A 280,392-nucleotide genomic window follows, 5' to 3' on the forward strand; every position below is an offset into this window, starting at 1 on the left:
AAAATATCTTTTATGTGAGTTCAACATTAATGAAAGAGAATATCTTACATGTGAGCTCATCTAATTGGTTATAAAGCATTATATTTTTCTTTAGATTGTCTATCATTTCGTGCATGTTTCAATGTTGACATGTGATCAAGTGTTTAAAGAAGACTACAAACATATAATCATAAATAGAACAAGAGGAGAACAAATTTAACCCATAAGAGCAAAGAGCGATGCGTAGAGCATCAATAACTTCGAAATGTGAAAAAATCGATGATGATATTTCATCTGTGATATTGTTCAGATAAGAAAAATTATGACAATTTTTCCCTTTTCATTGTAGAGTTCGTCAACTCCCTTTTCATTATGACAATCTTCGTATTAGCCCCGATTTTGGATTAGCCGAGACACACCTTACGTGTCCCAAGTAAAATGACCAAAAAACCCCATAACAAAATCAGCTTCCCTCTCATTTCATGTTTCTTCTTGCTCCTTCTACTCCTTGACGCCCGAGCCCCCCCCCCCCCCCCCCAAATCCCTGCCCCTCGCCCATCCTCTCCCCCTACCCCCACCACCCGCCCGCGTCGGCACCCTCTCTCCCACTCAGCATCGGTATCCTTTCCCCCACTTCCACCCCACCCGGCATCGCCATCCTCTCTCCCACCCGCAACCCGCATCGCATCCTCTCCCTTACTCGTACCCTCGTAGGCCAAATGAGAGGCATGGCTGAGCATGGAGGGCTGAGGGAAGTGCGGTGGAGCTGCTGGTGGCTGAGGGAGGCTCGAGGTGGCGGTTGGAGCCGTGGGTGGCGGTGTACGGCTCGGTGAACCAATTCCTAGCCTCAAAACTTCCTCAAGTATGCCTTGCCCGTTCCCTCCCAAAGCCCTCTTAGACCCCCCTAGCGAAATCTCCTTCCCTCCCGAAGCCCCCTTGTTCAAGTGCGATGTAGAAATCTCCTTCATCTTCCCCCTCCCTTCATCCTCATCGGTTCTTCATCTCCTCCATCCTTCCATCCTCATGAAGTTTGCACCTCAAAGTGACCTGCAAGCCCTCAAACCCGCGCTTCATCTCCAAAAGTCCAACACACCATGATTTGAAAAAAAAAAAAAACCCAATAATCTGCGGCTAAACAGGCAATGTGTCTACAAACCCATTAATATTCTTCAAATCTTTTTTTGGATACCTCATTTTTTTCTTTGTGATTCTAGGGTTACACCGTACATTTTTGCTTCTCTGCGATTTCGACGCCGGTAAGCCCTCATTCTTTTTCTCTGTTATGGTTTCACTCACACACTCAAATTCTCACCGGCGACGCACACACTTTGATTTCACACTGAAGCTTTTCCACAGAAAGTAATTCTTCCCGTCGACTTCCTCTGTCATTTCTTCTCTGTGATGATCTACGATTTCGACTATCTAGGGTTAGTATATAGAATGGTATTTATTATTTGATGTACTAAAAGTGCAATCTAATGATTATAAAATTTCATATATAAGCAAGTGAATCAAATTCAAGCATGTTAGAGTCTAAATTATAACCCAAAAAATAGTTGCTTTTCACAGAAATCCTACAGTTTGTTTTGAACCTCCTGCTAGCTGTCAGGCTCATAAACCTTACAAATTCTCTTCCACATTTAAAGACTAAATTCACAAACTTTGGTGTGAGTCATTTTTTTTTATTAATGAATAACATTGGTTTGAGTGTAGACCACTTAGTTGATTGTAGACGGCTCTTCTTGCTGATTTAGTCCTACATCTGCACTGAAGCTCTTCTGCCATATTGATGCACTTACTATATGTTAGATAATTGGCCCATAGCACATTTTATCGATGTACTTCCAATGGCTTGGCTTGGATAGTATTTAATTCATGTACTTCCAGTGGCTTGGATACTACTTTCCAGGCTTTTTGATGTTTTAAACCATAACGTTGATGGTTTTTTGGTTGTACACGTTCACTGTATACATGGTTTGTGTTGTATGTAGAGGGTTCTACTATGAGATCATGATATTATCTTCATTCTTTCACCTAACGAGAAAAAGTGTCTGCATTCTTGTAGGTTTCTCTAGGTGTTGATTTTTCATTCATATATTCTCAAATTTGGAAGAGGGTAATTCCTAGAAGTCATTGTTTAATTTTTCTAATTGTTGGAAGAAATGCAAGAGAAAAATCATAACCGTCATCTTCTTGATTTTCATATTTTCTCTTGATCTTTACTTTCCAAAAAAAAATATATTTTCACATTATTTTTGACAATTTATCATTCACCTTGTGCCAAGGCCACACATTTTGATATGAAATCTTTGCAATTGCGTAGGTGTTTCTCTTGTATACAACCCATGTACATGGGCTATGCCTCCTGCTATTGATAAAATTTCTTGCCTACCTATCAAAAAAAGCTTTGCAATTGATCTTGAATTGCATCTTCTTGTTTTTTTTGTAATTTTGTGTGCAGTTTTTCCTAGTATAGACAAGGGACTATGAGTGTTGGCATTTGGGATGCAATTTAAAACTACATATTCTTTTTTTTTTAGATTCCACTCTAGCATCATCTTTTAAAATGGATATTTTTTTTCTTATGATCTTTAAAATTGCATGCTTAGGGCTTTGAGTTTACAAAAGTTGGCTGTATTATCGAGTCAAGATATCCTAAGGATATGTTATACTTCAGAATTTGTTGCCGGTGAATTTCAATTATTTACTTATTACTGATGCACTATGGTTATGATATTGTACCTAGATGATGGAGAACTTAATATTTATCTTTTTTATGGTAACTATATGTGTAAACACTTCAGATTGACAATTAACATTGAAACACTTAAGTGAACTATGCTTACACAAATGGGAAGAATTTATAGGAAAGACAAAGGAGAAAATGTCTCATCTGCACGAACTTGAGGCATTTACTTGTAATTACTTGTAATTAGTTAGACTTTTCCAGAATCTTGTGAAATCAAAGAACTCTGAAATCTGAAATGTTTTGTATTTGTAATTAGTTCGTGAATGCTTGCAAGTAATACTATATTTTGTTGTTCTATTGATTATATCTTGTCCTTTTAGCAATTTTCCCCTAGAGTGGACAACAATGAATGCAAATTGCTCTACTAGCTTATGCTAATAAATTTTGATGAACTATTTTCAGGGCCTCTTTAGATCAAATGCAGATCAAACAAATTGGAATAGGATAGTTGCACTGGTCAACTGCAAAGTATGATCATTTGCATGATTGGACGGTTGCACTAGAATCAAGCAATATGAAAGGCAAAGAAACTCAAGACGAAGCTGGATTGGATATTATTTTGTTGTGATTTGTGCTGTAATCATTTTATATTTGAAAAACAATAATGTATGTTGTTCAATACTAAGATATGGATATTAAGCCAGTTGTAATGTCCATAAATGTTGTAATATTTGTAAGACATTTTGGAATGTAACTTTGAATATTACTTACAAAAACATGTTTATAATGTAATTGTCTACATTGCACTTTGTTGATTGTGATTGTAATGATAACAATATCTGTCTAAAATTATATGGCAATCTGTCCAATATCATAGGATAATCTGTCCAAAATTAGAACTAAACTCTGCCAACAAATACACTAGCCACAAAAAATAAACTAAAATTTCGTAAACTAGACAAAATAATGCAAGACCAATAAATTTAAGAAGTGTGCAATTACAAGTGTGCAATAAATTTAAAAGAGTTCTACTTGAGTTACAATAAATTTAAGAGAGTTACACTTAAGTTACAATATATTTAATGACTGCTACACTTGAGTCCACACAGCTATTGTTGACTGCTACATTTGAGTTACAGCATCCAATGGCTATAGTCCACTCATTGTCGTGCCCTTCAGCATGGCCCCTGCCCTTCCACTCTCATCTGTTATTGTTGACTGCTACACTTGAGTTACAAAGTTACGAGGCTTTGTTAGCTGCAGATAAAAATAAAATCAAATCAAATGTTTGACAATTACAACATTTAGTTTTTTTTCCACCAAATTATTTCAACCATGTTAAAAGGAAGTCAGTTGATAAAAATGTGCTATCCATCTCTGACATGGATACCATGTCAACATAAAAATTCAATTACAGTGATGGTATCTTCAGAAATCATTAACAATTTGCTTCAAGTATTCGAACAATACAAACTGGGAATGTCATGAAGTTGGTACAGAGCTATACAGAGCCTCAACCTTCAATCTCTCACAATCAGGAGTGTGTCCACCACCCACTTGACTCGACTCAACTCAACTAAATATTAATAATGACTGCATGGGGTAGCCACAATACCTAGACCAAGCTGTCAGCAAACAAAACTATAGAAGGAAATTAACCAACTCAAAGTTCTAATCGTATCATATTTGAAGCTTCAGAGATAAATTTGTACGACTTATACCATAGGCTCTTAATAAGCTTCAAAGCAATATTATCTAGCCTAATCATTTTAGCACCGTGGAAGCAAAAATCAAAATTTCCCGAACTGTTAAACAAGTAAGCAATTACGGACAATGACAATCAAGAAAACTGCAAACTCTTACAACCATAATTTTCATATTACTCAGATATGTTCAATTAATACAAATTTCCTTAAAACTTTAAACTCTAAAATATAGGCATAGAGGTAACCTTCAATAGTAAAAATTCGAAAGTTCCTATTGATTTTCCTAGATTTCCCCAGACACCAAACAGAGCATTGGAACGTGCTCTCATCAGTTATACAATTAAAGATAATTCAGCTGAACATGCAAGAACAGAGAGAGGGGGGACCTGCTTGTGAAACATAGGAGAGTCATCGAGCTTTGGGAAATGCATTTTTAAGACCAAGATTCTTGCTCTACTCAGCGTAAAATATTAATCTACCATTACATCCAAAGCTTGGTCTTCGCTAATCAAACATATAACCATCGCGGAGCAGCACGACTCCGAGCGAGATCTCACATTGTACTCCCATCTTATTCGCCATTCAACCGAAACAAACAAAACGAATGGTAAATAAAAGAAAACACCTCCAGCACTTGAAATCATGGCCCTGAGGCATATATGAGATGGATTTGCATAAATTTCACAACCACTAACGCTAACGAGAAAATAAACTTTCTGAGTCCTAGATCCATTTTTTCCTCTTTTGCGTTTTGTTTTGTTTTTTTTTTCCTATTTAAATCTTTCTAGTTTTGGTATCGGAACCCTAGAAGAGCAGGCAAAATGACCGGATTAATAAACCCTGGGAAGAACAGGAAACATGGAGGTTAGATTAGCGGCTGCGGCACATCAGAGGTAGTGTTTATTGGGGAACCAAAAAGGGATTCAATTAGAAAATTTCTCTTTTAACATGAAATGTCGAAACCATGCGTGTGAGAGAAAGACAGGCACAAACATAGATAAAAGCGAAACACACAAGGGGCGGCGCAGGACAGAGAGATGGGCAGAGCGGGGTGGCACTGGACCGAGTGATGGCCATCGCGGGGTGGCACTGGGCAGGAGGGGCAGGTGTTGGGCGACGCGGGATGTGTTTTGGATTTCGAATTTGGGTGTTTGTTTGGATAAAACGAGCATTTAAAATAAAATAAAAAAACCAGTCAACTAAGGTGTGCTACGGATCAGCCGTGAACTCTTTATATATATATATATATATTGATTTATAATTTATTTAAGCAAGCTTCATTGATAATAATTAAAAAAAAAAACATAAAGTTCTAGAGAAGAATATTACAAACTTTGGGCTTATCTTACTGTAGAAATGATGCTTTATGCAGAAAAGGGAAATGCTTCAGTATAAGTGATTAGAAGCTATCACTTGCTGCTGAAAAAAAAAAAAAAAAAAAAAAAAAAGAAGGTAGTGATTAGAAGCTGCCCATTTCGCTAGTTGGTGCGAGCATTGATGGATTTTTCCAGCCATTTCGCTAGGCAGATCTGAGCAGGAAGTTAGTGTGACTCTGGCAGTGGGATTCAATTGTCCGATCCACTGAAATTGCTTTTACAACTGCCCGAGTGTCCTTCTATGTTGAGTTTTTGAGTTATTGTTTTGTTGGGCTTCTTCGACTGTCGTGTGTATTCTGTCATTGTTTTACCATGATTTGGATTAGAGCTGCCTATGAAACGAGTCTTCACAAAAACTGGAGACCGAACCATCATTCTGATCCACATATTGCGATTAATCTCCAATTGTTTTTATCATTATCTGTTTTTTTTTGTATTTGAGGGAGTGACATTCCGATTGAGTATTAAATTAGAAAAATTTACCATATATTTCCAACAGATCCCGTTTTACTACTTCTTTTTTCCCTTTTAATTTCTTACCATGTAGAGGTTCCTCGTATCCCTATCTAGGAGTGTAACCCGTCTGGTCCGGTCCAGTTTTGAACAAAATCTAGGAGCAAACCGGTATGTACCGGTTTTGTATTTTTCAAAACCGATTATGCACCGGTTATCCTCTTAAACTGATGCTTTCTGTTTTACTGGTTTTCGGTCCGGTCCGGTCTAAGTTTTCAATTTTTTTAAAATGTAAGTTTCACAGTTTATCATTAAAAATTTGTTTAAAAAAAAAAAAACTTGATTTAAAAAAATCTGTGTGTCTACAATAACAAGAGAGCTAACCAATGATCTTATGAACTGAAACCAGAATACAGGAGAACAAATGAGGTGCCAACTCCCAAATAGGTCACAGATTATAGATTTATTCCATATGGATAATTTTGGTACTGAATTATATAAGTTGATAACCAGCACTACCTTTTCTTTTCTTTTTTCATTTCCTTTCAGAAGACAATGCCTTTAATTTTATAGAGAATTATAATGTTTTCGTCAATGCAAGCATGAAAAGATGATGGGCTACTCCATTCTCTCGAGTTTTATGTGCAAAGCAAACGACATGTTTATCATGGGCATAATAATACTAAATTCTAATCAATTTCACAAACTCAATCACAAAACTCTAATATCACAAACACAATAATAAACATAATCACAAAAAATCTTAAATTTCGGATTCAAAAGCCCTATTATCACAAAACTGAAAGCCCAAGCACAAATTCACAAAAATTTCAATATCACAAAACCTAATCACAAAAATCCTAATATCACAAAATCCAATCACAAAAATCCTAGTATGTAATTTCAAAAAAAAAAAAAACTTACCGTTAAAGAGGCAGATAGGCAGAGAGACAGGGGCCGAGAGAGTTGAGAGAAGAGAGATTGAGAGACAACAGACAAGAGAATTGAGAGACGAGAGAGTGAGACATGAGAGAGTTGAGAGTGAGAGACGAGAGAGTGAGAGACGGGAGAGTTGAGACTGAGAGCGAGAGACGAGAGTGTGAGAGACGAGGGACTGAGTCACTGAGCTGAGGCGGAGGTAGAGAGTCAGAGACGAGAGAGTGAGCGCACGAGAGAGTGAGAGGCGAGAGTAGTAGCACTAGCAGTAGTTTGAGAAGTGAAAGACGAGAGGCGGAAGCTTAGAGACAGACGATTTTAGGGTTTAGTTGTAGGGAAAACGACGCCATTTGGCATTTTCTATTTAATTAATATTTGATTATTTTCAAATTTCAATGTGTGTTTTTTAAAATGATAATTAAAATTTATATATGTTTGTAATACATTTAATAGACTATAGTGATTTAATATAACTATATATATATATATATTTGTAATACATTTAATATACTATAGTCAAATATATTATATATTAGACTATATAATATATATATATATTTGTAATACATTTCATATACTATAGTCTAATAGTATTAATATTAGTGTAGCTATTAGTATAGTTATATATTAGTATTAGTTATAGTGATTTAGTATAACTATATTAGGATAAGTATGACTATAGTTTATATTAAACTATTAGTATTAGTTAAATAGTTATAGACTTATATATTAGTATAGCTATATAATATATTAAACTAGTCTAATAGTATTAATATTAGCCTACTAGTATAGCTATATATTAGTATTAGTTATAGTTATAGTGATTTAGTATAACTATATTAGTGTAACTATAACTATAGTCTATATTAAATTATTAATATTAGTTAAATAGTTATAGACTTATATATTAGTATAGCTATATAATATATTATACTATATAAGATTATTAATATTAGTCTATTAGTATAGTTATATATTAGTATTAACATTTTATGTAATAATTTATAAATTATAATATGAAATTATTTCATATATGAATATATATAATTATGTATATTATATATAAAAATTTCACATAAAAATTTATAATTATACATAATATATAAAACTTATATATATTAATATATATAATAAATATTTTGTATAAAACTTATATATACAAATATTATTTTTTATATTTTTTTTTATCAACAAGTCCGGTCCGGTCCGAAAAATTCTAAAATCGGAACCGGCCGATTTTTACATTTTAAGAACTGATCCCGAACCTATTTTTCGGTTTAAATTTACACCCCATCCCTGTCCGTTCAAGCAAAACAATTTTCTTCTTTACAAGGATATAAATGAACTTTAATATAAGTAGAAATCATTTATGTTGCACTCTCTGCCTCGCTGCCTGTCTCTGCTCTCTCTCTCTCTCTCTCTCTCTCTCTCTCTCTCTCTCTCTCTCTCCGTCTTTGACCTTCCTACATCCCGAGAAGGAAATCAGAGCTCAGCAATGGAAGAAACAGTAGAGCTCCCTAATTCAGATCACGTAGAAATGGTCCACCAACACATTCCACCAAAGAGAAAAAAGGGAGGCCTTGTAACCATGCCATTCGTTATAGGTAAGTGTAAAGCAGAATCAATATACATGCAAAAACTCTTCTCCTTTTCGATTATGAGATTTTTACTGATATTTTAGAATTATACATCATAATTTTCATTATTGTTTTGTGCATGTATGTTTTCAATATCTTTTTGTGTCGTGGGTGTCCAAAAAACACAGTAAATGAGGCATTTGAGAGAGTGGCAAGCTTTGGGCTGGTGCCAAACATGATATTTTACTTGATGAGAGACTACAACTTAGGATTTGCCAAAGGGAACAACTTGATCTTCTACTGGTCAGCTGCCACCCAGTTCATGCCTATCTTGGGGGCTTTTCTTTCTGATTCTTATCTGGGTCGCTTCCTTACCATCGTCTCGGGTTCCATAGCCAGTTTCCTGGTAATTTTATTTTCCATTTTGTTATTCTCTCTCTTTTTGGGGACCTATGAACAAATAGCAACCTTTAACGAATATGAGCAAAATATTGATGCAACAAACTTCTTAAATTCATTTGACAAAGATTTAAACAGGGGATCGTGCTCCTGTGGTTAACGGCCATGATTCCATGGTTGAGGCCTCCCCCATGTGATCAATCAAAACACAGTTGCAAATCCGCAACAACGATTCAAATGGCCGTCCTAATGTCTTCTTTTGCTCTCATATCCACTGGAGCTGGTGGCATTAGGCCATGTTCCTTGGCGTTTGGAGCAGATCAGTTGGACAGAGGAGATAACCCAAAAAATAACAGGGTCTTGAAAAGTTTCTTTGGCTTGTACTATGCTTCCCAATCTATTTCTGTCTTCGTTGCCTTGACGGCCGTCGTCTATGTTCAAGATCATCTCGGATGGAAAGTGGGTTTTGGGGTTCCGGCAATTCTTATGTTCTTCTCCGCCTTCTTCTTCTTCCTGGCTTCCCCCTTGTATGTCAAACGGAAAGCTAAGAAGAGCTTGTTCACTGGCTTTGCGCAAGTGCTTATAGTTTCTTATAAAAATAGAAAACTTCCCTTCCCTGATCGGAGCTCCGGTGGTCTTTACCATCACGGAAAGAACTTGCTTCTTGTCTCACCAACTGAGAAACTAAGGTAATGCCACCAGCATAATCATCGTCCTTTTCTGCCCTATTATATGCAGAAAAATTCAGTAATCTTTTCCGGGCTTTCTTTCTTTTCAGGCTTTTGAATAAAGCTTGCATCATTAGGGATCCTGAAGTAGACATAAACCAGGATGGATCAGCTTCAAATCCTTGGAGTCTTTGCACTACAGAGCAAGTAGAAGAGCTAAAAGCACTTATTAAGGTTATCCCATTGTGGTCTACAGGGATCATTGTCTCTATAAGCGTAAGCCAAAGCACATTCCCAATACTCCAGGCAAACTCCATGGACAGACACATAACTTCAAGCTTCCAAATTCCAGCAGCATCGTTCGGGTTGTTTGCTGTCATTGTTATAACCATCTGGGTTGCTCTCTATGAACGAGTAACCCTTCCCCTGGCGTCAAAAATCATAGGTAAACCAGTGCGGCCTGGGCCGGTGAAAAGAATGGGAATTGGGACATTTCTCTCTTGCATGGCCATGGTAATTTCCGCCGTAGTTGAGCACATTCGACTTAGGAAAGCAATCCGTGAAGGGCATGCAAACGATGCACATGCAGTTTTGGACATGTCTGCTTTGTGGCTTGTGCCACAATATTGCTTGATTGGATTAGCGGAAGCGTTCAATGCGCTAGGCCAAATAGAGTTTTATTATTCAGAATTTCCTAAGAGCATGTCAAGCATTGCCACGTCTCTGTTTGGACTTGGGATGGCGGTGGCGAGCTTGTTGGCCAGTCTTATTCTGAGCACTGTTGATGACCTTAGTTCAAGAGGGGGGAAAGAGAGCTGGGTTTCCAATAACATCAACAAGGGTCACTATGATTATTACTATTGGCTTCTTGCTGTAGTGATGTTTCTCAATTTACCCTATTTTATTGTTTGTAGCTGGGCATACGGACCTCTGGTCGAGAATGGGAGTAAACGGGCGGGAGAAGGCTCATCCCCAAAACTGCCAGCCTGAAAATTAATTTGTGTAACATTTGGTTCGAATGCTGTAATTTTGGTTCCTCTCCTCCATGACATGACATTCGACCTAGAATATATCATCGTGGCTTGAGTTATAATTATTCTCTAATTAACCTCTGAACTATCAATTTAGGAATCTGATACCCAACTCAAGACAAGTTGAAATTTGTAAGCGTGGATTCTTAAGATTTGAAAGGTCAATTTTGTCCTCATCTATGGACCCTTCAACCAAAGGAAGGCAATTGGAAAGTAAGGATAAAAAAATACATGAATAGGGGCAAGGAACCCGGACAATACTATTTCTTAACTAGTGCAACACAATAAAAAAATGGACACTAGAAACAAATAAATGTTTCCTACTCTTCTCCACTAAGGGAGAGCCGTACAAAGTGGCCATTTTTATGCAATCTAAATGGAATTGTAGTCTCATGACCGAAGGCCATAGTGATTGTAAGTGGATGTTGCGGAAGGCCACTACCTCGTCTTCATGACCTTATGACCAAATAGAACAACTCTTATAATAAAGAGCCAGATAAGAAATCATAACTCCACTGCGTTATACGTCATCGATGTCGCAAGACTACACACTCTTCCTAAAGAATATATGTGATTCTCGCGCAGGAAATAAAAAGAATAAAAGAAAATGGGGCTCATGGATTGTGGCGGAAAGAGACTGCCAAGGGACTAAACAGGGGTGGTGATCCATTGTAAACTGGTCAGAGCTTGCTGACTTCAGTTAGATTGACCGCAGTCATACCTGTGGCCATCCATTGTTTACCCAAAGCAACTAGTTCTCCGTTACTTCTCTTTCTTATCTCCACCACCACTGCCACTAATGTTTCTTTTTCTGCCACAACTTTCGCCTCTATCTCAACTTCTTCCTGTCATAGTTCAGTCATCAACGTCAGGTTAAAAAAAAAAAGAAGTTGGAAACGCAATTCTGGATAAAAACATGATTTCACAGCTACTAAAAAGGGGAAAAGAAGAATTTAATTAGCAAGCATTTCTGACCCTTTATTCAAGGTATACTTTCCAGGGTTATTATTATTAAGTTTCCCTATACCGAAATTTTGCCCAAAAATAAGTTAATTTCAAATAGAAAATTTCCCTTAAAGCATCTTAATGTAGAGGTAACTTACGAACATTTTAGAGCAGACATTGTATTATTGAAGGGAGTAATGCATAGAAATAAAATAAAAAAATACAGACGGGAGAGTAAAAAATGGGCCCCCACGACCTCATGATGTTTTTATGAGGCCGCAAATGTCAGTCACTTGTGGAAATGGGATGACGAAGGTCGGTTTTGGAAGATCCAAAAGTGACGATTCTGAGGACATGACAGGTGTTCGCTGGTTAAGGGTAGGACGCGATCGACATAGCCTCCAAAGACCGAGAACAAAAATGGGGAAAAAAAAAAGCGAGAAGTTGAGGAAAAAAATACAGAAAAGGGGGAGGAGAAGGGAGGGGAAGAGAAGAGGGAGGGTGGGGGCTAGGGTTTTAAGAGAGAGAACGAGAGAAGAAAGCCTTTGGGGTTTGAACTAAACGAACCTCGTACCTGCTCCGGTTGTTACCAATTCAGCGGAGGCAGAATCATTGCAAAGAGCGGATAACGAATCTTGGTTATAAATACGAATAAAAATTCTGCACATCATTCCTATACATTATACATTACATTACATTACATTTATTTTTATTTTTTATTTTTACTAAATATATGATGTATGCCGTATGGATAATGAATGAAGAATAAAATAAAACAAAATTTTAAATTTTAAAAAAATAAAAATAAGTGTAATATATCGGTGCCATTTTTTACAAAAATCGTTGTCGATTGATGGAGGGAATTTTCATAGAAGAACCGACCATGCCGGCCGATGGGAGGAGAAATACCTCCCGTAACGATTCCGGTTGTTTTTTGGTGTTTCTCAATTTCCCTAACAGTGAGGTTCGTCTGAGAGAGTAGAGAGAAGAAGTGTTGCAGTCAGATAGATGAGAGAGAGAATGAGAGAAATCAGAAAACGACTTATATTTTTTTTTTTTTATATAAGTTAGGTCTAAAACAACACAGTTTCACTTAAATTTAAGTGGAACGACGTCGTTTTAACTATGATATATATATATATTTAATCGGCCGGTTCGGTAAACTAATTCAAACCGGAATCGAACCGACCGAAGCTGTTTTAAGGAATTTCTATCACCGACTGACCGATTCTTTGCTGGTTTTGGCCAATTTCAGTCTGCATTCGTGCCAGCCAGTTTTGTCAGTAGTTATACAATCCTAATATGTGATGTATGAAGATGATAAATAACAATACTGAAAGAGTTAAACTATAGAGGAATCAATGTAACGGTGCACACAACGAACACCTGGCTTCTTTTTTTTTTTTTTTAACAAAACATGCGTTTTGGTCCTCCACAGTCATCGTGAATCAACAACTCCAGATGGACCCAAATGAGAAACAGAGCACCAAACAGAGATCACAGAGCAAAGTGTCAACTTTGAATGTTGGGACTCAAGTTTCCGTGCCTTTTTCACCAAACCCAGAAGATATAGACATGAGCAAGAGACTCGCAGAGAGAGGGGTCCAAAGGAGCAACTGAGATTACGAGAAAGTGGGGAGAGAGAGAGAGATATGGGAATGGAGAGGAAGTTAAGGCTGTACGAGATGCATAACGATGGTGATGGCCAGAACGAGACAACTGAATCAAAACGGAGGTTTTGTTAAAAAAAAAAATGAGAAGCCGGTGTACGTTGTGTGCACAGTAGCTACTATACAGAATTTTTTTTTTATACAGCAAAAAGTCAACTCTTGTTCTGCTTCGGAAGCATATCAAATGATAAAAACAAAACACGTATAAGGAAAACGAAACAGCGGATGAGAGAAGAACTTGAATCTTAGCCGTGGAGTAGTAGGAAATATTGAGGTTGACGGTCGATTTGACATTCCCGACAGAGGACCAAATGGCGGCGGCCCAACGTTGTCGATTAACGTTGCCATAGCTCCGACGTGCCAATTTCCATCTCGATCCTATATATTATATAATAGGATATAAATAGAAAAGAAAAAAAAAAGATTTGAGGACAATATCAAGGAAGACAAAAAAAAGAAAGATCAGAATATAGATAAAGATTAGAGAGACGATGAAGGGATGGGTGGATGGTGGATGGATACAGTAAATAAGCACTTACTGAGAGGCGACTGGGAACCAAAAAATGACACAGAATAAAACCCTTGCGAGCCTGGACGACCTGGAGGCCCTCCATGGCTATGGCCTCCACTTCATGACATATCATGCCCTTTGACAGAGCGCCCAGCCACTTCCGCGCCATCTCCACCAAACGACGCCCTTCCATCTCTCTCTCTCTCTCTCTCTAGAGTCTTAAAAGTCGCTATGTTGGGTAGACGATCTCCAGTTTCCACACCTCTAAATTGGGGAACTTTTAAAGCATGCTTTTAATATCGTATTAATGTCGAAAGGTGGTTTGAATGTGGATGGCTTCATCTCACACTTGTTGACTTCAGTCGTGTTGTTCAAGATAATTCCAAGTTTAACATTCAACCATTCCCTCGACCAGATTTGGACACTTAATGCTGAGATAAGATAGTTTTAGATGTAATATAAAAATTAAAAAAAATATTATTAAAATATTATTTTTTAATATTATTATTATTTTAAGATTTAAAAAAAATTAAATTGAGATTTGAAAAAATTGAATTATTTATTATATTTTATGCCAGAATTTAGAAAAATTGTAATAATAAAATAAAATAAAACTTCCTGAATCTAATCGGGACCTTAAAAAGGAGAAAAATTTAACCAAGAAAATAAATGTTTATTTATGAAAAACGTACTTGTGATGAAATTTGGGTCATGATCGAGCACAAAACTCCTTTAGACTGAGCAATTACTAGTAATTGATTCATTGCTCAATCTTTGTACAGCGGTTCGGCTGTCCGATCTTCTTCTAGTAAGCAAATGAACTACTGCATTTTATTAGGAAGAATTGAGGAAATATCTGATGAAATGTGATCATGCTTGGCATGCATCAATTGCGTGTAGTAGTAGAATCCTGGCACCTACCATTTACGAGTACAGAAAATGCAAGTATCTGTTGAGCAAGAAACTGGAAGAACAGATCACAGTGGCATCAAACATATGATATAAAATAAATATTCCATTTTTTTTTTTTTTTTATAAGTAGGCAAATGTTCCTTTTTATCTGCAGCTTCATTGAAAATTTCATTCTGTTCGAAGTTTCAACAAATTAATTGGGATCACCTTATAAGCGTGAGATTTCACTTTTGATCTACAATCAATAGAAATTTACTGTTCAGCAGCCAGCACTTTCTTCAATTCTTTCTTATTCACCTGGATCAGACATAAAGAAGGTGTAACAAAAGAGCTCTTTAGGTACCACTTCATGTTAGATATGGAAATGTAACATTTTTCTTTGCAACACAGTAAAGTGAAAGCAACTCACCTTTCCCATAGCATTACGAGGCAGCGAGTCCCAAAGAAGCAATCGGGTTGGTAGCTGGAGAGAGAGTGTAAAGCATTAGTTAACAGAAATGTATGTTATTTATATTTAGCATTCGTCTTGGAAGTTAGCACACTACATGGACAGCAGATTTATCATCAAGATTCAAATCAAGTTATCTCTACTTCTGGAGGAAGACATTCAGTATGCTGGCATACCATGAGGCATTTGGGATGTGGCATGCCTGGCCAATCAAATCACGTTTGAAGCCAGTCCCAGACACATCATCCTCAACTGAGGATCAAATACACCACAAAAAATCCATCTCCAGAATTTTACTTCTAACTGGAGAGTATGGCATTCCTATGAAAAAGTTGGACCAGTGCTCTGCTTTTCCATATGAAGGGAAGGAGTAAAAGATGGCCATGCTACAATACCTTGTATGGTGCAAGTTTTTCTTTAGCCCAAGAGCAGAGTTCCTCCAACGTTATGGCAGGCTTCAAATCTTCCTCCCTTATTCTCTTAACTTCTGCATTAGGCACAATAATTGCACAAACAGCTTCTCCATAATCTTTGTCCGGTAACCCCAACACACAACATTCTGCAACAGCTGGATGCTGCGCAAGAAATGTTTTCATTGTGATTGTCAATCTATCTAGTTAAACAATTTTTACTTTCTTTCATCTTTTGCATGGTTTTTATCAAGAGTTATTCTAGAAGAATGATAATGAAATGCACTACTATAAAGTGAACATTTAAGGCTATTTTTTGGATTAACAAGGATGAAAAGTACTTGCCTCCAAGATAGCTGATTCAATCTCTAATGCAGATAATTTGTATCCACCAACCTTCATTATATCAGCACTTGTACCTGATACCCACACACAACAATATTGCAGCATGTACACTTGTAATCCTTGATTTATGGAAAATCAATATGCGGTTCAACTTCATACCACATTGTATTTCAGATAATTATGAATTTTAGGCCCCTTATTAGCAGTATATAAGAGGCAATTATAATATGAAACTGCAACTGGATCCCATAACATATAAAAATAACACGTTTTTTCAACTGACACAAATGAAACTATAATTCCGGAGTGATGGGGGCTTAATTAAGTGCCTTAGCCACGGGAGTTGAAGTTTCCCCTTGCAATGGAATGAGAGAGAAAAAAAGGGGGGCATGGGTGCTGTCCCACATTGCAATAGAGGGAGTTCGATGATGGCTTAATTAAGTGCCTTAGCCACCTTGGAAGTTGAAGTACTCCCTTTACAATGGGTTTAGGTCTCACCCTTAATAGGTCTCATCTAATCCTCTCCAATCTCTAGTTGTTGAAAAACTAAATAAAAAATCATTACATCTCAAGTAAAAAAGTTTGTCTCATGCATATTCTGTGAGATGTATTATGCACATGAACTCTAAATTTCCTTACGTCCCAAAATGATGTAGTATCCATCCACATCCACTTTACCAGCATCCCCGGTCCTGAAGAAGTCACCATCAGTAAATGATTCCCTAGTTACCTGAACAAAATTATTACAAAACAAGAATTTGCATAAGTATTCCACATTCCATTTTTCATTGGTGTAAAACTACTAGTTGCTAAAGCATATTGTCAAAACTTAATCCATTCGATTACATCTGACAGACATACATAGACTAAAGCTTTGAGATGGCATGACATCTAGTCCACATGTTATGTAGTCAGAACCTGCATATTAGTGTCGAACTTACAATATGATGCATGCCTAACAGACTTAGGAGTATTGTAGCATACAGGGTATATGAATCACTGTGATTATATCAAGGCTTCCACAGAAAAAGAAAAAAAAAAAAAACCAGCAAAAATAGTGTGCAGATTATGAAGGTCAAATATAGCATGCATTTCTCTACTTAAGTGATAAGAATTCATTGGAGAAAAGTAAAAATATAAAATATAAATGTATTATTGCAAAGACCAGCAAAGAAAGACATGGCCAAGAAGCCATGTGATGAGATCAAGGCTTCAGAGTCCTTTAGAACATATATTGTTTCCCTACATAAATGTAAATTTGGAATTTTCACCTCAATCAAATTTGAAAAACCCAAGACAGATTCATCACGATAATGGAAGTTGTACTTGCCAATGACCTTGCACTTATGTGACACCTTCTCCTCCAATAGGAATAGGGAGGAGAGTGGGGTCATGGGTTCGCTCTATTGTGTGTAATTTACAATCAATTGAAAAAAAAATAACTTGATGGGAAGGAAATACTAAAAAAATCAGAAAGTACCTCTGGAAGTTTCCAATATCCCCTAAACAATGAAGGGCTTTTAACGCAAAGCTCACCCACCCTGTCTGCGTCATCTTCATTCTCATTTTCTGCTAGAATCTTCACCTATCATAAACACAAAAATGCTGCTGACGAGAGTCCAAGGAATTTAAAAAAAAAAAAAAAAAGAAGAAGAAGAAGAAAAAAAGATCAATTACCATCAATGTCTTTAGAAAAATGAAAACCAGAATGTTATATTATTCATAAATGTGTAAATTAAACCGTAAAATGATCGTTTATGCTCAGTGATTATGTTATAATATCCACTTTGCTCCATGGAGGTTAATTACAAATCGGACAAGGGGGAAGTTAACTAACCTGCACACCAGGAAATGGTTTCCCAACAGTCCCGGCCTTCCGTATACCTTCCAATGGATTTGATATTGCCATGACGAACTAAGATATTAAACCATCACTTGTAAGAAGTATACTCTGTCTACTGATATTTATAAAAAAAAAAAAAAAGAGTATACTCTGTGTAAACACAGTGTTTATGCTCCTTCATAAATTTGATAGATATACTGGGAAAAGGTATTTAAACTAGATTACTTACTTCAGTCATGCCATATCGTTCCAAAAGGCGATGCTCTGTGATAGTTTCCCATTGTTGCATGACAGGTTCAGGGAGTGCTGAGGAGCCACACATCTGTGAAGTAAAACAGAGAGAGAGAAAGGAGGGTCGGGGGGCGGGGATTCATCAGTTGGCTTTGACAATTGGAAACAACCATTAGAACATATATATATATATATATATATATATATAAACTTAAAAACTTCTAAATATTATTTAGGAGGTCATCACAAGAAAAAAAATGGTTAGAAGTTCAATTGATTCTTAAAAGTTGCACCCAGGAAACGTCCTTTTGTACCTACCATTAGTCTCAGCTGTCTTGCTGCAGAGGCAGAAGCAGCTTGTAACTCTGGATCCATTGCTTCATAACCTTGTATCAATCGAGTATACATAGTTGGAACCTACATATTACAGAATGATTTCTCCGTATCAACTCTCAACTGTGACAATATCACTAACACGACACTCTTAATATTTGTAATAAATAGCCTAGTAAGAAAAATAGCGTGCATTAGAATATGATTAGGATTCCATTCTTTCTACTATAAAGTCTATCCCATAATAAGAAAATTATATAATAGGCCTACTCTTGACTCTGTATGCAATACTTATGCCAAAGGAGCTCTGGGGCATACAGCCAATGTGCTATGAAAACATAAATTTGTAACTTCAAAAGGTATATAAAAAGGGTTCAACCACGTTACATACTAAGGTATTAAAAAAAATAACCATTGTGCAGTAGGTAACTAAGATTTAAGACCACATTCAGGAAAGGTACACAGGAGAAGTACGGGTAAGGGAGAATGTGATGACCACTATTTACAAAAAAGTGCTTAAGATAAAGACCAGGCTTACTCCTGTAAAAACAGTTATAGCGTCATCAGCCTTAGTCCCCTCAATTGGATATGACTCACGCCATCTCTGCCAAATTCCCCTTACACTAAATTTTGGCATAAACTCAACCTTCAAAACACATGATCAGATATATTAATAGAGCAAAAGCGAACTTTAATAGTTATGATGGATGGAAAGTAGAAAATATCCATTTGAAGGGAAGGAAAAAAGGAATAAGGAAAAGCTAAATTACCGTTGACCCGGCATAGAGAGGTGCTAGTAGAGCATTAAAAAGCCCATGAACATGTATAGTATAAGTTAAGGATCACTGCAACACCAAGTTTATGAAATCAAATTTGATACAGCAACATCTAAGAAGCCAACAAAGGCATATACTCAGGCTGTAATCATGTGAAGAAACTAAAACAGTTTCACAATCTGAAAATATAAATATGAGGGATATGATGTAGCGGTAGGCAATGCAAAAATTGGTCAGATGAAGTATACTCCCAAGCTTCTGCGAGTGTTTGTACCTGAAATCCAATGTTGCAACAAACATCAATGCACAAATAAATAAATAAATAGTATATGTAAAAAAGTTAATTTGTCATGGTCATGTAACCACTTCATTAAGAAGGTTTTAGCATTAATTCCTAGACTGGAGTTTGACAGCATTCATCATCCAAATGTAAAACGTTAGAGCAAATGCTCTTAAGAACAGTTAAGTACAACCAAAGGTTTCAACTAGAACAGTCATTTAAACCGGAATATTTTTTACGTGATATCGACTATGTTTATGGATAAATATGGACAACATAAACATAGAAATTATACATAAACAAGCATGGTCAAATAGATGCACATCTGACAACCATGAGGTTTTCACATAAAGGATAGTAGCTTATAGTGGACCATGGGATAAAAGCATACTAAAACTCATGAGGTGCATGATGTGCATACCTGTGCAGTGATGCTTCTGTGCGTGTGAACAACTCCTTTAGGTTTACCAGTTGTACCACTTGTGTATATAATTAATGCTGGATCCTCACCTGCACCATTGGAATTGACCAAGTAGTGGATGAGAAAAAAACTGTTCTCAATTTCATGCACGGCTATTACTAGGATGTATAATTGCTCAAAGGTCTGTCACCATCTTACTTGATGTCTCTATATTCCTTTGCAAAATTCCACGTTCATCTATTCCACCAGGTTGTGGATGATCATGGGCATGTTTCTGTGAAGAAATGCTCAGAACAGGTGGAATAAGAGAGTGTCGAGCAGCACATTTAGAAGCAACTTCTTGCAGAAACTCATGATGATCCTCAGTACTTAGTACAATGGAGACATCCTATAAAAAATAAGCATAAGAGTTCAATAGAAACAAGTCCACAATAAAACCAAAGAAAGAAAGAAGAAAATGACAAAACAAATATGCTGGAGGTTGGCCTGAATTAAAACTTCTTCCTGCAAATATAGTGCTATCATGTTTCATCAATCACACTAACTCTTAGGTAGGAAAACCCCACAAAAACAGATCAGGTTGACATTACATTAGTAAAAGAGCCAAGACTCAAGACGACCTGAGTTTTTCTCTGCTTGATGAAACATAATCAAGGCTTCATCTCAACTCAAGCATTCATATATAGGCTCAAGCTGGGATTGATGCCAAGCTTGTTGAACTCCAGAGTAGCTTGTAAAGCAAACCAACCCTATGCAGTGTGCTTCAGCTTGATTCATTTGTCTAAACAAATGAGCTGAGCAATTGACCAAGCTTTGATCAAACCACTCGTGGGCAGTTTATACCCTAAGTTGCTATTCAAGATAGAGATAAAGCCACTGCCAGTGATATGGTCTTCAGGTTAGACAGCCAGGGAAAAGAAAGAAAATAACTTTCTTCACAGCAATTTATCAAATCTGAATAATAATCAAATTAAAAACCTTAAGCAAACTCTTATACCAAAGAAACCCAAGAAAAAACTAAATCCCAGTACCTCTAAAGTAGCATGAATGGTACCACTACAGTGTGTGAAAAGTCACCACACAACTTCTGAAAAAAAAAAAAAAAAAAAAATCTGCTCTTGCTCAGTCACTATTCAACTAATGAAAGCTATCCTTCAAAGAGTAAAAGGCATTTTGAATTTGATACGAGTAATTCTGAAGTAAAAAAGCGGCATATTACTGTTTCAAATGTTAATAGGATGTGCGGCAACCTATTAGATGACCGAAACAATAATGCAGGTATTATGAGTTGGAAAGATAAGAGTTGGGGGAGGTGTATGGGCACAATAAAATATACACCATAGAAGTATGGTTATTTATGATTAAAAGAAAAACTAGGAGTTCTAGTACACACCGAATCATTCATCACATGTAGGAGCTCAGCCTCTGGGTAGCTGAGTGCAAGTGGAACAGCAACACCTCCACTCAACCAGGTCCCTAGCATTCCAGCAACGAACTCAGCTGAAGGTTTGGCCATAATTCCTATTCGAGCTCCACCAAGATGACCAAGTCCTCCCACACCATCAACAGAGAGAGAAGGCTTTTCCCATTTGCTCTCTTTGGAAGTCTGATATATGATATATGAGTACATCGCATTGAAGGGTTTTGTCAAACAATTTGATAGTAATTTCTTCAGGGGTAATTAAAAAGAATATTGCTAATAAATCAATGAACTAATCTTGGAATTCTGATACTTCGATTACTAATAAGTGATCAGCAAACTAGAATAGCTGCAATCTTATAGAACTTCCACAGTGCTTCCCAAGTCAATATAAACAGCTCATGCCCTAGAATAAGGTATGCAAGCCCAAAGGTCTAAGTGTATATGAACTTTTTACTCACACTTATTAAGTCACTACTGCTTAAAATATTAGATATCTCGAATGCCGATGAAATGAGCTGTATGTAGCTGTAACTTTGCTTATCGGCTCTAATAGCAACTCTGTCACGAGAGGCACACCCCTGCATAGAAACTTCTTTGACTACCTCCATAAATGTACCAGAATCTGATGCTGTAATAGAGAAGAAAGAGCATTGTTAAGATGTGACCAAACATATATAGCATTCATTATTACAAGTTACAACAATGGTTCTTCAAACCCATTAGCCCTCACAACCAAAAACACCCAAACTCAAAACAGGGATTTGTAATTTCTTAAAGAGAACCAACCATGCCCACGTAGTTTCCATCCTAAAATTCCATTCAAACTTTCATAGCATTTGCTTAACAAACCAATCTAGACTTATATCACTTTAGAAATTGAACGGCTCTTTTGTTTATGATAGAGTATTAGTCGTCCAGACTGGGAAATAACTAAAAATTCTTACTCATCACCATAATTTGATAGTGATGGAAAAGTATTCAGATTTTACGAAGTGGCACGCTAGATTGAAGACTATGCTTCACGTGCTTGTACTTCTAAATGATATGTAAAACACGAACCATTCAAATTATCCTGATGCATCGTGTTTCTTATACACTTATTCATACCTTTGTTTAACCTAGTTTGATGTTATGCAACAAAATAAGGGGAAGAAATTCAGAATTCCCCGTCTGTATCCAGGATTCAACGAAATTGAACGAATAAGGACATCGTTTCGCAGAAGATAAACTCAATCAGTCACATAGGGCATAGTTAAAAAACAAAAACCCAAAACCACAGAAAGTTGATTATATACAAGAACATCTAAGCAACAAAACCAATATAAACCAAGTCAATCATTACCATTCGTATTCTAAAATAATTTTAGTTGAACAAAACCATCACACATGAACCATATACATACACATATGGATACAAGCACGCATATATTTAACGTGGTGAATGATCTGTTTTCTTTCCAACGAGTGCGTAACAAAACGAAAAGAAAGCAGCCCCAGCACTCGAACAAAGGCCTCCGATCAGTCCAGGCCAATTAGTCAATCATTCGCCGAGCACAAAACGTAACATCAAATACGATCCTTCTATATTTCATTTTCCAAATTCTTTCTCTAAGCAACCAAACAGACGAATCCGTAGAATGCAAAAAAGAAAAAAAAAACAAACAAACAAACACAAGAGAGCGACAGCGACACACACACACACGAGTACGGACAAGGTGGACAGAAACAAGGCCGAGGTCCCGTGAGCCTGCTCAGAGAGAGAGCAAGGAAAGGCGAGGAAACTGAATACAAAGTAAAAGAGGACCTAGACAAGTGGCAGTTGGAAAGACTTGAATGATGAGCAGCAACTCGTTGAGGAAGGCAGTAGGTGGGAGCCGTGCCCGACTCATGACAAACAGTCGGTGACAGTTGGGTTTGAACTTCGAAAAAATCTGGGGAGCAGCCACTAGATCACACATGACGTGGCTAAGCAAATTGACCAATTTTTTCCAAAGCAAATTGACTAATTTCTACCTAAGCCCCCCTCACCCCGAAAGCCCCCTCCGAATTCGAAATCCCTAGCAACGGCAAGGGAAGCTACCGGGACTATGTGAGCTGCAATGCAGAGGGAGGAGGGGGTTGCCGTGACTTGGGTTTGACGGTGGGGGTTGCTGGGTGGTCGTGGGGCTCGGTGGTGGTGGTTGGGCTGGCGTACGGCGGCGGCATGGTGGCTAAATCCGTGTGCGAGATCCATTTCGGGACTGCGAGGGGAATGCCGTGGAGGCTCAAAGGTGGCTAGAGGGTCGCCGGTATGAGGGGGAGCTGTTGAGGTGGTCGGTGGCGCTGTTGGGTGGCCGACAAAGGTCAAACGCTATGTGGGTTGCTTGGCGAGAGAGGAGTACGTGATGTGGCTAATTCCACCGGTACCGACGGCGTCGCCGGTGGCACTGGGCTGAGGAAGCTGATGCAACAAGGGCGAGGGAGGAGGTTTTTCACGAGGGCAAACTCGAATGGGAGAAGAAAATTCAACCGGCCAAAACGCATGATTGAAAAAAAAAAAAAAAAAAAAAAAAAAAAAAAAAAAGTCACGTAATAGCATCCTTAGCTGAAAGTTAAATTCAAGAATAAATATAGTCAGCAACTACGATTGATAGTAACTATTTTATACATATGATATTGTATTATTTAGATCATATATTTTTTAAATTTAAATAAAAAAATAAAGAATTAAAAATAATCATATAGTGGATATAAAATATATACTGTTACAATGACTTCTTTCTAACATTACTCTAAATTCAAATATTTAGCTATCAGAACATGTAAGAATATCTTTAGCTGAAAGCTAAATTTATTGAGTATTTAGCAGTAGTAACTTTTAAATTTTTTTTTCTAAATTTGAAAATTATTATATATACATCAAATATATATTTTATTAATTATTTCTCTTTCTTTTTTTTTCTATCACATATTTTATCTTAATTGGTATATTAATTTGAGCTAGAGATATATTAATTTAATAATAATATAATTATTAATTAATATATAATAGATAAAATAGTAAAATATGATAAATTAAAGTAAATTAATAATTAAAAATTAAATATTTTTAAAATTATTAGTTATTCATTACTATATAATGAATAAATAGATAATCTAATATAGAGATTTGATGTGAATAATCAAAATCAAATTCATTTTATATTATTTTATTGTTATATAATGAAAAAATAGCTATTCTAATGTAGAAATTTATTTGAATAAAATAGCCAAAAATTAAATTTCTCTTAAATTTATAAAAAAATGTCATTTAATTTTGAGAGTGCTCTAAGGTGTGCATTGTGTGGATTTCTACAATAGTTCCTCTATAGTTTTACTAACTTTCAACCTTAACATTGAACGGTAACTTTGTTGCTATTAGGGGATGCTTGTGTGTATCGGTTTTAGGTGATTTTTAGTCATCATTTGTTTGGATGTTAAGCTGAGTTAAATTCTTTATAAATATAACGAGTTAAAATTATAGAGTGAGTTTTATGTAGCTCACCTAAAATGAATTTATATGTATTTTAATGTTAAAATGAATTTAAATGTATTTATGATAAGTTGAAAAAGATTGTAGATTCTGCAGGTAAAAAAATGTTGAGTTGAAAAAGGTTATGAGTTTCACGTATAAAAAAATTTTGAGTTGAGATGAATCTAATGATTTGAGAGTTGAGTATTTAGATGTTAGATTCAACTTAAAATTAGATTGAATTAGTTCCAAACGCCATGGATTGTGATTTTTGAAGTAATTGTTAGATGGTTTTGATGGTATTAAAAAAAAGGGGTGGAAAATTGAATATACACTGGGGCGATTGCTCACTCTTAAAACATTTTAATGCAATATGACTTGCATATTATATTTATTTTTCTAATTTATAAAAAAATGTTTAAATAAAAAAATTATAGAAAATCTTAATCTCGTGATTTCTATTCTATTTCATACTATTTTTCACAAGATTTTCGATAGACTTTAAGTAGTCTTGTTTGTTTTCGCAAATAAAAATGAGACGAGTTAAAATTAAAGTTAAAAATTAAATAAAATATTATCAGAATATATATTTTTTAAATTATTTTTATTTTGATATTTGAAAAATTAAATTATTTATTTTATTTAGTATGAAAATTTAAAAAAATTATAATAATTAAATGAGATGAGATGAAATAAGATGCATTGAGAAAAGTTATAAAAATAAACAAGTCACTAACAATATTATCTTGGAAGGAAGGACCTGCTCTGCTGGCTGCTATGCAAAAACCACGTGGCACGTACACGACAAAAATGTAGTTTCCATTTCCTGGAAAAAAAATATTTATGCATCCCGTCGCTGATGCAATAGAAAGGTTAGGACTAGCGGCACACAAAAATGTCGCTTTTTTTAGTAGTATTTTGGTTCAATTGAAATCTAAGAAGCTGGTCAAAAGGGGAATATGTGTAAGCAAACTCAGGCTCAGCATACATGTCTTCCAATGAATCTTCTAAACATGAAATACATGCAATAGAAACAGACAGATTTGAGTGTAGCTAGTGCGAGTTCGTAACTTAAAAGAGTTCCCAAATTCAAAGGATATGTATAAAAAACAGGATAACAGAACTCACAGTATGAATAGCTTATTAAATAGTTGTATGAATATCATTATTGATGGAACACCTCCGACGTCTCACCAAGCCTTGGGAGCCCACCATTTGGTGATGGATAAGTACAAAGTCCTGCTTACATATATATATATATATATATATATATATATATATATATATATACATATAGGTGTGTATATATATCGGCACAATAATTCGCCGATCACCATGAAATGATAGAACCATTTGTTTTTTCCCAGAAATGCCTGATCATATATTAGTACAAGATCAAATTTATGCAGTGCAGGCAATCAAAGTTCTTTATCATAACCAAGTCCAGATCCACATTTTGCAAATCAAGGTCGTACAGCAGTTTCCAAATTTCCAGCAAAAATTCTCATGCCAGGTAAGACTAGAAACACCAGTAGCTAGGCACATCATTGACCTGGCCATCCCCTCCACCAGGATGGGGTTGTTCCATTTGAAGGAGGAGGTGTAAGGAGATCTAGCATGGTTTCCTTCTCTTTTGGGGTCAGTGCAACACCTCTAACAAGGTTCAAAGCCATGATGTGAACATTTGTATTTTGCTTATGCTTTTTGTAAGCCCAAACCCCCGCAGCAGCACCTGCAACTAGAATCTGTTCCCAAAGCACCAGATGTTAACACCCGTATAAGTGAACAATTTAAGCCTAATGCTATCACAGCAATGTAAGCCACTTAAACTGACCGGTGATAGCCACAAGGCTGCAGTCTGCATATCAAACTTTGGGGCATACAGTACTGTCTCCCCATAATCATTCTCAAGCTTTTTAAAAATATCTTTGTCAGATTTCCCAGCTCGAATCTCATCACGAATCAACTGTATGCAAGCATTATCAGTATATAGTTTGTAGAATTTTGATTTGCAAAGCTATTCATAGAAAGACAATCAAATAAGCATAAAAAAAATTAGAGAATGCATTTAGCAAAAAAAATATTTTTTTAATATACTTTATCCTATGTATCGGTCCAGATCACTTAACACTGGTACACAACTTCCTTGTACCGATAATCAGCGAAAGTAAGCACCTTCCTGAGAAGAATTGCGATGTCCGCTTGTGAATCTTCAATGGATTGACTCCCACATTCAGTGCACCGTACGTTGTGGCTGATGTTTCTTGCTCGGGCTTCAACCAACCGTGTGTTCTTCACCGCATCCTCTTCATTCTCCATTGTCAAATATGTTTCACCCCAGCTTCTAAGTAATTGCCAAAATAAAAATAGCATAAGAATAAAAATAAAATAATAATAATAATTGAACAAAATTTTCTAGAAGAGTGCAAGATTTCTCTTCACTGACACATTTCATCAAACACTTGTACGCCAAAAAACCAATCATGTTACAACCGGCCCGCTTCTGAATAGCGCAACCAATCTTCAACACCCAACAGTTAAATATAGATTAAGTTAACAAAAACTAGACCTTTATTCCTGTATTACTGGTGACAAAACAAAATGACAACTTCGGCGTACCGTAAGCCCAGTTATGCTACATGAATGATATGGACAGCTCTGCGAGTAACTACAACAAATGTTGCAAAGTTTTTTATTTTATTTTATTCACAAAATCCAGCGCGGTTTCCAACAAATTCATCGAGATTAAGAGCTAAATTCTGTTTCTTTGGGCAACAAAAGTCGGGAAAAAAGAAGAAAAAAACTGAAAAACGATATGGATGATTACTTCCATGTTCTCTCCAGTCCCGAAAGACGAAAAATGGAAGAAGATAAGTACTTACAGTGAGACGCTCAGGCTCCCTTTGAAGTTTTGAATCAAGCAAATATATACGGGTTGAGTAGTCTGAAGTCTGAAGAGCTCTCGGTGCGCCGGGTTTAACTCCACTCTCACTTCGCTTTTATTTTCTTTATATTTTGTTCTTGTGAAAACATTTCGTCCCCGCGTATGTTTACGCTGTTTTGACTTAAAAAACAATTTAGTGCATCTCAATCTTTAAAATTTGACTAATATAAAACTTTTTTACTTTTAACTAATCATCAAAACTTGAAATCTATATTGAATTTCTCTATAATAATAAAATTTTATTATTTTTTATTATTTATATTTCTTTAATTAATTTTTATTTTTTAAATATTCTTTTTATTTTATTTTCATAATCTCTAATAACCTCCGACAATCATATTCATTTTCATTTTTATTTTCACAACTCTTAGCAATCTATAAAATAAAAATCTCATATCTACACTGCCTGCTATAATTTGATGCAGTTCCTAATTGTAAATGGGCGGCCAAGGTCCTTTTTCTTGTTCCTTTCGTTTTATTTTCCCTCAATTCATTAAATATTTAGCTTGAATTATCTGATGTGAAAATTTGTTATCCATCGCCATGTCGACCTTCAAACACAAGAATTTTGAGATCATCCGTTAAATCGGTATTTCATGGCCTGTGCAAAGTATGTGTTTTAACACACAGAAATAATGATGATGAACATAACATTTAGCTATGATTATTATTTGTTATCATGTTCAATGAACTTGTAGAACCCTCAATGATGTACCTTTTAAATTATTTAGAAACAGTACACTGCACATTCCCAACATATGCATCATATAACACTGCACACTCATTATAAACAGTACACTGCACACTCCAACATTTACAAACAGGAATTTCACTAACATGTAACAGCCCAAAATGAATTACAGACTCCAACATTTAAAAATTGTACACTGCACAATCCAGGGAGGTTGAAGCAGAAAATATGATCAAGTATATGCTTTGCAGAAGTAATAGGAAAAGAATTGTGAGACTTCAAACATCACAACAATCATTTCAACTGCAACCTGCCATAAATGCTTGGAGGTGTTCTGTAATTTCCTTACATTTACTTGGAAAACAATAGACCATAATGCAATTTCAGGCCAAATTCCTGCTGGAGTATAAAGATGAAAAACTCATGCATGTTATAATCAGATGCAGAACAAATTAATACCCATCACATATAGAAAGTGCAAACAATTTGGACTTTTTCACACTCCAAATGAATGTAAATACATTCGGGGAACTCAAAGAAAACCTTTCTCCAGTAATATCTTTTAATATATGTTGAGTTGAGAAACTTGGACTAGGGAAGCAAAATGTAGACTCATTTGAAACAGAACGGATGTTTCATATGTAGGTAGGGTAACTGGAAAACTGTGCACCCCAAACTGACAATGGAGGAAACCTCTAATCTATCCGGGAAATCTAAAACAAATTATGTCTGATAGTTATTACATCGTTGAATATTAAATAACTTAGTTCCCTGAATTATTATTATTATTATTATTTTGGTTACTTAATTTTTCTGCATCACTTTCAAGCCTAATTTCATGTAGAGTTGTACTTTCCATACATTGTGCGACTCTATAGAAGCCTTAAAACCCCTGATGCAAGGTTAATTAACATGAGGTCTTACATACACGAGATTCCTGCATATTGCTTAGAAACTCAGTACCTTAAACCCAATTTTGGGATTTCTAGAGAAACATTACAGCACTTTCCAGCATTATTTATCCTCACCTCAATCTCAATGGTTCGTCAATTGAATGCTTCAGCTCTGCACACCTTGGAAATAAGAACCCTCCACCAGTGAGGAGACCATGAGAGGTAGAAAACCAGCCGATTCCCAGACTATATATCATGGGATATATCTAAGACATCCTGAATAAATCCTTAGCATGACACCATAATAGTTGCTGTCATAGAGGAGCTTAGAAACATAATTGCCGCCCGGAGTGACATCATGATCAATCTCCGTCACCAGAAGCTCAAAGAAGACATATAAAACCACTAAAATAATGTAATTTATACACTTAGCAGCCCACAGAACTGAGGGACGCCATGACTGAACCGATCCCCCAAGGTTAACCTCGCAAAGGGTGGTGAAAGACATCCAGCTGGCAACAGAAGCTTAATTAACCCAAATTATTTGACCCAGAAATTTCGGATTCCAACTAACACAATAATAACAACAAAGAGTCTAAGCTAAACAAAAATCTAAAAAATACCACCAGACACCAGTGTCACAAAGACCCAGAAACGGAATCAAACGATAACTTCGACGTTAAATTCGACATTAACAATTACCAAAACCATCCCCAGCTGGAAATAGAGTAAGAACCTTCCTCCCTCCTGTCCCATTAGCCGATTCCAAACAAACCGAGCAAAATAAATGAGAAAAATCAAGGCTAGGGTTTCGTATCTTACCGTGTTGTTGGTATATGATTTGACCATAAGCATGACACTTGTACACTATAATTGAGTATAGGAATGAGAAGTTATTACAATTTGGTCCACGATGATTAAAAAACAAATGACAACTTGAACGGAGAGAAATATTTCAAATGGATCATACTAGTGGGTCGCCTATTGTTTACCGCTAGTTATAAATATTTTGTTTTTTTTGTTTTTTAAATAATTTTTTAACATCCTTAATCATTAAGAAAAAATTAAAATATATATAATTTCATTTATAGTCACTTGTTTAACTATTAAATAAAAAGGAAATTAAGGAAATTAAAATATATGAGTGGTAAAATTGAGGAGCTCCACCAACATTTTTCATTTAGGTTGTGTTTGAATATTGAAGTGAGTTGAATTGAGTTGAGTTAAAATAATAAAATATTGTTAGAATATTATTTTTTAATATTATTATTATTTTGAAATTTGAAAAAGTTGAATTGTTTATTATATTTTGTATTAGAATTTAAAAAAGTTGTAATGATAAGTTGAGATAAGTTGAGATAAGTTGAGAGGAGTTAAGGATCCAAACGAAGCCTTAATATCCCAGAACTGGGATTAAACTGCACATCCCAATTTCTAAAAAGTATTAAAAGAATTAAGATATTTTATAAGGTAAATTCTATACAAATTAACTCTAACTTTAACTTTAACTTCCTAATTTCTTTTTAAAAACATTATTCAAACGAGTACTGTCTACATAAGTGGCTGATGAATTTGTTATTTTCACTAATACATTGCTGTTTCGTTTGAGAGAACAAGTGCCTGAAAATTACAATGCTACTTGGAATATTTGTTAGGACTCGCATCTCATATATATGCTGATGTTTTGGATTTGGTACATCTCAGAAAGTGATGAGAGCTTATTATACACTCGGCTGAAAGAAAGAGTCGTGATTTTTTAACAAGATTGACAGGAAGCTGAATTATTCGATTTGAGGATGGACACTTCGGGTCTTTCAGGTGTACTTCATTTCATTTAATATATCATTAGGAAAACAACATCAATGTACTCCAAAAAAATTAATTAAAAAATATACATAAATAGCCTTCCAAGAAAGAGAAGCCGATAAATGTATCCTTTTCAAGTTCTCCAGAAGTACCTTTACTCGAGTGGAAGAAGCGCAATTTCAATTTCTTGGAGTGATTTTCCTTTCGTTTCCAAAACATTGCTCTTCACAAAAAACACAGCCAGCAGACAAAAGGCACCAAAGATCGTATACAATACTTGTGCCCCTATTTGCTCCAGTAAGCGCAAAAACAATAGACCAACAAAGAAATTTATCACCTGTTGGGAACGCCCAAGTCAATTAAAGATGGCACCAAAAGTTCATGAGCTCGAAGATGTCAAAATGATTGAGATGACGGCAAAACCCAAAACCCCTAGATGCAAACCTTTTACGTTTTTGGATCATCAAAGCACTGACCATTTTTACCTTTTTGCTTTCTTCCTTTCTCTCTTTAAATGTTCATCGATCATAGACTCATAGTAAATGTACATTCTCAGAGAACAAGTATAACCAAATTATTTCAAATTAGCAGTGAGTAATATATGCTTTGAGCGCGTTCCAATTAAGTGGATCTCTACAACCATGTTCTTGTGCTAATACTTTGAAGAAGATCAATAAAAAAAAATTCTAAAGTGGATCTCCAGTTCAGAATCATGCGAAATGGTGAGTCTTTACAGATTATTAGTTTCTTTTGTCTTTTTCTTAATGAGAAGAAAGATTTAAAACGGAAAAATTTATCTGCAAACAAATTCATAACAGGTAGAGCTGCAGAAAATAATTACCCAATGCACAGCCATGCAAAATGCCATTGCATTAGCCCTAATCCGGCTGGGAAATATTTCTGAAAGGAGGAGACCAGGGACTGGACCAGCACCAAGAGCAAACGTCAAGACAAATCTGCATTTATGAATTCGTTGTTTAGCAGAATTTTCAAGGCATATGTATTGACAAATCAATAGCTTCTAAATATGTCTAATCTGTGCAAACTTGAATCAATGGTAGGGAACTTTGTAGATGCATATGACCTTCTTAGAGTCACCAAGAAAGTAAGTTTTGAGATCTCATACTCTGTCAAGCATATCATACAGTACATGCACCATATCATGTTCCAATCTTCCCTAGATTCAATGAGATTTGGATCTAAAATAAAACATTGGCCTATTAATAAGTCCATTCAGCTTTCCCTGTTTTTATTTTCGTTTTCCATTTTAAACCTCCTTATTCTTTTATTATTCATCCAAGTTGCAGCTCATTGATCACTCACAGCAGCATGCCACCAACAGATAGATACAATACTCCAGAGCCTGATGCAAACGAACTTGCCGCAATTACTTCAAGTCCCATTGACACTGCCTAAAGCAATATAATGTGTAAAATAACGGTCAGATAATATGAAAATTTGTAGACTACTTAATGAAATGTCAAAAGACAACATTTCTATTGCAGAAGACACAAACTGAAAATCTAATGGTTCCAACTAGGAAGACCTTGTTCAAAATGGCCCTATTTCATCTTCAATCTGTAAATTTTGCAAATACACAGTGGGCAGCATCACATAACCCATATGATTTACGAAAAAATTCTAAATTATCAGTAGTTTCAAGATAGCATGTAATAACTAAGTACTCAGACATAATACCTAGTAAAAAAGAGCACTTTTGAGAGTGTCGCCCCAAATATCACAAGTCATGAAAATATTACATCTACCTTCTAACGAATAGTTTTTTGTTCATCACAAAAGCTGTGATACCCCATATAATAAGGATAAGGATAAGTGGTGTATGAGATCTCACATTGCTTGGGAATGAGAAGTTATTGCTCTTTATAAGGTTCCAATGGGCCTCCAATTGTATCATTGACTAGTCCTTTTGAAATACAGGTCATGGATTTTGGGCCTTCCATTGGGGCGTTACAAATAGTATCAAAGCCTATCCTAACCAGAAATGTAGGATTTGAGCCATGCCACCTACGACGGACTGACTCGACGAGGCTGTCGGGAATTTAAGGGGGGTAGATTGTGATACCCTATATGATAAGGATAAGGGTAGGTGATGTATGAGATCCCAAATTGCTTGTGAATGAGAAGTTCTTGCTCTTTATGAGATTTCAATGAGGCTCCAATTGTATCATTGACTAGTCCTTTTGGAGTATAAGCCATGTGTTTTGGGCCTTTCATTGGGGCGTTACAAAAGCATCTTCATCTATCCAGATATGATTCAATAGTTCAATCAGATAAATTTATTTTCTGGGAAATTTTGCTAGGATGTGAAAATTTCAACACATGCTTGTCAGAGGAAACCATATTGTACTTTTATCATTAACATTGCATCAAAATATGTTCCCTTAATTTTCATAAACAGGAAGAGTGATTCAGCAAAAGGAGTTTGTCTTTATACTTACCATGCCTGAAAAACTTCCAAGAAGGAGTACCTTCCTTCCAAGTTTATCCATCAAGATCGTTGCAATTAGTGACCCTAAAATAGACAAGAAAAAATATGGTAAAGAAGATGTTTGACCATTTGTGCATGTAAGATACTTGGAAGTAAAGCTGCCAGTACCAAGCAAGTTTGCAATCCCCACACATATGTTCGCAAGATCTGAAGGTACACCGAAGCTCTTGAAGACAGTTGAAGAGAAATAAAATACAGCATTTATGCCAGATAGCTGTTGTAAAGCAAAAAGGGTAGAGCCAATGAAAACCACTGCAAGATATATAAGTTATAGGGAAACCATTCAGAATGAAACATAGATGAAGCACAATATATGTATAGAAGCACTCCTATATGTACCTTTGAAATGGCGGCCATTAAACAACTCGGACAGCTTTACGGTATCCTTATCATCTCCCCTGTCTGACCTTGACAATTCTGCCATTGCAGACTTGACATGTAATCCTCCTAGAAGTTTCTCAAACACAACTTCAGCTTCAACACCTCTTCCTCTCTATATTAAGTTCAGAAACAGTAGTGAGTGTCCACATTGTCAAAGCACCTCCAATGGCTCATGGTTCAAGAAACAATTGTGTAGATTTCTATGACAATTTTTTTTTTTTGCTAGAAGACCTCCATGACAATTGTTCAGCTCTCCCTAAGCCAATACTGTTAAAATTGACTGAAAATGGGCAATATATTTATGCATTAATGATATATAAATGTGCATGCATATATGGATGTATATACTAAGGAACAAAAGCATTGGGCTAATTCGTGAGCACATTGGAGGCTGAAAAAAGCAAAACATGATAATATGTAGGTGCAGTGTTAGCCTGTAATTAGATCGATTGCCTCCTTTTACAAGTGCATTCTACATCTTCGACCTTAATAGAAGATTCTGCCCCCATTAAAATTTTACTTGTTCCAAATATGAGATAATGAGTTAGTTATAGATATTTTTAAAACTGTTGTATAAAGGTAGCTACAAAGCAGTCATGGAGAGGGAAAATGCTTGGAGCACAGACCTAAACAAGGAAAGGGGAACAAAGAAGCCCCCCCCCCCCCCCCCTCCCTTCCCCCCAAAAAAAGTTACTGTTCAGTCAATTCAGCACAAAGGGGAAAATAGAAATGATTTACATATAAAAATAGATTACCTTGAAAAGCCAGTGTGGAGACTCTGTACAGAACTCCATGGAAAGAGCAAGTACTGCAGCAGGAACGGTGGATACCCAGAAACACATTCGCCACCTAGCACATTATCAATCAAGAAATATCATTTTCAGATACCCCCTTGGATAACACAAAAACTGCTTAAAAACTGTTCAGATAGTTTAAAAAAGTTTTATTAAAGTTGTAAACCTTCTAAATTGCCAATGCTCCATTAAATATATCTTATGATTCTTACCAACCAACAATTTCCTTGGCTGGGATTCCGATAAAAAGAGCTGCCATAAGTCCTAGACATGTAGCAATTTGCGTGAAGCTCCCAAAAGTACCCCTTACAAAAGCCGGTGACACCTGCACATTTTAAGGAACAATTACCCAGTATCTGATAAAAGAATGATAATAATAGAAGTCACTTGAGCAAAGGATAAGCATATATAGTTGAAGCAAAACCAACAGCATTATCAATGCATATACCTCTGCCACATAGAGAGCTGCAACAGGTGGACCAAGACCCATCCCCGTCCCAACAAATAACCTCCCCAGAAGCATACCCCATAGACTTTTCGTTGTTGCGCTGTAAGATCATGTTTGATTAGTTTTCTAAGCTTCGTAACTGTTTGAATAGGCATACAGCAAATATGCAAGTATGAGTATTCTTCAATGGTGTGAAACCTTTAAGCAAGAAACGCATGGAGGGAAAAAGTAAAACACAGTCAGCTCAAACAAATCAAAGGTGGACTGTTTTACAGGGTAGTTATAGCTGTGAAAATGTCCATCCCTTGTAATTCATTCTGCTTCATCCATTATCCAATTTAAATCTACATGTTATTATGAGCAACAAATGCAAAAAAATTTCTAATATAGGAAAGAAATAATGAAACCTCAACTCACATACAACTACACAAAATCTATGATGGTGAAGCCAAAACCAAAACCAAGAGTAGCAAAGTGAAACGATTGAATGATACAAGAAGCTTCCACTAATAGCAGGTAAACACCCACAATATTGGAACAAAAAAAAAGCACCGTCATGTAAAAGGATCTATTCTACTAATCAATAAAGCTTATTGAGTTCTCTACATATATATATATATATCAAAGCAGGAAAGATTGGAAACTGCTACACTTCTAGTAAGATGGATTTTAACAAAAAAGTAACTATGATATGATTCTCAATGCAGTTACCTCATGGACGCACCAATTATCATTGGCAGAGCACAAAGTTGAAATGCCCGTCGATGCCCGACCCCATCTGCAATCCAACCAATGAATAGACATCCAATAAAGGCGCCTCCTAAACAGGTACTCACCACTAGACCTTCATTGATAAAAGACAACATATTATATTACATTTTCACAGATGCATATTGTAGAAAGACTCGTCACATTAAGTACCTTCAGCCAAAGTGTTCCCAATAAAGCCAAGGTCTAAAGAGATGCTTTCCAGAGTCTCATTGACCACTCTGCATTAAAAAGCAACAAAAGGGAATATTTATTTTTCTTCTGAAAACATTTCAATGAGGAGAACAAGAATGGATTATCAGTTTCAAAGATTAAAGACACACCCAAGATGGTAGCCAAATAGGAATGAAGAAAGAGTTGCCACAAGGACATGTGGCAAAGAGCGCCTCCATGGAGGGTTTCCAACATCTTTGCCATTCAGAAAATGTACTAAAGCTAATACAAGAAAGTAGCCCCACTGTTAGTATCATCTATCATAACATAAACCATTTTTATGAGAAATAGTAGGAGTGCCTACCGCTGAAATTTATAAAATTATACATAATAATTGATTAAGTAATGCCTAGATACAGTCCTAAGGTGTACAAGTCTCATGCACTCATTTTTAAAAAAAAGTGTGGCTCAACGTTAAAAAGTGGACTTTCTTTTTATGTGGATCCAAAATTAGTCCACTTTTTGAGAAGTGCGTGAGGTTTGCATATCCTAGGACTATACAAATCATTTTCCATTTAAAATTCACCTGAACTTTCCTCTTTGTCATTAGCATTTATATAGTCCCTCGATGCTCCACGTTTGTACATCGAGGCTGCATCAACATAACGTCCCCGCATAGCAAAATTATCAGAACCTTCCCCGAGACTTGGAAGAAAAGTTTCGTCAACCAACTGTAACACCAGATTAACCTCCAATCAAATCAATCACAAGTTAATTCCATCATATCTTCTACCGATACCTTAAGCAATCATAAATTTACAGCACCAAACAACTGGTTCGGAAATTAGCACCAAAATTGCACCATAAATTCAGTGATGAAAAGATACCTTAGACGTGATCATCAAACAGTCCCAATTGAATTGAAAGTCGAGTTATGTTTATCCTAGTATTGAATTTTCAATTCGGGAAGACATCTAGGTTCATAAATATATAGATACATCTATGCATGCACGCTCGCGCGCGCGCACATGTAACGTGGGTAATTGAAACGAAGAATATACAAAGATGAACTTTAATCTTATTTATCAAGTATCATATCTTAGATCTTAGAGAAGAGAATTCCCGTTGCGAGAAAGTGAAACTGTGCTTTAAATTCATCTCAGTACTGAAACTCGAAGTTGAATGGACGCATACATGTATTTACTGAGATTATTGGCAATGACGTAGATAACTGCGCTTAAAAACATTACCGTTTCTGAGATCACCATAAACATTGACACATTATAATTCTATAAAAAAACGCCGAACTAATTTGTGCAAGCCGGGCATACATCTAGCACTAGATTACTCTGTAAAGACAGAAAATATGCAAATCTAGAGAGAGCAAGCGACAATGCAGAGCCAGAGAGATGTAAGAATCACTTACATTATTATACCGGCGGATGATCCAATAACTTTCGGACGCAGACTTAGAAAACGATCCGATTGAATCCAACAGCCACAGGGAGAGTGAGAGAGAGAGAGAGTGCTGGAAAAGGAGAGGAGGGAGAAAGAAAAGGGGACGGGGGAGACTGCGCAAGTGTAGAAAGTCAGTGCGTGCTACAAGCGTAGTCCTTCTAGTTTTGAAAGATCAAGAAACGCGTGCGTGATTGATTGACGTGATTTGCTGCCGAGCATTCATGATCGTGAATATACACCGACTTTTTCGCAAGGAAAATGATTATATATAATATTTTTCATAATATTTTATATAATTATATTTTAAATTAAAGATATAAAATATCTTATAAAATTAATATTATTTTATAAAAATATTTTTATTTTTTAATATTATTATAAAATATAGTGTGAAAATATATTGTATATATCATTACTCTTTATACAGTATACATTCGTGACGGCAAAACCTAAACCCATACAGTTCCAGGTGTCCAGAGATGAACACCTGTATCTGTACGTATTTTGTTGTAAGCAGATGATATGATCCGACTCTCACGTTATGCTGTGCGCTTCTGGGTGCGTTTGGTTCATTAACTCATCATTACAATCTTTTCAAATTTTAACACAAAATATAATAAACAATTCAATTTTTTCAAATTCTAAAATAATAATAATATTAAAAAATAATATTCTAACAATATTTTATCATCTCAACTCAACTAGTTCAACATCTAAACACAGCCTGTCAAATAATAATAAAGAAATGGGTACCTATAACACATTTAATAAAATATATAATATTAGATAAAAAAAAATTTAAATATGCAAGTCTTACACACTATATTTAAAAATTAGTAAAATTTATTATTAAAAAATAATTTTTCATGTAAAACTCAGATTGATCCACTTTTTTCATAAAGAATGCTTAAAACTTCCAGACTATGAAAATCATTTTTTTAATAAAATATTTACATGAGATAATATAATTTAAAAGATAAATTTTAAAATTACAGTTTTATAAGTTAAAATTTATTACTTATGTAATATGGATAGTGCACTACGGACTTAATAATAGAATAATCATAATAATATTTTGTTATTTATTTTAAAATCAATTAATGTGATAATGTCATTTTATTAAAAAATCAAAATCTTTTATCTAAAATTTTAAATTTAATTAACTATCACCCATTTAAACCAGAATCGTAAAATGGGGTTTCCCGCGAGAGTTCGAATCTCAGGAGACGGTTGCATCTTTTGTTATATTATATTTTTTAGTTTACTTAAAAATATAAAAAGAATCGTAAAATGAATGAGAAAAAAAAAATAGTATTTGTATCCTTATTCAATTGGGTAAGAGGAGCAAGTCCAAAATTAAATATTAAAATAATAATTTTTTGAACTAGTGAAAACATAAAACTAAATAAAAAATTACGTATACTACAGTACAATTTATTTAATTGTATAATTAAATTATATTATATAAACACTTTACTAGATGGATTATCCTAGACTTATAAATAGAACTTTTCATTGAAGTTATGCATTCCGCAAGTGTTATCATTACTTTACTAACTCCTACATGAATCGTGAAGAGTACCCTGACCAATCGACGAAGTTGGAAGGCCCCATCACATTTAAGTGCAACCATTTACGCTCATGGAAGGCAACATCATTTTTCTCCCATCTTCTTCATGACGAAAAACATGGTTTAAATACCTTAAAAATAAAATAATCCTAGAAATGTAAAAATCTTCTTCAAAGCTCGACAATGTGCACTAAAATTCGGGCTATACATCTATTCGCCAAAATTACAATACATATTAATTTAACACGGGCATGACTTTTGTATATCTGCTGCCAAAACACTTGAACAAGGGTGCAAAGCTAAAATGAATGGAATATAAAGGAAAAATTATCTGAAGACCAATTCCCTTAACTTTACCATAAAACCATACCACAAACATCATGGCCGACTGGTGAAGTCCACTACTAATCAGGCAGAACCCGTTTATGAGCCCATTGTCTGGATCTGTAAATAAAGAGATGCAAACAATGAAGAACAAGTTCCTTTTTTTTTTTCTTTTTTTTTTAACCAATGATCAGTGAAAAATAAAAAGATAATGACTTGGATGTTTTGCTTCAAATCATAACCTTATTCACGAGTAAGTTTACTTGCTCCCTGTACATCTCCTTCAAATCTACAATATCTGCACGAAGTTCTTCCAGCTAGACATGCAATCACATATAAATGTCAGGATTTGAGAGAATATAGCACATTCTTTCTACGTTTTCATTTAACACTTAAAAATAAATATAAAGTGCAGATACTGAAAAAGCAACGGCCAAGAAATATGACAGAAATCTTGTGCTTCGGGGCAATCACGCGTCCTTTACATTGGCTTTTTTTTTTGGGGGGGGGGGGGGCAATCCACAGTAAGTATTTCTGATTTTCTCCAGGTGCATTCCCTATGTTCATCTATCAGAATCCAATCCAGATCTTTAATCCTTGGCTCCTTAATTCCATGTAATCGCTTGAATTTTGAACCCACGGCTGCACTCTCCACTCCATACTTCGGTACCATTTTAACCAGAGTTCATTGGCACGATATTCAGGCTATTGATTCATTACAGGTAATTACTGTAGTTCCCTAAATTGAAAGATGAGGGAGAACATGCAAAAGCTCGTAGCTGCCCCATAATCATACGTTTGCTGGGTGAAATTAAGCCTTTGCATACATGAACTTTCTTGAGCGAGGACCCTTTGGAACAGCCCATAAAACATGTAAAAACTATAAAAGCACAAAATAAAAGAAGATCCTTGCTTACAAAGATGAAGCTTTCATATTGCCGAATTAGGATTATGGGGCAGCTTGTAAAAACTAATACACATAAGAAAAATTTTATTTATCATCATCCTTATCACTATCCTTTCAACATCTCTTGACGTGGCATCAAATGATTAGCCCACAAGCAGAATATAACAAAGCCCACAAGCAGAATATAACAAATAGTTTCCAATAATTTAAAACACATATCAGGATGGTGGGAGGATAATGGTAAAGGGGTTGGTGAATATCAGTACTCTACACAAAATGAAACAAGTTCATTTTTTACAAAGCCAATGTGTAGGTAATCCTGAAAACTAGGCATTGAAACAAAAGTCTGATCGGTCACCCAAAGATAAATGGCTGCAAGGAAAAAAGATTTTAAGGCCCCGTTTGGATATCCATCTCAACCTATCTCATCTTATTTCCTTCCCAAACATCACTCGAATACAAATGGTTTTCAATTTCAAATATTCAACTTTTTCATCTAATCATTACTTAATCATTATAACTTTCCCAAACTTATAAACAAAACACAAAAAACAATTCAACATTTTCAAATTCTAAAACAAAAATTATATTACAACAATATTTTAACTTTATAATATTTTTATTCAATTTTTCATCTCTTCTTTCCCAAAATCCAATAAAACATCTTAACTCAAACCATTTCATTATTATTCACAAATCATCTCACTACTACTCGCAGATTTCTCATCTCATCTCATCTCAACATTCAAACGAGGCCTTAATCTCTCCCATTGGTTTCTCACAATCTTCAAAGCTCCAATAATTTCTCTCTCCAGATACACTGTATTAAGCACATAAAGTCATTTTCCACAAAATTTCACAAAAATGGCTACCAAACTGCCTTTTCCAACACACAGGGAACTTGACTAATCTTGATTGGGGAAACTAGACCCTAGAATCCAGGACATAATTCATGAACCGTAACTTCTATTGTGTTTGCACAATGAAGAGAACAAATTCAGCTGTTGAGAACCTATAAATGCCTCCAAAATATATGAAAGTGGCTCAACTAGTCTTATACTGCACTTACCTATCAAAAACTTTTATGCCTATTGAAAAACAAGTCTTATACTGCACTTTTCAAGAAATAGGCAGGTAAGCACCGTACCATGATTTAATATGGTGCGAATAGGTACTTGTAAAAAGTTTGGTAGAAATAGGCAGGTGAGCAAGGTTAATATAAAATGTTACAAAGAACTGGATAACAAAAGAAGCTAACATCACATTCCATACCATAAATGCCATCCAGAACATCCAAAGCTGAAATTTTATTACCATTTTATGCAAAAAGCCAAACTAAGAATATATGTACCTCCTCATCACGTTCACCCATTAGCTCCAGGGCAGCAGAGTGTCTCCTCCTTAATGCTTCCAGCTCTACCCGAATGCCAGGCAGCATGGAAGCCTCAGCCTGTAACTTTTCACACTGCACAAATGCAAGCAATTCACAAGTTCATCGACATAATGGATGCATAAAAGATGGAAAATGAGATTTTGAAATTGAACCTCACCTGTCCTGTCATTTTGACCAACTCCTCAGCAAGGGAATCACGAATAGATTCCAGCGATGCCTTAGCAATTAGAAACAAGGAAAAACAAATAGTCAATGAAAACTGTGTGCAGATGAAAAATATATTATAAAATTGTGTAGCACCTAAAAATCCCACAATGGTTGAACGTGAATAAACACAGGGCCCAAAAATGGCATATGCAATAAAGCACAAGGCACAAAACATGAAGAATGAAATAAAATCTCAGAGGTTTAGAACATAGGCCATACCAAACGAGACATGTATGAAGCAAGCTCACCCTCCTTCTGACGAAGAGCAGCTTCAAAGGCACTTGGCGTCATGCTCTTCATATAGAATGGACTCATGGTTGACTCTCCAGCATTTCTCCTCTCAGAGAGACTATCAGATGAGTCCAAAGACGCTTGAAGGAAATAGCTTTCCTCCATGCTACCTAGGCTGCTAGCACTTGAAATCTTTTGGGTCAAGTTCCCTGCACAAAGTTCCAAAATATATAGCATAGTTCGTGCACCAGTAACTCGTACAAAGTCAAAGCATCATACCATTCTCATAAGCAGAATAGGGCTTCGTTATGGGAGTTTGAGCAGATGCGGCAGCGGAATGGACATGAGCTGTCCTTTCCAAATCCAACCGAGCAGCTTTCTCCTTTTCTACCTCCTGTCAAAGATCAGGAGACCAATTCAGGAAATGTCAATGACACTAACATACAACTAGAACAAAGACAATCTAATTAAATCTTTTAATAAAAGCTATGAGAACTAATAAATCAATGAATAAAAATGTCCCACTGAAGTACCATAAACTCAAATGTGTTGAACAAACATCTCTTAACAATATACTTCACTGTGAGGTGGCAAGGGTTTTATGGGATGAAATTTTTAATAGGATTGGAATTGCATGGGTGATGCCTAGGAGCAGGGGTGAAGAAGTTTCGGTCCGAACTGGACCAGACCGAAACTGTGAGTGGTCGGTTTCGGTCCGGTCCCGGGGTCTGTGATTTTTGGACCGGACCGGACTGGATTAGTATATATATTTTTAAAATATTTTATATAGTAGTTATATAAGTTAATTATGTAATTTTCATCTAATCTATTATCATTGACCATATAAAATGTTAAATAATATATGCTACCAATTAATAATGTATCATAAATCATATGATAATATATGTAGATACATAATACATTCATACATATTTTACTAATTACACTTAATTAAAGTAATTAAGTAGTTTTTTTTAAATACCTAAGTTGCAAGCAAGCATGAATAATCTATGTATATATAAATTTTTTGATATTCATTAACCATATATAAAGTGTTAGAATTTTAATTTTTAATATAGGACATTATTAATAATTATGTATACTAAAGTCTAAGTTAGTAAGTAGTAACTATCAACATCATAAATATAATTATAGTTAAATATTTTTTTAATGAGTTAGTTACATAATCCACATTAATAATTCACTTATTTTTTTTTATAAGTAAAAATATTATATATATATCAATAGGAGTAACCAAGTACACTGAATATATACAAGAAAACATCTTGCCCATATTAGAAAGCCCCTAATGACCCAAAAAGCCCGTGAAAAACAACCTAAAATACACCAAGCCCGACCCCAACCCCTTGTTTCCCGTAGAACTAAAACTCTACCCGAAAACCCAACCCCAACCCCTTGTTTCCCGTCTTCACAATATCCTCCCTTTAGACTCCCTCTAGTTGAGCTACTACCCTTAGCGTCGTAGTTGATTGCCCAAGAAAGACGTTGTAACTCCCTGTTTTTCTTGAAACTTGATTTGATTTCAAGTGCGTGGCTTGCCTCAATCGCAGTGATTAGTTCTTTAAATTGGTCTTCACATCCTCCATGTGAAATTCCCACGAACTGCTGAATCTTGTTAACTTTAGGCAGAATCCAATCCACTATTGGAGGAAGAGAGACCAGGGGAGCAATATTATCCCTAGACGTAGTATCCAACTGCCCTCCCGATCCTAGACATTCATCTACACAAGGCAACAACGCCAAACCCATATTCAAATCACGTACCTCCTCAATAACTCCATTGGTTCTCTCCAATGGTATCAGGGTCCCCATTGCAACAACGCCAAACCCATATTCAAATCTCTTACCTCCTCAGTAACTCCATTGGCTCTCTCCAATGGTATCAGGGTCCCCATTAGAGATTCTGGGATGACAGCAAGTCCCTTCACCTCTGGTGACCCTTTATGTGCAATTTCAGCGGATCCTACATCTCCTTCATACCTCGACAGTACACCATTTTCCTTCAACTCCGATGAGGGAGCCATAGTTTCTTCGGGGACCAAGGGTGTAATACCGACTATCAGTCTATCCTATGTTACCTGAGGCGAATGGCATTCCATTATTGATATCTCTACGTCGATAACAGATGTAGAACCCGCTTCAAATAACCCAGGTTTCCTTTTGACTCGTCATACTTTCCTGAATCTAGTTATAGGGACAGAGCCGAATCCAATTTTCCATTTTCCTTTATCTGAGTTTAAAGGATTCAGACCTATTCTAAGTCTTGTTTCTTACAACCTTATTGCCTCCAGCTGAAAGGCATTCCTCTACACAAGGCACCAACGCCAAACCCATATTCAAATCCCGTACCTCCTCAGCAACTCCATTGATTCTCTCCAATGGTTTCAGGGTCCCCATTAGAGATTATGGGATGACAGCAAGTCCCTTCACCTCTGGTGACCCTTTATGTGCAACTTCAACGGATCCTACATCTCCTTCAGACCTCGGCAGTACACCATTTTCCTTCAACTCCGATGAGGGAGCCATAGTTTCTTCGGGGGCCAAGAGTGTAATACCGACTATCAGTCTATCCTGTGTTACCTGAGGTGAATGGCATTCCATTACTGATGTCTCTACACCGATAACAGACGTAGAACCCTCTTTAAATAACCCAGATTTCCTTTTGACCCGCTATACTCTCCTGAATCTAGTTATAGGGACAAGGCCGAATCCAATTTTCCATTTTCCTTTATTTGAGTTTAAAGGATTCAGACCTATCTTAGTCTTGTTTCTTACAACCTTATTGCCTCCAGCTGAAAGCAGGTCTATTTTCGTAGACAAGAAAGCTATCGCTGCCTTCAACTCGACAAGTTGGGTTTCCATCTCCTTTAAAGAATAGTGCATCGCGACAAGCTGGCTCTGAGACGTGATTTGCAGACCCCCTTCACTCTGAACCCTCGAAGCATGACCTGTCTTCAGAGCTGCCACATATGATCGCCTCGCCACAGTGGATGTACTTGGGTCTTTATGATTCACCTCCAAGTTGATGTTCTCATTCATCTTCTGGTTTTCCTTCCTTGACCCATCAGTAAAAAAATATCCGCAGCTCTGCATAATTCCACAGCAAACTTCTCCCAACCCAGACCTTCATACCCTTCAGGAATGATTACAACACTCCGCCGGCCTCCTCCACCATATTCGGTGACAATTAGATACCTACCATGCTCGTTGGAGCATCGTTGAGCCATGAATGCTCTGTTTCATTCGCGCAAGTGTTTTGTGAAATCCAAATGTCTCCCCCGCCTGTAGTACTGCTTCCACCATAGCCATCAGTCATTCTATACCAATACGACCCATCACTACAAATCTCCAAACCCTTATGCTCCTTTCCACAATTTTTAATGAGGACCTCCATGTTTCTGGCAAAAACTCAAAACCCTTCGATTCCACCCAAAAGTGCACCAGCTGACACATAATGATATCAAACCTTCGACTTCAGATGTAGGGGCTTCCCAAGCTGAAGGGCTTCATTTTGTCAAGTATTTATGCAAAAAGCTTCGGGAGGTAGATTTGAGACAAATAAAAATCAGCAAAATGAACTACTGATAGGGCTCACGGGACAGGCTAATATAGACGCCGAAGTGCTCAAAGTAGACTCGCCGGAATCTGGCAACTCTTTCTGTGTCAACAGAGACTGCGAAAAAACTCCCTTGCAAAAATACAATTCAAGTTCATCGGAGGGAGGACCAACTCAGAACGGCCCTCGGCAAAGTCGTCGGGGCCTGTCGGCCTTGTATGTGACCGAGGTGTCACTTGTCGGCTAAAGGGAATGGAGGGATGCAGCAGTTGGGTTCTGTCGCCGTAGCCATCTAGGATATACGAAAACACCAGCAGATCTACGCCAGAGTACACCTCTAGGATTCACTTAATTTTAATTTTAGTAATTTAATAATTTTTTTTAATTTATTTGCAAAAAAAGAAAGATGAAACAAAATAACTATGGACCAGACCGGACGATAGCTAATGGTCCGGTCCACTAGGGGTGATCGGTCCGGTCCAGTCCGAGAAAATGGACTAAAAGAAGAAACTTCATCCCCCCGGACCGGACCGGACCGATTTACACCCCTACCTAGGAGGGTGGTGGATCTTCTGGCTTGCTGGACAGGATTCCAAGATGAACCCCAAATTGCTTCCACATGGAAAATGAATACTCCGTCTCATGAATGTGTATTTGGCTTGAAAGGAATGGCCGGAGTTTTGAAGACCGGGAACGCTCGTCAGAAGAGCTTACATGATTCTTTTTCCATACTTTATTTCTTTGGGCCTCTGCTATTATTTCTAATGGGGCTAGTTTTCATGATTTTCTTGTATCCTTTTTTAGCTCCTAACTTGTAATTTAGTGTTCTGTCTTGCATACTCCTCGTGTACTTCGACTACACCTTATTACTTGATTAAATAATGATTATTTTATTTATAAAAAAACATATCTTTATAATATTAAAAGATGGAGCTAGATGCAGCTGTTCTCCTTACTATTAAATGCAACTTCAAATAATCTAAGAACCAGAAGCACCACCTGCTGTAGCAGTTCCCTGTGCATCAGTGCATCTTGCAACTCTTGCTTGTGTTTCTGCCTGAGTTCCTTAATTTCTTCTTCAAGCTGGCTTGCACGACCTTCCTGAGTTTGAGCTTCCTCCTTGGCTGCAAGGTACTCCTGCCTATTCTCAGCTGCTCTTTGTCTCTCCTTCTCAAGGGATCTACTTAACTGCATTTGTTCCGTTCTAAGACAAGAAATCTGAAACAAATCACAGCAGTAAGCTAATAGATATGAAAAAGCTACAGTTCTTAAAACAAGATAACCAACAAAAATTCGAACCTGAGCCTCAAGAACATTAATTCGAGATAAGGTTTGAGATAAGCGTTCATTCAGAGATCGCTCTCTTTCCTCAGCAGCTGCAGCTTTGGCCTCTGCTTCCTGAAATGCAATGAAAACAATAAAATAAAAGAACAGTACAAGTTTCAAATATAACAAGAAAAAATATCTAAACACACCTGGAGTCGAGAACTAAGGGACCTCTCAACAGCAGCCCAGGCTTCTGCCCTTCTGGCAGTTGTTTCCTGTTACCAATAAAATAAATAGTCAAACACAATAGCCAAGTAATCATACAAGTAAATCAAAGGACCACCATCAAAGATCCATAGAGAATCCTCATCAGAACTCTAAAATGCATTTTTAAGTACATCATTACCTGCATAGCTTCGATCTGCCTTAAAAGAGGCCTTGTAGACTCCGGAACTTGGGTAATCAACTCCTCACTTCGGCGCTCACTTGCCTAGAGAAAGAAAAGGCCATATTAAATAATCTGCAAGATGATCGCAACAATTGACAAATAAAGGATTACGGTTGAAGCACAAAGAGAAAGTTTGACACACTTGGTAACGTTTTTGAAGATCTTCAATGTCCCTGCGAAGCATGTCTTCTCTAAACACTGCCTGCAAAATTTATAATACAGCAAGTTAATCATGAGCAGTGGCATGTCAGCTGGATGAAACCAACAATCCTAATGATGAAACAAAAACCTGCTGCTCCTTCCTACTTAGTGTTTGCCTTAATTCTTCAAGTGCCTGAACTAGCATAGCTTCACGTTCCTGGGCCTCCCCAATCGACTCTCTAGTTCAGTTCTTGCTTCATTGTTGGCACGTACCTCTGCTAATGTTTGAGCCTCCTTTGCAGCGTTCAAAGCATCTGTATAATATTCTTTCTGTGCTGCAAGTTCTGTTTGGTGTTTTTCTATTGTTTCTTGCAGCAACTGCTCTGTAGCTGTCTTGTCCTTCTTGATGCTCTCTACTTTATTTTCTTCTACCTGGAAGTAGAAATTACATACCACTAATCAATCATATATAGATTATTCTTTACAAGAGTATTTCTACATTTTTAACAAGAACATGCTAGCTCAGTCAATATCACATGGACTTTCATTAGCTTTGGAGCATTAAATAACAGACTTCTTCAATTAACAGGCATCAGAAAAAGTACACAAACAGATTCAAATGGGGCAAGAGCTGCATATCTTGGAAAGTCAATGTCTTTGTTATCTTTATGATGATGCCAAAAAAGCATTTATTCAGTTTGATTATCCAGACAATAACATATTTCGAGAATGCTTAGTTTGATTACCTGAAGTTTAGTAATCAGCCCCTTCTTCTCTTCTTCGAGCTCTCTAATCTAGCTTTCAGGAAAAAGGAGGAGAAAAGAAAATGCAAAGGAATTGTTTCATTAGATCAGGAAACAGCGACAGGATTATAGTTTGACAAATTAGACAACCAGTAAACCTGCAAGCAATACCTGAGCCCTTAATTTCCTAATCTGAGATTCTTGAGCAGCCTGCTTTTTTGAAAGCTCTTCGCCTGAGATTATATACAAATATCTCTATATTTGAAAATTTTTATATGATAATTAATCAAGAACAAATTAAAAGAGTTTGTATTCTCTTCAATATATGGACGTCTAAAATGCTCACTGATTTGCATTCCAAATTTTTTCTTTTTTCTTTTATGGGTATCATCTTAGATTGCATAACAGATTTTTTCCTTGTTTCCCTAGCAAATTGTGATACCCCATATGATATGGATAAAGGTAGGTGGTGTATGGGATCTCACATTGCCTGGAAAGGAGAAATTCTTACTCTTTATAAAGTTCCAATGGGGCTCCAATTGTATCATTGACTAGTCCTTTTGGAGTATAGGTCATGTAGTTTGGGCCTTCCATTGGGACGTTACAAATGGTATCAGAGCTTATCCCAACCAGAAATGTGGGATGTCACCTACAATGGACAGGTCCAACGAGGACGTCAGGAATTTAAGGGGGGTAGATTGTGATACCCCATATGATATGGATAAGGGTAGTTGGTGTATAAGATCCCACATTACTTGGGAATGAGAAGTTCTTGCTCTTTATAAAGTTCCAATGGGGCTCCTATTGTATCATTGACTAGTCTATTTGGAGTATAGGTCATGTGATTTGGGCCTTCTATTGAAGCATTACACAAATTGATATTGTACTGGTATGGACACAAGTAAATTTAGGAAGTAGCCATCACAACTGCACAGAGTAACCCCATATGAAATTAGACCCATAAAGTACAATATAATGCCTCTCATCACATAAAAATGCATCTCAAATTTCGAAGTGTCAATATATGCCTATTGACGACATGACAACTGGACATTTCAAACCCCCCCCCCCCCCCCCAAAAAAAAAAAAAATCCCAAAAATGTCAGAGAAACCACCCACCTAATCCTTAGACACGTGGGATTTTGGAACATTAAAGGACATGAGATCCCAGCCAAGTGTTGATTCTAGCCCAAATGATTAGGATAAAATTCACCGTCACTTAAATCAAATAGAGCAAATATTATGAGGGTTGTAATTTTTTATTATTAAATTAGCATATAGTTTATTGTTTCATAATTTTTTTTTTATAAGTAGTTTATTGTTTCATAATTGCCCTACAATACAGAAACATAAACAGAAATAGACAAGGCTCAAATGTGTAGAATTCTTAGGGTCGTTGACTGCCGGTAAAACAATACTCTCAAGTCTGTTTCAACAATTCACAAGCCACCATCTCTTAGATGATATTAGGTTCTTAGCTTTGAAGCCCAGGTAAGGGCTATTGGAGGAGGCCACATGGTTTAAACTTATGTAAAGGCTGTAACAGTGGTGCCCCACCCCTAGCTAAGCAAAAAGAAATAGGAGAGTTCTTCAAAGTCCCATCACACAAAATAAAATTTTAGTTGCAGCCCCTAATCACTCAGTGCTCACATCTGCAGCAATGGCCAAACTTCAATGTGTTGCAAATCAACCATATAACTTCCTTGTAGGTGGCTTGTAATGATTTAAAGAAAACCCAAACCACACGTGAGCTTATACCACAAAAGGACTAGTCAATGATAATGTTGGAGTCCCATGAAATCATTATAACTTGTAAGAACTTCTCCCTCCAAGAAAATGTACGATCTCATCACCACTCTCACGCACGAAATCCGGGTTATTGCAATCTCCCTTCTTAGATCCCACACATTCGTGTCATGTCATTTCATTGTAGGTGGCACAGCTCAAGTATCACGCTTCTAGCTGGAATTGGTTTTTCTACTATTTGTAATAATTCAAGGAAAAATCAAGGCACATCTAGATTTAAATTTAAATTCAAAAAGGGCTAGTTGACGTTATAATGGAGTCTCGTGGAATCATTATAAATTACATGAACTTCTCATTCCCAATCAATATGGGTTTATTAACCACTTGTAGAAAATCCAAAGTAACACACAATTTACAAAAAAGCATTGGGTCCACGGTTTGATCCTCACAACTACAATCAATTGGCTCTCTCTACTCACTCTATCGCACCCCCCAACCTCAGCTTAGCAGCCTCTTTCACCACCCACTATCTTGTTGGGGTCAACTCCTTCACCAGTCAAACCTCAAGTCATTATAAAAGCAATCTTTAATCCTACTCTACTCGGCATGCTTGCCTTCGCCACCAAATATCTTCGACCTAGATCATTTATGAAAAAACCTCAAGCCTTGTTACGAGGATTTGGTCGACCCACAGAACAAGCCGGAAGATGTGCCACCCAACATAAGAAAGGAGCTTGTTAGAAGTTGTGACAAGCTGTGACCTCTCACCCACCACCCATTTTAGTGGGGGCGGAAATTCCATTTTGGCTGCAGCCCATTGGCCACAAATTTCCATTTGGAACAAAGTATAACAGTAACAAATATGTACCTGTGTAAAATGTTGATGTATCTAAGACAAGCCTCACACTATATAATGCACCAAGAATATGCAAGCACCGCAAAACAGAATATGTGGAAAAACAAACAAGTTGTTTCTTAGGAAAGAAAAAGAAAAGAAACAGCATATAAAGGGCACTAAGAGTTAGCAAATCTCTACCTTCAGCCATAACCTGACTAATAATTTCATCTTTTTCTTTCAGGAGAACTGCTGCATCACTTTTTTTATTCTGCTCTCTCCTCAGTGTATCCCTTTCCTTAGTCAGAGCATAAACCTGGAACCATACACCAGAGCATTTAGATGATGAAGATATTGGTAAACATAGGGTAAAGGGTTCTCTTAGCTGAGCACTAAATAGGATTACTATATAACTTTTGATAGCACTCAGCAGTGAGATTTGATATTCGAAGCTGACCTCGTGTTAAAATTAGGGCTTTGGTGAATTCAAACAAGTCAATTAAGAGAATGATTATAAACTCATCATCTATAAAATATTAAGATCACACGTGTGCAATTTAGGAATGCAATATAAAACTGCATCTTCAAGTTTCCAATTAAGGCATGGTACCACTTCATTATTCAGTTTTAAAAAAATGATGTGGTCCAAAGCTCAATACCTCTTCCTTATTTCATAAGATGAGCAAAGTGAGCTATGCCACCAAAGTAAAAGAGTACGATTCAATCATTGTGAAGAAAAAAAATGAACACACAGAAAAGTTTTTTAATGGCTTTTCAACCAAAAATCCTGAATTTCTTTTTCTTTTTTTTTTTCTTTTTTTGAATTGGCATTGGGTGTCTGAGAACAACGTCCCGACGAATCCCAGGGAGTGCACAGACCCTTAGCAAGAAGTTTCACATAAGTGCACCTCGGGTAATTCAAGGGAAAAATCCCCCAATCTAATGGCCCCTAGAGATGGTTTGCATCCAAGAGGATTTGAACCTTAGACTTGGGGGAGCATACCCCCAAGCCCAAGGCCTTTACCACTTGAGCCAACTCCCAAAAATCCTGAATTTCTCACATGGTTAAGACCTAGCTTAACTAAATCATTAATATAAACAGAACTTGATAATACCTTCCTTTCAAGATTTGCAACCCTCTGATGGTATTCCTCTCGTAGAGACTCAATTTCTGCATCATTGGATTTTCTCTGCTCCATAACTTTCAACAGTCAAAACATGATGTATGAAAAAGAGAAGGGGGGGAAGTATTTTTTAAAATCCCAACATGTTTAACGATGGTCATCTAACAATCAACCATGAGAAGGGTGATACATGGTTCCAAGCCGGTTTCAAGAAAACCTGGACAAGCTTGATCAAACAAGAAACATACAACAAAGGACAATCAACAAAATAAACAATCAACAAAGGACATATCTCGAACTATAAAGACAAAATTTCAATAATAAAAATTCCAAAACTAAGAGTTTTTTGCTTTTAGAAGCATAAACAATCAACAAAATAAACATTGGTGTTCCAACTTCCAGTTAAAAGTACAAAAACTAAAATCCAATATAAATAAATTAATTGTGTATAAACTAACCATATTAACAATATTTCAAAGACAAAAATTAATCTAAGTAAGCTTAACAAAAAAAACAGTCGAATGCATTATGAATCTATTAATTCTGGATGTAAAATAACTCTTCAGCATACATATCTACATACATGAATATACTGTGATAAAATCATATTTACTCATAACAAGTACATTTAAGGAAGATAAGGTATATTGTATAGACCTTCAAATCCTCAATTGCAGCTTTTAGTTGTTCATTATCATTCATCAGCTTTGCAATCTCATCAGCTTTTGCCTAAAACAAAAAAATTAAAATTAATCGGAATCTCAAAAGAAGTAGATATCCAATATAATGTCTTCACAGGATGCAGAGACAAACCAGTGAGGAATTCAAAGCATGCATTTGTTCAGAATGGGACTAGTCTTTAAGACAAGTGAGGGAGAGAGGTGATTATGAATGTCTTAGAGACCTACTATTAATCCAAAGACGATTTGATGAGACCTGCAATTTTGGTGATTGTAATTTAACCATCACATTCAAATTAGACGACATTCGTTCTTTCTTTGAGTGACTTTCAGAAAAGTATGATATTTTATAGACCAGCTATTGACTGTAAGAAAGTTAGATTCAACTTCACAATCAGAAACCTAAAGAGACATGGGATATATTGGCCATACCACCATATTGATGGTTGTAATGGTGTCCTTATTTACAGTGGGTGCTGCAGGTGAGCTTTAGAAATTAGAAGACTTGGCCTCCCTTGCAGGGATGGTAGTCAATTAGGCTATTAAAACCAAAAATTGGGACACTTTTTTTTTTTTTTTTTTTTTTATGTTGGGGAACCTCTCCAAAGCAGGGCCCTTTGGACTCACCCCTGCAAAGTAAACCCCGGTCCCGTGCACCGCACCCTCGGAAGTTTCCCTACATAGAACTGGTTAAATCACTGGTTTTTCACCAGTAGGTATAGCCCCAAAGGATTGTTTCCACTCATGAGGTATTGAACCTTGGACCTTGAAGGGAGTGATACCCCAAGACCAAGGCTTTCACCACTTGGGCCAACCCCTTGGGGTTCAAAGATTGGGACACATTAAAGGATGGTGACTTCATATATATTGTAGTGTCTCAATAGATTCAATACTCTCAAGTATAAAAATCAAATTAATACAAATATGGGAGTAGGGGTGATAAACGGTCGGTCTCGGTCGATGTTTTAGAGGACCAAAAAGTTTTGGTCCGGTCTCGGTCCAGGATTTTTCCACCCCGAACCGGACCGAATGAAAAATAAAAAATATATTTTATATATATTATTTATATAATAATTGTACAATTTATTATGTAATTTTCATCTAACCTATCACCATTAACAATATAAAATTTTAAATATGTTATTAACACTTGTTAATATTCTATCAATTAACTAATATATAATATCAATTAGCTAATTATATAAATTAATATTGTAATTTTCATCTAATTTATTATCATTGACCATATAAATTTTTTTTTTTTATTGAGTTAGTTACATAATCCACATTAATAAGTCATTTAATTTTAATTTAGTATTTTAAAACAAATAATTATTAATTGATTTAAAAATAATAATAATAATAAATAAATAAATAATTAGGCCGGACCGGACCGATAGCTACCGGTCCGGTCCCTATGGGTGTTCAGTCTGGTCCAGTCCGGTCCGGAAAAATGATGGACCGAAAATGGTACATTACCGGACTGGACCGGACCGACCGATTTGCACCCTTACATGGGAGAAAGAAAGTGCTCAAGGGCATTCAACCATCACTAAGGTCATCATTATTGAGATTTAGGCCTGGTTGGTTTTACAAACCTTTCAAACCATCTCATCTCATCTCATCTCAACATCCAAACACCATTCAAACACAAACATTTTTCAATTTCAAATTTTTAAATTTTCAACTTTTTCATCTAATCATTGCAATTTTCCCAAACATCTAAACAAACACAAAAACAATTCAAATTTTTCAACTTCCAAAACAAAAATTATATTAAAAAATTACATTCTAATCCTCTTTTAACTTTATAATTTTTTTATTCAACTTTTTATCTCTCCTTTCCCAAAACCCCATAAAAATCTTAACTCAAACCATTTCACTATTATTCACAAATTATCTCACTACTATTCACACATTTCTCATCTCATCTATGTAACCAAACGAGGCCTCAAGTTAGCCCAAAAGAAGGATGAGACAGAAACAAAGGAATATTCGGAAAGAATATGATTATATCTTTACCATTTGCATAGGGAAGGTTTAATACTATCAAGCAACCTTACCAACCCCCAAAAATTACGTATAAATAGCCACCGGATAGAAGTTCTGATCTCAAAGGTTATATGGTAGCACTTCTAACTATCTAACTGGTGAAAGAACAATGATGATGTAAAAACCAGTGGGATTTTCTTTAGTTCTCAAATAACATGATCCAAAATCATGTAATCATGAAACTTATATTATAAGAGCCTAAACAAGTGATCCACAATGACATGGAATCTGCCTAATCCAACACCAATAGATACCAACCATCAAGTCTGAGGCACAGAGACAAGCTTTACCCTACAAGAATAATAGGGCCAAATGAAATACCTGAGCCTGTCTCGCGGCACCTTGCAATGCGTTTTCCATCATTTTCATCTCCCTCTTCACCTTCTCCAATTCGAGCATAGTATCTGACGACTCGGATGGATTTGTTCTAGAACTCAACCGTTGCTCTCTAATGTCAGCCTCGTCATTTCTCATTTTCTGATCCCCTTCAAATCCTTTAACAATTACATGATTTTTGGGAGAAACTGGTTTAGCCATTGGTGTAGCCTCATCCAAAGCAAGTGCACTTGGCAAAGGATGGATAGAAGATTCTCCGGCTCGACTAGTTTCCTCAGTGCTAACAAAATGTGGAACAGAGGGCTCAGTTTCACCTCCAGCATGGATATCACTTGATGCCTCAACTTGAACTGAAGCAATTGTCTCTGTAATCTCTTCTGCTAGTGACTTCTGTTTGTCCATACTCTCTACTTTTGTATCCTGTTCATCCAGGCTTTCACTCATATCAACTACATTGTGTGACTCACCTGGCAAAATTGTAAGACCCCCCACTTGATCAACTTCAACGGCACCTGCCTTGGCTTGCACCAAGTCTGAACTGTTTGAGGGTCCCACTTCTGAACTCTCTTTCTGTTGTAGATTGGCAACATACTCCAATGTCTCAACATCTTGACTGTTGGGTTCCAGTTGTAGGCCAGGCATAGCTGTTGATGCAGATTCAGCTAGGTCAGGGTTTGCAGTCACATTATTTGTCTCCTCTGCCATCTCTGGGTGCTCAGCATCTTTCTCTACATTACGGATTTCATTTTCTTCTTCTGCTGTGGCTTGTTCAACTGCAGAATGCAGAGATTTGTCAGTTTCAAATTCTGTTCCATCTTTTTCCTCTATGTTAGTTATATGCTGCGGAGATCCAGGTTCTCCAGATGGTTTCTCCACTGCAGTGGGATGATGTGAAGATTCCAGCTCTAACGACGATTCATCAGTACTTTCCTCACTTTTATGCCCCATAAGGGCCATGACAGGATCAAATAGTGCTTTCCTGTCAGTGGTAGAAGCCCACAAACCTGATGCTGGCAAGCATAGACACAGGACATCATAACTCTAGTCAGCTTAAAACCTGCATTTTGAACTTTCTTACAAAAATAATAGGCACCCTTTTACATCTTGAGAACCTGAACAATTTTTCAATAGTGCATTCCATGATTAGAGTGGAATCCATATATTCCATCTTTAGCCTACTATATTGAAATATCACTGTGAGGGATGGGAAGGGATCCACTGTTTTGGAAGTTTTCGTTCTTCTTTTGTATTTTCTCTTCTTCTTTTTTCCTTTTTTTTTTTTTTTTTTTTTTTTTTTTGGTGGTAAGACATTGAGAGGGTCTAATCAGATTTCATTCTTTACGAGATGTGAACCTCACAGAAAAGTTTCTTTCTTTTTCTGGACTTCTTCTCTTGATAAATCTTGACAGTGTATTATCTAATTAAAAGGAATATGACCCTTGAAAACTGGGGTCATATGTTTGGAAAGTCAGTTGATTCCATAATTTTCTTTGTATATCCACATACATCCCTGCTTTAATCGGGTGCTTCAATTCCACAGACTTAAAACTGCGTATTCTAGCTTTATCATTCGACCGCTACTCACTAATTACTATATGTCGAAATAATTAACCACCTCACGGATACGCCTATATGTAATTTAACATAACCCAACTTTTGTACTGGTTTAATAAGTTAAAGTTATAACCCAAATAAAAAAACTATCGTATGATAAACAAAATTGAAAAAACGTAAATGTACCTTCATTACTGGATTCGGATTTCTCCGCCTTCTCTTCTAGCCCGAGAGCGTTGTCAAAGTTCTTCTCAATGTTCTTCACACTCTCCTGTAGCTTATTCACCGCCCCAGCGAGATCCGGGAAGTTCCCCAATGAGACTCTCCCACCAAACCACGCCATATTCAGATTACAAACCGAGATCAAAGAATTCGATCCCACTGTCTCTCACCGGAACATTGGAACACATCAAGAACCCTGCATTTAATCCCAATTCTATTTCAACAACAACAAAGAATGAACGGTAATTAAATTCAAAATGTTCTAGTCCAGATTCGCATCGTTTGCATACGTATATTGGCATAGATGCGATATCAGATTCGTAACGAACGGGTAAATCGAAGAGGGGAAAGACCAGAGGTGGAAAATTGAGTAGTGAAGGAAAGTTCGGGAAGCGACCTTTTGGGGGGGGGGGGCCGATTGGGAGCGGCGAGTGCCCTCGGGGATTCGCGAAACCAATCGTGGCTATTTTGCTTCGTCGAGCTGCGAAGAAAACAACTGTAGTGTGAGATTCGCGTTCCGGTTTCGGAATTATAGAGAGAAAAAGAAAGCTCACTGGTGTGGAGGATGGGGACGCGGTTTCGATCCGATCGCTCTGTGAATCACGACTTGTTGTACAGGCGGGCAATACTATACTGTATTGACGAGATCAGTAACATCGTACTTTTGGAGGAACTGGGATTTCTTTCTTTCTTCTTGCGGAAGACCGGGCGAGCATATATTATTCTTAAGAATTTTCTTGTTTAGGCCATGGATTGTACTGAAAATGATACATTTTTGTTCTTTTTTTTTTTTTTTTTTTTTTTTTTGTTAACGATTACACGACTTTTCTGGCTGATTATGTTTTTAAAATCATATTTTTTAAAAAATAAAAAAAATAATAATTACAGTCGTAAATATGTAAACGTTGCATAATTATTTTTAAAAAAATAAATAAATATGAAATTTATATGAAAAAATAATAATAATAATTTTTAATAGTAGATTCTACTTTTTTTAAATTAACTACACAATGTTTATGCATTCTACAACTGAATGTAGCATTACTCATTATAAATATCATATTATTGAAGAGTAGTACTATAATTTTACTTATATTTTTAATTACAACATTCATTTTATTAATTTTCTTTTGAAATTAAAATTTTAAATTTTAAATTTTATGATTTTTAACGTATCAATAACTGATATGTAGAGAATTAAATTTTTTATAAATTTTTATTAAGTGCATTTAGTATTTTTTTATTATTGAAATAATTTACATAATTACTAATTTTTTATGGTATGTTATTTTGTTGTGAATTATGGTATGTTATTTTGTGAAGTATTGTAGATTCGTATTCTTGATTATTTATGGCGTGAAGATGAGGTGATTCAAAAAGTGTATGGTACAGGACGGCTCAATAGCCAATGTTTTGAAATTTTGAAGTAGCTTTCCTTGATGGAATATCAACTTTTCCAAACAACATCCTTTAGATTTATTTATTTATTTGTTAATCTACCGTACTTTAAAAGGTGGGAAATTGGAATTGGAAAGATGACAAGTCCTTTTGTGCTTTTACTGAAAAATGAAAAGTTACCAAGCTCTCACCATCCAAGAAACTGATCCTTTTTCCATCTAAAAATATTTGGAAGATAAAAAGTGCCTCTAAAAACAATTTTCTTCGTTTGAACCGCTTTTAGGGAAAATCTTTACGATGCTGGTAATCCACAAATTGCATTATTTATAGCTTTCATATATATATATATATATATATATATATATATATATATATTCATAATTGTTATAGAATTTAATAGAATATGTGCTCATGATTTTCTTGTATAATTAATAATAGCATTTATGCCTGATGCTTTTATTAATGAGATTCTTGAATGCTTATAAAAATAAAATTTTGGTCTCATTTGATTACACGGTTCAATGAAATAAGATGTTTTTTAATAAAATAAGATGTTTTGTTGAAAGTAAAATAAAACATTGTTATAATATAATTTTTTAATATAATTTTTGTTTTAATATTTGAAAAAATTAAAATATTTATTATATTTTATGTAAAAATTTTAAAAAATTGTAATGATTATATGAGATAAGATAGTTTAATTTTAGTGTTTGACTAAAAAAGAATGAGGCTTGATTTAGATACATAAAACCTCTCATCTTATCTTATCATTATAACTTTTTTAAATTTTCACACAAAATATAATAAACAATTCAATTTTTTCAAATTTCAAACTAAAAATATTATTAAAAAATTATATTTTAATAATATTTTATTCAACTTTTAACAAAGCACCTATCATCTTAATTGCGTAATCAAACGTAATCTAAAAGATAAAAGTAGGAGGTGTTTTATTTATTTATTTATTGTTTACAGTGATGTCATGAAATGTTTAGTAATATGATTCTTTATCCTGGGTTGACTTAAAAAGTCGACTTTGAAGTTTTCTTTCCTTCCATGATCTTAGAACTGTAAAATTGCACAACATAAACTCGAGTATTTCAGTATGAAAAATACAAATTGGAACGGGCAAATGTTACAAGAAGTCTCATCATACCCACCCCCTCTCCCTCTTCTTTTTTGCCCATCTAAAGAGAGCCAAATTTTCATTAAATACACCAATTCAAATTGGTCATTATGCAGTGGCAGAATTCACTGACCCACGACATCGGATATTGACTTGTTGACAAGTTGAAAAAGCTCTTCTCTGTGCACAACAAAGGACAATATCCAAGTAAGATTGGTGTAAGCTACATAGAGAGACTTACATTATTAGATTTCAATTTAGGGCCTAAAGATAAATATGTATCATGAGGGAAAGTGATATTACAAGTTCCAAGCCAAACCAAACCAAAATCACAGAAATTTTCTTACCTATCGGGTTTGAATAAGAGGTAGCGATATATAAACCACTGAAATGGAAGGAAGTTCGAGTTAGTATTTGAATGGCAACAATTAAACATAAACAAAACAGTTAAAATTACATGTATAAACTGCATACCGAAGAAAACAGTATCCCAATTAGTTCTAGAAAACTTGGGATGAGTGGCAACTTGTCAATGGCCTGCTTACAATAAAGAAAAAAATCAGAGCTCCCCATTAAACAGAAAGAAAGACACCGTAATGATAGGTTCACATTTGCATGGGACGATGTGGCAAAACTAAGTCACATGATCTACTATAAATATAACAATTACAGTAAATAGAAAGTCACCAGGAAAAATGGCAACTTTTGACTTTGTATTTCTCAACCCAATTCCAAGGAATGTAAACTGATGGGCAATAAAGCACCAAATGCAAATAACAAAAGAAGAATATACAACTCATGTAATTATTTTCAAAGAGTTATGAAAATCACCGTGATCAAGTTTGCTGAAGCCCAAAAGGCAACTATAGCTGCAAACCCCAAACCGAAAAATGCAAACCGATCTTCAGATTTATCCCACTGGTCAAATAAAGAGAGCGGAATTTAAAAACAGCATCATATGTATTAAAATAAAAAATAGCCTCTCTGTCCAAAAGAATAAGGAAACTGCTGCTTAATGTAGAGGACAAACAAGTGGCTAGATCCGCAGAGGAAAGGGGTTCTAGATCCTGCTAGTTGAATCCATCACAAGTTTATAACCATGTCTATGAAAAACTTAATCCCCCCAACCCAAAAAAAAAAAAAAAAAAAAAAAGAACTAGTTTGTCTTGTACCAAAGTTATTATAAAAACTGCCCTAGTTTCTATTTTACAAACTAAAGACACAATCATGAACTTTGCACAACATTAATGGAGAACAATGCAAAAGGCAAAAGCAAACAAAGAAAAGGAAAGTTGAAAGAAGGCTCCAATCATATACAAATTCTTTAAATATACTACAACTTCCATTTTCCTATCGATTCTTCTCTATTCCTTTAATTAGTCAATTTTTTGCTACTTCTTTAGAAGAGACTGACCAAAAAAAATAACACTATTGAGTTAGAGAGGGAGGGAAGCTTACAAAATTCTGAACAGACTTAACGATAATAAGGGAGGTTGAAGATTCAGAACTTTCCCCAGTTGCCTTCACAATAACAGTCGCACGATTCTGTGTCTCTGCAATGTGAGAATCCATGGATCACAAAGTCAAAAAATTGAAGCAACCATAAACGAAATGTTACGATAGATTGATCTGAATGTAGGTTTTGTGCTTTCCTGCAACATTAAGTATGTGAATCCAAACATACGGTTCGTGTGTGTAGGTCAATGCTTTGTTATATTGACTCCGCCCATATAATTTTTAACATTCAAATTTATTATAGTTTAACACTTACAAGGGAATTGATGTATAAAACATTTTCGCAAACGGCATTCTTACATATAAAAAAAAAACTTGTTCGCAAACATCATGGAATTACTTCCACTAAAATCCACGTATGGATTTCATTAAGCAATTTAACCGATGCCATTCTTTTCTCAGCTATATTTTGTATTAAAATATCACATAATAATTATTTACATAATAACATATCCATCTAATGAAACGTATTACCAATATCGCTAAGTTTGCACATAATATCTGAACTTTAACTAACTCCAAAAGATTTTCAGTATTTCACCCAAAATAGCCAACTTAACATCCACCACTACACCATTAAAGTAACCTCATTTTTATAATAGAATCTAACTGATTCACTATGTCTCAAACATAACACACAATGTGCAAATGCTAGAACATTAAGCTATTTTATGATTAAATCTGAAACAATTATATAATTATACAAGTACAGTATAAACTGAACCGGACCATAACCGTACAAGCGTAACTGAAAAAAGATCAAAGGAGTCCCTTCAGAAACCAAACGCTCACCTATAATGGAAGAAACTGGGAGTTTCTGCAGATTTCTGAAAATAGTTTTTCTACCATGTAGCAACAATGGTGGAGGCAAGTTAGCAACAATGGAAGCCATGTCAATCTGCAAAAAGAAAAGAGAAAAAAAAAAAAAAGAGAGAGAGAGAATTTCACGCCTATAAGAAAAAAGGTCAAATTCTGAGAAATAGGTTTTCTTGTTCAACTTACAGAGAGTATCAGAAATCTGAAACTGGAGCAAAGGAAGGAAAATGGCGTTTACCTGTTGAAGACGGAGAAGAGAGAGAAGGGTGTCTGGCAGTCTGCCGTACTTGCTTTGCACCACAACCACAACTACGTTGTTTTTTATTTATTTATTTTTTAGGGATGGAGGTGCACAATAGGGAAATTTGATCAAGTGTGGCCGGGTCCAGTGTAAAGGGTACGACATTAAAAAAAAAAAACCTGTATTGTCAAGAGCGACATAACTTCGCAAGGTTGTTTTTATTTTTTTGCTGTTATAAATAAAAAGTGCTAGAACACAAATGAAAAGGACAAAAAAAATAAATAAGATAAATTTTAATGAGAAATGATATTTGTAATCATAAAGTGTGTAAGGACTGTGTAATTTTTTTAAAAAATAATAAATTCAAGATACACATGAAAAAAATTAATTTTATAATAATAATCTCTACTCTTTTTCAAAATTATTGTATAGCGTTTACGCAATATATATATAACATACTCAATTTTAATTGTTTATATTTTATTGGGCTACAACAATCGCCGTTTTGGGCTGAAAATGTACTTCCAAGTAAAGTATTCCGGGTATTATTGAACACTCTAAATGGAAGATAAAGAATGAGGATATGTCCTTTTGGCATGACAAATGGTTGGGTGATGCCGTGCTTGAAGAGATCCTTCCAATTGTTGCTTCCCTGAAGCTACAAGTAAAGGAATGCATTTTGGAGGCAGGATGTGATTTAAAACTTCTTATTGGCCTCGTGGGGACAGCTAAAGCTGAGGAAATAGCCACCTTGCTGAGCAAAAGAAAGGAATCTGAGGATATTTTGGTATTGACTGAAAAGGATGATGGAAAATTCTCCACGAGAAGTGCTTGGAAATGTGTACGGGTTAAAGCCCCGAAAAATAAATGGGTAGGCTGGGTTTGGCATTCAAGCTTGCCAAAGAACATTATGACAACCATGTGGAAGGTTATGAACAACACTCTGAGTGTGGATGACAGAGTTTGTAAAGTTGGAGTTCTGGTGGTTTCAAGGTGCAATTGTTGCGCGCTAGGAGCTTATGAGGACCAAAACCATGTTCTTGGGTTGGGGGAAGTAGCGCAGGTTATTTGGTTGAGATGTGCGGCCATTGTCGGCATGCAACATATAACAAATAGAAAATGGAGGGATACAATGGAAGCTTGGTTCAAGAAGGCAGCAAAGTCATCAACCATGGGCCAACTTATTGGGATTATCCCTTCCATCATCACATGGCAGCTCTGGACAAGGAGATGTAAAGTTCGAATAGAAAATAAGCAGTGTCGGCTGAGGATGTCTGGCGCAATGTGAAGTTCTGGATTACCAGAGTTGCAAGCAAGTTAAAGAGCAAAAAAATCATTTCTAGACGTGATGAATAGGTGCTTGAGAATATGAATATTCCCCTCAAATCACCAAGAACCAAAATTACCCAGATTGTGAAGTGGTTAAGACCGATGTCTGGTTGGTTTAAGCTAAATGTCGATGGGAGTTCTCGAGGCAACCCGGGACAAATAGGGGCAGGTGGTGTGATTCAGTCTGACTAAGGCTCTTTGGTGATGGCTTTTTCGGTGTTTCTAGGCCAAGGCACAAGTAATTTTGCAAAATATATGGCTCTCCTTCATGGGGTTCGTATACTCAAGAGCCTGGGCATCAAAAGGGCTGAAATTGAATTGGATTCGTTGGTTGTGGTAAACTGGATACAGTCTTCAAGTTGTGAAGTTTGGTACCTTGAAGAGTATTGGGATGAGATCCTGGAATTACTTAAGCACCTACAATTTACCATCCGCCATATATTCAGACAAGGAAATGCACCTGCAGATTTTATGGCTCGGATGGGATCTAGTGGCTGCTCGACTAGCTGGTACTCCTTTACTGAGCTACCACAAACTTTGAAGGGGCTGTTTTGCATGGACAAGTTAGATTTCCCATATTTTAGACTTTCTGGTTAGGCTGATCTAGTGGTTTTTGTATATCTTGACTTTTGTCTTATGCATATATCGAATATAGGAATGATGTACTCTTGGTTTTCTCCACCTATAAATGAGGTTTTTTAATAGAAAGGAACCCCGCTAGGGGAATTGAAGAAAAAAAAAGTAAAGTTTTCATTCTATAGTTAAAAATAAAGAATTTATTTATTATTTATTTTATTTTCATTCTCTCAACTTTTTTAATAATAATAAGATGGTGGGAAGATGAATATAAAAGAAATAGCGGGTAACATTACTCTAACATAGTCTATGGTATTTTTTTTCTCTCTCTCTTTTTTTGAAGAGTTTCTATAATTGAACTTAAAATAAATGGAAATGTCTATTCATATTTGATACTATTACATAGAGTGATATGGACAAGAGTAACTATTATATAATCCATTTCATTATCTATCGTCTTCATTCTAGGGGTGGGCAGCGGGGCCCCGCCCCGCCCTGCCCCCACATGGGCTGGCGGGCTAACCCGCCCCCGCCCCACATTAAAAAAAAAATTATTTATATATATTAAATAAATATATTGTATATAGATATACATAATTTATAAAAGACTTAAAATTATATTCAAGTCATTAGATTGCTTTGGCCTCCTAGGCCAATCATTATATAGGAGGCCAAGGCAATACAATAGTCATCCTTAAGCAATGTAGGACTTAGTAGATCAATCCATAATCTAACTCTAATGAGTTTAAATTTTTTTTATATTTATAAATTTTAATTTATTATTTAAATTATATTATAATTTTGGTCTAAAAAAATATTTTTAGACCAATTTTTTTTTTTTTAACATAATGGCGGGGGGCGGGGCGGATGGGGGTTTTTCCCGAAAAACCCCCAACACCCGCACCATGCGGGTAGCGCCCCTACTTCATTCTTCAAGTTAGTACTTTAATAAATAAAGGACTTTGTTTTATAACTTATTTTATTTATATGCTGTGATTTTTTAAATATATATATTTAATAGGAGGAAGGTTAAATTGGTAATAGAATTACTCATTTCATATTTGATTTTCTTACTATTTTTCATTCAGACAAAATATTTTTTTTATCATTACACGTACTAATACCAAACTTTTTAATTATGATGATTACACTTATGATAATATTATCAGTACAATTAAGAAGCTTGGTATTAGCATGTACAATAATAAAAAAATATTTCGTTAACAGATGAAAAATAGTAAGAAAGACAAATATGAAATGGGTAATTTCTGTGAACAAATTGGCATTCCTCCTATTGCTCCTTCTAGACAAAAGCACAAACGTTTTGATAAATCTATTAATTACGAAACTCATGCTAAGAAAAATTATACTAAGCCTGATGAATTTTATAAGAAACCTATTTCTTCTTATGAAAAAAAATATTTTTATAAGAAAAATACTTCCAAAAATAATTCAAAATGAAAATGTTATAACTGTGACAACTATGGTCATTTCTCCAAAGATTGCACCAGAAAATCCTGTAAATTTCAAAACAAACTTAATCAATTAAAACTTGATGAAAATGATTGCGAGGAATTTATTCGAACTTTAGAATCAAAATCCTTTAAATCATCTGATATCAACGAGTTCAGTTCAAGTGATTCTGATTATCACTCAGAAATCGAACTATATGATTCTCCAAGCTTGATTGTAATGATTATTGTTGCAAGCTTTTGGGTAAAACAATCAACTTCTTAACTAAAATTGAAGAACAATAAAGTCTTTTATTAACCTTGATTAGTCAAATTACTAATCATGAGCTCAAATAATAATACCTTCATAAACTCAAGAAGACGATGGTTCACCAAGAACCCGAAACTTCTAAATCAAAATATTAACATCATCAAGGATACCCCTTCCTATGGTAGTATAAAAAATAGATAAACCTTTATCATCATGTTTAATTGCATTCTGAATGATTTCTTTTGCTTCTCTTGGGAGATGCTTATCCTACCAATATCGAAGCATACTAGAAAATCATGTAGTTAATAAATCAACGGTCTCAATTTAGCTAATACTATTATTATTAACATAAGCATTTGCAACTATGCACATTTTATTCATGGTATTGAGAAGTTATTGCTCAGAGAGTCCATCAATATTCCATTCATACAATTTATCAGAAGAAACGGAAAATTGGGTTTAAAAAAAATCTTTCTACAAACTGTAAATCAAGAGGAGTAGCTCTGGGGTACCAATTATTCGTTAAACTTATTAGATTAGGCCTTTTTGAAGAAAATATTTTAATCATCGGTTTTTCCAAATCAATATCTTGAAAATTTTTTTTTAAGTAAGACAAGATCTTTGTTAGCAGGAGAATCAATATCAGATGATTCATCTGTAGAAAAATCAAAAACAACTTTCTTGTCATTGCTATTTAAAGCACAAGTAGAGGGCTATTATTTCTTTAAATGAACAAGCATTTAATTAATTTTATCGAGAGTGTTGGCATGTTTGGTCTTAGGACCTTGCCTATTATTTGGTAAAATAATCATAAGTTTTTTGATTTTGGAAGTCGAAGTAGAAACAAGACTTTTAATATTTTCTTTAATACGATCCAATTTCTTACCTATAACATGAAGAGTTTGATTGACAAAATTGTTTTGTTAATAATCTTCTTTGTTTCAGTAAAAAATGGTAGCTTTAGGACCAGTATTGGGTACTTTGAAGGGAAAAACATTTATTTATGCTCCTTTATGAGAAATAATAATTGTTTATAAAGGAGGGTGGTTAGATTTAACCAATGTCTTTCCTTTTTCCTTGACAATATTAATTTTAACAACATTTAAACTATACTTAGAAATATAATACTTTTCAAGGAAATCAAAGAAAAATATATGTTTATATAGGGCATTCATTTTTTCTTTCCATTTCCTTTTAATACATAATTTTTCCAAATCAAAACAAGTGGTATGATAAGATTATCTCTTATCACTATTTTTAGCTAAACTATATTCATTATATAAAAAAATCAAATCAATTTCAAAAGTTCTATTAATCATAATAAGCTGGCTATGATAAATGAGAGTAACCACATCTGAAGGTGTTGAAGATAAAGATGAAATATCTTTTTCTTCATTTCTTCTTATTCTCTATCAGTTTCTTCCTTTATGGTTTTACCTTCAGATACGTCAGTATCCTTGGTGGTGTAATAAGCATAAGTGGCCTGAGATGAGGTAGAAACACCTTTTAGTTTTAAATCAGGTTTAATAGTTTTTATAGGTTATATTTGGATGTTGAGCTCAGCTGATTATGAATAGTAGTGAGTTAAGTAGTGGAGAGAGTTATGTGGAGCTCATATAAACTGAATTTAAAGTGTGTTTAGATGTTAAGATAAGTTTAGTACTTTTTATGAAAAATTGAAAAAAGTTGTGAGTCTCATGTAAAAATATGTATTAAGTTGAAAAGGGTTGTGGATCCCACGGGTAAAAATATTTTCAGTTGAGACGAGTTTAGTAATTTGAGAGTTAAGTATTTGGATGTTAGACTCAACTTAAAATTAGATTGAACTCAGCTGAGTCTTGCAACCAAACGCAACCTGAATCTTCCAGAAAGTTTCTGAGAGTTTGGTTTCTTATTTCCTAGTTATCAACAACAGATCCAACAAAAGGACATCTAGTTACAATAAAATAATTTATTCTTTCGTTGTTTACTAGAGTTTAATCAAAATTATTTTTAACAGTACTGTTCAAATATTACTAAATATAATCAAGGTTAATTTCATTAGAAATAACCTTAGCATAAGAGGATAAACTTCATGTTCCGAAGTCCATTTAACAGGAAGATTCTAATGAATCATAATATTAGCATCATGAATTGAATTATGAATTAACAAAATTTTATTTCCTGAATTTTTTAAAATAGTTTTAGGATTTAAATTAGTTTTTAATATGTGATAATAAATACGGTAAACTATGGCAAGATGTTTGTTACTTTCTTCCATATCATACCCAAATATCAAAATATTTAAAATAAAAACTTTAAGATTGTTAGGATCATCCAAAACAATAGTTAAATCAGGGAAATAATCAAAGTGGACGGGACCACTAAATAGAGAAGATTTGATCATACCAAGTAAGCTGGTTTCAAATTTCTTAAATCTAGCATCATGCAAACAAAGAAGTATCGAAGCATTGATGCATTTCCTCATAAGAGGTTTAACAACAACTTGAACAGAACCAATATGTAGAAATTTATAACTTTTTATGAGTCGATTTTATGTAAACAAGCAACATTTCTCGTGATTTTTAGAAATAACATAGGTTTTGCTCAATAGTTTTAACATTGAACTCAATCTTAAAAGCAGATTGAACCCAACTGGTTTTGAAAATAGATTTAGCATTAATCTTTGGAATACTCCATTTATTAAAATTAACATTATCAAATTTTCTAATAGAAAAGTCTTCCTCATTAATGATATCAGGAGGTATACTAGATCTATAACTAATAGAAGAATTAGATCTAAACATTTTATTTATCATGAAATCAACCAAAACTAAACTTAATACTCACTATTCTTATCTTCACTCATGTACATGTTATATTTTGCAACACATATCCTGAGGTCAACCATCTATCCACCCGTGCCCTAAACACTATTTCTAGCAAAATGGATCTTGCAGACACGATCATTGGGATTCTTTACAATCGGGATGACACCAGCAGAAATAGGAATTGAATAAGATCAAGAAAGTATGAAGTAAAGAATGAGAGATAACACAATAGATAATATGAACATATATAAATCACCTACCAGAAGTCATATCTGGCTCTAATACCAAAAAGGGTGGAAGTTGTGATCTTGGAGTTGAAGTAGGGACTAGATAACTGGAGTGAACCAGGTAACTAAAATTAATAAAAGCAGGACTAGATAACTGGAATCAAATGAAAATAATGAAAAAAGAAGATGAATGTAAGTAGAAATATATATATATATATATATATATATATATATATATATATTTATATATGCTGTTTTGACCTCGCTTCATGGCAGATGGTTTGCTTATGTTCTACAAATAATTCTTAGATTTTAATGTTTAGAAATATACCATATTCTATTTTTATGATATAGGCCTAGTTTGTATAGTAGATGATATGTAAATTGTAGTAAAAAGATTTGTGAGTAGTAGTGAAATGCTTGAGTTGATATGTTTTATAGAATTTTGAAAAATGAGAGAAAAAAAGTTAAATAAATATATTATTTTTATTTTGAGATTTGAAAATGTTAAATTTTTTTATTTTATTTTATTTGAAAGTTTGAAAAAGTTTTAAAAATTAAATAATGATTAGATAACGAAAATAAATATTTAAAATTAAAAAGTGTTTACATTTGTGATGTTTAAATATTAATACGAAATGAGATAAAATGAGATGATTTTGGAAGACTTTGTTATCCAAATCAGGCCTTAATCAACTTATTCCCCTCCTTAAAAAAAAAACTCAAACTTATTCCCTTATACAAGTTATTTAAGAAAAAATCTATTTAGAATTTTTATTTTTAACACATCAACACATCAATTGTAATAAAAAATAATCGATATTTTTGGTTTGGGTTGAGAAACTATGTCAACTCTTCTCATTTTATCATTATAAATTTATTAAATTTTCATACAAAATACAATAAATAATTTAACACTATCAAATTTCAAAACAATAATAATATTAAAAAATAAGAATAATATTTTATTCAACTTTTTAACAATACTAGGAATCCCACTTGGAGATCCTGTTGATGTCCAACTCAGTTTTTTTTTTTAATTTTTTTACATAGTGATTAAGAAGATGTTGTTTAATAGTATAGTAAATTTTTTAATTTTTTTAAAAAATATTGAAAAGTGTTAAAAAATAATGTAAAAAAAAAAAAAAAAAGAGTGAGACATCAATGGAATCCCTAAATGAAATCACTATTATTTTTTTTAACTTTTAAATTTTATCTAAAATCATCACTAACTCCTCCCACTGTTAAAGTTATAAGTGGTGTACTAGGTGCTAACAGATCGATTTATGAATAACAAAAACTCTATGAGATATATTTGCACTTTTGAATATATACAATAAGGTGTAAACTAACGGCCGATCGAAATCTATTTCCGAAACATGGCTCTGTTTGGTTCCGGAGAAATCTGGGGGAAAGAAAAAAGAGGACTTTAAAGTTTAAACAAAGATAAGCTTAATTGCTGTTTCGTATGTTCAAGATTCTAATCTCTTATCCTTTCCCACATTTTTATCGGCAACCAATGACACCCAAATCACAATCCCGAGCCCTACACTTCCCATGTCCTTAATCAACTCTGTAAAGCGACCAATGCAATACTCTCAATGAGGATCACAAACCATTTCGCATTTTGGCAGGTGAGAATATTTTACTTCTATTTAAATTTTAGGAAAAGAGTTCATCTTGACTTAGAAAGGTAACTTATTTGCACAGGGAGAAGAAAAATGTTTCATTGGGATTTGGTACAGGATCTAAATTACTGTTTCAGTTCATTAATTTTTTCCCCTACTAGAATTGCATTGAATTATTCTGTGGTAGTTTTGATAATTTTGACCACCTGGTAAGTTCTAGTGTTATACGACACTTATTTGCTTTTCTAGCTTAGTATGCCATATCTTGTTAGATTTTCTTATTGCCTTTGAACATATATTCTGGAAATGGATCATTGTAGAGAACTGTACTTGTTTATTAGTTCGTTAAGTTCATCATAACATTTCTGTTTTGAGGGCAGTCAGCTTATTGAAATTTCATTGGCTTCTTTCTTTTTCACCCTATAACTGTTTAGCAATGCTATCAAGTTTTGAAAGCCCCAGGATTGATGCTTCAGTAAAATCTGCAGTCTGCTGTTGGTGTTGGTGTCTGCTTCTGGTATAGGAGAATGCTATATTGCTCCTTATTTGACTTGTGTAGCTACCGTATCTCATTTTCGTGTGTTAGTTTTTTAGCGATTTAATATCGTGTCGGTAAGCACTCTTCAGTGTGGTGTAGGAGTAGATACTCAAAGGCATTTGAAATAACTACCGTGCTTCAGGAAGTTGCAACTTTCTTATAGAGTTGCTTTTGTATTGATACTTGTAGTTTGCCAAAATGGCATTTGCAAAATTTGCTTGCGTTAATACTCCCCTGTGAAGTGTGAACATGGAAAGCTCTTAATGTTATCCTGGACTATTCCTAATAGGTAACTTTTTCAGAAGCGGTTACTTTTGGCAGCACAAAAGACACCAGCTGCAAATATAAGTATTTCTCTGGAAGAAAGTGTTAAACTAAAACTCAATTTTTGAAAGCAAGACTTCTCCCATTCTCATAAGCTTGCTTACTATGGTTCTAAAATATATATGATCCTCAAATCACTTGTGAACAATATCATAGAGAAACAAAAGATGACCTGTAAATTGGAGATGGTGCATGATTCCTTATTAGCAATTAGGAAATCATAGATCAAGTGTCTCACTCACTATGTAATTTTAATTTATTCATCATATATAGTATCCCGAAGACATAAGGAGATAGGTAATTCTCTTGTATGATCTTCAAGTTCCGAGGAAACTTTGGCACAGCCCCGTCTGTCAAACTCAAAGTGTGGAGCTGGAAATAATGCACCATCTGTTCAAACTCCTCTACACCAGAATCCACCATGCACACAGAAAAATGAACAGATCCCTATTTCATGTCTTTAAGTATTACATAAAGAGCTTTATAATCTAAGAATGTAATAATGCTTTGTAGAATCGTTGCATTTGAGTACTCGTAGATGTGTCATTGAAGGTGCATTGATCTTACTTTTTGTTGCCAATTTCATTGAAAAAGTGCAGTGTTTGTTGGGTGAAGGCAACTGCCCCTTCCTTACATATCACATAATAAAAGGCTAAAAAGACTATATGTCATATGTAAAACCCTAAATTGTTTAGTCAATAAAGAATAAAGGGAGCCTATGCCAAAGTACTCTCTCTCTCAGAAAGCTTGAAAAGAAAAGAAAACATGAACTATTCTCATGATGTGAAATAGGTAGCACTTATAATGTTGGGTAACTTTTTCAGATATGCTCCATTCATCTCAATACAAAATGAAATTTCTGAAAGGGAGTCTTGTCTTTGATCCATGCAATATTAGTATATTACTATTGTAGCCGTAATATTTGTTCCCTAAAGTCCCTGAATTAGGCTGTTTTCTAGAAAGCAATATCCCATGGCAACATATAATATTATTGATGTATTTATCCACATCAAAAATTGTTTTGACCAAACATTAAGCCTCTATGCTGCATACATGATGGGGGCTGGACCTTTTAGGGGCTCATCATATGATCCATTCCCACTGCATAATTCTACGGTTGTGATGAGGTACTGAGCCCATTTGTGCAGCAAGTGGCACTAATCTGAATTTACCTCTCTGAATTTGATGACCTCCAATTTAACTGGTGCAGACAATATGTCATGACCATGAATAAGTTTGAGATTAGATGATGAAGGTTAGCTTAAGTACGTTTGGTAGTGCTAACCAGCTAAGTCGTATTATCGGTCTTGTTTTAGGCCAAGAAGCTAACATTCCATGAAGATTAAATGTGTTATTTTCTGCTTTGTTGCTGATATGTTTATGGTTGTGTCTTGTCTTTCCATATTGAAGTGTATCTTCTGCTTGCACTATCCCCAGTCATTAGAACTCATATGATTTTTTGTCACAGAAAATTGAGATTTTTGAAGTCCATATGGTGGATCAAAGGTGCTCCTTCGAATTTGGGACGGTCTACTTTCTAGTAAGTTCTGTGTTGAGTTCAAGACTCTGGATGTTCTAGTTGCATGCTGTTTGTTTTTTATTCATTTAAATTTTGCGCTCCCTGAGCATTCTGATTTATCATAGGCTGCCTTCAAACACTTGAAGAATCACAAGAGTTTTTTATGCATCTGCAGTTTTCTCTACTCAGTACTTGCATTAATTTATTTGTATAACTGTCCAATTTGAGTTCTTCATTCTGCAGGCCTTATTTCTTTCTGTTTCTTTTCCACTTAAATTATTGTCCCACGGGGCAAGTGTCTGTAGGGATAAGAATTTTTGGATACTTGGTAGCTGTGAATGCTCGCAGACATGCATTCCATGGTCAAAAAAAGACAGTATACTTGTAGGTTTGCCATTGGCATTGCTACTACTTTGGAGATTGCCAAAAGCATGACATGTTCTGCATCAGTAGGGCATAGGAACCAGAGTTAGTTGAGAATGGTAGTTTTTACCCCTTTTTTGTCACATATTTGAACTGTGAAATTGTTAGGGTATGGCCAATATTTAGACCATATTCCAACCACCTTAAAAGATGATCGAGATTCATTTTTTATGACTTTTATTATTATTATTATTTGAGATGTCACAACATTTGCCTGAAAAAGTGATCAATTCCGACTGCGCTTGAGTTTGATAACTTTTTGGTTTTGGCCTAACATTTGGCCTGAACAAAGATCAATTATGACTGCGTTTGATTCTGAACTGAAAATCTCCATTATCAACATCTTCATTTTGACTGTAACAGTTTAGACATTAAATTTCATTGGTATCTTAAAATTTTCCAAATAGTCCAAACTCCAAATGAATATTTCTGGATGCATTAGAAAGGTATTCAAGCAGAAGAATCACATATTGAATAAAATTCCTCCACCTGGTGGCCCAGACTACATGTAGGATTTATAGAAGACTTTATATAACTGATTGAACTCCATTGTGATCTAATTATGAAGTTAGATGCTGTTGGTGTGAATTGCAGCAAGTATAATTGGCTACAATTCAATAGCTAATGTAATCAACGTCAAGTTTTTCATCTTTATTTTTTAGAGAACCTGATTTTTTTTTTTTTTGGTCTTCTAATGTTCCGCCGCAACTAACCTTCTGCATATGCACACAACATACACTGGAGAGAGACTAGAATAAAAACTTATTAATTAGTTCAATTACGAAGAAGGGACAAAGAGAGGTGGGAATCTTTCTTCTCTTTGAAATTTGCTTGACCTCAGTGTAAGCAATGGGCATTCATGAATGAGTGACATAAAAGTGTACAGACACATCAGTTATCCTAGAAAAACCTCCTCCATGAAATTTCTGTTTCATTATAATCTATTCAGTATTGCATGGCACTTTCTTGTAGTAGCTTTTCACCTGATTTCCAAAACAACCATCTCATCTACTCTTCAACAGCTAACTGTCTTTCCAGTTTATATTACAAGTCTGTATCCTTTTAATAAGAATGATCTTACAAGCTTCATGTTAATTGCGCTAAAACATACTGCCATGGCATCTCTTATTTGACTTGATCCTCAAGGTGACAGCATCCTAGGGTGGATGGTCTTTCGACGCATCATGGGCCAGATGGCTCTTTGGCATGGCAGTTCCATGTGGATTGCGTGTCGTGTTGGAATTTATTCGTTAGCTTGGTGATTAGGAATTTATAAATAATATCATGTTATTAGTCTTAGCCTATGCTTATTACTATATCAGAAGATGTTTGATTACGTCGTGTTTAAGCACATTAGTTTGGTGTATGATGGCTTGAAAACTAAGAACTGTTGGAGCAGGAATTGGAGCAGGAAGATGTTTTTGTGGGACAGAGGTAATTAAACTATTAAAGTCTAACTGATTTTAATCAGTTTTACCTGGCTTGTTTCAGGTTTTAAAACTAGTGACTGGGACTATCTTATCAAATTGAATCTTTGTGAATAAATGGTGAAACTTTGAAATGTAAACTTAGCCATGTCTGTCTTAGGCAATTTGAAAGGATATATTTTCCTGAATTCTGCATATAAGCAATGAAAGTAGTATGTATATCGTTTCTTGGAAAAAAGGTTTTGCTATAAAGATAGATAAAAGATCAAGTGAACTGTAGAAGAAAAAGGATTAAAATGTACTGTGATTTTTTATGAGATGAAATGTATATGAACTGGGGAAGAGAATAAAATAGAACTTTGGAGTAGTTATTTTAACTACATTAAGGGCGTCAGAGCCATTGAAGTATCCTGTGAGTATCAACCTTTTATCTCGTCTTTGTAATCCATTCTTTACCTTAGTAGGTGTGTTTCTTCTGAGGTGGATTTTAAAACCAATTTTACTAAGGATAATTTCCCCATAATTTTTATTTTTTTGTGAGCAATTTATTTTATTTTATTTACTGGGATGAGTGACTTTTGGTCTTAAGAGGGGGAGGGGGAGGCTCCACCATTATTAATCTGCACTTGTTTAACTTTCTCAATGAACGTTTCTGGGCAAGTAGCTGATAGTTGAATATTCTTCTTTGCCAACCCCTCTTCTCTCTCTTGTTTGCAAGCCTTTTGTTTTCTTTTTACAGCCTGTCTCAACCCTTATACTTCTTGTTCTTTTCAAATTTACCCCAATTTTGCCCTGCAATATTTGAAACTTGTTCGTTTCATGTTTTATCACCCCAAACTGATTTCACAAGAAACCCAAAAAGATTTGACAACAAAGAAAGCAAGATACCACTTTCTTGTGGATTTCTGGGTTCTCCTTTTGCTTTCCTCAATGGATTATAGGGATAAAGAGAGAAATCAAAAGATGTAGGGAATGTAAGAAGAAAGAAACATTATGTGGAGAGAGAGAGAGAGAGATCCTAAAGGAACCTCAAACTAATTAATTCTGCTATTTACAAGGGTTGTCGAATCATGTGATTGCTTCATATTATCTACCATTCCTAACTACCAAAACTAAAACAAAAATCCTGGAATTGAAGAGAACAGATAATATGACGCTTGGTTGATTTGAATTGTAGATAACCTTAATCATAACCCATATGGCACCAAAACTTTAATTATCATTAATAGTGACACTGATATTTTTTCCTCTTTAGCATTTGTTTGGAAAATAAAAATAAAATGGAAGTTTACTGTACACAAAAACCATTAGGTCAGTTGTTGGAAGACGAGGATAATGTTACAAATTTCGAGCTCCAAATCAAGCTGAATAATGTGATTGGCTACAGCCCAGTTCTTGGTTGCTAGTAGACTAACCAAGGGGCAAGGAGTACCGACCGACCACATTTTCAACCATATTTCTACATCCACCTTCCACATTTTTATTAAGAATTCCTAGCCCACCAATGAAAATGATGCAATTAAAGATTATTTTTTTCTCCCTTCACTGAGTTTAAATTAATGATATGTTATTTAATATCTTTCAAATGGCCCAGAAAAACAAAGAAAATGTACTTAAAAATACTGCACAGCTATAAAGAGATTTTACAAAATTAAATTTGCAAATTTGCGTGCTTTCATGATATATTGGATTTATTTTATAACAAAAATAATTTTTTAATATGTCATACAATATTAAGTTACATCAGTTTATGAATTTATTTTTATGAAATTCATTTGTAGTTAAACTATTTTTTTTATTAACCAATCACTTGATGTGGCAATAAAAGATAATGGTTAAAAGAAAATACTTTCACACAAAGAGATTATACAAAAGTAAACTCACAAATTGATATGGTTTGATGTGGTACGTCAGATTGTAAAGTTATTTTTATTATAAAATTACGTCAGTTAGTGAGTTTATTTTATATAATCTCTTTGAGTATGTAGCAGTTCTCATAGTTAAAATAATGATAAGTAATATATTTTTTATTTTACTGATTTTCCTTGGGTACTTTGCCTTTGCCTTGCATTCGGTATGCCCAACCAAATGCACCAACTCAGTTTGGTAGAAAGCCTTGGGCTAGCCACTGGCTGGCTACCCTTTGAACTATATTTCGATCGAGAGCAAAATTCGTCCTTGGAAACATCAGAAATATATGACACCATCAAAAAAGGTAAAAACAATATATATTGGGATTTTTGAGGTGGGAAAAAGTTTCTGATGCGGATAATGTGGAATATAATATTAAGTATTGACTATATATCCATGTTGGATTTTTTTTTTAAAAAAAAAAAAATCCAAAAGCTTGGAGGCAATTAATGAAAAAAAAATCCAAAAGCTTGGAGGCAAATCCATTAATTGCATTCACTTCTTTCAACTCTTTAAATGATATAAAGACACAGAAAAATAAAATAATCATGATGATGAAGAACTGCATGGTGACTGCTTGGCTTGGTCAGAAACAGTCGCAAATTACCAAGCTTGGCTTGGTCGTGGCTGCTTTAGGGTTTGACTCCCCAAACTATTGGTAAGCTCTACTTCTTGTCAAATGGCTCGGCTTTCACAAGCCAGCTCCTCTCTCTCTCTCTCTCTATATATATATATATATATATATTATATTATATAGTTCCCTCCCTAAAATCCCCAACTTCCCCTAAAGAAACTTAGCAAATAAGAAATAGAAAAAAAGTTTGGGAAGAGAAAAATTGAAAGTTATTGATACGTAAAACAAGATTAGAAATTATTATTTTATTAATATTTTTTTTAAAAATTATAATATATTGTTGGCGGTGAAGAATGACAGGCATCTTCGATATTTGATTTTTAATAATAATAATAATAAAAGATAGAGACTAGAGATAAAGAAGATGAACATAAAATTTGATATTCAATGGTAACAAAAAAATACATGACTTTTTATTCATGCTGTGGAGGTATGCAATAGAAGTTAAAGGACCATTAGGTGCAGGACAATTTCTTTTTTTTTTTTGAGTTAAAAAACAAGCCCTATCTTCTGTTTGATGAGTTCAAATGACTATAGTAAGGATGAGGAATATAAGTTAAATTAATGCATAAAAGTCTGCTTTACTGATGGGCTATTGCCTAACTTGTAAGGCTGGTTTAGATGGTAAAAGTATTTTATCTCATTTCATTTCATCATTATAATTTTTTTAAATTTTTATATAAAATATAATAAATAATTCAAAATTTTTAAATAATAATATTAAAAAATAATATTTTATTCAATTTTTAACTTTCATATAAAATTATTTCATCTCATCTTACTATCAAAATGAGCCAAAAGCACCCTTTTTGCAATATATGTTAACCTTATAAAAGGATGGTTTGGAATTATAGGCAACAAGTTACAATACTCGTAAGCTTTGTACGGAAATATTGTTAGGAAATAAACCTTAAATTCAGTTAAAAGCATAAGCAATTTCCACTTATATGAAATTACCCACTTCGAAATTGAAACCTACAAAAATCTCTTGAAACACCCAATAATTCTGAAGAATCATGCAACTTATTTGGTTTAAAGCAAACATTAAAACCTGTCCAACACTGTCGGAAATTTGGTTAAATATGTGTAAAAAGCTGAAAAAAGATTTAAAATCTTTCAGCTTTTTCTCTATAAACATTAAAAGGCGGTGAAATCATTATGCAATTTGTACTGCGTATTCTAAGTTATCAATTTTCTCGCATTACATTCTCAAAACTACGAAAAAATTATGAATAATATTTTTGTTAAAATTCAATTATTAAAAAAAAATGTAATGAAGCACAATTTTGACGATTAATTCTTAATAGAAAGTGAATTTGATGATGCAATATAGATATTGATAATTATAAAAATGTGGTGATTCTAGAGTTCAAATAGAATATTTCTAAATTATAAAAACATAAATTCCTTCAATTAAAATAGCTAGAGAATTCTAAATTTATTAAAGCAAATTAATTAAGTAATTTACAACATGTGGAGTAAATTAAAAATAAAAAAAAATAAATGTAGGTATACACATTGCATATTCCTAAAGAAAAATAATAAATGTATTTAAAAAAATTTATAAAAAATTTAATTATCTATATATCAATTATTGATACGTTAAAAATTATAAAATTTTAAATTTTAAAAAAAATTAATAAAATAAATCTGATAAGTAAAATTCTATGTAAAAATAAAATGCAATTACACGTAAAACCACTCATTTCTAAATCCTTGGAGTTGGGGACAATGACCTGGCGCCGCTGTTCACGTGGCTCGGCCGCGCAATAAACAAACAGATCACAAACGTTGGCGATGACATCATTCAATCCCAGTGCATTAAAAAGGTTGAAGTTCGTTGCCAAACACGGCGCTATCTCCACTGTCGAATAAAACTTTTATAAAAAATAAAAATAAAAACAAATCATGAGCTGGAAGCTTCAGCCACTGAGCCCAACTAGCTGCTAACTTGAAGGAAACTGAAACATACTGCTGAAACATAGATTCAACTGCTTAAAAGTTAGTTGAGACTTTCGCATTCAGCTCACAATATCTAACAGTCAACCCCTACCAGCCCTTTCCATTTCTTTCTGTCTCTCGCATGCACAAATGAAGGATAAGATGGAAAAAAAAAAAATGCACTCTTTTTATTAGTTTCTTCATTTTGTTTTATATCCTTAAATCAGGCAGACCCCACCCGTCTCTCTTTCTCTCTTTCTCTAGCACTCGTTCACCACCATTTTTGCTCCATAAAACAACCCCATTTGCCATCCAAACAAGTCCAGCCTTGTCATGGGCGTGGACATGTCGAACAATCCACCCACTTCTCGTACCAAAGACTTCTTTGTCTCTCCAGCCCTTTCTCTTAGCCTTGTAAGATTAATAACATTCTTCCTGAACTCTCTAGCTAACTTCCTTCTTTTCCATTGTGTTTTTGAAACATATTCTTGTTTATTAATATTATAGCACATGATCATTTCTCTTTATTTACTTCCCAACTTTTGTGTTTGTTTCTCAAAGGCTGGGATTTTTCGCGATGCCGGGGCAGCAGCAGCGAGCGTGGATGTGGAGGAGGGGGATGAGGGAAGCGGAGGCGGCGGCCAGAGAGAAGACACGGCAGAGATTAGCAGTGAGAACTCGGGGCCCTTGAGATCAAGATCCGAGGATGATTTAGATGGCGAAGGAGAGCAAGATGATGACGGTGATGGGGACAAAAACAAAAAGAAGAAGAGAAAGAAGTATCATAGGCACACAGCTGAGCAAATCAGAGAAATGGAAGCGTAAAGTCTTTTCTTCATTGATATCATTGCCAATTTTTGTTCTCAATTTGTATGTGTACGTAAGAAGAAGATAAAAAAGGATTCAAAAGCCGAGATGGCCGCCTAATGGATTTTAACTTGGAGTTACTCAATTTTGAGTCATGACTCATTGACAAAAACAGGCCAGTTCTGGCTTTGAATTAAGGTGGAAGTTCTGGTTTGCTGGGTATAACTTTTTTACGAACATGGTTTTGCTAATTCTCCATTAACCAGAGTCTTGGTAAGCAAGATTGGTTAAAGTGGGCTAATTTGCATGTCAATCTTAGTAGCTTTAATGTCTGCTTTATGGTGTACGATGTACAATTACTCGCAAAGATTTACTAAAAGCTACTGCAAATGCTTGCAAAAGAATCAAGATTCAAAAGTTAAAGCTGTCTTAAAACTTCCACTTTCTTTTCTTTGTTTTATACGTGTAAATGGTTATCGACAGGAAAGTATATATATTGAGGAAAAAAAAAAAAACATATATTTTCTTTCATTCCCCACAGATGACTCGATCGAGTTATCTAATCTTCATTTGTTTTAACGCTTTCATGTCATGTCTGTCAAGCCCATTTGATACTTTGGCCTCCAATACCATGCATACAACCTATATAAAGTTTATGAACACAATTGCAGGCTATTCAAAGAGTCACCCCACCCAGATGAGAAGCAGAGGCAACAGCTTAGCAAGCAATTAGGCCTTGCTCCTAGGCAAGTCAAGTTTTGGTTTCAAAATCGTCGAACTCAAATCAAGGTATTTGATGATCTAGTCGTTTATTATTTTTCATTAATCATTGTTCATAACTATTTGGTTTTAGGATCCAATTTATTCGTAAATATTTTTTCATATTTTGGACGCCATATATGTATGTATTCGAACTCATGTTACTTATCACGTTGCACTATTTTTTCACCCTCTCCATTTCTTGAAGTGGATTTAATTACGAGCTAAGAATTAATTAAATTCAAATGAACTGTGCAGGCTATTCAAGAGCGCCATGAAAATTCTTTATTGAAATCGGAAATGGATAAACTTCGAGATGAAAACAAAGCCATGAGGGAGCAAATAAACAAAGCTTGTTGCCCCAACTGCGGCACGGCAACCACAAGCCGAGATGCATCAGTGACTACGGAGGAACAGCAGCTAAGAATCGAAAATGCCAGACTCAAGGCCGAGGTTTGAAAAAATGAAACACTGACAAGAAAAAAAAAAAAAAAAGTCACTTTTCAATTTTCATTCGGCCAATGTGTTGCATAGAACTAACAATTTCGTGGAAAATTTGAAGGTAGAAAAACTCCGAGCAGCTCTAGGAAAATACCCTCCGGGAGCAACCTCGCCTTCATGCTCATCAACTGGCAAAGACCAAGATAGCAGAAGCTCCTTGGATTTTTTCACTGGAATTTTTGGGCTGGAGAAGTCGAGGATAACGGAGATAGTTAATCAAGCAATGGAGGAGCTCATAAAGATGGCTACAGCTGGAGAACCCCTATGGATTCGTAGCGTTGAGACTGGTCGTGAAATTCTCAATTATGATGAATACGTGAAAGAGTTCTCCGTTAAAAGTTCTAGCAATGGTGGGCGGCCAAAAAGATCCATCGAGGCCTCTAGAGAGACTGGTGTTGTTTTTGTGGATCTCCCAAGGCTGGTTCAAAGTTTCATGGATGTGGTAAGTGGAGATATAGATCAAGTAATTAAATCTATTTATTTTTATTAATTTAGACTTTTAGAATAAAATGTGATTTTATAAAATACCATAATAGAGATTTTGAGTTTAAATTCAAACTCTACATTTTATACCATTCGCCCAATAAAAATAACTTTTTTATTGTAAAATCGAACCGGATACTCTGATTTAAAAGAGAAATAAATTATATGAGTCTTAAAAGTATTTAATATTATCTTATAAAATTTTAGAACAATGTGGACCCCACATAACATCTAATATGGTAACATTTATCCTAATGCATTGATTCATCCAATCTAGTCTAGTTGGAGAGGACCTCACTTGATGACCGACGAAATCTTAGTAAAATCTATCTTTTGTTGTTGGTGCTGCAAATTATATACTAGTGCTCAATATGATGTTAATCTGTCTTATATGTATACATATGGCAGAGTCAATGGAAGGAAATGTTTCCATGTCTGATCTCAAAGGCGGCGACCGTTGATGTCATCTCCAATGGTGAAGGTCCTAATGGAATTAATGGTGCCGTACAACTGGTCAGTTTTTCGTTGAAACCTTTCAAATAGTCTCTACTTTAAGATCTTAGGACGGACTGAGTACTCATGCACCTCCACTATGGAAATGGCTGCCGACCATATTGAATGGTTTCAAATGCTACCCGACGGAAAGTAATAATTATTTCCTAATTGTAAGGGGAGATTAGGGATTTTACTGAGTAATGGTTTGTCCAGGTTTTAAATAAATAAATTTTGTAAATATAAAAAAGTGGATTCTATCTTAAAAAGTGTAAAAAAAAAAAAAAATTATTCTTTTTTAATAGGATATTTTTTTATAAAATAAATATTGAATTTGTCTATTTAAAGAGAATTGCTACAAATATAAAAATATTATATAAAATAAATTCACAAATTAATGTAATTTTATAAAATTTGTTAGATCTATTTTATAATAAAAATAACTTTACAATCTGACGTATTACATCAAATTACATTAATTTCTATATTTATATTTATATAATTATTTTATAATTAAAATAATTTTCCTATTTAAGACTTGTACTGACATTACTCGAAAATAATTCTCAAATTTGCATGGATGTCTTCCTTTTTTCACGGTGTCCAACGGTCGGTGAAAGTTGGATCAACTTTTCTGTCGTATTAACAAAGCTAAGCTTCTAAGGGCAAGAAGATTTAATAAAAAAAAAAAAAAACATTCAACCAAAGGTCGCTCGCGCAACAAAAGAAGAAAACCCGCAGTGGATATTTTTGGCTGCCATCGTTTGGATCTAGATTAATGAACAAAGGAAAATCTCTAATTTCAAGAGGGGAAAAACAGAAAAATGCTATATAGATGGGATTCTTTGGTTTTTTTGTGTGTGGAGATGATCTATAACAGAGAGAAGAAATTGGTTCACTTTCAGATGTTCGCAGAATTGCAAATGCTGACACCAATGGTGCCAACTAGAGAAGTGTACTTCGTCAGATATTGCAAGCAACTGAGTGCTGAACAATGGGCAATTGTCGATGTTTCCATCGACAAAGTGGAGGATAATATCGATGCATCCCTTGTGAAATGTAGAAAACGCCCTTCTGGTTGCATCATCGAGGATAAATCGAATGGCCATTGCAAGGTACACATTTCTTTAATACCGTGATACTGGCTCAAAATCTCTCCCCCCCCCCCAAAGCAATTTTTTTGAGGGGCTTGAATTGAATTGTTTGGCAGGTGATTTGGGTAGAACACGTGGAATGCCAGAAAAACACAGTTCATACAATGTACCGCACCATCGTTAACAGCGGTCTAGCTTTTGGTGCGCGGCATTGGATGGCAACACTGCAACTCCAATGCGAACGACTTGTTTTCTTCATGGCCACAAATGTTCCCATGAAGGATTCAACTGGTAATAAATTTTGGGTCAACCATTTTACTTGCAAATAACGCTGACATGACATAATTCAATTTGTAAGATGATCATGTTAATTTTAAAATTCACTTGCAAATTGAATTATATCATGTTAACCGTATTGATACGCCGTGTATTCTTTATACCAGAATGTAAATATAATTTTTATTTTAGACATATTGTTGAAAAATTCACCAGAAGGTATTGGTGTGTGTAAACCTGGTATCATGCATGTATGTACAGGCGTAGCCACTCTGGCTGGGAGGAAAAGCATTTTGAAGTTGGCGCAAAGGATGACATGGAGTTTTTGCCATGCAATTGGAGCATCGAGCTTTCATACATGGACCAAGGTCTCAAGCAAGACAGGGGAGGACATACGGGTGAGTTCCAGGAAGAACTTGAATGATCCTGGAGAACCTCATGGGGTCATCTTGTGTGCAGTTTCGTCTGTGTGGTTGCCTGTCTCTCCTCAGGTCCTGTTCGATTTCTTAAGAGATGAAGCTCGCCGAAATGAGGTTTGGCTACTTTGGATAATCTGTACTATATGCCATGGCTAATTAGCAAGGAAAACTAGTATATACTATACTCTCTTCATATTGTGATGAAGTGACATCATCAATAATTCATTTTATCATTTTAGAAATAGTTTATCTAGTAGTTTATGCCTTATGGATAATGCGATGAGAGTCATATAAGAGTATTATATAGTAAAACCCATCAGCAAATAATAATAAAAGATTGTTTGTTAGTGATAATTGTCTCACAATATTTGTTTTATATCTTAGTGGGACATAATCTCCAATGGAGGTCCAGCACAATCCATCGCAAACTTGGCTAAAGGGCAAGATCGTGGCAATGCAGTGACCATCCAAGTGAGTTTGAGTTCTCTCGAGTCAAAATTACAAAACTTCATTTAACTGACTTCACCACAATCTGAACGCCTAAACTCATTATAACATTGGCTTTCCAAACTTCTAGGCAATGAAATCGAAAGAGAACAACATGTGGATCATTCAAGATAGCTGCACCAATGCATATGAGTCCATGGTGGTCTTTGCTCCTGTTGACATTACCGGCATGCAGTCGGTGATGACAGGATGCGACTCTAGCAATATCGCCATATTGTCTTCGGGTTTTTCTATTCTTCCCGACGGCCTGGAATCGAGGCCTCTAGTGATTACTTCTAGGCAGGAGGAGAAGAGCACCGAAGCAGGATCTTTGCTTACAATAGCATTCCAGATCCTAACTAGTACTTCTACCACAGCTAAGCCTACGATGGAGTCCGTGGAGTCTGTCAACTCTCTAATATCGTGTACCTTGAGAAGCATTAAGACAAGCTTGCAGTGTGAGGATGGTTGATCACATAGCTTCCTTCATTAGATAGACACTAATTAATTGTAAAATTCATAGTTTTTTTGTTCCTTTCCCAATATTCAGTTTAGCAAATCAGTTTTTTTATGTGAGTTTGCTTTGATTTGTTTTTTGGTTAGAATGGAGAGAGCATATCTGTATTTGGCATTCTTGAGATTCCAAGGAATGAAATGTAAGGGAGAGAGGTGAACTAGAATCTTTCTGGATCTGTATAGAATTATAATTTGTCAATGCCATATATGTGGTTCTTAAAACTGCCGCCTTATTAGATTGCTGACCATGGTGGTTCCAACAAGGAATTGGTCCATTGGGAATTTAGTGGCAATTGAAAAAATATTGATTTATTTACTTTATATGTAGTGAGCCTAGGATAAGGACTTGCCCTTCTTTAGATGAATTATACTGTGAAGTAACCCTCATTCAATTACTTGCAAGATTGGCATATTCTTCCAACTATGAAGGCCTCATACATCTTATGATGCAATAGAATAAAGAAGTTGCAGGGCCACAATACAATCTTAATCATCGATTATCCTAAAATCTGGTCACCCCGAGTCATCAAAAGACAAATCATCCGCTTAAAAACCCACATCATGCTGTTTTGTGAGGATGCATGCCGCCAACACCAAGGGGAGATATAGAACAGCATTCAACTTATTAAGGGAGTTTTTGAATTTAGCACTGGGATATGTCTCACTGTGTTTTATCACGCTGACTGTCACCTGAACTACACCACACTCTCGAACACTCATAACACCATACACAGACTATGCGATGCCATCCAGTTCTATATTTTGCTTTCCAAAGGATCAGAACTATGCACACTCAAAATTCCTTCTTAAATATGGTAATTCGAACTTTCGTCACTCTCGGTGACATAGTTGATGAATTACATCTTGCTCACAGCTCGCTTGACAAAATTTGTACATATGCAGTTTGATGCAATGACAATGTTTTCCAAACATGTCCATTCTTCTTCTGCATTTTACGTACTCGTTGTTATGTGCAGCTCACTAACAAAAGTGTACTGGAGAAATAAGTATACAAGCCCTAGAATAACACCTGATGAAATGTATAGTTCTGAGGAACACACCCCAGTTAAATGTTTAAAGTCTACAACTTTCATCGCTTCCTATGTAGCAGTTTGGATTTACTGGTGCAATGCTCGAGAGTCACGGGGACTTGAGTACAAGTTAACAATCTCTTTAAAGTTTTCTGCATGTGAACATGCTACCTCAGTCAGTTGAAAGTTCTACTCCTATCAACCTAGAGTACAAAAGCTTGTAATCGAAAGTTCTACTGTCCCCAAAGCTGCTCCCTGATAGTTCTTCTCAAAAGCTCAAATCACTGCAGAAAGAAGAAAATTGAAAAAATATTCCCTAAATCTGCATATGATGTCTGACCATCATCCACTCCAGCAGAAAGAATCTATCTCGTGAAATGCAATGATTCCCGAATTTAGATAAAAGAAAAATCCCATTTTTCACCCTTAAATACCACACCATGTTCATTGCTCTCACATAATTCACTAATAAATCTATACCCGCTAATGATCTATATCCGTCATTGTTCGTTCACATCCACTCACAATTTCACTCTGGTATCTCTCTGAATTATTTTCTATACTCTCAACTGTCAAATTACTCAAATCCTAATCAATTAAAACCCAGTCTTCAAGCACTCTGCTATTTTCTGTCAAAGACTGAATACTTTGAATTAATAACTCACGTCAATTCATTTTATCTTATTATTATAATTTTAATCTTACTAAATACAACCCGTTAAGAAAACCGTGGTGCAACCGGCTATTTTTTTTTATTGTTTATTTTATTTTTAGGATTAAAATAAAATAAAAGACCCAACAAAAAGAGAGCCGGACCCTCCACTGCTTCCCCTCTCTTTTATCTTTCGGTATCCGTACAATTCTATGGGACCTACTCCAACTACTCCACCTTCATCTTCTTCACCCTCCAGACTTATCCGAAGCAACTCAGAGCTTTAATTGCATTTCTTGAAGCCCTTTTCGAAGAGCATGGAAACATCATGTTAGATGCAGTGGAAAACTTTTCACACCCACCTGTTAAAGAAAAAACAGTTGCCAGTTTCTCAGCCAATGTGACTTTTGACTCTAAAAAGTTAAAGGCCATCTCTAGTGAGATAGAATTGATTTTTTTTTCTCGAATATTTGTTGTGAACTGAAGAACTTGTAGAACTGGATATTTGTTTCCAGCTTTCACTGGAAAATTGAATTGACAATTCAAAATTGAATTGATAATTCAGACAATTAATTTCATTTTATAGCGTTTGGTTGCTCAATGGTGATAGTATGTTTATCCGTAAGTGGTTCCTATGATTTTGTCAATGTAACATATTTATTTTCTTTTGTATGGTTCGCATTTCTAGATTATTTTAGTCGAGATTTATGAACTTTTACTTCGAATCTGAACAGACATCGAGAGAAAGATTGACTGAGCAAGAGAGAGAACGAAATAAGACGGTGAAAATTTTTTTTTTCTTATGCAACCGGTTATGCGGGAGTTCCCCAATCAATTGTAAATAGAATTTTTCTTACAATTTTTTAAATTTTTATATAAAATATAATAAATATTTCAGTCTTTTTAAATTTTAAAATAATAATAATATTAAAAAATAATATTTTATTTAATTCATCTAAAACTATTTTTCAAAAAAAATCGTACGACTTTGTTAACGCCCATCATGCCAAACCCATCTAATGAACAAAAACATTCAGGCAGAATCAAGAAAATAAAGTATCAAAGCCATAACCAAATACAATTAAATTATATAGATTTGAGCAAAAACATCAATTCAAACCCTGAGATGCCCATCAAGTAACGCTAATTTCAAACGGTATCACAGGGAGTTAAGCACAAAGCACCGCAAAATCACAAAATGGACAACGATAGAGACCTCACTCTAAGCGTGCTGCTTCTGCTGAGATTCCAATGGGATCGATAGCTCCTTCGGCCTTCGTCTTCGGCCACTTTCGTCTTCAAATTCTTTATCCGCACCGGCACAGCTAAGAAAGTCTTGTTCTTGCTGATGAGCTTGCTTTTCTCCAATTGCACAACGTCGCCAACCTTGAACTGGTTATCTGGGTCATGAGCCTGGTACTTCTTCTTCTTCCTGATCCGCCTTTTGTACTTCGGGTGAGGCGCTACTCGCACCACTTGCACAGCCACAGTCTTGTCGTTGGTGGCACAAACGACTTTACCCTGAATCGATTTCATGGCTTTAACGGAAGGGAGGAAGGTGCGCGATTGTGAGGTTGGTGGGGTGTTGGAAGAAGTGAGTTTGGAGAGGAGGGAGAGAGGAGAGCAGCCATGGAGAAACGGAGAAGAGAGCTTGACAGTGTGTAAGGGAGGGAGTTGGATGAGTGTGGCCGTGAGAGGCATTGAATCGGGTCAGAGTTTGGCAGGGGATAAGGAGCCGGAGTTGTTTCCTCGAGATATCGAATTTCGTAAGCGGATTGGATCGTAACGTATGTACGCATACAGATTAATTACGGAAAATTAAGATTGTTAGTAAAAAAACAATATTTATAGATTAAAATAATACGAAATTCATATTCAAGAGTATAAATTAAATGTTATATAATTTATTTTTTATATTTTTAATTATTATTATTGGTGCGGCATAATCCTAGGCCATTGCTCGGAAAAACAAGCAAAGGTTGGGCAAGTAACCCGATGCTTCATAAATGTAATTAATTTCACCACTCAGATGAAGTCTAAGTAACACGACATTAATTACACTGTTGTGGGGGAAAAAAAAAAAACACGTACACTACACTGAAATTGAAGCCTTTCCTTCACAACTCCTTCCTTTTTTTTTTTTTTTTTTAAAAGGACAGTACTCTAATTTTATTAAAGAAGCACTCACTTATAGCGGAAAAAAATCGTGGTTACAAACCAAAAGCCTGGGGGTTACATATATTCAAAAAAGACCAAAATCCAGGCATTAAAAACCCTAGACATCAAATTGAAAAGAAAATACATAAAACTCAGGACAAATAACTTAAAAAACCACTTGCAAGAAAAGGTCAGCTCAAACGGATAATAAAATAGTAAAGAAAGACAGCTGCAATAAGAAAATACCTCACTATGATAGACGTAAGTTGGGAAGACCAATTATATCCATGTGCAGAAGACCTCTTAACTTACCAGGCAAAGTACCTCGATCCTCAAACCAATCCATATTCAAACCTTCAGCTCCAAGTTTAGCAAGGAAATCAGCAACGACATTACTTTCACGAAATACATGACTCACTCTATAATCTAGACAAACTTGAAGCTCGTCCCAATAATCCTCAAGATACCAAAGGTTACAATTTTCCTTTTTAATCCAGTTAACCAGAATTTGAGTGTCTATCTCTATATCCACCCAAAAGAATCCAAGTTGGCAACATCTCCAGACACCTTCCAGCAAACTTTTCAGTTCAACAAAATTATTAGAGCCCTGACCTAAGGAAACAGAAAAAGCCACATACATCTTACAATTTCCTTCACAACTCCTATAGCGCGCTGCTCTTGCTTTTGCAAACAAATGATCTAGCAGCTCCGTTAGGTTTCATTTGGAATATAAACTCATCTCAACTCATTTCAACTTATCATTATAATTTTTTTAAATTTTAATACAAAATATAATAAACAATTCAATTTTTTCAAATCTCAAAATAATAATAATATTAAAAAAATAATATTCTAACAATATTCTATCATCTCAATTTAACTCAACTCAATATCTAAACGCAGCCTTAATCTCTCTATAAATCATGTGTTCTATATATCCTCAAACATATGCTTTGATGTACTACATGAATTACCCCATCCCTAACCTCCAATACCTGTCAATTAACCACCACTTGTGAATCGAATTCAGGCTCAACTTCTAGTAAGTACAGCAACTATAAATTAATATACTTTCTCTAGTAGCTTTAACCTGATGATCTTCCATTGTGTCTTGTGGATTAAATTTTGTTTCTCGAACAATGAAAAGCTAAGCTGCAACTAACTTCAGATGGGACTGGAAATTCATGTTATGGTGTCAGATTCAGGTTATGTGAAGTCGCGTTGAGTTAGGCTTCGTTTGGTAAGTAAATTTATCTCAACGTATTATTATAATTTTTTTAAATTTTAATATAAAATATAATAAATAATTTAATTTTTTCAAATTTTAAAATAATAATAATATTAAAAAATAATATTTTAATAATATTTTATTATCTCAATTCAACTAAACTCAGTTCAACATTTAAACGCAACCTATTCCTATTAATTATTAAACAAGTCAATTTCTTTTACAACATTTTGAGGGTCGTGACAATCATGATCAATCTTGAATGCATGTGTTGATGTCATGTTTTGCAAGTTTTGGTAAATCCATGCAAAAGTGTAGCGATGTGAATTATTTAGAGCTCCCGGCGATATTTCGGTGCGGTTATACGGTGGTGTTTCGTACGTCCATGAAGGTGAATAGAAAATAAGTGTTATGAAAGTAAAAAGAGATGAACAGTAAGATTTACATGGTTCGACAATATATTTACATTCACAGAAGTTTGAGGAGAGAAGTCTCTAATATAATATATCTGTTTACAATCACTTATAGATCCTCATATCTAAATATATAGAGAAGGTTGAAACTCTTCCTCAATATATATTTCTATCGATTTCCTATTGATACGTGTTCTTGCATTCATCCTAAAATCTCTCTTTATGCTATTTGGGCATCTCCTTTTATAGGCTTGCCTGATCTCTTACTGTATATGCCAACATGCCTTGAGTTAACAAATCTCCCTTGCATGAATCCTTTATCTGCTCCCTCTTGTCCCCTACCTCCCTCTGACATTTACAGCCATATCTCTCTTTTATGTCTCTTCTTATTTCTTCCTAGTCTCCCTTTTTATGTTTAGTGCGAGCTTGGTGGGCTGGCCCAACTTATGGACTATGGTCATTTTTCCCACACACAGCATGGATTACGCATAAGTTCATCTCCTAACCAATTTAGTAAAGCATGCCATAACTTTATATTGGACTCGTGTAAACTCCCAATAACGTAATCGCAACTAGCATTAATTACTGACTACACGAATTTCTAGATTCCTTAGGATGAAACCGTCTATAAAAGGTTCTACCTTCCATATATATATATGGTCCCGGACAGAGACCAGCTCAAACTTTAATCTTGTTGTGGGGGTAGAATTCCGAAGAACAATGGGGTTTCCATTGGCTTTGTTTTTGTGCACTTTGGGTTGCTTCTCTGCAAGTACTGCAATTGACGGGATCAGTGGAATACTTGATCTGCACTTTTATAAAAATAGTTGTCCTGATGGTGAGATGATTGTCAGAGAGCACGTTACAAGTAGTATGCTCACAGATCCTTCCAGTGCTGCACCTCTTTTAAGACTGGCTTTCCATGACTGTCAAGTTGATGTGATCTCTCTCTCTCTCTCTCTCTCTCTCTCGGGGTGTGCGTGTGTTCGGTGGCTTTCGGATATTACTCATCATATGCTGTATTAATAGTCTTTTATATCATCAACGGTTTCCATGTTCATAGAAACTAACACTTTGCAGGGTTGTGATGGCTCAATTCTTCTCAAGGAATCATCAAACAGCTTGGAAATTGAAGCACAGTCTCAGAAGAATTTTGGAATAAGAAAGCTCGACATCATGAACAACATAAAAAGTTCTCTTGAGGAAGTCTGTCCTCAAACTGTATCTTGTGCTGATATTATACAGTTGGCTGCAAGGGACTCTATTAACCTGGTAACTTAGTTTGGTTCGTTTTCTAATATTGCTTAATTTTCCGGTTCTTGAAGTGAGTTTGATATGTAAAAGACACCAATAAGTGTCATGGTAATTTATTGGCAATTGGAAATCTGTTGCCTTGAAGGTTAGAGAGGTAATCCAACAAGGATTTAGATGATGGTTTAATTTGATATGCTTTCTTAAAGAAAATAACACAATTATGTACAAGTTTGATGTAGTCATTAGTCGATGCATGCTAATATATGCTACTGATTCACGTACGGAATCTAAGAAGTTATATTTGATTTCATTTGTTGTATTTGAACCTCGACTTTGATTGCAAATTTACTACTTTAGTCACCATTATAGATGCCAATTAATGGTTATTTAGCCAAAATTCGAGACTCATTTGCATGATAGCGTTTTACAGGCAGGAGGACCATTTATCGAGGTTTTAACTGGAAGAAGAGATTCTGTTTCTGCAAGCAAGAAGAGAGCTGAAAATCAGCTTCCGGCTTCTAACATATCGGTTAATGAGTTTGCTAAGATCTTCCATGAAAAGAACATTAATCTACAAGAAGGAGTTGCATTAATTGGTATGATAGCCTTTCATTTCTTCGACTTCTCTATAGACATGCTTATACATTCAGCTTATACACAGAGAGAGAGAGAGAGAGAGAGAGAGAGAGAGAGCCATTGCGTACGTGGGCTTAGCATGATTTAAGCATGGAAATTAACCTAATAAACCAAAAATAAAATTAATTATATGAAACTAATTATATTAGACATCAGAACTTCATAGTGCTGAGTGTCTTCATATCAAGTGATGCAAGCAATACTGTGATGATGAAGAAATGGGCTGTCATAAAAGAGTCCAAAATAAATGTAGCTTTTTGCAGTAACCCTTACATATTAACTCCCATAAACACGAAACCATCATATACCAGTACTATGTGTCATAAGTATGCATGTTAATGGTACTGCGCGCATCTGTTTGTTTGGTTGCAGGAGCTCATACTCTAGGCATAGGGCACTGCCGGAACTTTGAGGAGCGACTTAGGCCAGTAAGTGATCCCACGTTGTCACCGACCTTCTCGTTGCTACTGCAAACAGTTTGCAGCGATCCTTCTTTGTCCGATGTTGCATTTGCCCAAAATGATGCCACTGCATTCATCTTTGACAATCACTACTTCATTGATATCCAAAATGGGAGAGGACTACTCAAGATTGATTCTGAGATTGCTACAGATCCAAGGACAATGCCACACGTAATTGCGTTTGGAAAGGACATGCAGCAGTTCTTCCATATGTTTACATCTGGGTTTCTGAAGCTCTCAAGCCACAAGGTTTTAGTTGGAGAAGGGGGAGAGATTAGGAGGGATTGTAGCGTCAAAAATAGCTAGATCTAGCCCTGGTACCTGAGTACTTAGCCCGAGAATAGCCCATCTATTTGGTTTTCCTCGTCTTTTCCTTATTTGTTTCTCCACTTTGTGATATCTTATCAGATAGCAAAGAATGATGTTCAATGGTTCAATACAGCAAATTTTCTCCCCTTCATTTTAATTTTTACGGTACTGACTTAACTTACTTAACAAGGTAAATTAATCACGAAGATCATGCTGGTGTTAACGTTTTCAAACATCATTAACGCTGGACTCGACGTCATGAAGGCCCAATCCAAGAGAGTCAAACGGATATGATCCAAACTCAGTTCAATAACTCACGAACCATCTGATAGAATAACCGTCTGCGAACGTCCCAAAGAATGACATACAAATTGAAAGTCAAAAGTGAAAATGGCATAATGCCATTAACTCCAGATAAACGTTTGAGCAAGAAAGTTCATTAAAAAAAAAAAAAAATGATTACGATTCATTTTACTTATTTATATCTTGTCGTGTCTTTTTTTTTTTTTCCCTTGTGCAAACTAAACTGTGGCCTATAATTCAGAGGGATCATGAATGGATAGGCTTATCCAGCTCTCATCCAAATGGCAACACCTAAATGAGGATCCATATCCTCTCAAGAACACCCAGTTGGCCACGTGGCACGCCAACATCCGTAAAAAAGATCAAAAACCCCAAAAATCCCTTCCCTCTGTCCAAACTGTACAGAGAAAAAAGCTAGTCAGTTAATCTCTGAAGCAAAAGGCCATGGCTTCTCTAGCAACTTTAGCTGCTGTTCAACCAGCCACCATCAAAGGCCTTGGTGGCAGCTCCCTGACTGGAACAAAGCTCTATGTCAAGCCCACTCGCCAGAGCCTGAGAACCAAAAGCTTCAGGTACTGATATTCAGCTGCCAGAAAATGGTATTTTTCAGCCATATTTGGCTAAGACTAACCTTACATTGAGCTTGCTTCTTGTTGTTGTTGGTATTTGATTAGGGCGGGTGCGGTGGTGGCAAAGTATGGTGACAAGAGCGTCTACTTTGACTTGGAAGACTTGGGGAACACCACTGGACAATGGGATTTGTATGGCTCAGATGCCCCTTCACCTTACAACCCTCTTCAGGTTTGTGACGCTCGTATGCTTTCATTAAATAACGCTACGATAGTATTTCAGATATTCCAGAAAAAATTTCTAGGAAAAATAGGGCCAAGCATCGTGCCAAAGAAACTTTAAGAAACAACTTCGGGTGCTTTCATTGAGAGTCGAACTCAAGACCTCCCGCTTACTAAACGGGTGCTCTAACCAACTGAGCTATGAAAGCTCTGTGCGGACGGTTTCTAGTTACAGAGTTTTTGTCCTGTATTCATGGAATCATATGAGGATTGATGCTTGTTTTTACAAAATAAAAAATAAAAATTGAAATATAAAACAAAGCTGAGTACTATTAACAGCTAGGTCGCTTTTTTAGGCTATTTGTGATATCTCACATGATAAGGATAATGGTAAGTGCTGTATAGGATCTCACATTGTTTGAAAATGAGAAGTTATTGCTCTTTATAAGGTTCTAATAAAGTTTCAATTGTATCATTGATTAGTCCTTTTAGAATATAGACCATGCGATTTAGGTCTTCTATTGGGACGTTATATCATTGGATTGAGTTATCTGAAGCTAATATTGTGAATTCAGCTACGGCTATATATGGAATATTAGCATTTGGTTCAATGCATGAAGTTTCGTTTAACTTGTAACATGTCTTAACCTTTGTCCAAACATTGTTGAGTTACACGTCTTATTCTCTTGTACGGGGAATTGCAGAGCAAGTTCTTTGAGACATTTGCAGCTCCATTCACCAAGAGGGGTTTATTGCTCAAATTCTTGATATTGGGAGGTGGTTCCACCCTTGCTTACTTCAGTGCCACTGCTTCGGGTGACATCCTACCAATTGTGAAGGGCCCACAACTTCCACCGAAGCCTGGCCCGCGTGGCAAGCTCTAATTTGCTTTCAAGCTTTCCATAATTGTATTTTAACTTCTTTTGATTTTGGATATTGTAAGTATGACTAAAGCCTACCTAAGATCCTTCATCAACTATCTATTTGAAATGCTAATCGGCGCATTGGTTTTATGTCTCAGTCTACATTGTTTGACTTTGATACTTTAGTCAATTTGATTTGCTGTCATTACTATATAATTTGAATGAAGGGAATATCTAAAAGCTAATTAGGGATGAATGGCTTTGGGGTGATGGTATTTTTGGTACAGAGATGTGGTAAAAATATAGAGAAGTAGAGGAGAACTTCAACCAAAATACTTGTTGATTGATTCTAATGTTCTACGGATTACAAATGGAGAAGTACATTATATAAACAACATTGAAAATTACAGAGCATTAATAATCATGTTGTCCCAAGATGCACGATAACAGAGTTTCACTATAATATTAAAAGACTAATAATAGACTTCATTGAAAAATTGCATCATAAATAGGCGTTAGCTTCAATACTCCTCCTTGATGCATTTTTCTGATACTCCAAGTTTGAGCCTTAACATCCGGAATTTGTCTCTTGGAAGTGCCTTTGTGAAAATATCAGCAACTTGTTCTTCAGGCTTGCCAAACTTCAGCTTCACATCTCCTTTTGCTTCTACTTCCCTCAAGTAATGATACTTGATTGCAATATGTTTAGTTCTGCTATGAAAGACAGGATTCTTTGCCATAGATATTGCTGATTTGTTATCACAATAAATTACAATTGGTAGCTGCTGTTTTGCACCCATATCTTCAAGAATGTTACTCAACCAAATAGCTTGATTTGTAGCTCCAGCAGCAGCCACATACTCTGCTTCGGCTGTGGATTGTGCTACAGATTCTTGCTTCTTTAATCCCCATGAAAACACACCAGTTCCAAGATTAAAACAGTACCCGGATGTGCTTCTCATATCATCCATAGAACCAGCCCAATCACTATCAGTAAAACCAGTCAAAGTTGAATGAGAACTTGGTTTATACCAAATGCCGAAATCTTTTGTGCCTTGAATGTATCTCAGCACTCTTTTAGTAGCTCCAAAATGGATTTGACTTGGACATTGCATGAATCTTGAGAGAAGACTAGTTGCATACATGATGTCAGGCCGAGTGGAAGCCAAGTAAAGTAAACTTCCAATTAAACTCCTATATGCTGCTGCATCGGCTTCTTTTGCACCATCTTCCTTCTTCAATCTCTCATTTGCTATCAAAGGAGTAGCTACTGATTTGCATTCAGCCATATTGAACTTGTTGAGCAAATCAAGAGCATATTTCCTTTGTGAAATGAAAATGCCTCCTTCTTGATATACTTCCATTCCAAGGAAGTAGTGCATTAGTCCCATATCACTCATTTCAAATGTTTTCATCATCTCTTGTTTGAATGATTCAATCATGACCAAATTATTTCCTGTTATAATTAAATCATCAACATAAAGTGAGACAATGAGCAAACTTTTACCTTTGAGTTGGACATAAAGTGTAGGTTCACTAACACTTCTCTTGAAGCCATGATCATAAAAATAGCCATCTATTTTGCTATACCAAGCTTGGGGTGCTTGTTTAAGCCCATAGAGAGCATTTTTCAACTTAAATACTTTCCCTTCTTCCATCATAAAGCCTTCGGGTTGCTGAACATACACTTCCTCCTCATGTTCTCTATTAAGAAAAGCTGATTTTACATCAAGTTGTGAGATCTTCCAACTTCTTTGAGCTGCAAGTGCAACTACTATTCTGATGGTGTCCAACCTAGCTATGGGTGCATAGGTTTCATTGAAATCTATCCCAGCCTGTTGTGAATAGCCCTTTGCAACCAATCTTTCTTTACACTTGTTTAAAGAACCATCTGGGTTGAGCTTTGTTTTGTACACCCACTTAACTCCGATAACATCCTTGCTGTCAGGATATGCAACCAGCTCCCATGTATTGTTTTTCTCAATCATTCTAATCTCCTCCTTCATTGCATCCACCCAAACTTGTTCTTTAGAAGCTGCTGCATAATTTTCAGGCTCTATGGAAGTGAAGTTGCAAGATTCATAGATCTCGTTCAATGCCCTGAATCTTCTTGGAGAAGTCTCGGGTGATGAAAATGCTGAACTTCTAGAGTTGTTGTCACTTCCTGAAACTGAGAATGGTGATGAAGGTTGATCATTTGGAGCTGATGTTTCTAGCCTCTCCACAACTTGCTCGATAACTGGAACATGAAGAGTCATATCCGGTTCATGCTTTTCTTCCCATTTCTAGGTTGAATGCTCATCAAATTGAACATCTCTACCTGTGACCAGCTGCTGAGTTTTGAGATTGAAGATCCGGTATCCCTTGGATTGAGAGCTATACCCAAGAAAAATCCCTTTCTCTGACTTTTCTTCAAGTTTGTCTCTTTTGTTCAGGTACATGAATGTAACACAAACATCCAAATACTTTGAAGTGACTAATAGTTGGCTTGTCCACTCCATGCTTCGATTGGAGTCATATCCTTCACTGCCTTTGTGGGGCATCTATTTAGCACATCTACTGCTGTATTAACAGCCTCAGCCCAGAATTTTTTTGGAATGCCCTTTGCCATTAGCATGGACCTAGCGATCTCCATAATAGTCATATTCTTCCTTTCCGAGACTCCATTTTGTTGTGGAGTGTAGGCAACTGTCAGTTGGTGTTCCAACCCTTCTTGGCAAAATTTATCAAACTTACTTGAGTTTAATTCACCCCCTCTATCACTTCTCAAAATCTTCATCTTTCGACCACTTTGATTTTCAACCAGCAATTTGAAGTTTTTGAAAACACTAAAAGCCTCTGATTTTTCTTTGAGAAAGTAAACCCAAGTCATTCTTGAAAAATCATCAATGAAGAGCATAAAGTACCTGTTTTGGCTTTGAGAGAGTGTCCTCATGGGACCACACAGATCAGTATGCACTAGCTGAAGTACTGATTTTGCTCTCCAAGCTTCTCCTGATGGAATGGCTGCCTATGTTGCTTTTCCATCATTCACCCGTCACAAGTAGGCATGTTTTGGTCCAGCAAAGGCATATCTCTTATCATATTCTTCTGATTTAACATCCTTAAAGCATTTAGGTTGTAATGACCAAACCTTTGATGCCAAAGAGTTGTTTCATCAGATTTGACCATCATTGCTCTTGGGTACTGTCAAGTAATGGGAAAATTTCTCCCATTTCCCATTTTAACTTCTGCCACTACTTGGTTGTTTTTCTTCAAATCAAGAATGACACATAGCTCTCCCTCAAAGTGAAGTGAGTAGCCGTTTTGCATCATTTGCCCAACACTTAGCAAACTTTGATCAAGGCTAGGAACATGAAGAACATCTTTTATGAATCTAGTCCCTCTCTTGGTTTCCATGGCAATCGTACCTTTACTACTTGCCTCCACCAAATCTCCATTTCCAAGCTTCACTTCAACACATACAGATTTATCGATTTGAGAAAATAAGCTCCCATCTGGTTTCATATGGTTGCTGCACCCGCTGTCTAAAAACCACTCTCTTCTTTGCTTGGCTGCAACATGACAAGCATAGAACAACTGCTCTTCCTTGTCCTCGGTGAAATTTGCTTGCTAATTTTTGTTCTTGAATCGGCAATCTTTCTCCTCATGCCCAAACTTTCTACAATTTGAACATTATGGCTTGCCCCGGTGGTAACAATCTTTCTCCAAATGATTAGTCTTCTTGCAAACACCACAAGGTGAAAATTCTCCCTTCTTCTTTTGAGAATTTTCTCATTCTTTTGCTGTGCTCTTGAACTTTTTCTTGAATTCCTTTTGCTTTTGATTCTTTAGACTAACTTTGGATTGAAATGCATTTTCCAAAGACACCTCATTCCTTCTGCCATTCCGTTGTTCATGAGTATAAAGTGAGCCCATTAACTCGGTGACAGAAACCGAAGAGAGATCTTTAACTTCTTCAATGGCAGCCACCACATGTTCATATTTTTCAGTCAAGCTTATGAGGATTTTCTGAACAATCCTTTCATCTGAAATATTTTCATTATAAGCCCTCATTTGATTCACTACTTCAATGACTCTAGAGCAATACTCCTTGATATTTTCAGATTCTTTCATTTTGAGATTTTCAAGTTCCCTTCTTAGCCCTTGAAGTTTAATAATTTTAACTTTGGTATTACCTTGAAATTCTTGTTGCAGGATCTCCCAAGCTTGCTGGGAAGAAGAAGCCCTCATCAACCTCGGAAAGATGGACTCACTCACAGCCTGCTGTAGAATAAACAAGGCTTTTGCATCCCTTTGCTTATCAAACTTGACTCGGTTAAGATCAGAAGCTCCTTCAGACGTGCCTTCAACAACTGAAGACTAAAGAGACTCCATTTTCAACGACATCCCACAGATCAAGAGATAGAAAAAGAGTTTTTATTTTTATGCTCCAATAGTCATAGTTTTCACCAGAAAAAATGGGAAGAGTTGCAGATGAACCAGGCGCAGCCATCATATCCCAAAGAGACCGAAAGCTGCTCTGATACCAACTGATGGTATTTTTGGTACAGAGATGTGATAAAAATATAGAGAAGTAGAGGAGAACTTTAACCAAAATACTTGTTGATTGATTCTAATGTTCTACGGATTACAGATGGAGAAGTACATTATATAAACAACATTGAAAATTACAGAGCATTAATAATCATGCTGTCCCAAGATGCACGATAACAGAGTTTCACTATAATATTAAAAGACTAATAATAGACTTCATTGAAAAAATGCATCATAAATAGGCTTTAGCTTCAATATGGGGTCCCCAAGAGCTTGAGACAACTTGGTTAGTGTTTTGAACAGAATACTTATCCTTGACATCTTCCTTTTAACTTCTTTGATCGATAAAAGCAAATGCCGCAAGCTTCTTTTTTGAGCCTGCTCTGTTACACTTGACCAGCAAGCAGCCATATTTCTACAACCCTGACCTGCTGTGCCTAAATTGATGCACCATGCTGATCATTCTTCTTTTAAGATGTCACAAACAGTCAGGAAATTACGATTCCGAGTCAGTCCAATGGCCATTGTTAGTAGTTGAACAATCTTTGCGATGTTTCTTGAAGTGATTCATGATGTTATGATGCTAATCGGAACAACAATAGAAGCTGCTTTCTTCTGTTGTCAAATAGTATATTGTCGACGCTCTAGGGTCAGTTCCATGAAAAAGCATAAAATCAGAATTATTAGAAGTGCTCCAAACCCTGTCAGTTAGGAGAACGGAAGTACTGGTACAGTTACACACGGATGAGAATTATCGTACGCTAGCTGAGATAAAGTCACCTATTCATGTTAAGTAGATAGCTGTAGACTACAATGCCACTTTTCTTGTGCGGGAAAACAATGGTGTGAAAAAAAAAATTCTTCAAGCCCTGTTAGTTTTCCTTCTTCCCTATTTACAAAAGGAACAGAACCAAACATGTAATAAAAACTCAGAGATTGCTCCACAAGGTTCTGAAAATCTATATCTCGAGGCCAGGCTATCTCACTCAGTGTATTTCTTTTCCTTTCATGCTCTCTCTCTCTGATGTGTGGTAATCATATTTTTCTCACTTTCGTCTTCTCCCGCTAATGCTGTCAATGGCGTGCTGTTGGACTTCTCAAGATAAGAAACCCCCTTGTTCGTCGCTATGTTGGCTACTTTCTACGTATCTCTGGATACTTCATCTGAATATTCTATTGGAACCTTTGACTCTGCATCCCCTTTATCCAGACCCCAACCCATGACATCCGACAGTGTCATGGGCGCCTCCTCTTTGTTCACTTCTTGGACTGGAAACATATCTGTCCCTGTGGTATGTGGGGAATCTATTAAAGGGATCCTTCCACATGCGGCATGTGATGGATTTTGAGTGATGTAATCAGCATAGAGTACGTCCTCAATACGTGACAAAACTGTGAAGGCCAAGCTTTCCAGTATTCTTGAATAACTCTCGAGGACAGCCTGCCCAACATCCTGCGAAGCCAAGAAGAATTTCTTATACAAATTTTCATAGAATATGAAATTAAAAAGTTGTGGGAATGTGTCATGGGCACGATCCTTTTTACTTGGAAGCATTTGACAATGGGCAGAACACATGAAATGATTATTTTTTTTCATAGTTTTCATAATCATATCTACTGGTAAGGCGATCACTGAAAGTGCCTCTGCAAAAGGCCATAGAAATTACTGAAAAAAGGTCCGATACGTGACTTCACGATTAGCAAAAATTGCATCAATGACTCATTGGATTGTGTATAAATACTAATTGGCATGGCGACAAGCGGAATGTTTTTGTACCCGGTTGTATTGGATTTTGCTAATATCTAGTGCAGATTGAGGAGTCCCGGGAAACTGATGCTTGAGGAGAAGTAAAATGGTCTCAGCTCTCTCTTCAAAGAGCTCTCTCTTCTCCAAGCTCACAGCTGAACCCCAACCAGATTTCCCATCTTTTTGGTTCATCTTCCTCTTCCAAATCACTATGGAAGCCTCGATTCTGTTCTTCAGGTCTATGATTTTGTGCTCCGATGACAAGTCCATGGTGGAGAGAAACTGTCCAGGATCAAAGAATTCTATTGTAATGTTCTTATAGATCGAGTCCCCAAGGCTTGCTCGACCATTCTTCCGTAGTACCCCAGCCCCCAAAAAAGGAAGAAACCAAAAGTGATAAGGGAACGGAACAAGCTGGCACTACAATTGCATGGAATATTTGTATGAGACTTGTTCATTCATTCCTTACCTTTGGCAGGGATTCAATGTAGTTTTCTGGGATTTCGATTTCTGATAGAACTTGAGCATTTATGGCCATGGCTGCTTTAAGCACTTGGTTAACGCAATCTTTCTGATACTGTAAAAATTTCCTAGACATTTCAGATAGACCCTCTTTGGGAACTTGAGGAGTAGGTAGCCACCATTTATCGTCTTTCCTCTTTGCTTTCCCTTTATCTGACTCGTCATCATCTCTCGACACATAATAGAACTCATTTGGGCCTTTGAAATTATCTAGACAATCCTACAGACAGTATTCACGTGTTAGATAAAATCAGCCCCTATAATTTTGTGAAACATTAAGCATGAAAAGTTTGCGTCTTTACAATAAGCATTGCATCAAGCTTACGCAAGGCGGGGATGTTCATGAGTAGATCAGTTCTTTGCCTGGTCACCATTATCTGTTAAATCGTAAAACATAAACACTTATCAGGATATCGAGAGAGAGAGAGAGAGAGAGAGAGAGAGAGAGAGAGAGAGAGTTACCTCCATATCGACTCCATCTTTGGATTTTTGTTGAGATGCAACAAATTCGACAATGTACTCGGTGACACACAGGAGCCAATCGATTTCTTTTCTCCACCTTACTTTTCTTTCTGCAGACATAGGCTCTAGGCGCCATTGTTCACCAAAAACAGAAGCTGCATGCATTGCAATTGAAATTTGTTCAGCATTCTCTCTTTATTTCTTTTTATTTCTTTCGAAAAGAAAACCGAAAAAAATACTTATCGTCCTAATTTAAACTCTATTTTCACTATTAGTATGTACCAAAATTAAATAATACTTTCTCTTTCTTGAGCAAATTAAAAAGCTTCTTAAATAATCAGTCGACACCTGTGGGTGCAAAAGAGGGTACTAGATCTCATGAACAATACCAGCAAGGTTGGTGACGGCATTAGACAATGCCAAAGCTGATGAAACACCTTTTCCTCCACCAGACATATCCTCACCCAAAAGCAATTTAGCAAACCTTTCTTTCAGCAGTTCTATTTCTGAATCAAATCCGAACAAGAATAACAGATTCATTTTATTATTGGTAAGAAAAAACGAATTAGAATTAATTAGAATCAATTTCACATCTTCAGGGGAAAAAAACGAACGAAGATTTTACTCCAATTTTTTTGTTAATGATGAATGATTGAAATGAATTTTTTGCATTGGAAACTTTTAAATGTAGAATGTAATTCGATGGGAAAAAAACAAACAAACAAACGCGACTTGCCTGAGGCAGCTTGCTTGTCTTTGGCTTCTTTGGCTGCAGCAACTTCGTCTTTGCTCAACCGCAAACCAGAAACTTTATTTTTTCTATTGAATGCAAAACCAATTTGTTGTCTCTCCAATGGCTTATCATTTAGAGGTCTCAACCCTTGAGTTCTGATCATCTTTATCCAATTATCATCGGCACGTTCTAATGAGGAACCAGTACTATCAAAGCTCATGCTCTTTGCATGCCGCCCTGCGTTCTCATGCATCCCTCCAAACTGGTACACTGATCTAGACCTGTAATTCTCTTCTTCTTCTTCGATCCCCCGATCCATTTTCAGTTTTCTCATGAAAACTTTCGCAGAGTGAACGAGGTAGAACACATGGGAGTTGTCCGACCTCTTGGGAGGGGTGGGAGAGGGAGTTATTTTGTCTATGCTTTCTGTTACGAGAGAGAGAGAGAGAGAGAGAGAGAGATGGAAAAAGTAGTACGTAAAAAAACCCAACTCCCAAATGATCAAGGAAGATACTTTTTTTTTTTTGGTGGAATTTGTGTGTCCGATAATAACTTTGACGTGATTTCTTTGATGGTTGTGTATGTTAGTTTTTACTTTTTCTGATTTTAGGTTGCTGGAACGTGGGGTGCATGCTTTGAGAAAGCTGCATGGGAAATGGCCCGGTTAAGATAAATTCATGATGTTTTTCTTTTTTGGTACGAGTGAATTGGATGGTTGAGGTTTTTATTTGAAGGTGTCAAACGGAGCTAGAATCCAGGGAAAGACTCCCCCTGTACGGCCACAATTGAGAACAAAAACAGTATCTTCTGTGTAACCCACGTTTCTTTTCTCTCTTTCTAACTTCCAATTATGATATAATTAGAAGCTTTAAGGACTACTAAACAAGAACAACAAATTAAATAACCATATTAATTAAGTTCTTCTCTAATTTACTTTAATTTGCAGCAAGATATTTTGGTCTAACAGTACACAACTGCTTTAGGGTGCGTTTAGATATTTAGAATATCTCCATATATTTGTAGATAGTAGCAAAATTATTTAATTTAAGATGGTTTATTCGATTTTGAAAAATGAGTGAAAAAAAATTGAATAAAAATATTATAAAGTTAAAAAATTATTTGAATAAAATAATTTATTAATATTATTTTTGTTTCAAAATTTAAAAAAATATTATTATTTTTTGTGTTTTATTTGGGAGTTAGGAAAAATTGTAATAATTAGGTAATAATTAGATAAAAAAATTTAAAAATTTGACATTGAAAAATGTTATGTGTTTGAGTGATGTTTGTGAAAAAAATATCCATCTAAGAATATTTGAGAATATTTTAGAACAATAATGTTATAAGTGGACACTTAGAATTTTAACCTATCGCGAGCATAAAAAAAGAAATTCCATACCATTAGTCTGATTCCTTACATTTTCTTATTTCTATTTTTTTTAAAAGTAATGAAATAGTTTGAGTTATGATATTTTATGAGATTTTGAAAAATGATAGAGAAAAAAATAAAATATTATAAAAATAAAACATTGTTAGCGGGAGAGGTGTTTGCATCCCTTTCGGGATGGGCATTACCTGGAGGCCTACCAGTCAGCCCACGAAGCACATGAGGAAAAAGAAAGCCCAAGGCCTACGTGGGAAACTGGACGACGTGGAGAGGATGGACATCACTTGCCCTGACACCCCCTGCAGGCACACATCATGACAGGGTCATGCTGCATTTAAAGAGCAGATACGAGATATAGACGGAGATCACGACGATGCCTCTTGTCCCTAGGGGTTTAACGGGTCTGGTTTTGTCCAATTTTGGACAAAATCTAAGATCAAACCTGTAACACCGATTTTACATTTTGTAAAACCGATTATGCATCAGTTACCCCTTAAACTGGTACTTTTAGTTTTACCGTTTTGGTCCGGTTTGGTCTGATTTGTCGATTTTAATAGTAATTATATAGTCTATAATAATTTATATAGTTGTTTTATGTTTATATATAGACTTAAAGTGGATTAGTGGATTACTAATACTATTATGTATTTATCAAATATTCAAATGAATATGTTGAGAGTTTATTAGGCCATAAAATGTAATTAATATTTTTTTTGTTATTAACAAAATATGATCAAACAAATTACAAATGTTCATATTTAAGATTAAGATCTTATGTTGTAAATTATAATATAAAATTATTTCATATATGATATCAAAAATTCATATATAATTATATATATAAATTATATATACATAAAATATTTTATATAATATTCAAAACATAAAATATTATTTCATATAATATTCTAGGGCATTTAATATTCCGCAACATGTTGTGGTCCCTTGAGGAGCCGGACTTGATCTTCATTGGCACCAAGAAAGTATTTTGAATTTGAATTAAAATAGCCGACATAATAGTCTCCCAAGAGACTTTTTCGATTTTCCATAGAGATCTTACAACGAAACACCCATAAACCCTAAATAATCAGGCTTGGAATAATTCAATGCACTATCTCCATCTGAGTAGAACTTTTGGCTTTCGACCACCATAGAGAAGCACGATCAAAAATACTTTGCCCACTTCTATATCTAACCTCTAACCTCTTAGAGAAAAATTTCTAATTTTTTTCCACCAGAAAACCAGTTCCAAATAAATACTCTTCTGTTTCAATAGCACCTCTATCTACACATCAATAACAACGAGATGCTAGGAAAATACCGAGTTTATTAATATTCCCATCAACAAGTAGTGCATGATTCCAGAATTTCCAGACAATATAAGAAACTTTGCTAGAAAGACCTCTAAACCAGGTCCACTTTACCCAATGCGGCTGTGTCGAGATAAGATGTAAAATATGCATGCTCCATTCATCGTGAACTGAATATTAGACGAAGGAGCCCAAATGAAAATGTTTGGACCCTGTTTTAGCCACACATTTGCCTGGAGAATTTCATTACATATCTCTTCTCGAACCAAAACTGACAGGCGAGGGATATTCCAACCAACTGGAAAAAGTAAATCACAAATCTGAAGCAAAGGAGACTCATTTACTTGAATTCTATCAGCAAGCACACCAGATGGGAGCCAAGGTTCAAACCAAAAGTTTACTTTACCTTCCCTTATTTTCCATAGACCATGTTTAAAAAGCAACAGTACTCTATCAATCACACTCCTCCAAAAAGAAGAACCACGAGGATATTGAGAAGCTTCCAAAGGAGACATGCTCATCAAATAACGGCTTTTAAAAAAATTTGCCCAAAGAGAATCATTCCCAATCAACTTCCAAGCAAACTTTAACAAGAGTGAGTCCTGCACTTCTTTAAGATATCTCACCTTGAAGCCACCTTCAAGAATCGGCCTGCAAACTTTTCTCTAAGAAACCCAAGCTCATTTTTTCCTCCATCCTTGGACCCCTATAAAAATTCTAACAGAATCCGTTGAATATTACTAAACACCATCTGCGGAATTTTCAGCACCGAGAGAACATGAATCGGTATGCTATTAAGAACATGCTTCAGTAGAACTAATCTTCTACCAGAAGAAAGAAGATTTATTTTCCATCCTGCAACTTTTTTCTAGATTTTCTCAACAATCGGCTTCAACATAGATACAATAAGTCTACCAGTATGCAACAGAACACCAAGGTAGGTACAAGGAAACTTACTCTCAATAAAAACCAAAAATCTGTAACAACTTATGCTTCCTCGCATAGTTTATTTTGTTAGAACAAAACAAACTTGATTTTTCTACATTCATCATTTGACTTGACACAGCTTCATATAATTTCAAAATTTTTAATAACCCTTGCATGGAACGAGTGTCTCCTATAAGAAAAAGCAACAAATCATCCTCATAAAGAAGATGTGAAATCCTTAAACAAGAAGCTAACAAGTGATAGGGTTTAATAGTACCCAAAACAAATTGTGACTCCAATAATCTAGAAAGGATATATTATGATAAAATAAACAGATAAGGAGAAAGATGATCACCTTGTCTAATACCACGTGAAGTTTTGAAGAAACTCTTAGAAATTTCATTCAACATAATTGAAAAGAAAGGAGAGGAAATACACTGAAGAATGAGGTCACACCATCTTGGGGAAAAGCCGAACCCCTTCAACACTCGAAGGAGAAACCACTAATTCACCCGATCATACGCCTTTTCCATATCAATCTTACAAATCACATTTCCTCCACGAACTTTTTTATCCAACCCAACCACCAATTCTTGAGCAATGGAAATATTCTAAAAACTACTACAATTACTTAAGAAAGCTGATTGTGCAGGAGAGATAAACTTACTTCAGATAGGAGACATCTGATTCACCATAATTTTTGAGAAAATCTTATACACCACAATGCACAAGCTAATAGGCCGAAATTTAGTGAAACTTTCCGGTTTCTCCACTTTTGGAATAAGAACAAGATTAATAGCACCATCAAAAGTGGGCAAAGGAAAACCATCAAAGAACTCCATCTCTGTCTTCCACACATTAATCTGAACAATACTCCAAGCCACTTTAAAAATAACTGCCGAAAAACCATTAGGACTAGGACAACTATTATCCAGAATGGAATCAAGCGCCTCTTTAACTTCCCTCAAAGAAAACGGCTGAATAAGAGCCGCATTATCTTCCTCTGAAACCAATTTAGGAATGAGAGAAAATACAGCCTCATCACTCACAACTGGTTCAGAAGTCAAAAGCTTCTAATAGAAAGTAATAGCACCATCATGAATCTCCCTAAGAGATTGAAGAGAAGACCCATCCTGTAAAGTTAAAGAATTTAGAACACATCTTTTCTTCTTTTGCATAACACTCATATAGAAGAATCGAGTGTTTGCATCTCCCTCCTTCAACCATTTAATACGCGATTTCTGCGTCCACAAAATCTCCTCTCTGTCCAACCAACGCTGATGCTTCTCTTTCAATATCATCATCTGATTTTCTTCCACCTCATAATAATTATCAGCCACTTCAGATTCCAAACCAACCAATTGATCTTCAACCATTTGAATTTTCTTCTCCACCCGCCCAAATGTTTACAAGTTCCAGAGTTTGAGGGCTGATTTGAGCTTAAATAAATTTTTGGCCGCCCGATGCCAAGCATTGCAATTCATATTAGAGTCTCGTACTTGATTTACTAGAGGAAGGAAATCATCATGGGAAGTCCACATTCTTTGAAAACGAAACTGACTAGGACCCGGAAAACTCCTCTCCTGCAACAACTCAAAACACATAGGACTGTGGTTAGAAGATGTATGAGGAAAATACTTCATTGAAGCATCCTGAAATTTGCACAGAAACACTGGATTGACAAGAATTTGATCTAGTCTAGCCCAAATACGACGCCGTCCAGCTTGACTATTACACCAAGAAAATTTAGAACCCATGAAAGGAACCTCTAATAATCCACAATCATGAATAAAGAAATTAAAACTTTGCTTTTCCCTAGCAGCCCTATATGCACCTCCCACATTCTCACCATCCTCCCGAATAATATTAAAATCACCCGCCAAGAACCATGGCTGACCTGCACTATCTAAGGTGCTAATATCCTTTCACAAATCCAGTTGCACCCACATAAAACAACTTGCATAAACAAAAGTAACCAATATACGATCATTCCCACACAAGAACCAACCAGATAAAATTTGGTTTGTAACCAAACCTGAAGAGAACTGAATGTCCTCATCCCAAAAAAGTTAAAATTTTCCACCCATTACCGCATTCAAAGTATACTTATAAAGCTTTAACCATCATGCCCAAAAATGCATATTCTTAACATCCAAAAAAGGTTTCATAATTGCAACAATACATGGTTTAAAACACTTCATGATCCGGGATAAACGACTGCGAGAAGTATGCATGCCCCTAATATTCCATGTAATGATGTTAAACATAAATTAACATTGTTTTTTGGAACGAGTGGTGACGCTGCGAGTCACCCCAGATTTCATTTTTTCAGACTCCAAAATTTCTCGTATTGTTACACCCATCTCTGAATCCGAATATAATCATTTCGATTAATATTTTCAGCCTCAAACATGCCTTCAGAATATGAAACAATAGCACCAACTTGCCTCACAAATATATTTAACTCCTCACAATTTCCCCACTATCTCATCAAAAACATGTGCTACATGACCCAATTCATACTCTAAAATTTCATCCACCATTTTTAAAGAACTTTGAGGAGAATGCAGATTTTCAGCCAAGTTCAAATAGGTTGCATGAGGAGTTTCATTCCCCTTAGACTCTGCCACTGACTTCTCAACTAGAACTTCAGACTGCACAACAGGGCTCGGTTCATGAAATTCCCCTACCTCTCTCAAGATACCATCACTAGAAGCATAAAGGACTTTATCGTTGATTCCACGAGAACAATGCTTCAATTTATTTTTCAGCAAAATTTATTCTTTACGTTTTTTTCGATTTTCTAGCTTATCCATTGTTTGTCTCTCCACCTGAGACCAAACTTGTTTGAGCCTTGTTGGTTTCGATTTAAGAAACTCCTTACCTCCCTTAGTTTTTTTCCTACAATTTAAGTTAGAATGCCCTTGAACATGACAGTGATGACAAAATGCAGGTAGGGTCTCAAAAATAACCTTATGGTATCGACTACTAGGTTCACCAGGAGAGCCAATCCAGAAACCTTTTTGCAGAGGTTGCGATATGTCCATTTCAATGCAGCATCTAGCACATTCCGGACGAAAGACACACACAGTGACGTTATCCCTCCTAAAAAACCTTCCATAAACCCTAGTAAGAATCTTCAACATGGGGATATGATAAAAATTTGGGGGTAGCACCGGCAAAAACAGCCACACAGGTGCAATCACAGGTTCAATATTTTCATCAAAAGTAGTAGACCAATGAAAAATGCGATAGGGCACACCTTCAAGGTCAAAATATTCCCTCGCCATAGCTGTGCAAAAGTCCTCCTCATTTGTCAAATGAACCATCACATTAATCGATTTCCTCATCCCGCCCACCACAGACTGCACCGTCAATCCCCAATGCAACTTGATGAATTTTCAAATCCGATCCAGGGAGGGACGTTTTCGTAAGAATTTCAGAACCACTGTAAAATGGAATGGTGAAGTCTAGCACTCGAGTTCCTCTGGTGAGAAATGGAAGAACATTTTACCATCCTTAAATCCCAGGCGTCAATTAGGGATAACTACCTCAGGGAGTGCTTTCGGGAAGTCCACGACGATATCGACAAAGGAAAGGATGCCTGAGAGGCCATGCAACGGCAGGGGAGGCCACGTGAAGAGAAATCGCAAAATCCAGATAGAAAGGAAACCTAGGCCACGTCAGTGTTCAAACTTTTTTTGAAGAAAAATCATGTTTTTGTTCCTCAATACAAAGGAATAAAAGAAACAGACTACATCAGTAAGCATATGAGGTCACATTCTCTGACTAATAAAAAGCTCCCTCTAACTAACTTGAATACTAACTTTGGCATCAGAAGTTTCCCTTCAATCCTGAACTCCCAATTTTTCCTACATCGCAAGTTATCGACGCCTAATTCGGTGTGCGAAATACACCATTAAAAATTAGAATATTATTTTTGTTTTAAAATTTGAAAAAGTTGAATTATTTATTATGTTTTATTTGAAAGTTTAGAAAAATTGTACCGATTAAGTAATGTTTAAATGAAAAAATTAAAGATTTGAAATTGAAAAAATATTTGAATAATATTTGAATGTTAAGATGAGATGGGTTTAGACCATCTGTAAAACCAAATGGGACCTTATTTTCTAATATTGATATTTGAACTTAAAATATATTCGCAATAAGATATTTTCATTAATTTTTTATTAATAAGAAAATTATTATATGACATATATCAATGAATAATGATAGGTTTACTACCATTCAACTACCTTTATACTATTTTATAGTATGTTTGAAATTTTTATTATTTTCTTTTAACTAATTTTTAAACATCCATAATCATTAAAAAAATAGAAATGCTATTGTCACTTAGAGTTGGGTCCAACAAAAAAATTTTATTTTTTATTTTTTTAATTTAGTGATTAAGAAAGTATTTTTTAATGATGTAGTAAATTTTTTTTTAAAATATTTAAAAGTATAAAAAAATAAAAAAACCTTTGAGTCGAGTTACTATACCGCCCAAAGTAGAGTAGCTCGCTCTACTTGATCGCTAGTTGTTTTTCACCTTTATTTTATTTTATTTTTCTATTCATATTTTTTTAATAGATTTAAATATTTTTAAAAACTAAAAAATACACTAATATACTTAAAATTATTTTCTTAATTATTAAATAAAAAAAAATTATTTTTTACTATACTATACATTTGGAACGGCATAATAACTTTTTTCAAAACCTTTTTGTTATCGTCGGGAGCCGTCTCGTGCTAGCACGGCTCTAAAAAAAAGTTATTACTACCCGGCCGCTGCTAAGCTCCAACAGTTAAGAGCTAAATAATGATAATAAACAAACAAATAGATAAATAATATCACTTCCCCTCTATGGTTTGGCGGACAAGTTTACAACGCACAAACAGTGAACCACCACCCTCGACCTTCAGCTAACCTGAAGCCCTATCCCGAACCATAATGGAGTCCATTGGCGTACTCATGCTTTGCCCGATGTCCGCCTACCTCGAGCAGGAGCTGCAGAGCCGCTTCAATCTCTTTAAGCTCTGGACCGTCCCACAGAAGCCAGAGTTCCTCAAAGAACACGCATCCTCCATCCGCGCCGTCGTCGGCAACGCAGCTGCCGGAGCCGACGCCGAGCTCATCAGCGCTCTGCCGAAGCTTGAGATCGTCTCGAGCTTTAGTGTCGGAGTGGACAAGATCGATCTGGACAAGTGCAGACAGAAGGGGATTAGGGTTACGTACACGCCGGACGTGCTGACCGATGACGTGGCGGACCTTGCGATCGGGCTGATACTGGCGGTGCTGAGGACACTGTGTGCGAGCGATCGTTACGTGAGGAGTGGGGCGTGGAAGAAGGGTGACTTCAGGTTGAATACTAAGGTTATTCGCTTTCCTTTCGCTTTTTAATTGGTTTTATGTTACGATCAGAAAGGCACTAACGACATATGTGCGGTACTGCAGGTCTTTGTTGAACTTGTTGCTGAAATGATTGTTTTGGTGAATTTTCATTTCTTTTTCCTCCGTGGTAGCTGTTCTTTTTTTTTTTTTTTTTTTTTGTTGACTGCGCTTTTGATAATTTTGAATTCTTTGAAATGGCTGGGATAGTTGGTTTACGTTTTGGTATTGTGTGCTTGTATGATGTGATGTCATGAATTATTGGGAATGTTTTGCAATTTTAGGAGTTGTTATATACTAATATCAATATGTGAATAGGCTGCATATTATGGCATATATTGGTGCACAAAATCCTTTATTCTATATTTGTAGGGAAATGTAATTCGTATGTACGTGGGTTGAATTGCTGATGATGCTGAGGAAGTTTGTGATTATTATGTCTTTGACTGTAGATTTTTTATTTGATCGTCTTTAGTGTGATAGTCTGGTTTTATTTTTGTTTCATATTAGAGGCAACGAGGAATCTAGGGCCTGCGGGGATTGTGCTTATGCATATCAAAAGAAGAATTTGATCTTACCAATGTTTCATTGCTAGTAGTGAAATGTGATTCTCATCATGTTCAATTTGTCTGTACAGAACTGCCTGTATCTCGTTATTAGAAAATATTGAAGTTTATAAGGTATGAACTACATTTAATATTTTTGGCTGACTGATAACTACAGATCAGTTGCTCTGTGACTGTGAGTTGGTCTTGGTGACTTTTTTATTGTTGTGTGTCTTGCACTTTTTGTGCTTGCATGACTGGATTACGATGCCGATTACACCATGGTTACCAATTGGAGCATTGTAGAGTTCCAATTCTAGTTTAGCAGAGAAAATAGCCTATCTATGAACTTTATATTCATTTAAGGACTTATAAGCTTGAAACAATTTGACCAATCTCTTGGGCTGTGAACAATGTACATATTTATTTGTGATCTGTGGTCTGTTTCCCATTTATTCTGTGCAGAATTAGTGATTTTGGGTTGCATTAAGTATGTAAGCTTTCGGATTTTTGTGCTCTTCAACTTGGCCTTTTTGTATCTCATGACTCACATTATGCACTTGCCATTCTCAATTTCATTTTCTTATGATATTTGGTATTTTTTTATTCTTTGCATAAATGCTGAAAAATACTTATGACTTTATATGCTTTTAGTTTCACCACTAAAGTGAAAGTAAATTGTCGAGCCAACTAATTTATGAGGCAGGAAGGTTTTCAGATGAGAATGCAGGATGCTCTAAACACTTTATTAGGGCGGTTTCAAGTGCAAACTAAAAAGACCACTGTGATTTTGTGACAGTTGCAAGCAAGAATATTGATTTTTTGGGATTCCTTTCCATCATTCGGCCTTGCATTAAATTCATGATACGATAGATGCTGAAAATTGTAGATGAGCACAGTTTTAATGTGAAATGACAGGCTGACTAAGTGATATGATGTGGAAACCAGAAGGAAGATGATAAAGTACATGAAGCCTAATGATACTCAACCATCTACAAGTCATGTTAGTCTGATTTCAACCTTAGGACTGTTATGCATGTTGCTAAAAAGTGCAGAGATTTTATCGGTCAAAAAAAAAAAAGTGCACATAGTTGATACTTTTGTGTTAAGTGTATGTTGGAAAGTGCAAAATATTTTATTCTGTTCTCCCTGAGCTTCTCAACAGTTGCTATGTAGCTCTGTTAACTTCTCAGCTTGGTGTGTATTTGTTTGGCCAATCTTTGTTTTGTTTAATGAGCCTTTATTTGCTTGACAACTAGCTTTATCAAATTTCTTTCATCCATTTTAGAATTCAATCCACCAGCATATAATAGCAATTACTACTTATCAGGAAAAAAATATAATAGCAATTACTGCATACATTCGTCGTCCACTATTCATCCTTCTAGCTCACCAGTATGCTGGCATCAAATCAACTTGTATTCTCACGTATTTTCTTTGGATGAGTTTCCTTATGAGTTTGACCATCAATACTGCTTGAACTTCTCTTAACTTGTGAGCCGTGAGGAACATATTATTGAATATTGAGTGGACTTGGTAGCGTTTAAGCTTGGCTTGTTAGAAGAATTAGAGGAATAATGCTTGAAACTGGGTTGGTTGAACAATAGGTTTAGTCATGGATTTTGTAGCACCCTTTTTCCCCTTTCCATTTTTAGTTTTAGTTCTGTGCTCAGCTTTATGAGATATGGGTATACAAATTTTTTTGGCTGCTAGCAAGCTCTAGGAGCTTTAGTTTGTCCTGTCCTTGGTAAGAATGTAGTATATATATATATATATATATATATATATATATATATATATATATATATGAAGAGAAACTCAAGTTCAGCAATTTCTTTTTTATTGGCACTGGTTGTCAGAGAACTAAGTCCCGACTAATCTTGAGGGTGCACAGGCCCTCGGCAAGGAGTTTTCCACATGTGCACCTCGGGTAACTCAAAGGGAAGCTCTCCCAGTACGATGGCCCCTAGAAATTGTTTGCAGCCAAGAGAATTTGAACCTTAGAAACTCAAGTTCAACAATTAACATGGTCAAATTATGGATTGCACCATGACACAAAATAGAAATTATCGAGGCACTTAGAAGAAGAGGGTAATCGCTGCTAGTAATGAATAGCCTTTGGCATGATCAGTTCTGGGGCAGTTAGAGCATGAAAGCCGGTGTTGACATGCAAAAAAAGGTTCTGCCTCACAATTTAAATATCCTAGGGCGTACGGTTGAAAATTTACTTTCCATTGGTTATGGTCAGCTTGATACTACTTGCAAGTTATAGTGGGGTATTTGGGCATTGCATTGCCATATTTTCATCATATACAGCATATATGTGCATCATATTGCTCTTGATTAAGGAAGACTCCTATAATTTGTTTTTCTTTTTCTTTTTCTCATGCATTTCCTTTTCTTTGCCCTTTTTTTTAATAATAATCTCTCTTTTTCTTTCTTTAAGTTCACCGGCAAAACAGTTGGTATTGTCGGTTTGGGAAGAATTGGTATGGCAGTTGCTAAGAGAGCTGAAGCATTTAACTGCCCAATCTCTTACCACACGAGAAGAGCAAAGCCAGACATACAATACACATATTATCCAAGTGTTGTTGAGCTAGCCTCCAACTGTGATATTCTGGTTGTTGCATGCCCTCTAAATGAAGAAACCTGGCACATCATCAACCGTGAAGTCATTGATGCATTGGGCCCGAAGGGTGTTCTCATCAACATCGGGAGGGGCCCTCACGTGGACGAACCCGAGCTGGTATCTGCACTAGTTGAAGGCAGGCTAGGCGGGGCTGGTCTCGATGTGTATGAAAAGGAGCCTGAAGTACCTGAGGAACTGTTTGGGCTTGAAAACGTAGTCCTCCTGCCTCATATAGGAAGTGGCACAGTGGAAACCCGGACTGCCATGGCTGACCTTGTGATTGGAAACCTGGAGGCTCACTTTTTGAACAAACCCCTGTTAACCCCATTGGTTTAATATGTTACTCGGGGATCTGCATATTTCCTTGATTATGGCATCCATCGTTTCCAGAACTTGTGGACTGTATCTGGATCAAAAGGAAGACCTTCTGATTGGTTATGTATGATTTATGAGTAATGTTATATAAAGTTATGAAGTGCACAAGTGTCATGCAGTTGTTTTGAAAAAAAATATAATTTATTATTATAATTTTTTTTTATATATAGATGTTATATTTATTTATTTTTTTTTAAATCATTATGCCGTACTTATGCATCCGACTGTAATTATTATTTCTCAAGATTCGTTGAAGTAGATAAGAATCAATCTTCCAGTGCAGGATTTAGCTTTTAGACTCATTTATCTAACATCATATCGAACCGAATATGTAGATAACGAGATAAAATTACACTCAGAATATCTATATGAATATCCCGTAGGTTTGTAACATCCATTAGGTTCGTAATGTTGTATGTTCAATCATTGCCCTCGCATTTATACATAATTAAGTTATTTATTTTACTGGAAAAATATAATTAAAAAAGAAAAGAAAAGAAAGTGGAACTCAATCCAAAACGACGTACTTTTGCTACTTTTGCAATCGTTGCAACCATTTTAACTTTCTTGCCAATATCCCGACCACCGTTTCAAATCCTTGAACGCCCACCGCCACTTCCCTGAGTTCCCTCAAAACACCAACCATATTAATTGAAATTTGAAACGGAAAATCAAACCCTAGCCCGACTCCTCCTCGTCCTCCTTCATGGACTCCATAGGCGTCCTCATGACTTGCCCAATGTCCGATTACCTCGAACAAGAACTCCGAAAGCGCTTCAACCTCTTCAAACTCTGGGCTTATTCCTCAAAGTCTGATTTATTGGACAAACACTCTAACTCCATCCAAGCGCTTGTGGGAAACACCAAAATGGGTGCCGACGCTGAACTCATCGACTCATTGCCCGAGTTGGAGATCGTCTCGAGTTACAGTGTGGGGTTGGATAAGATTGATCTGAGGAAATGTGAGGAGAAAGGAATCAGGGTAACCAATACGCCCGACGTATTGACCGATGATGTTGCCGATTTGGCGATTGGGTTGGTCCTGGCTGTTACGAGGAGGGTTTGTGAGTGTGACCGGTTTGTGAGGAGAGGGTTTTGGAAGAAAGGCGATTTCGGATTAGCTACCAAGGTTAATTTCGTGTCATTTAACTGTCGAGTCCTGAAGAATTCTGCTGTATTTCATTAGGTTTTAGTCTTAACGAACAATTGGCAATGGATGGTACTGGATTTAATGATTCGGCAATGACATACAGTTTTTGTTTTGTAAGATCTGTAATATCTCCACCCTTTGCTATTAATGTCATTTATATCAGCGTCACAATTTTTGTTTATGCCTCTTCAATCAATCATTTCGTAAATAAGATTTTAGTACCAAATGGAATTGCATGGTAATTAGACTCCAGTATTTGCTTATGCAAAGTCGCTCTAGCCAAATTTAGGAAATATTTCATCGGCTGTATAGGCTGGCTTGGAATGAAATGCGATAAAGTTTCAATTTTTTACATTCCCATATATCCATAACCAAAAAAGCTGAAATTAGATGTGATACAGCGGGGTGATTCCAGTGTTCTACTTGTTTTTGTTGATAGACTTATCAAAAAAAAAAACTTGTTTTTGTTGATAGGTGTTTCAATTCTAGTGGGTGCGTGTTCTTTTCAAAACGAAATACAAGAAGAGTAAACCACATTCCAAGAGGAGAAACAACTGTGACAACATTAAAAAACTGACCAAAAAAAAAAGGATGTGGAGAGGGGCATGATAGGTTTGCTAGAATGGGAACTTGAATATGCTGGTCTTTTATCACGTTTTTTCAATTATCTTATGTGCATGTTTGTTTGTCTCTTTCAGTTCAGTGGTAAATCAGTAGGAATTGTTGGGTTGGGAAGGATTGGTACAGCAATTGCAAAGAGAGCCCAAGCATTTGGCTGCCCTATCAGTTACCACTCGAGATCTGAGAAACCAGAAACAAATTACAAGTACTACTCAAACATCATCGACTTGGCTGCCAATTGTCATATTCTCATTGTTGCTTGTGCTTTGACAGAAGAAACCCGACACATCGTCAACCGTGAAGTTATTGATGCATTGGGTCCAAATGGCATTCTCATTAACATTGGAAGAGGTCCAATCATCGATGAAACTGAACTTGTGTCTGCACTCCTTGAAGGCCGGTTGGGTGGGGCTGGGCTCGATGTGTTCGATAATGAGCCAGACGTTCCTGAACGGCTTTTTGGGCTTGAAAACGTAGTTCTTCTGCCTCATGTGGGGAGTGACACTGTGGAAACCAGCGAGGCAATGGCAGACCTTGTCATAAAAAACTTAGAGGCACACTTTTTGAAGAAGCCACTGCTAACTCCAGTGATTTGATTTTGTTGAGAAGGTATGTGGCATGAAATCTTGGATATCTTTCCACCATTTAATTATTTAGATTTACATAATTTCTAAACATTAATGTTTTGGTGAGCATCTTTCCAATAAAAGGAAATCTATTCATGTAAACTTGATATATTTATGGAATGGCATTGTCCCTAGTCTTCAATGGAAAACTTTGCGGCTCTAAATTACGGTTTCTTTGTCTTTCCTACTTCCTTTTGATATTCATAAAAGCTTTTGCAGAATGCAACAATTAATCAGTTTTGAAACTTATATGCTGCAATATTCCCACAAGACATTAGTTACTAAATTGCTCATATGGTCTGGAACCTGCATGTATTTAATATGGGGCCAACATGTTAATACAAAGAGAAGCAACTTCAGGTAGGTCGGGTGATTAGCTTCAATTTACACCAACAAATCACAAGCTGCCACGTAGGAGAAGCAGCAAATTACAACATAGACTCATACACAGGTGAATATTTTTTGTTACAGTTATGATCTTTCCCCTCTTTCTCTCCCTCCTTCCCTCCCCCCACCCCGTGACTTGCTGTAACTGGTAGTTGGGGCTTCTCTGGTTTTTCATTACTTCCTCAAAGAAGGGTAGCTGGATCGTCACATTGACCCTTCCATTCCTTGAATTAACCAGCAATGACATCCAATCTTCCATGTTTTTAAATTCACACTTCACTCTCTTCCTCTCCCTCTCTCTCTTCATAGCAAATCTAGTTTCCCACTGTCCCTAGTAGCAGAAGCTCTCTCTCTCTGATCTCTCTCTCTCTCTCTCTCTCTCACACACACACACACACACACAAATGGCACCAAAAAATGATGGATCAGCTTATTCGATTTGAAATCCATGGTGCAAAGAGGTGGACAACCGTTGCTTTCAAAGCAGGTTATAACATGTTTTGAAGATAAAACACAATTTTATCTCCACAAGAAGGAGATAAAAGGAAGTACAAATAATGAGAAAGAAAGAAAAGCTTTGAACCCAGTACGCCCTCTACATTTTTCTTTGCTTTATTTGATCATCCGCCTGACCCACAGAAGCAAATACTACTCTCCCATGTATTGAAACAAAATAAAAAAGCATGAAAAATATACATATCGATGAATATAAAAAATGAAGATAGGTTTAATAGGTCTTCGAATAAGAGAAGAAGCACTTCAAATCAGAGAGAAAATGGCTTTGGGGAAGACGAAAATGGCTTCAGGGGAGAAGAAGTCTTCTGGGGAGGAGGAAAGTGAGAAGGAGAAGGGAGAAGGGAGGGGTTTAACTGGATGTGGATGCACACCACCGTAACTATCATAAGTTCACTATGTGTCGGGTTTTTACTGTTGGGTGTAAAAGGAAAACACACACTCGACAGATTTTAAGGTTTTCCCTAATGTAAATTGTTCATGTTATGGAACCTACGTACACTTTATGTGGAAATCAACATCCTCATCTCTTTGTCTTAGAGGCCAATGTACTAGGGGTGAAAATTGACCCATTTGGCGCGGTTTTTGGGCAAAATCGACACCGACCTATGTGTGAAAAACAGGTGGAGCAACCATTCGTAACCGGTTGATGGAGAGTGGTAAAACCGGTCGGTGTAATTTTGGCTGGTTGTCATCGGTTCATCGGCGTGAATATCGGTTCCAACACTCAACAATACAGATTCAGTAACAAACATCAACTATTCAGATCCAAACAATAAGCATCAAGTTGATTTCATCAACTATCCCATGAGTGAGAGAGAGAGAGAGAGAGAGAGAGAGAGGGAGATGAGAGACGACTTGAAAGGCTGATAGAGGCTCTGAGAGCCCAAGAGGAAAAGGGAGATGGCATCATTGCATCTAAGAGGAGATGGCATTGCCGCATTGGAGAAGGAGTTGGCATCGCCGCATCGGATAGGGAGGTTGGGGGGTGGCTACCACTGGAGAGAATCTGAGTGAGGGAAAGAACTTTCGAAATGAAGAATGAGGAAGGAGGCTTGCAGGGGTCTTTTACCCTAATTCAAAACAGCATCGTTTGCCTTAAGCCAAACGACGTTGTTGCATTCTTTATTTTTTTACAACTTGCGACCCCAAAACGATGGCGTTTCACGTATTTGAGTGAAACAGCGTCGTTTTTTATATTCGAAAAAAAAATGAAGATAGTTGACGTCGGTCGGTTTAGCAGTTTTGCCTTGGGTCGAATCGGAACCGAACTGACCGACGTCGGTTTTGCTTAATTCTTATTGCCAACTGACCGGTTCTCTGCCGATTTCGTGCTCTGACGGCCGGTTTGAGTCAGTTCCAACCGATTTAACGATTTCTTGTACAACCTTAAAATGTACTGCTATCGAGGAAATGGCAATTTGGACTCTCCAATCCATAAGCAGTACATTGCCTTCGATTGACAGGACTTTTAAGCACCGTTGTTTGGAATGAGATGACACATCATCCGTCCCATCAATTTTCAATTTGGTGTTTGTGCAGTCTTTCAAAATTCTAAATTCATTTTATTTGGAGCAAGAGAAGGGAAGGGAAAAGGCACAGTTTCTTCTCTGGGGAAAGAAAGGGGAATTGGATTTGCACGTTTTCTACGATTCGTTAATTTGATTTGTCTTTGGATGGAATTTGAAAGAAAGCTTGAAGGCAATTAGAACACACAATTATTTGTGCTCGAAACTGGCATGGAAAAAACTCCCCGCATTGTTAATCGTGAATCCACTGTGCATTGGACGTGGTGCACTCTCTTAACACTTCTGCTTGTGTCTGCATTGCTTGAAGGCCGACTGGCTGGGTCAGGACTCGGATGCATCTGAAAATGAGCCAGATGTTCCTCAACAACTGATTGGTGCTGAAAAATTGAAAATTAGTCCTGGCAGCCGGCAGGACTTTGTGGTCAAGAACTTGGCAGCAGCTGTACGCTTCCAAGACAAGCCCTCGGGCAAAGTGTGCATGGTCGACTGGGATCTTGGGCTCGAGCCTCGAGTTGCTGTCAGTTAGATGGGGGTAAGTGTCAGATATTATTATTATTGGTATTATGTGGCCATCATGTTTAGTTAAAGCATTCTAATGGTAATCAGCATCTTTTCACTCCAGTCAGCAGTCATAGTTAGTTTTTAGCCATGTTCTACCATCCATTTATGCCTGCTACGGACTCCAAGATCAGAACAGAAGGAGAGGTACCGTGTCTACTGCCCGTAAGTTCGAGTGTTTATCTAATCCAACTTCAAATAATACCAACGTAAAGTCGCCCGCATCATATTCCTACCACGACGAGAAGGCAACATTCTTCGTCGACCCTAATAAATTTTGAATAATTCTGAATATACATCAATTCCATCCTTTCATTTTACTGCTTTCTCATCCACCAAACAGTGCATTGACGAGTTGGGAAATGGATAGATTTTCAAATAAAAAGGATAAACATCATTGACAACTACGCTATGTACAATAATGGGACATTACGAAATGCCCCAACAAGCACCACAAGGCCCTCAACGACGGGATAATCCAAAAATCATCCCCCATGTTCTATCTTTATCCGTATTATTTTACAACATTCTAGAAAAAGGAACATGGAAAAGTTTGGTGCACTTTTTTTTCATCTTCGGCCTTTCTGTCCAACGTTGTTTATACAACCAAGCATTTGCACTGCCTTAGCATATCATGGAGAGGAGGAAGCAGCCCCTTTGAAGATGAGGAAATTGAGAGTCTCCAGCTTAAAGTAGATGAAAGTTCCTTTAGAATGAGTGAAGAAACACCCAAAATTCGAACCCACCACGCACTGCCATCCACCCCCAAACTTCTTGTCAAAATCCTGCCATTCATAGAACTACAGATTTAGTCTCTAGAAGTAAACAAATAAAATAAAAGCACAGAAACATCTCCACGTCTCTCTCTTTTGTTTGATTTTCCTCTTTATATTTCCATTTCCCTTTTCTTCCTTGTTTTTCCTTCATTTGGTACCAAAAAATGTTTATTCCGAGTACCAAAAAAATCATAGTGAGGTTATTTCATGCAACTTTGCATTGTTTACGCAAAAAAGAAAAAAACGAAAGATAGAAATAAGTAAAGAATAAAAAGAAGACAGAAAATGAAGGTACTAATTCCGATCCTTAACATGTATTTGAGAGAGAGAGAGAGAGAGAGAGATCAGGAACCTTTTTTATGTGGGCAGCAATGGATCTGCAGTCAATGACATCGTAGAGATCCAAAGCTTGAGAAGCAGAAGCCATTGCTTGGATCTGCATCTTCACCGGCATGTCTGTGTCTTCCACCATAGCTTTTCCTTCCAACATCTTGTCTCCTCTCTCCCTCTCTCTCTCAAAGCTAAAAAAAAAAAAAAAAAACCCAGGTAGGATATGAATTATGTAGCTCTTATCTTCGAAACCCAGAAAGATTCTCTCGATCTCAAGATGTTTTGCGAGGTCTAAAGTGTACCAAACATATTGATAGAAGAAACGGAGCTGTGCTTTGCGAATAAATAAAAGGATAAAGAACCCAGGGAACGAGAGACCTATCTATCTTCCAAGTGTAAAGGAGTCTTTAGGATGCAATTTTAAGCTGGCACGGAGTACATCTTTTTTTGTCCTTTTCTATTTATTTAACCTTGTTCAATGCGGATCGTGATCTCTCTCTCTCAACTTCTCCCCTGCTACAAGGGCCATGATCAATTGGATAACGATGACAGACAAAGCTGATGACTGGTGAGGCTAAAGATAAAGCCCCATCATATTAAGCTGGAATTTTTTACATTATTAGTCAAAATTGATGGTGCAAGGTTGGAATATTAAGCTGGTTTTAGTCTGTTATTTTTATTTTAGGTATCTACAGTCAAATTTAGATTATATTTGTTATTTCATCTACTTGTCAAATGGACCTGCAGTCAATGGACACAGATCTTTTCTCTTTTATTTTTTTTTAATTTTTTTATTTCAACTACTTGTCGAAAGAGAATGTTTCATTTGTTTTATGAAATAAATTGAGATTAAAATTAAAAATTAAATAAAATATTATTAAAATTTATTTTTTAATAATATTTTTATTTTAAAATTTAAAAAATTTAAATTATTTATTTTATTTTAAGTAAAAAATTTAAAAAAATTATAATAATAAAATTAAAAGAAATAAAATAAATTAAGAGTAGTTGTAAAAAGAAATGATTACTTAGCCGAACATGGCCCCGACCAAAACCCAATACGCCGACTCAACTCGTGTCTCTATCTAGTATGAAGTATCTACTACGATATTTTCCTTGGATAATGGCATACTATAAATAAATAAATGAAGCTGAAGACGAAGATGAAAATGAAAAGAAATTATATGACTTACAAATTATGTTCAAAACAAATAGAAATATATTTGTACTTTCAGGCGTATAAATTTTGCATATTTTTTTTTTATAAATTTAAAATTTACATAATTTTTTTTAATAATAAATTTCATTTTTTTCAAAAGTACGCGAGATATTATATATATATAATTAAAAAAACTAAACATTTAGGTTGTGTTTAGGTAGTAAGGTAATTTTAGGTATTCTGTGAATAGTAGTAAAAAAATAATGATAAAATATTGAATAATAATAAAAAATAATAATATAATAAATAATAGTGAGATATTTTGAGAATACCGGAGGTAACCTTTAATTAAAAGATCAGTTGATATTTAGAGCGTTCACATAAAAGTGACGTGTATGAGTAATATAGCTACAAACTCGAAAAAGACAAACTTTATATAAACCTTTTGTTAAAATATAGATTTCACTAATAAAAAATAATTTTTTTTACACTTTTTTAAGGTGATGCTTCCTTTTTACAAGAGTTTGTCTACTTAGAACTTGTACAAATAATTTATTTTTGTTAAAATATAAGGATAACTTGTGCTGTATATATATATGTAAAAAAATTATTTGTACAAGTTTTAAATAGACAAGTCTCATTCAAACATTTGTAAAAAAATAGACCCTATATTAAAAAAGTGTGAAAAAAATTATTCTTTATTAATAGGATTTACTTTTTTACAAAAATTTTGTATAAAACTTACCTATTTGAGACTCGTATCTATTATTACTCTTTAATTATTATATATCAGGTAGCATTTTATATAATAATTAAAACTCATGGATTGAAAAATGCAATTAAGCTGAAGCCATTTAAAGTCACCATAATTGATATTTTTCTAAACTTGGAAGCTACAGAGACTGGACTGTAATTTTCTAGAGAAATGCTTTTTGTTCCGAAAATGTGTCTCGAATTTGTATCTTGAATGATTTTTTTTTTTTATTTAGTGATTAAAGAAATATTTTTTAATGATGTTGTGAATTTTCTATTTTTTTAAAAATATTTATGATGACTAAAAAAATACATAAAAATAAAAAATAAAAATAAAAAAATAAAATAGCCTATTCGAAATGTTTTTTGGGTCAACGCAGCAGTTCTCAATTTTCTAAGAAAACATTCCATTTCCAAGCGTCTAACCCGTCGAAGGGCATGTTTAACTGGTATTATAATCCTGACTTGGTTTCTATCTTTTTGGGTCCAAACTCAACATTCATCACTCATCCATAAATGATTAAATTCAGTTCAGTCCGACGGAATATCATATACTTTAGAGCACTCGTAGTGGATTTGATAAAATGAAGAAAAGTCTAAAATTTGAATGGGTTGAGAGTTAAAAATACGATTCGGTAAAACTCAAAACTTAAGCTTTGAGTTATAGGAAATTTAATTTCATTTTCATATTTAAGGACTTACTATTCATAAGTCTATTCTATTGTTTTATTACAAAATACAGAAGACTATTAGTTTATGTTTAAAAATTAATTTGTGAAATATGTTTATTGAGTAATTAGGTTGAGAAAAAAAAAATAGTTGGAAAATAATAATGTAAATATCAAATTAAATTATTAATATACATATTGTTAGTGTAATTGTAAAATATGAAAAAAAATTAAAAATATTATTATTAATAAAAAAATAATATTATATTATATTTTGTTAAATCTAATAATTAATCCAATACGAGATTATAGATAGAAAGATTTTAAATTTATAAAAAATATATAATTTTCATCAAATTTTAAACAAGGTTTCCACGAAGCCCATTCTAATGCTCTTAGGTTTTCATAATCCTCTCAGACCCAACACAATATTGTTCTTACAAATTCTCTTGGGACCGACAGGCTTGTCGGAAACTCACTGCAGCAAGACCATGTCTCGTACTTTACTCTAATTTGTACGCACCTTTAATTTTATAAATTCACTTAATTTAATATATTATTATATATTATAAAATTATTTTTATTATAAAATAAGCCTATCGCATAACATATAATTACATAAATTTGTAAATTAATTTTTATGAAATCTAAACGACTACTCTTAAATAATATCAGTTATATACCAAAGAAATAACAGAAAAAAGGCAAAGAATAAATGAAGGATGAAATTAACAAATAATAAAGTAGTAGAAATTTATTATAATATTGTTATTGACAAAGAACAATTAGGACATCAGGAGCAGCTAGCAATCGTAGTTGCTAAGTTGGCTGCAAATTAAGACGCGCGCCAACAATTAGAAAAGAAGATGGAGAATGGCCTTCAAAGCAGCGAGAAACTGTGTCATCATCGTATTCCTTTCAGCAAGCTCCGGCACGTTAAGCGTACCGCAATAATGTATTTCTCCCCAAGCATCTTCCAGAATTTGATACGCATTTTTATACCTCCTTGCGTCAAAATTGGAGAGACCCTTCTCCTTGACATTATGGATGCTCATATTATAGGAACTCATGCATCCCGCGCGGCGTGACCAAGTATCATAGTCAGTACTCTTGATCACCAGGTCGTAGGCCACCTTTACTGTTTCTTGACCTTTACTAAACACCAGCTCCAAACCTATCCTGGACAGTCCCCTCACATCAACTGCATTTGAGCTCCGAGGGTCCGACTCCAAGGTTGACCTGCAAACATCCGGAAACTCTGTCTGTTTGCATGTTTTGTTTATCAGCGACTCGCCATTCTTGTTTGCAGTTGCTGCTGCACAATGTTGGGTTGAAAGCAACACACAAACTATAACAATTGAGATCATAGGGAGGAGAGGATCAAGAGAAACAACATTTTTGATGCCCATTTTTTGTTTTAATTTGTCTTTGTCTTGTAGATCGCTTTGCTTTGCTTTGTTTATCCCACCCATATATATAGATATATATATATATATATTTGACATGTTGATGACTAATTCGGGTTGAATTTACACCGAACGAACCCATTTCTAGAGCTGTTATTGACCGACTTTGTGGTCATCAGCCTTGCCGGTAACGGCGGGCAAAAATTACCCGCATTTAACGGCTATATATTATATAGCAGCACGCTTGTAGAAGTCCAACCAAGTCTTTGAGATTTTTGTTATCGTAGTTATTTTTGGATAAATATAGATGATTGTGTCGAATCAAATACACGGTATTTTGACCCTTTTCATCTAAAATTTTATCATCTGGAATTTTAATTTCTCACAAATACTTTTCGTCCTGGGTTCGTGATGGGTGTTGGGTCATGGGAATTTGGGCCCTCAGAACTTTGAGACCCCAAGAGGAGTTGACAAGTGGGCCCATATGAAGCCCAACAATTCTGCCCTTAGTTCTTTAAACAGTGAAAGACAAAATAAGAAAAGACGAAATATATTAAAGGTTTATCATTGGTGGGGTCCCAAGAAAGATATTAGTTTAATAAAAAGAATAAACAATTAAAATATAAGAACTTAATTATATATAAGTTATACACAGTTATTTTTACATATTTTTTACATATTTTATTGATGTAATTGATTAAATTATCTATTTTATATTAAAATAAACGTAATCAATCACATTAATAAAATATATAAAAAAATATGTAAAAATCAATTTTTTATTATATATATATATATATATATCTTGAAAATGGAAGAAAAAAAAAAGGTGATGACGATTAACGAATCTAGATTAGGTAGTCTGTCAAACACCCATTGGAAAATAAATTAATTAATAAATGGCATTTGGACAATATGATATATTTTTTATCTACATTATTATTGCTGGCTGCCGACACATCCCGAACCTGCCAGCCTTTCCCTGGAGGTTTGGTTAACTAGGCTCGGAGCCGAGGCTAGTATACTCGTTTATTTATCCCGCTAATCCTTTGATCCACACTTTTCCTCATTGGTCGTCAAGGAAAAATCTCTCCCTGCTTTCATGCAGAGAGAGAGAGAGAGAGAGAGAGAGAGAGAGAGACAGAAACATTAAAATAGCAGAGAGGAAGAGTGAAGAGCGACAGTGACCGTGAGCTATATTGCATGTGGCCGTGATACTGATACAATCTTCATCACTATTGGCTACAGCCGGCAAGGAGCGTATGTACTGCCTTTACCATTATCATTCAACAAACTTTTCAGTTTTCCTTTGAAATTCAATCGTTTGCCACTGTATTCTCTGTTCGCAGCTATTTTCTTGGTTACCCATTTGGCATTTCTTTCTGATTAGGTAATTTTGAAGTAAAGATTTTCCTTTTCTTTTCCCTTTGTGCTATATCCTCCTTCGGAAAGCGAGCTCCTCAATTTCAGAAAAATATTGGGTATTGAAGATTAATTGTGTGCGTGTGTGTTTTTTTTGTCCTCCCGGAAGCTGAGCAAGCATATGAACTGAAGCTTTCAAATTCAATAGCTACTATCACTCTTAAGCAAGGATGCTTTCGGCAAAATCCGAGTCTGATATCACCAGCTTAGCTCCATCGTCACCTTCAAGGTCCCCCAAGCGCCCTGTATACTATGTACAGAGCCCTTCAAGGGACTCTCATGATGGCGACAAGTCCTCTTCTTTGCAGGCCACTCCAATCTACAACAACAGCCCAATGGAGTCCCCTTCTCACCCGTCTTTTGGGCGCCACTCGAGGAACTCCTCGGCCAGCCGGTTTTCCGGTATTTTCCGGTCGTCCTCGGGGAGAAAAGGACCCAGGAAGAGGAATGACAAGGGGTGGCCCGAGTGTAATGTGATCGTGGAAGAAGGAGCTTACGATGAACTCCAGGACAAGGCGTTTACAAGGCGGTTTCAGGCTTTGATTGCCTTGTTTGGTTTTGTGCTCTTGTTCACTACGTTTTGCTTGATTATATGGGGAGCTAGCCGGCCTTACAAGGCAGAGATTACCGTGAAGGTATGCCAAGTTCCCTTCTTTGCTGTCGGGTATTTGCCTCAAACTAGTCTTTATCATATTAATGAAGGATATAAACATTGTGGCAATTATGTTTTTTTGACGCTTGGTTCGTGGATTTGTCTTTGATGATGATGAATATGGTTTATGGGGTTGTAATCATGATAACTTTCAAAAGCGACCTATCTAATTGGGGAAACAGCCAAGGTTTCAAAATCGTCAAAGTAGCAATCAACAGCAAAAACGAAGTTAATTAAATGGGCATCGGAGAAAATTGTAATGTGAGATAAATCCAAAATTCTAGCCGTCAATTCATAAGATAAAGCATATATATATATATATATATATATTTTACAAATTGACTGTCAGCTTAGTGTTTGGAAGAGAATATGTTCTGATTATCCATTTGTTGTAATTACTAGGTTCAGTAGAAGACCTGAGTGTAAATAATTATTTAGCAACGGAAGATATAATATTCTAAGGATTTAGACAGTTTCAATATTTGGTTAGGTACGTGGTTAGGAAAAAACAAAATCCTGTTAGGCACGTATTATGGATCATTATGAACTTTATTTTTTAATCATTTTTCATCCTCACATCCTCAACTTGCTTGGGAACTTCAAAGTGATGGCAGAAAAGATGAAAGATAAATTCTTCCATCTCAACTTTGCTTGGGAACTTTAATAGCCAGTACATTACTGGTTTTCTTTGTACTCTTTTTTTTTTTTTTTTTTTTTGTTTCCTTTATAAGATTGGTCTAACTTGATCTCGAGTTTGCTCATCATACTTATAGTTGGACAGGCACTCGTCTCTCTTGGCTGAAGAGATTGTGCAACTAAGCATTTTGGGATGATAGTGTATATGGCATAACTCTAGAACTATTTGTCCTCCAAGTACAGTCATAGTCCTTTTTATTTTAAATTTTACTCTCTACGGCAAATGAGATATATATCCCAGTAGAAGGTTTATGCCCTGACTTAGGAATGAAGCTTTTTTCATGGATACCTTCAAATTGGAAGTAGCAAGTTTTGAATTGTTTCCAATTTCTTTAAGCATAAAGCATAAATACATGCAGATGTGACTGGCTTTACAATAAGACCTAGATCCAGCAGTTATTAATACCAACTTAGTATAAAAGATAAAGTAAAAATTAGCTTTGTTTTTATGGTTGTTAGTCAGCCATTGATAATATCAATACCTTACAATCTTGAAAATCCCTTCTGACAGTTGCAGGAAAAAGGGAAGTACGCACATCTTGTATGGTTTTAATACTTTGAAAAAGTGAACCATTGTCAGATAAGCTGCTCATGGAACTCTTAATCCTTATTTATGTGAATATGTAGACCATCTTTAGTTTCTCTGCCATTGTAATGCTTTATACTTGGACTCTATGCATATAGGGTTAAATGTTACAGCATTATATTTCAATAACACAAGGAGCCATGTGAATTAAACGCGCACAAGTGATTTTATCTTAAGGTGTTCCTTCTTTTTACCACTTAACTACATCCCCTAATGGAGGATCTGATCCTACAGAGCTTGGCAGTAAACAACTTATATGTTGGAGAGGGTTCAGACTCCACGGGGGTACCAACAAAGATGCTGACAGTGAATGGTTCATTGAAGATGAACATATACAATCCTGCTACGTTGTTTGGCATTCATGTTAGCTCCACCCCTGTCAATCTCGTATATTCGGAGATTACCGTTGCGACTGGTCAGGTGAAAACTCTGTCCATTACCACCTATTGCTAAAGTTAATCACAAGAACTAAGTTAGGATACTAGTCAAATTATACTTTTGAACCTATAAAGGAATGAGGAAAAGGCACAAGCTTCTTGGGCTAAATTTTAAAGCCCACTAAACCATAATGATTTTGGTTTGAAGTTTGAGAAGCACGTTACCCATTTGAGCTTTTTATGATATGCAGCTGAAGAAATATTATCAGCCAAGAAAAAGTCACAGAATTGTCTCGGTGAATTTGGAAGGTGAAAAGGTTCCTCTGTATGGGGCTGGATCAGGTATAACAATATCATCAAATGGTGGCGTAGTCCCATTGACATTGACATTTCAAATCCGGTCTCGCGGGATGTGGTGGGTAAGCTAGTGAGAATAAAGCACCGAAGGCAGATCTCTTGCCCTTTGGTCATCGACTCCACCAGCACCAAACCGATCAAGTTCAAAAAGAACACATGCACATATGAATGGAGATCATGATGCGCTTTCCATTTGTATTATCTGATACTCGGCGCAAGCAGTGACACATAGTCTGGTCTATCTGCTCTCAAATCTGTTGCCATTTCATGATCCAATCATATGTACTGCGCGCTGTTTGAGCTCTACTGAGCCTTTGTTATATATCGGTGGGGAAGAAGAAATATGTATCATGAGAAACTCTGATGATGGGTGTATTATTTGTGTTTACTCTTGTGAGGATTATGCAAATAAACGTATGTATGCATGTATGTTTGTATGAATGCATTCGCGTGTGGTATAATTTATGATTGTGATGAAGTTTATGATTTACAAGAACAGCAAAAAGATTGAAATGGGTTTCTATAAAAGCGTACTGAAATAATTAATTTTAGATTTTTTTTATCAAATTAATTTAAGAATTTTGGGTAGAAGAAAAATAGGTATATGAAATAGGTTTTATAATATTTACTAAAAAGTTATTTTATTCCAATTTCCCAACAAGAAGTTTTACATGAGGGAAAAATTTACAAACTTCCTCAAACCATCACATCATTTCCAATTAGCTCAAGTTATTAGTTTTAACAATCACTTTTTAATCATCAAAAGATTATAATTTACTCTTTCTTTAAAAAAAATTGACACTTGCTCTTGAAAAAAATTATAAAATATGGAGAATGTTAGAGAAAAGTTACTATAATAGTGTATATTTTATACTTATTATATGGCTATTTTTAATTTTTTATTTTTTATTTTAAATTTAAAAGATATGTAATTTAGATGATATTACATCATGTATACAAAATAATTATTCTCAACAATAACTTCAATCTATATCTATTTTTTAGAAAATTGTGTGCATCTCTCAATCTAGCCGACATGTCGGCCAGAAACGCCGGACATCCAAATACTTAAGTGTGCACGACTGCACATTAATCTCACTTCTCATTTCACACCGATCCGCAATCAACCCACTCTCTCCTAAAACTAAGATCTTCCGCAGACCCAGAACTTCTCGATTAACATCCAAGTCCTAACACAGATCTCATCCAAGATCACAAGCAATTTTCGCCGAGAATCTCAAAAACCCATTTTCTTATATTGCCCGTCAACATGCATACGAGGAAACCCACTTCGAAATTCCTCTTTTTTACCCTCAGTCTTTTTCTATTCCTGAGTTTTCTCATTACTATCAAGGCCTCTGAGCCCGCCCCAAATGAAAATGACAATGAAGATTTGGAAGGTCTTGAAGAACTTATAGCATGGGATGAAGAAGAAGAGAAGCGAGAACAAGAAGGGTCATCCAGTGTGAGGTCATCAGAGGCTGAGGTTTTAACCAGAGCCCAGAGGATTGTTCTTGAGCTTAACAACGATAACACCAAGAGGATCATTGATGGGAATGAGTTCGTGCTCGTTCTGGGGTATGCGCCTTGGTGTGCAAGGAGTGCCGAGCTTATGCCTCAGTTTGCTGAGGCTGCAACTTCACTCAAGGAATTGGGGAGTCCCCTTTTGATGGCCAAGCTCGACGCGGACCGGTATCCGAAGGCGGCGTCCCTTCTTGAGATCAAAGGGTTCCCTACTCTTCTTCTGTTTGTTAATGGGACTTCTCAAGTATACACTGGTGGATTTTCAGCGTAAGTTGCTGCTTTCAGCGGAAGATCTTACTGGACTTGATTTAATAAAAAAAGTTGTGTTTTAAGTGACTAGGGTCTGCTATATGAACCTTTTATTCATAATGGTCTTTCCCGCAGATTAGCGATTTGTTGTGAATTGATTTATTCATCTTATCAAAGCATATGTGTGTCTTAAATTTTCAATTAAAGTTGTAATTGTGCAAATTTGCAACTTAGAAGTTGAATTTGATGCGTTTTTGGGTTAATTTTTATTCAGGGAAGAAATAGTTATCTGGGCAAGAAAGAAAACTGGTGTACCTGTTATTAAAATAAGGTCAGTGGCGGAGGCAGAAGAATTTCTGAAAAAGTACCATACATTTGTTACTGGTCTGTTCGAGGAATGTGAGGTATGTGGATCTGAATCGTTACAAGAATTTTCCTGGAATTTTGGAGAAAAAAATGCTAAACCTGATTACAAAACTTACATAAGTTATTTCCAAATTATTTGCTTTAATGTTGTTCTGTTCTTGTGAACCAGCATTATATTGAAAGGGTCCTGAAAGAGACGCGTTACTGTGTGGTAAAAAAAAAATTTTGTTCCCAACCAATAGATGCAGTTACCCCTTTTTGATTTTTCTAATTGACACTTGGTGAAGCTGATTCTTGTGATTTCACCTCTTGAATGTTGGCTTTAAAATATATTCACTAGTCACTAGGTTTTCTGTTGACATTTCTCCTACAACCGCTGGTGTTCTTTGGACACTGTTAAGTTTCAAAATGCATTAAACTTTTAAATTGAACTAAATAATCATAACTGCGCACTTTTCTTTCAATTTGGCATTGGAGGAAAGTAGGAATAAGAAGTGAGTTGCGATCCTTTTTCCTTTGGTTTACTATAGCTTTTGTTTTCGTGCAGTAGGTATAGGAATGGTGCTATAATGTAATAAAAAATTTGACTAATAAAAAAAAAATGATGTAATCAAAATGTTTATGGTTAAACCATGTTAATTTTTAACAAGTTTGAAGTAAATTGATATTGGCATATGAAGTTTCATGTATGCCAGAAAAAAAGGTTTTCTTTGTATGTTATGCATTTGTCACTTTTTAAGTTTATTCAAACAAACCATGACTTGCCAAGGGATCTCAAAGTGTTTAGTAGACTACACTGTCAAATGTGGCTGAATCTTTTTTTGTTTTTTGTTTTGTTTTTGTTTTTATTTTTTTTTTTGGGGGGGGGGGGGGGGGGGGGGGATTCAATTCTCATTGTTTCAATCCATTGGATGCAATCAAAATTGGCTTAGAAACCATATGTTTTAGCTTCATTCTGGCTGGTGTGGTGATGAATATAATAACACCAGATGATATATCCACAGGGACCTGATAATGAAGAATTTGTAAAAGCGGCAATATCTGACAATGAAATCCAGTTTGTTGAAGTGAGTGGCATCGATGTTGCAAAAGTTCTTTTCCCAGATATCAAAGATACTAACCATTTCATTGGGATTGTTAAAAGTGAACCCGAAAGATACACTAAATACGGTGAGTGTGTGATATGGTGATTGTATATCTGTAACTGCTGCTGATTTTCCTGGTAGGGCTTGTTAGTGGTGACACTCATCTTTCAATTATTACTTGGGGATAAATGTTTCTTGCTAGTGGCAACACTCATCTTTCAATCATCTGTATCATGAAAATTACATGAGCAGGCCACAACTTGCTGATATCCTGAGTGATGAATTTGTTTGACATTGCAGAAGGGACCTTCAAAATGGAAAAAATATTACAGTTTCTGGACAGTAACAAGTTCCCATTAGTTACTAAATTGACTGAGCTAAATTCTGCACGAGTTTACTCTAGCCCTATCAAACTTCAGGTTGTTGATACTCCCTTTACTGTACTTTTTCTTCTGTTGTTTTTCATATCCCATACAATTTTTCTCCATTTTGCTTTATGTATTAGAATCTGTGTTGATAACTGAGGAAAAGATTATACCTTTTGGTGAGTGGGATTTACTTTTAAATATAATGCTGTTGAGACTGTTCATTTTTTTGGTATGAACCGATGATTGCACTTTTCAAAGGTCAATTATTGTATGTAAGAAGAAAGAAAAATATGAACTCTTTCTGTCCTTTTCCCTCTGAAGGGCAGGCCTCAAATCAGTTTTAATTCCCTGTCATCTTAATAAATTGTGATGTGACCATATAGGGGTGATCTAATTGATGTAGTGACCTAGAAAAATCCAATATATGCAGCCAGGTTCGTCAGAAAATTCTATCTCTCAGCTAATCTATGGGAAGGTTCATAGCACTGATGCTGAACGTAGAATTTTGTGGACGTTTGGCTATTAATTTTGAATTGCTGAACCTAGAATTATAAACTAACTTGCCTAGAGTGGAATACAAGTTCAAGCCATCTGGCATGGTTCTGTCAAATACCCATGATCAAAGCTTATATCCAGTACTTCTTAAAGAAGTTATGGTACCGTTCGATGGTGCACACCTGCAAATTTGTCTACAACTCTGATACAAGATGCAATTAGTTGCTGACAGGTTCATCTTTATTATCCTCTAGGTCATTGTCTTTGCAGAGGTTGATGACTTTAAGAATCTTCTTGAGCCCCTTCAAGAAGTTGCCAGAAAGTTCAAGTCAAAGGTAGTTTTTTTAACCTGCATTTTAAGCCATTATTGCAATTATCCAACTTTTATAATGTGATTTCCCATGTAATTTGTGGATGCAGATAATGTTTATATATATAGACATTGCATACGAGAACCTTGCAAAGCCATTCTTAACTTTATTTGGGCTTGAAGAAGCAGAGAACACTGTGGTTAGTTCTCCAGTTAGCAACTAAATGTTTAATGTGATATCATCATCATCATCACTGTCATTATTGTTATTGTTATATTTCTTTCTTCAACATATTTATGCGAGACTATTAAGGACGGTTATAGTTTTCTTTTTTGACATATAGGTGACTGCATTTGATAACAGAATCAGCTCGAAGTTTTTGTTACCATCAGATCCGACCCAGACCAACATAGAAGTAACATACTTTTCTTCCTTTCCAGTTTAAACTTTCCTTTGGAGAGATATCTGCTTGGACCACTATAATCGTATTCTGAATTGGCTTTTTATAGGAGTTTTGCCAAGGGCTCCTGGATGGTGCTCTTTCTCCTTACTTCAAGTCACAGACAATACCAGACAATGTGAGTCTTTTCTACTTTCATATTTCACTCATGTCTTTTTGTCCTTTTTGGGAGGTGTTTATTTCCTTTTCTCTTTTCCCGCCTCACCAATTGGTGCAATGTGGTGATGTCATAAAGGGCATAACATGATGGGCATGATTAATTTCCCAAGACATTTGTGAACCAATAAAAATTGGAATTGTTTGTTTTATATTATTTTATATCTGCAAATCACTGTGATCTTCTAATGTCTCTGTGAACGTGAAAATTGCAGAAAGATGCAAGCATACAGATCATTGTAGGAAAGACATTTGATGACCTGGTTTTGAGCAGTCCTAAGAATGTTCTTCTAGAGGTTTGATATTTTTGTGCCTTCCAGCTACTTCTCCTTTGCTCATGACAACTAGTCTCCTTTAGTCCAAAATACTGTTAGATATAAGCTTGCTTATCAAACAGATGGTAGTATTATCAACTTGAAGTTGTGTGGGTACTGTTAGTTGATAACAAAACTTCATGGAAACTACATTTTATGGTATAGGAAACCACTTTCCTTCATTTTGGAGAATAATAGGATTCATTATATACATGGTAGGTAGTATTCTGGTTCTCCTTATGTAATTGTAGTGAGCATTTTCTTGGTAGCACATTCCCAACACACTTGCTGAAATTTCTATAGCAGCCTAGGGTTTCAAAATTATTCTAGTGGAGATTAATTAAAGTCTTTCCCTAAAGAACCTATATTCTCCGTTGGCACAGGTATACACACCGTGGTGCATCAAGTGTGAAACCACCAGCAAGCATGTTGAAAAGTTGGCTAAGCACTTCAAAGGTTTGGATAATCTGGTATTTGCAAGGATAGACGCTTCTGCTAATGAACACCCAAAACTGCAGGTAGGTTTATTATTATTGCACTTATGTCGCGACATTGTGTACTATTTATGAAGTTACAACGTTGGTATGGCTTTACTCAAATTCTGTAAAAGACTGAATAAACTTGTTTCAAATGGCTGGAGAAAAAGGAACTGTTTCCTCCATTTTAATTTCTTGTGGTGTATGAATGCTCCCTTGAGCTTTTATGCCCATTGCTTTTCTTATCAACTTAGAATCAGTATTTTTTGTTATGGGTTCTACTTAGTATTTGTCCAGTTTGTTTTGAGGCACTTGCTTGAGCCCATCTTACACACAAGCTCTCCCAGATTACAATATCTTTTTTTCTTATTCTAAATCTCACTGATTTTGCTGCAATTGATATTAAGCCATGATTACGGTGAATACTTTACCCTTTTAAAAAATGCCATTTTCATTCTAGTGCCTGAATGAAAAGGGTGCAGGTGTCTCAGTAATTTCGAATCACTTGAATCTTATCAATGAAACACATTTTTGGCCATATAAATGATGATGCTGATGAGGGTTTTGCTTTCGTTATCTTGATATATTGCAGGTAGATGACTATCCAACACTCCTCTTTTACCCTGCAGAGGATAAATCAAATCCGGTAATTATTTCATGACATACTATGTATATTTATGGTTACGTGTGCTTTATCCAATTCATGGAAGTAATCTATTATGCTTGCAGATCAAGCTATCTACTAAATCCAGCTTGAAGGATCTGGCGGCATCTATCAACAAACATGTGAAAGCTAAAGATCACGTTACGAAAGATGAATTATAGAAAAGGACATTGACTAAATATACTGAGAATTTAAGTCATCAATAAAGAAATACAGAGTTAGTTTTACCAATAGAATTTTGAGCGGGAAAAAACCACTACCTAATCAAGGAAATCCAACCATTCATCTTGGATTGATATGTGTATCCTTGGTCAAGCTTCTTCTATAGTAGCAGTTTATCTCTGATCATTTCTTTCTTATCCTCCGAAGTAGAGACCAAGTTTAGGGGTTACATCATTCAGGATTGTAGTGTTGTCAAGTTCATCTGAGATAAATTTCACACGTAGCTAGTAATTTGATATGTATGTGATGTCGCATCGACAAGACAAGCCTCTGAGCCCCTATAAGCCTCCTTAAACGTGTGAGTAACATGTTGGACCATACGTGCGAGTGAATTACTTTAGTATTGAAAACTTGCATGTTCTTGTTTCCCATGCTTCTCTTTTCCGCCAGGGGAATGCCAAATTCAACGAAAGAATAGGAGATAAGGAAGGCGAAGATCCAAAAAGGTAATGCCTTAAAGTAAACTGTTAACCATTCTATAATTCTCTATAAATTAAAATCCTCCAGAATATTTTATGCACTCAGCCACTTTCAATTGCAGTCTGGTATTTAGTAGATGATTACTCTCTCTTTTTGTCTTTGATCGCTGAACATTATCCGTGTTTGAAATTTAATATAGAGATTACAACCGACTGGTTTCACTCACAAGATCTCTACCACTTGCTTCGGTTTGAATGGGGGTCAAAAATATTATTCTGAGCTTGGCATTGTAAAGTAGGCTGCTTTTTGTGTTGCATGATCTGCTAAAGAGACCCCCACTGAAGTCATACGGAATCGATTTTTCTAAACTCCAACCTTCACTAGCTATAGAATGAATCAAATTGCTCCGTATTTCTCCTTCGACATGACATGCATCCAGAGGCTAATCTTCAACGCTCATGAAAATTACAAAAGCTTGTTAGTGTCAAGAAGTTATGTTTGGCCTTGACAATTTGCCTATCCAATCAATAGAATTAAGATTTCAGAACCCTGGTGCAATATGGTTCGACTTTCAAAATACAAATTCTTAAAGAATGAGTGCTTCGAGCCCAGACCCAGGTGCAAGGGTGTTAATGCTTCACAACTATTTATGTTTTTGCAGTTGGACGAATTTCAGAACCAGATCAGCGAGTGTAGAAAAGCGAGCACCATCTTCCCAATGATCCTGAAAATTTGTAAAATACAAAGCAGAAAAATATGGAGCTGAAAAATATGAAAATGTTTGGCATCAAGATCCAATTGATTCCTGAGCATGGGAATAATTTTAAAGGTCATAGAGAATTAAATAGTCTAAAAATTTGAAATTAAGAAAGTCGAGCAAGAGCTTTCAAGTTGCTTCGTATGTGCAGATGTTTTCAAATCCCATGTACTCATGCTGCTTAATACTTCTAATCGTGTTTGCTATGCTTACACCACCTGTTCATAAAGAAACAAAAACTGTTCAGTATTTATGAAAACTTTAAAATCTGAATATAGGATGAACCCATAACTAGATCAATCTTTTTCAAATAACTTTAATCTTTTATGCGAACTGCAATAAGTACTTATTCCAAAATGACAAATACCTAGTGATATAGCACTGACAAAAATTGTGGAAGCCAAAATGAAGATGATCAAAGATGCTCTCCCTAGTATGGCGATCGCCTTTCTTACCACATACTGCCCTACAAGGGCAGCAACGGATGCAACTGCAATAAAGTACAGAGCTGCAAGAAATTATCAGAAAAAGTTAGCACTACCTGTGTTGAATTTTGGGGGGGAAATGGTAGTTTCCTTTGGTAATCTAAATTATTATTCGTGTGGTGGTACTCATCTTTACTTACCGTATGGAACAGGGAATCGTTTCAGAAGGTAATATTGTACGACAGACATGGTTGAAGAAAATGTCATGATAAAGGTTGCTGTGGCACTTGACACCTGAAAGATAAAATGTCCAGTAAACTCTCAAGTTTCGAAATTATAAAGGGGAGATTGAATTCAAGCAAAGAATATTTATCAAGGTGAAATCATAAATATGGCTGTAGGATTGAACAGCTATCATCTAACCACTGAATAGACTCCTTAAAGATGCTTTGCTTTCTTCATTACCAGTTTTCTGAGGCTATTAACATTTAAGTGTACAAAGAAATACAAACTTACTGCCTAACATAAATGTCATTGTTTTTCTCTGATCCTGCAAAAACAGAAATGTTATCCAGACTAAATTTGAAAGCATCGAAGCACCCAACGCACCTGAGGAGGGACTCCCAGCTCCAGAAAAAGTGGACCCAAAATGAATCCTCCACCAAGACCAAGCAACCCTCCGACTATGCCAGCTAATATTCCACATGCACAATAAAGAACCAACTGGTGCACTCGCAAATTTGTGTCTGCTTCTCCCTTTGATGCGATCACTCTCTGCCCTTTGTACAGGTTCACGGCTTCATATGAAGTCACTCCAACGGTTACTGGGATCTGAGGATGACAAAAGGAAAATAAACCATCACCAAGATGCTCGAGGAATAGTTTTCAAGTATCTTAGTATCCAAGCCCACAGCTCTTCTATTCTCGTTGAAGTTGTGAAAGGTACCTGCAATAGGTTTAGTACCCAATACAGCACCGAACAAGTAGTTGTATGATTCTGTATCCAACACATGAGAAACCCATCAATCTAGCTCATTGATGCGAGAAGCAAAGGAAAACTAATCATAGAGTACTTCTAGAAAGAAAATTAAGCACGAAGCTGAATAAAACCTTGGCGATCTGCAGTCCAAGGACAATGATCCACACTGCAGAAAGTACTCCAACTTCCTTCCAGTAAATATTCTCAAGAATAGAGACCTGGGAATTTTACAGATGTCAGTCATGAAAACCATGAGTCAAAGAAGGATTGACTGTGTATTCTAACCTTTGATTTTTCAGATTCCTTGCTCTCTGAACGAGTGCTAGTGCTTGGGTCTGCAGGTAGAGGCTTGTATTCGACCTCCTGATCAATACCTCTATCTGATTTAAGAACACATTAGCCAGGCTAAGAATTCTTTGAGAAACCCAAGGTAAAGAAACAGAGAGAGAGAGAGAGAGAGAGAGAGAGAGAGATTAACTCACTTCTTGATTGCAAAAATCTAGCAGCCTCCTGGAAATAAGAGGAACAAGTAAGAAATTAAGTGTTGAAGCATAAAGAACTTCAATTTAAACTAAGAGTATGAGCAAAAATTTTGAGCTACCCTTTTAATTATGGTTTCCTTTTTCCATGTTTCAACACCCTTAATGAATGCCTTGCTTGAAGTCACTGCAGGTAATCATGACCGGATCAGGGAGGCTGTCCAAGAAGAACACGCAGAAATAGCAGTTCTAAAGATAATTACCTATGAAGGTGACCATTAACAAGACTGTGATTATCCAGTCAGGAAAAATCACATTGAAAGTAACTCCAATACTGATCCCCAACACCAACATGGGCTGAAACAGAAGTGCAAGATCATAATCAATAACAGGCAGCTCAAGTGTAGGATGTCTTTGCCTTAAATTGTAGAAAACAGTTGCCGCAGCTCCACCCATGATCATACCTGAACCAAACAAACCAAATCAAGGAAAATTTCCCTCATATATCATGTTAATTAGAAAGGTGAAAAGTAAATTAGAAATCAAATTTCAGTATATCAACTTATGAGCCGTGACCAATTTAGAGTGCAGTATACGCAAAGGAAAGAAAGAACTGCATCCAAGCTGGAAGGCTCTCAAATCCACTTTACCATTTTGAAATTAAAAGAACCAGTATCATAAAATATATATATATATAAATTCACCTTGACCTGTCATCTTATATTTTTGTGATAATTCATAATTTAACATAAAGAGATCTCAAGTTCAAAGCATGAATCTTCACTTTTAACGCTTAATTTTAGTTTTAAAATTCCACTTGAGGGGACAAAGCTTGAAAGTTGATAAGACTCCAACATTCCCACGCAGAATTTTGGATAAACTCAGATCGATGGCTATAGGGACAGTATGAGCTCAATATCCACCTACATTGAAACTCTACACTCTACAGAGACGTGGGGCTTCTCAAAAGCTATTGGGTGACAGAAATAAATGAAAAGGAGAGAAAACACCTATGAGGATGAGGATGGTACTTACATTTGGATAGGGCTGTCGATGATTTCTGGTCAAACCCAATAATAAGGGTAAGCATGGGAACAAAGATGCCACCCCCACCAACTCCTCCCACAGTTCCAAAAGCTGCCCCAAAGAATCCTATGATGGTGCCAACAACAATCTTCCAGCCAAACTCCATATCCTGTAAACCCAATCTCTCAACATTAGTAGTTTTACTATTTGTACCATCAATTGGCACAATAACAACAAATTAAAAAGGAAAATCACAAAAGGTAGTACACCCAACAGTACATAAAAAAAAAATATTTGTTCTTCATTTGTCGCAAGAAAACAAATTAAATTTGAAGTTTCTGTACTCTTTTTTTTTTTTTTTTTTTGGGGGGGGGGGGGGGGGGGGGGGGTTTGTCACACTGTTGTTGAAAGGGTTGCATAGTGGGCCAAGGTAGTAGTGTGGGCTTTGAAGAATAGGGGAACTGGACACCTGAAGGAGTAAAACGGGCTGGCCTCTCTCATTGATGTTTTCGGCTTTAGTGTTTTGTTGTCAGCTTTATTTTAACTATCGTATCTGTATGGACTTAAGGCCCATGGCCCACGAGGTAGTTTATATTTCTGTTAATTGCTTATTTTCTGATTGGTTAGCACACCTGGAGGTCCGTAGCATGAGACCCTTGGTGGTTATTAGTGGGAACGCTGTGCTATTGTCTGTGCCGAATGATATTAAAATCCTTCTCTCTATTTTCTCTCTTTAATTCTATCTTGGAGGCTCTCACCCTCGAAGTGAGAACTTTATCTTCTTCCTATTTCCATCAACAATTGTGTGTTACAATTCTGGTATCAGAGATTTGGATCCAAAAACAACTGCTCTTTTGGAATGGCAGAAGGGACAAGGATGAACCCACTCTAGGAAGGCTTGGGGTCGTTAAAAAAATCAACTGAGGCGCAATTCAAGAGTGCAGAAGCTGAAACCTTTGGGTTGCAGAGTCAGCTCCAGGATGGCTTGGCTACCCTTACAAGGTCCACAGAATTGCAATTCAAGACTGTTGAAACCGAGATCCTTAGAATGAAGAGGCAGTTTGACTCGGTTGTTCATCAGCTTGCAGCATTGACAATGGAGATGCAGAGCATGAACTAGGATGCTTCCTCGGGGTAGACTTCTTTGATTCCTCATCACTTGCAGAAAGAACAGCACCAAGGGTCAGGAGGGGAGTCTTTTCCCAGGTCAGTACGTATAGACTTTCCTAGTTTTTGTAGGGAGGACCCAAGTGGATGGCTATATAAGGCTAACCACTTCTTTAATTACAACAACACACTGCCCCAACAAAAATTGAGGATAGCCTCATTTTATATGGAAGGCCAAGCCCTGATATGGTTTCAAGACTTGGAGGAAACAGGGAATTTGGGCAATTGGGAAGAGTTTTCCAAGGCAATTCTAACTAGGTTTGGCCCCAGCTCGTATGATGACCCTATGCAGACCATCACTAGGCTCAAACAAAATGGTACAGTGGAGGAACACAAATCTAAGTTTGAGGCAATGTCTAATAGGCTTCGGGGTTTGTCTGCGTACTATAAACTCAGTTGTTTCTTAAGTGGGTTGAAAGATGACATTCAACTCCCAGTAAGAATATTCAACCCAACTAATTTACTCTCTGCTTATAGCCTAGCTAAGATCCAGGAGGAACACTTAGGAGTTATAAGGAGGAACCCGAGGGGCTTGCAAAATCATCATGAACCAGGATTGCTAAAACCCCCAACTCAAACCCTACAACTACACAGAAAGGAGGATCTAAGGCCTAGGTACCTGTCAAGAAAATTAATTCCCAGCAAATGAAGGAGAGAAGGGAAAGGGGCTTGTGTTATCACTGTGACTCTTAAGTGGAACCAAGGCCACAACTGTTCCAACTCCAAGCTATTCCTAATTGAGGATGTAGAAGAAGAATATGAAGTTGGCAGTGATAGTGAAAAGATAGAGAAGATGCTGTTAGGGGAGGAGGGAGAAAACCAGAAAACAGAACCACAACCAGAAATTTCCCTACATGCCCTGATTGGCTCACAGAACCGGAAAACAATGAGAGTGAGAGGGAGAGTAGGTAGCCAAGAAGTTATTATGCTAATTGACTTGAGGAGTGCCTACAATTTTTTAGACCCATCAGTTGTAAGGATGGGTAATATACCATTTAATGGGGATGAACATGTGAGAGTGACGATTGACAATAGAGAACAGGTCACTAGTGAAGGGAGAGTAACTAAACTGGGATTTAAGGTGCAAGACACCCATTTTTTTGCTGATGTGCATGTTCTAGTACTTGCAGGTTGTGACAAGGTGCTAGGGGTGCAGTGGTTGAGAGGCTTGGGCCCTTTCCTCTGGGATTTCCAGAACTTACTGATGAAGTTCCAGCATGAAGGGAAAACTGTACAACTAAGGGGCTTGAGTCATTCTCAGGGAATTGAAGAAGGGGGCATTAACAAACACAACAGGTTGGAAAAGAGAGGGCTACTGCTTCAGTTGGTTGAAGAGGAATCGAGTGAACAGAATGGGGCAATACCCGAACCTGTCCAAGAGTTGTTCAGTCAAAATTCAGATGTGTTTGGAGAGCCAAAAGGACTGCCACTCCACTGAACACATGACCACCTTATTAACCTCTACCCAAACACTCCAGCCATATCAGTTCGACACTATAGATACCCTTATTTCCAAAAAGACAAAATAGAAAATATTGTGAAGGAGTTGCTGACCACAAGAGTCATTAGCCGAGCCAAAACCCCTATTCCTCACATGTCCTATTGGTGAGAAAAGCTGATGGCTCTTGGAGGATGTGTGTTGACTACCGGGCTTTGAACAAGGCAACCATTAAGGACAAATATCCTATCCCAGTAGTAGAAGAACTATTAGATGAGCTAAGTGGACCAGAATTATTCTCTAAGCTAGATCTATATTCGGGATATCACCAGATAAAGGTGAGGATAGAAGACATCCCTAAAACTGCCTTCAGGACACATGAGGGCCACTTTGAATTCCTGGTTATGCCCTTAGGGCTAACCAATGCTCCCTCAACATTTCAAAGTCTCATGAATGAGATTTTCAAGCCTTATCTAAGGAAGTTTGTCCTAGTTTTTTTTATGACATATTAATATACAGCAAGACAACAAAGGAACACTTAAAGCACCTGGAACTAACCCTGGAGATTTTGAGGAAAAACATCTTACTAGCTAAGCCCTCTAAGTGCTCTTTTGCTAAGTTTGAAGTAACCTATTTGGGCCACTTAATATCAGCATGTGGGGTAAAAGCAGACTCTGAAAAAATAGGGCCATTGAGGAATGACCCTTCCCTACAACACTAAAATCTCTAAGGGGATTTTTAGGGTTGATAGGGTATTATAGGCGGTTCATCAGAGGATATGGAGGAATAGCTAGGCCCTTAACCAATTTATTGAAGAAAAATCATTTTGTATGGTCTCATGAGGCTAAAGAGGCTTTTCTCAAACTTAAGGCAGCAAGGACTTGGCCACCTATGCTAGCCTTACCAGACTTTTCAGTGCCTTTTGTAATAGAATGTGATGCCTCAGGAAATGCAGTTGGGGCTGTGCTTATGCAGAGAAACAGACCTATCACTTACTACAACCAAGCTCTCAAAGGAAGGGTGCTAGCATGGTCTACCTATGAGAAAGAGTTGTATGCACTTGTGACTACCATCCAAAAATGGAGACCCTACCTGACCTGATTGGTCAGTGCTTCACTATCAAAACTGATCACTGAAGCCTGAAATACCTCCTAGAGTAGAAGGTGGGGAACCTTATGCAAAAAAAGTGGGTTTCCAAGCCTTTAGGGTATGATATTAAGGTGGAGTACAAAAAGGGGCAGGAAAACAAGGAGGCCGATGCTTTGTCCAAGAGGGATGAGGACAGTAAGGCTGAAGTGGAAGCCAGCATCTCTGCCCTATCTATTCCCACTACTGAATGGTGGGAGGAGTTGAAACTGGGATATACCAGGGATCCCTAGGCCCTCAGCTTATTTTTTAAATGGAAAGATGGGTCTTTACCCCAGAAGTTCATAGTGAAGGGAGGGCTCTTATACTACAAACAAAAGATTTTTGTTGCTGATGATGGGGAAAACAGGCAAAAGGTGTTACAAATGCTGCACAACAGCCCTGTAGGGGGTCATTCAGGGTATGATAAGACCCTGCATCGAGTAAAGAGGGAATATTATTGGCCTGGAATGAGATCAGACATCAAAAGATTGATAAGGGAATGTGAAACTTGCCAGAGGGTCAAAGGTGATTAGTCTAAACCAAGTGGTTTATTACAGCCTCTCCCAATTCCTTCCCAGCCCTGGCCCATATCTCAAGGACTTCATAGAAGGCCTACCCCTCTCCCAAGGTTTCGACAGTCTATGGGTGGTTGTAGATAGACTCACCAAATACTCTCACTTTACCCCTTTGACACACCCCTTTAATGCCAAGACCTTAGCCCATTTATTTGTCAAACACATCCTAAAACTCCATGGCATGCCCCAAACCATCATCTCAGATCGGGGAAGCACCTTCACTAGCACCTTTTGGCAAGAGCTATTCAAGACCTAGGGAACTCAATTGGCCATTAGCACCTCCTATCATCCCCAAACTGATGGCCAAATGGAGAGAGTAAACAAGTGCCTTGAGAATTATCTTATGTGCTTTATGGGTGACAGGCCTAAGGTGTGGGCACAGTGGATACCCCTAGCCGAATGGTGGTATTATACCACCCTACATGCCTCTGACACGCCTAACCCATTTTGAGGCCCTCTATGGCAACCCAACGTTGTTGACAGTGGCCCCCTATGTACACCACTTCTCCAACCCTCTCTATGATCAGGCTTCAACCCTATTGGCAGTTGACAGTGGCCCACTGCAAGAACTTGAAGTTGTCCCCTCGATACTACGGCCCCTTCCAGATCATAGAGAGGGTTGGAGAAGTGGTGTATCGCCTTCAGCTGCCACCCACCACTATCATTCACCCAGTGTTCCACATCTCGCAGTTCAAGAAGAAGTTTGGCCAGCAGGTAGTTGCTCATCAAACCCTTCCCCCAGTGAACCAAGACAGCACTTTGAAGCTAGAACCATCGGAGATTTTAGCAAGGAGGGTCAAAAAGGTGCGGAACCAGGCCTTGGTGGACCTACTTACCCGTTGGCAGGGGCAACATGTCGACGATGCAACCTGGGAACCCTACCAGGTTTTGAAGGAGCACTATCCTTTCCTTGCAGTATTGTCACACAGTGTTGTTGAAGGGTTGCGTAGTGGGCCAGAGTGGGCCAAGGTAGTAGTGTGGGCTTTGAAGAATAAGGGAACTGGACACCTAATGGAGTAAAACGGGCTGGGCTCTCTCATTTTTGTTTTCAGCTTTAGTGTTTTGTTGTCAGCTTTATTTTAACTATCGTATCTGTATTAACTTTAGGCCCACAGTAGCCCACGAGGTAGTTTATATTTCTGTTAGTTGCTTATTTTCTAATTGGTTAGCACACCTAGAGGTCCGTCGCATGAGACCCTTGGTGGTTATTGGTGGAAATGCCGTGCTATTGTCAGTGCTGAATGATATTACAGAAATCCTTCTCTCTATTTTCTCTCTCTAAGACCCCATTTGGATACTGAAACACTATCAACCTATCTCATCTCATCATTATAACTTTTTAAAATTTCTATACAAAATATAATACATAATTCAATTTTCTTTCAAATCCCAAAACAATAATAATTAGGGGTGAAATTGGTCGGTCTAAACAGGAAAAACCGACCGGACCAACTCGAGACCAAGACCGATCAGTCTCGATCCTTGAAATAGAGGACCGAGAATTTTCGGTCTAGTCCCGGTCCAGGGGTTTCCCACCCTAGACCGGACCGGAGCGACCGATTTTTTTGTTTTAAATATATATATATATATTATATATAATATTTATATAATAATTGTATAATTAATTATGTAATTTTTATCAAATCTATCACTATTAAAAATATAAAATTTCAATTAACTAATTATATAAGTTAAGATTGCAATTTTCATTTAATTTATTATCATTGACCATATAAAATAATTTTTTATTGAACTAATTACATAATCCATATTAATAATTCACTTAATTTTAATTTAGTATTTAAATAAATTTTTTATTAATTTATTTATAAAAAAAAGAAGAAGAAGAAAAGCCGGATCAGACCAAAACGAAAGCTACCGGACCGGTCCGATTCCTAGGGATGTTCGGTCCGAAAAAAATGATAGACTGAAAATTTCGATATCACTCTCAGATTGCACATTTACACCCCTTATAATAATATTAAAAAATAATATTTTATTCAATTTATATAAAATCATCTCTTCTCACCTCACTATCCAAATAAGCCATACTTCTATCTTAGAGGCTCGCAGCCACGAAGTGAGAATTTTATCTTCTTCCTATTTCCATCAACAATTGTCCGTGTTACAGTTGTTCCTTGATCAGTGAACCAAAATAAAGAGGGTAGAGGTAGTTGTACAAAACATGTAGGAGAAAAACATGCAATCAAAACAAATGTAGTTGTACAAAACGCTGTAGGCATTATAAGACCAGAAAAGTTTTACTCACCGGCCAAATACGATCAGCCGACAATCGGCCCTGTTCCCATAAGGAATTCCAGACTTTCATAACATGATCACAGTCAACCTCTTCCTTGTCATTGTAACTTGAAGCTCTTCCTTTTGCCGAAACAATTAACAACGAAGACACAAGGAGAAGACTAATCACAGCTATTTCAATCAACTTCGAACCCCTCCATTCTGATCCCGTCCAAGCCATCATATTTTCTCTTACTTGCTCCTCTCTTCTTCAGAAGCTCATTTTTTTCAATAATAAAAAAAAAAAAAAAAGCCTTTTTTGCGAAACCCAATTCGTAGATGAAGTTCTAGTCCACTTTGAGTACAGTAGAAACTTTTAGAGCAAAAAGGGAAAAGGGTACAGGGACAAGCCACTCTGCCTGACTCTTTGAGTGGGACAGTGGTAGAAGCGCAAAGCTCGATCTGAACTCGTTTCCCGTTTTAATTTGTGCTCACGAAACACTGGAAAACAACAGAACTTTAACATAAATGCTTGGATCGAAATACCGACCGTAATGGGCCGTCTTTTTTAGCCTTCGTAAGCCTTTTGTCTCGGGGATGGATGGAGGGAGGGAGGGAGAGAGAGAGAGAGAGAGAGAGAGAGAGAGAGAGAGCGCTCTGCTTTCTTCCTGTGGTGCGGAGAGAGTAGATCCCTGCAACGGGTGAGTGACACCAAGGGGAAGAAGAGTCGATTTTGAGACAATCGGACGAACTCACCAAGTGAGTTTATTGCGGTCAGAATTCACTCAATTTCACTCCACTCAACTTAACTATAATTTACTCAACTGTAATTTGAGAGTTGGAAACTCGGAATAGTAGTTGCGAGACAAACTTTCTTCCTCATTGCGCGCCGTTTGGACGTTTATCTCGTACTATCTCATTCTATTTTATTTTTAAATATCATTTAAATATAAATATTTTTAAATTTTAAATATTAAATATTTTTATTTAATCATTATATTTTTTAAAATTTTAAATCAAACATAAAAAAAAATAATTTAAAACTTTCAAAATCTTAAAAATAAGTCTGTACTAATCCAAGGAGAATTGCTAGTTGCTACAGATCCCGATGTCTCTCTCGACTTCACATCATTTCATGAGAATATACAACTGTCCTCCCCTGACTGGGCCCTGCAATGCATTTATTTACATTTTAAAAATATATATTTTTATAGTTCACAGATCCAAAGTGAATGATGTCTTCTCTATCCAGCCTACAAATACATGATTTGTGGTAGATAAATATGGAAGTTCAGGCTAGCTTGCGGTACACGACAAATTGAGTTTGCTCACCCACTTTCTGGCTTCAACATCCGGATTTCATCCCATTGACAAGTCACCTAATTTTAAATGGTGATTATACCAATGGGTGATCTCGTTCCGCTACGGTTGGTTTGCAGGAGATTTTGTGTACTGGACCGGATTTATTTGGTCTAAGATTTTTTTTCATCCTGAATCGGATCAAGAATTATATAATTTTCGGTTCGGTCTGATCCTGTTGATCTGGATTAGGTCCAAAATAGGCCACTCAATCCAATTAAAATCTGGTTTTTTTTTTTATCCAATTTCAATCATTTTCTGCTCCCATCACATTTTGTACATTTTTAAACTAAAAATACTAAAAAAAACTTGCTCTTAACAAAAAATGATAAAAGAAAAATAATCTATATAAAAAAGAAATAAAAAAAAAGATAATACAGCTTACAAGAGTAGATTCCAAAAATTCAAATAAAATAATAAAGAAGTTACAAAACCAAAAAAAAAAATAACAAAAGTTTTTACAAATTACAATCCAAAACACTCTCTAAGATAATGTAGTGTCCACATGCAGACACTAATATTAAATAAGATGAGTTAACAACTTAACATAACTAACAACTAAGAAGAATACAATTATAGGATGATCCAAATAAATTCAAAATGCCAAAAGCCAAGTCCCTTAGCAACCTATCTGCAAAATGCTAAAAATCAAGCCAAATCAGATTCAGTGAATAAAAACAAAATAAATCTATAAGCTGTATAAAATATGATGATTTAATACATATGATTAGAGTTTTAAAACCGAGGATAAAGATAATCATAATGGATTAAAAAACCAACAATATCAGAAACTATAACAAAAAATCTTTTCACCTCTTTAGTCTAATCAGCATTGGGTGTAGGGCCGGTAGGCATTGAATTTGACGCCTCCATAAAATAAGCAAAATCTCCAACAAGTAGGAGTGTAAATTTAAACCGGAAAATCGGATCGGTTGGACCGGTTTTGAATCGGCCCTGTCCGGAACCGGTTCTTGAATTATGCAAACCGGTCGAAACTGTACCGGTTGGTACGGTTCTAGTTCTACAATTTTCAGGACAGGACCGGACCGGTTGGGGGGAAAAAATATAAAAATTAATATTTTATATATGTTTTATATATAATATATAATTATATGTGAAATTTTTATGTATAATATATATAATTATATATCATATATGAAATAATTTCATATTATAATTTATAAATTATAACATAAAATATTAATCTTAAATATGAATATTAGTAATTTGATTGATCATATGTTATTAATATAATTATATATAAGATAATGTTATTATAATTTATAAAATAAAAGTTTAATCTTGAAGATGAAAATTTAATTGATCATATGCTTTAAACATAAAATATATATATTAAATTATATTATATATAGTCTAATATATTATATAGTTATACTAATATATAAGTTTATGACTAATACTAATATATAACTATACTAATAGTATAATATTAATACTATTATATAGTCTAATATATTATATAACTATACTAATATATAAGTTTATAACTAATACTAATTTTTTTACTAAAACAGATTTTTTTAGTAGTGCAGATTTTGTAATAGGAATAGATTTTTAGAACAGATTTTTTTAAGCAGTTTTTTTTATTAACAGATTTTTATTTTTTAATGACAAACTTACATTTTAAAAAACCGGAAAATCGGATCGAACCGGACCGGAAACTGGTAAAACCGGAGATACCGATTTAGGAGGGTAACTGGTGCGTAATCGGTTTTAAAAAATACAAAACCGGTACATACCGGTTCGGTCCTAAATTTTGTCCAAAATCGGATCGAACCGGACCGGTTACACCCCTTTCTATCCATAAAAATTTAAAACAAAACAAATTAAATAAAGTTACATAATATAGAAGATAAAACAAAACAAACCATAAAAGACATCAGAAGTAAATTTCTTACATACCCATATCCAGCTGTTTTTTAAATTCCTCCACTTAATCCATTAAAGTCCTAAAGCTTATTAGAGTAGAAGAAGAATTAAACCAATTTTGTGCACATATGAGACCCTCAACCATCATCGGATTTAAACTAATTTGGAAAGAATCAAGTACACGACCCGCATTGCTAAATGTAGATTCAAAGGTCACAGTATATACTGGTATTGCAAGTACATCGCGTGCAAACTTTGAAAATACGCGATATCTAACTGAATTCACCTTCCACCAATTTAGAAGGTCAAAACTATCATCTTGATCCTCACATCTTTCAGCTAGATATCTATTAACCTCTGACTTGCTTCCCAAACTGTCTTCTGACTGTAACTATTGCTTAAATTGGGTCATCAATTGTGTCTTCCTAGACGCAAACTTACCAACTGAAGGACTTACATCTTCATGTGGGGAACTAGCGTGCTGAGGAGAACTCCCTTCTTTATTTTTCATGTATGTCTCATACATGCGGATAAATGCATTTTTCATCTTTCAACTCAAATCAATAGTTTTTGTATGATTATGTGCATACATTTTTTCCAATCCAAACTCAAGATATCGCATCTTGCAGTGAAAATCAAGAAGAATCCCAACATACAGCAACATATTCTGATTATCCAAATTCTCTTAATACTTTTCAAACGTTCTCTTTATATTTGTGGCCATTAATCACACTACGAGACTTCCTTTTTCACACTCCATGTTAATGGCATCTTTAATAGTAACCAACTCCGAAAAAAAAACGTTGCAAGTTACATATTCACCCCCAAGAAGCGTAAAGTTGCATCATGAAATAATTGAAGAAACCTTATAAACAACTTTACCTTATCTCAATCGGATGCATTGGGAGGCCCTAACTTCTTTGACTTTCTCCTATTCACCACATCATTTTCATCATCATCATCTCCAATACTACCAAATAAGCCAGGATCTTCTTTCTCCAACCGATCAAAAGCCTTTCTAAATTTTGAAGTTCTCTCCAACATAAGATAGGTGGAGTTCTACCTAGTTGGTACATTTAGGCAAACATGGCTTTTGAATTGAATCTCTTCCAACCCCACACATTTCTTAAATATACTCCACCTTTGAGGGGAGGATTTAACATACTTCACAACAACCCTCACATTCGCAATAAACTCCTCATATTCTTTCAATCCCTCACAAACGATTAAGTTTAAAATGTGGGCACAACATCAAATATGCAAGAATTAATGTTCCAAGACTGTATCCCTCCTATACTTGGTTTTTTTTCAAATAAAAAACAACGTCATTATTAGAACTTGCATTATCAAGAGTGAGTGCAAGTAATTTCGATCACCCCCAATCATGCAAACACATCTATATACCATTACCAAGTGTATCACCCATGTGATTTTCAACCAAAGAAAATGAAAGAATCTTCTTGTGTAGCTTCCAGTCATCATCAACAAAGTGTGCTGTGAGACACATATAGTTGAGGTTTTGCATGGATGTCCATATATTCTTGGTAAGGGAAATTCATTGCCCTCGAAGGGCATTTCTCAAGTTATTTCTTTCCCTCATAAACAGATTAAAGCAGACATTGACAACCATCATAAGGGATGGAATTCCTACCCACTTAGGACAAATCACAAGTATAAACTTCTTGAAACCCTCTCCTCCAACAAACCTAAAGAGCAACTTATCAAGAAAAATCATCTCTGCTAAGACTTATCGGCAAACCTCAACACTAAATGCAATGGGCACAAGTCCCCTACTACCACTTCCTCCCTCCACCTTCCAACCTAGAGTCGTCTGAGACTTATCAGTTTTCTTAAACGATCATTTTTTACATTGCTTCTCAATGTAATACTTCATGAACTTTGTATCGTTGGTCTTTGTATCATATGCATACGAAACCTCACAATAATTACATGCAATCCTAAGTTTAGTGGAATCACCTTTTAGTATTCTTGTAAAGTGATCTCAACTCATTGACCTAACTCTACCACTTTGTGACCTACCAACCGGCAATTTATTACTTACATTGAATGGAGGTGGGGTGGAGGCATATCTAGACTTTGTGCTGGCTCTTCCACATCATTTGTAGAAGACTCAATATAAAAAAATAAACAACCAACAATCAAATGCTGGGGGTGGCACCTTGGCGACAAAAAAAGTAATTGGAAGGGGATAAAATTCACAGAAGGCAGTCAGTTTAGGCAGCCACTACTTGGCACCTAAAAACCTTCTTACAATACTTAAGAAAAAGAAATATTTAATACTTAAGAAAATATTGGAATTTACACAATATAGGTAAAATTATCCTAAAGACAGTTTTGATATATATCAAAACCATTGCTGTGAGTTTTGTGCAAGAACAATGAACCTAAAGAACATTCAGTTATGTGAACTTCCCAAACATTAAAAATGCATAACATTTGAAGTGTTAATTCCAAGCTGCAAACAGAACAATTTGCTAATTATAATAGACTGAAGCCTATTGCACCAATAAAGTACGAACCTAAGCTCAAAAAGAGACAACCCCACCTTAAGAACGAAAAAGAGACAACCCCACCTTGAGAACGAAATAGGTTGAAATGGCACCGTTTGAGGTTAAAATAACCTTAAATGGCGCCATTTCAAGAGGCCGTGAAACAACAATGTTTCACGCAACCCAATTTTAAATTTGCTTCCCACTGGACCTAAACGGTGCCATTTTTGTAATGAATAATATGTGATTTTAAATTCTTTTATCTTTTTGGCACATATATTAAAAAATATATATATTTAAATTAGTAAAATTAAAATTAAGTAAACTATTTAGTGTGGATTATTTAATTAACTATTTTAAAAAATAATTAATTAAGATTATATTGATGATATTAATTGTTAATTTATTACTAACTTAGAGTATGTCAATGTATTAATGAACTATATTAAACTTTTTACATTTTGTATATGAACTTCATAAATAATTGAATTATCCATAAGTCCATACATTATTTTTTAATTCCAACGTAGATATTTTACAAAAAAAAATTATCTAGTAACTTTAATTTGATCATAGATGTAGACGTTAATAAATAGTTGATGTTGAATTGGTGATAGGTTAGTTAATTGATATCCGTATCATACATTAGTTAATTACATTAATATTTGTATTGCTTTATACTCACTTGCAAGTAGCAACTTATGTATTTTACAAAAATTTCTCTAATAAAAATGTATAGAAATGTATTTATCAAAATTAATATATATTTTAATACTAAATAAGTATAGACTATACCAATACTAATACTATATACTATACTAATAGTGATATTAATACTATAAAATAATATATGGTTATAGACTCATAGTGATATAGTCATTAGTCATAGTGATATTAATACTATATATAGACTTATAGTGATTTAGTTATAATTATAGTTATAGTGATTTAGTTTAGTTATAATTATATTGATGATGTTAATTGTTATTTTGTTATTAACTTAGAGTATATCAATGTATTATGATAGTTCTACGTTAACGCATAATGAGCCATATACAACTTTTTACATTTTGTATATGAAGCAATAAGTATAAATAATTTAATTATCCATACATCCATAATTGAGAAAGATACAGACTTAACATACTATTATAAATAAGCATAAATTATTTAATTATCCATACTATTATAAATTTATACAAATATTATAATTTATACTATAACTCTTATAATATCTTGTAGTTTGACTTTAGCGACTCCAACTCACCGGGAGTCACCACCAACTACCACGAGAACCAATCCAATCTTTGTGACTCAGCACAAACCTCAAAAGGATCTAGGCACCTAGGAGCCCTCGAAGGACCAGAAGGCTTAGTAGACTTAGGGTTGTTAGGAGCAAGGCATGAAGGATTATTTGGAGCCATGTGAATGGACAGACAGAAGAAGGGGAGGCAAAATACACGTAGAGAGAAATTTGAAGAGAAATCAATGAAGCGTAAAAAACTCTGAGAAATGAGGAGAGAGCAAAATGAGTTCCAACGACGAATGGGGATTTAAATAGACCCCATCAATGGTTAGCATCCCAAAGTCATGGGAACGCACGTGCCCCACGAGGCCATCAAGACGTGCATGAAGCCTCAGACTTGTACTGTACGATATGACATGGAGAGAATGAGCCACTGACACCATCAATGCTGAAGGAGCTGGAAGGACACAATCAAGTGCAAAATCCAACCGTAAGAAAATGTGCCAATAAACTCAGGAGAGGAACCGTCGCCTGACATCGTTAAATGACGAAAAAACCATACGAGCATAACCTAGAGTCCAAAACCTGACACATAGCAGAGCTGGGGAGAGTAATAATTGTCCATTTCTAAGGAAGAGGATCTCAACGGTAGCAACTACGGGAAAATAATAATAATAGTACAAAGACGAAGGCAAAAATGAATTCTCATTGGACTAGTCCGATAAGAACTAGCGGGATAACTGTAAGGGAGTTTCCCCCTTGTTGGCCCGTATGGCAAGCCCATGAGAATCTCTAGGAGAGTGAGTCAGAGAGCCCGGTCAAGCCCAAAGACCCTACTCTAAAAAGAGTCAGTGGGTCTTTACTGGATACTCAGTATATGAGCAAAACCTGCCATGGAGCAACTCATGCGTGGAAAAAGCGAACGGTAGGGGCAAATGAGACTCGCCGCCCTGACACCCCCATGATGACACCCACCCCTTGGAAACCTATGCAAGTAGGTGGACTGGAGATACAGAGAACCCTCGATCTCTTGACAGCAGACATGAAAGTGCTTAACAAGGAATGTTCGCAGGGTAAAGTGAGTAGGGAGTCACACCGCATTAATAGCACTACTCCCTGAACTCTATGCTGCATTAATGATACTGCCCCAGGAGCCATGCCACATTAAAAAATTCTGATTAAGTGTACAGTTGAAGTGACATAAACTCCCTGAGGCCAGGTATGAACTGTCTCCACCCAGAAACCTAATATAAAAGCCAATCTCCATATACAAAGAATTCTTTCTGATTCCACTAAACTCACTCACAAACTATAAAAGAGATATACTGACTTAAGCATCAGAGACTCTCCGGCCTCCACCAAAGCCTCACACTCTCTGTGTTTTCTTAAGTGTGCAGGTGAAAGATCCAAGACCAATATTGTTGGAACTAGGCTCAAAGTCGTACAAAATACGACATTAACAAAAAGCGTAAAAATATACCTTCTCCCCATTAATTAAGTACAACATCTTAGTAAAAATTATTTTATTTGCAAGTTGGTGTAGAAAATATACACATCATGCATAGTATTTATGAAATAAGATTTGATTTGTAAGATTGAGATTTTTAAATTTATGTTGTAAATCAAATATTATTATATGAAAAACCGCGAGAAATATATGTTCTTTACACCCATTTACAAATATAATTTTTTTTTGTTATTAATACTCAAAATGTTGACCAACAAAGTAATGGATATATCCACTTGTCAAAGTAAAAACCACCAAACTAAAGGGGAAGAGACAGGGCTGAATATCATATCTGAATTTCACATCTTCAATTCTTCACAATTTCCATGGCATCTCTACCAACCAAGCTTCAAATATCAAATGAGAATCACGTTCGCATTGATGTATACGGAAAGTGATGGGAGGAACCAAAAAGGGACCGCATGAATTGCATGTATTAATTGTAAGCGCACCTAACACTCACCCATGACCCATCTATCACCCAGCAATGGTCCAACCACCAAACATTACAGCAGTCAGGGTCCCGTAAATTGTTGCTACTAAATTCATGGACTGTCATTTCTTGAAATTGAAATTGAGTATGGGACCCTCTTTGATTACTTATTGGAAAGGAAAGTGCTAGAGCGACCGATAGGTGTCCCGACAGTAAGTTACTACCGATAAGTGTAAAATACACCCTTTTTTTTATTATTATTATTTTGTACGATTTTTTTATGCATTTCTAAATCATTTTTTTAAAATAATAAAAAAACAAAAACTCATTAAGAAAACACTTTCTTAACTATTAGACGATGCATTATCAACTGTAACTGTCAAAACGCTTGCCAACTCCCACTCTTTTATTACGATCTTCAAGACCTTCCCAATTGTCTCACCCTTGTGATTGAAAATTTGACAAAATTTCATAATTCTCTTATGTAGTGTACAATCATAATCAATGAAATGCACAGTTAAAGACATGTAATTAAAATTTTGGACGGATGTCCAAGTATTGATAGTGAGGCAAACAACTTGACCCGCCAATTGGCCCCCTCAACAACTTCTTCTCCATTTGGTAATGTTTTTTAATATCGTTTGCCACAGTATGACGAGAATGAATATTAAACCTAGGTTCCAAGTAACTGGAATATTCTTCGAACCCTCTCCTAGGGGTGTAAATTTAAATCGAGAAACCAGACCGGACTGAACCGAACCGTACCGGTTGGTCTGGTTTTGAACCGGTTCGGTCCGGAACCGGTTCCTATATTATGAAAACCGGCCGGAACCGGACCGGTTGGAAAAAATATATATATAAATTAATTTTATATATTATACAAAATATTTATATATATAAGTTTTATATATAATATATAATTATATATCATATATGAAATAATTTCATATTATAACTTATAAATTATAACATAAAATGTTAATCTTAAATATGAACATTTGTAATTTGTTTGATCATATGTTATTAATATAATTATATATAAGATAATGTTATTATAATTTAAAAAATAAAAGTTTAATCTTAAAGATGAAAATTTAATTGATCATATGCTTTAAACATAATATATATATATTAAATTATTAATAATATTTTATCATAAGAAGTAACATTTTATTATATATTTTTTACATTTAAAAAAAATCGAAAAATCGGACCGGATCGGAAACCGGTAAAACCGGATGTACCGGTTTAGGAGGGTAACCGGGGCGTAATCGGTTTTGAAAAATGAAAAACCGGTACATACCGGTTCGATCCTAGATTTTGTCCAAAACCAGACCGGACCGGACCGGTTACACCCCTACCCTCTCCCATCCACAAACAAAAAATGTAGCTCGTCCATAATAATCATACGAGCTAACTTTCTTTGATACTCCTTCAACGTAGAATCTCCACTACTGCAATTTTTTTAGTCCAATCTTTAGTCTAGATTGAGTATTCTCTTTTAAGGATCTCAATATTGGACTCTTCTTACAGTATTCTTCTAAGTGTACCTTTAACTGTGATGTACTATGTTTCCTATAGTGACATCCATAAAGTTTACCACAATGGTTACACTTTGTTTGTGAGTTATTGGGGTCATCACCCTCTAATTTGGTAAAGCGAGATCAAACTATAAAAACAAGTTTATTGCTTTGTGTGGGTTTAGTCCTAGGGTCCGTAGGGTTAGTGCAGGGTGTAGGGTTAGTTGTTGGGGTAAGCCCGGAAGGGATAAGACGGCTATTACTAAAATCTGAGAGAGTAGAGGACGACACTCTCCAAAACAAGTAACAAATCTAAAATTAAAACAAAAATATGCCACTAACATCAACAATCCTATGCATAGACAATAATGAGGTGCGAATCCCTTTAGATTTAGCAGGGAAGAATCGCATAGATTGAACAACGGACCTGTGCAACCATATAACCATTAGCTAAATTGTTAGAGCGTACAAACATAGTATGCAAGAGTTAATTAAGCTACTGCTTCTGTCTTAAAAATGAAGAATGTCAACTTTATCTATAATTCAAAAGATCTTAGTCACGCAGCATGATTGAAAACATTTGAAATCGAAACCAAGAGAATTACAATTAAGTTAACAATGGCAAGCTAAACACAAGCACAAAGAGAGTAAAAATGGACCCAACTAATCAAATGATGAGAGATACATGAAAAAGAGTAATGTTACATACAGTGGTATAGTGTACAAGTGCCGTACAGTTGTTTTAAAAAAGAATGAAATTTTTTTTTTAAAAATTAATTTTTTTATATGGATCCTGTATTTATTCACTTCTTTTAAAATGATTGAATGACGTTTACACACTCACGACTGCAACTATCAATATTTCTCTATAAAAACCACATACCAAATCCGACCAGTTCAAAAGGATATAAAACAATTGCGGAAACCAATAGTACAATACCATTAGTTAGGAAAAACGATTGATAAAAATCTATGGATGGGTTCTCTCACAAAGAAGCGCCCTCGCGTTCCGAAACAGACTGTAAAAGAAAATGAATGATAAGGAAGTTCCATATAAACTTGCAAATTTGTCTCTCAGGATTTCAATCCGTGTTTTTGAGTCAAAGTCTATGGATGAGAAGTGCCGTATAAAATAATACAAACAATAATTACTAAACCAAGTTGAGGCTAACCAACGACGATCGCATCCAGTAAATTGACAACCAAGCTATGAAAATGATTGATCCAAAAAGAAAATTACACGTTCTCTATTGCACTTATTGAAGTGGAACTCGCAGATCCGGCTAAAGACCAATTCAAATGCGAAAAAGCTTCATTAAACTTATCAAAATCACCCTCTCCCAAACAAGAGCAACTAATCAACTACCCACCAACAAAGCCATATCGCATCATCAAATTCAAATCATCCAGCATAAAAACCACCGAATCAACCACGCCGAGAAACGCCGATTTCAGCCAGAGATAGCAATAAAACAAAAAGTTCTAACCAAAACCAACACACACAGTCGGAAAGAAACAACAGTAGAAAGCAAAAGGTTTGAAATCCTAAATTAGTTTAGAGTTCCAATCCGAAACCTTTAAGTATCTTAGGGCTTTAAATCTTTGAGACTCTAAAATAATTTATGGTTCCAATCAAAAACACTAAATTAATTTAAGAGTTTCAATTAATTTAGGGTTCGGATTAAAATCAAAATACACACAAAATCACAACATCAAACACATGCACAATCAAATCTCGATTCTCCACAGCGCACAGTTCACAAATCTCATCCTCCATCTCTATTTAATTCCAACCTTCCTCCAATGTCCATAACTCAAAATAATAATAATAATAATAATAAACTAAAAGGGCTTTCATATTTGGGGCTTACCTTCACTGACAATGATGCAGACAACAGCAACGACGACTAAGATAGACACAGAGCGACGGGGATCAGCAGAAATAGTGACAGAGAACGATGAAGAGAGAATTGAGAGACAGAGAAGTGCGAGTCGAAAAGGGGAGGGGAGTCGCGGGAGGGGCCAGGGGGACTTAACACCCCAGACCAAACGACGTCGTTTTGTCATTATAGACAAAATGACGCCATTTGGTCTAGGCTTTTTTTTTAAAAAAAAAACAACAATCATACACAAAAAGACGTTGTTTGTCTATGGTTTTTTTATATATAATTTTATATATATAGGGTGCGGGTAGGGGTGGGGGTGGCCCCCCCATCCCCCACCTACGCTAAGGGCCGCAGATGTGGGTGGAGCCACCCACCCCCCTCATCAGCAGGACAGATACCTCGCCCCGCCTGGGCGAGAGGGGGGGCATTGCCTACCCCTACTCCTTCACGTTGTACTGGGCCTACCCTACCCATTAATTTTTTCACCTTTTTCATCTTTTTTTTTTAAACGAGATTTTTGCACCTTTTTTTAGTACACCATCATATTTGCTCAGGATGAGAGAGAGAGAGAGAGAGAGGGGGGGTATGGTGGGGAGGATAGTTGTGGAATTGGAATTTTTTTTTAGATTTTTTCATGTTTAAAAAATGCATTTTACGTAAATGTAAACACCAGTTTGACAATTTATATATATATTGGAAAATGCTTACCTATCGAGAATGGTGCCTCAATGATCCATATTCTTTTTTAATGGTTAAAAAAATATTTTTTAATGAATTTGTGATTCTTTTTAAATTTTAAAGGGATTTAAAAGACATTTTAAAAAAGAAGAAGATAAGTGCAATTTGCACCATTGATATAATGGGTCACATTTCTCGGTGGCCCTAACATTATCCTTATATATTATCACATACGGTTAAAATAAGTAATAACAATGTTGGGGCCAAGGCTGATACATATATCACCACCGAAACCTTTCCACGAATCAAAATTCTCTCAAACCTTTCCACTATAAATCTGACTAGAGGGGGTGGGAGCTTCGGCTCCCTTCCCCCTCCCTCCTTCTCTCCCCACTCCCTTCTCCTCTGTATAGTGCTCCATTTTTATGTTTTGTGTGTTTGCAGGCTAAATAAGGAAAAGTCGCAGATTTGGATTTTCCGATGATCATAGACCAGCACGTGCCCCTCCATGGTGATGTCCAGCCGCCGATCTTCAAGACCATCGAATGCAGCGCCAATTAGAGTGACGAGTCGCTCACACGTGCGGCCAAAAATTCTCGGAGACGTTCGGCAAGTGGCTCTCACGCACCACCGGGAGGCCCTCTGCCAACATCACACGCGGCGCCTACGGGGTCTGTGAGTCCGGAGTCTCCAAGATCGACCTTTAGTCTCCTCCCAGAGCGGCGTGTGTACTGCATGCACCACAGCAGCCTCATTAGAGCACTATTCATTCCTACTTTTATTGTGTTTTATTGTATTTATTTCGTGTCCTACATTTACTTTTTAGTAAAATAAAAATCTAAAATATGTCCCTTCAGACCTCGGTCCGAACGGTGTGATCTCTCCTCTCCGCTTAGGCGGTGTATGGGGTTGCTGTAACCTAGTCCGCTTAGTCGGGGTATAGATTTTGTCACCTGGTTACTGTTAACTCTGTCTGAGACAGAGCTGTGCACGACAGATCTCTTAGATTTATGTCTTTAGAGATCTGCTGTCTAGACTAGACCTTGTCAGTCACGAAAGTGTGTTGGAGAGTTTTTCTCGTCTGTAACTGACTTTTTTAAGTCATAATTATATGTCCTCTATTATGAATGAATTGCGGCCCGTTATCATAAAAAAAAAAAAATACTAGGGCCACCGATACACTGTACTACGGGCATAAATCCGTGATGTTTCATTAATTCCAACTCATTAATACAAACTCATTAATCCAAATAGCATAAATTAGTTCACTCATTTTAAAAAAGCTGCACATGAGAGCCCAACAATAGAAAATGCACAGAAATAAAAATAAAAAACTCATTAATCCAAACAATATAAATCAGTTTAGTATTTTTTTTTTCAAACACTTTTTTAAACCCCTTAAACATTTTTAAAAGATAAATAAAAATCACAAACTCATTAATCCAAATAGCATAAATCGGTTTACTCATTTAAAAAAAAAACTACACATGAAAGCCCAATAATATAAAAGACAAATGGAACCAAGAAACAGAATCAATAACAAAATATCCCAACCCAACAAAATATAAAAAACAAAGATACCTATAATTTTTAAAATAAAAAACAGCAACTTCTATCAATGCAACAAAAAAGTTTAATCGTAAAATAAAAAAGTAAAAGCCATCTTTTTTTCCAAGAAGCTTCAAACCAAAACCTAATAACAAACAGGACAGAAGCCAAATCAATAATAAAATATACAAATCCAATAAAAAAAACACAACAACTTCTATTAATGCAACAAAAAAGATATAAAGCATCTATTTTTTTCAGAAATCCGACAATCAAAATAATCACATCAAACAATCAAAAAAAAGTAAGACTCAGTAGATCAAGACACATCAAACATCATAATAATAAAAAATACAAACCAAACCAAGAAACCCAATTGATTAATACAAAAAAATAAGTAAATTAGACAAATACAATCCTCAAAGCAGCATATTTCAAGCAAAACAAAGCAGATTCCCCGCAAAAACCAAACCAACAAGTTTAAAAACAAAAAAACCAAAAACCAAACCCAAAAAAAAAACAGAACAACTTCTATTAATAGAAGGAAAAAAGAAAAAGTAAAAGTCATCCACCGTTATATGCAAATAAACAGGAATTTGTTAGGTATAAGCGATTTGGCGTACTAAACCGCGTACTAACATTCACATAATTTTTTTTATTATAAAAATAAATAAAAAAATATTTTATATTTAATATTAATATACAGTTTAGTACAGCAAATCCCAAGATTTTTTCAAACAAAAAGAGCACCGCTACGTATAAGCACTTTAACGAATGAATTTGCACACGAAGCTAACGTGGCGTCTTCCTTGAGCTACTTGTTTCTTCACATGTACGTCACGTGATTTTAATACTAATTTTCCAATGGGCCCCACCTTCTACACCCATTAAAGAAAATAATAATACTAGCATTAAGTTGTGATGTACATCATGCGTCCTATCTCAGATACTATTTTAATGCTTTTCTGAAGGTTAAGTCCGCCAGAACCACACTGCGCCACCTTCATCTTTCTTTTTCCCCCTTTATTTTTCTCTAACCAAAGTAACTATCCATCCCATAAGCATATACAGACCTTTTCAAGATTCTCTGGGTTTTACTTCGAAAATAATGCCGGTTCAAAAGCGAGCTCTCGATGTGGTGGAGGATGATCCTGTGCAACATAACCCCAACAACGACCATGAACAACTGGAGGACATTCATGAGGGTGCGAGTTTTACTTTAGCTTCTCCAAAATCACCTCATGAAACCTTGAAGATTTCGACGACAAAAAGAACCCGTTTGTACACATTTTATTTTCAAATTTTGACTCTTCATTTAGGTCTCTCAACTGAAACACACCGTTTCAATTTAACACATCTTATGTAAACGCACCATATCAATTTCTAGCTAACCACGCCAGATCTTCTTTGTGCTCAAGGGTGTGCGCAAACTCGCCTGCATCTAGCTTTTTTCAACAAGAAAACACCGAAAGGCATCCATTGTTTTCAAAAAAAAATACACATGAGCGAAGATGAAGTAAAAAGTCACTATCTCTTTTCCACTCCAATAATCTCTCTTTGTTATTAAAATATATATATATATATATTTCTCTTTCAATCTCTTTCAACAACTGATCTCTAGCATCCATTATTGCCATTCCATGATAGCATCCATTTTCACTTTTAAAAACTATCTTTTGTCACTTTACTTTTTCTTTTATACTTTCTCTACCATTAAAAGTACAGTTTGAATATACTTTCTTTTTTTTTTTATCTTTATTTTGCAACAAATATGCCATAGAGATTTGAAGTTGGAAAACACGCTTTAGATGGAAGCATCTTTAACAAAATATACAAATCCAACAAAATATATAAAAGAAAAATAACATAGCAACTTCTTTTAATCCAAAAAAAAAAAAAATTAAAAAACATGTTTTTTCTTCATACCCAAAAGAATATCTACCACGACATACAACCTCAAAGCAGCATAAACTTCAAACCAAACAGTCCAAATCTCCTACAAAAAACAATAACCATCTGTTAATTTGAAAAATAAGAACATAAACATATTAGAGAACACCATTTTTTTCTTGTAGGTCATGATAAAGAACTTTGGGTTGTGAAATAAAAAGAACTAATAGAGTCTATCAAACTAACCCATCTTGTGAAACAGGATTTCCTGGATGTGATATAACAATAGAATCATTTAGATGGAAGCATGTTTAACAAAATATACAAATCCAACAAAATATATAAAAGAAAAAAACATAGCAACTTCTCAAAATATACAAATCCAACTATATAAAAGAAAAAAACATAGCAACTTCTCAAAATATACAAATCCAACAAAATATATAAAAGAAAAATAACATAGCAACTTCTTTTAGTCTAACAAAAAAAAATTAAAAAACATTTTTTTTTCATATCCAGAAGAATATCTACCACGACATACAACCTCAAAGCAGCATAAACTCCAAACCAAACAGTCCAAATCTCTTGCAAAAAGCAATAACCATCTGTTAATTTGAATATAAGAACATAAACATATTAGAGAACACCACTTGTTGTCCAATGTTTTAGCCGTGCATGGAGAGAAAGGAAAAAAGGGTTGAACAGGGGGCTGGGTCAAGGCGAAAGGGAGCCTATGTGGCTTGGTACGATGGAGCCGTTACTACAATACGGAGGCGTGTGACGTTTCTAAGAACTGAGAGAGAGGAAGAGAGAAACAAAGAGTGAGATATGGAGAGGGCGAGGCTGTCAGAGAGAGATCTACAAAAAGGAGCTTACTGCCATGAGCCAGCGCGGGTGATGGTGGCGCTAGAAATCGCCGAGGTTGTGACCGAGTTGAGAGAAACAGAGGGAGAGAGAGGCGTTGGGGCTGGGTCTCACGGCTTTGATGGTTTTGGGGGTTGCGTCTGGCGATGCTGCTACTGTGGGTGGGCTAAGTTGGTGGTTGGAGGTGACACACGATGTCACTAGTGGCTACCGAGAGTGAAAATGAGAGAAATCGAGGGAGTGAGAGCGCTATGGGATGAAGGGGTTGCATTTGGTAGCTGGAGGCGACGCATGACGTCGTTTGGGGCTGCTGTGCTCCGTGGCTGCTGACAGCGACAAGGGCCGTGTGGTGGAGAGAGAGAGAGAACTCAGGAGAGAAAGGGATTTGCATATAGTCTCAAATTCTTGGATAATATCACTGCACTCGATGGAGAAAACATCCATCACCTGACAACAGAGGGATAATAATGGAAAGAAGAGAAGCAGAAGGAAATAAAAAAAGAGATATTCTGCTCATCAGCCGCACTCTCTCCGCACACTTCATGTGAGATTTTTTTTTTTTAAACTCAACATATGGTGTGCTGCGGCTGCAGCACATAGTAGGCTGCAATAAAATTTTTTCCAGCCATCAGCCGATCGAGTAGTGCTAGAGAGCATCCACTGTAGTGGTGCACACAATGCGCATACTACGTGGATGCCTCTCATCCACTTTTTTTTTTTTCCTTCAAACGTAGACGGCTTCTCTCTCTCTCTCATCTCTCTCTCATCAGCATCTCTCTCTCTCCCGTCTCTCTCTCTCATCAACTCTCTCTCTCATCCCTCATCATCTCTCTCTCATCCCTAATCGTCTCTCTCTCATCTCAGTTCTCTCTCTCACCAACTCTCTCTCTCTCCTCGACTCTCTCTCTCATCTCGGCCTCTCTCTCGTCGTCTCTCCCTCGTCGTCCTCTCTCTCATCTCCGCTCTCTCTCTCATCTCAATCTCTCTCTCATCTCCGCTCTCTCATCTCTGCTCTCTCTCTCTCTCTCTCTCACATCTCTGCTCTCTCTCTCATCTCCGCTCTCTCTCATCCATCTCTAATTTTAAATTTAAGAAAGGTGTGGTGTAAATTTTGCCACGCAATGTGTACAAAAATGACTGCTATAAGTAGTAGCTTCTTCCAATAATATTTCAACAGTAAAAGACCATTATGGACAAACAATACATGAACGAAACACACGATAAACACTTAACAAAATGACAAAAACGACAACACCCAAAAAAACAAAAGAAAAAAACGGACGATCAAACATTACTGTTCATAAGCAATAGACATTTTTTATCATATAATAGATATATGAAAACTTATATGGATGATGCTACTGGACCGATGTCCCTACTGATAATCCAACCGATTAAGTGCATTTCAGAATCTTCTTCTTCTTCTTCTTCTTTTTTTTTTTTTTTTTAATTCATTTTTTTAACATCTTTAAATATATATATATATATATATATATTACAAAAAATACATAAAATCAATAATATTCACTTACTTAATCACTAAAATAAAATTAAAAAAAAAACAAAAAACAAAAATTGATGAAGTACCATCGGTCTACGGTTCAAACAGCATTATATTGCCAACTTATATACCTTGAAGTTCAGACGGAGAACTCTTCATTCATCCTTATCCAACTTTCAGAGCCCTTGAAACGTTATTTTCCGAGGACTTCAGATGAGATAGCAGTTCTTTTTTTTTTCTTTTTCTTTTTTAATTACGGCCAGACTATAGTACTTTTAGAACGGCCTGCTGGTGATTAATTATAGTCGGTGATCAGAAAAAGAGCACCAGTTATATATATATATATATGATTAATTCTCCTGGAAAAAAAAAAGTTATATATAATTAATTGCGCTGACTGCATCATGTATTGATTTATTATTCATGACTTGATCAAAATAATTTGGGTTGGTTATATGTATAAAAAATAGATGAGATTAGGAAGAAGTTGAATAAAATATTATTTTTTAATATTATTTTTATTTTAAAATTTAAAAAAGTTAAATTATTCATTATATTTTATATAAAAATTTAAGAAATTTGTAAGGTTTGAGAATGACCATGGAGCTAATTAGTGTGTGTGTGTGTGATGACCGATAAGAGTTAGAAACTAGCTAGCTAGCTAGGAAGCTGGATATTTAGAAAGATCGATCTCTACTAATTTTTACGAATGTTACATACTTGCATATATTAATGGATTAATCTAGTTAATCAGGATAATATTAGAATTTGAGAGGAATCGATCGAGATCAACGGCCTTTAAAATTTTTTAATATAACACCAAAAACCTTAAAATTAAGATCAACCCCTTAAAGATTATTTTGGCCAAAATATTTTTTTCAATGATTTTATAAACTCGCTACAAAATATTGTAGCAGCTTAAATTATATATAAGCTTCCAATAAGTGCAAGCTGTTATTTGAAGTACTTGTCTTTTAATTATAAAGATATGAATCGAACAAACAACTTTCAATAAGGAATTAGAATATATAACAAATTAATTAAGCCGTACGTACATGTTGTTTTGTTTAACACGACACGTCCTCCGACATGCCAAACATGGCCACTGCCACGTACGTCAGTAATAACACATTCATGCAGCCTTAATTTATTTATTATTTTTATAATCCCATGCAAAAGCATTTACGTCCTAATTGAAGAATTATCATGCAAGCTAGCCATTAATGAAAAATCCTAATTGAACACTTCAAAAATACATATATTATAGTTTAATATGTACATAGACTTTCAAATCCCAACCGTTCCTTATGTTCGATCTTTTCAACCATGTGTACCACGCCAACCCCACCTGTTTTAGGAGAAATAATTCAGATAGATGGAAGTATTCAATGATCACTATATTTTAAAAAAACAAAGAAAGAAAATGAAGCGTCTTATACGTTATATATTGAAATCAACGAAGAGAACTGCAGGAATTATGTGTGTATATATATATATATATATATATATATATATATTTTTCCGACCAGTTCGCTAGTGACATACCCAGTGATATTGCACTGACAAAAATAGTGCCCGCAAGAACGAAGATGATCAACGACGCTCTCCCTAATATGGCGATCACCTTCGTTACCACATGTTGTCCTACAAAAGCTGCAATGATCGCCACGGCACAAAAGTAGAGAGCTGCATTTCAATGGAAAACATTAATCTTTGATTAGCTAGCTACGGTACGCGGTCGATGATCGATGTCGTACGTAGTACTGCTGCTCAAGTACACATGCATGCAGGCAGCTTACCATAAGGAACTGGAAAGCGTTTTAGAAGATAGTATTCTACGACAGACATGGATGAGGAAAATGTCATGGCGAATGTGGCCGTGGCACTAGACACCTTCATGATCAAAATCCTAAACAAGTCAGTCCACGAAACCATCGATAAAATTAACTCCAACTTGTAATATTATCATGTAGCATGCATGCATGCATATAGCTTAACTAAATTGCACTTTGGAAAAGTAAAAACTTAAAATGCCCAACCACTATGTACTGCATACTCTAGTTTTAGGGAACAAAATAACGTACGGCGCCATGTACGTACCTAGCCATCTATTACAATATTAAATTAGTTTTTTTAAGCATGAGATTTTGTTACTATGAAATTACCATCCTATCATCACTGATCACATTCTTAAAAAGGTTGTAAGTTATATATATTACTCTTCACGGCCGGGTAGATTTATTAAACTTACATATATATATATATATATATATTATATTATATAACTGATCATATGTAAGTTTAACATACTTAAAAAGGTTATAAGACGTTATATATCAATATATAGATTTTGTAAGCTGATCATTGATCGTAGGGAATTGAATTTCAGAGAAAGTTATATATATTACTATTGACGGGTAGATTTAATTCCAGCTTTTTGCACACTATATAAAGATTCTTAATCACTTTATTCACTCAACTAAAGTTTTTAAAGTTTCTGATCGTGCAAACATAAAGAATAAGGGCAGAAAAGGCTGATACCGGCCTATCGAATTTTGGAGGTCAATTAATTATGTGCTAAATTAATGGTCTTTTAATTAAAAGTTTTATTTATTATATATATAATAGTCATGTAAGATACGTTATCTTATAAGGTTTAGACCATGTGTTATTTTATGTAATAGTTCATGAAGATATGTTAACTGGCCGGTGTGATAGTAATTTGTGTACAAGTACTATATCAGAATTTAAGTACCTGAGGAGGGATTCCCATCTCCAGAAAAAGTGGACCGAGAATGAATCCTCCACCAAGACCAAGCAAGCCACCAACAATGCCAGCCACAATCCCACCTGCACAATAAAGAACCAGCTGGTGCACCCTCCAATTTTTGTCTGCTCCTCCCTTGGATGCAATCACCCTCCGCCCTTTGTACAGGCTTACAGCCTCATATAAAGACACTCCAGCTGCCACCGGAATCTTCATGACAAGAAAGAAATTAAGAAATAATGATCAGTCCGATAGCCATGCACCTAACCATGCAAAGGAGGGGAATGATGAATAAGAAGTTTGTTTCTCTTATCCAAGTCATAGGTCGATGCAGGTACGTACCTGTAAAAGGTTTAATACCCAATATAACGCTGAACAAGTTTTTGTGTAATTCTGTCTCCAACAAATAAGTATAATATATGCATTAGTCAGCTGTTAGCTAGCTAGAGGTTAAAGCAGAAGAAAATTCCAACATATATATATATATATATATATATATATAAATATATATAGGCTCTTCTATGATGAAAAAAAAAGTAAGTAGATAGCACAAAGCAGCTGAAAACCTTGGCAATCTGCAATGCAAGGATTATGACCCAAACGGCGACAAGAATTCCTAGTTCTTTCCAGTAAATATTCTCAAGAATAGAGACCTAGGAGGAAAGTTACAGAAGTCAATCCCTGAGATCATAAATCATGTAAGTAGTTGCTGTGGATTCTTACCTCTGGTCTTTTAGAGTCCTTTGTTTCTTCTGTACGAGTGCCACCACTTGGCCCTTCGGGTAATGGTTTGACTTCGACCTCTTGATCATTACTAACACCTGATCAAAGGAGAATATTATAGCCGGACAATTTGGCCTTTAAGATATTCGAGATAGACTTCAAGCACCAGATCAGAGGCCGGAAACAAAAAAAATTATATAATGTTAAGACCAGCTCACCATTTGATTGCAAGCGTAGTGCAGCCTCCTGAAAACCAAAAACAATTAATAAATGAAACTGGGTGATGGACGTACTAAATAAACATATAGAAAAACAAGAGCATATATAACATTGACTATGAACACAAAGTTTTTGGCTACCTTTTTAGTTATGGTTTCCTTTTTCCATGTTTCAACACCTTTGAGGAATGCCTTGGTTGACATAACTGCAGGTCGCCGGATCCAAATAATTAAGTTGTCCAAGGAGGGAGAGAGAGAGAGAGAGAGAGAGAGGGGATTGCAATTTAAACAACTGTTACCCATGAAGACAAGAATTAACAAGATTGTGATCATCCAGTCAGCAAAAATCACATTGAAAGAAACTCCAATACTGATCCCAAGCACCAACATTGGTTGAAATAGAAGTGCTAGGTCATAGTCAATGATGGGCAGCTCAAGAGTAGGATGCCTTTGCCTTAAATTGTAGAAAACAGTCGCTGCTGCTCCACCCATGATCATAACTGACCAAACAAACCAAAGCACGGAAAATTGTTGACGGGTTCTTAAATATTATAATATCAGCGATCGAGTAGTGAGAAAACAACATTATGTACATCAATTCCTCGATGATTAAAGAACATATAATATAATTTACACCAAATGAAAGCCGCTCTCAGATTATAATCACACCCTGCTTTAAGAATCTGATTGATGTTAACAGAAAATGAAGCGGGGATATGCAAAAACAGAGGTAGAAGCCGCTGGATCACGTCAGAAAGATTATGTAGACAAATATTACTGGTAGAGGGCTCTGTGGATTTCCATGGTATTAATATTCAGACAGTAGAGAATTCGTAGAGGCATGGCAATAAAACAATTCCTAGCAAGTCTTTGAATGAACTCGGGTGGCAGCTTTCGCCTTTCTGGGTTGATCACTTCTTCTAATGCTCTTAACGTATACGTTAGAACTCAGCAAAGATGTTAAAGCTTTTTATTTCTGAATAACTTTCCAGGGGCCACAGTAATCAAAAGATCAGCATAAAAACCAGCTAGCGATCATAATATGATACTTACATTTTGATAGAGCCGTCGATGATTTCTGATCAAACCCAATAATCAGCGTAAGCATCGGAACAAAAATTCCACCCCCTCCAACTCCTCCCACGCTCCCAAATGCCGCCCCAAAGAATCCAATTATTGCACCCACTACGATCTTCCAGCCTAATTTCATATCCTGTCCGGATTTTTCAAGCTATTACAAGTAAAATCTTCGAACACTTTCCGAAAACACTTTCCATGTTTAGAGTCGACAGAAAAGAGTATTTTACTACGGAAAAGTACTATCTAGACCATATATATAATAATCACTTCAAAAAAAAAGGTAGGTTTCCCTTGCAAGCAAGCAGAATAGAGTACATATCCAACAATAATTAAAAAGAAAAAAGAAAAAAAGAGCAGAGTAGGGTAAAACAATCAAGTAAGAAACACTTGAAGAACTGAAGTTATGAATTAGATAGACTTACTGGCCAAACATGATAGTGGCCCACTCGACCAGGCTGCCCTTGAGACTTTGATAATCTCATTACGTAATGAGTTTCATCTCCTTCGGTCACTTTCTGATCCAAATTTTCTTTTGCCAAAGCATAAACCGAAGCCATAACCAGAAAAGCAATAATCACAACCATTCCAGTCAGTCTGGATCCCCACCTTTCTGCTCCAGTTCCAGCCATTATATCTGTATTTCAATACCTAACTACTCCCACTCTCTTAAAACACTAAAGATTCGCAGATTTTACCTCAAAACAAGAACTCAAAAGGAAACAAGGAAGTACGGGCTTATAAAGAGCTAGCCTGTCCGACTCTTCAGTAGTTGAAACAGATCGAGCGACTATATATCACAACGTACGCAATATTCCACTGAAAGCTTCCAATTTATCACTCTCTTGGTAGGAATTTATAAGTATTTAATTACTTATATATTGGGAACGCAACGTACGCTATGCATTACAGTCGGTACTGCGAGCTCACTCATTCAGTCGCATCTCTCTCTTCATCATGTACGTTTTCATGTCGCTCAAGCTGTTTGCTTACGCGCCGATGAAAAATCTGATCAGAAGGTAGTGGTTAGGGAAAAGCTCGAAAGGAAACATACATTCATGTCATGTTGCTGTTATTCGAGAAGCTGGCTCATGTGAATGTACTTTTGTGTTTACATATGTTTTGGAGCTTACACGGTAACCCCTATAGTAAGTCAAGCGGTAATAACACGTATAGAATGTAATGATAATTTACAAATTATTCATCCATGGTAATGAATCAATGATGTTAACTTTCATGGCTTTTCTTTTTGGAGCTGAAGAATATATGTACATGATTCAACGTGTTTGAGTCTAATCTTAACGTGGAGACCCCACCTCGGTTGACGAAGTCTCATATCAACCATAAAAAAAAGTGAAACATGCCGTATCTTCCCTTTCAAGTATTAAGATGACTACTGTCTATACCTGATATTTTTTTTCTCGGTGGAAAGAACCTTCCCCAAGTACCCCAAACTCCTTTAACTTTCTAGTCACTACTATTTTAACTTCTATTAATTAAAGAAGGTGAAAGATCACAGACGTGATTGACTGAGCTAAGATTCTGTGTCTCCAGGCAACCTTGCTTTATCTTTACATCATTAAAGTTTATATTAAAAAATAAGATTATAAAAAGTTTATTTGTTTTAGAATTTAAAAGCCCTAATTATATTATGATATTTGTTAATAATCTATATAAAAACCTTTTGTCGCCAGCAATTTACGGATCGATCTTGAAGCTCCTTTGAATATAAAAATATTTTCAATTCAGTCATCTCGTTTTATTTTATCTCATTATTATAATTTTTTTAAATTTTTATATAAAATATAATAAATAATTTAATTTTTTAAAATCTTATAATAATAATAATAATAAATAATATTTTAAGAATAATTTATTAAATTCATCTAAAATCATTTCATATTATCTCATCTCACTATCCAAACCAGCCCGAAGAATATTAAGGAAGTGAGTTTTTTCTTTCTCCTCCTCTCTCTCTATTATTCATTGGTTGTTTTCTTTCAATACATCTATTGGACTTAAAAATCTCTTTTTATTTCTAATTTATTCTCAATCCTCATATATATATTTAACCTACTTTAGGTAAATGGTCAATTTTTTTTATGACCGGACTATCGTGATTTACATTATTACGATTTTTTTTAAGTTTTTTACCATGAAATTAAACATATATCATAGCAAGAAATAATATGGTAATCCACGTAATCAACACAAGTGAAAAAGACAGACAACTTGCATGATTGCTACTGCAAAAAAAAAAGCCAAAGAGTTGGTAGATATTAATACATCTTTTCTACTATTAGCATGACATGGTTTGATCAACGATAAAATTCTCATTTTAATTTCTTTATATAAATGTTAATGTCATTTCAACGTCTATGTAAACGGTGTATCTCTGGATCAACTTTATAACAATAATAATAATAAAACAGAAGGTAAAGCACGTGTAACCTCAAGCCATCACTTCAATTTCAATTTCATCTTAGCTTGTATAGATGGGTAGCCTCCTTCGCCCGCAAACGAAAAGGATACATTCATGGCAAGAAAGAGCAAGTCAAACTCGGCTTTTCATGATAGAAAATTATAGCCTCGTTTAAATAATAAAAATGTTTTATTTTATTTCTCATGTTATTATTATAATTTTTTTAAAAATTTTAAATAAAATATAATAAATAATTTAATTTTTTTAAATTTTAAAATAATATTATTATTATAATAATATTTTATCTGAATTTTAACTTTTATCTCATCTTAATTAACTATCCAAACTGCAACAATGAGGTATCACTCTTGCAGCACCGACAAGTACATGACCTTGGAGTCGATCGACCATGCTTTCGTCTTATAAATGAGATTTTTATAGTCATGCATGCAGGAAGTCATACATGGGAGACTCTATTTTCTTTTTGTGAACTAGTAAATGATTCTTATAATACATATGTATAGCGTATGATCTTTTTCTTCATGATATATTGTTCAATCATTATATCATATCTTTTCAATTCTATTATCATATTTTTTTCCTTTTTAAATTATATATAGGATTTCTCTTCAGTTTAGTTTTAAATTGAATTATTAAGCCATGGGCTTAAATAAACCCAATCGTGTTTATTATTATTATTATTATATATATATATATATTTTTTTTAGCCGACCAAAGAGTTGGAGGCTGTGCCCATACGTAGCAGCATTTAATTGGGTGCCCATTTTACGGGATCCACAAACTAATCAAGTTCACATTCTCAAAGTCTGTGTGAACTATGAAGGGCGAACAAATTCAATGTCTTGTACGAAGAAGCTGTCTAATTCCAAAACGAAACCTGTCGTCTTGTTCCATATTTGGAACCATATGGCATCTACCCTCCCCCAGACCAAACCCCAAACTACCGTTGGTAAGAATTAGGACCATTTTTTTTTTGTATATGGTTTTGTGACTTCAACACTCTGATAGAAACCATGCATATCGGAAAAAGATGTTTTTGGTTTTCACTCCTAAAATATCACACGGTCATCCATCATCTCTTAATTGTTGTCCTGTCGCACTCTCTGTCGGCGACCAAAATGAAGGGATCTACTCCAAATTGCATTGTGGATCACATAAATGTTACGTCCTGATCGGTTGAAGTTTTTGCACAACTCTCCTAAAGTTGGCCAACTAGTCCAGAAGTTTGGACTAAAGAGGAACGGTTCCAAAGATGATGGATCGTGTTTACATTATTACATCCAAAAAAAGTCAGCAAATGGATGCTTGTGTTTTGATTATTAAGCACTCTCTCAACACCAAAAGAGTCAGCTAGCAGCCATACTTTCTTTGCAAGAGATGTGGGTAGATGAAGATGCAGACATAATTGTAGTTAGTTAAGACCTCGTTTGGACATTGAGATAGATAAGATTAGATGATTTTATATGAGTTAAATAAAATATTATTAAAATATTATTTTTTAATATTGTTATTGTTTTGAAATTTAAAAATGTTGAATTGTTTATTATAGTTTGTATAAAAATTTTAAAAAAATTATAATGATGAAACAAAAAAAGAGTAATTTTGAGAGAGATAGATCATTCGTACAAGAAGCCCTTCACCCATAATGAAGAAATCGATTCATCTACTCAAGATTTAAATGTAAATATGTGACCAAGAAGACTCATTTCATGTCTTGAGTTAGGGGCCACAAAGGCCCAAAATCTAGGGGACGTATAATTTACTGGGAGAAGCCGCCTGCAATAAAATCTCCGTGCGATCTTGAATCAGGATGGATCCTGAAAAGGAGAATGATAGGTTATTAGGTTTATTACCTTCTGTCATATTTGAAATTTTTATTTTTTTTATTATTATTTTTTAAGTATTTTTTTAATATCTTTAATAATTAAAAAAATATATAATTTTATTAATAGTCATTTTCTTAATTATTAAATAAATAATAATAAATAAATAAATAAATAAAAATAAAGAGAATAGTAAAAAGATAATAGAAAATAATAACACTGTCATTGTCAATATCTTGATCTTAAAAAAAGAAAAGAAAAACAGCGAGATTTGTAAAGCAAATAGAAGTACAACGAATAGAGCATATCTTACTCCCCACGGACCATCTCATCATCACATATAACCATGGGCATTGTGCTCACCTTCTTGAGAAGGTGATGGCTCAACGTTCCGACACGACTTGATCCGACCCGTGCCCTTGGTGGAATTGGGACACGACCTGGGCACAGTCCCCTTTGAAGGATGAGGGCTCGATCTCTTTGTTAGAAGAGGAGGTAAAGATTTAACACCTGGTTTGGAGAATGAAATTAGATAAAAAATTTATAAATAATAGTGAAATAATTTGTAAATAGTAATAAAATAATTTGATTTTAGATATTCTATCGAGTTATGAAAAAATGAGATAAAAAAATTAAAATAAATTATAAAATTAAAATATCATTATAATATAATTTTTTTAATATAATTTTTATTTTAAAATTAAAAAGAGTTTAATTACTTTTTATATTTTATTTAAAAAATTTAAAATTTTGAAATTAAAATTATATTTATATTTGAATGTTGTTTAAGAAGTAGATAGATGATAAAGGTTCTCAAACGAGACCTACGGACCTCCAAGACGTCATTGCTGTGGCAGCCTTCCTTGAGGATGAAGCAATTTGAACTCATTTATTTAAAAACAAAAAAAGAACTATTTGCGAACATTGATAATAAGCTTGAATTCGACTCACGTTCATATAAAAATTAAATGCATGTTTTGACCCTATACTATTTCTTCAAACTTGACTCAGATCCCGACACGACCTAGAATCCAAGACGGGCTGTCTTGGGACGTCTCAGTAACCTAAGCTGGCAAAATTCACCACCTGAGAAATTCAGGTCCTTTCCTACGCCCGTTAATTTCGTTTCCCTTTTTTCTAGCAACCTGCCTCTATTAAAGCTTAATGTGAAGATTATCTATCATGAATGATCACAGCTTGTACATTATATTTCCAGATAAAACACAAATGAAAGTTGAAATACAGACATTAGATATAAACATAAACAATGCATAGAAGATCAATGATTCAATATGCCTTTTCTCACTCATGATACAAAGTAAAAATCTAGCAATCTTCTTCCTTAGAACACTCATTGTTAAAATGACCACTTATATAAATCTCCAAATATTCGTGACGGCTGTATCTTGATATCCAGAACAAACAGGGCTGATCTCAAGAATCTTCTAACACTCGCAACCTGTAGATCTTTGCTGCCGTCCGCCCGCAACATCAATTGTGTCAGGCAGGTATCTTTCATTAGCCCCAAACAAAAGGATCAAGGTAATCGATTAGTACAATGATAACAAAGTTAGGTATCTAACATGACTAGATGTTTAACATAAAGTTTGAAAAACTAAAATACAAGAATGCAGATCTGTACGGAACATCACATCTATGATCATCTTAATTCACTCGACATCCACTGCTATCAAATGCTATGCAATTCTCTTGTGGCACCCATGCTGGCAATAAAATTGTTTTCATTTCTAATTTATTTAATGTATACTGGCTGTTGAACTGTATAGGTGTTAGGATCAAACCCCACTCTTTCAAGTCAAACATGTCCTATGATCCACCTATTGTTCTATTCAGGACGGTGAAAGTGGTTCGAAGGGCTTGGAAAACACTTCCAATTTGCCAAATCATTAGCTCTATAAAGTTTCGGCTTCATAAATTCATGAAAATTTAGACATCAGGATTTAAAAGCATAAACTAGAGCAGTTTTAGAAGAAACGGAAGCATGAGGCAGATTACTGTTTCGATTTACTCAGCTATACATATGTCAACAACGTCTGTTTCTGTCCTGAAGAGAAGAAAAACTGATAACAACAAACTGACAAGCATATTTCAACTTCATTTCTATTGGCACAAACCCAGTCACCCAAATAGATGCTGCCTACTATGGCAGCACAAGAAGGCCAAAGCTTTAGAACCATTTTCTTTCCTCATTTATCTTTTAGTTTCTTGTTTTTTAATTTTACTTTAGACGTCCATGCACCATTTAGATTTCTATCAAAATGGTCAAGGGCAAACTTAGTTTCCGAGCACCTCTTAATTAATACGGGATTCAGGACAATTTGAGTTAGTGTCTAAAATCAGCATATGCAATACAACTAATAGAATTCAGTATTTCAAGAGGAGTAAAACACTCACATTTCTTCTTCAGGCTCATTCTTGAGTGCATTTTTGGCTATACACTCAAAAGCAGCTTCAACATTGAATCCTTCTTTTGCCGAGGTCTCAAAGTAAGGTATGTTTCCCTTTGAAGCACACCATGCCTTGGCTTTCTTCTCAGAAACCTGCAACCAAGGAAACAACCATATGCATACCCTATAAGCAAGAACAACTGCAAACAAATTTCCCAAGCATCAAGAGAGAACCCTATTCTTATAAACTTATAGATTGCTAAATACTGAGAATGTTAGAATCACCAATGACAAGAAAAAAAACTCACCACCCGACTATTCCCACCGTCAACATCTATCTTGTTCCCCAGCACAACAAAAGGGAAGTTTTCAGGATCAGAGGGACTTGCCTGAACATCAAATACACAAACCATAACTTTCAGTCGCTCCTTTAAAGTTGTTTATTATAGGGCGGCCAATAGGTTAGCACTACCTGAATCAGAAACTCTTCCCGCCAGTTGTTAAGATTATCAAATGATTTCATTACGTTCACATCATACACAAGAACACAGCAATCTGCGCCGCGGTAGAAAGCCACACCAAGACTTTGAAACCTTTCTTGCCCAGCAGTGTCCCAGATCTGTATATGTGAGCAAGAGGGGTCAAGCTAAAAGAAATAAGCTAGAATTTTTTTTTTTTTTTTTTTTTTTTTTATTGGCAAAATAAGCTAGAAAGTTTCCACATCTTCTCCACCAAATGAGTAATAGCTCCTCGTAACATCTAGACAAGATAATCTATTGGTTGATAAACAATCCTCATGGATACAAGCTACAATTTGAGAGGAATTAACGCATTTGATATGCAAATGTTAAAAAAAGAAAAAACAGGAAATGAGTCAACATTATGCATATTATGCCATGTATTAGACGACTCATGATAAACTCAACTACTCAACGTCTTATCATAATTGCCAAAGTTTGGCTTCAAGTAAACTCAAAACAAGCTTTAAACAGCTGGCTTTGCATATCCTTTTCACTTATCCTTCCAATTTTACAGATTTGTATTCTTTAACCCTTGATAGACTCTGCTGCTAAGTCCGCATGACAACCTTTCAATTTCCAACTATGGTATAGGAAGTAGCATAAAGATATTACAAAATATGGCATGCAAATCTTTATGCAACTGTTGTAGCTCATACAAACAATAATTTCTATTTATCTCCTTCATTAATCTTGCTTTAAAATCATCTCTTCTAATTTTAACTTACTGAAAAGCATCCATATTGCAACTTCAAAGGCTAGTTTAAGCCATTTTTCGCAGTTTTTACCATTCAGAACTCCAATTTTTGTATACCCAATAAACCCCCCCCCCCCCCCCCCCCCCCCCCCCCCAAAAGAAAGCAAAAAAAAAAAGACTAGCCATCCCTACAACCTTGAGACTGGATAAACACAGCCTCAATCTCACTGTAACCACCTTCCTGTGAATTTAAAAGTAGAAGAAGTATTATCTTCTGCAAAGAACATCAAAGGTATTAGAGCCATCTTCATATTACTTCCCAATTAACTAAAGCAAAGAAAAATACTCTGAGACAAAGTTACGCAGAAAACAATAGGCCATACAAGGGGCCTAAGATGTTTATTAACAAGCAATTCAAGATAATGGAAACATGTACTGAAAAAGAACAATAAACTCAAGAAACAAAATGCGTGCTCATCATTCTCACCTGCAATGTGAATAGCCTATCTTCGAACTGAACTTCCTTGGTCAGGAAATCCGCTCCTATGGTCGCCTTGTACTGATTGCTAAATTTACGATTCACATATCTAACGGCAACAATGAGCAATAATCAAATACCAATACAGCCATCGAACTACCCAACAAAATTGAATAAAGGAATTCGAGTTAATATTTCAGTGAACACAAATTCAAGATTTAGGTTTTAGAGGGTACTGATTCATCAGCGACGTCTTCCCCACCCTGCCAGATGATAAGCGAATTCATGTTACTCCAAATTCAATAACATTACTCCAAAATCTTAAGCAACAATAAAATTCGAAAATTATTAAGTATCTCTGCTACAATTTCATTCTCCACAAACCATATTGTTCCATTTGCCACAAAACATACGCTCAGCTAGACCTCATACAGACTAATTCACACAAATTGAGCTGTGAATTTCCTTTAATGCAAAAACAAAACCAACATAATACAGAATATTCCATTTTCACAGCAAACGAACGGAATTACATTTTTAAAAAATCTGGAAATTAAGATTTTATTTTTTTTAAGGTTTACCCGCTGTCGCCGAGGATAATGACCTTTAAGAGCATACGCCGACGCGAAGCCATGGATCAGAGCTAAGTTTTGATTTAGAGGTTAAAAAAAACAATCTGAGGAAATTAAGAAACTTCTTGATATTTGATTCGAATTCAATTTGAGAGATTTCCGTTTTCGAGGGGTTGTTATCGTTGAATAGTGGAACGCCAGCGGGCAGCGAGGATGCGGTTTCAGAGATGCATGAGATCCCTAATATGCCCTTGGGTTTGGGGTAGAATTCACAGTTAAACCACGGTCCGCTCGTGTTAGGCAGCAACAAACGGGTCAACGGGTTTGGAAATAGGTTTATCTCATCTCCTTTATACATATTATTTAAACAAAAATAATTTTTAATTTCAAATTTTTAATTTTTAAAAGCCAAACGGCACCATTTGCTTTATATTTGTTTTCAAACATTGAGTCCTAAAACGACTTCGTTTCCCTTACTTAAGCGAAACGGCGTCGTTTTATATATGTATAATTTTTTTAAAAAAAAAAAAATTATCAGTTCAGTCGATTCAACGATCCGATCCAGGATCAAACTGGGACCAAATCGCTGGACATTATTTTTGGCAAATTCAACCGCTCGCCGACCGGTTCTACATCAGTTTCGATCGGTTCCGAGCTCCAGCAACCTATTTGGGTCGGTTTCGATCGATTCTTCGGTTTCTTGTACAACCTTAATAAAATAAATGAATAGTAAGATTGAGGGGGCAAACCCATTGGTTCATTTAGCATTTTTCCTAAAACATTTTAACTCAAACCATGTCATTATAATTCACAAACCATCTCAACTCATCTAATATTTTAATTCAAACCATGTCACTATAATTCACAAATCATCTCAAACCATCTCATTTCAACTCAATATCTAGATTGTGTTTTGAGAAATGAGAAATGAAAATTTGAATAAAAATATCATAAAGTAAAATATTATTATAATATAATTTTTATTTTGAGATTTGAAAAAATTTAATTATTTTTTGTATTTTATTTGTAAATTTGAAAAAATTGTAATGATTAAATCATAATTAAATGTAAAAATTGAAGAATTGAAATTAAAAAGTATTTTTATTTGTGATGTTTGGATATTGAGATGAGATGAAAATATCTCTCTATCCAAAAGAGTCAAGAGACCTTAGTTTTTACTATCAATAGAGCAATATGACCATAATAAACATTCTCTTTATCGATTGATTCTAACAAGAAAAAAAAAAACATCAAATTCTGCTAACTATTACCATTAACACACCAATATAACGAAGCTTACAGTTGATGTAACTCTATAAAAAAAAATGTACCAAATTAATTACAGGATCGCTCCCTCGTCCCAACATCTCTCCAACTCCAAATCCGCTTAGCTCAGCAAGTTTGAGCACTCGCAATTAAGCTCGATCCCTTTAGAGGATCATACAGCTGATCGAGCAAGGTTCAGTCTCACAAGAATAAACAAAATGGCGTCAGAAACCTTGATGATGTTTTGAAGAATAAGCATGCCACTTGGGTCACTATCACAAATCAAGCAGTTCTTTTTTTTTTTTTTTTTTTTTTCCTTTTGTACATCCAAAATCAACTAAAACTACCCCTCAAATGGTTGGGGTCCTACTCTTGTTTCTCATGCCAGCATGATAATCTCTCTGATTTTTGCAAATTACGTGATATAATAATGGGGCAGGACGTCGGGAACCTTACAAGAAGATTGGAATCATCCAGCAAGATATTTAACCAGAGTCTTTAGGATCATTCCTCATTTTCCCAAGTTCTGTCAATTGGGCAGTTTGTTGGTATTCACTGCTTGAGACAGATGGGTGCAGTGCAGATTCGCTGCTAGGTCCGCTGCTCTCACTAGTGCCATGCTGTTGGCTTTCTAGTGCCATCTTTCTGAATTTCTCCATGTCCTGCTTATATTGGCTACTGTCATAATCAGTGCTTTCATAAGAACCAAAAGCTCTGCTGTGCCCAGGTTTGATTCCATCATTTAGATCATCCAGAGAAAGGTTTCCTTCCAAAGCTCGAACTATCTGCTTTTATATCAATAATGGTAATAGGGTTACACCATCATGGAGAAAAAAGATTTCGTACTGGTTCCATAAATGTATTGGTGATTTTGAACATAAAAAGGTCAATAAAGCCACAAGTTTGTACTATATTCAATATATTTTACCAAGTCAATGACAGGTAAAAATTTAGCAATACAAGTAGATGGGCTACACTGTTCAAAGACAGAAAGGACCCCAGGTGGTTCATCTGCAATTTTGAACTTTGTTAATAAGACAGAGAATCAATTATTTCAATATTTGACGTTGGTGGATTTACCTGGCTCATTCTTGGCCGATACCGTGCTGAATGACGTACACAAGCAGCAGCACAGGCAACCATTCGAGCCATTTCACTAGAGTTGTAATCATTCTGCAACCTTGGATCAACAAGAGCATCAAAGTTGCCAACTTCCAAAGCATGCATGAGCAAAGGCCTTGCCTAAATTCCATAACAGCAAATTTTAATTTTCCCATGCAACATAAGCTTTTCTATTAAGAATACCCCACTATTGCAATTAGAACACCTAAAAGACATGAAGACACACTTAGCCTCGTTTGGTTATACAGATTAGATGAGATAAGATAAAAGTTGAAAGTTAAATAAAATATTGTTAAAATATTATTTTTTAGTATTATTTTTGTTTTGGAATTTTAAAAAGTTGAATTGTTTATTATATTTAGTGTGAAAATCTGAAAAAGTTGTAATGATTAGATAAGATGAGATGGTTAGTGAAAACAAACCAAGCCGGGGATGCTTGGAGACTAAGATGAGATGAAAATTTAGTGAATAGTAGTAACTAGAAAGATGGTTTGTGACTACTAGTGAGATAGTTTGAGTCAAGTATTTATTGAGTTTTGGGAAATGAAAGAGAAAAAGTTGAATAAAAAATGTTATTGTTAGAAGATAATTTTTTAATATTATTTTTGTTTTGAAATTTGAAAAAGTTGAATTGTTTTTTGTTTGAAAGTTTGTATAAGTGATAATGACTATTTTGAAAGTATTTGTGTTTAAATTATGTTTGGGAAGGAAATGAGATGGGATGAGATGGAAATTATTTCCAAACATCCCTAAGAATAATCCATATATCTGAATGTGCTGGAGGGCCTAATGAGTGTATGACTTTAGGACACTTTTTAAAATAATAAAGAAGCAACGACACATGTTAGATACCGCCTCTGATGCATATATGAAAGAATAGAAACCCCCAGCCATCACAGTATTTTAATGTGCTCGACAAAGTGGTTTGGTCCTTACCATTTCTATCGAAAGAGAGGGGGGGTGGGGGGGGGTGGGGGAGGTGGGGATAGTGTAAACCCCTTGTGATTTGGCTCATGTTAATATAATACCTGGGTTATTGACTTTTGGGGAATTTATGACGAAACCCACTTTTGTTTTTCAACTTTTTGACATTGACACTCCAGTTTTCAACTTTGGACGGAGGCCTTTACTTGAACAAGGCTAATCAACAAACAACAAACGCAGGTATAAAATTGAACTATTATGGTGCTTAATAAATAGCATACACACCCACTCAACCATGCTATCATCAGTGAAGGATTGAGTTTTATCAAGAGGTTGGCGTCCAGTAATCAACTCCAGAAGTACAACCCCAAAGGAGAAGACATCTGACTTGTCAGTGAGCTTTCCACTAGCAGCATACTCGGGGGCCAAGTAACTGCATTTGTTGAATACAAGATTCTTTCAAGGTATTCAGGAAAAAAAATCTAAAAGGTCAAAATAAAAAGTAGTAGTCAATTCATCACTGCTTTTTAGCATTTGAAATACTTCAAAACTCCATGGCAGCACCATAGCATTCTCTACAGAAGACATAGAAATGGATCTTACCCAAAAGATCCCATTACTCGAGTGGAGACATGAGTATCAGTATCCGCTGAAAACTTAGCAAGCCCGAAATCTGCAACCTGAATACAAGATCCAGTTATGAATTGCATCATTGGAGTTCATATTACAGAAGTACTCAAGTACCCAATAAAACAGAACTTTTTTCCATATACTTGGGTCATGCAGACAGAGCCTATGCAATTATAGGAGATGCAAACCCTTTTTATTTGTTGTGTTTAAAGGAAGAGGCAAAAGGAATCAAGAACTTTTTTTTATCATGGCAGCGTCTCCCCGGCTCATTTTGAAAGAAGCTAATCCTCTGAATCTAGAACTTCAGAAATTCAATTGCAGATGCAAACAGAGTAGCAAAATATCATAAGGGCACATACATATACAACCATATAGATATATACATACTTGAAATCAACCAGGAATCATATGAAAGCACCAATAAACCCTACCTTTGAGTCAAAGTTATAATCGAGAAGAATATTAGTTGCCTTGATGTCACGGTGTATGATCTTGGGCTGACCTGAAGATAAATTTATCTCAAAAGGAGAGTGGACTAGAATCCAGAGAAGATTCTTAAGGTTCGCAATGTGTAGATTGAAGAAAAAGGAAACTCACAGTCCTCATGCAGATATGCCAATCCTTTTGCAGACCCTAGAGCTATTTTCATTCTGGTTGGCCAGTCCATAGTCGGTCTCTCCTTTCCTGTAATTTTTCTCAAATGAAACGTCGAATAGTAGTTTGGAAGTACAGATAAAGTTACTAGATTCCCAATACAGAGAAATTTTTTGGACTCCCAAATCAGATTTTATCTCAATCGTTACAACACATTGTGATGCAACTTAATTTGCCATCAAACTCTTATGGTGATCAAACCCTATCTGAACACTGTTTGAAATTATTTTTTGATAAGTACAAATTTATTAATGTCAATAGGCATAGCCAAGTACACTAGATGTATACAAGAGAAAACACCTAGTTGGGATGCAAAAGAAAAAAGAACGGATAAACCCATCTAGGAAAATGAACCTAACAAAGCCCTAGCCCAAGCCCAAAGACGCGCCTGTCCCAAACCACCACCAGTGCACCAAGCCTATCCCACCACCAATTCCCCAACACACTCCTCAATACTTGTAAACTCCGAACGAGCCTACTAAAAATATACGACTAGATAACCACTGGATACGACTTGTCAAGTTGAATCACAAATCTGGCTATTTTCGACAGTTTTCCTTTTTCATATAGGGTTATTAAAATAGGTCAACACCACCTTAGTCATAGTTTGAGTCAAATCACATTTAAGTCAATATTCATTTTGAGGTCTATCACTAAAGAACTCTTTAGAAAATAAATTAACTTATGATATATATATATTTATATATATAGTTTAACTTATGATATATGATATTGCAAAAGATTTGTGTTATTTAGTTCCTCAGCAATTCAGCCATTCTTTCATCAACACTTTATTCCATTGGTCAATTGTAATATATCTTAATGGCCAGGACACTTGTGAGTTTCTTGTATCTCTTGATAATCATGCATAGGTGTTGCTTCTGCATATGTCCCATGTACTAGGGCTATGCGTGTTTCTTTCTCCTTTCTTTTTTTCTTTTTTTGATAGGTTGCCTATTTCATTCATCAATAAAAATAAAAATAAAAACAATTCAACCATTCTCTCTACAATCTCATAATTCTTGGTTGGCCCAAAAATGAATAATGATAACTTCTCTCCTTGAATCCACAAATATCACGCTCCCACAATCAAAACAATTGTAAAAATTAGAACCAACCATCGATGCACCATAACTATGCTTATGAAACTCCCCTCCTATAGAGATTCTTTTTTAGCAGCTCCCCTTCTATATGTATTATTTCGAGGAAAGGATAAATGTTTGCTCTATTCTTTTAGTGATAACGGAACAACTCTGTTTGAAACAATTTTTTTTATGACGGGGGAACCACCCCACGGTAGAGCCCTTAGGACTCACCCATGGAACCTAAACTCCAGGGGAGACTAGCACAGCAACCCACCACCATGGCCTCCCACTCAAACCGTAGTTTGATCTCAGGGGGAATTAAACCTGTGGCATGGGGCTCATGCACACAAGTTTGCCCTTACCACTTTGGGCTACCCACGGGTGGGCAACAACTCTGTTTGAAACAATATAAGAGGCATATCTATTCAACCCCCAAGAAGTACCAATATGAATTGGGGTGCGAGGTCGATCCCCTTTAATCTGTATATGCGTTCATTCTAATCATATGGAGGACATAAGTCATAAGCTATATCAAGAAATGGAAATTAACAAAACAAATATCCAAGATATAGAATGAAAAAACAAAAAATAATCACCAAAAGGACTTACCATGTAGATGAAAATACATGGTGTAATTTGGGACAAACTCATAAACAAGCATTCTCTGTGCCCCAGCAATGCAGTATCCAACCAGTGAAACAAGGTGTTTGTGATGGACACGGCTAATGACCTCAACCTCTGCCCTAAACTCACGCTCCCCCTGTGAGCTGCCAGATTTCAGCTGCTTAATTGCAACCACTTTTCCATTAGGAAGGACTCCTTTATGTACATAACCAAAACCACCTTCACCAAGGAGGTTGGCATTGGAGAAAAAATTTGTTGCCGTGGCTAATTCTTCATATGAAAATGTAGTTTTTGAGAGACTTAAGGCATATCCAGGAGATGGTGGTGGGATAGGTTTCTCGGAGTCCAAACTGCTACTTACCAAAGAATGTGGAGGGGGAAGTGGGACTTGTGACAATTGGGGATTTGATGTGATTCCAGGGGGAGGAGTTGGCTTGGGAAGGAATGTCGCTAAATCATCCTTCGGTGGTGGAGCATTTTGTTGCCAATGCTGAGGTGGGCCACCAAAAGTCTCATCTGGAGAAACCAAGAGCACCAAGAAATTGAATTAGGAGACATGGGACAGGTGTAGGAAAAAGTGGAAGTTTCGCAAAAGACATCACCAAGATCATAACATTTTAAATTAGATGAAAATCATCTAGAAAATTGAAAGAATAATCTATCCAATTCAGTGAGACACATCATCCTACCAAAACCTATTGATGAACAGGGGGGAAAGAACATGAACAAAAAATGCAAATGTTTATTAGGCATGGTAGACACCATAGCAGGATCTTTGCAGTAATTAAACCTTCCATCATTGGTCTTGTACTACAAATCAAAAGCAAATTTAAGTAGTCCCATCTAGTCATGCCTTCATTTCACAAAGGAGTCACCAACCTTGCTTTTGTTGGATTTGCAAAACTCTCCTTAGATCAAGCTACCAAATTTACTGTGGATCATAATTTGACACTCAACTCCTAACACTCCTTCGAAATTTATTAACCATAATTACTGGTTTCAAATACAAAGAACTCTGACCCATAATAAAAATTTGCAAATGTTCAATTGGCAATTCTGTAGACATCATCCTCCCAAAACTTCTATCAACTGTATGATAGTTTTATTAGTTGGCCCATTTTAAAGGTTTCCACAATGTTCATAAAACAAAAAATAAAAATAAAAAAATATTAATTCACGTCACCTTTTTTTTATAATTAATAAAGCTTTAATTGATAAATTAGAGTCTGATCAAGTTCTGGCTGAAAATCATCTCTTTTTATGATCATCTTCGCTTCAAAGTTGAGGTAAACGAATGTTGAACACTACACCTGGCGCATAAACCACAATTTTGTAGACTGCAATTTCTTGCATTTATGGTTGCATTATACACTCATCCCCCGAGATTTGAAGTCCCCACATAGCTTTCAGTGACAGTTGCCATAGATTCATGCAGATTGGCTAAGAAAAGTTGGGATAGAATTCTTGCTATGGTGGACTCAGAACATCAAGGAGAAAATGCCTAAATTACTTATCGGGTCTATCCAAGTCTGTATCTAACACTTGCTTTGTGTACACATTTTAATATATATATATATATATGCAAGTGTTTATACATATATATATATATATATATATATATATATATATAAGAAATGATAGTTCCCTGATGTGAGTCATTACCTATATATCGATAACACCATTATGCTAAATAAGAGAGAGGAGGAAGTAAACTTTGAGACCAAATGGAGTGATTGACTCCAAAAGCCCAATGGAACAACAAATTACTATATGCATGTATGAATCCGTTATGTGCATGTTGAAGTCCACTGATGGGTAGGGGCTGCACACATGAGAGGTAAATCAGTAAAAAGTAGGTGCTAGAAGGCTACGATCAAACGTAGAACTATGAGGTGCACCGTAAGTTTCATAAAGCTATGCATCAATTTAAACTGAATTGGCAATGTTTTGGATTGATGTTGTCAACCCCTGTGGTTAGGCAATGGCACTTGCATGTCGCAAGCACTTTATCAATTCATTCGCCAACCATAATCCCTGTTCCATTCAGAACACAAAAGCGAGTTCCATGATTAGGTTATTCCCGTGACAATGCCCCGGTCCAAAACTCTATTTCAGTTTGAGAACTAATCCAAGATTGATATCCAAAACACAAACAAATAAATCTATTACATGCAAATCAGGAAAGATCTTTTACATGGCGTTTCAAGGCCAAGTTAGAAAATCCCTATGACGACGGGATTATAAATTATAATAGTCCATCGATTGAACTTCCCGGAAAAACAAACTGAACTTAGAAAAACCGATTTTTAATAGCCTCTACAGAAAATCTAATAATCCAAAAAATCAAATAAGCCAAAACTTTGGAACTATAAATAAAAACAAATCAATTAAACTACAAATTTACAAAAAATAACAAATAACCAAAAAAAATAAGAACCTCACTTTTAGCGCCCTGTGGAGGACCATCAGACTCATTATTATCACCTCGTCTCCTCCTCCCCCTCCTCCTACGGCAAATGACGAAAAATCCCACAGCCACAAGCACAATCAACCCTCCTATCACTATCCCCACTACCAGCCCTACCAGCGCCCCCTTAGGCAATCCCCCGTCCGAAGGCGGAGGCGACGGCAGAGATAATCCGGTAGTCGGGGCCGGAGGCGGAGGCGGAGAGCTTGAAGGAACATCCGGAGAGCTGGAGACAGGCGTCGGAGACGGCGGAGAGGTAGCGTTGGTCATTTCTGACGGAGTAGAGGGCGAAGGAGCTGTCGAGGACATCGCCAGCGACAGGTAGGTTTTCGACTCCGCCGAGGATTTTTGTGCTCGTTCCGAAAGCACAGTGAACGGGTGTGTGTCTGAAAAGCACTGGGGAGTGAAGAAAGAAAAGGCGAGTAATTGGCGTTCACATGGTTGGGTGAAGAAGAGGAAGTATGCGTGGGTGGGGCCGACTTTGATACAAGATCACATCTACGTTGTCGTTTTGATAAGCTAATCGGCCTCTTTCCATTGCTTTTGCGCTTTGCCTTCGCGATATTTCTGCCCTTTGTCTGTCCAACGTGACATATTTCCTGAACGCCCCATGACGATGTTGCAAATCTAACTTGCAAACTCACTTCTGCCACGTGTGTAAACGCTGTTTACTAACCGTATGAAGATGACATAAATTGGTTAAGTTGCTGCCAGTAAGATATGAGATGATTTTAAATAAAAATTAAAAATTAAATAAAATATTATTTTTTAATTTTATTATTATTTTTAAATTTTAAAAAATTAAATTATTTATTATATTTTATATAAAAATCTATAAAATTTATAATAATGATATAAGATAAAATCTTTTCTATATTCAAACAATGCCTAAGTCTTAACACGACTCTAGTTAATTACTTGGGTTGATTTGATAGGGTAATTAATTAAAGTTAACTAGGTCTTATTTTATAGATATATAATTAATTAGCAATCCAATGATCTTGAAATCATTATTTTGCTATGATGAAGGTATAAATTAATTAATTAGTGGTGGTAATTTTTTTTATCACAATTGCTACAGCTATAAAAATATTTCATAAAAGTAAATTTAAAAATTGAAATGACTTTATGTAATATATTAAATTTACTTTATAATAAAATTAATTTCATAATTCAACGTATCACATGAAGTACGTCAGTTTATAAATTTATTTTGTAAAATTTTTTTATAGTTAAAATATTTATTTGTCAAGAGCCTAATAGCCTGATGGTATATGATCCGATTCTCCAAATAAAAAATCTGAATTTAAAACCCCTCACCCTTTGTATAAAAATAAATAAAAAGTATGATCTACAAATAATAGTAACATAAGAAAGTAAAATATAATTTATTTATTTAAAAAAAACAAGATAAGATGTGATACGAGGCTGCCTTGTTAAAGAAACCATTACATGGGTTTCTTGAGTTCCACACTATAAGATCTATGCTCAAAATGGAGCATACTTAAAAGAGACATACTAGAGACTAATACCGTGTTTATGTCGAAAGTGGCCGAACAGAAAATTATGGTTATGTTTGGATAGTAAGGTATTACGAGATATTATGTGAATAATAATAAAAGATAATAATAAAATAATGAATAGTAGTGAGGTTTATCTGAATATTCAAATTAGATCTAAAATAACTAATTAATGATATAATTAAAACTTTATTAAAATTATTATAAAAAATAATAATTTCTCATTCTTAAATAATGCGAAATTTCATACACAATTCAACCTTATCAGTTAAAATAGGTATCACATGTTTAGTTTATACAAGGACAAAATCAAGATTTGTTATTAAAAAGGATCGAGACAGTTTGTTATTACTAAATATCGGAACAATTTCCTTTCAATTTACAACACCGTAATGCTCGTATATTCTAAATGAATTATTGGCAGCAAGGTCCAAAGTTTCAAGACGACCTACTTTCCAAAGCACAGATCAAATACGCGTTAGGCGTTAAAATAAAACAGCCATTAAAGATTCACGAAGCGCTGGAAAAAATTTAAAAAAAAAAAACATTTTTCTTGAAAAAATTTAAAATCTTAAAAAATATCCATCATCAAGCAAAAACAAATTGAAAAGAAACATAATAATTCCAACACGTCAAAGTATAAATATTCAATTTCATCAGCTCACTGATTGTTATATATATAATATATTAGATATATTTATAATAAAAAAATAAAACCAGGGCCTTCGTTTGGTCTGATCTGCTAGCTTGAACATAATAATGAGATATATTACGTTTTACAATTTTGTTTATTTTGCTTGGGTCATGGGTGGAAAGTGCTGCAGCAGAGAGCCCTTCACAGCTAACTTCGGCCCGTTTAGATACATAAACCGTTTCGACATTTTATCTCATCTAATCATTATAATTTTAATAAATTTTTATATAAAATATAATAAATAATTTAATTTTTTCAAATTTCAAAATAATAATAATATTCTAACTAATAATATTTTATTAAACTTTTAATTTTATTTAAAATCATCTCATCTTATCTCACTATCCAGACCGACCTTCTTCAACCTTAATCCATAACCCTCATTAAATGATGGTTAATTAGGACAGCAACTTGGTCATGAGCTACATTTCCGAATGTTCTGCTTCCTAACAATTTCAACGCTGCGCGCGCGCATGCATGACTTTATTGCAGCTAGCGAAACGTACCTTTTGCTGTAGTCTTGCAACTTCGACATTAAATGTCTAATGATTTCGGCTTCTGATCAAAAGTTGCCTGTCGACTGTAGCACTAACTTGTAATATGTTACGTATGGTCCTTCATTATGTGCATATCTATTTTTTCGGTAGAAATGTTATGAACCTTAATGGCATGCTTAGGGGCACTTGTCAGTGTACATGCACACGGGAATGCAAAGGGGCGTTATATATTATCAACGAGGAAAATTATGCTAAATTTATTTTTAAAAAAAAATTTATAAAAAGTTTACTTTTCTATATCTCAGTTATTGATATTTTAAAAATCATTAAATTTTAAATTTTAAATTTGAATTTCAATAATAAAAAAAGAAACTAACAAAATAATTTTGTAAATAAAAGTGTAAGTATATATAACACTGTTTTATAAAAAATAAACCCATATTTAAAAAATTTAGATCCATGAGAGTTTTGCTTAGATGATAAGACATGCAAATACATGAGTTTCATTATATTTATTTTAAAAATTTTAAAAGTTGTATTATTTTTTATATTTTATTTAAAAATTTAGAAAAATTATAATAGTAGATAATATTTAGATAAAAAAATTTAAAATTAAAAAAATACTTTATATTTAAATTATATTTAAAAATAACTTTTTACATAAACAACTCGAAGAGCTGACTTTGTAAGAAAAAGATTGCAAGTGTGTTGCGGTGATGTGGTCCGTGGACCTCTCTGCATGAAAAAGAGGGTCCACAGTTTCTCCATCCAAGCCCGCCTGTCAATATTCGCTAAATGTGGTTCCATCATTGCTCCTCGTCGAGTTTGAAAGAGACTGAATGGGAAGCATGGAACTGCTCACTGCGGATCCCCCGCGCCTTCCTCGGTTTCTCCTAAAAAGAGATTTATGAATTTAATACAAATACGATATAAAATACGATATGATATTAATAAATTTGAGTTTGATGCTAATAAATTTGGATTAAAATGAGTTAATCTGTTAAGATATGATTTATTAAATGGTTAATTTGCTTAATACAAAATCAATCCGTTTTGTCTCATTTATATTTTATTTCAGAATTAAATTTTATTATTGTTAAGTTCTAATATTGATATTTCTCAGTATGGTTATGTTTTTATTATTTAGATTGTAATTTTAGACCTATGCTCATTGTAGGAGGATTTTCCCCTACCCAAAGCCTAGTCAAGCCCAGTCCAGGACGAAATGATACAGATCCAGCCCGCTAAGAGGATCCCATGTACATGACTTGTAGAAGGGACAGTGCAACAGAAGATAGGACTCGTCGAGACTCATTGGTCTGAGGTTCCTAAGATAATACCCAATCAACGAGTGCCAGCCCACATAGCAAGTGCAACGTGCAGAGTATCATCGATCTGCTGACAGAGAAAACATGAACAGACCAGAGGAAAACAGACCGAGGGGAGAAGGCTGGAGAACCACGCCGTATTTAATGGCTCTGTCGCCTGGGCGGCACGCCACATTAATGGAATTGTCGTAGGACCACGCTACATTTAAATATTCTAACAAAATGAACAGTACGAGGACTCTGAATCCCATAACGACAGAATTGATCTGCTCACCGAACTTCTAGTATAAATAAGTGATTCCAAATACGAGGATACTCTCTCTGACTTTTAAAGCTTCTTACTTATTTTACTACACTCTAAGAACACTTATTGACTTTGGCATCAGAGGCTCCCGGCTCCTAGGCTGCCCTCTCAAAGCCGTATTCATTTACATGACCCATTGTGAAGATCTGAGTTGTTGGAGTCTAGCTCAAGAGTGTGCGAAACATGACATCAATACTCATATTTGTTATTGTATGATTTGTAATATTAGTTTTATTATATGTTAAAATTTGAAAAATATTGATATATATTTTCTAAGATATTGTAGTTACTACTAAATATAGATTTTAACTTTTATGTGAAATTATATTAATCAGATTAAATGAGTTATGCGTGTTAGTTCAACCTATTTATATGAAACAGATTTAAATGGGTCTTATTATGGTTAATTTATTTCTAATTAGTTATAAAAATTAAAATGGGTAACACAACGCAACCCATTATCTAAATGGGTTGGGTTAGGATTTGGAAGTTTGACACATTTAGTTTAACAGGTCGAGTTCGAGTTGATCTGTATAGTCGAATGTTCATGGTTTGACATGATACGAACACAACCTAAAAATACGATTTGCCACCCCTTGAGTCCTACTTCCGCATTAGTTTTAAACAAAATATTATTTATAAATTTATTTATGGAAAATCCTACTCTTATCGAGAATACCTATCATAATGGGTGTCGATTGTATTTATTTTTTTACTTGGTGTATAAGTAAATGTTTTTAACCACCTTGTGAAATTTTTTCTTTTTAAAAAAAAATGTTAAAGATGTTTAAAAAAATGTATGAAAAAAAAAAAAACAAATAAATTTTTTTTACATGATTGGTGAGATTCTCGGTAGACGTAGCGGTCCCATTATTTATTAATACGACGATCATTTCACATCAACTAATATAAAACAATAATTATATTTTAAATTTCCTTTTATAAATTTAGCGGAGTCTACCACTAAAGAGTGGAATGGTGTATAATATATATATACATACCGATTTATAAATTGTAAAATTCTTAAAAACTTCATTCTAAACTTTTGTTTATAATTTATTTTAAAAAATTATTTATACAATTATAACGTGTGCAAGTCTTATATATCACATTAAAAAAAATAAATAAATTCGATACTAACTAAGGAAACATCACGTGTTGACATTGGAGACCCACCTTGACATCTAATTATGTAGGCAAGTAGCCCTCCAATATTATATGTGGAAAGATAAATCTCATAATCCAACGCTATCATAAAACTTTATTTAGCAAAATGTACGTGTATGGGTAATGCTATTTATTATTATTTGATATTTTTTAACATGATATTAAATAATTTAAAAGATATTTATTATTTATTTAATATCAAATTAAAATAATAAAAGATGATGATCGAAAGCACGATAGTTATTGAATGCTTATCCTTTTTCCTTTTATTTTGTAGGAGATTGCCTTCAAAAGATTACAATTTATAATATTTCATATCAACTCAAATATGAGTGTGAACCATGTTCGATCACTTATACAAGTCTCCAGCTTTTATCAATTAATGTCTAACTTAAATTTATAAACTCTTGAAAGTAAACAGAGTTTATTGGTTCCAGATCATTAATTGGTGTTAAGGATATGATGCAACTAATTAAATCTACTTATTTTTATTAGTTTAAGCTTGTGAGATAGGTGGTGTTGATGTCTTGTTTTGCATGCTCTTGGACTAGGCCCCGACGAATCGGGTCTTCAGAGTTGGGCCTTGATCGATGCTGCGTGTGGGTCCCCGACAGAGATCTGGTGCGGCTGTACGACGTCGATTTATACATCCTTGGTGATGAACAATATTTTAATGTAGAAAATAAAGAGATGAATACATAGATTTTACGTGGTTCGGCACTAGGCCTACGTCCACGAGGGTTTGCGGGAAAGATTTCACTGTAATAAACTTGTTTACAGTCTCTCATGGCCTCTCATTTCTCAATGTACAATGGAAGTTGTATAGCTATTTACTGGAAAATCAGTTCTCTCTGGAGCTCTCTAGATGAATAAGAAGTTTCCAAATCCGAATAAGTCGAAGTCGTCCCAAAAAGAGTGTGTGAAGGTGATCTAAAACCCAAGAGTCCAAGAGATGAAATGTGAAGAAGAGAAGAGTCCAGAAGTCTCTAATCCGTAGGTTTCTATTACCTTTTGTTGCCTGCCATTCATTTGCTTTAAGTCACTTCCATACATTTTCTCGCATGACACCTTACACCTTATATTATCTTGCTCTATGTCAATCATTAATTTTTCTATCCTGACATTGTTTTTTCCTTATTCTCTGCTTACACCTTTGTGTCTTTCTTTTATTGTCCCTCACTCTTATCTATTATTTGATATTCTAGTGAAGCCTCTAGTGGCTGGGCCTAGGACATTCTATGGGCCGGGGAAAAACTCCCTTACAGGTGATATTTTCATATGATATCACGATAGAGGTTACAAGTTCAAATATGGGCTCTACACTCTACTCAATCTAATTAACAATTCACATGTTGGACCCACTAATTGAGATGAAGTCTAGCCCACGCGTAAAAGAAAGTGTTAAGACTATAATACAATTAATTAAATATGCCTATTAATATGATATTTTAACCTTGTGAAATAGATAGTGATTTCACAATTAGAGTTATTTACTACGCTCCATAATCTAAACTTCTATTTGTATTGGAGAAACAATAAAATGTATCTTAGAATTCAATTAGTAAAGTGCTTATATAACATTATTTGATTTGAAAGATAATTTAAAAAAGAGAAATTCTATTTGCAGTCCTGAGCGGGGACTGTGTGTGTAGTCCCATTGATGAATTAGGTAAAAGGGAAAAAAATCATTTTAAAAACGATATTATTGTAATTTTAAAATTTTTTAAACATAATTGTATGGGCTTGCATGAGCAATTTCCATTTGGGGACTATATGTAGACTAAATCTTAAAAAAAAAAAATTAGAATATTACAAATAAAATATTATCATTTAAAATGATGTGGATGATATGCTATGCATAGGACTGTAAACAAACTGGTGAACTGGTAAGATCGATCGAATTAGTGTGTTCGGCCAGGTTCGGAATCGGTCCAGTCCGGTTCCTAATAATCAAAACCGGTATGATTATGATTTTGCTATTTAGAACACTGATTCGAACCGAACCAGACTGGTAAATATATATTTTGAAATTTTTGATATTATATAAAATATATTTATGATTTTTGATATTATATTATATACTAATTTCTAAGTAATATAACATGAAACTTTAATCTTATTATTCACGTCTATTAATCCTATAATATAAAATTAATATAAAATTTGATATAACAAAAAATTAATCTTATAAATTTTAATATAACATTTGATTATGATATAATATAAATTAATCTTATAATTTTTAATATAATATTTAAATTTTGATATAACATATAAATGTTAATTTAATAACTTTTTAGCCAAAAAGTATAAAATGAGGGATATGGGTTAATCCTAAAGTTTTGTCGGAGTAAGATTTTGTTTATCTGTAAAACCGAAAGTTCCTATTTCAATGGTTAATCGGTTTGGTATAGGTTCTTAAATTTCTAAAATCGGTGTATACCGGTTAAGTTATGAAAAACATCTAAAACCGGACCATAATGAACCGATTACACCCTTAACTCTATACACCGATTTGATAATAAAATAATTTTTATTTATATTGTCTAAAGTATTTATGCACATAATAATAAATATTGTGCAATCTATTTTATATGATTATTTATGTTTTGTACCATGTATTAGAGTTCAGGTAGCTTTGAAGATTTCAATTTATTTATTTTTTTGGTGTATCTAATTTGTTTTGTTTTCTTAATAAGTCTTTGGAAATCCTAATTTTTTTTTTAAGAAAAGTCCTAGGAAATCCTGAACTGCGATTTTCAAGCCCAAAGTCCAACTATAATAGAAAAAGAGAACAGAACTGGAAAAAGAGGAAAAAAAGGATTGGATCTGCAAGGAGAAGAAATTGCACTTCCAAACCAAAATCTAAACATAAAGAAATAAAATAGAGAAGAAAGTGGCCGATACGTCAGAAACTTATACCACAACACCCAAAACCTAACGGTCCTCGCGTTGAAAACTTGAACCCAATCGATTCCCATTTACGAGTTCTACCCTTTTCTTTGATCTCGTCCTTTAAGTGCTCGACTTGGCACAATTCTCGCGGAAGTCGGTATTGGGGGACGAGAGGAAGTTTAGTTCGCATTGAATGATTGATCGATTGGTTTATTTTTGGTGTTCGATTTTTGGTTGATGGGATTTTGATTTGCTTTCTTCTTGGGGGTTTAGTGTGAATGAGATTGGTGGCGCAGCGAAATGAGCACGCTGAGGCAGCAGGTGTCGGTTCGGGAACTCGTCGAAGAAGCGAAGAAGCGGATTGTGGTTCTGGTCATATGCGTCGTTGGATTGTCATACCTCATGTCCTGTAAGTATTTCGATTTTGCTCCACTTCAATTTGCACAAAAATTAACTTATAAACAAAAATTAACTTATAAAAAAAAGCACAATTATAGTAATATCATGTTTTGTTATTACTATAATTATAAAAAAAAGCACAATTATAAAAAAAAAAAAAAAAAAAAGCACAATTATAAACAAAAATTAACTTGTTTTTATGTGTTTAAGTCAATTATAGTAATATCATGTTTTGTTTCTTGTCAAAATTTCACATCAAGTTTATCGTTTGATTCTACGTGTCCTTTACAACTCGTTGCTTCGGGGACTTGGATATTAGCACTAATTTTTCAACTGTCTTTATCAGTCTGGCGATGAACATTGGAATAAGGGATGGACAATTATCCCTCTTCTTGTGTTAGCATATTTGTTTAGGGGTTCGTAATCTATCTTCCCTTAAAAATGTCAGCGTCATGTGTATTTCACGTGCCTAATTACCTGAAAGGTATTTTGAAGTTGTGAAGAACTCAATGTTAGCGTCGGTTCGTGCTTGATGTACATTGTTGGAAGTGATAATTTTTTTGCATAAAGGCTCCACAAATCTCGATAGCTGCTTCACCGTGAAGGTTGGCTAGATTTCATATTGATTTTTTTAGAAGAGGGACGGTACCTTAATTTTATTGATTACCCTCACTCATGGTGGAGGAATACCATATTACATACAAAGCTTGGGGTTACCAAAAAAAAATCTCCAAAACCAAGCTTCGAAAACCTAAATGCCAACTATATATGCATGCAAACAATATGTCTATATATGCCTGCCTAACTATAATAATAGTATAACCATCTAATCATCTAATCACAATGCCTAAAACTTAGTAATCCATAGAGGTGCTTAGGTTATCTAGATTTCATCTTGTTTAATTGGACACATTTGCCCAAAAAAGTTCTTATGTTTGTAGTATAACACTATATCGAAGTGCTCACACTCATGAGTGTGCGTGCAGGTTGCTTGGGGATCACAGTTTCACGCTTATGTTAATATTTTCCTCAATTTTTTTTTTTTTTTTTCTGTTCTCAGACTAAGTATCTATTACAGATAGGTTTAAAAGGAACTTATTTTAGATATGGGCTGCAAGTTTTTTTTTTGCATCGAAAAGTTATTCTCTCTATTTTGGAACTTATACTAGCAAAACATTTTTTCTGGCGACAAACTTCGTCGGAAATTTTTCTGTGGCAACAATGTAGGTTGGCGGGCCCGGGGGTTATTTCTTGAGTTCCAGCCGAGGAAATAGACTAGCAGAGGGATGTATATCCTAAAATGCTTGTCAAGTGTCTCCATCATTGGGGAGATTAAGCTTTCTTGTGTTATTTGTTGAGTGTGATCTTCATGTTTTCACTTTTCTCAACATGCAACTTGTTTTTCTTGATTGTATATCAGTGACAAGCTCCTCAGTTTGGGTCAACTTGCCTGCTGCTGCCTCCTTAATTATCGGCCTGCGTTATATATCTTTAGATTTTGACATGCGGAGAAAAGCTGCAGCATACAACAGCAATGCTTCCTCAGCAAATACTTTATCTCAAAAGTTACCCATTGAACAACCTAAAATTGTTGATAAGTCAGAGTGGAGAAGCAAAGTGAATTCTCCTGTTGTCGAGGATGCAATAGTGGACTTTACGAGGCATTTGGTTTCTGAGTGGGTTACAGATCTCTGGTACTCTAAGTTAACACCTGATAGAGAAGGCCCGGAAGAACTGTTGAACATCATGACTGGCGTTATTGGGGAAATTTCTATGCGCATGAAGAATATAAATTTAATTGATCTACTGACAAGGTTTTAGTTCCCAAGACGTCACATTCCATTTCTTCATAGTTTTCATCCTCTCTCTCTCTCTCTCTCTCTCTCTCTCTCTCTCTCTCTCTCTTTGTTTTGTTTTAAAAAAGAAGTTGATTAACTGGGGAACTAATTTACCTAGGATGGTGCAGGGATCTTATTAATCTTGTTTGTATTCACTTGGAGCTTTTTCGTGCAAATCAAGCAAAGATTGAAAAGCAACATTCAGGTTCACTGACAAATGAACATCGAGATATGGAACTAAGACGCATCCTTGCTAACGAGAACAAATTGCATCCTGCTCTATTTTCGCCTGAAGCTGAGCACAAGGTTGTTTACTTTCTTCTGTGCTTATAAAGTCGGTGAATTTGTGGGTCATACCAGGAAAGATAAATGTATTGTTTCTTGACCTTGTCTTCCTTTCCAAATGTGGTTACAGTGCTTTCTGTACCTTTTGTTCCCAGGTTTTGCAACATCTGATGGATGGTCTTATTTCTTTCGCATTCAAGCCTGAAGATGTGCAGTGCCTTTTCTTCCGTTACATGGCCAGGGAGCTTCTAGCTGGTGCAGTAATGCGACCGGTCCTAAATCTAGCTAGTCCGAGGCATGCGTTGCTTCCCTTTATGCTTATATTTACGGATAAAGTACTAAATTAATCTCTATGTTTTTGTTTGTGGAAAGATTGGTCTCTGGGTTTTAAATCTGAACCTTGTGCTCCATGGATGATCAAATCAGTCTCTCCATCACTTTACCATTAGTATCATTGATTGAACCCTGGGTCTCTTACTCAACATTAGTGCCTATGGGCTTTTGATGTGTCCAAAATAATGAACACATTTAAAATTTAAAAACAAAACAATATATTTCTTAAAAGGTAATAAAAAATAAACAAAAAAATTTGGGGGAGGATATCCCTTCCCCAATAGAGGGTGGCCGCACCCTCCCCTGACAGAATGGATGGTTGCGTGGCCACCCTCTGTTCTGGCAGGAGTTGGCTATGTAGCCACCCCTCAGCTGTGGGAGGGGGGATGGTTTTGCGGTGCCACCCCTTCCTAAGAACAGACCACTTCCCCCCTTCTGCTGGGAGAGGGGTGAATGGCCACCTCCATTGGCTTTAAAAAAGTTAATAAATTTAATATCTTGTTTTTATAATTATAGACACAGTTTTTATTATTTTGAACTTGTGTTGAAATCCTATTGGCACCAACGGGATATAAGAGACAGGTATCAAAAGGTTTTGTTGATGACCCAAATGGGAAAGTGGTGGAGGGACTGATATCAATTAATTCAAATTGTAATCTCAGTGACCAACCTGTCCATAATGAAAATATAACGACCAATTTGTTACTTTACCTATTTTTTTTGTCATGTGTTATGGTTTTCACTCTTTCTTCATTTATTTTATGGCAGGTTTATTAATGAAAGAATTGAAGTCTTAGTCCTTAACATGACCAAAGCGAAAAAAGGGGCCTTGACAGTAGAAGGGGCATCTCAGTCCAGATCAGACGAGTCTTCAAGGATTTCATCTGATCATTTTTCTAAATTCTTGGATCCTTCTGCTACTGGTGTTGAACTAGTGCAGTTAAAAAATGATCAGTCTAGAACTGCTGCAAATACTTCTGCAACAGATAATGCGAATGGAAATAAAGATCCACTGCTTTCCCTTGATCCTCGATCAATCCGTTCATTGAACTCGTTGCCTTTCAATTTCCAAAAAAGTGATGAAAGAGGTATTCAACGAAATGTCTCAGGAGGTGAATGGGGTGACATGTTAGATCAGATTTCCCGCAGGAAGACTCAAGCCCTTGCTCCTGAACATTTTGAGAACATGTGGACAAAAGGGAGGGATTATAGAAAGAAGGCTGGTGAGAATCGCATAATTGAACAAGTACCACAGGGTTCTTCGGCAGGGAAGTCTGTTAAAGTGGATCACTCAAACGAAATATCCAAGACCAAAGAAAAGAACACTGTAACCAAGGTTAATCACTCTGAGAGTAGCACTGTTCACTCTGTATATACTGATCGGCTTCCCATAGGAAACTCATTCCTCCCTACAGATCGGAACATATCAAGTCGCACTTCATTTATTTCATATGAAGATGATGAACAGAACAACCTCATGCGTTTGGAGGAGGTTGACTCAGGGAGCAGTACTTCTTATACATCTGAAGATGAAGAAACTGGCAATGTGACGGGCCTTGATTCTCCTGTAACTAAAGTATGGGATGGTAGAAGTATCAGAAATCTGGCTATTTCTCTCATTCATCACCCACTTGAAAATTCAGAAGGCCTTGTAGGAAAGAAGACTGGTAAAGGGCATATTCACTATCAACGATTAGCTAGAACCCAGTCTGGCTGTAAAAGGTCTAGACGAAGCAGTCAGAAGACCCATGTTTGGCAGGAGGTTGAGAGAACAAGTTTCTTGTCTGGTGATGGGCTGGATATACTTAATTCTGCAAAAGGATATGCCAATGGTGAGGACTCTAGTGATGATTATGAGACTGAAAATTCAGGTAGAGTTCAAAGTGGAGCAGCTGCTTCTTCATCCACACCTTTTTCTGTACCAGAAAGTCATAGTTTGACTGTTAATTCCCTGCATAATACACTGTCAGGGGCTTCGTTTTTAAAGTTGAGATGTGAGGTACGTACCATAAAGCTCTGTACTTTCTCTTGTTTCAGCATGCTTAGTTTTTGGTTTTCTAATAATCCTAAAACATGTAAAGAACATAAGCTCATTTTCTGTGACAGGTATTGGGTGCGAATATTGTGAGAAGTGGCTCAAAAACATTTGCCGTTTATTCTATATCTGTTGCAGATGTAGATAATAACAGTTGGTCAATCAAAAGAAGGTGCCAAGGATTATGCTGTAAATGTTCTGGTTTTGTCCATTAATGGGCTATGTGATTGTGAGATTCAAACAATAATCACTGTAACATTTATATAACTGTAAGTCAAATCTCTTGTTTTTTTCCAATAACAGGTTTCGTCACTTTGAGGAGCTACATCGGCGTCTAAAAGAGTTTCAGGAGTATAATCTTCATTTGCCACCAAAGCATTTTCTATCGACAGGTTTAGATGTACCTGTCATTCAAGAAAGGTGTAAATTGCTTGACAAATATTTAAAGGTCAACCACTGAATCTCACTTTCCTGATCATTTGGAGTATAAAATTCAACTATTTAGAAGAAATATCTGTCTGAGATGTGTTGGAATTTCAAACTAAATTCTGATCGCTATTCTTGCTGGCTTGCTCTTTCTTGTTGAGATGTATGTATTTTGTGATATTTTTTCTTACGTCTCTGCTTCATCTCTTACTGATGGTTCTTCCAAAAAATCTAAAGATGCTTATGCTTATTCAAAGTTTTTTTGTTTTTTTTTTTTGGGGGGGGGGGGGGGGGGGAGTGGTTGTGGGAAGAGCGGAAGAGCCCCTCTCAACCACAGGTTAGACTAATCTCCTGGGTACATACAAAAAGGGCCCACTGACAAGTGATCAGTAAGCTCAAGAAAATGCCTCGGTAAATTCCCCTACAGGGGAGTCAAACTTGTGTCCTAGGATCTTGACTTCTTAAGGCATGGTCCATGACCAACTTTTCTACCCATTGGGATTATAATAACCACTAAATTTGGAATTTGAGTGCAGCTTACCTATGTGAAACAACTCCACTTTATGCTGTACTAGCTAATTTTTTCTCCTTATGCTGGGTAATACTACTGTTTGTTGTTTCCTATCGTTCAATAACATTATGTGTTGTCATTCTTCAGAAGCTCATGCAGCTTCCAACAATTTCAGGATCAATTGAAGTTTGGGACTTTCTCAGTGTTGACTCTCAGGTTCTGTATTTTCTTCTTCTCTTTTGGCTTAATTTTTTTCCTTCGGGTGGAAGAGTGGTGATGTTGGATCTCTGCTTCTGAGAAGTTTTATTGTTATTGTTTTAATATTGCAGACTTATCTATTCTCGAATTCCTTTTCTATCATTGAAACTTTGTCAGGTATATCATGTTTTAATGCACAATGTTGAAGTTAGGTTATATCTTTTTCCTTTCCTTTGACTCATCCTATCTTTCCATATTTGTTGGGAACTTTCTAGTTGATCTAGATGATAAGCCATCAGAAAAGAGTAAAAAGCTTCCAAATTTTCTTGGACCTGTGACCAACAACTTATCTTCAAGGAGAGAACATTTAGGCTCTGAAAGTAAGGAGCCTGCATTCTGTGCGAAGAGTAATGTTATGGCAGATAGGCTACGATCAAATGGAAAAGGTGTGTCTCATTTTCCTGTAAAACATCTTGGCAAAGAATTCAGAAATTCATTTAATAATTCTGGTGGTGATTCAGATACTAGTCCACAAAACGATGCAGCTTCACCCACTTACTTGGGGAACCCGGTAAAAGGAAGAGATGATATTGCTTTGGAAGAGGCATCCGAGTCACTTCTTGATGCTGCTACTGACCCAACCCTTCCTACAGAGGTAATCTCTAATTGTTGCCTCTGGAACCATTGGAACCTATTCTGTTATGTGCCAGGTGATGCTTTCTTTAACAAAATTTGTAGTTTCTGGGGTTATTATGTTATAACATGCATTTCTTGTACAGTGGGTGCCGCCAAATTTAAGTGTCCCCATATTAGATTTGGTAGATGTCATCTTCCAGCTTCAAGATGGTGGATGGATCAGGTATTATACGTACATATATATATATATTCTTTTAGAAGTAGGTATTATACATACATAAATATATATAGCAATTGTTATCCTCTCTCCTTATATTTTGTCATCATATGGTATCACAAGGGTAACAAAATCACGTCTTGATCTGATTGGTTGAACAACTTTTGCTGAACACTTATCTTGTGTGCATTACAGGCGGAAGGCTTTTTGGGTGGCCAAACAGATACTACAACTAGGAATGGGTGATGCCTTTGATGATTGGTTAATTGAAAAAGTCCAGCTTCTGCGTAAGGGATCAGTTATTGCTTCAGGGATCAGGCGGGTTGAGCAGGTAAACTTTGATGCCATTTGCTCTCTAGAGTTTTTCAAAGTTTTTTTGTAGTTTTTTGAAATTTTGTATATTGTTATTTCTTTTTGAAGTCTTTAGATTGGATTTTAGGCTTAAGATAGTGTGTAGTTTATTTTTACCATCCTGAATTTAATATGTCGGTGATTAACTAGATATAAGTTTGTAAATATGACTCTGTGTTGACTAAGATTATGGATTTTTTTTGTGTTTTCTTTAGTTCAATGGTTGGCTGCTATTGTACTAAAGGGAGGGAATGTTCACGAGTTCTTGTTTTCTTTTCAGCTTTCTAGAATGTAATTAGGAGTCTCTTTTGTATACTTCCTGTATACATGGGCATTGCCTAGTTTCATTCAATCAATAAAATTTCTTATTTATAAAAAAAAAAAAATATATTAGTAGGAGGAGTGGATATGACATACTTTTCCACCCAGGGTTCGTTGAGGATCAATCTTGACGACGTTCACATCACTCCAGCCGTGGTGAAATTGTGTTTCATATCTGAGTATCATAGGAGGGGCTTCAGTCTTTACAAAGCAACACAGAATTTTAATTAGTAATAAATTTGAATAGTTCTAATATTGTGTTCTGTTTTTCATTTGATTGAGCCATTTCAAAAGTTGCCTGAAAATGAAAAGGTAAAGGTTGTATTTGATGATCTGCAAGCTCTTCATTTTATTTTCCTGCTTTAAAATGATGTGGAAAATAAACTGAAAGAATTTAGAAACATTCTGTATAAAAGCCCCAGTGCGCAAGCGTTGGGGCACGACATTGATGTGGCGGAAGCCAAGTCTGGTTTCTAAAAAAATTCAAAAATAAATGGGTGGGACAATTAATGCATACGGGCGGGCAAATAGAAGCAAACTATGGCTTATTTCTCCCATCTCCTTATTGTCCCAATATTTTCCTCCCGAGTTCTATCCCCATCTTTCATTCTGAGATCCATGCTGCCTATTACTTGGTGCTGTTTGGTTGCTGCCTGAGATGCCTTTCACTTGGAAGTGTTGCTGTTTGCTGCTGCTATCATTGTTGTGCTGCCATCTTTATTCTAAAAGAGACAGATTGCTGTCATTGGTTGTTGTCATGTTGTATTCGGTACTGTTGCTGCTTGAGATGTTCGACTCGTTCCTGCTTTTGTTGTGATTTCTGGTTCTGCTATTATTTAATTGTTGGTGATGCGGCCGCTTTATTACTTATCATATCCAATGGTATTAGTTTGCTGAGATCCATGTTGCTGCCCAGGGCATTTTTTGTACCTCCAGACTGAAACTAACATGGGACAAAACGCTTGAATTCTGCACAAATTGTGAATCTGCCATGTTTTATAGGACAGGGTAGTTGAAACATGAATGAATTGTATGGGACAAAAGAATTGAATTGCACAGAAACTGTTTGATGCAATGGCTAAATGAAACTCTATTATGAGTTTTATGAGCCTTCTCTATTTAAAAAATGTTGACATGGTGTCCATGTCAACGGTGTGCCCAACACTTGCACAGCCCATGGCTGTATACAATGGACTTTAGAATTTAATGTATGGGATTCCCCACCTTATTCCTGATATTTTAATTAGCATTAATCACTGACGAGTTGGGCAACTTCAACAGTAGGCATGTGCTCTGGTTTACATTCTTGTGCTCTATTAATGACATATAGGAAAAGGGCAAATACTGCATCGACTCTGAATTTCAGTGAATAGATTGCGAAAATTAAGTAGAAAATATGTTTTGCTGGGAATTTCCCCTTTGGAAAAGGACATTTAATAATTCTTCCAACTTAGAAGAAAATGGGTTGGACGTAGTTTTTTCCCCAAGAAAAGGGGAAAAGCTTTGAATGAATTCTCAACTTTTGGGAAACCGGGGGGCTGGAATTTTTTATGACAATAGCAAGTCTTTTTACACCCTGCTTTCAAATAGTAGCTTTACAAGAAGCTAGTTGACCACAGAATGCTTAAGGTGCTGATCGTTTGAGACCTCTAGATAAGAATAGTGCTTGTTTTGTAGACTTTTAAGATAGAAGATCTATTACTGATTTGGGCTCCAATATTATTAATTAGATACTCTGGCCTGATGGGATATTCATATCTAAGCATCCAAAGCGACGACCACCACCATCTACTAATCAATCCCAGAATTCACCTCATGGCCAACAACCGACAGTGATATCTTCACCTAAACTTACTTATGAGCAACAACAGGAGGCAGTTCGACGTGCAAAGTTTGTATATGAGCTAATGATTGGTAATATCTTCTGTACAGCATGGTCCCTATTGTTATCCATGCCGACACTACCTACAAATTGCCGGCTCTTATCTTGGAAATTCAACGGCTCTTATCTTCTTTTTCCCTTCATTTTTTTGAATGTAGATAATGCGCCAGCTGCTATCGTAGGTCTTGTTGGTCGTAAGGAGTATGAACAGTGTGCAAAGGATCTCTATTTCTTTATTCAGGTAATTTTGATTCCGTTATAGAATAAGCTAACTTTTTGTTTCCTGTCCAATGTCAATAGGATAGTTTTGTTTTAACTTTATCACTTGAATTTTGGTTTTGAACAACCTGTTTCTACATCTTCAAATTTCTTTAATCTTTTATGCCAAGGATTAAGCTCTGATTCATCTTCGGTTAGAAAATTTTGTCGAGCAAATAGATGGGATTGTTGCCACTACTTTGGATCATTGGTGTTTCTTAATTGATTAAAGTAGAGCCTGTTATGAAAAATAATTGCATCGCCATGCAGTGTAATACCTCCACAGAAGAAAACGACACATTACATATTTTAAGGGCTTGTTTGGGAACACAAACCATCTCATTTTATTTCATTTTATATCAAAATTTCTCAAAATTTCATTTCCAAACATCACTCAAACACAAACACTTTTGAATTTCAAATTTTTAACTTTTTCATCTAATCATTACCTAATCAAAGAATCATTACAACTTTCCCAAACATTCAAAAGAAAAAAAAAATACAATCTTTTCAAATTCCAAAATATATTAAAAAATTATATTCTAACAATTTTTTAACTTTATAATAATTTTAATCAACTTTTTCTCTCTTCTCTCAAAACCCAATAAACCATCTTGACTCAAACTATTTCACTATTATTCACAAACCATTTCACTACTATTCACAGATTTTTCATTTCATCTCATTCCTCAAACATCTCCTAAGTTTTCACGATACAGGAAAAAAAGTCAGAAATTGCGAGTTTCTGTTGTATATCTATCACAATTTGTCGATGTTCTTTTTATGTTGCTGCTTCTTTATAATTAATGCACCCCCATTCAGAAAATGTGATCAGTAGATGAAGTCTTGCCAAAACAAGGATGGGTGGGGCCTTGGAAGTATAAACTACTCGGTTCATTATTAATAATACAAAAATAGAATCACCGATTCACCATCCTTCTGTTTTCAGAGGGCAACATTTGAATCTATAATTGCAATGAATCCTGGGTTTCCCTATCTATTGTGTTTTAGTTTCAGTCATAAAAAATGTAGTATATTATTGGGATGGTGAATGGTAAGCGGCTTCCTAAAATCTTCCCACCCACCCACCAACACAAAAATAGTCTGGTTTTGCTCTTTGGTTTGAAGATAGTTGTATTGATCTGGGATCAGGTTATTCTTAGTCGAGTCATAATCACTTTTTTCTTGTGCAGTCATCCGTTTGTTTGAAGCAGCTTGCTTTTGACCTTCTCGAGTTGCTGCTGTTGTCTGCCTTTCCAGAGCTAGATTATGTTTTCAAGCAGTTGCAAGAAGAAAAGCATAAATTTGGTGAATTTAAGGAAAATTAATGGAAATTAAACTACAGATATTGCATGATAATTGGTGCATTTTTTTCCGAAATTTGACGGCATCTATTGTTGGCTTATCATCGATTCATTCATATGTCCGAATCCTGTAATTAGCATTTTGGGTTGGCATCTGAGGAAGTTCCGAAATTGTATGTAAACAACGATGAGATTAGTGCAAATATATCTTTTATAAAGCTTTCCTTCTATCACAAATTGCAGGAGAAATTGGCTTTTGATATGATATTTTACACGTTTTTAAGAAATGCTATAGTTGTTACATTGCTACTCAAAAAGTCAAACCAGCTTTGAAAAGAGTGAAGCCGCAAGCCCTTCCATTTGCCTTTTAGTTTGAACCAACCTTGTTTTAGTTTTAGGAAAAAACCTTCAACCCAATCAAATAAAACCAGATGCTTCGGCCGGGAATTAGGATGGACTCCTCCAAATGCCAGCACTGAGAAATCTGAGTGTTCATGACCTGAGGTAAGGAATAATTATATGTGCAAAAGCAAAGAACTGAGCTCAAAATAAAATTGGTCCAGGTTAATGCAAAGCTAGATTCGAGGCAGAATTCATCCATTTTGCTGCACTCAGCTTGAAAATAATAATATTAAAAAATAATATTTTAAAAACCATCCTATTCCATCTTATCTCATCTCACTATCAAAATGAGCCCTAAATCGTTTTTCCTGCATCTTGGGTCGCACGTTACACAAATTGAAGTAGGTTCAAAGGTCTTCTGAGTAGATTCCACTTAATTTTCTCTACCGGAGGCACAAAGTGAACTCCAAGGATTCACGACCAAGCACCCCCAACCCAACAAGAAAAGAACCACTGAATAATCACCCAAAGCTTGAATTCTTCTCATCAGCCCATGTAAAGGAAAACTACAAAAAGTATAGACACGGACTATGACAATCCTTCAACTGGGATAACTCGCACCCTCAAATTCTTAACTGTCACCTAGACGCCCAGAAGCCACTTATGAAACGGCACAAACAATAAGTTTACCGTTTTACCATAATGGGTGGCAACTGGTAAAGGTAACATCCAATCTAATTTCACAAACAAAAATGAAGACAACTGTTCGTGCCATTCCTTGGACAAAAACAATCATACCGGTGACTAATTGCAGCAACTATAATTGAATTATACCCTAGCAGCCAATTGGTTTTGAATACAACTCGAACAGATTGAATATCTAACTTGCAAGACAGATGGTAGATATTGTGATTTTAAGTCCCCACTTTAATCCCTCTAGAACTTGGGGTTGATCAAGACTATCAACCTCAAGACATGTTAAAACAAAATCATAATTCGGACTTTACTGAAATATTTTAAGTAATTGAAGGGAAAACAACAGTGGGCTTGTCCAAATTAAAGCTACAAACTAATCAAAATCAGAGCACCTCAATCATTAAAAAGGTTATAACACCCATCAAATATTTGCTTTCATCAAACAAGTCCCAACACAAAAAAATGCATCTAATCAAACTTTAATTTGGCATCCAAATTACGACAACTTCACTCTCTGGCAATGGCTTAAGCAGTAGCAGCCGCTCCCTTCTTCCTTGGTGCTGCTTGAGTACCTAAAAATATCACAAACAACAAATCAACAACGGGAAAAGTAACTAGAATCTACTAAAAAGCAAATAAAATATCGCTCAAGAAAAGGAAGATAAAGTCGTACCCTCTCTGAAGCCGCTCTTGAATCTTCGAGGAACATGGCGGAGGTACCTCATTCTTCCAGTTCCAGTAGTCTTCCGCCGGATCGCCTTCACACTCCAGTTATCTAAATTCAAAAAGATAAGCAGAAAAACATAAATTGTTGCTCCAAACCACAACAACAAATACCTTTTAACACCAAAAATCTCATTTTCTATAAAACAAAAAAGAAAACAACAATAGCTCAAGAAAACAACAGCCAACCAGAACCTTAACTTCACACACACCAAACACTAGCGAGCAAAAGAATAAGAAGAACACCACCCCCAAACATAATTAATTCAGTAACAACATAAACACAATGTTGAAAGAAAAATGACCCCTAATTAACTGCAGCCACGACCAACAGAAATGGAAAAAAAAAAAAAAGAGCAAAAAGACAACCACCACGCAGTATCAAACAAATCCACAAGCACAAATCACGAGTAAAGCTTCAAAAATCGATATAACGCAAGCATATATAAAGATACAAATATATACGTGTGCATAAGCGAGAGGGGCTTACATGTCCTCTTACGAGCGGCGGGGTAGGCACAGGCTGCGCAGCGACTCTTCTGGAGATGGAAGCTGCGGCGGCCACACCTCACGCAGAGGGTGTGGGTCTTATTCCTCCTCTTTCCGAAGCTCCCCGTTCCCTTTCCCTATATATGATACAAGTTTTCAAACACGGATCAGAAAAAAAAGATACAGACTCCCATGGTGAGAATAGATTGATACTAATATCTTGGGAGAGGGCTTACCATTGGGACAGATGCAGAAACCCGGCCGAGTGAGAGGAGGTGCTGTTTAGGGTAAGAAATGAAGGAGCGGCCTAGAGGTGATTGTTTATATATGGGGGTTTGTAAAGAGAGATTTAAGACCGAGAGCAAGGGGTTTTTTGAGTCTAGGTTTCGTTAGGGTAATTTGGGAAAATGATGCGTTCGCCCCGAACAGCTTGTCGTGGCTACGTCTGATTGGTCAGTTCGGCTTTTGTTTTGGTTCCCCAAGGGAAAAGTTAACTGGGCCGTGGACTAGGATGTGTTATTTCGATTGCAGGACCAACCAAAGATGGGCCGTGGGCGTATGGGTCATTTGACGCTCCCCCAGAGTGCCGAACCAGTCTTGTTTGTCAGGGGTCATGCCATTGCTCTCCCTCCCGCCCTCTCTTTCTAGTTTCTATGATGAAGCCAAAGCCAAAGCGCGCGGGAGATCCTTTCTTTTGGTACCAATAAACAAACAGAGCCTTCGCAGACAATCACCGGGAAAACACACAGTGATCAATCAGAAAGCCAGAGAGAAATGGGAGAAGGCAGCTGGCACTCTAAATTCCCGGCATTTCCTTACAACCCGTATTCCATTCAGATCGACTTCATGAACGCCCTCTATCACTCTCTCAACCAAGGCGGCGTCTCCATGCTCGAAAGCCCCACCGGTCTCTCTCTCTCTCTCTCTCTCTCTCTTTCTCTGTATACATTATGTTTACATATGCACTCATCCACATATACTCAGTCGGTATTTTCTGTTTTCCTGCTCTCGCGTTCTTTTATGTCCATGAAATTGACATGTGAAGTATATTGTTTTTATGGCACTTTGGTTAATTCAGTGATGTTTGAATGCGTAAACAGTCCTAAATTTGTAAATCAAATATCTGTAAATCAAATATCTAAGGAAACTTTTCCTCTTCTTATTTTTCTTTTTGTAAATTTTTAAATTGGCTTTTGTTATGGGAGAAATATTTTCGTTGCAATAGGGACAGGTAAAACTCTGAGCATCATTTGTAGTGCTTTGCAATGGGTAGTTGACCGGAGGAAACAACAAAACTCTGAAAGAGCAGGCGAATTTGACAATAATCCAGCAAATGAAGGTCAGCTTGGTTCAGAAGATGAGCCTGATTGGATGAGAGACTTTGTTATGAACAAAGACAACAAAGTCGAGTTGAAGAAGATTAAGATGAAGAAATTTGGTGTTGGTTTTGGGAAACCTGATAAGAGAAGTAATCAAGGAAGTTGTAAGGATTTGTTTTCGTTGGGCTCGAAGGAGGAAGATTTTGTTACAAAGAAAGAGCGAGAGAATATGCAAAAGAAAAATGATGCAGTGCAGTTGACTGATGAGGAGTTCTTGTTGGAAGATTATGAAAGTGAAGAGGAAGGAGCTGGTGGGACGTCAAAGAGGAAGGCTGGCAAGGGTCCTCATATTCCATCAAGTGACGAGGAAGAGGAAGAAGATCAGTCTGATGAGGAAGAGGATGAGGAGAAGCTGAAGGTTTATTTTTGTAGTCGGACACATTCGCAGCTCTCACAGTTCATAAAGGAATTAAGAAAGACAGTTTTTGCTAATGAGGTGAAGATTGTGTGTTTAGGCTCTAGGAAAAATTTCTGCATCAATGAAGGTTTGGTAAATTATTATTGCATTAGGTTTTCTTGTTTTGGAACTGTGTTAAACATGATAATTTGTTCATTGGATATGTATTTCAGGGGTATTGAAACTTGGAAACTCCACTCGAATTAATGATCAGTGCTTGGAGCTTCAAAAAAACAAGAAAAAAGAGGTCTCAAAAATTAAGGTACAACAATACTCGTATTACTCAGATTTGATGCATGCTTTTGGGTTTGGTTTCCCAGAAACTTGTCCAGCTTGTCGGAGTGAAATATTATAAATTCATATGTGGGGCTCATTTTCTCCATAAATAATTTTAGTATCCAGGCTCCTTACTTTCATAGACAGTAGAAATATCAGATGCCGCAGCATAGAAATTCCAGAGGATAACCTAGTGAAAATGACTGTGCATATATAATACGGCTTAGATTAAAAAAAAAAAAAAAAAAAAAAATTCCTACAGTAGATGTCCATCTTGCCAAAACCAAGTCCTATCACTATTCATCTGTGTACCATATTCAGGCATTTTTACCTCATTTTGTTGAAACTTGAAATGACTAGATGCTACTCTCTGTTGGTCATCAAAGAGTGTTTCTCTTGACTGATGAAAGCATTGATTTTCAGAACTTAGATACTGGAGGGAGAATACGCAGGACCAAGGCCTCTTCTGGATGCCCAATGCTTAGAAAGTCCAAACTACAAAGACAATTCAGAAGTGAGGTATCTCAACAAGCGGCCTTGGATATTGAAGATCTTGTTAGCATTGGAAGAAAGATGGGAACTTGTCCATATTATGGCTCCAGAAGCATGCTCCCTGCAGCTGATCTTGTGGTTCTACCCTATCAATCTCTTCTATCAAAATCATCTCGTGAATCGCTAGGCCTAAAGTTGAAGAATAATATTGTCATAATAGATGAGGCTCACAATCTAGCTGACTCACTTATCAGCATGTATGACTCAAAAATTACTTTGATGCAGGTAAACAAGTTATTAACTTCATTTGTTTCTCATTACTGTTAAGTGACTTCCAAAATCTAGTTCACAAATGGTATTGGATTTGTGAGTGTGGTTTGGCTGCTCTTTGAGCACTGTTCTGAGCCCTCTTTTGAATAAATTGCCTGAACCAGTTATAGACTGATGACAACCTAGGACAATAGTAATAGAACCAAATAGCATTGCTCGCCCAAATACTGATTGAAGAATGAGATCATAGGTTCTATCCTATAATGGTTGGAAACCCTCTGTTTGGTACCGAGCTCTTTGATGACCTTTCGTAAGTGATGCTTAGATATCAAAGAAAAAAAAAAAAGGACCTGTGACAATGTTGGAGTTAAAGTTGCTAACTTTTCCATTAACAGAAAAATGATAGTTGCAGTCGTGAGTGTGCAAGCGCCGTGCAATCACTTTGAAAAAAGTGAATAAATACGGGACTCACAAGAAAAAATAATAATTTTTTAATAGTAAATCTCACTCTTTTTCAAAGCGACTGTACGGCGTTTGCACACTCCACGACTGCATGTAGTATTACTCTCCATTAATATGCTTCGAGGTTAAAACTTTTTGTGCCAAAAAGTTACACTTCTATGGGGATATTCTAGATGCTTGGTGTAAATGTTTTAATGGGATATTGAAACAGTTGTGCTGACTTTCCTGCAGCTGGAGAATGTACATTTCCACGTAGAGAGGTACTTTGAGAGATTTCGCAATCTGTTGGGACCTGGTAATCGGAGATATATCCAAACCCTGATGGTTGTTAGCCGGGCTTTTCTCCAAATTTTACATGAGAATGCCAGTTACGTAGATCCATCCCAAGACACTGAAAAGACTTACGGAGCAAATGGTTCCTCTGATTCCTCACTGGCCATTAATGATTTTCTATTTTCACTAGATATTGACAACATCAACTTGGTTAAATTGCTTCAATATATAAAGGAAAGCAACATCATGTACAAGGTGAGTCCTTCTGCAACTTTGTACGACAAGATGCCAAATGATTCTCTCTCTCTTTCCCCCACTTTTGACGTAGATGTACTTGATCTTTCAGGTCAGTGGTTATGGAGATAAAATGGCTAGCTTGCAAAATTGTTCAACAAAGCATGACACTTCGGAATGTAATGAGGGAAGCATTCTGCCAGATTTTCGGGCATTATCGAACATGTTGCAATCACTGACAAACAATGATGGTGATGGGAGGATAATCCTCTCAAGGTCTCAAACAACATGCTCCAGGCAAGGAGGATATATAAAATATGTCATGCTCTCTGGTGAAAAGATCTTTTCTGAGGTTCTCCCAAAGTTGCTTACTTTGTTTTGGCTAGGCTTTATAGCTCAGACTGCTCAGGTTTTATTCCCCTATATCGATAATTTAATTTTGACCTCCCTACAGATTGTGAACCAAGCACATGCTGTTTTACTGGCTGGAGGAACTCTCCAACCAATAGAAGAAACAAGGGAGCGACTTTTCCCATGGCTACCAACAAATCAGTTGCAGTTCTTTTCTTGTAGTCATATTGTCCCTCCTGAGAGTATTCTGCCAGTTGCAGTTTCCTGTGGCCCTTCTGGTCAGTCTTTTGATTTTAGCTACAGCTCCAGAAGCTCATTAATCATGGTGAGTATACACTATATAGCTATCTTTGTAACTCTTTATAGAAATTGCTGTCTCTATGCACTCTTAGTAATCTAATTGTTCATTTCCTTACTAACATGGAATAATTTACCGTGTATTCCCGCACATGGATTTCCTACACAGAATTTGTCTGTAACTATTTAACTTTCTATTTTGGTCTTATCAACTACTTGGTTCAAGTGTACTGAAAGAAAAATTATATTATTTACTTTTGCATTTCATTTTCCCAATAAACCTTTATGTATGATGGTTGACTATGCTTTGTTATGGGCTTGGTTTTACAGATTCAGGAGCTGGGGCTAATGCTTTGCAATTTGGTTACCGTAGTTCCTGAAGGAATTGTTGTCTTCTTCTCTTCGTTTGACTATGAAGGACAGGTCTATGATGCATGGAAGGCTTCAGGCATCTTGGATAGGATTATGAAGAAGAAATGTGTATTTAGGGAGCCTAGAAAAACTACTGATGTGGAATCTGTTCTTAAGGAATATAAGGAAACAATTGATGCATTGTGTGTTGAGGAATCTAAAGGAAATCCAGCTTCTCGGAGCGGTGCAATACTCCTTGCTGTTGTTGGTGGAAAGATATCAGAAGGCATCAACTTGAGTGATGGGATGGGTCGATGTATAGTCATGGTTGGACTGCCCTATCCTAACCCATCTGACATTGAGTTGATTGAGAGGGTGAAGCATATTGAAGGTCTGGGAAATTCAAAATGCATTACTTCCAAGTTTTCAGTTACTAACGAACCTTACAATGGAGATGTGGAGGTTGGGTTTGACATCCTAAGAAGTTGTAGACGCAGAGGAAAAGAATACTATGAAAATCTTTGCATGAAGGCTGTAAATCAATCTATTGGTGCGTACTAACTCCAATATTTACTCTTAGAAGTCCATATTCAAGCCTGGTAAATCATATGGTTGATTTACTAGGATGTTACGTGACATTCTAAATACAGTAACCTGAAACCAGGCTCCAGTTTCTGCAGTTGAATTGCCAGAACTTCCATATGTGATTGTCAAGAGGATTCTGCATAGCAATATATGATCTGTGGTCTTTGGAGACAGCCTGGATGTCCGGATGTCTCTGAGCAGAGCATATTACTGCATATTACTGCTTTAAAACTTTTAACTATTTATTTGGGGCAGTTACACTTTTTACCCACAAACTATTTATTTTTCCATTTGCCTCCTAAACTATAAAAAGTTTTAATTTACACCTTAAACTATCAATATGCTTCATTTTGCATCTTCCATTAACATCTGTAGTTTAGGGTGCAAATTGAAATGTTTTGTAGTTTAGGATGTAAATTGAAAAAACAGTGGTAATTTGTGACTGAAAAGTCTAATATACCCCCTTTTTTTTGTCACCTATTAATAGGTATCTAGGTGGGTTTTATTATTAATTGGTCCTTGATAAGCTTGCATTATCTTTGTTTGTTTCAGGCAGAGCTATTCGGCATGTAAATGACTATGCAGCGATTTTATTGGTTGACGCTAGGTATGGATCTGATCCCTCAAACAGAAACTTCTCTAATACAACTAACAAGCTCCCACAGTGGATAAAAGAGCGTCTAGTTTTCTCTACTCAAAGCTATGGTGAAGTCCATAGGCTGCTGCATCAGTTCTTCAAATTCAACAAGAAGAAAAGAGAGTGTAAGTAGAATGGTATGCAAGTTTCTTGGGTTGAAGGGAGAATACGTTGCATTTATACTTGAGTAGGCAAATTTTATATACTCTCTCTGTTGGTGAGTCTTGAGCACTTCTTAGAAGAAAGCCTTAAAACAAAAGTGGCGAAGCGTCTACAATATGGACACATGACTAAACTGTGTTTATAAATTCCTGTCATTTATTAGAAGCACGTCTTGATTTTGTATTCTATGAACTTATGAAGTGTACTTCTGTGAGTTCTATATTTCTTGCCCAAATATATAAGTTCTTATGGTTTTTATTTATTTATTTATTTATTTATTAATGAATGATTTGATACAGAATAATTCTACCAATTTCGAAAGTGTTAGTCCCAACTTGGATCTGTACATGTGGCTTTCGGAAAATTACACATGGAATGCTATCGCTTACCTTAGACTGCTACCGGGAAGCACATTCAAAGTTAGGGTTCTGATTGAATCTTTTTTGAGTGGGAAGTTAAAAAAAGGCGATAATTAATGGGTGAACTGTAATTATTCTTTTCTTCTTTTTTTTGGTACGCGAAAATGATAATGACACTAACAGGAAGAAAGGAGAGAGAAGTACATGTGACATGTCTGCATCAGCATTTCATCCGGAGCTAGTGACGGTCCATAAGCAAGGTAGTCTAAGCAAATCACTGCATGTCTGATCACAAGTTCATGGCTCGCAACCCAAGAAGAAGTCAGGCTTTCAATGAGCTTTAGCAAACTCTGCAGGCTAAAATCGTTATCCGGTGGATTAGTTCTCTTTTATAAAGTGGGAATTACAAGCCATATTTTATATATATGCTCAAATGACACATTAGATTTTTCAGGGAAATGTTTGATGAGGTTGGTGGGTGGTCTTTAACGTGGCAACTGTGAGAAAGAGACTTGATTTCCCCGGACGTGAGCTGCGCCTTAATGCCATTATCCCTATATCAAAGAGCTCCGCAACCCTTCTTCTCATTACAGTTTGGGACCATCCAAACTCCTTTCTTTAATGCAATGAATAATTTTCACCTACAACCCCAAAACAATCAATAAAAGATCCAATGCACCAGCCTGATCGGCCCTCGGTAAGCGTGGTTATCTTGGGTCAATTTTGTTAATTAAAAGAAAAAAGTTTGATCTTTGCTCCAAGATGTGCTAGCTAGTATAGTTCAACAACCGTTTTTTAGTACCATGGGACCGTTTGTTTTTGGTCCCAGGGTCTAAAGAATGTATAATTACGTAGAGGTTTGAGGGTTAAAAGGCAAGGATTGTTCTTTTGCCAACCCACTTCCTTTAGCTTTGCATCTTAATGAATGCCACTGCACTTTACACAACAAGTAGTCAAAGCAAAGCATTCATAATCATCGGATTCTAAAGTTCTGTGTCTCATAATCTCGTTTTATGTCTTTTGGGAGGGTATAGAATGTACCTCTTGTCTGTTCATTTATGCTCTATCTGTTCTGTGGACAAACATGAAACACCCATGTGCCAGAAAAGCTTGTAATGCTCTGGGGCCCTGAGATGTGTGATCCTATAATCAAACGGTTAATCAGGTTTCAAGCTCAGAGAGAGAGAGAGAGAGAGAGAGAGAGAGAGCAGAGCAGAGAGAATATAGAAGGGCATGGACAAAAAAGATGTAGTAGAAGCCAAAACACACGAAAATGTTCCCTCCGAAATCCATTGGCTTTGTCTCTTGGTTACTTTTAAAAACTTGAATTGTATGCATATTTTCCTTATCTTTATGTTGGAAAGGAAATTCAGGAGAAGAAAACAAGCAGTCGAACAGATCGGAGCTGCATCTTTTTTCTTGCAGACACTGAGCAATAAATTAAGAAGCCCTACTAACACATTAGAGCTACAAGATGATGCTTAGAGACACCATTGATAAAACCAAGATCCTCTTTTGCGAAACTCTACAAAATCTCAAGTTTTTCTTCTCTGATAGATATCAAAAGTTTCCCAAACTCCCTTCCTTCGATCCCTTCTCTTGTGGTTGTGGCAGTTGTAACCGAGGAGATCGGCAAAGAGATCAATTCTATATCGATTTTTGTGATGAATGGGAGGCCAATCTAGGTAAGGCGAAGAAGAGTTACAATACGAGTATCGTGGCTTCGGAAGAGCCCAGGAAGGAAGAAGATGCAAAGCAAAGTCCTGCGAAGAGCAAACAAGAAGTGGTTGCAAAAGAAATGAAGACCAAAGAAAGTCCCCAAATAGGAAAAGGAGACGAGGCATGCTCAAAGAAGAGGAATGGAAAGGGAAATGGGTTAGCACAAAAGATGAAGGATTTAGAGATGATGGAGGCAGGTGATGTGGAACAAGTGCTGGACGTGGAAGAGGCTCTCCACTACTATTCTCGCCTTACCAGCCCTGTTTATCTAGACCTTGTTGACAAGTTTTTCACGGACGTATACACAGAATACTCTGTTCCACAGGCCTCCAGCATCAACACTTCAAAGAGGAGACTTGGCTCCATTAGATTGTAGATGACCTTTCGAGTGAGTTTTTCATTGTCCATTCGGATCTGTGTATTTTTTTTTTTTTTTTTTCCCCTCTCGACTTGGTTTCTTTTCTTTTCGTTTACTCTGCATGTATCCCTGTATTTGTGCAGTTGGTTTCCAGATTTGTTGACCTTTCGTAATTCAAATTTCTTAATTCAAACACAATTGCTATTTCCCTGAGCTTGTATTTTTTTTTTTTTTTCGGCGTTGGAAAAAATATATCATGTAGTTAAAGAGTTCTTCAATCTCATTGCTTGGGGGTTATGCATTCAGTTTAAACCCTGAATCTGTTTAAGAGGATGTTTGGATACAGCATTGTTCACTGTATGTTGAAAGTGAAGTTCTCTCCTACAATTTGCTTTCCAGCTTCATGAATGCATAGGATGTTCCCTTTTCACACGGTTTAGCCTCTTTCAGCGCAAAAGCATGTTCGTTTAAATAAATTCTACATCTTCAAACTCCTGTGATTAATGGAACAATATAATGCCCATAAAAACTCATGAAAACTGAAAACGAACAATTATTATATTTTTGGGAAAAACCACTACAGTTATTTGTTCGGATGAGTAAGAATCAACAGAGATTACCCTTTTTCTGGGTGCTAAAAATATGATACAACAACAGAGATGCATTTAAGTAGCAGAATATGTCAAATCGCTTCAGAGTTCAGGGGGTTCAATTCTTCAACAATAGCAGGTGAAAATAGAAAGCATATAGGACATAAAACACTGATGTTGGCTGAACAGGTACTACAGGCTACATGCCCCCCGCGGCCCCGCCCCCTCTCCCACCGGTGGAACCCTCTTAAAAGGTTTGACAGCTTCCTCACTGCAAGTGAAAGTCTTGGCCCAACAAGGAGGCGTCCCAATCATATGCTCTGACCCAAATCCCAGTTTCTTCCCCTGCAATAGGCTATAGCTGTGGTCGGAGTAAAGGACTCCTCTACCTTGCAAAAGACTATGGGTACACATGGTGCAAAATGGTGATCCAGGTTCCTAGTACTTATAGCCATTCCAGGCTCCTCAGTTGAGGACGATGGTGAGCCTTCAAGGAAAGGTGATAATGCTGCTGATGCTGAGAGTGAGCTGCCAAAAGATTATGCTGTTGCAGAGGACGAATACGAAGATGTGCGAGTGCTATTGCATCTTGATACGAAGAAGTTTTGGAATCCAATATCCACGTGTGTCAGGCTCACCAGTATCGCTGAAGTTGTAAAGACCGTTTTAGAAGAGCAACATCAGCACATGTGGATATTGGATTCATTCAGATTTTGAATTATACAGAGCAGATATTGTAAATAGCTAAAGAACAACATCAGCACAAGAAACAACTCCGTGACATACTTCTTAAAGCTCTGACTCGATCGCGTCGCAACCTTTTGAAGTTTCATTGGGAGGAGACTTTCTTGGAGTCAATCCCTTTAGCAGCATCCAAAAGAACAGAAGCATTACAGTCGTGCATCAATGTCAAATTCAAAATACACAGATTAATTTCAGACAGAAAGAAGAAGAGCACCACTTGAACCAAACCTGGAAAATTATGGCAACGAATGGATCAAGATATGAAAATTTCCAACAAAATCCATATTAAATGCCAAAGAAACCAAGAAGGTTTTAAATCACTTTGAAACGCGACTTCCAAAAACATTTCACAAGAAGCCTGACCCCAAAATCTAGTTGGACACGTTATGGGACTAGGATTTCTTCCGTAAGTTCTACAAGGAACAAATATGCTTAAACATGAATACTCATCAAATTAAGCAATCCCATATTGAAATTTATATTTATAGAGAATAATGCAGATAATCACTAAAGCAAGGACGCCTTCTGGAAAGGAACATCAAGGTACTGAGGATTTTTTTTATCCTGTTGATACCATTGATTATAGCCAGGATTTTGGATTTGCTGGGGAGCAGTAAAGGTGGGGAGGTGGTGGTAAGGAACTTCTGAGGACATGTGACAGTTACGTCTACGTATCCATAAACAGTATTAGCAGTAGATTTAATAAAGTTTGACTAAATTTTAACTTTGTTGAGATTACTACTAGTACTCTAACCCCTCACGTAAAGGGCAACTTGGGCTTTCCGAGGAAGATAGTTAGCTTTGGTAAGCTTGATGGTAACGAGGGTGTGAAGACTGACGAGACGAAGAGCTTGGAACCGCCGATTTAAAAACCAACAAGAAAGAACGAAATTCACCTCGATGAAGCAGTCGCGGAAGACAACACCCAGGTGAGCAGGAGCCACTTCGGGCTGGACTTCGTACAGACGCTGAACGTAGGTTGTGATGTGATTAGAATGCCCTCGAAGTCAGATTGGTCACGGTATTGGGCCGTAATCCACTACGATTGTTGTAAGAAGAGTCAAAAGGGGCCTAGCCCATCAGCACATTATTACTCACACTTAGCTGTGCCACGTGTTTGAAAAATTATCAGGTAATCTCGAAATACAAAAACTCTTATCTTTTCAACATGTCGTGTAATTAAAAATTTTTATGCAATCATTAATTCTAATTGACATGACATAAAAGAATATCATATATCCACATTCGTTGCCTAAGAAATACATTCAATCAAGAAAAATGTTAGAAACTGCATCACAATCTCATCATTACTTAATATCATTAGATAAATAGGTTTACAAACATAATAGATTATTAAACATTAATACGTGAGATAATCCTAGAATAGTAGTAAAGTTGCCTTTAACATTACTCTTCAATCAATTCCGTTCACGAACTTCGGACAAGCTCTGTTGGGTGAGATTCATAATGTCGCCTGTCATATTAACAGGCTAATGAATTTTCACATAACATTGTCAGATCATGGGTGGGGTTGGCTTTTATTTAGTACATAAACATCATTCCACGGGACGACAAGGGCTTTCTCGTGTCATCATTGAAGTATCTGCTTGCAAAATACCATAGAGGGATGTCAAATGGCATGTGAAGGTATTAATTATAACTAGCAAAAGACAGGAATTGATCACTGAAAAACAAGGGAGGTAGTTCAAACAAGAACCATTCAATTTATTGTCAAATTACAATGCTGTAAATCTTTACAGAAGCATGCCACTCGGCATATGAATCCAACATCTTGTCCATAGCTTGCTCATGGGGGAAAAAAGAATTATATCTATAATATACCATGAAAGAGAACTTGAACCTTAATCAAAGGAAAAACTCCAACCCTCAAATCCAGCAAACATTACCAAAGACACAGACTTGAGTAGTGAATAATCCGGCACGCTGCCACGAGATGCCGCATCACATAATGCTCCAATTAGAATCGAAAAGGGCATAACCCCGTTATTCTTAAAGTGATCCTGTATGATTCACTGGCATTCCCCCTCCAAATGAAATCAGTAACCACAAGTAGATTCTAAAACGTTATGCTCCTTCAAACTCTTCTGGAAATGAGCCAAACGATTTTGTAGTTGCAGGATGCCTGCAGCCTTCTGGGATAGAATAGCATTCAATCTGGAAATATAATCGTCCAGATGATTCCCTGGTTGGTCAGCCTCAACCAGCAGGTTCATCTCCTGCAAAGGCAAGGAAACATGTACAAAAGTTGAATCGATCATAGCATCCTCACAAGGCATGCAAGAAGCAAATCAAAGGAACAGAATTTTCAGTGCTCAAGATAACCAACAATAGATGCAAACTTGTGAAAAAATTGATGTCACCTTGTCAGGCTACCAAAACAAACAGAAGCATACCATAATTCGGTTTTGAGAGTTCCTCGGGAACTCTATCTGGTGGTGTGGGCTCTGCCATGCTAAACATGGGCATGCCAATTTTCTTTCACACCAGCCTAGTGCAGATATTCTAAAGTTTTGGCTTAATGATCAATCATGATACAAATAAAAATCTTGAAGGATGAATTCTCCAAATCACATACCTCTCTAACAATACTCATAGTCTCCTCTACTTGTTTTCGGTGAGCATTTACAAGATCTTCCTCCTCCTGAAGATGTACAGCACAAGCTCTAGCTGTCAGTAAGGTTGGTTTATCTAAATATTCAATGAAAAACGTTAATTTTACTGTGTCTACCTGTAAGAGGGCAGACAGATAATCATCTGAATGAGAGTTCTTGGATTCAAATTTTGGCAGGTCCTTCCATTTAGTCTGACCATTCGGCTTCCTTATTCTGTCCTCTGAAGTAGAGAGATTGTACGACTCTATCTTCCAATTCTTCTTCCAAAAAGGGTTTCCTACCTGATAGGGCTCTTCAGATGCATCAAAATCATCCCTTTCAGTCTGTTCAGGTGATGAATCAGATGCATCCTCCTCAAAGTTGGATGCAGGAACTGAAGACAAGGGCACAGTAGTTGATTCCTTAAGGTTGAATGTTGATGATAATATATCCTTCTTAGGATTGGTTCCCTTAGAAAGACTCTTCACTCTGGAATGTAATATATGATTTATATTAGCATACTTGTAGGAAGTGGGTGGGGGTTGCTTAGAAATGAGTATTAAGATTTATTCTGATCAAAGTACATAATTTCACCTGTCAGCATATCTTAATGTATTCAGAGTATGTTCACATGACCCGGAGCTTGGTGATATGCATGATATCATAACCGTGCGTGAGTCACCAACAAATGAATCCCTCAGTACTTCTGTCAATTTGCTGCCTCTGAAAGGAATATGACCCTGGTCATTGTCAAGAGCCCTAATGCATTCCTTTAATGCAAGTAAGCTCTTATTGATCTCAGCACCTTCCATTCTGCAACGTATAGTTCGAAACAGCTAATTAACAAACAAGTCAAGAAAAGATACATACAGCATATTCCACCACGCATCACTTAAATGGATTCATATCATTGAACAAGCATAAGATAAATGCAAGAGAAAGAGTGGAATTGGATGTGATCTTTAGCCACTATAATTTTAAGTATTGAAACCTCCTTTTTTTATCGGCAAGTTTTGAAACCAGCTTTGGCACTCATATCTCCCCATGTCAATATAAACAATCAGAATGCACTAAATAATGGCCTATGGTAGAATGGTATAAACATCCAGACAATTGGAAGTTCCTGCATTACAGAATGTAAACTAGACTCGTCAAGTTATATTTTAGCACTGAATTATTTCATTTCAATGCAAATGTTCTACCCATTTATTTATAAACTCCTTGTAAGTGTAGAGATCCAATGACTAGGACAACGGAAAGGAGCAAGTGGCAGATGTCCTACATTTTACATACCAAATAGTGACTCAATGAGCTCTGTAACACATCATATTGAGAAATATTATCAAACCATGAAGCAGGTAACTTTGCTTTATTCTAGCATTGAAAGTGAACCATACCTTGTCTGTTTGTCATTATCTGTAGTGTCTGCACCACGTTCACTCCCAGCAAGATCTATAAAGGAGAGCTTTCCAACAACACGAGGTGGCTTTGACTCACTGCCATCAACTGACCTCTTGATAGCAAGCTGAAGTATGGCATGTGAACGGGAGGATTCCTCATTTGCACCAGTTGTTCCAGTAATTCTTGTGGAACTTCCTTTCTCAATGAGCTCCTTAATTGTTTCCACATCTGATACTTTGTACTCTTGCAAGCCAACAATGCAAACTTTCTGCTTCCCATCCTCTCTCATGCAAAGTTTTCTACAAAATGAAAGCTTTTATATTTGTAGCAACCTTTGAGATTGCAGCTAATAACCCAATGAGGAAGGCTATAGAAACTTACTTCCTATCATTGAGGAGATCATATAGTTTTCCTCCATATATCTCAAAGAAGCTCACAAACAACTGAAAGCCTTGATTCCGGTAAGTGTGATGCATCAACCTCAAGATATCACGTGATGCTTTGAGGGGTAATGGCTTCATTGTATAAGTTTTTCCACTCCCTGAAAAAGCAGAGAAACAAGAAGTAGAAGTTTATTTAGGGGATGTTTGGACACAGAGATGAGTGTGAAACTCTCATAATTTTATTCCCAAACATCACTCAAACACAACATTTTTCAATTCCAAATCTTCAACTTTGTCATCTAATCATACCTAATCATTATCCAAACACAAAACCAATACAACTTTTACAAAACTTCAAAACAAAACACAAAAATGGGTACAGACTTTTTCAAACTTCAAAACAAAAATTATATTCAAACAATTCTTTAACTTTATAATATTTTTATTCAATTTTTTCTCTCTCCTTTCCCAAAACCCAATAAAACACATTAAGTCAAACCATTTCACTACTATTCACAGAATTCTGATATATTCCAGTGTCCAAACGAGCCATTAGAGCAGCTTTGACAATGAAAGACCATCATGATTATTATGGTTCAACTGTCAAGCCAACACAAAGGCAAGACATCAACATTTTATTGGCATGAGCAAGCTGATAGTGACTCACCAATCACCGTATCCTGAAACCAAAACACATTCAGAAGTATATATTAAGTGACAAAGCAAAGTGGTCTATGTTTTGAATGATGTTGATAATCGCCAGGCTACAAAGATGATCTTGTATTAGAAGTTGGTGAATCATTTTTTTTGATAAGTAGAAGTTGGTGAATCATGGAAGATACAAGTCAAACCATGTACATCCTCATGAAAAACTTAAATGATAAAGTGAAAATAATTCCGAAACAAAGTAAGGATTAAGTGACCATACTATATCAGAGTAAATTTAGTAATTAAATAAGCACGGAACAATTCTGACATTGAGTTTTCCAAAAGGTCTGTAACAGGATCTAGTGAGGTTTGAGAGGCAGTTATTCACCTGTTTGCCCATATGCAAAGCAAGTAGCTTTTGTGCGTTGAAAAATTATGGGAACTATGGGCTCCACTGTCTCACGATACACCTAGAAAGGAGAAAGAAAATTGAAGATTAAATAATCTGAAGCCAAGTTCGGATGTATTTCTTCTGCTAACTCAATTGCATAATTTGTAAATGTTCTATACTTATTTTTCATCCAAATCATTTTATTTGTAATAGACTCACCTCATCGTTTGAGACCTCCTCATTCAGCACTGCATCAAAAATAAATTCATGCTTCTCCACATATTCTGTGAGGTCAACCTACAGAACATTCAGATGATTCTAAGAACATACCACATGAAAATAAAAAGTTGTAGTTGCCAACAAGCCTGGGCTCGTATGGCACTTTCCTCCCATTCCTAGCGATGATGGGGTCTCTTGTTAGCAGTTTGATGCCCCGCATAAATTGCTCACAAAAAATCTCCCAGCCAAAAAAAAAGTTACTACCGGTGTATCAAAGAAAAAAAAAAAGGTAAATAAATAAAGGATTTTATGAGAAGCATGGCATTCTAGCTGGCAGATCTAATGTATCAATAGCTTGGCATTTACCACTTACAAACCTGAGCATATTCTTTTACTTCAAATCTAATTTGTTATTTATATTGTGTACATGCATGGCACAATTTTGTAAGAAGGCCCAAATGTGGGAAGCATTTTTTTAATCTCTGTTCTTGTCCAGTATTCTGTAATTTTTTATTAAAAAATAATTAAAAAAACTACATCAGAATGGTGGCATATATTGCATTTGACCCATAGTGACTTACCTTAAGTTTTGTCTCATAAACTGTAAGGGAATTAGAATGTGTCTCTATAATATCTTCCTCATTCTTTGCCAATTCCTTCTTATTAAGTGGTCTCTTGCGCACCTGTATTGAGAATATTGGAAGAAACTCTTAGAATAAGAGAGAGATAATGAATCCATGTCAGTCAAACAGGTCAGATCCTGAAAGGAAAGGATAATTCCTCGTGCAAAGCAAGTCACCTCAATAATGTGATACAGTCAAAAGCGTAGTGTCTGATTGTTTGGGCATTGCATTTCACTAGGATAAACAACGGAATTCAACCCCAGCAATTAAAAAAATAGCAATTGGAGGTGAAGTGAAAGGATCAGAAAGAACATACCACAACTTTAATCTTTGCTATAGAGCTGGATTTCTCTTTATCTGTTGTGAAACTCTTCATGAGGTTGTTTTCTGGCAGACCACGAGTTCTGCCAGTTTGTTTGTTGTTTGAAATGTAGGGATCAGTGTCATCAAAGCTTCTGCCACGAATATGATGATACATAGAAGCACCATCATACAGACCAGAGACCGGCATCTACCCACAAGACAGACAACAATATCAGCAGAGCTTTTCGTATAAGTAAAATAATGGCGAAAAGCAGAGCTATGCGTACAGAGCTATTTCAGTTACTGTTGTCTTCAAAAAATTAAACTAAAAAAATAAAGAAGAAACTACTCTGGCAGATAGACGGAAAAAAAAAAAGCCCGACTCAAACAAAGAAGCGTTCGAAGTTTGTGTTATAAATTAAGTTACTCAGGCTAAGAATGAAGCCTGTTTTTTATTCTTCATAAACAAAAACCACGAAAAGCATCTATCTGATCAATGGATTGACATATGAATCGTATAACAGGAGCCCCAACATAAGCATTTGAAATTAACAATTTAAAGGTTACAACCAATAAAATTATGGAAATGAAAACAGATTACCACAAAAGTTCATACCAGTGACTCCATACAAAGAATCAAAACATGAGTTCATTAAAAGAAAATGGTGCCACTTAATGCCAAATACACATCACCCTATAAAACGCAAGAGCCATTGAACTTTGAAGATGAGGCCTTTGTAATTGTGGGCTAGCATCTAAAATTAATTAAGTCGTTGTTGAAAATGCCAAGAGAAGCACCTCGGTTAGAAGCTCTGTATTGAAAGAATGCAGATCCAAGAGTCCCGGACTGAACTCATTGGTCGAATCTTCACCATTCTTCCTCGACCGAGAGTTACCGGGAGGCGTTGATGGCTCCAAGTAAAACTCATTTCCTCCACTTAATCCACTTTGCCCATTCCTATACATCATCGACCCCCGCCCTCCTCCTCCACCACCACCAGCACCATAGAACCCGTGGTCCTGCTTTTAGCACAATAGCACAAATCGAACACAATCATACGGCTGCGATCTAGGACTACAGCACCAAATCCACAAAAAAACACACACACAGATAAACATTATCGTCTAACATGAGATTGAGGAATATTTGTATTGAGCTGTAAGGGTTTTCAGTAGATTTAAATTGGGAACCAAACAGAAAGATGGGAACCTGAAGAGGAGGAATGGAAGAGCTGGAGGAATGGAGGTGCTGAAGACCAGTGGACTGAAGCCAGCGATCATTGGACGAATTATCCAGAAAGTTTCCCGAGTACTGGCGCTGGTGGTGCACCCCGGCCGCACCAGATCTCTGCCCCTGCCTCCCCGCCCCGTTCATCTCTCAAAGACCAGATCAAAACTCGGTCGAAATGCTGCCGGCTCGGAACCTCTCTCTTGAATTCCGATTAAGCTTAAACCCTGCAAAACACACTCTTATGGCTTTCCCTCTCAGAATTCACTTTCTCCGTCTAAAACCGGATTAAGCTGCGATCGAAGTTTCTTCCTCTATATCGTCGTCAAATCTGATTAAAGCACTAAATCGGAGCTTCACATTCTGTGTCTAAAACACGCACACACACTCTCTCTCTCTCTCTCTCTGAAAAAAAAGCCTTTAGCAGAGATTATATCAGAGTAGAGGCCGCACAGATGCAAGGAAACAGAAATAGAAGCCTCTCTGAGTGAAATCAAATCAAATAATTAATTATCGTGACTAAAACAAAAAACAAAAAAAATTGGAAGCTAAAACGTAAACAGAAGTGGAGGTTGTGGACCTGTGTTGGTTAATAATAAGAAAAATACTATTTCCACGTAAAATTGTTACCGAATTGTATTTATTTATTTTTAAAATTTTTTTACTTAATAATTAAGAAAATATTTTTAAATAAATTTGTAATTTTTTAAAAATATTTAAAGTGTTTAAAAAAATGATTGAAAAAAAGCAAAAAAAAAAAAAAAAAAATTTGCCTTTCGGTAGAAGATTTCAATAACAATCTTCTATGAGTGTAGCAGTTTCCTAATAATAATAGAGTCAGGCTATTTTACCGCTCAGGATAATAGCTCAAGTTGATTGCTTGATATTTTTTACTTTTTTTTTTTATTTTTTTAATTTTTTAATATATTTAAATATTTTAAAAAAATAAAAAAATATCTTAATATATTTAAAATCACTTTTTTAATTATTAAATAAAACAAAAAAAAATTTATCAATCGATCAAATTAAGCGGTACAAAGAGGTAAACTAATTTTTTCCTAATAATAAAGAGTCGTAGGCTTAAAGCCAATGAGATAAATAGATAGCTTGACAGAAAGACAGGAGAGAGACAGAGGAGCTTCAATTTTTGAACTGCTGGAGCGAGTGAGTAACCACCGAGTTCGGAGGACAGGCGTAGCACGTGCGAGAGGAAAACGACGTGTAGGTTTTGTTGGGACCCGTTCCGGCGGCATTTGAACCTTTTCTTGGGGAGATGGGCACGGCAACCCCAACCGTCCCACATGGTTGGGTCGGGACCACTTTAATATTAATTATTCAATGCTAAATGGCGTTACGTTGCGCGCTTGACTTCCCTTCAAATTCAAAATTTTCGTCGCTTTTCTTGTTTGAGGGATGATGGCGCCGCGCCTTGGTGTTGGTGTTGGTGTTGGATGAATCAGTGGCCGTGCTTATCATTCTTATTCTTTCAATTCGAGTCCCATTTGATTATCTCATCCGATTGCAAGATCTTCATTTCAAAATAAAGTGCTCTATTATCGGTTGAAAAGTGGTACAACCACGTCAACATTTATTAAAAATAAATATACAAACTAACGTGTTACGTTAAATGTATTTTATAATAAAAATAATATTACTATTAAATGTACCACGTTAATTTATAATAAAAGTATGTTACATAAAAATAAATATGCAAATTAACGTTAGATTCATATAATGAATGCATTAGATATATTTTATAATAAAAATAATATTATAATCTAACATATTATATCAAATAATATTAATTTGTGAATTTATTTTTATAAAATCTTTTTATAACTAAAATATTTATCTTAAGAATATAATATATTAATCTCCCTTCATAATTAAATTGTCTAATTCAATAAAACAATTCCAAAAAAAACCTATATACCCGTGTTATTGTTTGCTTCGTCTTCTTAAATAAATAAATACGTTTGAATAAGGGTAAAGAAAGTCTTGCAGTGAGGCTTTCACAAAAAATCAAAGAGATAAGTTGGGAGTGTAATCGGGCTTTGGATATTTTTAAGAACATAATCGGTATACACCAATTTATTACTGAAATCGAAATATCTTATTTTTTTTATTACTGTTCAGTCCAGTCTATTTTTTAATTTTACAGATAAACAAAATTATATTCTAATAAAACTTTAGCATGTGATTGACCCATATTCCTTATTTTATGTTATATTAATTTTATGTTATAAAATTAATATTTATATGTTATATCAAAATTCAAATATTATATTAAAAATTATAAGATTAATTTTTATGTTTTATCAAATGTTATACTAAAATTTCATATTATATTAATCAGTAATTTAACATATAATATATAAAATATATTATAAAAAATTATATATAATAGACAAAATCATATGGAAATATTTGATATATAATATAAAAAATTAAAAATTATATGTATGTACCGATCCAGCAAAATAAAATCTGGAATGATTTTCAACCTGTTTTACTAAATAGGAACCAATACCTGACTGAATCAATTCATAACTGGATCAAACCTACCGGTCCGGTCTAGGATAATACAGAACGCAATTCGAATTTTAAAATGATTGTTAATGGATGAAAATATCCATACAACTTTAAGATAATCACAACTTTTAAACGTTCAAGGATATGATCATAATCTTTAGAAATTCAAATAATCTGCATTTCTATCTAAATTGTTTCCAAATAAACATAATATGTTTCAAAGTACTTTAAATATATGGTTACCAAACAATATATAATTTTTTAATAGTAGAATTTATTACTTAAGTTATAAGTTATAAACTATAAAATTATAAACTATATTTCTTACCTCAATTCCAAACATGTATTAAGAGAAAAGACTGGAAATAGGGGTGGGCAGCAGGGCCCACCCCTATAAATATAATACATATTTATAAATATATGTTTATAGTTTTACTATATATAAATATAATAATATGTATTAAGTATAATTTTTACTTAATATATTGGGCAATTTACAATGTAGCCAAATGTGACATTTATATAGGAGGTCAATGCAATACAAAAATCTCACTTAAACAATGTGAGATTCTTGTATTGCTTTGATCTCTTATATAAATGTTACATTCGGCTATATTAACTTACACATAATTTAGACTAACAAATTTAAAAATTATGTTATTAGTTTTTAAATTATGATCATTACAAAGTTAAATTTATAAATTAGATTTAAAAATGTGTTTTTAGTCACTTTTAAACCTATAAATAATTTATAGCCCAATGGGTCATTCGCACTAGTGGAGCTGGCGGGGCTAATGAAAGGTTTGCCTCCCGCCTCCCGGGGTGGGGTGCAGGGGTGAAAAGTGCCCACCCCTGCCATGCATGGGCATGGTCGATCCGCACCCCTAGCTGAAAAGGGAATTGAATAAAAAAAATATATCTTTTCGTTTATTTAGAAGGAAATCAAGAAGTGAGATGACAAACATTTATTTTCATAATTATTTTTTATTTTAAAGGTAAAAGATAAATCTCAAAGGGCATCAAGACAAAAAGTTAAAATCAAATCAAATACTACTAAAAAGAGCAAAGATGCCAAAAACACCCGAAATCACAGATTCACAAGTCCGCATTTGCAACTTCTTGTTCCCACTTTCGGGTAGAAATTTTAGCATCAATTAAGAAAATGCATATATCATTTTTCGGGGACAAAGTGACCAAGCAACACATATTACAGATCTGTCAGTTTTCTATTCGTTAGTTGGACCCCTACCATTTGAATTTCAAATTTTAATCTTCTTTAACTTGTTCTTTTCCTAAACACAGATTATTTGGATACAAAAAATCTCTCAATTCATCTCATCTCATTTAATTATTATAATTTTATCAAATTCTCTACATAAAATACAATAAACAATTCAACATTTCCAAATTTCAAAATAAAAATAATATTTTTTTCAACTTTCATATCGTCTCAACTCACTATTCAAACCTCTCCTAAAACCTCATTTGCGATTTCAAGAGAGTAATGAAGATAAAATAATTTTAGAAGTATATTCTGAGCTCATTTGTCTTTCATAAATTAACAATGCATTGAAATAATTCAAAAATATCAATAAGGTTGTACTCTCATTTTATCATAAAATGTCATATTATTAAAATTGCTTATATAAATACTGATTTTTAAGAATACAACATTGTGTGAGAATATATGAGTGTCGTGCATTCGTATTTAAGGATTACCTCTGTTTTTTATTTATCAAGATATCATTAGTAAATCGATCCGTGAGGAGCCCAAAATCATCTATCCTCATATTTTATTGTTATGATTTTGAAGAGTTGAATTATCTCAACACTAGCTAAAAAATACAAGCAAACCTGTGCTATTTAATGTGGTAGATAAATATGTGCGCGAGCACATATATATTATGTTGGATTATTTCAAATATTCCTTCTAATTTGACTTTAACTTCTTTTCAAGTTTCCCTCTAATTTGATTTTTTGTTAGTCCCATATTGTAAAGACGGGCAAACTTTTAATTGTTTATAAATGAATGAATTTCACAATACAAGAATTGTAATATAAGGGTAGACACATAATAGTAGTGTCACCCATCACATGCATGCGCGTCGCACGCGACACATTTGACACTTTAGATGCACTTAGCACGTACACATTGTCGCAAGTGATAGAATAGTTTTAATTCAAATGAAATTATGTGTTTTTTCATCTTTTTGCAGTTATTATTAACTGTCAATAACAATTACTTCACACATTTATAATATAAACTATTTTATTTAAATTCAAATGAAAGATTACAATTGCTGCTATTACATCCGTTCTAAGATTAGTGTTTAGAATTTACAATCAGTACACTATATACACAGTATTATATCTTGAGAATATACTTACAAGATTTTCTTTTGCAGAACTCAATTCGTGAGTGGGAGACAATATTTGTCTAAGAGATATATTAACAATCGCCTCACTGTTTGCCATTTTCAATCTCTGTTTACTCTTGTTTTCAAACATATTAATGACGGGTTAAGGTCCACCCTAAAGAGTCATTTGAGAAAACTACAATGAAACAAATAGTTGCTGAGCCTTTATTTGTATGAAAGAATTAATTCCATCAAAACCAGCCTACCATTCATCATAACAATAAAACAACAACAATAATACTAATACTTACATTCCCTTCTCCATTTATTTCTTTTTTTGAAATTCTGTCACCTTTTGTTATAATTTTTAGCATGCAGAGAGGGAAAGTCCTGAAAAGTTCTTTTTTCTAGAATCGCATTCAACATCTGTTATTGTATTTAGTCAATTCTTCATCAGAATAAAGTGAGCTAACATTGATAATGCAATCACAATTGAAAAGAAAAAGAAGACGTGGTAAGATTTTGGCTTCAAATTGTGAGTGTTGTGGTCTACGTAATGGCGAGTCCATTGACAAACCAGATGTGGGGTATTTTGCTGGTATGTTGGGTATAAGATGCATGAAAGCTCAGCTCTGGATGTAGAGGATGAATCTTAGGTTTCACAAAGCTAAGGGGAACTCACAGTTTGCTCTTGTGGTTGGTCTCTTACCATCTCTTATTTCTTGGTGTCTTTGGTTGAGAAGATGTGCAGCAATAATGGAGAATCAATTTTGGAGTATGGCTAGTTTAAAATGGAGGATCAAGTCCTTCTGGGAGAGGAGTATACTCAAGTTACAGTGGTTAAGAACAACTGTGTGGATCCTGTTTTGTTGCAGCCATCGGGTGTCCTTATTCTCTGTAAGCAGCCAAAGATTCTGGTTTTAAGATGTAGATAAATCTAGTTATGTGAAGTTCAATATAGATGGGAGTTCTTTGGGTATTTTAGGACCTGTGTGGATAGTGTGGTGATGGTCTAGTAGTCATACTATGGTTGGGGATCTAACACAAATGCCGTGCTCAAGTCTGCGTGAGAATACCTCACTATCCAAACGCAACCTAAATGTTTGAATTGTGGAAGTGGAGTCAGACTCTTGGGTTGTAACTGGTTGGCTCAATGATTCTGGCATTGAAAAGGGACTAGACTTGATGCTTCAAGGAAGACGAGTATAGTAGTCAACTATGCAAAACAAGCGAAGATTACTGAAGGAGCTGGAGCCTGCTCCAACCAGGCAAATTGTTAAGTTGTGGTGGTGTGTTTGTGACTGCTGCAGAGGCGGTCCTCCTGATGCAGTTGGTGTGTTTGCGGATTGGAACATGTTGTCAAGTCTTTCGGTTTCGTGTAGGTGAGCTTCTGCAATGGATTGAGCTGTTAGGCAATGCAATACTGATGCCTGCGTTGGCAGAGACCCTCGGATGGGTAAGTGATGCCAACACAGAAGGCAGTAGTGAATACTTTGAACCTGAACATATGTAAGAAGGAATCTGTAGTTTGAACGTGAACATATGCAAGAATGAAACTTTCTTATCCATTATGCAGCATGTACGTTTGCTTTTTATATTACTGTTTTACCTAAACGATGAATCTTATACTGCCACTTGCATGAGAATTCACAGACTCGTGATAAGAAAAACTGGTCAATCAAATTGCCCAAATCATACTGATCATATTTCTACATGGATATTATGCAGAACTGCAAAACCACTTTTGAAGCTTTTGGTTTACAAGGTTAGAAAACTAAAATAGCTATATAGAAACCAGGTGGCCATTTTTCAAAGGCCCAAAAGTTGCCAATCAATTGAAATGCTGCAGAGGAAACAGAGACATGGTAAGCACAACAGAGCCATAATCTTCACTCTTCAGTGCCAGCATTTTTCTTACTCGAATGTAAACATCTTTGAAAAATGCGTCAAGCAGTGCTGCAACAATAATGACATTATACGAAATTCTGCAATTGTTCCTGTAGCTCTTGTGGATAAACATAGAGGGTGATCAACATTTGAGTTAACCATCTTTACCAGGAAGAGAAGCATTTCTAAATTGCATTCTCTGTTTGGATGCTTCCACTGTTAAATAGGCACCTCAGAGATATCTCATAAGCAGAAAATACAGCCCCATTCACCATAAATGCCCTAGCAACCGCAGTTCCTAATCCTCTCCAGAGCACCCTGTGACCCTCTTCTTTGACACTCTTGCGGAAGCAATCGACAATGCCAGTATATTTTGGTAGAGAAGATTGCGATTGAGCTTGAAGTCTGGTCTTTACAACATCCAGGGGGTAGCAGCAAACCCAGCTGGCAACTCCTGCTAGCCCTCCCGCTACCATCATTGTTTGTAGGCTTTCTTGGCTGCTCTTTCTGCAGCCTGGGTGAAGCTGCTCTCTCATATACTCGTATGTCCAGAAGTATAGACAATGAGCTGGTGCATCCCTCATTACAGTTATAGTTAGACCTCGGTACATTCCCCTTAAACCTTCTGTTTTGAATATGCTTTTGATAACGCTCATAGGACCTTCATGAGAATCTGCCTGATGGAGTTTTGCATAGACATTATTCTGCAGTTGAAGTCTGATTTTCACTAGTTCTACAGGAGAGAGCAGTAGGCTCTGAAGAGCGCCAGTACAAAATCCTCCTAGAGCAACACCTTTGTAGGAAGGAGGATCTTTAGCGGAAAGAGATGAGTCAAATGCTCTAGAGAGGACAGCATATATTTGAAAAACCATCGCATTCTGCAATATAGAAAAGAATAATAGTCAGCATGGCTCCAGTCTTTGGGTTACCCTATATTCAAGGCAACGATAGTATTTTTTCCTTTCGGTTGTACAAAATAGTGTTTGGTTTTATTTTGATGCCTAGGTTTGGAGTAACTCCCAGGTGTCCGGTTGTTATCACGGTTTCTCCACCATAAGTGAGGGTTTTAATAAAATTATAAACATGAAAAAAAAAGCATTGCTCCAGTCACAGAAAGAACTGTAATATCAACCAAAAACCATCACCATGAATGTGACACTCACATTGCAGATATATGTGCTTGGAAAGTATACATACATGAAGCTCACTTATGGTCGTTTAAGAACAGGGAAAGGAAGCCTTTTCCATTTTTCTTTTTCCTATTTGCTGGACCAAAAATGGGACATAAATTGTATTAAGTTTTAATTTAGAAGGTTAATGTTTTTGGGTCAATGCACTTAATTTACCAATATTTATAGTGCAAGCATCTAGTATTTGCATTGTATTCATTGAACAAGACAGATGACAGCATCTTTCTACTGAAGGACAAACCATTTTTTGAAGCAATTCATCTGAACTAAAACTCGGATATCTGTTTATGAGGGTTGGCAATTGTGCGTGTAAACCATTGCGAACTAAACCTTCTAATGGGAACAGAGCTCCTATCATGTACCTTTGATATTGTCATGTCCATGGACACCCACCTGGGCCCCAAGTCTAGGTATCACAGTACAATATGCAAAAAGCTTTCGATAAAGGTACCAGAAGCCTCTCTGCATGGGTAGATAAAAGGGCACCAACTGATGAGAAAGCCAATAATTATTAGCTCTAGGCAAGGATTTGTATGCCATAGGGTCCCAAAAGAGGAACCACCACAGAATCAGACTCGGGTACCACCACATAATCGAGCTGGGAGTGGGGACCAAAGTAGTATTCCTTTACTCCTTTGGTTTACGAAAGAACAAAAGAAAGACACATAAAAGATCTCTGGTGACACATAAGAGATGATTGAGCTTGGTTTACCCAGGCAGCCTGATAGGGACTCGACTAGAAGAAGAGTGTTATTATTTACAATATATACCAAAAACCATAATCTGAAAAGACTAAATTCTGACTGCACATCAGTAATATTTTTCGTATGCTATAATCAGTAAAAACTCAAAAAAAAAAAAAAAAAAAAAAAAACAACCGGAACCAAAATTAAAAGCCAACAAGTCTTTAGAACCAGACAAGGTTGATAAGCTATACATGGTTGGGAAAACGGGTAGCCAATCTCGGTAAGGTTCGAATACCTCACACTCACATGAAGCGGACTACAGCCAATCCTCCATGTGATCGATTACCTTCAAGTTACCGCAACGTTACCATGAAATCTAAAGCCAAGGCATGGAAGATCGTGCCAGACATGAGATAAATATAAACAAAACCGAAAAAAAAAAAACAACAAACAAAAAAAATTGATATGATAAATCAAACGAGCAAATCAACAAGGAAAGGAAAGACCTGAAAAGTGACAGAAGCCAACGGTGCACCCATGCCTCTGTAGAGAGCTGCAGGCCCTTCTGTGGCCATGACATTGCGAAGGATGCTAAAGGCAGAGCCGGCATTCGATTGCTGTTGCCGGATACGGATCGTATCGAGCGGAAAACCGGAGACTATACCTGCAATGCCTCCAAAGCCTCCAGCCACAAATTCTCTACCCCAACTGCTTGCAAGAAACTCTGGCTCTAACTCCATTATATTCTTACACACAGATGCTGCGGATTTTTTTTTTTTTTTTTACTTCTGATGAAAACCCAGTTCTCTCCTTTTTCCTGTTCTTGTGCTTTCTACAAGCCCAGGAAATCAAATCTCGTGCTCCCTTTTGCTTACACGGATGAAATGTGTGGGTTCGTCTCTGTCTCTGCGTGTGTACAAGCAATATTATTTTGCTTACAAGGATTGCCGAAACGGTAATACACTTTCGTCTATCTCCCTCTCACTCTCTCTCTACCTACCAAACCTTTATTTCATTCCTTGCAAAAATAACAAAAATCCCCCCGCTCTATTCTTCTCAAAACCTGCCAAATCCAAGAATTCAATCTGATTTTTTTCCTTGTTTCCTTCTCAATATTTATCCGCCATTTATAGCTAAGAGAGAGAAAGAGAACAGAGCAAACGAACAACCCAAGTCCTAGAATTTACAGGGCTCCGAGGTTTTATTTCTATTTAGTTTTGGACGGAGGACGAAACAAAAGCCATCGGTCACTATTATGGTGGAAATCCCTTGGGAAAAAAACGGAAGGGCCACATTATATTTTCCAGAGGAAACGTAGCAGGCTGCCACGTGACCAATAGATGCACCACACGTCGCCTCCTTTGTCTGTGGTGCTTTGAGCCGTGTTAAACTACCTCTTCTTTTTCTTTTTCTTTTTCTTTTTTTTCCTGAAATTTGATTCATCCAATCTATTTTCAGTTGTGAAAAAACATCATGTTAGCCATTTGTTTTGAGGAAAACTCTCGAGTCTCCGATGCGGACCGCAGACTCATGCTCCTTCGACAAGTTTTCTCATTTTTAGTCAGTTTTTTCGCATAAATTTGAGACAAATCATAAACAACACATATAAGGCAGGATGATTTGATACGAATCACCTGAATCTTATCCATTTATTAATCTACCCGAAATGACGGCATGAAACCCAAACTCAATTAACTTTTACAGATCATGTCGAGCATTGTCACTTCTGTCGAAGCACCTTCTCCGCTGTCATTACAATAAGTGAATGGCGTAAGTTCTAGACTTCTAGTGTTCCCTTTTTTACTGTTAAAAATGTCCTTCTCTATCGACATATTTTTAGTAAGAAATTGCATCAATATGATCAAACAGATCTAATTAACAAGGTTTGGAGATGCTGTATGTGGCAGCAAAAACAGGTTATGGCAAATGGCGAGTCCAATATAGAGTTATGAATAATAGAGTCGAAGAATGTGTTATCATGGAAGGGTGAGCTGTCCTTTCAACGAGCGTTACGAGCTCATGTGCTGTTATGTTGACAAGGTGTGAGACATGAGGTTCATTATTGATAGTTTTGGAGTAGATGCAGACAATTTTCAACAGTGTTATTGATCTGATCTCTTTGAGTGACGGATAAAAGAACAAAATACACCAACTTTCCCTATAATAATCAATAGACTTCTCTCATCTCTGTGCTTCTTCCTAAAATTTGGGGTTGTCTTTGCAGGAATACTCTTTCTGCAGACTAGCCAAAATGGTGAAATGGGTGCCTTACGAGCGGTTTTGGGTTATGCATGTCAAGAGCTCATGCCAAAGACACAGTCGTCTTCATGGTAAAATAGCCCTGCTCTCTATAGAGAGGTTCGAGACAAGCAGTGAGGACAGAGTCACAAAAGTGGTGGGCACAGAGATCTGTGTCTTGATGCGCATGGATGGTGGTGAGTTGGGTTTGTTGGAGATTAAAAAAACAAAGAAAAGTTGCATTGTAAACGTTTGTTCTCGTACAGGAATGACATCATCTGTGCTGCTTCAGAAGAGTTTAAGGTAGGCCCCACGTCAGCAACGCCACGTGAACAAGAAGCTTTAGGTGTAAAACTCCAATAATTGACTTGCCGAATCAAACCATTGGTTAATTGCTTCCTACCCCACTGTGAGATTTTATAAAGTAATGTGAAACGAGTGTTGGACAACACAACACAACACTTCCTCGCTGGATCTGTAAAATTGCATTTTTTTTAAGAAGGCTAATTATCAATTCAATCACTTTTATGTATTTTTTTTTTATATATTTTATTGATGTGATTGATTAAAAAAATTATTTTATATTAAAAGAAAATAATTCAACCAATTACGTTAATAAAATGTATAAAAAATATGAAAAAGTAATTATATATAAAAATTTTCATTGCAAAATAATTTAAAGGAGAATTTGAAGGCAGTAGATAATTATTTTATTCAGTATTATTTTTTTCTCCTTTAATGGGTGTTAGGTTAAGCAAAGTCAGTGTCGCATCCTATCTCATTAGTATTTCATTATTTTTTAATAATGCATTAACTCGGGACTCGAGACTGATTAAGAATGGGGTTATGGAATTGATATGGGATCTTCTAGATCCAAACCTCCCATGAATCCAAAAGCTGATGCACTCATCTTTTCCACTTTTAAATATTAAAAAGTATTTAATAGTGACCATGACAACCATTACAAAGTGATAAGATAAGAGCAACCACTCATCATTTCCTTGTTAGGAAAGAAAAAGAAACCAACTTTTACTCCAAATATCTGGGTTCTATTTAGAAAAAAAAAAAAAAAAAACCTGAATTTGGATTATGATTTCGTAATATTTATTAAGCATTTGATATTATTTAAAAACTTATTTAAACAGTTAATAAGTACTAAAACTCAAATTATTATGATTTTAATTTCTCAAATCTGGAAAAAAAAAATCTTAAAAAATCTTGGTACGAAAATTTGCCACTTGTGAGGATATGGAAATTAAAATACAGATGAAGAGGCCAATTAAGATCCGTTTAATTATTATAATTTTTTAAAATTTTTACATAAAATATAATAAATAATTTAATTTTTTAAAATTTAAAAATAATAATAATATTAAAATAATATTTAATTTAAATTTTATTTAAAATCATCTAATTTTATATTACTGTTCAAACCGCACCTAAGAGAAGCAACGGGGAAAAGATGATAATGGGCCAGTCTAATTATCTGTGCTAATCATTACAGATTCCATGGACTGAATATTAAACTTGCTGCTGTCCTGGGTACGTATTTCTAATGTCTTGAAGTCTTGACTCTGCTTATTCTTCTTCATCGTCATCTTCTTCTTACTCTTGAAGTCTTCGACTGTCATCATATTTTTCTCAGGGACTACCTCTCCGCAAGCGGCGATTCTAGTCTCGTTCTGAGTTGTCCTGGGTATCTCTTCTATAAGAGCACAGCAAAATGTTTTGGTTGGGTATGGTATTCTTTCGCAGAATGTGATGGCATGATTGCAGCGGGGTCCAATTGAAGGGATGATTTCCTGTTTGAGTATGATTTTCTTAAGAAAATGAAAATGGATGCCTATAAACAGTGTTAAGATGATTAAGAGAAGATTAAAAGAAGTCAATTATCTCAGCTTCTTTCTATACTGTCGAGTGTCGGCAATCAAAGTGAATCACGTTTAAAACAACGTGGATTCCTTTGTACTTCAAGGTGGCCAAGAGAGAGGGAAAAGAGGGGGTTTTTAAAAGATGGCATTTAAGCTTCACACAAATTTTTTAAAAAAATAATGATTTTTATTGTTAAAAAATTAATTATTTTTCATATGAATTTCATATTTATTATTTTTTTTAAAGTGATTGTGCGACGAAAAAATTTATTCATCATCTTAATTTTTATCATCCTTTCATCATCTCATAATGTGATATTATGATAAGTTTACAAGTGAAATATAATAAATAATTTCTAATCACCTAATGCCACATCATAAGATAATGGAATGATGATGAAAATTAAAATGATGAGTACATTAAGTAGTATTACTCTTGTGCGATATTTATACACTCTATGACTGCAAATATTATATCTCATTTTATAAACAGTTACTCACTTCTCTACTCATGACCATCTTGGTCAGTGCGTGCATTTGAATTACATGGCAGGAATGGGAAAGGCCCAAGCCTGGGGAGAGGTCGGATATATCCCCGAAATTTAGCTCCACCAAAACCACCTTCAATGCCGGCAGATCCTCATGAAGGAAGGCTTGGTTAAAGGAGTTTGGTGACAATTGCCAGCAACCTCTTACGGGTAGTGACAATTGCAGTTTAGAAGAAGATATTGACCCAGTGGGAAGGGTTCGCCAACACAATTCACTTAAACAATAGTTAACCATCGGAATCAGCACCCGTGAAATGTGTTTAACCATTTGGATCATCAGAGACAATGATATTTTAGAAACATTCAAATAGCACAAACATGCAGCCTGGAAATATCAAATATATAATCTTACATAAAGAGTTCTCCATTAGCTTAGCAACATAAAGAATTTATGAGTCTAACTCATATTATAAAACTAATTTTACAATAAATAATTGTTCATTTCTTATAAACATGCCTAATACTTTGTTCACAGGCATTGTGAGATTATTCCTCAATATCATCCCTCACGTGCAGACTAGTATTTTTTTTCTGGTCCTTGTTATAGGATAAGTAGTGTAAGTCCACATTTGTTTTGTGCCAAATTCTGATACCACGAAAAAATTTATGGGTCTAATTCATATCATAAAACCGATTTTACAAGAGATAATTACTCATTTTTTATAAACATACTCAAGATTTTATCCACAGATAATATGAGATTATTCCTCAATACAACACACTTGGAAAGAAGCAAGATCATCACATCATAGATATCATCATAATAATGTTTGTCACAAGCAGAAGCATTGATACAATCCACAATTTGGGTCTTAAAACCCTTATTTCTTCCCGCTTTTCTTGAGTCCAGCACCTCCAACGGGTCCCTTCCGTGCCTTGGTTCTAAGCTCCTCGAGTGCCTACTCATCATACAAGTTGAATCAAATTAAGAATTAATAGAAGAACCCTTAAGCGGAAGGTAATACCGACATCTAGGAAAGAAAAAGTACCAACATTTACTCCAAAAATCTGGATTCGTTTTAGGAAAAAAAAAAAAAAAAAAAAACTGAATTTGGATTATGATTTTCATAATATTTATTAAGCATTTGATATTATTCAAAAACTTATTTAAACAGATAATAAGTACTAAAACTCAAATTATTATAATTTTAACTTCTCAAATCTGGAAAAAACTTAAAAAATCTTGGTACGAAAATCTGCACTTGCGAGGATATGGGAATTAAGAGAAATGATACTTGCAGTCATAAGTGTGCAAATAGAGTGCAGTTGTTTTGAAAAAAGTGAATAAATCTGATACCTATATGAAAATAAATTAATTTTTTAATAATAGATCATACTCTTTTTTAAAGTGACTGTACAGTATTTACACATTCCACGATTATATATAACATTATTCAAAAATTAAACACAAATGAATATCTGTACAGTATATAGCACCCGGGCCAACAGGTAGGTGGCCGACGAAGCAAGGGGGAAAAGACGATAATGGGCCAGTCTAATAGCATTTCTATTTGTACTAATGATTACAGATTCCATGGACCGAGTATTAATTGGCGATTACCCATAAAGGCATGGGCCGCTGGTTTGAACTGGAATCTAGTTTATTTGATAAGATATGGAAAATAAATAAAATAGTACATGATATAGTTTATTTTTTGGAAAATGTAAGAAATTAAATAATTGAAACGTACACATAAGAATATAATATAATATTTGAGAATCGTATTACATTTGGCCTAGCACTTATTCTCAAATGCAAGATTAGTCAAATTGTCAATAATCCAAAATTTTAAAACATTACATTAATAAATGGCATAAAAAATGAATTTGATGTAAAATTTCACTATAAAAATTAATGACGTATATGGAGGGAGATCACCTCAAAAGGCAACGCGAGCTCTTGACAGAGCTCAAAGAGAGATAGAAAGAGGTGCGATTAATTGCAGTAATCTCATATGGACTCGGATGAAAGAAGGCAACAACGCCCATCCTCCATCTCATGATCATCGTGCTGGTTATAGCCTTCTTGTATGTGTATATGCATGCATGTATGTATGGATGTATGGATGCATACATTCATACATACATGTATGTAAGGATGTAGCGAAATGGCTTAATATGTCTTCATCAGAATAGATTGCTCGGTATCACGGGCACTCCTAAGCCTTCATCATGCTCTAGCGAAATGACTTAGATTTACAAATCTCAAACTTGCAATTTGTAATACACTAACCTATTTGGTTTTTAGTGAAAACTGCTTAAGGCGGTCGAACTCAACCTCTCGTCACAACAGTACGATTGAGCATCCCCTCAAATACCAATGGTGAGTCTAAAAACTCGTAGTAACCAAATGGGCGTGCATGTCAATTAGGGGTGTGCAAAATTCTGAAAATTCCGACTCTGTCCGACTTCCGCTCCGACTCCGATTCCGACTTCGTTGGAGTCATCGGAATTTGGAGTCGGAATTCGGAGTAGCTCCGAATATCTATTCGGAGTCGGAGCTCCAAGAAGCTCCGATTCCGACTCCGAAATTTTTTTTACTGTACACTTGCGCTTGAGCGAGGTGTCGAGCGCAAGTCGACCACACGTTGTATTGAACATTGGCTCGATCGACATGTCGAGCGGAAGTCGAGCGAACCTCTCTGAAAGAGTTCCGCTCGAACGCCACGTCGAGCGCACGTCGAGCTCCGATCTTATGTCGGAGCTCCTATAGGAGGTCGGAGCTCCGACCTCCGATCAGAATCGGACTCCGACTCCAATTCGGAGTCGAAGTCGGAGCTCCAATTTGGCTCCGACTCTTGTCGGAGTCGGAGGTCGGAAACGAGCACTCCGACTCCATCAGAGTCGGAGCCCAGCCCTAATGTCAATAGACCTCGTGACCCCCCAAACAATAATGACTATTCCAAAAACTCGCAGTGATTAAATGGGCCCGCAAGTCAAAAGACTTTGCAACCCCCCAAACACATTGACGAGTCTAAAAACTCGCAATGACCAAACGCGCGTGCAGGTCAAAAGACCTCACGACCGTCCAAACACCAAATACAAGTCCAAATACTCATGGTGAAAAGGATGGGCAGCTTACAAGACCCCGCAACCCTCGCCATTAAAATGAGTGGGAAAGGTCAGGGATTGCCCGACCTCTCTTGTGAAGAGCCAACAGGTGGGAAAAGTCAAAGACTGCCCGACCTCTTTTACCTAGACAACAATACAATCACATCATCTTCTCCAGCAAACGCCGAGGGTTTACACTCACGCTACAATCGTCGCCAGCAGGTCACCTTCGAGAACAAGCCACCAAGCTCCACAACTACCTAGCGTGAGTTACCTTTAGGAAAGAGTCAAAAGGCTCAGTAACTGCCTAAGATGGACCTAGGGTCAGCGGGCTCTTTGACCACTTAGTGTAGGTTACTACCAACAAACACCAACAACGAAATAGAAACACCAATAACAAAACGAGAATGCTAACAAAAATTTACACCAATGGGCAAAAAGTCCACTACTACCAACAATAACAAAAATGATTACGAAAATAACCACTAGTAGCTGACAATAAACTGTCACATGCAACCAATCATGGAAAACAACTAGCAAAAAACAATAATGAAAATATGCACTCTTCGCAGACAATAAACAGTCTCTTAGATAAACATTCAGACAAACATAGTCAAAGACAAGCTCCACGCTCGCCATTAATGTGGCTGAGTACATCTCCAGCCAAAGCAGAGCTTCATGCTCGCCATTAATGCGATCGAGTACATCTCCTGCCAAAGTAAAGCTCCTTACTCGCCACTCACGTGTTCGAATACATCTCCCGCTTAAGTCGAGTTCCACGCTCACCATTAATGTGGTCAAGTATATCTCCCACCAAAGTAAAGCTCCATGCTCGCCACTCACGCGATCGAGTATATCTTTTGCCCAAGCCGAGCTCCATGCTCTCCGTTAATTCGGTCTAGTACATCTCTTGCCAAAGCAGAAAACCAAGGACCAATTCTGCAGATTATTGACTCGAAGATTCCCAATGCCCTCTTGTTGTGAGCAAATTGACCTTAAGAATCGCAGACAACTGTTGGGATAGAATTGATCAGGTCCAGCCCACCACTAAAATCAAGCCAAGAGATAAGGCTAAGAAGAGATCGACTCAGATTCTTAAAAGAAAAGAGACTCAAACTCCTAAATGGAAAAAGACTCGTACTTCCAAAAGGAAAAAAATGTTCACAAGGCAAGTTAGACTTAATCTCTCTAAAGAAATAGACCTTTATATAAGGAGGAGATTCCCACAAATCTGACAGACTCTCCAGAGGCTCTCCACGGAAGCTCCTTACGTACAAATTTCACCATACATAGCGACTCGAAAGGATCTTCTCTTAAGGGAGGTATTATCTCCAACCTTCCGAAATCCTAAATTTATTCATTGTATTGTGAGATATGTGAAGCCATAATAGATTATAAAATCATCCATTATAGTGGACTTCGCTACCAAACAACCGTGGACATAAGCATCATGCCGAACTATAGAAATCTCTATGTTTCTCTTTATTTATTTTTATTTGCTTATTTGTTATTTATTTTATAGATGAATGTGAGGAGCACTGTATCGACGCCCGAGCCATCAACATGGGTCAGGGATCATTCTTTCCTCCCTTCCGATCTATTGTAAAAATTTAGGTATTAAAACATACAGTCCACTTTTTAAGTAAGATTCATTTAAGAAAATCATCATTTTTATGATGGATTCCACTTTTTTAAAAATAATTGTATGAAACTTACACACCCTAATATAATTTTTTATCAAACTCTAGTAAACAATTAAAATATTTTTGATCAATCTCATCTCTCTGTCCAAACGGTTACTCACTCCTCTACTCATGACCATCTTGGTCAATGCGTGCAATTGAATTACATGGCAGGAATGGGAAAGGCCCAAGCCTGGGCGAAGGTAGGATATATCCCCGAAATTTAACTCCACTAAAAACACCTCTGCCACCTTCATTGCCGGCAGATCCTCATGAAGGAAGGCTTGGTTAAAGGAGTTTGGTGACAATTGCCAGCAACCTCTTACGGGTAGTGACAATTGCAGTTTAGAAGAAGATACTGACCAGTGGGAAGGGTTCGCCAACACAATTCACTTTAACGATAGTTAACCATTGGAATCAACAAACCCGTGAAATGTGTTTTTACCATTTGGATCACAGAGACAATGACATTTTAGAAACATGCAAATAGCACAAACATGCAGCCTGGAAATATATAATCTTACATAAAGAGTACTCCATAAGCTTAGCAACACACTTGGAAAGAAGCGTTGATACAATCCACAATTTGGGTCTTAAAACCCTTATTTCTTCCCGCTTTTCTTGAGTCCAGCACCTCCAACGGGTCCTTTCTGTGCCTTGGGTCTAAGCTCCTTGAGTGCCTACTCACCATACAAGTTGAATCAAATTAAGAATTAATCGAAGAACCCTTCAACGGAAGGTAATACTGAGCCATATAACCAACAAATTACCTTTTCCTCTTCCTTCTTCTTCTGAAGATTGGCCAAGTCAACCTGCAGCGAGCAGATGAAACCAGTTTGTGATAATGATACAAACACAAGATGGCCCTAAATGCCCCCAAGTAAATGAACGTCTAATTAATCAATTAACAGTGAGGTCCAAACCATATAATCAGGCATGCTTAACATAGAGGCAGCCTAGATGCAATTGAAAAGAGGTTTAATACATGCTTAAGAAACAATCGCTGGCAAAGAACTCTACAAGCTCCATTTTCCTTCTAAAATAGACTATGGACAGTCTACCGACAACTGATATGGTTCTTTGCAAATGGAACAATGTACTCATTCTCAAAATATTCAGCAACAACAGCAACAGAAACCAAAGTTAGGCAAGGTTACACTTAGAACATAAGGAGCACACAAAAAACCAGTAAATGGAAACACATTATGAAGGTACAAGGCATGACCATAAAAATTCCAAAGAAACATATAACTAAGTTCAGATATAAAGTAGGAGAAAATCTAACTTCATCAAGTCACTAGGGAACTCGTAGTAATTTGATACAAACATATCCGACTCCAACAGACACAGAATTAATCCAGACTACGAATAAACCAAACAAATGAAGAAACAGCACAATCAGGGGCAGGAATTCAGAAGGTCCAAAAAAGGGCTCGTTTTCCAGTGTAAAAAATTATAGACATGCGACACTATTATTGGTTTGCAATATATGAGCTAAAACACCGAACATGCACAAATTAAGAAACGAATCAAATAATCAAGCACTTGATAAGCACAGGTTTGTTATAACACAGGAGTGGATAGATACGTACTATTTCATGCAAAAGTGAAGTTTCTAGCTCAAAATTAGAAGCCATTACAGTTTTAAAAAGTTGGCAAAATTCCAAATTTCCCTTTCCTATGATTAGGTACAGAAAATTTGAAACTTTATGGGTTCTTGTTTCTGCTTAACTTTTTTCTTAGTTGTAAAACTATAATTTTGAGTGTGTGCATAAATATATACGACATTTAGATACTTCAAGAATTACAAGTTAATTGCCGCCACTTAAAATTTTTTAAGAAAAACCACCTTTTCTATCTTCTATATGTTCCCAAGTAACCAAACAGACAGCCGGGGTTTCAGAAGAGAATCTCCGAAACAACGAAATATCAGCATCGGCCCAAGCAATAAAACCCCTCTATCTCAGCGAAGTTGGATTATTCCCATACTAAATAGATGGCTTAACGATTAAACTTACAAGATTTGACAAATAATTCTGTGAAATTTCAATAAATCGAAAATAGTACCTCGTCGTATTCTTTCTTGTCGGACTTGGGTTGCTTCAAAGGCTTTGCCTTTCCACCTACAAAACCCAAAAAACCAATAATTTATTTTGCAAACAAAGCAGTTAAAATACCAACAAAATCGAGGGCTTTTTCCTCCTAGCTAACAAAAAAGACACGGAGACCTTAAATAAATTGAGAAGCAAATCTAACGAATATAGGGTTTCAAAGAGAGGGACCCTACCTTGCTTAGACGACAGGACTGCGAACTAGGACTGCGGTCTGGTCTGGACTCTGGATGCGTCAGCTGAATCGGAGCCGGGCAGAGAGAGCCCTGAACTTTTGACGCAAAATTTATGACTCCACGGATAATGAAAGACAGAATAGGATTATATAAACGGAAGGGGTGGGACTTGCACGTGCTACGTTAGTGATCGATTGCTTTATTATTGTAGTGTGAATGACTATTATAAGCTCCTCTCTTCCTATCTGAATCAATGTTTTGACCTATCTGAATCAATGTTTTGAATACTATATTAAAAGTTATACCGGTCAAAACATTAAAATAAAATATTTTAATATTAATATTATTTTAAAATAATTGATATATGAATAAATTATATATATAAATTATATTTTAAAATAATAATCTATATATGAATAAATTATATATAAATATATATATAAATTATAAATAGCCTAATCTAAATTAGAGGTAAAAAAATAAGTTTGTAGTTTAAAAAAATAAAAAATAAAAAAATTAAAGGCTGAAATATAGATTGGTACAGGCCAAAATTAAGACCGGTACGATCGGTATTTAGACCGATACGAAAAATTTTGACCGTACTAACTAGTACAGTACGAAATTCAAAACAGTGCTCTAGATGCATTTCGTTTCGTTGTGGACAGGGAAATGTTGGCAAATTAGTACTTTTGGGTGTGTTATAATGCTGTAGATTTAGTCGTGAGATAAGATAAGATGGCTTTAGATGAAAGTTGAAAATTGAATAAAATATTATTATAATATTATATTTTAATATTATTATTATTTTAAAATTTAAAAAAATTAAATTATTTATTATATTTTATATGATAATTTAAAAAAATTATAATGATAAAATAAAACCGTGTCAATATACAAACGGGGCTCGGAAGGAACGTTGTCTAAAAATAATTACTTTCTTCAAAATTCACCCCTTGATCCAAATTAATTTTGGTTGTAATCAATGTAAGCATAAGCCAAGCAAGAACAGAAGAACTCAATTATTCAAGCAATTAATCGCAAAAGAAATTCGTGATTTTCCATTTTGCCGATTCCTTAGTCCGGTAGGCGTATCCCTTTCCGCCAAATGATCACAGACAAGTAGTGTAGAAGTACCATCCATGCTGTAAGCAGTGGTCATGAGGGTAAAAGAACCTTTGTCCGGGATGTTTTCGCGCTTATCCACCAAGTTAGCGGCCAAACATGCAGAGCTTTCACGTTCGGTACTCCTAGTTTCATGCTAGGCAAAAGCCAATCGTTTGGGTAGTCAAAAACGTTGAGAAGTCCCACGGTTTATAAACAAATTTATCCTGTGATTTATAAGGAGTTACCTCACTTTTTTTATTAAGATCTTTTATGGAGAGAAATGAGTGTTTCTATATGGCATTAGAGTAGATTAATCTATAATCAATGATAGGCTCCTACGTCCTATCCACGATGATGATACCGGAAATACTGGCCCACACATAAAGGGTGTGTTGAAAAGTACCACACGACTTAGAGACAAACTCATCCTAGACATTATAAGAAGTTACTTCACTTCTCCTATTAAGACTTTTTACGAGAAGAAATGAGTGTTTCTAACTATCTATAAAAACTTTGCCTGTACTAAAATAGTAAAATATTCCAACCTGATCGAATGTATCATCACCTAACATCCGTGCATTTTAATCCAAAATAACAAAAGCCCAGAATGATTTGAAATAAGCTTTTGCAAACGTACACAAATCCGAATAAGTTATATATCAGGTTCTAAAATTGCTTAAGACTTTTTTTGTGGCTGCGTTGATGAAGAATCAGTGGCATCTCATCTGGCTTCCATATCTGAAATTGATACGTTATTTGAATTAAAATTCTCCAACTTGCTCTCTGGCAAAGTCCTGTTGATGTAAAATGCTGATTGTTTTGGTGGAGGTAGAGAAACAGAATAATTAGTGAGCATGGAAGCAACATCCGACATGGATGGCCTATCTGTTGGACTGTCTTGTACGCACAGAAGACCTACGTGAATGCACCTCAAAACTTCCTTTGCATCACGGGAATTGCCCAATATTGCTGGATCTGCAATCTCTAAACATCTTCCTTCTCTCCACAATTCCCATACCTGGAAAAAAAGGAAGAAGCAATGTCAAGGTTTCATTTTGAGCAGGATATGAAGTTGTCTCATAGATAGAAAGCTAGGTAAAAGGACCGCATAAAATTGGAACCTACATATCCTACAAGGCTTGACCCTTTTTCAGGATGACAGAAACTGTTATTCCTCTTGCCACTGACAATTTCTAGCAGTAATACTCCTAAGCTGAATACATCAGATTTTGCTGAAAACGTTCCCCTCAATACATACTCGGGAGACATATAGCCACTGTATAACAGTTCAGCAAAAACTATGTCTTTAGGGACTGACATATGCATGCATGAATACACAAGCATACTTAATTATTTACTTACTGTGTTCCAACAACTCTCTTTGTCTTTGCTTCAGATTCATCTTTCCCAAATATTCTAGCCATGCCAAAATCAGATATCTTTGGTTTCATCTCAGCATCAAGCAAGATGTTACTAGCTTTCAGATCTCTATGCACTATTTTCAATCTTGAAAATTGATGAAGGTAAAGAAGTCCTTGAGCAATTCCTTGAATGATGTTGAAGCGTTTTGTCCAATCTAATAAATTATTTTTCATAGGATCTGTTTAGAAGCAATTTGTGAATGTTAGGACGAGTATTGCAAATTTTTTTTTTTCTTTTCCACAAAAAAAAGAACCAGTGAAATAATTTAAGCATTAAAATTTGTCAACCGAAGAGAAAGAAATCCAAGCTTTTGTTGCACATGTACTCATATATCAGCATCTTCTCCTCTCTTTGAATGCAGCACCCAACCAGTCTAACGAGATTAGTGTGTTGCAGCTTGGCAATTAGCATAAGTTCATTCTTGAATTCCTCTTCTCCTTGTCTAGAATTTCTAGAGAGCCTCTTTATTGCAACTTCTTGACCATCAGGTAATATTCCCTGAAAAACAACTAACAAATTAATTATAATACAACAACTTATCAGTAGTTCTCGAATCATTTTACTTTAAAGGGTCTCTGCAGGATACCTTATAAACGGGTCCATAACCACCTTCTCCAAGCTTACTTGAAGTTGCAAAATTGCTTGTGGCTGTTGATATGCTTTCAAAGCTGAAAAATTGTAGCATTCCACCCTTCTTCCTGCCAACTTCGAGTTTCTTTCTCTTCCTAGGATCGATAGCTTGTGTTGTGCTACTACTACTACTACTACTAGCTTCTAGCTCATATAGCAAGATTTCTTGCTCTGCTTCACTCTCCCCTATCAATCAAATTGGAAAATTTCAAACTGAAAGTGGTTGGTAATATACTAATGACTAACCAACCGCCTCCAGACATAGTTCTAATTAGTTCTATTAAGATTACCTTTTTCTCTGCTTTTTCTTTGGATGAAATTGTATAGTAAGTACAGAACCATTAAAGCTACAAATCCAGTCACAGATGCCACAAGCCATATCCACCGCTTTGCTGCAGTAACAAATAATCGTTGCCACCATTATTCTATATGCATATAGAAAACGTCTGTGTGCTTGTGTGTGTTTTGAGTAGGGTTGTTTTCTAGATAATAATTAAGTTATTAGGGAAGGCTTCCATATTTCTTGTCTATGCTTACAGTGAACCCTGAACGATTGTCACAGATGAGATAAACTTACCTTTTTCTGGTGTTAGAACATAGATCTCCCTGCTATAAGAATAATTGCTTTCTTTGAAATCCATTCCCTTGATCCAAATTGTACAGCTAGTTTGGTTGTAATCCGTGTAGGCATAAGCAATGCAAGAACAATTATTCAAGCACTTTACCTGACAATTGAAGAGACTCGAGTTGTAATTTCCATCAAACTGGTATCCTTCACCAGACATGGCACCTTTTCTTCGCTGAAACCGATCATCAGCCTTCCTGCAGTCGGGGAATTGTTGTTTTATACAGCCGGGACTGTATTTATTGGAACAAGCACCGGCACCGGCACCGGCACCAAAAGGTGCCTGCCCTGATATCTCTAGTATTTCACCTATGGGATCTATCATAAATCCTGATATACTACGATTTTTATAGGATGAATATATGAAATATCTTTCATCTTCATTGGAGATGCAGCTAAAATTATAGATACTGCTATTGAATCTCAAAAACTCAAAATGGCCGTTTTGCCAATTCCCGCTAGTCCAGTAGAGGTTCCCTTCAAACCAAATGACCAACTGACTTGTACCATCCATGTTGTAACCACTAGTGAGGGTGAAAGAACCTTTGGCAGGGCTGTTTTCGTTTATCCATGAAGTTAGTGACCAAATATGCGTAGTTTTCATTTTCAATCCTAGTTTCATGCCAGGCAAAATCGTATCTGTAGGGTAATCAAAACTTTGCCACAAAACCTGCTCACTGAATGATCCATCTGAATATCGCTCTCTCAATACAAAGTTGCCTGAATCCAGCAGCATGGCGCTAGCATTCTTTGTTGCTGCTTCAACAAAATTTGACACAAGAATATTCCTGCCTCCACTGTGTGAAATGATCAACCTGCCAGATTCATCAACCATAAGAACACCAGAGTTGTCAGCAATTGGGTTGTCTCGGTTAGCAACCCACACCACCTTTTTATTGGCAACAAACTCGACTCTGTCATCAGCTATGTTGTACAGAATTCCCACATACCGGTTTCTTGACTTGCCTGGACTGAAAAATTCCAACCTGAATGTCTCATCAGCTGAGACCAGGTGCTCCCCATCTCTAAGCTTCTGGCCCTGTGCCAATATATCTGTGTCGGAATGACTATGTCGAATAAGGAAGAAATAAAACAGACTCAAAAAGATGATAAGATCTCTTCCTTTGGTCGACATCAGAAGAGAATTTTTCAGATGACAAATGCGTTGGTGAAAATGGTGATTAATTGCCAATTGTTGATAGCTAACCGGTGGCTCTGTTAACGTCACTGCTGAGGTATGAAATTAATATTTTTCGTATATGAACTGCCAATCTCTAGAAGCCGAGATTGACTTGACTAAGGCCGTATATTGCCTACATTGGAGCATCGAACAATGTCAATTTGTCCCATTTGGATGGTTGAACTTTCTCATAATTGAACGAGTAGCGGTCCCATTGAAGCCTATATAAGTGCTTGTTTGGATTGAGAGATGATATGAGATGATTTAGATGAAAGTCAAAAAAAATATTATTAGAATATTATTTTTTAATATTATTATTATTTTGAGATTTGAAAAAGTTAAATTATTTATTATATTTTATGTGAGAATTTAGAAAAATTGATGAGATAGAATGAGATGAAAGACTTTCTGAATCTAAACGGGACTAAGTTTATCTATTATACTTTTTGGTTTTCGTAGGAGAAAAACTTATCAAACAAGCATATTTTGGAAACAACTCCAATTTTTCTTCTTGAACCTTGTATTCCCTATACATTTTTCATAGCATTATATATAATAGTCCATACTGATTGATGAGTGCAGATGTGTATAGGATTCTACGTTGCTCGGAAAAAAAGAAGTTTTTACTCTTTATAATAGTTTCAATGAAACTTCAACTATATTACTGACTAATTCTTTTGGAATATGGCCTCGAGGTGGCTTAAACCTTCCCTTGATCTAACAACATTATTGATCAAAGAAATATGGTCTGACCTTGCTTCTTTCTCTGAAACGGATAATTTGAATGAACATCTGGATTGCATTCATCGATCTCTGCCTTTACAGGCTCAATACGATTTTAAAAAAAAGAGAGTGGTTTATATTGATCTGGAATTAGATTCAAGTTTGGTGGTCGGATCGTTGAATACTTCAAGCTGTGCAATATGGTATTTAGAAGATTACTGGGATGAAATAATAGACCTCTTAAAAGGATTAGATTCTAAAGTTATGCATATATATAGAAAAGGGAATGCTTCGGTGGACTTTTTAGCCTGATTAGGAGCGAGAGGATGCACCCAACAATGGCTCCCGCAAGATATTCCTTCCATTCTCAAAGGGAAATTAAGAATGTACAAGCTTGGCTTGCCCAATGTTAGGCTTGTTTAAGGAAATGTTTTCTGGTAGTTTCTGTTTGTTGTCTGGAATGGAGGTTATATACTTAGTATGTTAAGTTTCTGGTTTGTATGTTGTTGAGGAAGTGTTTTTTATGTACAAGGTTTTCCTCCAAAAAAAAAAATCCCTGTTCTGCATGAGCGATGAACCTCTACCATCTCTGACAACTACAATGCAAGCTTGAATCAATTCCAAGATGTTATACACATTTATAAGAGTTTCAAGAATAAATCAAATGATTGGGATGAAATAGTTATGGACAAAAAGCTCATATTTGAATCTCTCATTGTACTGTGTAAACACCAAAAAGAAAAAAAAAGTACTGACAACATTTTCAAACCGAGTATGAGTAATTGAAAAAAATCAACCACCCAACTATACAACAACATACACCAATATTGGTGTATTTATCTGACATCTATCACGGAAATCGTTACATCATTTATGGAACAGTTATTTAGCTTGTTGTCGTCTGTACACTCTGGCACTTCCTCACCGGCATCAATAAACGCCGGTTGCTTAGGCGCAGGTAGTCGGACATTTTCTTTTGAAAGCATGGAAACAACCTCTGACATGGTTGGCCTATCGGCTGCATGTTCTTGTACACACAATAGACCAGCATGAATGCATCTTAGTGCTTCATCAGGATGGCATGGTTCGTCCATTGTCGAGTCCACTATCTCCAAAGCTCTGCCTTCATTCCACAGCTGCCATGCCTGTAACATTCTCCAGTTGCATATATCAACAGAGAATTTTTTACTGTTTAGGGAAAAACCCCAGAATTATTTATTAAAAAAACTTACATATTCTATAAGGAGTGAGTGCTCAGAAACACTTCGGCTGATATTCTTCTTCCCACCCACAATCTCTAGTAGGATGACTCCGAAGCTAAACACATCAGTTTTGAATGACACAATGCCTTTCATGGCATATTCTGGAGACATATAACCACTGAAGTGATAATTGAATAGAGGGTTTCAGTACTTAAGAATGGAATGCTTTCTCATGTTTACACACAAAAACATTAACCCCCCCCCAAAAAAAAAAAAAAAAAAAAGAGATTTTACTTTGTTAGAGGTGTAATTTATACTTACAGAGTTCCAACAACTCGATTTGTCTTTTCTTCAGATCCATTCAATTCAAATATTCTAGCCATACCAAAATCAGATATTTTTGGATTCATCTCTTTATCGAGTAAAATGTTGCTTGCTTTTAGATCTCGGTGAATTACTCTCAATCTGGAATATTTATGGAGATAAACAAGTCCCTGAGCAATCCCTTCAATGATGCTAAAGCGTTTCTTCCAGTTTAGTAAATTCTTTCTCGAGGAATCTGTCGCAGAGTAAAAAGAGATATAAAATAAATGATAAAATTTATCTGTTTTCATTGATTTAAGATTTTAGGATAAGTGATGATTTTATATGATTTCAGAACAGAAATCTTGAGTTTAAATCCTGACTCTATACTCTATGTTATTTAATTAAATATTTTAAATATTGGACCACCTATTGATGGAGAGTCTGACCTACACATGAGGAAAAGTGTTAAGATATAAAATAAATAATAAAATTTATTTCTTTTCATCAGTTTAAACTTTTAGAACAAGATATAATTTCATAAGGAAGCATGAGCGAAAAACTACAAAAGTAGACATAATTAATTCATATGCAAACGAGCAAAGATCTGAATATAGCCTACCAAAAAGGAAGAAATCTAAGCTTTTGTTAGGCATGTACTCGTAAATTAATATTTTTTCTCCTCCTTGAATGCAGAACCCTAAAATCCTCACAAGATTAGTGTGCTGGAGTTTGGCAATGAGTATAGCCTCGTTCTTGAATTCCACCAGCCCTTGTCCCGAACTTCTTGAAAGTCTCTTAATTGCTATTTCTTGCCCATCAAGCAGTTTTCCCTGAGATCGATCGTGTCCAATTTGTTTTTCAGTAAATCAATTACACTATCATCAATTTAATTATCAAGAAATTACCTTATAAACTGGTCCGAAGCCGCCCTCTCCTAGCTTGTTTGCGGTGGAGAAATTGTCTGTAGCATCAGAAATGCTCTCAAAGCTGAATATCTGCAACTCCGGACCCGCCTTCTGATCTCTCCAGCGTTTCTTTAATTTGCCAGTTAAAGTGTAAGACATTACATTACCTCCAAGTTCACGTAACAGCATTGCTTGCTTCATCTTTTCTGAGCGGTTTGCTTCTTCTTTCTTCTTCCTCCAGATTACATAGCACACAGAGAACAACAGGGGAAATGTGCTAACTCCTCCACACACAATTATCACCCATATCCACCAGATTCTTACTGCATTCAAAAACAATTTTATCTGTCATGAGAGCAAACATATTCTTTGTTTCATCTTCACTTTTTTTTTTCCGTGACTCCTCAAGATTCTGTATTACATGCGACTATGCGAGGTGCATTCTTGAGCCATATTCCGGCCTGTATGTTGTTGCTTCCACAATATTGATGAATGAAAAAGGTGCTCGTAAGCCATATGCAGTATGCCTCATCGCTTACAGGCTTAACATCTGCTTATGCTCATGTGAGTTTTTAAAACATGAAATGCAGCGTTTGAATTTCCATTGCAAATTATGTGAAATTCAACGCCATATTTATTTAAAAGTATTAAGATATAATATAAGATAAATTGCGATTCATTGAGAAGTTGCGACGAGATTGTGTTAGCATTGAAATTGAGTTCTGAAAACATATTTGTTTTCCCCAAGTTTGGTTGCGATAGAAAATGCTGGTCAGTGCAAAATGATGAACCGCCTGATAAATGAAGCTTCTACCTACAAGATATAAAATAAATAATAAAATCTATCTCTTCTCTTCAGCTTAATCTTTTAGGACAAGTGGTAATTTTACATAGTATCAGAGCAAAAGTCCTGAAGACGAACCTTAACTCTACACTCTATCCTAGTTAATTAAATATTTCACATGTTGGATCACCATTGACCGGAAGTTTAGCGAGAAGTTCTGAATTCGAATCTTGACTCTACATTCTATTTTCTTTAATTAATTAAATATTTCATGTGTTAAGTCATGAAGAGTTTAGCCCACATGTAATGAAAAATGTTAAAAGATATAAAATAAAATGACTTGTAGTTGACCCTTCAGGAGGTGTAAAGCCATTTTCCTGACCCAATGTAGAATATTACTACGGGAAGAATCTAAACAATTAGATATTCAAATATGGGAGAAATTATGGAAAGAACTTAAAATTGGGTACCTAATAATCAGTCATCGCTGTTTTAAAAGTTATTTCAATACATGCCATTGTACCATACCATATTTGCCAAGGAAAAAAAAAAATACCATAAGCACTCACTTTTGGTGTCAATGATGAAAATGCTTCTGAGTTCCTTCCTGTTTTGCTGTGTAAAACTTGAATCTTTGCTCCATATCTCACAGCCGGTACCATCATCGTCTGTAGAAGCATAGGCGACACAAGAACAATTCTTCAAGCACAGTGCCCGGCAATCAGAAAGACTCAGGTTGTCACTTTTGCCGAATGCGAATCCATCTGTAGACATCAAACCCATTTTGTACGCAAACTTGTCCCGAGGGCTTCTGCACTCGGGAAGCTTTTGTTCAACACAACCAGCTCTCAAGGAAGGGGCAGAAGTACTGCACGACACTTGTGGAATCATGGAATCCGGCAGGAAAACCAAAATCTCACCTTTTTCATTTAAAGTCAGCCTCGGGAAAATGGTTATGTCTTTGCTAACAGCATAAGTGAAATACGTTTCATTCTCGTTGGAAATGTAGCTAAATCTGTAGTCGTCGAACTTGCCGAATATCTTGACAAGGCTGTTTTCCCAAGGTCCGCTATTCCAGTAAATGTTCCCTCTCCACCAGATTGCCATTTGATTCTTGCCGTTGGGGTCCATGCCAAGGGTAAAGGACCCCAAGGCAGGCACCTCATCGCTTATCCATGATGTTAGAGACCAACTCAGCCCAGATTTTTTGTCGATTCCCAGCTTCATGTTTGGCAGAAGTGTGTCGCTAGGGGAGTCAAAGCTTTGCCACAGTTCATGCTTTATGGATCCATCTGGGTTCAATTCACGTAGCACAAAATTCCCGGTATCTAGCAGTGTGGCACTAGTGTTACTTGCTGCTTGAACTGAATATAGGACAATAGAATCTCCTTCGCTGTACGAGAGTTTCAAGTTACCATGATCGTCAACTCGAAGAGTTCCTGAGTTGCCGAAGATTGGAGTGTCTCGGTTGGCAACCCAGACAGCCTTCTCGTTGTTTGTGTTGTACCATATTCCCAAATAAGAAGTATTAGCATGGCCAGGCTTGAAGAATCCTAGCCTGAAAATACCGGAAGCTGAAAACAAATGATCCCCGTCTTTGAGCTCTTGGCCTTGTGCTAATGTGTCCGTGTCGGAACAAGAAGGGCTGATCATGAGGAGAAAGAAACATAAAAGCCAAGGAAAGAAAAGGTTTCTTGCTTTGCAATTCATTAATGGGCAGCAATTATGGTACAAAACGAGTTGTTTCATATTGAAGTAGCAAGACCTTGCTAGCGAGGATGGTTGGTGTTTACGAGCACCTTGGAAGACATAACAAGCAGGTACCAGTTAGACTGCTAAACCGAGAAAAACCTGCAGCATACATTCGATCTGTAGATGTGGCAAAACCAGTGTAATGAACGCTGTTGGCTTTTCTTTTTTTTTTTTTTTTTTTTTTCTTGAAGATAATTTGACGATAGATGAGGACTGGACCCAGTGGAATCGTGGATCACAAAGCTCGGCATCAAGCTCGCAGCCAAAATTGAAAAATAGAGTTTTTTTTTTTTTTCTTCCTCTCTTTGGGTCAAAGCATGTTGCAGCTCAAACACGCAAGTTTTGAAGGTAAAGGTCACTGAATTATGTTAACTTCCGTCTAGCCATGATCTGTTGTAGATATTACTGAATTTGTAGTTTTTTCCCAATCACGCTAGCTGTAGGCCTAACCGGATGCAGACCATATCAGTTATGATCTATTACTCATTATTTTCCGTTTTTCTTAATAGGTGGATAAATCAACGAGAAATAATTTAACTAGAAATATATATATATATATATATATATATATATATATATATATATAATACACGCGCGCGCGTACACGTCTGGTAACAATGTAAACATGAAGATTGTTTGCGTCCAAAGAAAATAAAATTTGACAAGGCATCAGTGAACATATATTAATATCATGACCTGTCCTTGTTCCTGCCTTTACCTATCCTCTTGCTGGAACAAATAAGGAAGAGTAAGCATATGTCTGTCTATCTGTTTCAGATTGGACCTAAACCTTTTTTATGTGATGGGTATAATGTATAATCGGTTTGAAGAGAATTTGAGAACAGAGCAAGCTCATCCACGGTACTGACTTTTTATAACATTATTTGCGAAGGAAATCAGTGTTGAATCATGTTTTTTTGACCAGATACTTAGTAGATCAATTCAGACATCTTCGACCTCCTTCAAAGCAAAGGGAAAGAACATGTCCTGATGGATTATAAGATAATAAATCCGTAAACCATATAACGACGCCGCATACTATCTAAAACATAACGGGTCTTCTCTATTTATAAGGTGTGGAAATAGAAATGATATTTATACTCATGTATTTCACAAGCGTCACGTATTCATTTTTTTCAATAAATATAAAATTTATATTAAAAAAATTAATTTTTTAATAGTAAACTCAACTTATTTTTAAAAGAAGTGTATGACTATTGCATAACTTATAACTCTATTTAACATTATATACACTCTTTACACCACTGATATGGCATGATTTAATTTGTATCAAGTTTGAATTTTACACACATGCTTATAAATAAAAACTCTGCAGTCATTTTTTAACACTATTTATACACTCTACTAATATGATTAATTACATCATTTTTTTAATATAAAATAATTATTTTAGCTAATCATATCAATAAAATATATAAAAAAAAATATATAAAATTGACTTTATGTAATAAAACTTACTTACAAATATAATTTTTCAATCATAATTATTCAGTTAAAGGGCCTGGCATTGGAATCGATGAATGGGTGGGTCACCCCGATCCTCGAAAATGGGCTTTCTTCTATTTCTTGTTCTTTTTGGAGGCCTAATGAAGTTTGAAAGAGGTGTCCCCTTCCAGCCACAAAGTAAAGTTACAACACAACGTCCAACGTGGGTTTTCTTGTAATCGAATTGCAACTCGCTAAACTGCGTTGCTTTTACGATTATCATGAGCTGTTAAATAAATTTCAACCTATATATATATATATATATATATACGGTATAGCTGTATTACAATTTATTTACCATTTATCAATAAAATAATATTTTTTTAAGAACAATTTTAAAAAAATATTATTTTATTAGAAGGTTGTAGAAAAATGTAAAGAGGTAGTTATTTTATCATTTTCTTCCATTGAAACGGATATTTTCCTTCGTCAAGTACTGACGAGGTCATACCTTGGAAAACTAAACGTGTATAATGAGCTGGCATTTGTAATAAACAGTAATCGGTCGAAACTTCAAAAGAAAAATGCTAATTGAAGTGAGGATTTTTAACGATAAAATATATGATTTTTATTTTTTATTTAATTATTAAGAAAATAATTATTAATGAATTGATATTTTTTTTATTTTTTAAAAATATATAAATATTTATTAAAATATAAAAAAATACATTTACAATTATTGACACAAACTTCAATTACAAGTGACCTGCATATGTTTATCTAATAATCATTTCCAGTACCTCTACTTGAAAGTGATGCTTTTCGTTTTTAAAATATTTTATATAGAGTCACTTTTATTTATTTTTTATATATTAAATTTATTACATTATTTTTTTAATATAAAATAATTATTTTAACTCATTATATTAATAAAGAGTATAAAAAATATATAAAAATGATTATTTGTAATTTCCGTTTTATTGTTCATGAGTCGTGACCAACTCGCTGCCAGCTACCCAACTACTAAGAAAATTTCCTCTCTTTTTCTAATATTGAAGTTGTATCTTGCGTTATAACCAGGTCTGCAGACATGACCTGCTGACAGCAATATTGCTTTGACTTTTCTGCCACCATCTTTACTTACTTTTAGGTAGATTATATGAAAATTTGGTGTCATAATTTTGATAAAAATCATAGCTTGACCTCCACCCAAATATCCAAGCTTATAACCTTTTTTTTTTAAATAATAAAATCTATAGACATGAATAATATCCAAGTGCTTACACCGTCCTTACCATATCCATGGGTGGTAACTTGGTATGATTAGCTTGGTGCAGAGAACTCTCTTTTCTCTCTCTCTCTGAGAATCTACTTTTTGTGTTCTTTTTAAAGATGGAATGAATTATGTTGGTGCAAATTGGTATTATGCTGTGATGGAACTGGTTATTGCATGCATTCATCAATGGTTTAGGTGTGAACATTATGTCGAACACGTGATTTGCGGGTCCATACTAACGACACCACCGAACTTCACATGACCCAAAAGTAGTTTTTCAGTGATTACAACTCACAGCAACTTCCACAAAGAATATCTTATTTATTGCCTTAAGCAATCTACGAAATTCCCATGTTCGAATGTGCATGCCATAGAATAACCATTAAACAATGATTAAGGCGGTTTGGATAACGAAGAAAGATGAGATAATTTTAGATAAAAATTAAAAGTTGAATAAAATATTGTTAGAATATTATTTTTTAATATTATTATTATTTTAAGTTTTAAAAAGGTTAAATTGTTTATTATATTTCCTGTAAAAGTTTTAAAAAGTTGTAATGATGAGATGATACGAGAGGAAACAGTTTCTATATCCAAACAAATTATTCTATTCTCAAATCGACATATAAATCGTCTATATTATTTAAATTATAATATTTGATTTGTAATATTTAAATTTTAAAATTTATCTTCTAAATTAATGGTGACATGTAAGCACTTTACTAAGTATTCTATACACCGGCTTGAAAATAAAATTTGTTATCATTTTAAGTTCAACTTCTATTTTTTGAAACACAGTCCTATAAAAATCTCGAGAAATGCTAAATACAGTTATGAATTATGCAAGCGCAACACATTTCTTTTAAAAAAGAGTGAGATTCATAAATAATTTTTTTTTTATATGAGTTTCATATTTATTCACATTTTTCAAAAGAAAATAAGACTATACCTCCTAGGTTTACTTCTTCAATTTGACCGTTCATCTATTTTAATTTTTTTATTTAATAATTAAAAAAGTGATTATTAATACTTTTTTGTAATTACCCACTTAAATGTCATTTCTCAAAAACCTCTCATACAAAATATATCTTCGTAATAACATTACATCCCATAATTAGAAGAATCGTTTCAGTACTACACAGAGAATCAAAATTCCCTTTTGATCAAAAAGAGGAAGCAGTAAAGGATACAAACCACAACCGATTTACCTCTCCGTGATTCTCGTGACCGAGGCATTATTTTATGGCAACTTCTAAAAATGGATATTAATTTATATGTCATTCTCACAGCTGTATTTTAGTAAGCAACCTTTCCAACCAGCTCTCGACGGAGCTTGACGCACTTTCTTAAAGCACGCAACCATTTAGTTGATGACACGTGGATGCTTGCGTGATTGTGCCCCCCTTTCCCGCCCAAAATGGACGCTACATCGTGGAATGATTTTTAACTAACACCACGCTATCGACGACGGGGATGCTACCGATGATAGAATTACTGAGATACCCTCGCGATTTAACAAAAGTACATTTTATATATGATATTATTAACGGATTCATTTGTGCTGTTGAATAAGGTCGTTTTTAAATATATATATATATATATATATATAATTTAATTGCGAGAACGATCCTATTAGATTTAATGATTATTACTCTTTTTTAGTACTAAAATTGAAACACAACTGGGCCAGAAAAGGAAAAGAAAATGATTGAAGGTATTGAACTTTTGCCATTTGTTTGCACGTAATTCCCTATATACATTTAATGCAAATAGAACAGACAAAATAGAACCTTCATTTTATAATTCGCTCCTTATTTTTTTTTTATTACATTAATGGGTTCATTCCAAACATTCTTCTATGAAAAAATTAATATTTATCATATGTTTTTATCTTAATCGTCTCAACATCTATTAATGTGATATTAAATGATTCATAGAAAATAAAATATAATATAAAAAAAGATAGAGAAGAGAGAAAGAAGAAAAGAGACTTTGAGAGCTATAATTTTCTTTCTCAATTGTTATTAAATACAAAGTATATATCTTTATTTATAAAAAAAATTACATCGAAATAAGATAAGGTAAATATCTTAAATATTTTAAAAATCAAATCAAGATAATATTAAATCAAAGTAATTTTAAAATCAAGATAATATCATATCAACAATGATAGGCCCACTCATGAAATATAATAAATAATTTTTTATTATTTATAAATATCACATCATAAAATAATTAAATGATGATAATAAAAAAAGATGACGAATAAGATTACTTTTCATTTATATATAATATCGAATAAATTGTCATGGAACTCACATCCTACTTTTTGGAAAAGAGATTGAAACCCTCTCAAAAGTCAAACGGCACCACCCTGTGAAGTCTATTTTACAAGAGTCATGAATGTGTGTGTATATCAAGGTTGCCAGCTTGTTTAATGGAAGTCAACATTCGTTATTTGGATGAAATGATTTTTCATCCGTCCAATTTGTATTTGGAGGACATTATTGTTGCAATGGAAAATTTCCATGCCGGCCCGTGAAGCTAGGCCAGCCATTAACGGGGAAGCTACACATTTTGTCTTCATGTTTCGAAAAATAAGGAACTTAATTTGTCGGACAATCTCCTACATGAATTACTGTTCTCTGTTTTCTTTTTTTAATTTGTTGTAAAATTTAATTTCTTTTTTTAATTTGTTAAAAGCATCTTTTAATAACGAGAGAAATAAAGTTTAACTCTATCAAGTACATTGATATTTATTATATAGATAAAATTTATGCATCAGTTACTATTCATTCCTTACACTCTATACTTTATAAAAAAAAAAATTGTCAAATGTGAGACGTAGAGATGAATAGTGATTAATATATATATATATATAACTAATTCCAAACCGTTTGATGTAACCGTTAATATTGGACAACAGAGTTTATATAATTGTATTGAAAAGTTAATAAATTCTCTTATTTGGATATAATATGTGAGAGACGAAGATGCCAAATAGTTGATCAAGTTGATGATTCGATAACTATATTTCCTTTTAACAGGAAAATTTTTAAAAATTTTCATTGAACAGGGTGTCATTGTTAGGGCGTGTGATCTAAAAAACACATGTTTTTTTTTTTAGAAATTGTAAAAAAAATGCAAACCGCAAGAAATGGTAAAAAAAAATAAAAAAATGGTGGGTTCATAATTTTGATGATGAAAATAATACAATGTTCTGTTTTTTTTATTACCTATTTTTAGGGTTTAATTAACGACGTGGAATCTCGACCGATAAGCCATAGAATTCCTAGTGTAGAGTTCCTATGGAGGGTATTATGGTAATTAGAGTTCTTATAACGACCGCGGGGAGATAAAACCCGCGAAAATACTCTCACCGGGAGAGGGAGAGGGAGAGGGAGAGCTCGTCGACTGTCCGACGTGGCAGAACTCTTCCCCCAACTCTCTCTCTAGTCCCTCTGTGGCCAACTTTTAATTCATTCTTTTCCTCTTGTTAATTCAAAGCTAATTCTCTCTTCTTGTTTTTCCGGGGGGTATACATTGATTCTGCTTGACCAAAAAAAAAAAAAAAAAAAAAGAACAAATAGTATAGATTTCCGTCTCTCCATCTTCACCCTTTAATTCTGCGACTCTCTGGATCTCTCTCCCATATTGCTTTTCTTCGGGTTCTCTCGAATGTTGATTCTTGGCATGACCTGAATCCTCCCATATTCCCATTTTTGTTCTTTACTTTAACATTACACCTTCTTCAACCATTTCAGAATCTTTATTTACCCTTCCCGGCAAACAACGTCTTCATCTTTCCCTCTCTTTCGCCTTGGAAAAGTTTTTCTCCAAAGTTCTTGGACATCAACATGTTCGACGGAATCTTAAAGTCCAAATTCTACTCGAAATGGTTCGTCAAAACCCCGACATAACTTTTCTTTCTTTTTCTTCTGCTCTTCTAAATTGTGGTTATTTGTTTCTTTCATATGTATGGATTGTTGGGGTTGTTTTAATTTGGCTTACCTTGATATAGCAAATCAAATCTAAAGCTGGTAAATACTCGGCTTGAGGGGATAATGAAGAAGAGGAAAGCGGTGCAGAAGTATTTGAAGAATGATGTTGCTGATCTTCTCAGGAGTGGTCTTGACATCAATGCCTATGGCAGGGTAAGTTTCAGGTTCATTTGGGTTTCAGTTCTATGATATTCCGGTATTGTCCCAGTTTTTCACCGGATTGATATTGTTATAAACTCAGATTCAAGATTAGTTTTTCATCATAGATGATATTATAGCCTGAACTCGTTAAAAAAGTTGTATTTTCCCTTATCCGGGTTGATTCAGGTTCAGGGATTTCTGTGTGCTAGACTTTTGTATCTGTTTCTGCATTTGCCGTAGATGGTTTGATGATCAGTGGGTTATAGATAACTTAAGGTTATTAATTTTTACTTTTTAATTTTGATCTGTTCTTTCTTTTCCGTGTGTACGCATAAAATCTGGCCATTTTTTTGCATCCTTACATGCTTTGTATCTCTCTATTTATTTAATACCTCCGCCGATTGTTGAGCTTCCCTCAGGATTTCCTCCGTCAAACTCTTCAAAGGATAGAAAATTGGCAGAAATTTATTTCAGGGGTCGTGCACTTTTATAAGTTCTTTTAAAGGAGAAAAAAAGGCCCTCATAAGTGGGACCCAATGTTTTTCGTTGCCACAGTGGCATCTCATGCGACATTAGATCGATCATGCATGTGTGACCTTCCTTCCCCACATGTCCCCTGTTTCAAGGATGGAATCACTCTTTCTATTATAGTTTTTCGGGGCATTTGACCAAATTGTAGCCTCAGGGTATTTGGAGAACTACGGGGCATTTTAGCAAGAACAGTTGCACGCCTCGTAAAAGTGCTTTTGATTTCGGTTGGGTTTATCTTGTCATTTTCTCTCTCTAATTGTTCCCTTCTCTTCTGACTGATGAAAAAATGGAAGGGCTGGAGAGAAGGGTGGCATTAAGCAGAAACCCTTACTGGGTGAAGGGCTTCCTTAGCAGATGCGGATAATGTAGGCATATATTGCTAAATCATCTCTTTGGTGCTTGCACACAAGATTTCTGTGCCGTAGAATGCTGAACTGATGGGGAAGGATGGGATGGGTCTCGCACCCACAAACCATCCCGAATGTAGTTGAATTAGATTCCTCGATCTAATGTAAATATGAGACTTATAGATGGTCAAATGTCTGTTTATGGATAGTTGAAAGAGATTAAGGTTACTTCGACACAATTATAGAGCAAAAGAACATAGCTGACAATCCTCATTTTGCATATATATATGTAAAGGGAAATGCATGCACACAGACCATTTGAATATTTGATACGTTAGTTAAAGCTTTTAACTCGGCGTACATGGTGAACAGGCTGAAGGGCTTCTAGTCGAGCAAAACATGTCAACCTGTTACGAATTCATTGAGAAGCTCTGTGGGTGTATCACCAGTCATCTCTCCATCATGCACAAACAGAGGTACACGTGGCTGCCCAACCTGTAGTGGAATTCTTGTTTCAACTAGTTATGCGATCTCTCTGGTTCCCTGCCTTGTTAATGGGGAATTTCTGTTAATTGAAAAAAAAATAAAGTAGAGACTTTAATTTTAGTCTGATCCGCTTATTTTGTCTCTGCTGCTAAATAAGTATAATTGTACTATCTTTCCATGCATTCAGGCTCTTTTTGAATTGAGTTCTTTTATTTTAGACTTTGCTCAGATGCACTAACTATTTGAGGTTTTATGATATCTTAACTGGAGTTGAAGCTAATGCTTGAATAAGCTGCTTCCTGTTTTCTCTCTTTCAATTCACACTATGATTGGGAGTTGAAGAGTAGAGAAGAAAAGATAGGGATGGGGAAGTCAACTTTATTTCTCTTGTTTGGATGTGTAGAAGAAATGAGAGGAAGCTTGGTCTAGTTATACCAATACACCCGTTGTGGGACCAATTTAAAAGCTCCTTTCTTTTTTCCTCTACCATCCCCAAATCTTCCATCTAATCTGGTTGTTAGGCTCACTAGAATTTTCCTTTTGGATTTAGTTCCTTGTGCATGCTGAACTGAGATTAGGAACGATATCTTAAACGGGGTTTAGCTGCCACGACAAACATGCTTCTTTCAAATGGGTTGAAGTGATTTCAATACATTTGCTTTATCATCAAAGCCCACAACTTAATCATTTTTCTTGAAATTTCGTGTATGCTACAATATTCAACGTGTTAGTTAATCAGTACAAAAGTTATACTTTTACTAAATTAAACTGTGTTAATTATGAGATTCACATGCATTCCACTGCACTTGTTTGTTTTATCCTTGCATAGGGATTGCCCTGAGGAGTGTAAAGAAGCTGTAGCATCTTTGATATATGCTGCAGCAAGATTTGCTGATTTGCCCGAACTACGTGACCTCCGAGCTATGTTTACTGAGAAATATGGAAATTCCCTCGATTCTTTTACAAGTAAAGAGGTAAATTCGTGTGCACTATCGTTGCCCGTCTCTGATATTCATAGCTTCATACCAGTAAGTATATATTACTCCTTTGGTTCGGTGTCCTGACCGAGCTGATGGTTTTGCTTAATCAGTTTGTTGCAAAATTGAGGTCAAATCCTCCTACAAAGGACATGAAGCTTCAGTTACTGAAAGACATTGCACAAGAAACTAATATAGAATGGGATAGCAAGGGTTTGGAACAAAAACTCTATACTTCGCCCAAACAAGTAAGCTTCACTGCCTATTACTGTAGTTTCCTCCAAAATTGATAATAGACATTCAGAAGGGAATGCAAAGCAATTTGGAGATTCGGAAGTAGTTTTCTTAACAATGTAATCTTGGTGCAAGGAGTTCAAGGTCCTCAACCTTAAATCAGTCGGGGATCCACAAGGATGCGGAGCTTCCACTGCATACTTCAATTTAGTCCCTACTTGCCATACTTGTGTTAGCACGTTAACCTTTCTTCGTGTTGCTGATTACTATTTGCAACATATATGACTTCTTGCAGGAGAATCCTAAATGTGGATCTTCAAGCGATGATGATGACAGATGGCAGAAAAGCAAGGACGATGGAGTGCCTGAACGATATAAACAGAAGACTGGGAGCATACCGAGCAATGGAAGGGGTTTTATTACAAACAGAAATGATAGATGCCGGATGCCTAGCAGTAGTGAAGATGAGACGACTACAGATTTATCCAAGAATTCTTCAAGTTCAGTTGGAAGTGTTTCTGAGGATGAAGTAGAAATTAAGAAGCCGTTGTCCTACAAATCTCCACCTTATCATAAAAAGAGAGCTGACAAAAATGAAAGCAGTTCAGTGGAACCCGTAAAATTTAAAAGTGATGCGGACGAGGAGGAAGCTCGACGTGTTAACGAACCTGTCATTGAAGATAAGCTGAAACCAAAATCAGTTAGGAGGAGAAACTTGAAACCACCACCAGGATATGGTGTTACGGAGATAGATTTGTCTGGAACAAAACAAGAAGATGCTAGACAAGAATCAGGTGGTGAATACAAGAGGAGGAATAGAACAACCTCTGATTTGGATCCTCCACTTGCTAGAGCAGCATCTACTCCACTAGAATTAACTTCAACCGAGGCAACAAAAAGGCATGTTCGAGCCAGTTCCTTGCAACCAGAGATGCTGAGCATTGCTGGGCATGTGCATCCTAAACTACCTGAGTATGATGAGTTGGCAGCTCGGGTTGCAGCTCTCAGGGGAAGATGAAAGATGATAGAATCAGAAACTAAGAAAGCAATTCTTTCCATTCTATATTTCCTCTTGTTATATTCTTTATCTGCTATAGGTCCATGGTGGAACTGCTTTATGATGTGTTCTCCTATTGTCCGCTACGGGGGCAACCAAAGTAAAGCAACTAATATTGTCTGCAACTAGCAGGCAGCACGAGGGTTTGCTTTACTATTTCGCAAGCAACAACATGTTGAAAAAATCGGTGTTTGGGCATTCTAAGCTACTAGATTCCTATTAAAATCTGAAAGCAGTTTCATTCGTCTTACTTTTCTTGGTTAGTATTTCCATGTATTCTATTCTCATAGAGAAATTCCTTGAATAGTCATTGTGGGACTGCTCTCTCTCTCTCTCTCATATTACTGGCAAGCATCTGTAGAAAAGGACACGATCACTTTCTTTCCTTGCCAATTTCTCCCTCTGAGTTCACCTTCTTTTCATATGATCGTAGAGAGTTTTTTTTAGGGAAATACCCTGTTTTATATTGCGGTACTCTTTTAAAAGGTACCGTTTGAATTGAAAGTTTATCTCAATTTATCTCATCTTATTATTATATTTTTTTTAAATTTTTAAATAAAATGTAATAAACAATTCAACATTTTCAAATTTTAAAATAACAATAATATTAAAAAATAATATTTTATTTAATTTTTAACTTTCATTTTAATTTACTATCAAAACTTTACAAGTTAGACGTGTTATACCTCAAATATGGATTTAGTACGGACATGTTTGCGTATTTCACGCATATAGCTTTGGATTGCTATTTTTTCATTTTATTAAAGCCCATTATAAGTATTAAAAAATTAAAAAAAAAATCAAGTAAGCTTACAAATAATTCTTTTTCTTAACACATTTAAGGACTGTTTATTAATTCATTTGAGCACTAAACGTTGTGTCGTTCACAAGGCAGTCATAAAAACGATCCGTTTCTCCAATACAATTACAAATTCCGGACAAGCATGGAAAACACATTGCAATTGGGGATTTAGGGTCTTGCTTTTCAGCTTCAGCACAACCGGTCTATCACCATCTCGACCAATATCATCATCATCATCTCGAGAAGAAGGAACTGTGGATATGTCGAGGCAAATGAACGATGTAGAGACAGCAACAGCGGAGGAGGAGCAGGTGATGAGCGAGGTCCACCTGGGATGCCCGCCTGGCCTATCCGGGCCCCACATTTCCCACTTCACCATTTCTCTTCCATCTTGTAAATCTGCTGATGCTTCTAAAAATGAAGATGAAACGGCTTCTATGAATCAAACGATTGGCGTGGACGAAGACGGCGATCTTGTTCTAATTAGACGCAACAGTAAGCTTCCCGTACACATATACTGTATCTATTTATCACTACGTACGCGGACATCCAAGCTTCAAAGCTAATTTTTTTATGTGGGTATTCTTTTAATGTGCAGAACCATTTTCCCATTGTCATAGGTTGACCATCCGGCACAATATCACATCTTCGATTCCAAGTGTCGGTTTACAGGTAGTTGTTAGTTTCTTGTTATTGTTTTCTTTTGGATTTCTATGCTGCGTTCGATTCCAATAGTCGGTTTGCAGGTTATTGTTGTTTGATCTCCATTCTTATTTCCTGTTTCAGGTTTGGAAAGCAGAATTAGTGTTATGTGATTTTGTGTTGCATAAGATGTCTACTTCATCTGAGTATGATAGAATTGTTGCATTAGAACTTGGTGCTGGAACAGGTATGCCGATCATCGGTATTCCTACGTTATTATTTTGGTGCATTTCACCAACTAATGTCAAATTCAAACCTACAACCAAACCTGAATATGATGAAATTTGTCAAGATGATACAATTATATCTTACTGAAAAGTATTTCCCATATACTCATCAGGGGTTAACCTACTCATAGACTTGATTATGTTATTACTAATACAATATGGGGTCTTTTTTTTTTAATTATTATTGTTATTTTTTTAGAAGAGGGATGGTACCCCAATTTTATTAATAGCCATCTCTTATGGCAGAGGAATACCTTTTACAATCGGTGTAAGAGCTTTGGGGGTTACATAAATCCCAAAACCAAAGCTCTTGTAAAAACCTTTCATTCTAAAAAAGAACTACTACTTACATTAATTGTTCCAAAGTATCTATAACAGAAATAAAGCAAATATCCAAATGAACTATTTCCATGTAAAATTCAGTAAACCAGATTTATCAATAACAAAAATTCCATACAAATTTATAGGTAATTGTAAAATAGAAGAGAAAGACAAAGTAATACCTGAAGCTCCAAGATACAATGTGGGGTCTTCACTTGATGATGATGTTGGTAGATCCGTGGTTGATAAAAAGACCATGCTTAAGTTCTTAAATGATATGTTATACAAGACTTAGATTCTGGATAACCCACCATCAATTCAACTTACTTAAAAATTTGAAAACACAAATACGTTTTAGACAACTGCGAGGGAAAATGATCAACTTGCAGTTCTGTCAAGAGCTGCTGTTTTGGGGAATGAAAAACTTTGGTCGCAAGGTTTTTTTTCCCTGCAAGCGATACTTGTATTATTAACTGCCTTCTGCACCGATCAAAAAATGAAAATTATAAGTTTCTGTGACAATGCTTCAAATATATATAAGATTGTGTGGTTGATTAAAATTTTTGCTTCAAATTCTACTGTCTATATGAAAGATTATATCTTGGATTATAAGATTTTTCTTACGTTCTTCACCAGGATTGGTGGGTATATTACTTGCACGTGTTGCAGAGACAGTGTTTCTGACTGGTATGGTAACTTGCCTCTACCAAGTATCAATCTTTAGTCATGTGAAAGTATCTCAAATCATGCATTCTTCAATGGTTTTGGTTTTCATTCTCGATAAGTTGGCGGAAATGTTTTAGTTTGATGGATGGATAAATGCCTGACCAGCTATGTCTCAAATACAGTGTGCTGATATTTTACTTCCTCCTCTCACCACATGCACTCACAGACAGACAATTGTTAAATTGGGAAGTGGAAACTTAGAAGGCAGTGTCAAATAGAGTGCATGAAATTAGAGTTATCTTAAGAGAAGACTGTTGGGAGAGAAAATCTTTATGCCGGGTTATTATATATCAATAACATTTTTAAGCAAAAAAAATTATGAATTGAAGCTTTCATGATCCATTTCTGTCACAATATTCTTATTAAGAGATTCAAATCCTTCATTGACATAATGTTTTACATGTCTTCACCTAGATAAAGCGTGTAAGGCTGTAATTTGATAACAGTGCTTTAACAATAAATCCATAACTCTTCATGTTCAGGTCAGTTCAAGCTTACTACTTGCTAATAGTCTCTGCTAAAGCTGTCTTGGTATATTATGAATGGTTTAGGATTGCAAGTATTCATGTGAATCATGCCTAATTTACAAACTAGATGAGGAATTAAAGGTTTGGACTTGATTGAGCGGATGATCATCTCATGAACCTCAAGTTACAGGTGTTTATACCATATTATCATCCTTTCACCGTCTGTTGTCAGATATATTTGTAAATGGTCTAGGCCTTCATGATTTTCTTCTTTCCTTTTCTTCATCCTAGATAGGTGTTTCTTCTTGTATACCATCTTGTGTACTTGGGCTATGCCTATTCTATTAATGTAATCATTTACTTATAAAAAAAAATATTTTCAAATCTTCCTGGCAGAAAAAGGTAGAGTTTGAAAGAAAAGTAGATCAATGCATGAACTTGTTGTCAGGATGTGAGCAACATTAACTTCAGGAAGCGACACGTTTTTATCTTTTGTTAAAAAGACTTGCTAATTGTTGGCAGACCATGGTGACGAAATCCTTGAAAACTGTGCCAAGAATGTTGACCTTAATTCGGGGCTGTTCAACGGTCGAGCTGCTGTTCAAGTACGTGAACTTGATTGGATGAGCCCCTGGCCTCCTAGAGTAAGCCCAAGCAAGTCCCCTCTGAATAAAAGGTGGGATATTGTTTTAGTTGACAGTGCAAAGCACTTAATGGTAGAGGACAGCCAAAAGATGCTTGGTTCAACAAGAGTTTGCCTTTTTATATATTTAGAGAAACATATACCCTTCAAGAAATGTCTTTTAGGAATTGTTGAATACCCATTTTTTTATCCACCACCCACCCCTCACTCCCAAATTTTACCATATCTCAATATTTTGGTAACATGAATCATTTTGTTTAGTAGTGTCATCCAGGTACACATGGACCCTTTCTGAAGTTGAAGAAGTCCAAGAAGCTTCTTTGCTTGTAGCTGCTGATGTAATTTACAGTGATGACTTGACTGATGCCTTTTTCAGTGTTTTAGAGAGATTGATGTCACTGGGTTCAGAAAAGGTAAAAATCAATAACGACCGAGTTGTTAGAATCGGTCCTCTTTTTTGGCCTAAAACGTAATGAATTTTTAAGGTGTTGAACTAAGCCTTAATGGATCTCTCAGATATTTAAAATGATTAGTTATTTCATGCGTGCCAAAGATCCTCTCTGGTACAGTTGTTGACATCCCTTGTCTTTCCAAATCAGAGCCCTTTAAAGTCCTCACATGTCGATCAAATAAATGACAATGACCTTCTATTTTACTCAGGTGTTATACTTGGCATTGGAAAAGCGCTACAACTTCAGTCTCAGTGATCTTGATGTTGTTGCAAATGGGTATTCACATTTCTGTAGTTACCTGAAAGATGAAAAAGGTAAGCTTATTACCGTCTAAGATGTTCCTTACCGTGGGGTCTCTTTGATACAGCCAAATTATGGGGTTGTGTGACTGTGATGCAGAATGTGAGGATTTTGAAAAGCGATCTGTCCCATGTTTTGTTGGCAAGCGCATCAAGATTGCACAAATTCCACAGTATGTGAAGGAGTACGACAGAGGAAATGATGTTGAGCTTTGGCAGATTAAGTACGAGAGACGAAGATCCTGAATTAGATAGACTCCAATGACAATGAGACTGAAGTTCTGCATAGCTTCTACCTGTAAAAGTCCATTTATTTTGTTATGAGGCTTCAACTAGTCTGTCTTCTTTTCAATTCTATAGGGACAAATCCTTAAAAATTGCTTACAAATAAAAAGGAAAATCCTTAAAAAAGTGATCTTCACAACCTGTGAACACGTAAATTTGGAGTTCTGCTTTATGTATAGCCAAAAATCTTTGATACTTTCTATTGGGTGTAATCGGTCCGGTCCTTCTGCGGGGGGAGGGGGTGTCACAGACAGAAAATTTCACCTATAGACCGGACCGTTAAATTAAGACAAAAAACTAATAAAATTAAAATTAAATGAGCTCTTTAATATAGATTATGTAACTGCTCATTAAAAAAATAATTAATTATAATTATATTTATAATGTTAATAGTTACTAATTTAGTACTTTAGACTTTAGTATTCATAATGACTTGTATTAAAATTCTAAAATTTTATTTATGATTAATGAATATTAAAGAATTTTATTGTCCATAAATTATTCATGCTTACTTGCAACTTAAGTATTATAAAAAAAAGAGCGCGGCTATACATCAGCCGCACTCTCCGCACACTTCAATGCAATTTTTTTTTTTTTTAAACGCAGCACATGGTGTGCTATGGCTGCAGCATACGGTAGGCTATAATAAATATTTTCCTTAAAAAAAATTACTTAAGTACTTTAATTAGGTGTAAATAGTAGAGCATGTTATCATATTATATATTAGTTAATTGATAGAATATATTATTTTAAATTTTGTAATGTCAATAGTAATAAATTAGATGAAAATTAAATAATTAACTTATACAATTACTATATAAAATAATATATTATATAGAAAAAAATATTTAAAAAATTTATATGTAAATATTTCAGTCCTATTTGGTTAGTTCCGGTCCAAAAAGTTCACATCCCAAAACCGAACCGAAAATCAAATTTCTCATGAGACCAGCCAAATTTTCTCCTTTAGGTATGCCTTCTAACTCTGCGTAATACTTGTGATGTAACAAACCAATTTTTCCGAGTATAGTTTAAACATACACTGATCATCTCAGAAGACACGCACATGTACCAATTTCACTATACTGTCGAGTCCTTCTCGCATTTCTTTATGAAAAAATAAGAAAAATAATTTATACACAATATTTTTTATATTATTTTATACAATTATATTTTAAATGAAGAATATTATAAAAGTAACATTATTTTATAAATATATTCTCATTTTATAATATTATTATATAATATATTGTATAATATATCATTACTCAAAAATAAATAAGCGAAAAAAAGAAGAAAGATTGCGCAGTTTCCTGGTTGAACTGTCTCATAAATGCATATGATTGGCTTGAGTTTACCAAACTTTTTGAGGCCATCTTGTTTGCTCTTTTTCTCGTAGTTGATGTTTGAATGGGACAAGATGGGTCTACTCGAGTTTATTGTCACAATCATATCTGGAGCATTTGATTCAGCAAGGGCTGTGAGCCTGTGAGCCTAATAGCTGGCCTTTTCCAGAGCTCTACTGTCCACCACTAAACTTTGCCTTCTCCAAAGAAAGTTGAGGAGCCGCTGCTTTGATTCCATTTAGTATTTATATATAGTTTGGATAATCCAAATTTGATGGGATGAAATAATCTATAAATAATTATAAATTATAACATCCGGCCTAAATCCAACCCAAGATCTAGACAAAGCCCAACTCAAGAATGTCAAAATGATGCCGTTTTGGTACATTTCCTTCTCTCTTGAAAGGGCTTCAATAATTAGTAAGACAGATATATAACTCTGTAAAACGTGAATTCAAGTTTCAAATAACAGACAAGGCAGCTGAACTCGAAAGACCAGAAGAAGACAAAATCTCTATTTAAAGAGATCAGGTACGCTAATGAAGCTAGAACATATTTGGCTTTGAGATTACTCACATCGTTACTGACTTATGCATCAGAGGGTTCCCTCTACCACCCAAAGCCTTCTTAATCTTTGGTTGCAAGAGATCGAGAGTGAGCATCGGTGAAACACGTCCTTAACAGTTGACGTTGTCTGTAAGATCCTAATATCTTGAAATCAATGTACTTTTCACATGTCCACCACCACTCGATCTCAGGCAACTAGAGATCAGGAGGAGATTTCGTGAAACATGGAAGGAAGATTTACAAAAATGGAAGATATAGTAAAAAAACTGACCACAGAGGTCAACTCACTACGAAAGGAGAACAAGGTCCTCAAGGCGAAGAACAGATCGTCGGGAGAAGACACAATTCTCAGTCAGGCTGATAGGGTGGAGATGGAGGCATATAGCATGGGCGCCAGTAAGGCCCATCAAGAAGACGAGGACACGAAGAAGTTGCACCATGACTTGCGTAGGTTGATGGATAAGTACGAAGAAATATCCAAGAAGATAGGGACATCATCTTCAGTTGACCAGCTGTTAACCAGCACTAACTTACCATACACCTCGAAGATCATGGCAGTACCTCTCCCACCAAAGTGTAAGGTCCTGTCGATAGACATGTATGATGGCTCCAAGGATTCGGTGCAACAATTGGAAATATTTAAAACCCACATGACTCTCTATGGATTCCCGGGAGAGATTGCATGTAGAGCCTTTCCTCTGACATTAAAGGGAGTAGCTCGAGGATGGTTCAGAGCTCTGTGGCTGGGCTCTATTGAAAATTTTGAAGAACTAGGTAGGCGATTCATCACCCCGTTTATGGTCAGTAGGGGGAGGAGATGGTCGGCATCATACCTGTTGACGGTAAAGCAGAGGGAGGACGAGAGTTTGAAGGCGTATTTAGTGCAGTTCAATAAGGAGAGAATGGCAACTAACTATCAAGATGAAAAAATCATGTTGGCAACATTGCTTGGGAGAATTTGGCCAAGAAGTCCTTTCATGACCTTGCTGGCAAGAAAAACACCGTCCACTCTATGAGAGTTTATGGATCAGGCAGACGATTTTGTGAATGTTGAAGACACGCTGATCGCCCTTACCACTAAATTGGGGCAAAAAAAGGTGAGTGTGTCGAGGGAAGGCACTAGGAAGACCCAAGAAAGCAGCCGAAAGCCAAAAAAGAATCAATACGAGAAAAAATGGGAAACACTTACAGGGTGGTATAGCAGTGGTGTACAAGACCAGGACAAAACCAAGGAGAGTAGGCATGATGAGGACCATGGTCGGTGGCCGCAAAGTTATTGTACATACCATAGAGTGAATAACCATCGAACCGAGGATTGTCATACGCTCGAACAAAAAAAATTGAGGAACTGAAGGGCAGCAGAGAGTTGGAGCGCATCGTGGCCAAGAATACATCTCCACCGCGGTGTTTAAACGATAGGAGGCAAGAGCGCAAGTCCAAACGGAGCGAAAGCCGAGGATCGCCTAAGAGGGTGAGGAGGTCAGAAGAACTAAGAAACTAACGGCCTAGATAGGTGGAATCCACCTTTGGGAGAAATCCGTACCATAGATGGGGATATACAGGAGGTGATCCAACTTCGTCAAGGAGAAAAGCCTATGCAAGGTAGGCAAGATATGAAAAAGTTTACAACGTGGAGAGGTCTGTTAAATAGGCACGGATGCAAACCTCGCCCCCAAATTCCTTTAGTGCGGAAGACTCTAGAGGGGTGGCATACCCCTACGATGATGCAATAATAGTGGTAATGATGGTGACAAATTACATGACGAAGAGAATATTGATAGATAACAGGAGCTCGGCGGACTTCCTGTTATTCGATGCCTTCACGAAGATGGGATTAAATGCGAGCCAACTTCACCCAGCATCAACCACACTGAAAGGATTCAGGGAGACGTAGTCCAACCTATGGGATCCATCACACTGCCTATGTCAGTAGGGTCTGATCCTTACATCGCCACCAACATGATTGAGTTCTTGGTGGTCAGAATGCAGTCATCATATAATGCCATCATAGGAAAGCAATCACGTCAACTTAGCATCTGAAAATGAAGTTTCCGATGCCGTCGGGAATTGGTGAGGTATGTGGCGAACAGGTGCTCGCTCAGGAATGTTATGTGTAGGAATTAAAAAGAGGAGAGCGGGACGTAAAAATGGTAGAGTTGCGAGAAAATAGCGAGGGAGTTTGCTCCCCACCTCCACCCTTAGTTTTCATGATGGAAGCAGAAACGAGAGACGAGGAAGCATTGAGGTAAGGAGAAGTCGACAAACCGTTGGAACTTGTGCTTTTCGATCCAACCCAGCTAGGCAACCATGGGAGGATTGGGAGTACGATGGCGAAGGAGGAAAGAGCTCGACTAATATAGCTCCTCTTGGAGCATAAAGACATCTTTGCATGGAATCATCAAGATATGTCAAGAATCAACAAAGAAGTGATGGAACATCGGTTGAACGTTAATCCAGACATAAGACTTGTTAAGCAGAAAAGGAGGAATTTCAACAAAGAGAAGTATAAAGCTATGGCAGAGGAAGTGGATCGGTTGTTGGTAGTAGGATTTATCAGGGAAACTCAGTATCCGGAATGGTAGTGGTGAATGTACGTCGACTTTACGGACCTCAACAAAGCGTACCCAAAAGATAGTTTTCCTCTCCCCAGGATAGATCTAATAGTTGATGTCATGGCTGGTCACAAGGTGTTGAGCTTCATGGATGCCTACTCCGAGTACAACCAAATCGAAATGAGCTGTGCTGACTAGGATAAAACGGCCTTCATAATTGACCGGGGTCTATACTGTTACACGGTTATGCCATTTGAGTTGAAGAACGCAGGAACAACTTACCAAAGGCTGGTAAAAAAAGTGTTCAAGGATTAGATAGGCCGGAACATGGAACTTCATTGCGCGCCTCCATCTCTTTCGGTATGAAACTATCATTTCTATTGCACGGGTTGGTCTGGAGGCATATGTAGTTTCAGAAATTTGTATTGAATTCTAGCCCTTCCCAAAGAGCCCATGCATATTTTTGTCAATTCCTAAAATACCATTGTCATTAGGCTGATTTTACGTTGGCCCTAATTTTTCTTTATATATTAAACTCACTTTTTGTGGACTTTGTTTTAAATACAAAATTTTATAAAGAAATTAAACGAGGATTTAAATTGTATTATCTATTATTAAATTATTTTTAAAAATTTAATTTCAGAAGTAAATAGTAAGTGTATAATTTTATTTTGAACACTTAAATTTGATTTTAAGTGTGTTTTTATTAAACAGAATTTTGCTGGTTACTTTAATAGATCTTGTTACAATATTATATTAAGTGAATATCGATTAATTTGGGAAGTGATGATATTTAAGGATACGAGAATCTCACTTTTTTTTTAAAGAAAAATAGGTTATTCTAGTATTGTAGGTTTTAATATCAAAATATGTGTCTAGTTGGGAATTTAAGTAAGTTACGTGTCCATTTTATAGGTGACAATTGATTTTCATCCGACACTATTGTAGGAAGTTTAGAGGAGTTAAAAAATTCAGATAAGCGAGATTCCTATGCTAGATATTGCATAAAATGTATGGACTGAGGTTGATTTTATGAAAAATTACGCATGGTTTGTCATGAAATGAGAACTTGGGAAAACAACCTCAGTCATTTATTTGCATTACTCATGAATTTTGCATAAGATGAGAAAATCAGTTTTATCACGACTGATGTAGACATGAGCAAGTCTTTAGCATTCAGATTTTGAATTGTGTAAAAAGAGCGATTATGAAAATCTAAAAATTTGTGCATAGTTTTATGAGGATGCTCTGATTCTATTTTTGAGTATGTGAGAATGATCTG

General features: G+C 35.8%; 29 protein-coding genes, 3 long non-coding RNA genes, 1 other non-coding gene and 3 pseudogenes across 48 annotated transcripts; 13 read left to right on the top strand and 23 right to left on the bottom strand.

Moving 5' to 3' along the window:
• The first annotated feature begins 8,550 nt into the window (after positions 1-8,550).
• On the top strand, positions 8,551-10,990 carry LOC121258877 (protein NRT1/ PTR FAMILY 1.2-like). The gene is made up of 4 exons (XM_041160413.1): positions 8,551-8,743; positions 8,905-9,122; positions 9,254-9,804; positions 9,894-10,990. The coding sequence occupies exons 1-4, from the start codon at positions 8,635-8,637 to the stop codon at positions 10,771-10,773; spliced, it is 1,758 nt and encodes a 585-aa protein (XP_041016347.1). The 5' UTR covers positions 8,551-8,634; the 3' UTR covers positions 10,774-10,990.
• Positions 10,991-11,313: 323 nt separating this feature from the next.
• On the bottom strand, positions 11,314-23,355 carry LOC121258797 (malonate--CoA ligase-like). 5 transcript variants are annotated; one of them, XM_041160353.1, is made up of 17 exons: positions 23,063-23,310; positions 21,821-21,990; positions 21,333-21,545; positions 20,138-20,327; positions 19,940-20,028; positions 19,443-19,512; positions 19,233-19,285; positions 19,001-19,108; positions 18,448-18,546; positions 18,128-18,220; positions 17,893-17,970; positions 17,536-17,640; positions 16,695-16,785; positions 16,056-16,129; positions 15,696-15,875; positions 15,262-15,315; positions 11,314-11,659 (listed from the first exon to the last, which is right to left on the bottom strand). In XM_041160353.1, exons 2-17 carry the CDS (start codon positions 21,968-21,970, stop codon positions 11,495-11,497), a joined length of 1,812 nt encoding a protein of 603 aa, XP_041016287.1. In that variant the 5' UTR covers positions 21,971-21,990; positions 23,063-23,310; the 3' UTR covers positions 11,314-11,494. The 5 variants fall into 5 exon arrangements, with proteins under 5 accessions (XP_041016287.1, XP_041016270.1, XP_041016271.1 ...); XM_041160336.1 differs by lacking the exon at positions 23,063-23,310 and adding an exon at positions 22,778-23,050 and having other exon boundaries at positions 11,315-11,659; XM_041160337.1 differs by having other exon boundaries at positions 11,316-11,659; positions 23,075-23,355.
• LOC121261863 lies at positions 13,260-14,251 on the bottom strand. Its single transcript, XM_041164270.1, has 3 exons — positions 13,969-14,251; positions 13,668-13,807; positions 13,260-13,478 (listed from the first exon to the last, which is right to left on the bottom strand). Exons 1-3 carry the CDS (start codon positions 14,131-14,133, stop codon positions 13,430-13,432), a joined length of 354 nt encoding a protein of 117 aa, XP_041020204.1. The 5' UTR covers positions 14,134-14,251; the 3' UTR covers positions 13,260-13,429.
• A 2,633-nt stretch (positions 23,356-25,988) lies between the features above and the next one.
• Positions 25,989-30,233, bottom strand: LOC121261146 (cytochrome c-type biogenesis CcmH-like mitochondrial protein). Of its 5 annotated transcripts, XM_041163358.1 has the most exons (5): positions 30,203-30,233; positions 29,516-29,892; positions 27,028-27,196; positions 26,687-26,818; positions 25,989-26,597 (listed from the first exon to the last, which is right to left on the bottom strand). In XM_041163358.1, the coding sequence occupies exons 2-5, from the start codon at positions 29,635-29,637 to the stop codon at positions 26,397-26,399; spliced, it is 624 nt and encodes a 207-aa protein (XP_041019292.1). In that variant the 5' UTR covers positions 29,638-29,892; positions 30,203-30,233; the 3' UTR covers positions 25,989-26,396. The 5 variants fall into 5 exon arrangements, with proteins under 5 accessions (XP_041019292.1, XP_041019299.1, XP_041019284.1 ...); XM_041163365.1 differs by lacking the exon at positions 29,516-29,892 and having other exon boundaries at positions 30,203-30,227; XM_041163350.1 differs by lacking the exon at positions 30,203-30,233 and having other exon boundaries at positions 29,516-30,195.
• Positions 30,234-30,883: 650 nt separating this feature from the next.
• On the bottom strand, positions 30,884-37,944 carry LOC121259405 (probable plastidic glucose transporter 3). The gene is made up of 15 exons (XM_041160989.1): positions 37,666-37,944; positions 36,826-36,970; positions 36,410-36,521; positions 36,240-36,307; positions 36,030-36,162; positions 35,319-35,418; positions 35,083-35,195; positions 34,832-34,925; positions 34,035-34,188; positions 33,804-33,947; positions 33,646-33,719; positions 32,510-32,598; positions 32,028-32,142; positions 31,339-31,523; positions 30,884-31,203 (listed from the first exon to the last, which is right to left on the bottom strand). Exons 2-14 carry the CDS (start codon positions 36,914-36,916, stop codon positions 31,341-31,343), a joined length of 1,470 nt encoding a protein of 489 aa, XP_041016923.1. The 5' UTR covers positions 36,917-36,970; positions 37,666-37,944; the 3' UTR covers positions 30,884-31,203; positions 31,339-31,340.
• A 1,397-nt stretch (positions 37,945-39,341) lies between these two features.
• Positions 39,342-57,791, bottom strand: LOC121257910 (golgin candidate 5). Its single transcript, XM_041159183.1, is given in 21 exon segments — positions 39,342-39,711; positions 39,834-39,908; positions 41,850-41,963; positions 42,049-42,108; positions 42,318-42,538; positions 42,609-42,723; positions 46,906-47,124; positions 47,206-47,304; positions 47,382-47,447; positions 47,579-47,662; positions 47,763-47,822; positions 47,910-47,989; positions 47,992-48,193; positions 48,508-48,555; positions 48,676-48,737; positions 51,287-51,401; positions 52,201-52,275; positions 52,867-52,938; positions 55,263-56,287; positions 57,018-57,249; positions 57,451-57,791. Coding segments are annotated over 20 exon segments (2,970 nt in total). The 5' UTR covers positions 57,175-57,249; positions 57,451-57,791; the 3' UTR covers positions 39,342-39,690.
• A 1,695-nt stretch (positions 57,792-59,486) lies between these two features.
• On the bottom strand, positions 59,487-62,292 carry LOC121261618 (protein CURVATURE THYLAKOID 1C, chloroplastic). 2 transcript variants are annotated; one of them, XM_041164067.1, is made up of 7 exons: positions 62,147-62,292; positions 61,885-61,990; positions 61,036-61,130; positions 60,409-60,495; positions 60,052-60,114; positions 59,925-59,962; positions 59,487-59,757 (listed from the first exon to the last, which is right to left on the bottom strand). In XM_041164067.1, the coding sequence occupies exons 2-7, from the start codon at positions 61,982-61,984 to the stop codon at positions 59,703-59,705; spliced, it is 438 nt and encodes a 145-aa protein (XP_041020001.1). In that variant the 5' UTR covers positions 61,985-61,990; positions 62,147-62,292; the 3' UTR covers positions 59,487-59,702. The 2 variants fall into 2 exon arrangements, with proteins under 2 accessions (XP_041020001.1, XP_041020011.1); XM_041164077.1 differs by having other exon boundaries at positions 62,095-62,243.
• Positions 62,293-79,406: 17,114 nt separating this feature from the next.
• Positions 79,407-85,213, top strand: LOC121258279 (homeobox-leucine zipper protein GLABRA 2). Its single transcript, XM_041159746.1, has 11 exons — positions 79,407-79,572; positions 79,720-79,979; positions 80,637-80,754; positions 80,983-81,177; positions 81,287-81,667; positions 82,117-82,221; positions 83,106-83,315; positions 83,411-83,585; positions 83,832-84,103; positions 84,374-84,460; positions 84,567-85,213. The coding sequence occupies exons 1-11, from the start codon at positions 79,492-79,494 to the stop codon at positions 84,945-84,947; spliced, it is 2,265 nt and encodes a 754-aa protein (XP_041015680.1). The 5' UTR covers positions 79,407-79,491; the 3' UTR covers positions 84,948-85,213.
• A 2,513-nt stretch (positions 85,214-87,726) lies between these two features.
• On the bottom strand, positions 87,727-88,488 carry LOC121261497 (annotated as a pseudogene).
• Positions 88,489-91,117: 2,629 nt separating this feature from the next.
• Positions 91,118-93,953, top strand: LOC121260220 (peroxidase 29-like). Its single transcript, XM_041162059.1, has 4 exons — positions 91,118-91,411; positions 91,553-91,744; positions 92,157-92,322; positions 92,735-93,953. Exons 1-4 carry the CDS (start codon positions 91,193-91,195, stop codon positions 93,127-93,129), a joined length of 972 nt encoding a protein of 323 aa, XP_041017993.1. The 5' UTR covers positions 91,118-91,192; the 3' UTR covers positions 93,130-93,953.
• Positions 93,871-95,239, top strand: LOC121261627 (photosystem I reaction center subunit VI-2, chloroplastic). Its single transcript, XM_041164091.1, has 3 exons — positions 93,871-94,007; positions 94,110-94,236; positions 94,931-95,239. The coding sequence occupies exons 1-3, from the start codon at positions 93,880-93,882 to the stop codon at positions 95,108-95,110; spliced, it is 435 nt and encodes a 144-aa protein (XP_041020025.1). The 5' UTR covers positions 93,871-93,879; the 3' UTR covers positions 95,111-95,239.
• Positions 94,362-94,435, bottom strand: TRNAT-AGU. Its single transcript has one exon. It is a non-coding gene; the product is annotated as a tRNA-Thr (tRNA).
• Positions 95,240-98,863: 3,624 nt separating the features above from the next.
• On the bottom strand, positions 98,864-103,587 carry LOC121247805 (annotated as a pseudogene).
• A 7,855-nt stretch (positions 103,588-111,442) lies between these two features.
• LOC121247815 lies at positions 111,443-118,200 on the top strand. The gene is made up of 4 exons (XM_041146268.1): positions 111,443-112,090; positions 115,097-115,612; positions 116,337-116,783; positions 117,503-118,200. The coding sequence occupies exons 1-4, from the start codon at positions 111,668-111,670 to the stop codon at positions 118,019-118,021; spliced, it is 1,905 nt and encodes a 634-aa protein (XP_041002202.1). The 5' UTR covers positions 111,443-111,667; the 3' UTR covers positions 118,022-118,200.
• Positions 118,201-121,393: 3,193 nt separating this feature from the next.
• Positions 121,394-122,702, bottom strand: LOC121261975 (dynein light chain 1, cytoplasmic). Its single transcript, XM_041164424.1, has 2 exons — positions 122,167-122,702; positions 121,394-121,823 (listed from the first exon to the last, which is right to left on the bottom strand). Exons 1-2 carry the CDS (start codon positions 122,302-122,304, stop codon positions 121,671-121,673), a joined length of 291 nt encoding a protein of 96 aa, XP_041020358.1. The 5' UTR covers positions 122,305-122,702; the 3' UTR covers positions 121,394-121,670.
• Positions 122,703-125,452: 2,750 nt separating this feature from the next.
• On the bottom strand, positions 125,453-126,184 carry LOC121261339. The gene has a single exon (XM_041163663.1). It carries the CDS (start codon positions 126,131-126,133, stop codon positions 125,579-125,581), a length of 555 nt encoding a protein of 184 aa, XP_041019597.1. The 5' UTR covers positions 126,134-126,184; the 3' UTR covers positions 125,453-125,578.
• Positions 126,185-127,178: 994 nt separating this feature from the next.
• On the top strand, positions 127,179-130,698 carry LOC121260417 (annotated as a pseudogene).
• A 546-nt stretch (positions 130,699-131,244) lies between these two features.
• LOC121259177 (protein disulfide isomerase-like 1-6) lies at positions 131,245-137,428 on the top strand. The gene is made up of 12 exons (XM_041160686.1): positions 131,245-132,011; positions 132,268-132,397; positions 133,364-133,529; positions 133,745-133,863; positions 134,562-134,642; positions 134,728-134,817; positions 134,962-135,033; positions 135,128-135,196; positions 135,450-135,530; positions 135,932-136,066; positions 136,617-136,670; positions 136,754-137,428. The coding sequence occupies exons 1-12, from the start codon at positions 131,491-131,493 to the stop codon at positions 136,847-136,849; spliced, it is 1,614 nt and encodes a 537-aa protein (XP_041016620.1). The 5' UTR covers positions 131,245-131,490; the 3' UTR covers positions 136,850-137,428.
• Positions 137,429-138,021: 593 nt separating this feature from the next.
• LOC121259466 (sulfite exporter TauE/SafE family protein 3-like) lies at positions 138,022-148,344 on the bottom strand. The gene is made up of 12 exons (XM_041161067.1): positions 147,574-148,344; positions 141,006-141,165; positions 140,234-140,434; positions 140,093-140,157; positions 139,974-140,001; positions 139,777-139,871; positions 139,623-139,709; positions 139,459-139,509; positions 139,122-139,343; positions 138,713-138,806; positions 138,455-138,595; positions 138,022-138,305 (listed from the first exon to the last, which is right to left on the bottom strand). Exons 1-12 carry the CDS (start codon positions 147,784-147,786, stop codon positions 138,217-138,219), a joined length of 1,446 nt encoding a protein of 481 aa, XP_041017001.1. The 5' UTR covers positions 147,787-148,344; the 3' UTR covers positions 138,022-138,216.
• Positions 148,345-158,364: 10,020 nt separating this feature from the next.
• LOC121262206 lies at positions 158,365-159,446 on the bottom strand. The gene is made up of 2 exons (XR_005940057.1): positions 159,248-159,446; positions 158,365-158,434 (listed from the first exon to the last, which is right to left on the bottom strand). It is a non-coding gene; the product is annotated as an uncharacterized LOC121262206 (long non-coding RNA).
• An 8,050-nt stretch (positions 159,447-167,496) lies between these two features.
• LOC121259487 (sulfite exporter TauE/SafE family protein 3-like) lies at positions 167,497-172,315 on the bottom strand. Its single transcript, XM_041161097.1, has 13 exons — positions 172,068-172,315; positions 171,585-171,880; positions 171,136-171,295; positions 170,382-170,582; positions 170,224-170,288; positions 170,083-170,110; positions 169,865-169,962; positions 169,708-169,794; positions 169,484-169,534; positions 169,130-169,351; positions 168,174-168,267; positions 167,920-168,060; positions 167,497-167,722 (listed from the first exon to the last, which is right to left on the bottom strand). Exons 2-13 carry the CDS (start codon positions 171,789-171,791, stop codon positions 167,643-167,645), a joined length of 1,434 nt encoding a protein of 477 aa, XP_041017031.1. The 5' UTR covers positions 171,792-171,880; positions 172,068-172,315; the 3' UTR covers positions 167,497-167,642.
• A 4,338-nt stretch (positions 172,316-176,653) lies between these two features.
• LOC121261177 (ras-related protein Rab7-like) lies at positions 176,654-180,430 on the bottom strand. Its single transcript, XM_041163409.1, has 7 exons — positions 180,108-180,430; positions 179,763-179,789; positions 179,536-179,635; positions 178,306-178,452; positions 178,142-178,222; positions 177,841-177,986; positions 176,654-176,937 (listed from the first exon to the last, which is right to left on the bottom strand). Exons 1-7 carry the CDS (start codon positions 180,158-180,160, stop codon positions 176,871-176,873), a joined length of 621 nt encoding a protein of 206 aa, XP_041019343.1. The 5' UTR covers positions 180,161-180,430; the 3' UTR covers positions 176,654-176,870.
• An 814-nt stretch (positions 180,431-181,244) lies between these two features.
• LOC121259047 (proline-rich receptor-like protein kinase PERK1) lies at positions 181,245-189,454 on the bottom strand. The gene is made up of 8 exons (XM_041160532.1): positions 188,846-189,454; positions 186,389-186,919; positions 184,638-184,724; positions 184,472-184,542; positions 184,014-184,090; positions 183,696-183,843; positions 182,445-182,606; positions 181,245-182,149 (listed from the first exon to the last, which is right to left on the bottom strand). The coding sequence occupies exons 1-8, from the start codon at positions 189,177-189,179 to the stop codon at positions 181,850-181,852; spliced, it is 1,710 nt and encodes a 569-aa protein (XP_041016466.1). The 5' UTR covers positions 189,180-189,454; the 3' UTR covers positions 181,245-181,849.
• A 7,730-nt stretch (positions 189,455-197,184) lies between these two features.
• LOC121257812 lies at positions 197,185-208,499 on the top strand. Of its 5 annotated transcripts, XM_041159068.1 has the most exons (16): positions 197,189-197,684; positions 199,095-199,488; positions 199,641-199,818; positions 199,953-200,092; positions 200,899-202,129; positions 202,237-202,337; positions 202,469-202,613; positions 203,250-203,318; positions 203,432-203,477; positions 203,576-203,746; positions 203,822-203,955; positions 204,080-204,159; positions 204,349-204,484; positions 206,556-206,739; positions 206,866-206,948; positions 208,159-208,499. In XM_041159068.1, the coding sequence occupies exons 1-16, from the start codon at positions 197,576-197,578 to the stop codon at positions 208,291-208,293; spliced, it is 3,336 nt and encodes a 1,111-aa protein (XP_041015002.1). In that variant the 5' UTR covers positions 197,189-197,575; the 3' UTR covers positions 208,294-208,499. The 5 variants fall into 5 exon arrangements, with proteins under 5 accessions (XP_041015019.1, XP_041015005.1, XP_041015002.1 ...); XM_041159061.1 differs by having other exon boundaries at positions 203,576-203,955; XM_041159071.1 differs by lacking the exons at positions 206,866-206,948; positions 208,159-208,499 and adding an exon at positions 204,934-205,055 and having other exon boundaries at positions 197,186-197,684; positions 203,576-203,955; positions 206,556-206,681.
• Positions 208,500-209,592: 1,093 nt separating this feature from the next.
• On the bottom strand, positions 209,593-210,881 carry LOC121261928 (60S ribosomal protein L37-3-like). The gene is made up of 4 exons (XM_041164349.1): positions 210,756-210,881; positions 210,521-210,656; positions 209,981-210,082; positions 209,593-209,879 (listed from the first exon to the last, which is right to left on the bottom strand). Exons 1-4 carry the CDS (start codon positions 210,756-210,758, stop codon positions 209,833-209,835), a joined length of 288 nt encoding a protein of 95 aa, XP_041020283.1. The 5' UTR covers positions 210,759-210,881; the 3' UTR covers positions 209,593-209,832.
• Positions 210,882-211,033: 152 nt separating this feature from the next.
• Positions 211,034-216,987, top strand: LOC121257975 (ATP-dependent DNA helicase DDX11). The gene is made up of 9 exons (XM_041159282.1): positions 211,034-211,426; positions 211,745-212,383; positions 212,469-212,557; positions 212,995-213,348; positions 214,027-214,323; positions 214,415-214,654; positions 214,757-214,978; positions 215,281-215,851; positions 216,439-216,987. Exons 1-9 carry the CDS (start codon positions 211,294-211,296, stop codon positions 216,654-216,656), a joined length of 2,763 nt encoding a protein of 920 aa, XP_041015216.1. The 5' UTR covers positions 211,034-211,293; the 3' UTR covers positions 216,657-216,987.
• Positions 216,988-218,056: 1,069 nt separating this feature from the next.
• Positions 218,057-219,390, top strand: LOC121261210. The gene has a single exon (XM_041163455.1). The coding sequence runs from the start codon at positions 218,519-218,521 to the stop codon at positions 219,137-219,139; it is 621 nt and encodes a 206-aa protein (XP_041019389.1). The 5' UTR covers positions 218,057-218,518; the 3' UTR covers positions 219,140-219,390.
• A 573-nt stretch (positions 219,391-219,963) lies between these two features.
• Positions 219,964-221,527, bottom strand: LOC121262183. Its single transcript, XR_005940054.1, has 3 exons — positions 221,352-221,527; positions 220,498-220,572; positions 219,964-220,255 (listed from the first exon to the last, which is right to left on the bottom strand). It is a non-coding gene; the product is annotated as an uncharacterized LOC121262183 (long non-coding RNA).
• Positions 221,528-222,156: 629 nt separating this feature from the next.
• LOC121258445 (kinesin-like protein KIN-13B) lies at positions 222,157-228,837 on the bottom strand. 3 transcript variants are annotated; one of them, XM_041159956.1, is made up of 12 exons: positions 228,246-228,837; positions 227,834-228,058; positions 227,049-227,243; positions 226,691-226,792; positions 226,110-226,187; positions 225,888-225,969; positions 224,850-225,009; positions 224,465-224,767; positions 223,662-223,880; positions 223,205-223,556; positions 223,052-223,117; positions 222,157-222,692 (listed from the first exon to the last, which is right to left on the bottom strand). In XM_041159956.1, the coding sequence occupies exons 1-12, from the start codon at positions 228,408-228,410 to the stop codon at positions 222,513-222,515; spliced, it is 2,127 nt and encodes a 708-aa protein (XP_041015890.1). In that variant the 5' UTR covers positions 228,411-228,837; the 3' UTR covers positions 222,157-222,512. The 3 variants fall into 3 exon arrangements, with proteins under 3 accessions (XP_041015890.1, XP_041015897.1, XP_041015903.1); XM_041159963.1 differs by having other exon boundaries at positions 227,834-228,055; positions 228,246-228,836; XM_041159969.1 differs by having other exon boundaries at positions 227,834-228,110; positions 228,246-228,387.
• A 5,998-nt stretch (positions 228,838-234,835) lies between these two features.
• Positions 234,836-238,180, bottom strand: LOC121260476 (mitochondrial arginine transporter BAC2). Its single transcript, XM_041162362.1, has 2 exons — positions 237,422-238,180; positions 234,836-235,917 (listed from the first exon to the last, which is right to left on the bottom strand). The coding sequence occupies exons 1-2, from the start codon at positions 237,653-237,655 to the stop codon at positions 235,225-235,227; spliced, it is 927 nt and encodes a 308-aa protein (XP_041018296.1). The 5' UTR covers positions 237,656-238,180; the 3' UTR covers positions 234,836-235,224.
• Positions 238,181-238,319: 139 nt separating this feature from the next.
• On the top strand, positions 238,320-239,588 carry LOC121261688. Its single transcript, XM_041164172.1, has 2 exons — positions 238,320-238,955; positions 239,140-239,588. Exons 1-2 carry the CDS (start codon positions 238,884-238,886, stop codon positions 239,458-239,460), a joined length of 393 nt encoding a protein of 130 aa, XP_041020106.1. The 5' UTR covers positions 238,320-238,883; the 3' UTR covers positions 239,461-239,588.
• Positions 239,589-247,069: 7,481 nt separating this feature from the next.
• On the bottom strand, positions 247,070-248,752 carry LOC121262079. The gene is made up of 3 exons (XR_005940035.1): positions 248,593-248,752; positions 248,373-248,428; positions 247,070-247,117 (listed from the first exon to the last, which is right to left on the bottom strand). It is a non-coding gene; the product is annotated as an uncharacterized LOC121262079 (long non-coding RNA).
• Positions 248,753-250,254: 1,502 nt separating this feature from the next.
• LOC121258152 (G-type lectin S-receptor-like serine/threonine-protein kinase CES101) lies at positions 250,255-253,663 on the bottom strand. The gene is made up of 7 exons (XM_041159535.1): positions 252,326-253,663; positions 252,039-252,140; positions 251,705-251,934; positions 251,406-251,616; positions 251,059-251,296; positions 250,822-250,972; positions 250,255-250,714 (listed from the first exon to the last, which is right to left on the bottom strand). The coding sequence occupies exons 1-7, from the start codon at positions 253,506-253,508 to the stop codon at positions 250,418-250,420; spliced, it is 2,412 nt and encodes an 803-aa protein (XP_041015469.1). The 5' UTR covers positions 253,509-253,663; the 3' UTR covers positions 250,255-250,417.
• Positions 253,664-254,878: 1,215 nt separating this feature from the next.
• On the bottom strand, positions 254,879-259,476 carry LOC121258157 (G-type lectin S-receptor-like serine/threonine-protein kinase CES101). The gene is made up of 6 exons (XM_041159547.1): positions 258,043-259,476; positions 256,690-257,012; positions 256,404-256,614; positions 255,800-256,037; positions 255,509-255,656; positions 254,879-255,421 (listed from the first exon to the last, which is right to left on the bottom strand). Exons 1-6 carry the CDS (start codon positions 259,220-259,222, stop codon positions 255,113-255,115), a joined length of 2,409 nt encoding a protein of 802 aa, XP_041015481.1. The 5' UTR covers positions 259,223-259,476; the 3' UTR covers positions 254,879-255,112.
• Positions 259,477-265,350: 5,874 nt separating this feature from the next.
• On the top strand, positions 265,351-270,208 carry LOC121259774. The gene is made up of 6 exons (XM_041161514.1): positions 265,351-265,845; positions 265,969-266,101; positions 267,340-267,443; positions 268,283-268,427; positions 268,544-268,678; positions 268,960-270,208. The coding sequence occupies exons 1-6, from the start codon at positions 265,805-265,807 to the stop codon at positions 269,680-269,682; spliced, it is 1,281 nt and encodes a 426-aa protein (XP_041017448.1). The 5' UTR covers positions 265,351-265,804; the 3' UTR covers positions 269,683-270,208.
• A 206-nt stretch (positions 270,209-270,414) lies between these two features.
• LOC121247825 (methyltransferase-like protein 22) lies at positions 270,415-274,800 on the top strand. Its single transcript, XM_041146279.1, has 9 exons — positions 270,415-270,423; positions 270,613-271,018; positions 271,122-271,195; positions 271,310-271,412; positions 272,410-272,460; positions 273,489-273,642; positions 273,884-274,022; positions 274,270-274,375; positions 274,461-274,800. The coding sequence occupies exons 1-9, from the start codon at positions 270,415-270,417 to the stop codon at positions 274,604-274,606; spliced, it is 1,188 nt and encodes a 395-aa protein (XP_041002213.1). The 3' UTR covers positions 274,607-274,800.
• The last annotated feature ends 5,592 nt before the right edge of the window (positions 274,801-280,392 follow it).

Source organism: Juglans microcarpa x Juglans regia, chromosome 1D (genome assembly GCF_004785595.1).
Source record: "Juglans microcarpa x Juglans regia isolate MS1-56 chromosome 1D, Jm3101_v1.0, whole genome shotgun sequence".
Classification (NCBI taxonomy): domain Eukaryota; kingdom Viridiplantae; phylum Streptophyta; class Magnoliopsida; order Fagales; family Juglandaceae; genus Juglans; species Juglans microcarpa x Juglans regia.

Coding starts and splice junctions, on each gene's coding strand:
- LOC121261146 (XM_041163358.1), bottom strand. CDS start 29,637: ATGATATATAGTCTGGGAATCGGCTGGTTTTCTACCTCTCATGGTCTC. Junction 26,819..27,027: donor TCGCAATTCTTCTCAGGAAG/GTGCTTACTTTC, acceptor GCTTGCATACAG/TTGATTCGTGATGAGATTCG. Junction 26,598..26,686: donor CAGCCTTGTGGCTATCACCG/GTCAGTTTAAGT, acceptor CTTTGGGAACAG/ATTCTAGTTGCAGGTGCTGC.
- LOC121259177 (XM_041160686.1), top strand. CDS start 131,491: ATGCATACGAGGAAACCCACTTCGAAATTCCTCTTTTTTACCCTCAGT. Junction 134,643..134,727: donor CCAGAAAGTTCAAGTCAAAG/GTAGTTTTTTTA, acceptor TTGTGGATGCAG/ATAATGTTTATATATATAGA. Junction 136,067..136,616: donor ATGAACACCCAAAACTGCAG/GTAGGTTTATTA, acceptor GATATATTGCAG/GTAGATGACTATCCAACACT.
- LOC121261210 (XM_041163455.1), top strand. CDS start 218,519: ATGATGCTTAGAGACACCATTGATAAAACCAAGATCCTCTTTTGCGAA.
- LOC121261339 (XM_041163663.1), bottom strand. CDS start 126,133: ATGGGCATCAAAAATGTTGTTTCTCTTGATCCTCTCCTCCCTATGATC.
- LOC121258877 (XM_041160413.1), top strand. CDS start 8,635: ATGGAAGAAACAGTAGAGCTCCCTAATTCAGATCACGTAGAAATGGTC. Junction 8,744..8,904: donor AACCATGCCATTCGTTATAG/GTAAGTGTAAAG, acceptor CAAAAAACACAG/TAAATGAGGCATTTGAGAGA. Junction 9,123..9,253: donor GTTCCATAGCCAGTTTCCTG/GTAATTTTATTT, acceptor AGATTTAAACAG/GGGATCGTGCTCCTGTGGTT.
- LOC121259405 (XM_041160989.1), bottom strand. CDS start 36,916: ATGCGGGGACGTTATGTTGATGCAGCCTCGATGTACAAACGTGGAGCA. Junction 34,189..34,831: donor CTCCACACTGGCTTTTCAAG/GTAATCTATTTT, acceptor AACTTAATATAG/AGAGGAAGAGGTGTTGAAGC. Junction 33,720..33,803: donor GGGGATTGCAAACTTGCTTG/GTACTGGCAGCT, acceptor TGTCTATTTTAG/GGTCACTAATTGCAACGATC.
- LOC121257975 (XM_041159282.1), top strand. CDS start 211,294: ATGGGAGAAGGCAGCTGGCACTCTAAATTCCCGGCATTTCCTTACAAC. Junction 214,979..215,280: donor CCAGAAGCTCATTAATCATG/GTGAGTATACAC, acceptor TTGGTTTTACAG/ATTCAGGAGCTGGGGCTAAT. Junction 215,852..216,438: donor GGCTGTAAATCAATCTATTG/GTGCGTACTAAC, acceptor TGTTTGTTTCAG/GCAGAGCTATTCGGCATGTA.
- LOC121247815 (XM_041146268.1), top strand. CDS start 111,668: ATGGAGTCCATTGGCGTACTCATGCTTTGCCCGATGTCCGCCTACCTC. Junction 112,091..115,096: donor ACTTCAGGTTGAATACTAAG/GTTATTCGCTTT, acceptor TCTTTCTTTAAG/TTCACCGGCAAAACAGTTGG. Junction 115,613..116,336: donor CCCTGTTAACCCCATTGGTT/TAATATGTTACT, acceptor ATCAAACCCTAG/CCCGACTCCTCCTCGTCCTC.
- LOC121260476 (XM_041162362.1), bottom strand. CDS start 237,655: ATGGAGTTAGAGCCAGAGTTTCTTGCAAGCAGTTGGGGTAGAGAATTT. Junction 235,918..237,421: donor TGGCTTCTGTCACTTTTCAG/GTCTTTCCTTTC, acceptor TCTATATTGCAG/AATGCGATGGTTTTTCAAAT.
- LOC121260220 (XM_041162059.1), top strand. CDS start 91,193: ATGGGGTTTCCATTGGCTTTGTTTTTGTGCACTTTGGGTTGCTTCTCT. Junction 91,412..91,552: donor TCCATGACTGTCAAGTTGAT/GTGATCTCTCTC, acceptor AACACTTTGCAG/GGTTGTGATGGCTCAATTCT. Junction 91,745..92,156: donor CAAGGGACTCTATTAACCTG/GTAACTTAGTTT, acceptor AGCGTTTTACAG/GCAGGAGGACCATTTATCGA.
- LOC121257812 (XM_041159061.1), top strand. CDS start 197,576: ATGAGCACGCTGAGGCAGCAGGTGTCGGTTCGGGAACTCGTCGAAGAA. Junction 202,614..203,249: donor TGCTTGACAAATATTTAAAG/GTCAACCACTGA, acceptor GTCATTCTTCAG/AAGCTCATGCAGCTTCCAAC. Junction 204,485..206,555: donor GGATCAGGCGGGTTGAGCAG/GTAAACTTTGAT, acceptor ATTATTAATTAG/ATACTCTGGCCTGATGGGAT.
- LOC121259466 (XM_041161067.1), bottom strand. CDS start 147,786: ATGATGGCTTGGACGGGATCAGAATGGAGGGGTTCGAAGTTGATTGAA. Junction 141,166..147,573: donor CGGCTGATCGTATTTGGCCG/GTGAGTAAAACT, acceptor TTGGGTTTACAG/GATATGGAGTTTGGCTGGAA. Junction 140,435..141,005: donor ATCGACAGCCCTATCCAAAT/GTAAGTACCATC, acceptor TGTTTGGTTCAG/GTATGATCATGGGTGGAGCT.
- LOC121261627 (XM_041164091.1), top strand. CDS start 93,880: ATGGCTTCTCTAGCAACTTTAGCTGCTGTTCAACCAGCCACCATCAAA. Junction 94,008..94,109: donor CTGAGAACCAAAAGCTTCAG/GTACTGATATTC, acceptor GTATTTGATTAG/GGCGGGTGCGGTGGTGGCAA. Junction 94,237..94,930: donor CACCTTACAACCCTCTTCAG/GTTTGTGACGCT, acceptor GGGGAATTGCAG/AGCAAGTTCTTTGAGACATT.
- LOC121258157 (XM_041159547.1), bottom strand. CDS start 259,222: ATGAAACAACTCGTTTTGTACCATAATTGCTGCCCATTAATGAATTGC. Junction 255,657..255,799: donor AATCGAGTTGTTGGAACTCT/GTAAGTATAAAT, acceptor TTATCACTTCAG/TGGTTATATGTCTCCAGAAT. Junction 255,422..255,508: donor ACTCACTCCTTATAGAATAT/GTAAGTTTTTTT, acceptor AGAATGTTACAG/GCATGGCAGCTGTGGAATGA.
- LOC121261975 (XM_041164424.1), bottom strand. CDS start 122,304: ATGTTGGAAGGAAAAGCTATGGTGGAAGACACAGACATGCCGGTGAAG. Junction 121,824..122,166: donor TTGCTGCCCACATAAAAAAG/GTTCCTGATCTC, acceptor TATGAATGGCAG/GATTTTGACAAGAAGTTTGG.
- LOC121258152 (XM_041159535.1), bottom strand. CDS start 253,508: ATGTCGACCAAAGGAAGAGATCTTATCATCTTTTTGAGTCTGTTTTAT. Junction 252,141..252,325: donor TGTTCTAACACCAGAAAAAG/GTAAGTTTATCT, acceptor TTGTTACTGCAG/CAAAGCGGTGGATATGGCTT. Junction 250,973..251,058: donor AAGAGAGTTGTTGGAACACA/GTAAGTAAATAA, acceptor ACTGTTATACAG/TGGCTATATGTCTCCCGAGT.
- LOC121259774 (XM_041161514.1), top strand. CDS start 265,805: ATGTTCGACGGAATCTTAAAGTCCAAATTCTACTCGAAATG. Junction 267,444..268,282: donor TCCATCATGCACAAACAGAG/GTACACGTGGCT, acceptor ATCCTTGCATAG/GGATTGCCCTGAGGAGTGTA. Junction 268,679..268,959: donor TCTATACTTCGCCCAAACAA/GTAAGCTTCACT, acceptor GACTTCTTGCAG/GAGAATCCTAAATGTGGATC.
- LOC121261928 (XM_041164349.1), bottom strand. Junction 210,083..210,520: donor CGCCGCTCGTAAGAGGACAT/GTAAGCCCCTCT, acceptor TTTTGAATTTAG/ATAACTGGAGTGTGAAGGCG. Junction 209,880..209,980: donor CAAGAGCGGCTTCAGAGAGG/GTACGACTTTAT, acceptor TGATATTTTTAG/GTACTCAAGCAGCACCAAGG.
- LOC121261863 (XM_041164270.1), bottom strand. CDS start 14,133: ATGGAAGGGCGTCGTTTGGTGGAGATGGCGCGGAAGTGGCTGGGCGCT. Junction 13,808..13,968: donor TGGTTCCCAGTCGCCTCTCA/GTAAGTGCTTAT, acceptor TATAATATATAG/GATCGAGATGGAAATTGGCA. Junction 13,479..13,667: donor ACTCCACGGCTAAGATTCAA/GTTCTTCTCTCA, acceptor GTTTTGATTCAG/TTGTCTCGTTCTGGCCATCA.
- LOC121247825 (XM_041146279.1), top strand. Junction 271,196..271,309: donor TTCCAAGTGTCGGTTTACAG/GTAGTTGTTAGT, acceptor TTCCTGTTTCAG/GTTTGGAAAGCAGAATTAGT. Junction 274,376..274,460: donor TTACCTGAAAGATGAAAAAG/GTAAGCTTATTA, acceptor ACTGTGATGCAG/AATGTGAGGATTTTGAAAAG.
- LOC121259047 (XM_041160532.1), bottom strand. CDS start 189,179: ATGTCCTCGACAGCTCCTTCGCCCTCTACTCCGTCAGAAATGACCAAC. Junction 184,091..184,471: donor ATTATAACTTTGACTCAAAG/GTAGGGTTTATT, acceptor TCTTGTATTCAG/GTTGCAGATTTCGGGCTTGC. Junction 182,150..182,444: donor ATCGGCCAAGAATGAGCCAG/GTAAATCCACCA, acceptor ATATAAAAGCAG/ATAGTTCGAGCTTTGGAAGG.
- LOC121261618 (XM_041164067.1), bottom strand. CDS start 61,984: ATGGCTTCCATTGTTGCTAACTTGCCTCCACCATTGTTGCTACATGGT. Junction 61,131..61,884: donor CCCAGTTTCTTCCATTATAG/GTGAGCGTTTGG, acceptor CTCACATTGCAG/AGACACAGAATCGTGCGACT. Junction 59,758..59,924: donor CTCTTATTCAAACCCGATAG/GTAAGAAAATTT, acceptor TGTTGTGCACAG/AGAAGAGCTTTTTCAACTTG.
- LOC121261177 (XM_041163409.1), bottom strand. CDS start 180,160: ATGGCTTCGCGTCGGCGTATGCTCTTAAAGGTCATTATCCTCGGCGAC. Junction 178,453..179,535: donor ATAGGCTATTCACATTGCAG/GTGAGAATGATG, acceptor TCACATATACAG/ATCTGGGACACTGCTGGGCA. Junction 178,223..178,305: donor GGGAAGAGTTTCTGATTCAG/GTAGTGCTAACC, acceptor TTTGATGTTCAG/GCAAGTCCCTCTGATCCTGA.
- LOC121259487 (XM_041161097.1), bottom strand. CDS start 171,791: ATGGCTGGAACTGGAGCAGAAAGGTGGGGATCCAGACTGACTGGAATG. Junction 170,583..171,135: donor ATCGACGGCTCTATCAAAAT/GTAAGTATCATA, acceptor TTGTTTGGTCAG/TTATGATCATGGGTGGAGCA. Junction 169,535..169,707: donor TTGCATTGCAGATTGCCAAG/GTTTTCAGCTGC, acceptor TGTTGGAGACAG/AATTACACAAAAACTTGTTC.
- LOC121261688 (XM_041164172.1), top strand. CDS start 238,884: ATGTGTTATCATGGAAGGGTGAGCTGTCCTTTCAACGAGCGTTACGAG. Junction 238,956..239,139: donor TGTGCTGTTATGTTGACAAG/GTGTGAGACATG, acceptor TTGTCTTTGCAG/GAATACTCTTTCTGCAGACT.
- LOC121258445 (XM_041159956.1), bottom strand. CDS start 228,410: ATGAACGGGGCGGGGAGGCAGGGGCAGAGATCTGGTGCGGCCGGGGTG. Junction 226,793..227,048: donor TAGCAAAGATTAAAGTTGTG/GTATGTTCTTTC, acceptor TTCTCAATACAG/GTGCGCAAGAGACCACTTAA. Junction 224,768..224,849: donor GATCTCCTCAATGATAGGAA/GTAAGTTTCTAT, acceptor TTCATTTTGTAG/AAAACTTTGCATGAGAGAGG.
- LOC121258797 (XM_041160336.1), bottom strand. Junction 17,971..18,127: donor AACGATATGGCATGACTGAA/GTAAGTAATCTA, acceptor TTAATATCTTAG/TTCGTCATGGCAATATCAAA. Junction 15,876..16,055: donor TTGAATCAGCTATCTTGGAG/GCAAGTACTTTT, acceptor TTTCTTGCGCAG/CATCCAGCTGTTGCAGAATG.
- LOC121258279 (XM_041159746.1), top strand. CDS start 79,492: ATGGGCGTGGACATGTCGAACAATCCACCCACTTCTCGTACCAAAGAC. Junction 80,755..80,982: donor ATCGTCGAACTCAAATCAAG/GTATTTGATGAT, acceptor TGAACTGTGCAG/GCTATTCAAGAGCGCCATGA. Junction 84,104..84,373: donor ATGAAGCTCGCCGAAATGAG/GTTTGGCTACTT, acceptor TTTATATCTTAG/TGGGACATAATCTCCAATGG.